Genomic DNA, 282720 nt, shown 5'->3' with positions numbered 1-282720 from the left:
CACCCCTGTCGGACCTGTTTGGTACCCAGCATACACTGCCAAACCAAAGCTTCCCAAAATACAGTGGGTGGACAGTGGGATATCTATTCATGGTGCACCTCACTCTGAATCTATACAAGTGCTTCTGGTGAGTATCCTGACTGCTGAAGCAAGGAGTCCAGGAGGCATGCACACAAGTGACACAGTAACCGTAGTGACTCTATGCTGACATAACTTGGGTTAACCCACACTTAAAGTGTAGATATGGCCTTAGGTATAGGAAATGTTTGGGAGAGGAAACAGGAACAGTATGAGGTAGACTAAGATTCATTCAGGTGTTTAGGTTCAAGGCATTGGAACTGGCCTTACTGCACCCTACAGGCTCAGGAACAAAGAGGCACACACAAAAAAAGACATTTATTTATTAAAATCTCTTGACTAAAGGGTGTATAACTCATGATTTTAGAATTCTTGTGGTTTTAAAGGTATCTTGGGGTTGTAGATGTGTGTTCATTATATTTTGAAAGGCAAAACTATGAATGGGTTGAAAAAACAATTAGATCAGTCTCTCAGGATAAGTACATTCTTCAGGTATGTTGGCAACAAGAAGAAAGCCAAGGAAAGTGTGGGCCCCTTACTGAATGAGGGAGGCAACCTAGTGACAGAGGATGTGGAAAAAGCTAATGTACTCAATGCTTTTTTTGCCTCTGTTTTCACTAACAAGGTCAGCTCCCAGACTGCTGCGCTGGGCATCACAAAATGGGGAAGAGATGGCCAGCCCTCTGTGGAGATAGAGGTGGTTAGGGACTATTTAGAAAAGCTGGACGTGCACAAGTCCATGGGGCCGGACGAGTTGCATCCGAGAGTGCTGAAGGAATTGGCGGCTGTGATTGCAGAGCTATTGGCCATTATCTTTGAAAACTCGTGGCGAACGGGGGAAGTCCCGGATGACTGGAAAAAGGCTAATGTAGTGCCAATCTTTAAAAAAGGGAAGAAGGAGGATCCAGGGAACTACAGGCCAGTCAGCCTCACCTCAGTCCCTGGAAAAATCATGGAGCAGGTCCTCAAAGAATCAATCCTGAAGCACTTGCATGAGAGGAAAGTGATCAGGAACAGCCAGCATGGATTCACCAAGGGAAGGTCATGCCTGACTAATCTAATCGCTTTTTATGATGAGATTACTGGTTCTGTGGATGAAGGGAAAGCAGTGGATGTATTGTTTCTTGACTTTAGCAAAGCTTTTGACACGGTCTCCCACAGTATTCTTGTCAGCAAGTTAAGGAAGTATGGGCTGGATGAATGCACTATAAGGTGGGTAGAAAGCTGGCTAGATTGTCGGGCTCAAAGGGTAGTGATCAATGGCTCCATGTCTAGTTGGCAGCCGGTATCAAGTGGAGTGCCCCAAGGGTCAGTCCTGGGGCCGGTTTTGTTCAATATCTTCATAAATGATCTGGAGGATGGTGTGGATTGCACTCTCAGCAAATTTGCGGATGATACTAAACTGGAAGGAGTGGTAGATACGCTGGAGGGTAAGGATAGGACACAGAGGGCCCTAGACAAATTAGAGGATTGGGCCAAAAGAAATCTGATGAGGTTCAATAAGGACAAGTGCAGAGTCCTGCACTTAGGATGGAAGAATCCAATGCACCGCTACAGACTAGGGACCGAATGGCTAGGCAGCAGTTCTGCGGAAAAGGACCTAGGGGTGACAGTGGACGAGAAGCTGGATATGAGTCAGCAGTGTGCCCTTGTTGCCAAGAAGGCCAATGGCATTTTGGGATGTATAAGTAGGGGCATAGCGAGCAGATCGAGGGACGTGATCGTTCCCCTCTATTCGACATTGGTGAGGCCTCATCTGGAGTACTGTGTCCAGTTTTGGGCCCAACACTACAAGAAGGATGCGGATAAATTGGAGAGAGTCCAGCGAAGGGCAACAAAAATGATTAGGGGTCTAGAACACATGACTTATGAGGAGAGGCTGAGGGAGCTGGGATTGTTTAGCCTGCAGAAGAGAAGAATGAGGGGGGATTTGATAGCTGCTTTCAACTACCTGAAAGGGGGTTCCAAAGAGGATGGCTCTAGACTGTTCTCAATGGTAGCAGATGACAGAACGAGGAGTAATGGTCTCAAGTTGCAGTGGGGGAGGTTTAGATTGGATATTAGGAAAAACTTTTTCACTAAGAGGGTGGTGAAACACTGGAATGCGTTACCTAGGGAGGTGGTAGAATCTCCTTCCTTAGAGGTTTTTAAGGTCAGGCTTGACAAAGCCCTGGCTGGGATGATTTAACTGGGAATTGGTCCTGCTTCGAGCAGGGGGTTGGACTAGATGACCTTCAGGGGTCCCTTCCAACCCTGATATTCTATGATTCTATGATTCTTTGATTCTATACATTGGCGATTAGCCAAGATAATCAGGGATGCAGGCCCATGCTCTGCATGTCCCTAAACTGTCCTTTGACTGCCAGCTGCTGCGAGTGGACAATGGGATGGTTCATTGAGTCATTGCCTGGTCTGATCATTCCCTTAGAAGCACCTGGCATTGGCCGCTGTCACAAGACAAGGATACCAGATTAGGCTGACTATTGGTCTGACGCACGATGGCAGTTCTAATTTTCTGCAAAAATTACAATAGATTTTTTTCCAGGGAGAAAGACGTTATAGGAGATAGTATACTGCCTTTATTGAATATCTGAGAATCAAGTTGTACCCAATGGCATGCAGAAAAACACTAAGGGCTAGACTGAGAGGCAAAATAACAGTTGCAAAAGACTCAAAACAAAATTTTGACAGTAGGCCAGAAATTCAGTCAGAGTGGAAGTCAGATGATCCAACAGAATAAACATCTGCTCTAAAAATAAGAAGAAAAAATTAGAATTAAAGATTCAGAGAATTCGGGGAATCCCAGCAGCGGATAAGACAACTTAGGAAACTGCTATGAGACTCTATGTTTCTGAGGTTTCTTTGTTTCTGAGGGGATATATGTAAAATGTTTCACTGAATTAAGTCTCAGGGATTATCTACACTGGCAAGTTAAAGCGCTCTAACTTGCTGGCTCAGGGGTGTGAAAAATCACCCCCACCCCACCCCCAGCGCAGCAAGTTTGAGCGCTTTAAAGTGCTAGTGTGGATGGGCTCGGCTCCCAGTGCTCGGAGCTAATCCCCTCATCAAAGTGGATTACCCGGAGCTCTGGCACCAGTGGCAGCGCTTTGAACTTTGTAGTGTAGACCAGTGGTTCTCAAAGCCAGTCCGCTGCTTGTTCAGGAAAAGCCCCTGGCGGGCCAGACCGGTTTGTTTACCTGCCGCTTCCGCAGGTTCAGCCAATCGCGGCTCCCACTGGCCGCGGTTCTCCGCTCCAGGCCAAAGGGGACTGCAAGAAGCGGCATGGGCCAAGGGATGTACTGGCTGCCCTTCCCGCAGCCCCCATTGGCCTGGAGCGGCGAACCACAGCCAGTGGGAGCCACGATCGGCCAAACCTGCAGACACGGCAGGTAAACAAACCGGTCCGGCCCTCCAGGGGCTTTCCCTGAACAAGTGGCAGACCGACTTTGAGAACCACTGGTGTAGACATAGCCTCAGTAGGTTAGATCAGACAAAGAGGAGCTGCATTGACTAGGCATTGGGATGCCTGTGCCTTTAAGAACCCAGCCCTGGGAAACTGACTCTGAGAGGTGCTGTCTGTGAGAAGGGAAATAAAAAGCCCCTTTTCCCCCGACCATTTTTGCAAACACTGGTGTCTCAGTCCCACTGGGGTAACTGTTACCCCGTGCCCCTGCCTGTACCCCAGGTTTTGCCCTCTGTCACCCTCTGCCAGTGCTTCACCATGAGCTTAACTCCTGTTCCTCCCCACCCAGCCCTGATTTTGCCCTTTAGCCCCTCTCCTAATGCTGCCTCCAGCTGCTTGACCCCCCTGACCAGTCAATTTCTGCCCAGAGCCAAGTGTGGTGAGCGGCTGGGAAGAGCAAGGGGGACCCTGGGCAGCAGGCCCAGTGCCGAAAGACGCCCCCAGCCAAGATGCCTTGCAGGCCAGACTTTGAGGGGGATCGGAACCCTGATGGGGCAGGGGCGACGCTGGAAGAAGAGTCCTCCACCTAGAGCCTGAGAGCGTGTGGCCACCACCAGAGCAAATGTCCGACCCACAGCATCCCTGCAGCACAGCCAGGGCTGAGAAGGAGGCCTGGGACTTGTGAGGAACAGACTGTGAACATCCTTTACATTCCAGAGATGCTGGTTGTGATGTCCCCGTGCCACAGAGTGGGGTTATGTGTTTTCCTTTAACCTTTCCCACTTTCTCCTTATTTTTTTTAATTGATTGCTGTTTAATAAATGGTATTTGCTTTGAACTGTATGTAATGATCAGTGGGTCAGGGAAGCATCCAGTGCAGAGAGAGCACCCCGAAGTGGAGACACCTAGCCCCTGCCCTAAGTGACCACAACAAGGCTGGGGGTCGAGCCCCCCAGGAATCCTGGGTCCAGCCTTGTTTGTGTTACGAGGACTCCGCCACATAGGAGAGTGGAAGGGGAGACCTTGAGGTCAGGCAGGCCCCTGTGTAAAGGAAGTGGGAGCGAGGACTCAGATGGGTTTTTTTTTTGAGCATTGGCCCGCTAAACCCAGGGTTGTGAGTTCAATCCTTGAGGGGGCCATTTAGCGATCTGGGGCAAAAATTGGGGATTGGTCCTGCTTTGAACAGGGAGTTGGACTATATGACCTCCTGAGGTCCCATCCAACCCTGATATTCTATGATCCTTTCACTAGCCCACTTCACCAGGATAGTGTATAAGCCAGGAAAGTTCCCCACAATAGCAGGACCATTCCCCTGCTTACACATAGTTTTCTCAAGAATGGAAATTCCCAGAGTAATTGAAGAGCTATGTAAGGCTTCAGGCATTAAGCAATGTTTCCACATAACTGGGCACCCTGAGTCCTTTGGACAAGTTGAACGAACCAATCGCACTCTAAAGGAAGCTTTGAAAAAATAAGTAAAAAGCTCAGGGAGGGATTGGGATGAAAAACTACCAATCATTTTAATGGCTCTAAGAGACTCTAAGGTGATACATGGGTACACTCTTTTTGTAGTGGAAGAGTAAACTGAGGCATACCGCCTTGTGGCATTGGTGGCTAAATGCCAAGACACCTACACTTTAACAGATATTGCTATCTGCATTCTGTTAGTAATACTAGACCTCAACATGTTTTCAGGCACCCAGGGACCAGGAATCCCAAACCCTGCTAGAACACCTTTGAATGACATCGTAGGCTTTAAAGGTACTGGGAGAATGTGTAACCAGAGAAAACAGGGATTTTTCAAGTATTGCCTTTGCCATGGACAGTTTCCAAGTCTCTGGCAGTAAGTTCAGGAGGAGGGTGTAATGTTATTGACATGAACGGTGAACATCTTGTACAAAGGAGGTCAAGTAAGGTGTCTATGGAAAGGTCCTAATTTGCTGGTTATGATTATGCTGTCTGTATGTGTATATCATTTTTGTATTTGAGATACAAGTACATAGCCAATATTCATAACTTCAATGTGTTTGATTCTAAGTTGCATCAGTGAAGCATTTGGTCAGCTTCTTGAGAAAGGACTATTCTGAGTAAGTGCCCACTCAAGAAACATTTAAATGACAATGGACTTTGGGAGATGTCAATCCACATCTGAGCTTTCCTGGGAATGTTCAAAATAACATGTAAACAATGCAAAAAGTGGAATCATGTGACTTGACAAGGTAGCTACAAACTCCATCTTGTTGCTATGGTTTGTACAGAAGAACAAAGGGTTTTCTGCCCACAAGAGAGAGAATATAAAAGGCCTTGGAAATCCCTCCATTTTGTCTTCAGCTGGCTCAAGAGATGGTGTGTCCACGCCAAAGAGATGCCTGAAAGAAACTGGAACAAAGGACAGTAACTATGGGGGTGTGAATGATTGCTGGACCCAGGTCATAAGCCACAACGTTGGTCTGAAAAGGATTGGGCCCAGACTCGGAAGGAGTCTAGTCTGTGAAAGAAGCTTATTGGGACATCTCTGAGGGTGGGACTTACCTGTATTCAGCTTCCTAGTGTATTAGGCTTAGACTTGCATGTTTTGTTTGATTTTGCTTGGTAACTTACTTTGTTCTGTCTGTTATTACTTGGAACCACTTAAATCCTACTTTTTATACTTAGTAAAATCACTTTTGCTTATTAATTAACACAGAGTAAGTAATTAATACCTGGGGGAGCAAACAGCTGTGCATATCTCTCTATCAGTGTTATAGAGGGTGGACAATTTATGAGTTTACCTGCATAAGCTTTATACAGAGTAAAACAGATTTACTTGGGGTTTAGGCTCCCAGAAAGACTGAATACTGGGTTCTGGAAAAGTCCCTGTTAACTGAGAAGCCCTTGAGCTAAGTGAATCTTAGTCTTTGTGAACTGCAGGTAGGCTTGGCCCAACCTCTTGGTTTGTGCTGTAGCCAACTGGTATGTCCAGCTCAGCAAGCCGGGAGTGGAGGAAAGCCTTCTCTGGCAGTGGAGTTTGTTCTCAATGGTATCCCGGCATATCTAGTGACAGTCATGAAGGAGTTTCTGTGACCAAACCCATCACACACACCAGACTCCGTCCCATTCTTCTGTAAGCAGTTGTGGTCTCAAAAGAGATGTACACCATCAAATGCAAACAGTGACAGCCTCCTGGGTGGCAGAAGGTGCAGGATAGTCCTGGTTTCCTCCACAGTTTGGGGAGCAACCATGCCCCTACATAGAATCATAGAATATCAGGGTTGGAAGGGACCTCAGGAGGTCATCTAGTCCAACCCCCTGCTCAAAGCAGGACCAATCCCCAACTAAATCATTCCAGCCAGGGCTTTGTCAAGCCTGACCTTAAAAACCTCTAAGGAAGGAGATTCTACCACCTCCCTAGGTAACGCATTCCAGTGTTTCACCACCCTCTTAGTGAAAAAGTTTTTCCTAATATCCAATCTAAACCTCCCCCACTGCAACTTGAGACCATTACTCCTTGTTCTGTCATCAGCTACCACTGAGAACAGTCTAGAGCCATCCTCTTTGGAACCCCCTTTCAGGTAGTTGAAAGCAGCTATCAAATCCCCCCTCATTCTTCTCTTCTGCAGACTAAACAATCCCAGCTCCCTCAGCCTCTCCGCATAAGTCATGTGTTCCAGTCTCCTAATCATTTTTGTTGCCCTCCGCTGGACTCTTTACAATTTTTCCACATCCTTCCTGTAGTGTGGGGCCCAAAACTGGACACAATACTCCAGATGAGGCCTCATCAATGTCGAATACAGGGAAATGATCACGTCCCTCAATCTGCTGGCAATGCCCCTACATATACATCCCAAAATGCCATCGGCCTTCTTGGCAACAAGGGCACACTGTTGACTCATATCCAGCTTCTTGTCCACTGTAACCCCTAGGTCCTTTTCTGCCGAACCGCTGCCGAGCTATTTGGTCCCTAGTCTGTAGCGGTGGATGGGATTCTTCCATCCTAAGTGCAGGACTCTGCACTTGTCCTTGTTGAACCTCATCAGATTTCTTTTGGCCCAATCCTCTAATTTGTCTAGGGCCCTCTGTATCCTATCCCTACTGTCCAGCGTATCTACCTCTCCTCCCAGTTTAGCGTCATCTGCAAACTTGCTGAGGGTGCAATCCACTCCATCCTCCAGATCATTTATGAAGATATTGAGCAAAACCGGCCTGACGACCAACCCTTGGGGCACTCCATTTGATACCGGCTGACAACTAGACATGAAGCCATTGATCACTACCCGTTGAGCCTGACAATCTAGCCAACTTTCTATCCACCTTATAGTCCATTCATCTAGCACATACTTCTTTAACTTGCTGGCAAGAATACTGTGGGAGACCGTGTCAAAAGCTTTGCTAAAGTCAAGAAACAACACGTCCACCGCTTTCCGCTCATCCACAGAGCCAGTTATCTCATCATAGAAGGCAATTAGATTAGTCAGGCATGACTTGCCCTTGATGAATCCATGCTGACTGTTCCTGATCACTTTCCTCTCCTCTAAGTGCTTCAGAATTGATTCCTTGAGGACCTGTTCCATGACTTTTCCAGGCACTGAGGTGAAGCTGACTGGCCTGTAGTTCCCAGAATCCTCCTTCTTTCCTTTTTTAAAGATGGGCACTACATTAGCCTTTTTCCGGTCATCCGGGACTTCCCCCGATCGCCATGAGTTTTCAAAGATAATGGCCAATGGCTCTGCAATCACATCTGCCAACTCCTTTAGCACTCTCGGATGCAACGCATCCGGCCCCATGGACTTGTGCTCGTCCAGCTTTTCTAAATAGTCTCGAACCACTTAGAATCATAGAATCATAGAATATCAAGGTTGGAAGGGACCTCAGGAGGTCATCTAGTCCAACCCCTGCTCAAAGCAGGACCAATCCCCAATTTTTGCCCCAGATCCCTAAATGGCCCCCTCAAGGATTGAACTCACAACCCTGGGTTTAGCAGGCCAATGCTCAAACCACTGAGCTATCCCTCCCCCCCCACTTCTTTCTCCACAGAGGGCTGGTCACCTCCTCCCCATGCTGTGCTGCCCAGTGCAGTAGTCTGGGAGCTGACCTTGTTCTATGATTCTATGATCAATGTCATCATTGCCATTGGAACTCAGATACCTCCATTACCCAGAGATGAACTGCAGCTGTCTCTGATCACTCCAGCAAGCAAGAATATCACATGATTCCTCGTGAACTGAGAACCGTAGAACTGGACTTTAGCTGGACATGACCTGATTCAGCAAGGTCCCCCAGACTGGGTAGTTCCATTAAAGTGCACACATTGTGACCAGCTCATGCCACCATTTGGTTTAAATTCTATGGGCACATTGCCATTTTGGAGGGATTCCGTGAGCCCAGATTGTACAGAATGGAATTGGGCCAACAACAACGAACAGTTTTAAAGAGGAGAGGAATTCGACCCTCTGATCACAAATCTTGCTCCCCTCCAACATTTAAGAGCCCCAATTTCAGGACCTCATGTGTTGAAATTGGATCAACAAGAACATTTGGTTCTTCAACTTCAGACTTCTCTGAAGGAGGTTCGAATCCCCTTGGAAGGCATGAATATCTCTCACATTGCACCTCTATGCGCTTCCTTGATTGGAACTAGCCATAAGGGTTGGGATGAATGGGTAAGAATGTGGCAAGGGCCCGATCATGTAAATAGAGTAAAAAGGGAATTAAGAGATTGGATTGCACCTGTAGGAACAGGAATCTCTTTAGTTAATGACTCAAACATAGAAGTTCTGGCTAATAAACTATCATATTCAACCAAAAATATAGGAAAGATGGGAACCCCATTAACAGCATATTTAAAACAGTTAAGTGAGGAACAGCAGTTAATAAGTAAGTTATTTCCTGGGTGGGAAAGACTCATAGAAAAAGACAAAGTTAATGATGTCTGGTGTATAGTCCCTCCAGAATAGTGTCTCATTGACCTCAGTGTGTGAGCAAGCTCAGGCTCTCACCCAGAATGTAATCATGGGAATGATTCGGCAAGCTGTAGCAGGACAAATTCCCATGGAGGCAATCAACTTGATTCGGCCCCATGTAACGGAGGAAGAATTAGTCCTCCAGCCCTGGTGGAGACTAGTTAATACTCTGTACAATCAACACCAGCAAAGCTTGTAGTCATTCCTGATAACTGTGGCAGGCAAAGAAAGTAGAGTAATCCACCCAGTAGTCCCACTGGGATTACAGATTAATGATAACTCTGTATTCCAGAGAGCCTAACAATTGGGTCTGGTGGAAAGAGAATGTGTGGAATATAGTAAATGTAACAGGGTGTAGGAGAAAAGAAGGTTTGGGCTATATCTGTGAAGACCAAGCATTGGAGGAACATGATTAATGCTTCTTCCCATAACCTGGAAATAAGTCTCACTGTTCCTTCGATGTCATGAAGGAAGAGGGGTCTGTTATTGTCTATGTTGGTAAAGCATGTGAGCGTGTAAGAACGAGATATAATATTGTATTGATTAATGGACATTGGATTCAACCCATGGTGCCTTATGTTAATTGCTGTTTCTGTAATGTAACCACCATTGTTAGTTGTGATATTATGTTTACTGTGCCTATATGGACTGAACAACATTTGAAAGCCTATCCTGAACTCTACAAGGAGGTTTCCCCCATGTCACTGGGACTGGGTCTCACTGCCATTAAGGGACTATTAACTCATCCCTCCTTAAAAACTGACCTGCAGAAGCTCCGAATTTTGGGGGAGAATGGCAAACTCGAGATTCAACACCACAAGCAGGAGATCTCTAGCCTAGCAGCTACAGTTAAAAACACAGGCTCCTGGTGGGAGACTGCTTGGGTGGAGCCCCAGTGCAACAGATCTTTTGAATAGTATGCTTCACCCCATTATGGTGATCATCGGTTTCCAAAGTATACTAGCTATTGGTCTGGTTCTACTGGTTTGCTGGATCCTGCGACCAATGCGGCAGCTGCAATGAATTGAAGATCAGACCTGGTACCACAAAGTAAGGATGTAATGGGGATACTCGCACAGTGCAAGCAGCCTATCAATGGGGGGACTTTTTACCTGTCAGCTCTGTGTTCTTGGGGAACCAGGACGCAGTGTCCAGCCTGTTTGACTCAAGAAAGACACCCCCCTCCCCCAAGCCTCTGCTTGAACCAAAGCCAATCAGAAGAAAGACTTACAAAAAGCAATGAAAAGCAGCGAACAGCACAGCAGCTAACAGAAGGAGTTTCCCTGGGGAGAGCCCACTGAGGCTTACATCTTGCCGGATTCTCTGAGTAATTACTCCAACTCCTGAGGAAGCTCATAGAAGGAAGGTAATATGGATGGGGGGTGTTCAGCTGTTGTGACCTGCACTGGATGTGCTATGTTTGTCTTTCTTCCACAAGCCAGGAGCGACTTTGTCTGTACAAAGTGCAAGATGGTCTTCATATTGGAAGAGAAGGTTCAAGGTCTGGAGCAACAGGTATCGACCCTGTGTTGCATAAGAGAAACTGAAGATTTCCTGGACAGATGTCAGGATATGCTTCTACGGGCACAAGGTTCTGAAGATTCAGAGCAGGCTGCACATCAGGGACAGGAGGACGGTGAAGAAATTTGGCATCATGTGACCTCCAGAAGAAAAAAGGGGAACGTCCATGTACCAGCAACGCAGATACAGGTAAGTAACCATTTTCATGTTCTCTCCACAGGTACTAATGCGGAGAGTGGACCAGATGATACGTCTGAGGGAAGGGAGCAGAAGAAGACTTCGCCAATTGGAAGGCATGAGATGCACTGTCCTAGAGTTGGGGGTTCCGCAACCACCACTCCCAAGAGAAGGAGGCAGGTGGTGGTGGTCGGGGACTCTCTCCTCAGGGGGACTGAGTCATCTATCTGCCGCCCCGACCGGGAAAACCGAGAAGTCTGCTGCTTGCCAAGAGCTAAGATTCGCGATGTGATGGAGAGACTGCCGAGACTCATCAAGCCCTCGGATCACTACCCCTTCCTGCTTCTCCACGTGGGCACCAATGATACTGCCAAGAATGACCTTGAGCGGATCACTGCAGACTATGTGGCTCTGGGAAGAAGGATAAAGGAGTTTGAGGCGCAAGTGGTGTTCTTGTCCATCCTCCCTGTGGAAGGAAAAGGCCTGGGTAGAGACCGTCGAATCGTGGAACTCAACGAATGGCTATGCAGGTGGTGTTGGAGAGAAGGCTTTGGATTCTTTGACCATGGGATGGTGTTCCAAGAAGGAGGAGTGCTAGGCAGAGACGGGCTCCACCTAACAAAGAGAGGGAAGAGCATCTTCGCAAGCAGGCTGGCTAACCTAGTGAGGAGGGCTTTAAACTAGGTTCACTGGGGGAAGAGACCAAAGCTGTTGCCGGCACCCAGTGCCAGAGGTGAACAACAGCAAGGTTCGTTGCCCAGTGTGCGTCACCCAATAATCACAACGGGGTGGAGAAGCAGAAAAGTTTATTTGCAGCTGCAAACAAGGTACAGGGAGAATAGAATCTCAAATCCTGCACACAGAGCAGGAAGTTACACAGGCTTTTATACATCCTTTCTTCAGCATACTTATCCAATAGCAAGCTGCCCTAAGTATCCATATAGCCAGCCAATCCAATTACCAGCTAGTTCCCTTGTTCTCTGTACCATCTGTTAAACCATACATAAACTGCTTTATTCAGCATTGTTCTTCCATATCTGCCCTGTTTGGCCTTGTTTAGTTTCAGGCAGTCTGACTTTGCAACATATTGTTGCAGATCCTCAGCATAACTGCTGCGAGTGCCTCCAGTCGGGGGGCCAAGGACACTTGGGCCTAGTGCGAGGGGGTTTCATCGATACTCGTGGGCTTCCATCCCCTCGAGTTACATAGTGGCCATGCCCCTGTGTCCTCAACAACTACTCCCTCCTTTGAGAACACTCAACAGCCTTGGCTCTGAGTTTTCTCACTTGGGCTACTTATTTCTTTACAATAAGACTTTGCATAAGCACTTTGTGATAGCCTTGAAAAGAATAACATTAACTTTTGCAAAAGGGTCCTGACACATGATACTGCACAGCATAACACCATTAACACAAGCAATACAGGAAAGAGAAGTTTCAATAACAGGCTAAATAAATCACCAAGCCAAAATGACAAACCCCAGCCTGAAAACAAGGTTTGCAACCAATCGCTCTCGGGGGCAGTATAGGCAACCTGTGCTCCGGCTCGGGCATGGGCCTCAGCCTGTACCACCTTTTCATAGATCTCATAACTGCTATCATTTACATACACAACATCGGAGCCCGACGAGGGCACAAACCCCTCCTTGGGATGCCAAGACATAGTCCAAAGCCAGCCTGTTTTGGAGGGAAAACGTCCTGAGCTGCTGTACCTCTTTATTTAATGTTTTTACTGCTGACCCTAAATCACTAACCAAGTCCTCTAACTCTAAGGCAACTTTCTCAAGTACCATTTGCAGCCTTATAGTATAGGGGCCTATGCATGCCATGGTTGGCCCGGTAAACAGTGGCGCTATTCCCAGTACAGAGCACCCTACAAGCTTCTCGGTTGTGAGGGGATTCTTTATATTGCCCTCCAGTGCCGTAGTCAGTCGCCGCAGGGTCTTTTCTCGTGACTCAACAGAGGTATCTCGGGCATTTCTAATCTTTCCTTTGGGCAGTGTGGCAGTTATTGACAGATGAGGAACTCCATGAGCTATATAACAGCTACCTGTCCAGTTGGCTGGCAGCACCTTGTAAGCCTTTTGGCCACATACAAAATAGAGACCCTGTAGGGCCCAGTAAGGACTGTTTTTTAAGGGGATTCCTGGGATATTTAAGGCTGCTTTGGCTGCTTTTCGAAACAGTTCATATGCCCCTAAGGGGGCATCCCATCCTCCTGATCGGGTACAAGTGGGAGTGTTTCTAATTGTACTGTTCAAATTACACTTGCGATAGGGACCACTACAAACCCACCATTGGCTTGCTACATTGAAGATATTAACTGGACGGCAAGTTATATTTCCAAACCCTTCTTTTGTGGTAAGATTATTCATAAGAGTTTCCCTAAAAGGGGAGGAACCATTACACCCACACCGCTGGCCTCCCCTCTTGGTCTTTATCCAATACCCATCAGCCCACTGTGTAATAACACAGGAGCTTTTTCCCACAGGACGCCCATAGTGATCAGGTTGGTTTCGGGTAAAACAAAATACTCCCTCAGTGAGTACTGCAACTGAATACTCCTGGTCCTGATAGGTGGCTTGCTGTAAAGAGGTCTTGTTTCAGAACGGCGAGTCTGTTCTTTCCTGCTTTTTGGTGGTGGCTAATTCTGCTAGGGTCAGGGGCAGTATGTCAAGGGGCATTCCCGTTTTGGGGGACAGTGGAGTTGGAGCACATACCCAGCAATCAGTCTGGTTTGTTAAAGTAGCAACATGGTGCGCAAGCAAAACAAAGGAGTTATGCTCCCGATATGCACAGTTTGGAAATAACAATACAGAGAATAACATTTTACCCAATTAATTATTACCAGAGTCTTCCCAACCCAGGGTCTCCAATACCTGGGTGGGCCCATTTTAGCATTAAGGTGCCCGCTATTTGTGTCTTTTAAACCGTAGCTTTAGCCCGAGATCGTCACTAGATGAGGAGTCAGCAGGTTGGACGGTCCACTGTTCTGCTGACGAGGGGGCGGGTACTGCCTTCAGACGAGAGTGATGGATCCAGTTCTTGTGTCCCTCGACCTTTGCCGCTGTATGGGAGATCAGCAGGACGGTATAGGGTCCTTTCCACTTTTCCTGGAGAGGCTCGTCTTTCCAGGTATGAACAAGCACAGAGTCGCCGGGCTGTAAGGAGTGGACGGGAGAGTCCAAGGGGAGAGGCTGGGAATCCTTGGTATGCCTGTGAAGAGACAAGAGAACAGCAGACAGGGAACACATATACTGAGCCAAAAAACCATTACCCAACTCCCATTCCCCTGACAGAACCGGGGTGCCATTCATAGGCCATGCCCTTCCAAACATAATTTCAAAGGGACTAAGCCCTGATCTACCCTTTGGGAGAACACGGATCAGGAGAAGGATGAGGGGCAAAGCATCAGGCCATCGCAGTGAGGCTTCTTGGCACACTTTTGAGAGATGTCGTTTAAGGGTCTGATTGGTACGCTCCACTACCCTACTGGCTTGCGGTCTCCAGGGCGTATGGAGTTTCCAGGGGATCTATAAGGCATGTAAGATGCTTTGGATGACTTTTGACGTGAAGTGTGTCCCATTGTCAGATTCCATCCACTGGGGGAGTCCAAAGCGAGGAATGATCTCCTTAACAAACTTGAGGGCCACTGTTCTGGCAGTGCAATTATGGCATGGGAAGGCTTCTGGCCATCCGCTGAATCTATTCACTATGACAAGGAGATATTTGAGCCTTGGGTCCGGGGAAACTCAGTAAAATCTATTTGCCACACTCGTCCGGGACCTGGAGTGGGTTCCAGGGCAGCTGGTGGCACAGGATGTCCCGGTCGGGGGTTATTCTTTTGGCAGACTAAGCAGTCCGCTTGTACCTGGGCAGCCAGGGGTCGGAGTCCGGAAGTGATAAAATATTTTTCCATTAGTTGGATAAGTGCTTCCCTGCCAGCATGAGTGGTTTGATGTAGTTTCTGCAGCACTGGCTGGATCAGGCCCTTTGGTAGGAGGACCTTCCCTTCCGGGGAATGGAGCCATCCCTCCTTTTCCCGGAGACCGAGTTTGTCAGTTAGCTGTCTCTCCTCCCCAGAGTACTGAGGGGTTGGAAGCTCCCCTACTGATGGGATAAGGGCATGTATATGGGCGTTCTCAGCCTGAGGGGATGGCAGGGTGGCAGCATGCTTAGCCTTTCTATCTGCCCAGGCGTTACCTCTGGCCACATCTTGATCTTCCCTTGGATGGGCTTTACAGTGTACCACCGCCACTTCCGAGGGGAGTTGTACGGCTTCTAGAAGCCAGAGGATTTGGGGCCCGTACTTGACTGGGGAGCCTTGGGCTGTCAGCATTCCCCTTTGCTTCCATAGGCCAGCATGAGCATGCAGCACACCAAAAGCATACTTTGAATCAGTAAAAATGTTGACCCACTTTCCTTTTGACAGTTCAAGTGCACGGGTCAGGGCTATTAGTTCGGCCAGCTGGCCAGAGGTTCCAGCAGGCAAACCTTCAGCTTCCACAGTGTCATGGAGGGTCACAACAGCATAACCCGCCCTCCTTTGCCCATCTATTACAGTACTGCTACCATCAGTGTACCACTCATAATTTGCATTTGGGAGGGGTACATCCTTTAAATCCGGACGGCTGGAGTACTGGGCATCTATGATCTCTAAACAGTCATGTTCCTGTTCCTCTGTTTCTGGCAAGAGAGTGGCTGGGTTAAGGGCGGGACAAGGCTGTAAGGTGACTTCTGAGTTCTCTAGCAGCTTAACCTGATTCTGAGCAATCTGAGCCTGGGTGAGCCAGAGCCCTCCCTTTGCATCCAATAAGGCTCGGACCATATGGGGATTATAGATTTGCATATCCCCTCCCAATGTTAGCTTCTCAGCTTCCTCAAGCACTACGGCAGTAGCTGCGACCGCCCGTAAACATGCCATCCAACCCTTTGCAACCTGATCCAGTTTCTTAGAAAAATAAGCCACGGGACGTCTCCATGCTCCTAACAGCTGTGTGAGCACTCCTAGGGCCACCCCCTTTCGTTCGTGCACATACAACTGAAACGGCTTGGAGAGATCCAGCAGGCCCAGAGCGGGGCTTCCATCAACTTCCTTTACAAGATTTTAAATGCCCTGTCAGCCTCTGGGGTCTAATAGAAGGGGTCATGATCTGCTCTTTTTACACAGTCGTACAGGGGTTTAGCCCATAGTCCAAACTCTGGGATCCATATCCTGCAAAAGCCTGCCATACCCAGAAATGCCCTGAGCCGCTTATGATTACTTGGGGTAGGAACTTGACAGATAGCTTCCTTTCTTTCGCTTGAAAGCTGACACTCCCCTTGCCGTATGTGAAACCCAAGGTACCATACCTCTGGGAGGGCGATTTGAGCCTTACTTTGTGCTACCCGATATCCCTGGAGTCCAATAAAATTCAGGAGGCTCACGGTGGCTTTAATGCAGGGGGTTTGGCCCACAGGGGCAATTAACAAATTATCTACATACTGCAGAAGGAGGGCCGCCTCATTATCCCACTCCTCTAGGTCCCTGGCCAGAGCCTGGCCAAAGAGGGTGGGGGAGTTTTTAAATCCCTGGGCCAACACTGTCCAGCAAAGTTGCTTTTTAACCCTATTTCGGTCCTCCCACTCGAAGGAGAAGATCTCCTGTGATGGGGTGGCAACTGGGATGGTAAAGAAAGCATCTTTCAGATTGAGGACTGAAAAATGGGTATACTGTCCCCCTATAGAAGCCAATAAGGTATACGGGTTAGGGACAAGAGGGTGCAGAGTCTTAACCCGTTCATTGACTGCCCTTAGGTCCTGTACCAGCCGATACGTGCCATCAGGCTTCCATACGGGTAGAATGGCTGACTGACATTCCCGGAGAATACCATACATTAGGAATCGATCCATAGTTTCCTGAAAACCTTCTCTGGCTTCCCTCTTGATTGGATACTGTTTTACTTGCACTTGGCCTTTCCCTGGTATGAGCTGAATGGTAATGGGGGTCTGGTGGGTGGCCTTTCCTGGGATCCCTGATGTCCACACGAGGGGGTACACCTGGTCTTCCCATGGGCTCCATTCTGGGGCTTGCATAGCTGAGGGCTCAACTGCAAGGGTCATGATCCATGCATTCTCAGGGGGTAAGGTAAGGGTTATTTCATCCTCAGTAAAATGCAGGGTGGCACCGAGGCGACAAAGCAGATCCTGTCCCAGCAGAGGTGTTGGACACTCAGGGAGGTATACCAGCTTGTGGGATATAGTCCTGTTTTCCAAAGCGCATTCTGCTGGGGCATACACTGGGCACTTGGTGTCTCTGCCTGTGGCTCCCACCACGGTAAGGGAATCTGCTACTGGCAACTGAAGGGGTCGATTTACGGCAGCTCATGCCGCTCCAGAGTTCACTAAAAAATCTATTTCTGCGCTTCCCACCTGCATCTTTACTCGGGGTTCCGGGGGTAGGGTGGTCCGTCTCCCCTGACACCCCTATTCCTGCTCCGCCATTGCCATCATAGAGGCACCCCCCTTTTCTTTCCTCTTTTGGCACTCATTTTTCCAGTGTCCCTCTTGTCGACACAAGGCACACTGGTTGCGACCCAGTCGTCTCTCCTGCGAGCCCGGACGTTCGCGTCCATGGCCCCTTCCTCCCCGGCCACTTCCCTTAGTGCCGGCCTGTACCGCTGTTACCATCAGTCTCACTTGCTTTCTCTCCTTCTCTGGCTCTCTCAGACTATAAGTTCGGTTTGCAGTTTCTAAGATTTGTGCCTTGGTCATGCTCATTAAATCCTCCTTTTTTTGTAACTTTCTCTTAATATCAGGGGCTGCTCTGCTCGTAAAAATTCCCTTAATGATTGACTCAGTTGCCTGATCATCGGGGTCTGCATTAGTGTTCTGTCGAATCGTATCCTGAATACGCTGTAGAAAGGCCCCTGGGCTTTCTTTTAGATCCTGCATTTCTTCATATGGCTTTGCCCAATTATTATGTCTGACAGCCGAGTGACGGAGTCCATGCAAAAGCAACTCCTTATAGGAGGTAAGGCGGGTCATATCCCCAGGATTATTTGGATCCCACCTGGGGTCTGCTCTGGGGACTTTAATCCGGGTCAGGGACATTAATACGATCCCGGTCGTACCGTTTCTGCACCTCCTCCCTTGCCTTGGACACAACCTGTTGTCTTTCAACCTCAGACAATAGGGTTCGCAGGAGGATGTTACAATCATCCCAGTCCAGCTTGTGGCTGCTAAGACATCCCTCAAAAACTGAAATAAACCTGCTTGGGTTGGTGGAAAACTCTCCTGCCTGTGCTTTGAAAGCAGCCAAATCCACAGGGTTAAAGGGCACATGAGTATAAACCTGCATAGTCGTGGCCGGATGCCTGTCCGATCCAGACCGGGCGACTTTAGTTTCGGTGATTAAGGGGTATAAGCCAACCACTGGGGACTTACAAGGCATGGGTGTAGGGGCCAAAGGTGACCCCGGTTCTGCCATTACAGTGGGGGTGGGGGTTTGGGGACTAACATTAGCTGCTACCGAACCAGTCGGAGTCAGATTACAGCGCTGTAAAATATCTGGTCGAGTACATAAAGCCAAAAACAAATGCGCATACATATGTTCATTCCATTTCCTCGTTCTCTGACAGAACAGAAGTAACTGGAGGATTAGCAGAAGTAACTGGAGTGTTGTAATTAATTGACCCTTCTGGTGGCCACCACTCCTGGTCCTCTAGTTGATATTGAGGCCAGTCAACTGTACAGAATCGTTTTAATTGACTCTTAGTCATCGGACCTGCACCAAATACCTTCCAGTTTGCTAGAATGCATTCTAGGGGCGTACACCGTGCCCTAACCCCTGAGCTCTGTCCCTGTCCCATACCTACAGAGTAACTCTGGGTGTCCCCAGGTTCCAACAGAGTATACAATCCGGATTTCAAAAGGTTCCTACCTTATCCAAGGGACCGGTTCCCCACTGTCGCCCGCAGCTGCTCCTCCCCTATGTCCAAGGGACCGGTTCCTCACCGTCATCCACAGCTGCTTCTCCACTATATGAGTGCTTTGCACCGTTGTGCCCTTCGGGGTAGATCAAATCGCGTCTCCTCTGAGGCCCCCGATGAACTCACCGGTGCACGCTGGGCGTCGGTTCTCGCCGCAATCCTCGACCTCCAGGAGGGGTCCAGGCAAGGCTATATAGCAGCCTCGTCGCCCACCCAGGGACGCCAAAAGCTGTTGCCAGCACCCAGTGCCAGAGGCGAACAACAGCAAGGTTCGTTGTCCAGTGTGCGTCACCCAATAATCACAACAGGGTGGAGAAGCAGAAAAGTTTATTTGCAGCTGCGAACAAGGTACAGGGAGAATAGAATCTCAAATCCTGCACACAGAGCAGGAAGTTACACAGGCTTTTATACATCCTTTCTTCAGCATACTTATCCAATAGCAAGCTGCCCTAAGTATCCATATAGCCAGCCAATCCAGTTACCAGCTAGTTCCCTTGTTCTCTGTACCATCTGTTAAACCATACATAAAGCTGCTTTATTCAGCATTGTTCTTCCATATCTGCCCTGTTTGGCCTTGCTTAGCCCTGGTCTACACTAGGACTTTAGGTCGAATTTAGCAGCGTTAAATCGATTTAAACCTGCACCCGTCCACACAATGAAGCCCTTTATTTCGACTTAAAGGGCTCTTAAAATCGATTTCCTTACTCCACCCCTGACAAGTGGATTAGCGCTTAAATCGACGTTGCCGGCTCAAATTTGGGGTACTGTGGACACAATTCAATGGTATTGGCCTCCGGGAGCTATCCCAGAGTGCTCCATTCTGACCGCTCTGGACAGCACTCTCAACTCAGATGCACTGGCTAGGTAGACAGGAAAAGAACCGCGAACTTTTGAATCTCATTTCCTGTTTGGCCAGCGTGGCAAGCTGCAGGTGACCATGCAGAGCTCATCAGCACAGGTGACCATGATGGAGTCCCAGAATCGCAAAAGAGCTCCAGCATGGACCGAACGGGAGGTACGGGATCTGATCGCTGTTTGGGGAGAGGAATCCGTGCTATCAGAACTCCGTTCCAGTTTTCGAAATGCCAAAACCTTTGTCAAAATCTCCCAGGGCATGAAGGACAGAGGCCATAACAGGGACCCGAAGCAGTGCCGCGTGAAACTGAAGGAGCTGAGGCAAGCCTACCAGAAAACCAGAGAGGCGAACAGCCGCTCTGGGTCAGAGCCCCAAATATGCCACTTCTATGATGAGCTGCATGCCATTTTAGGGGGTTCAGCCACCACTACCCCAGCCGTGTTGTTTGACTCCTTCAATGGAGATGGAGGCAATACGGAAGTAGGTTTTGGGGACGAAGAAGATGATGAGGAGGAGGAGGTTGTAGATAGCTCACAGCAAGCAAGCGGAGAAACCGGTTTTCCCGACAGCCAGGAACTGTTTCTCACCCTAGACCTGGAGCCAGTACCCCCCGAACCCACCCAAGGCTGCCTCCTGGACCCAGCAGGCGGAGAAGGGACCTCTGGTGAGTGTACCTTTTAAAATGCTATACATGGTTTAAAAGCAAGCATGTGAAAGGATTACTTTGCCCTGGCATTTGCGGTTCTCCTAGATGTAGTCCTAAAGCCTTTGCAAAAGGTTTCTGGGGAGGGCAGCCTTATTTCGTCCTTCATGGTAGGACACTTTACCACTCCAGGCCAGTAACACGTACTCGGGAATCACTGTAGAACAAAGCATTGCAGTGTATGTTTGCTGGCATTCAACCAAAATCCGTTCTTTATCTCTCTGTGTTATCCTCAGGAGACTGAGATATAATTCATGGTCACCTGGTTGAAATAGAGTGCTTTTCTTCAGGGGACACTCAGAGGAGCCCATTCCTGCTGGGCTGTTTGCCTGTGGCTAAACAGAAATGTTCCCTGCTGTTAGCCACAGGGAGGGGGGAAGGTTGAGGGGGTAGTCACGCGGTGGGAGGAGGCAAAATGCGACCTTGTAACGAAAGCACATGTGCTATGTATGTAATGTTAACAGCAAGGTTTACCCTGAAAGAGTGTAGCGACTGTTTTATAAAATGTGTCTTTTTAAATACCGCTGTCCCTTTTTTTTCTCCACCAGCTGCATGTGTTTCAATGATCACAGGATCTTCTCCTTCCCAGAGGCTAGTGAAGCTTAGAAAGAAAAAAAAACGCACTTGCGATGAAATGTTCTCCGAGCTCATGCTGTCCTCCCACACTGACAGAGCACAGACGAATGCGTGGAGGCAAATAATGTCAGAGTGCAGGAAAGCACAAAATGACCGGGAGGAGAGGTGGAGGGCTGAAGAGAGTAAGTGGCGGGCTGAAGACAGGGCTGAAGCTCAAATGTGGCGGCAGCGTGATGAGAGGAGGCAGGATTCAATGCTGAGGCTGCTGCAGGACCAAACCAGTATGCTCCAGTGTATGGTTGAGCTGCAGCAAAGGCAGCTGGAGCACAGACTGCCACTGCTGCCCCTCTGTAACCAACCGCCCTCCTCCCCAAGTTCCATAGCCTCCACACCCAGACACCGAAGAACGCGGTGGGGGGGCCTCCGGCCAACCAGCCACTCCACCACAGAGGATAGCCCAAAAAAAAGAAGGCTGTCATTCAATAAATTTTAAAGTTGTAAACTTTTAAAATGCTGTGCTTAAAGTGCTGTGTGGCATTTTCCTTCCCTCCTCCACCACCCCTCCTGGGATACCTTGGTAGTCATCTCCCTATTTGTGTGATGAATGAATAACGAATGCATGACTGTGAAGCAGCAATGACTTTATTGCCTCTGCAAGCAATGATTAAAGGGAGGAGGGGAGGGTGGTTAGCTTACAGGGAAGTAGAGTGAACCAAGGGGCGGGGGGTTTCATCAAGGAGAAACAAACAGAACTTTCACAGCGTAGCCTGGCCAGTCATGAAACTGGTTTTCAAAGCTTCTCTGATGCGTACCGCGCCCTCCTGTGCTCTTCTAACCGCCCTGGTGTCTGGCTGCGCGTACCCAGCAGCTAGGCGATTTGCCTCAGCCTCCCACCCCACCATAAACGTCTCCCCCTTACTCTCACAGATATTGTGGAGCACACAGCAAGCAGTAATAACAGTGGGAATATTGGTTTCGCTGAGGTCTAAGCGAGTCAGTAAACTGCGCCAGCGCGCCTTTAAACGTCCAAATGCACATTCTACCACCATTCTGCACTTGCTCAGCCTGTAGTTGAACAGCTCCTGACTACTGTCCAGGCTGCCTGTGTACGGCTTCATGAGCCATGGCATTAAGGGGTAGGCTGGGTCCCCAAGGATACATATAGGCATTTCACATCCCCAACAGTTATTTTCTGGTCTGGGAATAAAGTCCCTTCCTGCAGCTTTTGAAACAGACCAGAGTTCCTGAAGATGCGAGCATCATGCACCTTTCCCGGCCATCCCACGTTGATGTTGGTGAAACGTCCCTTGTGATTCACCAGAGCTTGCAGCACTATCGAAAAGTACCCCTTGCGGTTTATGTACTTGGCGGCTTGGTGCTCCGGTGCCAAGATAGGGATATGGGTTCCGTCTATAGCCCCACCACAGTTAGGGAATCCCATTGCAGCAAAGCCATCCACTATGACCTGCACATTTCCCAGGGTCACTACCCTTGATATCAGCAGATCTTTGATTGCGTGAGCTACTTGCATCATAGCAGCCCCCACAGTAGATTTGCCCACTCCAAATTGATTCCCAACTGACCAGTAGCTGTCTGGCGTGGCAAGCTTCCACAGGGCTATCGCCACTCGCTTCTCAACTGTGAGGGCTGCTCTCACCTTGGTATTCATGCGCTTCAGGGCAGGGGAAAGCAAGTCACAAAGTTCCATGAAAGTGCCCCTACGCATGCGAAAGTTTCGCAGCCACTGGGAATCGTCCCAGACCTGCAACACTATGCGGTCCCACCAGTCTGTGCTTGTTTCCCGAGCCCAGAATCGGCGTTCCACAGCATGAACCTGCCCCATTAGCACCATGATGCATGCATTGTCAGGGCCCATGCTTTCAGAGAAATCTGTGTCCATGTCCTGATCACTCACGGGACCGCGCTGACGTCGCCTCCTCGCCCGGTATCGCGTTGCCATGTTCTGGTGCTGCATATACTGCTGGATAATGCGTGTGGTGGTTAATGTGCTCCTAATTGCCAAAATGAGCTCAGCGGCCTCCATGCTTGCCTTGGTATGGCGTCTGCACAGAAAAAAGGCGCGGAACGATTGTCTGCCGTTGCTCTGACGGAGGGAGGGGCGACTGACGACACGGCTTACAGGGTTGGCTTCAGGGAGCTAAAATCAACAAAGGGGGTGGCTTTACATCAAGGAGTATTTCAGGCAGGACTTCACGGAGGGTTCCAATAAGAAATGGTGCACCTAAGTTATTGTCCTTATTGGAACAAGAAGGTTAGCCTGGCCTCTGATTGATACATGGCTAGATTTACCTCGCTGCACCTTCTCTGTAAGTGACTGCAGTGTGATCTAGAAGAATGAGTCCCCTAGACAGGGGAGGGGGGGAAGCAAATGAGTACAAAACAAATCTGGTCTATTTCTTGTTTTGATCCACTCCATCTATCTTTTACATCTTTGGCTGGCAGCAGACGGTGCAGAAGGACTGCATGCCATCCACATCTCATGGCTGCTCGGCAGAAGATGGTACAGTACGACTGCTAGCAGTCCGTATCGCCTGCCCGCTCACCATAAGACGGTTCAATAGGACTGACTGCAGGACTAAAGAGAATGACCTGCTCAAGTCACTCCAAATTTAGTCCCTGCGCCCATGTCTGCCCAGGCGCTCCTGATCGACCTCACAGAGGCGACCAGGAGCACCTCAGACATGACGATGACGGCTACCAGTCGTACTGTACCGTCTGCTGCCACAAGGCAAGGGGTTGCTGCTACTGTGTAGCAATGCCGTACTGCGTCTGCCAGCACCCAGGAGACATAGGGTGACGGTTACCTGAGCGGGCTCCATGCTTGCCGTGGTATGGCGTCTGCACAGGTAACTCAGGAAAAAAGGCGCGAAATGATTGTCTGCCCTTGCTTTCACGGGGGGAGGGAGGGAACAGGGGCCTGACGATATGTACCCAGAATCACCTGCGACAATGTTTTAGCCCCATCAGGCATTGGGATCTCAACCCAGAATTCCAATGGGCAGCGGAGACTGCGGGAACTGTGGGATAGCTACCCACAGTGCAACGCTCCGGAAGTCGACGCTTGCCTCGGTACTGTGGAAGCGCTCCGCTGAGTTAATGCACTTAATGCACTTAGAGCATTTTCTGTGGGGACACACACACTCGAATATATAAAACCGATTTCTAAAAAACCGACTTCTATAAATTCGACCTAATTTCGTAGTGTAGACATACCCTAAGGGGGGATATGATAGAGGTCTATAAAATCATGACTGGTGTGGAGAAAGTAAATAAGGAAGTGTTATTTACTCCTTCTCACAACACAAGAACTAGGGGTCACCAAATTAAATTAATAGGCAGGAGGTTTAAAACTAATAAAAGGAAGTATTTTTTCACACAACACACAGTCAGTCTGCAGAACGCCTTGTCAGAGGATGTTGTGAAGGCCAAGACTATAACAGGGTTCGGTTAAGAACTAGATAAATTCTTGGAGATAGCTCCATCAATGGCTGTTAGCCCAGGATGGGGAGGGATGGTGTCCCTAGCCTCTGTTTTCCAGAAGCTGGGAATGGGTGACAATGGATGGATCACTTGATGATTACCTGTTCTGTTCATTACCTCTGGGGCACCTAGCATTGGCCATTGTTGGAAGACAGGATACTGGCCTAGATGAACCTTGGTTTGACCCAGTATGGCTGTTCTTATGTTCTAACTCAATCATAGAATCATAGAATATCAGGGTTGGAAGGGACCTCAGGAGGTCATCTAGTCCAACCCCCTGCTCAAAGCAGGACCAATCCCCAACTAAATCATCCCAGCCAGGGCTTTGTCAAGCCTGACCTTAAAAATATCTAAGGAAGGAGATTCCACCACCTCCCTAGGTAACACATTCCAGTGTTTCACCACCTTCCTAGTGAAAAAGTTTTTCCTAGTCATGTGACTCTAGGAGCAGGGGCTCTAAGAAAAATACCAAATATAATGTTACTCCTGATAAAACTGTGAAAGTTAGCAGCACTAGATGATCATCCATGAGACTACCCCTGTGTGACGTTGCACTCCATATGATTTTATGAAAATATGCTAATGAGTGTGAATATAATAAGGAGTACTTGTGGCACCTTAGAGACTAACAAATTTATTTGGGCATAAACTTTCATGGGCTAAAATCCACTTCAACAGATCCACTTTTCATGCAGTGGAAAATACAGTAGGAAGATTATATATAGAGAGAGAACATGAAAAGATGGGGGTTGCCATACCAACTCTAATGAGACTAATAAATTAAGGTGGCCTATTATCAGCAGGAGAAAAAAAACTTTTGTAGTGATAATCAGGATGGCCTATTTCAAACAGCTGACAAGAAGGTGTGAGTAACCGTAGGGGAAAAATTAGCATGGGGAAATAGTTTTTAGTTTGTGTAATGACCCATCCACTCCCAGTCTTTATTCAAGCCTAAACTGCAGAACTGGAATTAATTTGCAAACTGGACACCATTAAATTAGGCAAAATTTTAAGCAATAATCTGCCACCCCAAAAGGGGTAGAAACATGTTCTTTTTGTCTTTCAGAAAATTGGGAAAAGCTGATACCAGCTAAGAGCAACCCAGAATATGATGAATCTACTGTCACAATAGAAATTGTGTTTTGTATTCTATGTTTTGCCTTGTGTTGTTTGTCTTGTTGCTAGCACTGTTGTGTATTAAATACTGCAGGGAAACAGCCTCAGGTAGCAGACACCATTTTAGGAGGAACTGGTTTTGGAGCAGGGATTGTAAATACTGTAGACCTGGAGGTAATTAAAAATAAATTAATCTCTCTGTCCCATCTACAGGACAGCCTAATACAGAAACAAATGGAAGTAAAAAAAAACCATACTGCTCTAGCTATGGGATGTACTGAAATGCAGATACTTGCTTTGTCCACCTTGGAACACAAAATGTTTTGGGTAATATCACTGTTTGATACTTATCAGTACGAATGGATGCAGTATGTTTCTAGCATAGTAAGGCCAGACCTCTTAATTGGGGAAATTGTTGTTAAAATCGCACACCAACAGGCTCTGGAAGCAAACATATGAAAAGTTAGCTCACTCCCCATATTGCACATGGGATCCTTCTGGCTACCCCGGACCTCGAGCCAGAGGGCTGGGAAGGGAGGGAAGCTATTGAACACCAGATGTTGTACCTCAAAAGTGGGTGTGCTTGTCTTTGCCTGTTGCTCCAGAGCCCTGTAGTAAAGACATTTCACTAGGCTCGTGTATGTGGGATGAATTGAATAATAAGATCAAAGTACGGTATAATGGGCTTTGTGTATGTGTTAATTCTTGGGAAGAAGTGTTTTGGGAGAATAGAAGTGTTAGCAACCCACCAGTAGACAAATGTAAATGTAAGGACAGGCCTAACAAAGAAAATAACAGAACGCCACTAGCCGTCACCTTCAGCCCCCAACTAAAACCGCTCCAACGCATTATTAAGGATCTACAACCTATCCTAAAGGATGACCCAACACTCTCACAAATCTTGGGAGACAGGCCAGTCCTTGCCTACAGACAGCCTCGCAACCTGAAGCAAATACTCACCAACAACCACATACCACACAACAGAACCACTAACCCAGGAACTTATCCTTGCAACAAAGCCCGTTGCCAATTGTGCCCACATATCTATTCAGGGGACACCATCATAGGGCCTAATAACATCAGCCACACTATCAGAGGCTCGTTCACCTGCACATCCACCAATGTGATATATGCCATCATGTGCCAGCAATGCCCCTCTGCCATGTACATTGGTCAAACTGGACAGTCTCTACGTAAAAGAATAAATGGACACAAATCAGATGTCAAGAATTATAACATTCATAAACCAGTCGGAGAACACTTCAATCTCTCTGGTCATGCAATCACAGACATGAAGGTCGCTATCTTAAAACAAAAAAACTTCAAATCCAGACTCCAGCGAGAAACTGCTGAATTGGAATTCATTTGCAAATTGGATACTATTAATTTAGGCTTAAATAGAGTCTGGGAGTGGCTAAGTCATTATGCAAGGTAGCCTGTTTCCTCTTGTTTTTTCCTACCCCCCCCCCCACCAGATGTTCTGGTTTAACTTGGATTTAAACTTGAAGAGTGGTCAGTTTGGATGAGCTATTGCCAGCTGGAGAGTGAGTTTGTGTGTGTATGGGGGTGGGGGGGATGTGAGAAAACCTGGATTTGTGCAGGAAATAGCCCAACTTGATTGTCATGCACATTGTGTAAAGAGTTGTCACTTTGGATGGGCTATCACCAGCAGGAGAGTGAATTTGTGGGTGGGGGGTGGGGGGTGAGAAAACCTGGATTTGTGCTGGAAATGGCCCACCTGATGATCACTTTAGATAAGCTATTACCAGCAGGACAGTGGGGTGGGAGGAGGTATTGTTTCATATTCTCTGTGTATATATAAAGTCTGCTGCAGTTTCCACGATATGCATCTGAGGAAGTGAGCTGTAGCTCACGAAAGCTTATGCTCTAATAAATTGGTTAGTCTCTAAGGTGCCACAAGTACTCCTTTTCTTTTTGCGAATACAGACTAACACGGCTGTTACTCTGAAACCTGTAAGTACTGTGTTTACCAATAATCACATTTACTATTTGCCACAACCAAAAAAGTCTCAGCTTACTGTGAACACTGTCTGATAGGGTCAGGCCAGATGGCTATAGGAGAGTAATTTTTTTTTTTTTGAAGCAGAAAAGAATTTTATTTGTGTAACACTTACAAAGAATCACCAAAGAGAATAAAGCAAAACTATGCAACAAAACAAAGCAAACAGAAGGTATAACACAGCAGCCTTCAGGAGGGAGAAGTGTTCAGACTAGCCTGGGCCTAGAGTGGGGGGGCTTCCTCGACACTCGTGGTCTTCCACCCCCTCGAGTTACCTAGTGCCACGCCCAGTGTCATCGATTATTCCTCTCCTGAGAGTGCCCAACAAGATGGGCACGGCTGCGGGGTGGGCGGTCTGGGGGTGGGGGAGGGTGACTCACGTGTTATAGGACCCCTCCTAGGTGACAGTGATGATGGTATCCACAGCGGCAACGGCTGGGGCTAGGGTCTCTCGCTCTTCCCCTCAATCAAAGGGTCAGACGGAGGGAACTGGACGGGGTCACCGAGCAGAGAACCTCGGACAGCGCCCACCACTCCTCGAAAGCATCCAGGGAGTCGGTGGACGCCGCCCAGAGGAATTCCGCCCGGATACGTGAATGTACTGAGGATCGGAAGAAGGCCCCACAATCGCAGGACGTTTCATGGGCCAACCTCCTCTCTCTGGTTTTATAAACGTCTGTTTTACCTAGGGCTAGGAGGAGGTTAACTAGGAGATCTCCCGATTTTGTGGGGCCATGGAGGGGGAGTGTGTAAATAAAAAGGTGAGGGGAAAAGTGGAGCCAAAAGCGTAATAAAATATTTGTGAGGAGCCGGAAAAGGGGCTGCAATCTGGCACACTCTAAATATACGTGCGCCAGGGTTTCCCTCACGTTGCAAAAAGGGCAAGTGTCCGGGATGGGGGTAAACCGTGTCAGAAACACACCCGTGCTCACAGCTCCGTGAAGGAGCCGCCAACTAATGTCCCTGACGGGCCTCGGGACTAAAATGGAATACAGGCTGGCCCACCGAGGTTGCTCACCCTCCAAAGGTGGCAGGAGGTCCCGCCACTTTGTATCAGGGCGGGACACCAGGGTGTGGGCGTGAAGGGTGTGAAGCGTGAGTGTGTATAGATATTTCCGTGGCACGATTTGAAAGCTGACCGGCTGCAGTTCATGCAGCCGGCTTGCAGTGAAAGGGTGAGGGGTTTGTTGGGATCTACGGGGTAGGGGCCCAATTAAAAAGTCCGGCGGGCCTGGGGTAGAGGGTGGGCGGGGTGTGCCCTTGCGCAGGGCTCGGTTGAGATAAGCCCGAGCAGCTGTGCAGACACTTCAGGCCCTGTCCTCCTTACTTCAGGGGTAGATGAAGAATGCCAACAGGGGCCCAGTGCATTCCTGACCAAGAGAACTCTAGAATCGATGTCTGGAGGTTGGTCAGGAAACCCGGGGCCGGGACCAGGGTGTTGAGCCGGTACCAGAGCGTGGACAGGACTAGTTGGTTAAGCACCAGTGCTCTCCCTCGGAGGGAGAGACATCGGAGTAGCCTCGTCCATTTCCGGAGCTGCTCTATCACCCCACCTTCTAAATTTTGCCAGTTCTCCGGCGGAGAAGGGTGCATGGCAGAGAGGTAAACGCTGAGATAGAGCAGTGGACCCGCACTCTACCGGATGGTCTGAAGCGCGGGTGGGAGGGAGCTCGCCTGCCGCCAGTCCCCCATCGCCAAGCCAGAGCTCTTGACCCAGTTGACTCAGGCGGAGGAGGCTGCCGAATAGATGGCCTGGCAAGCCTCCACCCGTGCCAAGTCGCCCGGGTCCTGGACCATGAGGAGTACGTCATCGGCGTATGCCGACAGGACCAGCCACAGCTCCTGCTCCCGCAGCACCAACCCTGTCAACCTCCTGTGGAGGAGACAGAGGAAAGGCTCGATCACCAGAGCGTACAGCTGGCCCGAGAGGGGGCACCCCTGCCACACTCCTCGCCTGAAGCTGACCGGTTTGGTCAGGGTCTAGTTGAGCCTAACCAGACACGCCGCGGAGGCGTACAGCACCTGGAGAAAACTCACAAACTGAGGTCCGAATCCAAACGCCTGCAGAGTGCTCAGGAGGTACCCATGGTCTACTCTATCGAACGCCTTCTCCTGATCAAGAGATAGGAGGGCGAACGACAGACTGTCTCTATGCCCGAGTTCCAAAAGGTCTCGGACTAGAAATAGGTTGTCAAAAATGCTGCGACCCGGGACAGTATAGGTCTGGTCTGGGTGGATCACGTCCACCATCACGGACCCTAGCCGCAGCGAGATTGCTTTCGCTATGATTTTGTAATCTGTGCTAAGGAGCGAGATGGGACACCAGTTTCGTAAATCGCGGAGGTCCCCCTTCTTCGGCAACAAGGCGAGCACTGCTTGCCTGCACGAAAGAGGGAGGACCCCGCCCTGCAAAGACTCAGTCCAGCCAGTGGCTAGGTCTGGGCCAAGGATGTCCCAGAACGCGTGGTAGAACTCCACGGTCAGCCCGTCCATGCCCGGAGATTTATTGGTGGGCATGCGACGGAGGGCTTCCGAGAACTCGGCCAGGGTGAGAAGCAGCTCTAGTCGGTCTCGGTCGTCCATGCTGATCGTGGGGAGTTCCTCCCAGAGCACCCTGCAAGCGCCAGGATCGGTCGGATCTGGGGAGAAAAGGCTTGTGTAGAAGTCACGGGCCCTCCCACACATCTCCACCGGATCCGTGAGGGGGGTGCCATCTTCTGTTAGAAGGCAGGTGACGTGTTTCTTGGCCCCCCTCATTTTCTCCAGGGCATAGAAGAAACGGGAGCCGCGGTCCATTTCCCGAAGGAGGCGGATGCGGGATCGAACAAAGGCACCTCGGGCCCGATGGTCCTCGAGGGCCTGGAGCTCCTCCCGCTTCCCCCGGCACGCTCTGCAGAGGAACGGGTCCTCGGGGCTGGCGGCCAGGCGCCTCTCCATCTATAAGACCTCCCGTTCCAACTGCTCGATCGCCGCATTTCTCCGTCGGCTGGTGCCCCGGGTGTAGTCACGGCAGAAGAGCTTGGCGCGCACCTTCCCTAGATCCCACCATCGCCATGCTGAGGGAAAGGCACGCCGCTGCTCTCGCCAGGCCAGCCAAAACTCCCGGAATCATAGAATCATAGAATCATAGAATATCAGGGTTGGAAGGGACCCCTGAAGGTCATCTAGTCCAACCCCCTGCTCGAAGCAGGACCAATTCCCAGTTAAATCATCCCAGCCAGGGCTTTGTCAAGCCTGACCTTAAAAACCTCTAAGGAAGGAGATTCTACCACCTCCCTAGGTAACGCATTCCAGTGTTTCACCACCCTCTTAGTGAAAAAGTTTTTCCTAATATCCAATCTAAACCTCCCCCACGTCACAAAGGGGAGGGAAGGACGTCACAAAGCCCTCATCCTCCAACAGGCTGTTATTAAAATGCCAATAGGCCGGCCCCGGCCTCTCTGCATGGAGGGAGGCTGTTATGGTGGCTAGATGATGGTCGGAGAATGGGGCCGGCCGAACGGCGGAGGAGTGGGCCTGTGAAAGATGGAAACGGGATAAATAAATACGGTCCAACCGAGAGTGGTGTGACCGATGGGCCTCCACCTGGACAAAGGTGAATGTGGAAGTGTCATCTGGGAAGTGGTCACGCCAGACGTCTATTAGGGAGTGATATTCGACTATTTCTCGGAGAAAGTTCGCAGCGGCCGGGCTCAGCTCGGCCCCTGAGCGGTCCCGTTCCTCTAGGGTGGTGTTAAAGTCCCCTCCCAGGACTAGGCACTCGTGAGAATCTAGGGTGCCGAGGAAGTTGGACACCCGCTGATAGAATTGTGGCCGTTTCGGGCTCGTTGTTGGGGCATAGATATTAACAAAGTTGACCACGAGCCCCTCCATATGGACTCGGAGATGCAGCAGGTGGCCCGGCATGGCCTCAGTGACCCCTAGCACCTCGGGCCGTAGGTTGGGGGAGAACAGGGTCGCCACTCCAGCTTGCCAAATCGTGAAGTGGCTAAAGTAGACCCTGTCCCCCCACTCCAACCGCCAGCTGTCCTTGGCGGTCGGATCCGTATGGGTCTCCTGCAGGAAAACTACAGAGTACCCCCCTTCCCAAAGGTAAGAGAGCACCTGGGACCTGCGGAGAGCCATCCTACAGCCCCTGGTGTTCAAAGTTGCGATGAGAGGCGTCATGCGGAGGGCTGGGGGGGTGGGGGTTCCTTATTGGCGGGGGTGTTCGTGGTCCCCAGCGGGTCACACAGCAATCTGTGACCCATCCCGTAAGTGAGTCAATCATTACGGAAGCCGCGGGCCCGCCCGTAGGCTGCAGCACTGTGCCTTCCTTGCCCTCTACCCTCCTTTATAAGGGCCCTTGTGGCCTGGAGGATTTGATCAAAGTCCCCCCATAGCTGGAGAGCCAGCTGTACCCTGTTGCGAGCGCCACGGATGTTTTCTAAAAACTTCCGCAATGCATTTCGCAGCTCATGGGGGGGTGAGGTTGCGATTTCTGGGTTGTTCCCTGGTGGGGCTCTTGATGCAGCCTCGTGGTCTGCTGAGGCAGGCAGGTAGGGTGCGGACCACCGACGGGGCATCTGACAGGCTAAAGTTATTAGGTCCATCTCACGCCTTGGGGTAGAAGGGGATGGCAGAGGGAAAATTGCAGCTCCTAATGGGTCGCAGCAGGAAAATGCAAAGCCTGCTCCTTGGGGGGGATCCGCAAAAAACGGAAAAGATATAACCCCAGGGGTGGCAATAGCATTGCACGAGGAGGTGGATTGGCCAGGGACAGGGCTGGGGGTGGGGGCGGGGGCAGAGGCGAGGCTCTGGGCTTTTTGAGGCAAGCAGCTGAGAGGTGGTGCCTCCCGAACAGATTCGAGGATTAACTGGGTGGGGAGGGGGCTCCCAGTGATGCTAGGCACAGGCTCTGTGGTGGATTTGGCAGCCATGGCATCAGGTGGTGGACCACCTTCTGTAGGGTGCCCGCCCGGGAAGGCAGTTAGGGGGAGGGAACATGGGGAAATGGGGAGTGGGGTGAGGTTGCCCAGATCGAGGCCAGCCGGCAGTAGAGCATCCTCTCCCTGGGTGACCGGGGTCAAACCTAGGGCCTCAATCTCCTCATACATGGAGGAGAGGTCGTCTTCTGCTACCCCAGGGGCCCCTCCTCTGGGGCCCGCCTCAGTGGTCGCTTCGGGGTTCGCGGGGGGTTCGGGTGGTATCCAGGTAGAAGGGGCTTCCTCAGGAGTCTCGGAAGGGAGGGTCTCCCGTGGAGGGGAGATTCTACCTTCCAATGCCATTCTGTCTTCCCCTCCCAACACCGGCGGATGGATCTGACTCATGGGCATAACGGAAGGCTCAGTATCAGTGCCTCCCTTCCTGGTCTTCCAGGGGGCCTCCACATCAGATGGGTGCAGCGGACCTCGAGCCTTCCGCTTGCCTCGCTTTCCCTGGACTAGGGTCCAGCCCTCCATAGCGTCATCTGGGGGTTGGTTAGCAGGGGTCGTGTCGGGGGGCAGAGGTGATGGTTCAGGGGTTCGGGGGGGTAACGGTGAGGCAGCATGGGGGGCGGGGGGTTCTCCTTGGGGCGGGCCCTCTCCTATACCCGGTAATAGCTTTGCTGCACCCTCCTCCATAGGCTCTGCTGGATTGTTGATAGCAAGGGTGGGACTCCCTTGCTTGTCTGGGCGTTGTAGGGGAGGTGTCTCTTGGGCCCGGACGGGAGCAGCGGTGGATCGAGCAGGAGGAGAGGTGGTTTCAGGTGCCGGGCGGCCAGGGGCATCGGCAACGATGGAGCCGACGTCCTGCCGGGTCTTGGGGGTCTCGGGTGCCCCTCCCCGCTGGGTCAAAGGGCAGTCTCTTTGGACATGCCCTGCTGAGCGGCAGAGGTAGCACCGGGCTTCTCCCGTGGAGTAAAAGACCCGATAGCGGGCTCCCTGGTAGGGGACTAGGAAGGACCCCTCGAGCGCCTCTCCGTCACGCGCCGCTGGCGGCGGTAGAAGCTGCACTTGCCGGCGGAACGAGAGGACATGACGGAGGGTGGGGTCCTTGCAGCCCAACGGGAGAGGGCTGATGACAGAAACAAGTTTCCCCAGGGTGGAGAGAACGGGTAACAGGGCGGCATTGGGTAGAAAGGGAGGGACGGAGGTGAAGACTAGGCGAATGCCCAGGTCCTCTAGCGGCTCCAGGGGGACAAACACCCCCCCCCCACCGCCAGGCCCTTCTCCACCGCCTCCTGGGCGGCAGCCTCCGATGCTAAGAAAAAGACGACCTTCCCGTACATTTTGGAGGCTGCCACGATAGCCGTGGGTCCTACCACCCTCGCCAACGCCTGTACGTATGTCTCCACGTGGGTTGAGGCGGGGACCAGGAGGCAACGGATACCGTGCTTCCTGGTCATGGTGGGAAAGGGGCCCCGGCTGCTACTGATGGTAGCGGAGGCGGTGGGTGGGCGAGATGATGAGGCGGCAGGCAGCGGGGGGGGGGGGTGCCACCGCCCGGGCATATGTCCTGGGGGCCGGGGGAGGGATGCTCACAGAGCTGGTGGAGGGAACAGCGGGGAGCGACGCCATGGTCGATGACGAGGCCACAGCGGTGGGGGCAGACCCTGCCATGGAGGGCCTGGGGGTTTTAGCGGGGCCCTTTCCTTTCTTCACACCCTGGCCTTTCCGGCCAGCTGCGGGGGGTTTCCTAGAATCTGGGGTGGCGGTGGATGTAGCAGTGGCAGTAGTCGCCCCGGTGTCTCCTACTGCCGATGCCCCAGTGGGGGCGGTGGCAGGTGTTTTGATAGCAATGGTGAGGGGGAGGGCTTGGGGGTTGGGCGGGGGGCCTCACCCCTCTCATTTCCCGCCATTGTGAGCAGGAGAGACGGGGAGATACCAGAAGGAGGGGGGGAAGCAGATTAACCACTCCGCCCTGCTGGGCTGCAGGCGGGGGGGGGGTGCTAAAGGGGTCGGACTGGACGGGGGAGGAAAACAGGAATTGGGGTCTGGTAATAGGGGCAAACTGTGGGATAAACAGTCCGGGGGGGGGAACGTGGACCCATACACGTTTGTCCAAAGAGTCTCGTTTGGTCGGCTATTGTGTCTGGTCCGAACGGCAAAATTCAAAGCAAACAGCTGAATCCAAAGGCAGATGGCAAGTTGCCAGCAGGGACAGACGGCGGGGGGGCCGTGACGGTCGTAGTAGTGTTGGTGGGGGCACCGATGGATTGGGGGGCAGCTCCGTGCCACACCCCCTGTGCCCCTACAAACGCAATTAAAACACAGTCAAACTCCCCCCACACGAGAGTACAGTTCAAAAATCACTCAGTCTTACGGCCCCCTCCACGATGGTTTATAGCTTCCCTGGGTGATTTTTTCTGTCGGCTGTCTTCTCTTCCGGCTTTGTAATGAGGCTTTCAGCAGGCCAAGAATGTTGCAAAGATAAGAAGATTCCTCTCGGCCATAAACATACAGCAGAATGGCTGGGTCTGGGGACTTCCACTCCCCTCCTCTGGGTAGTGGGTCGGCAGTCCTCCCCCCCTCCCCCCGGGGGTTTCAGCTAGAGCAAATAGCAGTGTCCGAGAGCAGGCGTGGGGGGGGGGGGGGGCTGGCAGCAGGCTGGCAACCGACCAGCACTCGAACGGCAGCAAAAAAACAGCAAAAAAACAAAACGAAGAAAAAGCATCTGGCCCCGTCCGGGGGTGGGGGGGAACTGAAGCAGGGTCAAAAAGTAAGAAAAATCTAGGCCAGGGGACTTTAGGAAAGAATAGAAAGCAGATAACTGAGGAGCAAGCAAAGGACGTTCCGTTTCCCAACAGGGAAGGTTTTTTTTTTTTTTTTTTTTTTAAAACAGAAAAGAAGTTTATTGGTAACACTTACAAAATTACCAAAGGAAACAAAACAACTATGCAACAAAACAACGCAAACAGAAGGTATAACACAGCAGCTTTCAGGAGGGAGAAGTGTTCAGGCTAGCCTGGGCCCAGAGCGGGGGGGCTTCCTCGACACTCGTGGTCTTCCACCCCCTCGAGTTACCTAGTGCCGTGCCCAGTGTCACCGATCCTCCCTCTCCTGAGAGTGCCCAGTATATGGGCACGGCTGCGGGGTGGGTGGTTTTGGGGTGGGGGGGTAGACACCCATGTATTAGTGGACCCCTGCTAGATGACAGGAATGATGGTATCCACAGCGGCAACGGCTGGGGCTGGCGTCTCTCGCTCTTCCCCTCAATCAAAGGGTCAGATGGAGGGAACCGGATGGGGTCACCAAGCAGAGAACCCCGGACAGCGCCCACCGCTCCTCGAAAGCGTTCAGGGAGTCGGTGGACGCCGCCCAGAGGAATTCCGCCCGGATACGTGAATGTACTGAGGATCGGAAGAAGGCCCCACAATCGCAGGACGTTTCATGGGCCAACCTCCTCTCTCTGGTTTTATAAATGGCTGTTTTAGCCAAGGCTAGGAGGAGGTTGACCAGAAGATCCCACGACTTTGTGGGGCCACGGATGGGAAGTGTATAGATAAAAAGATGAGGGGAGAAATGAAGCCAGAAGCGTAATAAAATATTTGTGAGGAGCCGGAAAAGGGGCTGCAATCCGGCACATTCTAAATATACGTGCGCCAGGGTTTCCCTCACATTACAGAAAGGACAAGTGTCCGGGATGGGGGTAAACCGTGTCAGAAACACGCCCGTACTCACAGCTCCGTGAAGGAGCCGCCAACTGATGTCCCCGACGGGCCTCGGGACTAAGGTGGAATACAGGCTGGCCCACCGAGGTTGCTCACCCTCCAAAGGTGGCAGGAGGTCCCGCCACTTTGTATCGGGGCGGGACACCAGGGTGTGGGCGTGAAGGGTGTGAAGCATGAGTGTATATAAATATTTCCGTGGTGCAATTTGAAAACTAACCGGCTGCAGTTCGTGCAGCCGGCTTGCAGTGAAAGGGTGAGGGGTTTGTTGGGATCTACGGGGTAGGGGCCCGATGGAAAGGTCCGGCGGGCCTGGGGTAAAGGATGGGTGGGGTGCGCCCTCGCACAAGGCTCGGCTAACATAAGCCCGAGCAGCGGGGGTCAAGGCGGCCTTCACCTCCTGAAGTACGCGCCGGGGTGTACGGGGGCTGGAGAGCCCCATGCGCCGAGCGAGCGTCAGGGGATCCAGCCAGTCTCTCCGGTCGTAGTCCAGTAGGTCTCCGACCCTCGTGACTTCAGCCAGGACCAACCTCTGGCGCACAGAGAGGGACTCCTCCACCTGCACACGGAGCTGGGGGTTGTGTAGCAGGGGCTCCGTGAGGGCCGCCACGGACCTGGTCGTTAGAAACAGTTTCCAGGTCCGGAGGAGGTCCTGGTAGAAGACCGGCAGCCCAGAGAGGTCTCGCGGAAAACCCCTTGGAGAAAGATAAAAGAGCTGCCGGTCATATCGAAGCCCTTGGAAACGGCGCAGGAAGGCGTGCGCCAATATGCTCCACGCCAAACTACGTGCACTATAAAAGAGCCTCTGCAGGGCCTGGAGGCGGAAAACGCGGACCTGAGTGTACAGACACTTCCTTCCTTCAGGGGTAGATGAAGAACTCCAACAGGGGCCCAGTGCATTCCTGACCAGAAGAACTCTAGAATCAATCTCCGGAGGTGGGTCAGGAAACCCGGGGCTGGGGCCAGGGTGTTGAGCCGGTACCAGAGCGTGGACAGGACTAGCTGGTTAAGCACCAGTGCTCTCCCTCGGAGGGAGAGACATCGGAGTAGCCTCGTCCATTTCCGGAGCTGCTCTATCACCCCGCCCTCTAAATTTTGCCAGTTCTCCGGTGGGGAAGGGTGCGTGGTGGAAAGGTAAACGCCGAGATAGAGCAGTGGACCCGCACTCCACCGGATGGTCTGAAGTGCGGGTGGGAGGGAGCCTACCTGCCGCCAGTCCCCCACCGCCAAGCCAGAGCTCTTGATCCAGTTGACTCGGGCAGAGGAGGCTGCCGAATAGATGGCCTGGCATGCCTCCACTCGCGCCAAGTCGCCCGGGTCCTGGACCACGAGGAGTACGTCATCGGCGTACGCCGACAGGACCAGCCGCAGCTCCGGCTCCCGCAGCACCAACCCTGTCATCCTCCTGCGGAGGAGACAGAGGAAAGGCTCGATTGCCAGAGCATACAACTGGCCCGAGAGGGGGCACCCCTGCCGCACTCCTCGCCCGAAGCTGACCGGTTCAGTCAGGGTCCAGTTAAGCCTAACCAAACACTCCATGGAGGCATACAGCACCCGGAGAAAACTCACAAACTGAGGTCCGAATCCAAACGCCTGCAGAGTGCTCAGGAGGTACCCATGGTCTACTCTATCGAATGCTTTCTCCTGATCAAGAGACAGGAGGGCGAACGACAGACCATCTCTCCGCCCAAGTTCCAAAAGGTCTCGGACTAGAAAGAGGTTGTCAAAAATGCTGCGACCCAGGACAGTATAGGTCTGGTCTGGGTGGATCACGTCCACCATCACGGACCCTAGCCGCAGCGAGATTGCTTTCGCTACGATTTTGTAATCCGTGCTAAGGAGTGAGACGGGACGCCAGTTTCGTAGATTGCGGAGGTCCCCCTTCTTCGGCAGCAAAGCGAGCACCGCTCGCCTGCACGACAGAGGGAGGACCCCGCTCTGCAAGGACTCAGCCCAGACGGTGACTAGGTCTGGGCCGAGAATGTCCCAGAACGCGCGGTAAAACTCCACGGTCAGCCCGTCCATGCCCGGAGATTTATTGGTGGGCATGCGACGGAGGGCTTCCGAGAACTCGGCCAGGGTGAGAGGTAACTCTAGTCGGTCTCGGTCGCCCACGCTGACTGTGGGGAGTTCCTCCCAGAGCACCCTGCAAGCGCCAGGATCGGTCGGATCCGGGGAGAAAAGGCTTGTGTAGAAGTCACGGGCCCTCCCACACATCTCCTCCGGATCTGTGAGGGGGGTGCCGTCTTCCGCAAGAAGGCAGGTGACATGTTTCTTGACCCCCCTCGTTTTCTCCAGGGCATAGAAGAAGCGGGAGCCGCGGTCCATCTCCCGAAGGAGGCGGATGCGGGACCGAACGAAGGCACCTCGGGCCCAGTGGTCCTCAAGGGCCCGGAGCTCCTCCCGCTTCTCCCGGCATGCTCCGCAGAGGGACGGGTCCTCGGGATCGGCGGCCAGGCGCCTCTCCAGCTCTAAGACCTCCCATTCCAACTGCTCTATCGCCGCGTTTCGCCGTCGGCTGGTGCCCCGGGTGTAGTCACGGCAGAAGAGCTTGGCGCGCACCTTCCCTAGATCCCACCATCGCCGCACCGAGGGAAAGGCACGCCACTGCTCTCGCCAGGCCAGCCAGAACTCCCAGAAGGACATCACGAAGCTCTCGTCCTTCAACAGGCTGTTATTAAAGTGCCAATAGGCCGGCCCCGGTCTCTCTGCACGGAGGGAGACCGTTACGGTGACTAAATGATGATCGGAGAATGGGGCCGGCCGAATGGCGGAGGAGTGGGCCTGTGAAAGATGGAAACGGGATAAGTAACTACGGTCCAACCGAGAGTGGTGTGACCGATGGGCCTCCACCCGGACAAAGGTGAACGTGGAGGTGTCATCTGGGTGATGGTCACGCCAGACGACCACTAGGGAGTGATGTTCAACTATCCCTTGGAGAATATTCGTGGTGGCCGGGCTCGGTTCGGCCCCTGAGCGGTCCCGTTCCTCGAGGGTGGTGTTAAAGTCCCCTCCCAGGACCAGGCACTCGTGCGAGTCCAGGGTGCTGAGAAAGTCGGACACCCGCTGATAAAATTGTGGCCGCCTGGAGCTCATTTGCGGGGCATAGATGTTAACAAGATTAACCACGAGCCCCTCCATACGGACTCGAAGGTGCAGCAGGTGGCCCGGCACGGCCTCAGTGACCCCTAGCACCTCAGGCCGTAGGTTGGGGGAGAACAGGGTTGCCACTCCAGCTTGCCAGGTCACGAAGTGGCTAAAGTATACCCCGTCCCCCCACTCCAGCCGCCACCTGTCCTCGGCGGCCGGGTTCTTATGGGTCTCCTGCAGGAAAACTACAGAGTACCTCCCTTCCCGAAGGTAAGAGAGCACCTGGGACCTGCGGAGAGCCATCCTACAGCCCCTGGTATTCAGGGTCGCAATAATAAGAGGCGTCATGCGGAGGGCTGGGGGGGTGGGGGCCTCGTTTTGGCGGGGGGGTTCAGGACCCCCGGCGGGTTGCACAGCAACCCATGACCCATCCCGTGGGTGAGTAGATCGCGTTGGAAGCTGTGGGCTCGCTCGTAGGCTGCAGCACCGCGCCTTCCTTGCCCCCTGCCCTCCTTTATAAGGGCCCTTGTGGCCTGGAGGATGTGATCAAAGTCCCCCCAAAGCTGAAGAGCCAGCTGTACCCTATTGCGGGCGCCACGGGTGTGCTCTAGGAACTTCCGTAGTGCATGCCGCAGCTCATGGGGGGGTGGGGTTACAATTCCCGAGGTGTTCCCTGGTGGGACTCTTAATACAGCCTCGTGGTCCGCTAAGGCGGGTAGACAGGGTGCGGACCACCGACGGGGCATCTGACAGGCTGGGGTTATTAAATTCATTTCACGCTTTGGGGTGGAGGGGGATGGCAGGGAAAAAATTGCCACTCCTAATGGGTCGCGGCTAGAAAGTGCAAAGACTGCTCCCTGGGGGGAATCTGCGAAAGGCAGAAAGGAAATAACCCCAGGGGCGGCATTAGCATTGCAGGAGGAAGGGACTTGGGCAGGGACAGGGGTGGGGGCAGGGGCAGGGGTAAGGCTCTGGGGTTCAGGAGGCAAGCAGCTAAAGGAAAGTGCCTCCTGAGCAGAGTCAAGGGTTAAGGGGTAAGGGAGGGGGCTCCCAATAATGCTAGGCGCTGGCTCCATGGTGGTCTTAGCGGCCATGGCATCAGGTGGTGGACCACCTTCTGCAGGGTGCTCACCCGGGAAGGCAATTAGGGGGAGGGAGCATGGGGAAAGGGAGGCTGGGGTAAGGTTGCCCAGCTTGAGGCCGGCCGGCAGCAAATCATCCCCTCCCTGGGTGACCGGGGTCAAATCTAGGGCCTCAATCTCCGCATACACGGGGGAGAGGCCAGCTCCTGCTACCCCGGGGGCCTCTCCTCTAGGGCCCGCCTCATCGGTCGCCTCGGGGTCCGCGGGGGGTTCGGGTGGTATCCGGGCAGAAGGGGCGTCCTCAGAAGTCTCGGAGGGGAGGGTCTCCCGTGGAGGGGGGATTCTGTCCTCCAATGCCAGTCCGTCTTCCCCTCCCGACACCAGCGGATGGATCTCACTCGTGGCCGTGGCGGGAGGCTCAATATCAGTGCCTCCTTTCCTGGTCTTCCGGGGGGCTTCCGCGTCGGATGGATGCAGCGGAGCTTGAGCCTTCCGCTTGCCTCGCTTCCCCTGGACTAGGGTCCAGCCCTCCATAGCGTCATCTGGGGGCTGGTTAGCAGGGGTCGGGGGGCGGAGGCGATGGTTCAGGAGTTCGGGGAGGTAGCGGTGAGGCAGCATGAGGGGCGGGGGTTTCTCCTTGGGGCGGGCCCTTTCCTATACCCGGTAATATCCTTGCCACACCCTCCTCCATGGGCTCTGTTGGATTGGTACTAGCAAGGGTGGAACTCCCTTGCTTGCCCGGGCGTTGTAGGGAAGGTATTTCTTGGGTCCAGACGGGAGCAGCGATGGGTCGAGTAGGAGGAGGGTTGGTTTCAGGTGCCGGGCAGCCAGGGGCGTCGGCAGCGACGGGGCCGATGTCCCGCCGGGTCTCGGGGATTTCGGGTGCCCCTCCCCCCCGGGCCAAAGGGCAGTCTCTGCGGACATGCCCCGCTGAGCGGCAGAGGTAGCACCGGGCCTCTCCGATACAGTAAAAGACCCGATAGCGGGCTCCCTGGTAGGGGACTAGAAAAGACCCCTCGAGCGCCTCTTCGTCACACGCCCCTGCCGGCGGTAGAAGCTGCACTTGCCGGCGGAATGAAAAAATGTGACGGAGGGTGGGGTCCTTGCAGCCCAACGGGAGAGGGCTGATGACAGAGACAAGTTTCCCCAGGGTGGAAAGAGCGGGTAACAGGGCAGCATTGGGTAAGAAGGGAGGAACGGAGGTAAGGACGAGGCGAACGCCCAGGTCTTCTAACGGTTCTAGGGGGACAAACTCCCCCACCACCGTCAGGCCCCTCTCCACCGCCTCCTGGGCGGCATCCTCCGAAGCTAAGAAAAAAACGACCTTCCCATACATCTTGGAGGCCGCCACAATAGCCGTGGGTCCTACCACCTTCGCCAACGCCTGCACGTATGTCTCCACGTGGGGCGAGGCGGGCACCAGGAGGCAACGGACGCCGTGCTTCCTGGTCAAGGCGGGGAAAGGGCCTCGGCCGCTGGTGATGGTGGCGGAGGCAGGGGGGGGACGAGATGACGAGGCGGCAGGCAGGGGGGAGCCCATTGCCGCCCGGGCATACGTCCTGGGGGCCGGGGGAGGGACAATCGCAGAGCTGGTGGAGGGAAACGCAGGGAGGGGTGCCACGGTTGATGACGAGGCCACAGCGGTGGGGGCAGCCTCTGCCATGGAGGACTTAGTGGTTTTAGCGGGGCCCTTTCCTTTCCTCCCACCCTGGCCCTTCTGGCCAACCGGGGGGGGGTTCCTAGAATCTGGAGGGGGCGGTGGGTGCAGCAGCAGCAGCAATCACCCCGGTGCCTCCTGCTGCCGGTGGCCCAGCAGGGGGGGTGGCAAGTATCTCGACAATAGTGGTGGTGGGGAGACCTTGGGGGTCGGGCAGGGGTGGTGGTGGGGGAGGGACAACTAATTTTGTTGAAGCGGCCTCACCCCTCTCATTCCCCGCCATTGTGAGCAGGGAGAGACAGGGAGGCACCGGAAGGAGGAGGGGGGAGGGGAGAAACGGAGTAGCCGCTCCTCCCCGCTAGGCTGCAGGCGGGGGGGGGGGGGAATGCCGAGGGGGTTGGACTGGGAGGGGGGGGAAGAAACAAAATCGGGGTCCAGTAATAGGGGCAAGCTGTGGGATAAGCAATCTGGGGCGGGGGTGCAGACTCACACACGTTTGTCCAAAGAGTCTCGGGCGGTCGGCTGTTGTGTCCGGTCCGGAAGGCAAAGTTCAAAGCGAACAGCTGGATCCGAAGGGAGATGGCAGGTTGCCAGCAGGGGCAGGCGGTGGGGGGGCCGGGGGGAGAAGAATATGGCCCACAGAGCTGTCACTTATTTAGGGCCTTGGCCCTGTGCAGGTACTCCAGGTTCTTATGGTTAGTAAATATTTAGACCGGATAGCAAGCCCCTTCCAAGTACTGTCACCACTCTTTGAAGGTGGTCTTAATTGCCAGGAACTCCTTGTTTGGGATCTCACAGTTTTGTTGAGCAGGAGTAAACTTCTTTGAGTAGTAAGTAGTGGGGTGCAGCATCTGCTCAGGTCCATGCCTTTGGGAGAGGACTGCCCTGATCACCATAGTAGAGGCATTGGCTTCTACAACGAAAGCTTATATCGTGTCTGGATGAGCCAGCGTTGGAGCAGTAATGAAAGCAAGCTTCAACTGCTCAAATGAATGCTGGGCCTCAAGCAACCAATGGAACTGGGTGTTTTTCAGAGTAGAGCAGTGAGGGGCTTGTCTTGTCTTGAAAAATTCAACATGAACCTCCATGAGAAGTTTGCGAAGCCTAAAAAATGTTGTAGGTCACGCACGTTGTGAGGTGCTGCCCAGTCATGGACAGCCTGAACCTTGTGCAGATCCGTCTTGATTCCTTCTGGGGACAGGATAAAACACAGGAACTCAGTAGAGGTCTGATCGAAAGCACATTTCCTAAGTTTAGCATAGAGACTGTGTTGTCGTAGTGTCTCCAGGACTGTGCAGATGTGAGCGGTGTGTTGGTCCAGATTGTTGCCGGCACCCAGTGCCGAGAGGCTGAACAACAGCTTGAGTTGGTTCGTTACTCGGTGTGCTACACCCAATAATCACAACGGGGTGGAGAAGCAGAAAGGTTTATTTGCAGCTGCAAAAAGGTACAGGGAGAATAAAATCTCAAATCCTGCACAACAGAGCAGGAAGTTACACAGGCTTTTATACATCCTTTTTCCCAGCATACTTATCCAATAGCAAGCTGCCCCAAGTATCCATATAGCCAGCCAATCCAGTTCCCAGCTAGTTCCCTGATTCTCTGTATCATTTGTTAAACTATACATAAAGCTGCTTTATTCAGCATTGTTCTTCCATATCTGCCCTGTTTGGCCTTGCTTAGTTTCAGGCAATCTGACTCTGCAACATACTGTTGCAGATTCTCAGCATAACTGCTGTGTGTGCCTCCAGGCAGGGGGGCCAAGGACACTTGGGCCTAGTACGCAGAGCTGCTGCAAGTGCCTCCAGGCAGGAGGGGGGCCAAGGACACCTGGGCCTAGTGCGAGGGGGCTTTATCGACACTCGTGGTCTTCCATCCCCTCGAGTTACCTAGTGGCCATGCCCCGGTGTCCCCAACAACTCCGCCCTTTGAGAACACTCAACAGCCTTGGCTCTGAGTTTTCTCACTTGGGCTACTTATTTCTTTACAAAATGACTTTGCATAAGCACTTTGTGATAGTCCTGAAGAGAATGACTTATTAACTTTTGCAAAAGGGCCCTGACACATGATACTGCACAGCATAATACCAGTAATACAAGCAATACAGGAAAGAGAATTTTTAATAGCAGGCTAAATAAACCACCAAGCCAAGACGACAAACCCCAGCCTGAAAACAAGGTTTGTAACCAATCGTTTTCTGGGGTAGTATAGGCAACCTGTGCTCCGGCTCGGGCATGGGCCTCAGCCTGTACCACCTTTTTATAGATTTCATAACTGCTATTATTTACATATACACAACATCGGGGCCTGACGAGGGCACAAACCCCTCCTTGGGATGCCAAGAGATAGTCCAAAGCCAGCCTGTTTTGGAGGAAAAACGTCCTGAGCTGCTGTACCTCTTTATTTAATGTTTTTACTGCTGACCCTAAATCACTAACCGAGTCCTTTAACTCTAAGGCCACCTTCTCAAGTACCATCTGCAGCCTTACAGTATAGCGGCCTATGCATGCCATGGCTGGCCCAGTAAACAGTGGTGCTATTCCCAGTACAGAGCACCCTACCAGCTTTTCGGTTGTGAAGGGATTTTTCATATTGCCCTCTAATGCCGTAGTCAGTCGACGCAGGGTCTTTTCTCGTGACTCAACAGAGGTGTCTCGGGCATTTTTAATCTTTTCTTTGGGCAGTGTGGCAGTTATGGAAAGATGAGGAACTCCATGAGCTATATAACAGCTACCTGTCCAGTTGGCTGGCAGCACCTTGTAAGCCTTTCGGCCACATACAAAATAGTGACTCTGTAGGGCCCAGTAAGGACTGTTTCTTAAGGGGAATTCCTGGGATATTTAAGGCTGCTTTGGCTGCTTTTTTAAACAATTTATATGCCTTTATGGGAGCATCTTATTTTTTTGATTGGGTACAAGTGGGGGTGTTTCTAATTGTGCCATTTAAATTACACTTGCCATAGGGACCACTACAAACCCACCATTGGCTTGCTACATTGGAGATATTAACTGGACAGCAAGTTACATTTCCAAACCCCTTTTTTTGTGGTAAGATTATTTGTAAGTGTTTCCCTAAAAGGGGAGGAACCATTACACCCACACTGTTGGCCTCCCCTGTTGGTCTTTATCCAATACCCATCAGCCCACTGTGTAATAACACAGGAGCTCTTTTCCACAGGATGCCCATAGGGATCAGATTGGTTTTAGGTAAAACATAACACTCCCTCAGTGAGTACTGCAACTGAATACTCCTGGTCCTGATAGGTGGCTTGCTGTAAAGAGGTCTTGTTCCAGAACGGTGAGTTCGTTCTTTCCTGCTCTTTGGTGGTGGCTAATTTTGCTAGGGTCAAGGGCAGCATGTCAAGGGGCATTTTCATTTTGGGGGACAGTGGAGTTGGAGCACATACCCAGCAATCAGTCTGGTTTCTTAAATTAGCAACATGGTGCGCAAGCAAAACAAAGGAGTTATGCTCTCGATATGCACAGTTTGGAAATACCAATACAGAGAATAACAATGTTACCCAATTAATTATGACCAGAGTTTTCCCAACCCAGGGTCTCCAGTACCTGCGTGGGCCCATTTTAGCATTAAGGTGCCCGCTATTTGTATCTTTTAAACAGTAGCTTTAGCCCGAGATTGTCACTAGATGAGGAGTCAGCAGGTTGGACGGCCCACTGTTCTGCTGACGAGGGGGCTGTTACTGCCTTCAGACGAGAGTGATGGATCCAGTTCTTGTTTCCCTCGATCTTTGCCGCTGTATGGGAGATCAGCAGGACAGTATAGGGTCCTTTCCACTTTTCCTGGAGAGGCTCGTCTTTGCAGGTGTGAACAAGCACAGAGTCACCGGGCTGTAAGGAGTGAACGGGAGAGTCCAAGGGGACAGGCTGGGAATCCTTGGTATACCTGTGAAGAGACAAGAGAACAGCAGACAGGGAACACATATACTGTGACAAAAAACCATTACCCAACTCCCATTCCCCTGACAGAACCGGGGTGCCATTCATAGGCCATGCCCTTCCAAACATAATTTCAAACGAACTAAGCCCTGATCTACCCTTTGGGAGAACACGGATCAGGAGTAGGACGAGGGGCAAAGCATCAGGCCATCGCAGTGCGGCTTCTTGGCACACTTTTGAGAGATGTCGTTTAAGGGTCTGATTGGTACGCTCCACTACCCCACTGGCTTGCGGTCTCCAGGGCGTATGGAGTTTCCAGGGGATCTGTAAGGCATGTGAGATGCTTTGAATGATTTTTGACGTGAAGTGTGTTTCATTGTCAGATTCCATCCACAGGGGGAGTCCAAAGCGAGGAATGATCTCCTTAACAAACTTGAGGGCCACTGTTCTGGCAGTGCAGTTACAGCATGGGAAGGCTTCTGGCCATCTGCTGAACCGATCCACTATGACAGGGAGATATTTGAACCCTTGGGTCCGGGGAAACTCAGTAAAGTCTATTTGCCACACTTGTCCAGGGCCCGGAGTGGGTTCTAGGGCAGCTGGTAGCACAGGATGTCCCGGTTGGGGGTTATTCTTTTGGCAGACTAAGCAGTCCGCCTGTACCTGGGCAGCCAGGGGTCGGAGTCCGGAAGTGATAAAGTATTTTCCCATTAGCTGGATAAGTGCTTCCCTGCCAGCATGAGTGGTTTGATGTAGTTTCTGCAGCACTGGCCGGATTAGGCCCTTTGGTAAGAGGACCTTCCCTTCTGGGGAATGGAGCCATCCCTCCTTTCACAACAGCATAACCCGCCCTCCTTTGCCCATCTATTACAGTACTGCTACCATCAGTGTACCACTCATAATCTGCATTTGGGAGGGGTGCATCCTTTAAATCCGGACGGCTGGAGTACTGGACATCTATGATCTCTAAACAGTCATGTTTCTGTTCCTCTGTTTCTGGCACGAGAGTGGCTGGGTTAAGGGAGGGGCAAGGCTGTAAGGTGACTTCAGAGTTCTCTAATAGCTTAACCTGGTACCGAGCAATCCGAGCCTGGGTGAGCCAAAGCCCTCCCTTTGCATCCAATAAGGCTCGGACCATGTGGGGAGTATAGATTTGCATAACCCCTCCCAATGTTAGCTTCTCGGCTTCCTCAAGCACTAGGGCTGTAGCTGCGACCACCCGTAAACATGCCGGCCAACCCTTTGCAACCTGATCCAATTGCTTAGAAAAATAAGCCACGGGAGGTCTCCATGCTCCTAACAGCTGTGTGAGCACTCCTAGGACCACCTTCCTTTGTTCATGTACATACAACTGAAACGGCTTAGAGAGATCCGGCAGGCCCAGAGCTGGGGCTTCCATCAATTTTCTTTTCAGGATTTTAAATGCCCTATCAGCCTCTGGGGTCCAATAGAAGGGGTAGATCCACTCCTTTTACAGTCGTACAGGGGTTTAGCCCACAGTCCAAACTCTGGGATCCATATCCTGCAAAAGCCTGCCATACCCAGAAATGCCCTGAGCCACTTACAATTATTTGGAGAGGAACTTGACAGATAGATTCCTCTCTTTTTTTTTCGCTTGAACGCTGATGCTCCCCTTGCCTTAGCTGTAACCTGATCCCTCTCCACCTCAGACAACAGGGTTATCAGGGGGATATTACAGTCGTCTCAATCGGCTTGTGACTACTGAGGCACCCCCAAAGACTGAAATAAACCTGCTTGCGTTCGTTGAGAATTCCCCAGCCTGTGTTTTAAAAGCTGCTAAGTCTATTGGATTGAATGGCACATGGGTGTAAACTTGCATAGTGGTAGTCTGACGTCCGTCTGCCCCTGGGCAAGCCACAACAGTCTCGGTAAGCAAAGGATGGAGTCCCACCGAGGGGGCAATCTCTGTAACTCGAGGCATCCTACCCTTATACGGTGGGAGTGTGGGGACCGAAGGGGACACCGGCTCTGCCATTACAGTGGGGGTTGGGGGTCTGGAGACTAACATTAGCTACTACCGAACCAGTCGGAGTCAAATTACAACTTTGCAGAATTACAGCTCTTTTCTATTTCTTAAAGCCATAAATGCTTGTGCATACAAATATTCATTCCATTTACCCATTCACTGACAAAACAAAACTAATTGGAGGATCGTGTTGTAATTAATTGACCCTCCTGGTGGCCACCACTCCTGGTCCTCTAGTTGATATTGAGGCCAGTCAACTGTACAGAATCGTATTAATTGACTCTTAGTCATCGGATCGGCACCAAATACCTTCCAGTTTGCTAGAATGCACTCTAGGGGCGTACACCGTGCCCTAACCTCTGAGCTCTGTCCCTGTCCCATACCTACAGGGTAACTCTGGGCGTCCCCAGGTTCCAACAGAGCATACAATCTGGATTTTAAAAAGTTCCTACCTTATCCAAGGGACCGGTTCTTCACCGTGGCCTGCAGCTGCTCCTCCCCCATGTCTAAGGGACCGGTTCTTCACCACCGTCCACAACAGCTTTTCCACTATATGAGTGCGTTGCACCGTTGTGCCCTCTGGGGTCGATCAAATCGCGTCTCCTCCGAGGCCCCCGATGAACTCACCGGTGCGCGCTGGGCGTCGGTTCTCGCCGCAATCCTCGACCTCTAGGAGGGGTCCGGGCAAGGCTAAATTGCAGCCTCGTCGCCCACCCAGGGACGCCAAAAGCTGTTGCCGGCACCCAGTGCCAAGAGGCTGAACAACAGCTTGAGTTGGTTCGTTACCTGGTGTGCTACACCCAATAATCACAACGGGGTGGAGAAGCAGAAAAGTTTATTTGCAGCTGCAAAAAGGTACAGGGAGAATAAAATCTCAAATCCTGCACAACAGAGCAGGAAGTTACACAGGCTTTTATACATCCTTTTTCCCAGCATACTTATCCAATAGCAAGCTGCCCCAAGTATCCATATAGCCAGCCAATCCAGTTCCCAGCTAGTTCCCTGATTCTCTGTATCATTTGTTAAACTATACATAAAGCTGCTTTATTCAGCATTGTTTTTCCATATCTGCCCTGTTTGGCCTTGCTTAGTTTCAGGCAATCTGACTCTGCAACATACTGTTGCAGATTCTCAGCATAACTGCTGTGTGTGCCTCCAGGCAGGGGGGCCAAGGACACTTGGGCCTAGTACGCAGAGCTGCTGCAAGTGCCTCCAGGCAGGAGGGGGGCCAAGGACACCTGGGCCTAGTGCGAGGGGGCTTTATCGACACTCGTGGTCTTCCATCCCCTCGAGTTACCTAGTGGCCATGCCCCAGTGTCCCCAACAAGATCATCTGAGAAGATCAGTGTATACCACTACAAAGTATACCACCACAAACTGGTCCAGTGGTCTTGTAGCATATTGGTAATGAAGTACTGGAATGTCACTGGGGCATCAGTCAGTCCGAATGCATAACTAAATATTCAGTGTGGCCACAGCATTAACCCATTGGGTCAAGGGTATTGCAGGCCCCTGATGGGGCAAAGTGCCACACACTGTGTTCACAGCACAGTATTCTCAGTGCTGAGCTGCCTTGCTTTACAACTGCTGGCTGTCCATGGTCAGCTGCTCAATTTGGCCTGCAGTGCTTGATTATCTTCCTGGAGATGGAGGGCCCATTGGGTCAGTCCAGTGCTTCTGGTGGCTGTGTTGGTGCTGCTAGGTCCATCTTTCTTGCACAGGGTTCAGCCCTGCAGACTTTTTGTGGTCCAAACAAGCTGTCACAGCCAGGTTGTGGGTGGCCAGACCTGGCGGCCAGAGTCTGATGTCTTGACACAGGAGTCAAGAGTAAGCTGGGACAGGATACTAGGAGATCAGAAGCAGGAGACAAACTGTCAGAACCATGAGTTGGTAACCAGAGTCAGGTCGGGTCAGGATACCAGGGGGTCAGAGGCGGGAGACAAACTGGAGGTCAGGAACTACGAGTCAGATGCCAGGAGATCAAGCTGAGGGAGGCAAGGGCCACATAGTCCAGAGCAGGGTGTAGCCTAGTTGTTCAGATAGCTTGCTGGTCCTGCTGCTGGCTTAAGTAGGGCCCGTGGGCCAATCAACCACTCTGGGACTTTGCCAATCAGACCTCAGAGGTGTGCCTCACACCAAGGCTGGGCTTCATGGGTCTCAGGTAAGCTGTTGTTAGTAGGCTGCTAGGTGGAGAGTTGGCACATGGCTGCACCACTGACCCTTATAGATCCAGGGTTGAGACCTGTAGGTCATGACCAGGGGTCCTAAAAATCCATTTGCCACAGAAAAATGTGCAATTTGCATTTTTACAGAGAATCTTTAGTTTTTACATTTTGTGAAAAAATGAAAACATATTAACTATTAACTAACTTTTACTGAAAGTACCAGTGTCACTTATTCAATGTGTGCAAACTCCCCCTCTTGTGGTTGATTTTTGAATGTGCTTTTAATTTTACATAGCTAAACATACTCCAACAAACTGCTTCCGGCATATAGAGGTTATTCAATGGTGTATAGGGGTTCGTGTTTTAATGCATCTCAAATTTCACTTCAGCCCTCAGACGTGAGTAATTAAAGTTAGGAAAAGATGCCAAAAACTTTAAAACTCATCCTAAAGACCATGTCACTGAGTTTGGCAAGGACAAATTTCACGCTGATGGTAATGTGCTATTCTGTACGGTATGCAGCAAGGCTGCAGATTACTTTCCAAGGCAAACATTTGTAAAACACATGAAAAGCACGAAACATAAACTGAATGAAAAGAAATGAAAACAAGAGGCTGAAACAGTAGGGCCATTGAAAACACTAAAGAAACAATGCACTGTTACTGGATCATCCAGTGTTTTTGTGCATTTAAAAAACAATTTTCTGAAATACAGAATATAGACATAGAAGTATTTGGTATTTGTCAGAAATACAAATTGCAACTTGTCATAAATATAAAAGGAAGGGTAACCACCTTTCTGTATACAGTGCTATAAAATCCTTTCTGGCCAGAGGCAACATGCTGTTATCTATAAAGGGTTAAGAAGCTTAACTAACCTGGCTGGCACCTGACCCAAAGAACCAATAAGGGGACAAGATACTTTCAAATCTTGGGGAGGGGAGGCTTTTTTTGTGCTCTTTGTTTATGTGGATGTTCTCTCTTGGGACTGAGAGAGGCCAGACAGAAATCCATCTTCTCCAACCCATCCTAATCCAAGTCTCCAATATTGAAACCAGTATAGGTAAGCCAGGCAAGGTGGATTAGTTTATCTTTTGTTTTATGTGAATTTTCCCTGAGTTAAGAGGGAGGTTTATTCCTGTTTTCTGTAACTTTAAGGTTTTGCCCAGAGGGGGATCCTCTGTGTTTTGAATCTGAATACCCTGTAAAGTATTTCCCATCCTGATTTTACAGTGATGATTTTTACCTTTCTTTTTTTTAATAAAATCCTTCTTTTAAGAACCTGACTGATTTTTCCGTTGTTCCAAGATCCAGGGGTTTGGGTCTTTGATGATTTTGTAACAAATTGGTTAGGATATTGTTCTCAAGCCTCCCCAGGAAAGGGGGTGTGTGGGGCTTGAGGGGATATTTTGGGGGAAGACGTCTCCAAGTGGTCTCTTTGCCTGTTCTTTGTTTAAAATACTTGGTGGTGGCAGCATACTGTTCAAGGACAAGGCAAAGTTTGTACCTTGGGGAAGTTTTAAACCTAAGCTGGTAAGAATAAGCTTAGGGGGTCTTTCATGCAGGTCCCCACATCTGTACCCTAGAGTTCAGAGTGGGGAAGGAACCCTGACACAACTCTATTAATTTTATTTTTTAATGATTGATGGCACTGGTAGGCTTTGGACTTGCTTAAAAATTGTAAATATATCAATAAATCATTCTGTTCAACTGATACCTATATATATATCTATTGTGGCAAGGGAAACTAAAGTTCAGCATTTCCTTTTAATTGTGCAAAAGTGCAGATTTTTGTTTTTTATCAACGAATTTGGGGGGGTTTTTATCATGGAAAACTAGGATCCGTGGTCATGACACACACTGACCCAGCTCACTACACTCACATCAGCTGGACTCCATCAGCCCTGTGCCAACACACCTCCTCATTTATGCCCCTGATTCATTTGCTGCCTTCCACACGACTGTACCCTGCTCCTGCAAGCAAGGAACTCATCTCCCTGAAGTCTTCATTCTCTAGTATACAAACATTTTTATTGCTGTTACTTCCCATGACTCACATGCAGTGCCTGGAGGAAACGACAATTGTGTTACAGTGGAATGGTTTTCCTGGATGTGTTTCAGACGGGTTGGGAGGGTGTGCAGTTTGTGGCAGGGCCAGTGAGAGAAATTACAGACAGAGTTTCTGTTCCAAGACACTGATAATTTTTTGTTTGAGGGACAGATCCACACACACACACACACACACACCAAATACATGTACCTCATCTTTGAGAAATGAACTCTCCAATTTTCTGATTAATGTCCTTCCAACACTTGTTAATAGCTTTTGTGAAGTGTTGGGGTGCATTGGCAGAGCTGTGGTGTGCAGGACGGTTGGGGTGCAGGGGGGTTGAGGTGCACTGATAGAGGATGAAAGGTGGCTGGAGTGCACTGGCAGAGCTGGGGGGGTGCAGTGGAGTTGGGATGCAAGAAGGTTGGGGTGCGGAGTGGTTTTGATGAACTGACAACTGGGAGAGCAGGGGGATTGGAGTGCATTGGCAAAGCTGTGATGTGCAGGCAGTTTGGAGTGCAGGGATGTTGGGGTGCAGGGTGGTTGGGGTGCACGGGCAGAGCTGGGAAGTTGGGGTCTGTAATGAGGAGTCCTACCCAGTTAAATCTAATGTAAAGGGACTGTTGGGGATTGGTCCTGCTTTGCGCCCGGGTTGGACTAGATGACCTCCTGAGGGCCCTTCCAACCCTAATATTCTATGATTCTATGTTGTCCCCTTACTAAAACTCAGTGGGTTTTTTCAATTGGCTAGCTCCCAGTATCAAAAGGAAGGGGAAGGGTCAATAGGAAATCAAGACCCTGAGATTGACAGTCCCCAGGAACAATGGGGAGAGGCCAGTGCTCCAGGTCAGCCTGATTGATAGGGCAGGCAGGCTAATCAGGGAGTCAGGAGGCTAGGGGCGTCCTGTCCTCCATGTGAGCTGGAATTGCCTGGGTCAGACAGAGTGGGGCCCAGCTAAGGAGATAGCAGGAGCTCAAGTTGAGTTGGGGAACAGAGATGCGCCAGCCAAAGGGGCCAGAAAAGCAGCCCAGGAAGCAGGTCAGTGTTGGGAGCAGAGTCACAGGAGTGGCCCAGAGAGCAGACCTGCGCTGGGAGCAGGGCTGCAGCAACCAGAGCCAGAGGGGCCAGAGAAGAAGCCCAGGGAGATGGAGGCAGAGTAGCAGCAGAGCTGGCGCAGAGTGGAGCTGAAGCAGTCTGGAGCCGGCTGTGGTGAGTAGCTTGGGAGAGCCAGGCGGACCCTGGACCGAAGGCCCAGCATAGGGAGACGACCCTGTAACGATGCTGGCTTTGGTGAGACCCAACTGAGAGTGTCAATTCAGGACAAATTGCTCAGAGCAGGGCAGTTACAGCCCAAGGCTGGGGTTCCTTTGCACACCAAGGCAAACCAAACCAGCCAAACAGAGAGGACTTCGGTTTTACCCCACTGGCTAACCACAAATCATGCAAGCAATTCCCTTAGACACTCCAGTTTCCCAGTATCACCACCAGTGCCACTTGTTATGGGGATGAATGGTTATGAAAACCAATACCCTAATAAAAGAAAAAAGGTTCTCTCAAACAAGCCCCAGACCCAGGTCAATATACAAGTTAGATTTTACCCACAAATCATGCCGTTGCCAACCCTTTAGAATCTAAAATCTAAAGGTTTATTCATAAAAGGAAAAAAGATATATATGAGAGCAAGAATTGGTTAAATGGAATCAATTACATACAAGCATGGCAACGTTCTTGGTTCAGGCTTGTAGCAGTGATGAAATAAACCCCAAATCAAGTCTCTGGAGAACATCCACAACTGGGATGGGTCATTCAGTCCTTTGTTCAGAGCTTCAGTTTGTAGTGAAGTCCCTCCAGAGGTATGAAGCAGGATTGAAGACAAGATGGAGGAGCTGCAGCAGCTTTTTATAGTCTCTTGTCATGTGGCCTTTCTTTCTTTGTCCCAAAGACAATCATTCCAGCACATGGCAAGAAAAAAACGGTAGCGTTCTGTCCATAGGCATGTTCCTGCATACCTTGCTGAGTCACAAGGTGTATCTGCCTTCTCTCAATGGGTCAGTTGTATAGCTGATGGCCCTTAATGGGTGCTGATGCCAAATTGTCTGGGGTGTCACGCAGAAGCATAGCACAAGTTTGAAATACAGACAGTATAGTGCCAATACTTATAACTTTAAATACAAAAATGATACATACATACAGATAGCATAATCCTAACCAGCAAACCATAACCTTGTCTTAGGTACCTTATTTGACCCCCTTTATACAAAATTTGGAGCCACTACAGGACCTTGGTTGCACCAGTGATCTATATGGTCCCAGTTCATGTCAATAACGGCACAGCCTCTAGCCATGAGGCCTTGCAGGCCAGACTTGCAGGGGGATCGTAACCCCTATGGGGCAGGGGCGATGCTGGGAAGAAGGGTCCTGCCACCTAGAGCCTGAGGACGTGTGGCCTCCGCCAGAGCAAGTGTCCAACCCGCAGCATCCCTGCAACACAGCCAGGGCCTGAGAAGGAGGCCTTGGACTTGTGAGGAACAGACTGAACTTCCCTTACATTCCAGAGACGCTGGTTGTGACATCCCTGTGTCACAGGGTGGGGTGACGGGTTTTCCTTTAACCTTTCCCATTTTTCCTTGTTTTTTTAATTTGATTGCTGTTTAATAAATTGTATTTGCTTTGAACTGTATGTAATGATCAGTGAGTCAGGGAAGCATCCAGTGCAGAGAGAGCACCCCGGAGTGGGGACACTCTAACCCCTGTCCTAAGTGACCACAACAAGGTTGAGGGTCAAGCCCCCCCAGGAATCCTGGGTCCAGCCTTGTTGGGGTTATGAGGACTCTGCCATACAGGAGAGTGGAAGGGGAGCCTTTGAGGTGAGGCAGGCCTCTGAGTAAAGGGAGTGGGAGCGAGGACTCAGATCCTTTCGCTAACCCATTCCACCGGGGTAGTGTATAAGCCAGGAAAGTTCCCCACAATAGTGGGACCACTCCCCTGCTTACACTAAGGGGAGCCAGGAGACCCCTTTCCAGGGATGTTACTGTGAGCACAGGATCAGAAACCAGAAGAGAAGAGGTGGTCTTGGGTGTTAGCAGTGGGATGGGAAGATCCCAGGACACCGTCAATTTAAGGGCCCACAATCAGGAGCTCTGTAATGTAGCGTGGAGCAGGACTCCCCACTGCCGTGTCCAAGTGGAAGAAGCTCTCAGAAGGAGGTAGTATATCCGCTGCCATCTGTCTCAGAACAGGGTGTTCACAGATAGAGGAAGGAAGCCAGAAGGCTAGGCTTCTGCAGGAGCAAAGTCTCTGTGGAGGACAGGAGCAGGGAGATGGGTATGAACTGCAGTTGTTATGATGGACCACAAGGATGGACTGTTACGAATTATACCTGGTAGGACACGCACACAAGTGCTACGAATTATACCTGGTAGGACACGCACACAAGTGCTACGAATTACACCTGGTAGGACACGCACACAAGTGCTACGAATTACACCTTGTAGGACACGCACACAAGTGCTGCGAATTATACCTGATAGGACACGCATACTAATGCTGCGAATTATACCTGATAGGACACGCACAGTTCGAATCTAGGTTGAGGCACAGAAATAAAGTCCACAACTGCAGAGTTCCCAAAAAACACTAAATTTATTACGCTTGAGCGTGGTGCCCCCCTGCTAGCCAGGAGGGGACCCTGAATGCAGATTATACAAAGGTTATATACCTTTTAGCAAAGCATGTTGCCCTCGTGCATCGGAAACCTTAGCCAATAAACAAACCCTTGTCTTATCTACCACCTATCCCTGCTTGGTGCATTTCTCGTGCTATACCAGTATGTTAATTACACAGCATGGTCCTAAAGCCATGCATCAGTAACTTTTATTATCAGGATGGGAGGCCTCACATCAAGGCCAAGAGACAGGAAATTAGAGACTGACAAAAACCAGATACTGGGAGTCAAGGCAGGGTGGAGACAAGGAGAAGGATTTTCACAGGGATTCAGTATTTAAGGATTACTCCTCCTGGTGTATGATGTGCTGGCATTTAAACAATGGTGGGCCCCAAACCAAAATGGAGTCACATGTGCTAACTTTTCCTTAACAGGACCAACCATCCACAGAGGCAGGGCCTTGCAGAAACACCTCTGGCGACAAGGGGATACCTGGTGAATGGCAACTCCGCTATAGGATGCACTAGCAGAGCTGGGGCTACAGGGTGGTTGGGGTGCAGGGGGAGTGGGGTGCACTGGCAGAGCTGGGGGGATGCAGTTCTTCACCTCTCCTTCCATCCACCTACATTTATCCCCCTACACCTGCTCTCTCCCTCCTAATGCCTCTCCTCATAGAATAATAGAATATCAGGGTTGGAAGGGACCTCAGGAGATCATCTAGTCCAACCACACAAAGCGGGACCAATCCCTAATTTTGCCCTGGATCCCTAAATGGCCCCCTCAAGGATTGAATTTACAACCCTGGATTTAGCAGGCCAATGCTCAAACCACTGAACTATTCCTCCACCCCCAGGAACATTCCCTCCAAAGCAAAATTGGCACCCATGATTCACAAATTGTAGCACCTCTAGCCATTCAGTTCAAAACTCCTTTTGAGTTAGGTTGGGGTTGGGATTAGTTTATCCTTAGGCCTGGGCTACACTAGGGGAGGGTTCGAACTAAGATACGCTATTTGCGTAGCTGAAGTCGAAGTATCTTAGTTCGAGTTACCTGGCCGTCCTCATGGTGGCGAGTCGACCGTGGCGGCTCCCCCGTCGACTCTGCTTACTCCTCCTGCCGAGGTGGAATACAGGCATCGATTCGGGGATCGATTTCTCTTCTAGACGAGATGCGATAAATCAATCCACGATAGATCCCCAAGCTGGCTGGTAGTGAAGACGTACCCTGAGTTATGTTAATTGAAGGGTGAGTTCACAGTCATCAAAAGGTCTGTGATTCATCCAGTCATTAGTACCTCTCAATAGAAGGCAACAGAAAGAAACTGTTTTTCTGGGAGGCCTGTAATAACTAAGGAACCCCTTGGTCAAATGATCCCCAAATTTTATCCCTATGAGGCACACTATATTTCAAAGCAACCCGACTAACTGGATTTTAGTGCACTTACGATTGATTATTGAGTGAGTATAAAGTATATAAAATGGTGGAAATTGTAACCCTCTTGTTCAGTGGCTTTCAACCTGTGGTCTAAGATTGACAAAGGGGTCTGCACCTCTGTGACAAGTTGTCATCCCTGGGGTGCAAGTCTGGGAGCTGTAGGAACCGCTGGGCCCCTCTAACCACTCAGCTGGGTTGGCCCTGTTCACACTGTTTGGGGACACAACCAGCCTAACCCAGGCCCTGTTATCACCCAATATGACAGTAGGTGGCGCCAACACACCCAAACTGAGCTACCTGAGAGAGCTGCTTCACCCAAGCCACTCAAATACATACAGCAGACAGCAACCAATTTCCCAGCTTTCCAGACTCTCACCCCACCTGGAGTATACACCCAAGATTATACCATCTTGTACTGCACAGAGAACTGCTCCGCATAAGCTCATAAAATTTGCCCCCTCCCTCAATGTGAAGAGGAATATATAACAGCCTTTCCCCAGAGTTATGATTCCCATACACTTCACTCCAACTCACTGGTTTAGATAAAGCAAAAACAAGTCTATTAACTACAAAAGATAGATTTTTTAAGTGATTATAAGGGATCACAAACAGATCAAAGCAGGTTACCTAGCAAATAAACAAAAAACGCAAACTAAGCTTAATATACACTAAATAAATAGGGTGAGAATTTGCTATTCCAAAGAGATGACACAAACAGGTGGCAGTTTCTTAAGGGGCTTAGAATCCCCAGGCATTTCATTCACAGGCTAGAAATCCCTTTAGCCTGGGTCTAGCACTTCCCCCACTTCAGTCTTTGTTTCTCAGGTCTTTTCAGGATCCTTCTTGTGGGGGGAGTGAAGAACCCCAGATGATGTCACTCCCTGCCTTAATAGCTTTTGCATATGGCAGGAACCCTTTGTTTCGAAGCTTGGTTCCCAGACCAGTCTGTGGAAAGATACTGACATCCAAAGATGGAGTTCAGCATCATGTGTAGGGCCCTACCAAATTCATGGTCCATTTTGGCCAATTTCACGGTCATAGGATTTTTAAAATAGTAAATTTAATTATTTCAGCTATTTAAATCTGAAATTTCATGGTGTTGTAATTGTAGGGGTCCTTGTTAGGCGTGCTAGTGCCGATGTAGGATTCAGGCATGTACTTTCTCCTGAGATAGTATTTTGAGTTTGATTTTTTTGATACACATACATTCTTACTAATATGTGTAAACAAAGAACAAAAACATTGTGTATGTAGCCTCTGCCTAGCCAGATGGGTTTGTTAGTATAATGGGAACAGATAAGAACAATTAAAGTGTTACTGGGCATGGTGGGAGTATAATTTATGAGCACACACTTGAAGACTGCCTCTACTCCTATCTCAAGGCAAGGTCAAGCACCAGTCGGAAGGGACAAGAGAAGATTGGGATGAAGGTAAAATACTAAAAGGCCAGAGAAATGCCTGCCCCGACCATAGCACAACCTCACTCCTTACCCCTCCCAGGAGGTACAAAAGAGATGGGACAAAGACCCCAGACCCACAACCCCCCAAAACAGAACATGTTCATAAGTTGTAAGAGGTGGGACTGTGGATGTGCATTTCAGGTATAATTATGCCTGCTGAAGAGGGTGAGGCGGAACACTGGGAAATAAGGCTCTGCAGTGTCACAGTTATGGTATACATGCTAGCTGGAAACTAATCCCAATAAACATTGCATTGCCTGCACTTTGGATTTCTGGTCTTCTGCTTTCTGTCTGCATGACAAAAACCATGGGAGAGAGTAAAGGGAAAGCCCTCTGTCAAGGCTGATTCCCCACTCTGGCACTTTGAATGCAGAAGGTGGGGACCCTCAAGGATTCTAAAAATTAATACTGGCCACTCCAGGCTTGTATTAAACTCCCAAGGTTACTGCTTTTCTCTGACCTGGATGGGTAGATACTGCCACCACCCAAGTGAAAAAAACCCTTTGAGAACTCAGGAAGGTGCACTTGGGAATTCCTTCCTGTGGGGTACCCTCAAGCCCTTTCACAAAGGGAAATCAGCAGTTGCCATCAGCTAATTGAACAACATGTGCATAAACCTCTTAGGGACACAAAAATCCAATCCTGTTCTTTAAAAAGGTAAATTTTATTAAAAACAAAAAGAAAGAAAATACATCTGGAACTTAGGCTTTTTGCTAGGTTTTAAAACCCCCCCAACAATTACAAGGATTAAGCATCAAGATAGCTTCTTGAGGTCCAGCTTAAAGGTTACAAGCAAAACAAAAGCACCTGGGGTTAGCACAGAGGAGATCACAAGCCATAAAGAAATAAAAGAGATAAACCTAATGGCGTCTTCCTAGACATTTCCTGATCTATTTACAAATCTGAGGTTTCAAATAGGTAGTTTCTAGGTATGATCTGGTGATTTTTCATACCTGACCCAAAGCTTTTTACAGCATAGTTCCAGCCCTGTCTCTGCTCACTGGGAGAACAACACAGACAGACAAAGGGGAAGATTTTTTCCCAATTTTAAAAAGTTCTAGCCTTCCCATTGGTCCTTTTGGTCAGGTGCCCACTCCCTTCCTTTTACCTATGCAAGAAGACTTTTTAACCCTTTACAGGTAAAGCAAGTAGAGAACAACTACCAAGAGGGATTTATAGCTAACTGGATGGCTGGGTGTCCATAAATGGGAGCTACCCCCTCCCTTTCATTTATCACACCCTCTAACAGTCCTGATCCAAAAAGGAGTTGTGTGTGTGTGTGGGGGGGGGTTGCAAGGTTATTGTAGGGGGGGTTGTGGTACTGCTACCCTTACTTCTGCGCTGCTGCTGGCAGCAGCACTAGGCTGCTGGAGGGCGGCGGCTGCTGCTGGGATCCCAGCTCCAAAGGCAGAGCTGCCACTAGCAGCAGCGCAGAAGTAAGGATGGCATTGTATAGAGTATTGCCACCCTTACTTCTGCACTGTTGTCTGCAGAGCTGGGGCCTCAATCAGCAGCCACTACTCCCTGGCCAGTCATCTATCTGCTGCCCCGACCGGGAAAACCGAGAAGTCTGCTGCTTGTCAGGAGCTAGGATTCACGATGTGACGGAGAGACTGCTGAGACTCATCAAGCCCTCGGATCGCTACCCCTTCCTGCTTCTCCACATGGGCACCAATGATACTGCCAAGAATGACCATGAGTGGATCACTGCAGACTACGTGGCTCTGGGAAGAAGGATAAAGGAGTTTCAGACACAAGTGCTGTTCTTGTCCATCCTCCCTGTGGAAGGAAAAGGCCTGGGTAGAGACCTTTGAATCGTGGAAGTCAACGAAAGGCTACACAGGTGGTGTTGGGGAGAAGGTTTTGGATTCTTTGACCACAGGATGGTGTTCCAAGAAGGAGGAGTGCTAGGCAGAGATGGGCTCCACCTAACAAAGAGAGGGAAGAGCATCTTCGCAAGCAGGCTGGCTAACCTAGTGAGGAGGGCTTTAAATTAGGTTCACCGGGGGAAGGAGACCAAAGCCCTGAGGTAAGTGGAGAAGTGGGATACCGGGAGGAAGCACGAGCAGGAGAGCGCAAGAGGGGAGGGCTCCTGCCTCATACTGAGAAAGCGGGACGATCAGCAAGTTATCTCAAGTGCCTATACACAAATACAAGAAGCCTGGGAAACAAGCAGGGAGAACTGGAAGTCCTGGCACAGTCAAAGAATTATGATGTAATTGGAAGAACAGACTTGGTGGGATAACTCACATGACTGGAGTACTGTCATGGATGGATATAAGCTGTTCAGGAAGGACAGGCAGGGCAGAAAAGGTGGAGGAATTGCACTGTATGTAAGAGATCAGTATGACTGCTTAGAGCTCCGGTATGAAACTGCAGAAAATCCTGAGAGTCTCTGGATTAAGTTTAGAAGTGTGAGCAACAAGGGTGATGTCGTGGTGGAAGTCTACTATAGACCACCGGACGAGGGGGATGAGGTGGACGAGGCTTTCTTCCGGCAACTTGCAGAAGTTACTAGATCACACACCCTGGTTCTCATGGGAGACGTCAATCACCCTGATATCTGCTGGGAGACCAATACAGCAGTGCACAGACAATGCAGGAAGTTTTTGGAAAATGTAGGGAACAATTTCCTGGTGCAAGTGCTGGAGGAACCAACGAGGGGCAGAGCTCTTCTTGACCTGCTGCTCACAAATCGGGAAGAATTAGTAGGGGAAGCTAAAGTGGATGGGAACTTGGGAGGCAGTGACCATGAGATGGTCGAGTTCAGGATCCTGACACAAGGAAGAAAGGAAAGCAGCAGAATACAGACCCTGGACTTCAGAAAAGCAGACTTTGACTCCCTCAGGGAACTGGTGGGCAAGATCCCCTGGGAGAATAACATGAGGGGAAAGGAGTCCAGGAGAGCTGGCTGTATTTTAAAGAATCCTTATTGAGGTTACAGGGACAAACCATCCCGATGTGTAGAAAGAATAGTAAACATGGCAGGCGACCAGCTTGGCTTAACAGTGAAATCCTTGCTGATCTTAAATACAAAAAAGAAGCTTACAAGAAGTGGAAGATTGGACAAATGACCAGGGAGGAGTATAAAAATATTGCTCAGGCATGCAGGAGTAAAATCAGGAAGGCCAAATCACACCTGGAGTTGCAGCTAGCAAGAGATGTTAAGAGTAACATGAAGGGTTTCTTCAGGTATGTTAGCAACAAGAAGAACGTCAAGGAAAGTGTGGGCCCCTTACTGAATGAGGGAGGCAACCTAGTGACAGAGGATGTGGAAAAAGCTAATGTACTCAATGCTTTTTTTGCCTCTGTCTTCACGAACAAGATCAGCTCCCAGACTACTGCACTGGGCAGCACAGCATGGGGAGGAGGTGACCAGCCCTCTGCGGAGAAAGAAGTGGTTCTGGACTATTTAGAAAAGCTGGACGAGCACAAGTCCATGGGGCCGGATGCGTTGCATCCGAGAGTGCTAAAGGAGTTGGCGGATGTGATTGCAGAGCCATTGGCCATTATCTTTGAAAACTCATGGCAATCGGGGGAAGTCCCGGACGACTGGAAAAAGGCTAATGTAGTGCCCATCTTTAAAAAAGGGAAGAAGGAGGATCCTGGGAACTACAGGCCAGTCAGCCTCACCTCAGTGCCTGGAAAAATCATGAAGCAGGTCCTCAAGGAATCAATTCTGAAGCACTTAGAGGAGAGGAAAGTGATCAGGAACAGTCAGCATGGATTCACCAAGGGCAAGTCATGCCTGACTAATCTAATTGCCTTCTATGATGAGATAACTGGTTCTGTGGATGAAGGGAAAGCAGTGGACGTGTTGTTCCTTGACTTTAGCAAAGCTTTTGACACGGCCTCCCACAGTATTCTTGCCAGCAAGTTAAAGAAGTATGGGCTGGATGAATGGACTATAAGGTGGACAGAAAGCTGGCTAGATCATCGGGCTCCACGGGTGCTAGATCATCAATGGCTCCATGTCTAGTTGGTAGCTGGTATCAAGCGGAGTGCCCCAAGGGTCAGTCCTGCGGCCAGTTTTGTTCAATGTCTTCATTAATGATCTGGAGTATGGCATGGACTACACCCTCAGCAAGTTTGCAGATGACACTAAACTGGGAGGAGTGGTAGATACGCTGGAGGGTAAGGAGAGGGCCCTAGACAAATTAGAGGATTGGGCCAAAAGAAATCTGAGGAGGTTCAATAAGGACAAGTGCAGAGTCCTGCACTTAGGACGGAAGAATCCCATACACCACTACAGACTAGGGACCGAATGGCTCTGCAGCAGTTCTTCAGGAAAGGACCTAGGGGTTACAGTGGACGAGAAGCTGGATATGAGTCAACAGTGTGCCCTTGTTGCCGAGAAGGCTAACAGCATTTTGGGCTTTATAAGTAGGGGCATTGCCAGCAGATCGAGGGACGTGGTCGTTCCCCTCTATTTGACATTGGTAAGGCCTCATCTGGAGTACTGTGTTCAGTTTTGGGACCCACACTTCAAGAAGGATGTGGAAAAATTGGAAAGCATCCAGTGGAGGGCAACAAAAATGATTAGGGGGCTGGAGCACATGACTTATGAGGAGAGGCTGAGGGAACTGCGATTATTTAGTCTGCAGAAGAGAAGAATGAGGGGGGATTTGATAGCTGCTTTCAACTACCTGAAAGGGGGTTCCAAAGAGGATGGATCTAGACTGTTCTCAGTGGTGGCAGATGACAGAACAAGGAGTAATGATCTCAAGTTGCAGTGGGGGAGATTTAGGTTGTATATTAGGAAAAACTTTTTCACTAGAAGGGTGGTGAAGCACTGTAATGCGTTACCTAGGTAGGTGGTGGAATCTCCTTCCTTTGAGGTTTTTAAGGTCAGGCTTGACAAAGCCTGGCTGGGATGATTTAGCTGGGGATTGGTCCTGCTTTGAGCAGGGGGTTGGACTAGATGACCTCCTGAGGTCCCTTGCATCCCTGATATTCTATGATTCACCCAGCTCTGAAGGCAGCAGTGCAGAAGTAAGGGTGGCATGGTATGGTATTGCCACCCTTACTTCTGTGCTGCTGCTGGTGGGGTGCTGCCTTTACAGCGGGGCTCCTGGCCAAAAGCTGCCACTCTCCAGCCACCGAGCTGTGAAGGCAGCGCAGAAGTAAGGGTGGCAATACCATGACCCGCACCTAAAATAATCTTTTGACCCCACTGCACCTCCCTTTTGGGTCAGGACCACCAATTTGAGAAACTCTGGTCTTCCCCTGTGAAATCTGGTCTTTTGTGTGCTTTTACCCTGTACTATACATATTTCTCAGGGGAAGACCAGATTTCATGGTCTGTGACACTTTTTTTCATGGACATGAATTTGGTAGGGTCCTAATCATGTGGTCTGATCATGTATCCCTGTAGAATCAGCAGCCATTACTCCGAGGCTGTCTGTAACCTTCTCAGAAAGGCTCTGCAGGTGGGAGATAAGCTCCTAAGGCCTATTGTTTTTTCCTAATGGCCCATTGCCTGTATAGGCCCTTTCCCACCAACTTTCTCGACTGAAAGCATCTTGTTTAGTGAGCTTTACCCAGGGGTAACTACATTTGAAATACAGATACATTGTCAATATTCATATCTTCAGATACAAAAATGATACATGCATACTGTGACATTCTATACCTTGGGGGAGCACCTTATACCCCCCTTATTCCTCATTTATATATAATTGTGATATTGCATATAAAGCAGGCCATGGGAGGTATCAGAGGAAGGGTTATGATCTGCTGAAAGTCATTTTTCTATCTAAATATGTATATCATTAATGCATATGAAATTATGAGAATGTGTTGTATCAGTGGTGGGCAACATGCAGCCCATCAGGGTAATCCACTGGTGGGCTACCAGTTTGGTTACATTTGCACAGCTATCCGCAGCTCCCTGTGGTCACAGTTCACCGTTCCCGGCCAACGGGAGCCGCAGGAAGCGGCAGCAGCTCCCTCCCTCATTCACTCCTCAGAACCTCCGGTCCGCCGGCGGGCCCCATGAATCAGTGCCTCCCCGCCTCCCTCCCCGTGCCTCCCGCCCACTGAGAACAGCTGTTTTGCAGCGTACAGGAGACTGGAAGGGAGGGGGGAGGAGCGAGGATGCAGCATGCTCGGGGAAGGGGGCAGAACTGGGTGTGAAGAGGTGGGCCGGGGGTGGAGCAGGGAGCAGGAAGAGGCAGGGGTGGGACCTTGGGGAAAGGAGTGGTGTGGGAGCGGGACCTGGGACAGAGCCGGGGTCAAACACCCCCTGGCGCTTTGGAAAGTCGGCACCTGTGACAAGGGAGGTCACCAACACCTGGGTGGGTTCTGCTGAACAGAAATCACCAGCCATTGTTCAACAAGGGAGTTATAATGCGATGACTCATCTGCATAAGGCCACACCAGGGGAATTGCTCAGTGTTGCCTGGGGAATCAGCAATGCCCACCAGACATGCCTGGACTTGTGTTCTCCAAGCACATGGGACTGAGGGTATAAAACAGAACACAGGGGCCATGCTTGGCCTTTCTCCTGCCCCCCTTCCCTATGCTGCAAGCAACAAAGACACTCAGAAGACTGAAGACTCCAACAGAGGAGACTGGCCCCGGTTTTAGGGACAAACCTGTATATTAAAGACTATAATATCCAGGGGTGAGAAAAATTGCTTAATCTAGATGTTGTCCAGTCTAATAGGGTGGAGGGATTAGACTGCGTGTTTATATTTTATTTTATTTTGGTAACTAACTCTCACTTTTTGCCTATCACTTATAATCACTTAAAATCTATCTTTTGTAGTCAGTAAACTTCTTTTACTGTTTATCTTTACCCGTGAGTTTTCCTGAAGTGTTTGGTAAGGGTGTGCTTGCTCAGGTTTACAAAGGCTGGTGTATATCCACTTTCCGTTGATGAAGTGGTGAACCAATTAATAAATTTGCACTGCTTTGGGCAGTGCAAGACAGTATATTCCTGACATACAAGGTGAGGAGCTGGGGGGACTTGGCTGATTCCTATCTCTGTGTGACTCATGAGTTGCTCTGGGAGCACTCATGCAATCTAGTTAGGTGTGGGGCTCCCACATGCTGTTGTGCTGAGTGATTACAGGGCCTAGAGGGGTTTGCTGCTTGTCACTAGCAAAGCATTGTGAGAGACAGCCCAGGCTGGAGAGTTAAGGGGGCTTGGCAGTCCCACAGTCCCAGGCTGCACCTTGGGGATCCCATCACACATACAAATGGGATAATCATAGTCAGCAAATCATAGCTTTTCCAATGACACCTTGCATGACTTATCTTGCATAAAATACATTATAATTATGTCAGAATCATATGAGAATATCACTGCAAAGAATATTGGGTGCAGTGTCACAGTTGGGAATGGAAACCCTCTAGTTCAGTGGTTTTTGACCTGTGGTCTAAGATTTCTAAGGATCTGCACCTCGATTTGAAATATTTTAAGGGGCCACAAATGGAAAAGGTTGAAAACCACTGATGTTGCTGTTTTTTTGGAATAGGCGCATCCATAGTGTTAAAAAAAAAAGATACGTGTTCTTCTTGTTCTCAGTTTGGGTCTGTGACGCATGACCGGAAAGGGTTAAATATCCTGCAGGATGAATGACTCAAATTCAACCCTTAAAGACATATGGGGAGGTAATGTTTGTGTTTTTGTGTATTTACATATATATGGGTAGTGGTCAACAATGTAATCAACAGTCCCTGTCTATGCTGTATTACGATAATTCAGAGATCAAAAGAACATTTTGATTTAAATGAATTGTAAACACGGGATATCGCTGTATTCATCTCTCTTTGAAATGTACAGCAAACCATCTGTGAAAGATGGAGGAACAGGCAATTGCCTTATGATAATTCGTATAGCTAAGTACCGGTGATGGACCTCCTTCAAAGTCGCCCTAATTACCTATTGTAAGCCAAGCGATTCTGACCTGTCAAAGAAGGTGTGAATTGTATAAAAGATGTTTGGGTCCCAATCCTTTTTATCTCCGATTTGCTTGAGGTTTCATGCCGAGGATGCCTAAGCCATCGGGACTGAGATCCCAGTTCCGACTGGACCACCCTGAAGAGAAACATTGGACGATAACCTATGGACTATTTCTGAAAGAACTCTTTGCAGCTATAAAGCTCACCATCTCTGCTATGAATCTGAATCTCAAGACTGACTCATGTCTGTATGCATATTGATCTTCTAACCTTACTCTCTCTTTTCTTTTTTAATAAATTTTAGTTTAGTTAATAAGAATGGGGTGTAAGCGTGTATTTGGGTAAGATCTGGAATATTCATTAACCTGGGAGGTCATGTGTCTGATCCTTTGGGATTGGGAGAACCTTTTCTTTTATAAGATGAAATAAGATTTTCAGAAATCATCATATTTGACATAGGTACCTGGATGGAGGCCTGAGACTGGGTTACTTTAAGGGAACTGTGTTGTTGGCTTCTGGGCAACCAGTAAGGTAATAAAGAAGCTGATTTGTGCTGCCTGGGTAAATCTAAGTATTGGAATATCCACCAGTTTTGGGGATTGTCTGTTTGCAGTTCACCCTAATTGAGTGACCTCAGCTGGCCCCCACTGGATCCCAGTCACAGGGTCCCTCAAAGATTAAGCAGATGCCATGAACTACCTGTGATAAAGCTCAACAGATTAAGACCATTGTGCATCACGTCAATAACTTGATCTCCAATTCTGCCAAAAAAAAAAAAAAGCCCAAAAAACCTAGAACTTTTTTTTTAAATGGCTCTCTTTCCGTGCCCTTCTATCTCTGGAACCCCTGGCCAAAATGACTCCACATTTGGATTACTAATCCTACTCTTCACCCTCCCGAGGCACACCAAATTTAAAAGAAAATGAACTGAACATGTCAATTTTAGAGGACTTAAAAAGGTCCACCTTTAAACAAATGTCATGGCACAACCTTACCTATAGGGGTGCTCCTACACCACTGTAATACTGATGTGCACATCAGTTTCCATCATCTTTGTTATTTATAGATAAATCTACATATGGATAATTGCCTATGAGAGATTTTAAGCACTGGGGTGTTTTTTAAAGAGAGATACAAACACCACACATCTGAAAAATCAACATAATAATAATTAAACATGAGGGATGACATAAATTTGTATACAATAACTTTTCAACTTTTCAAAAAACTTGGCTATTTGTGAGTTAAGTCTACATAGACCCAGCTACGCATGAGGTGTTTTAAAACCACTACATCTGCAAAATGGTGAGGGGGGAAAAAAAGAATCACAAATTTGCAAAAGTCTGTCTGCCTTCTCATATATGGAAAACTCTTCTGGGCCTCATCATATCCTGTCTCACTTATTGCAACCTTCTCCTGCTAGATTCCCTGAAACACAGATCACTATCCTTTAGTCCACACAGAACGCAGATACTACAATCATCTCCCTGACTCATCATGCTGACCACATTACCTTGCCTCTTACGCTGTTTCAAGACCAAGATTCTTGTCCTTGCCTTCAAGGGCCTGCACACCTTTGTCCCTCCCAATTTACTCACTATTGTCTCTTATTGCATGGCCCCTTGCCCTCCACTCCCCAGTGATGCCATTGTCTGCCTGTTTATCCACTTCCTGCAGAACGTCCCTTCCTTCTGCCGTGCTGCCCCAGGTATGTGGAACATCCTCTGTAAACTGACCTACAAGGTCATTGCTCCTTCCTTCTCCAGACTCACCCCAGCTTTGACACGGCACAAACCGGCTGACTGAGAGACAACATAACAAAAGAAAAAATATTTGAACAGGAAACTCGGCTCCAAGAAGTTTGCTGTGACCCTGATCTCCCTGGTGGACCATTTTGTATTGTGTCTTACAATGTGAGTCTATTTACATACAGAGCCATCAGCTAAATAAAATTTGCAAAATCTACAAGAAAGAAGCCTACAGGAAAAAAACACCAGTTTGGGGGGAAGGAATCCTGTTTAAGAGTACAGACAATGGATTGTTGAAATATAGCTGGGTGTATAGGGGTGTACCTGGTAGCCTTCACCTAGGAGACAAGCTGCCTGTGTGCTTGTCTTGTGAATGGAGGATCACAGCTGATCTGGCTGTTAAACACTGGGAGAAAGTCTTTGGGTGAACTCTAAACTTCATTAGACCAGGAAAGTTTCTTGTTAGTTAAGTCTAGACTCTAGAAGGTGTATTATGATTTTGTTTTGGATGTACCCAATTGTTTCTGGTATTTCTACCTATTTGCTGTTATTTCAATCTCTGTTCTTCATTAAATAATTTTTTCTTGTTTTCATTATAAACAAATTAAGTGCTGTGAGTTGAGCAGACCAGTGATCCTGAGGTGAAACTGGTAAGCTGGGGTGTACAGTTCCTTTGGGAGTAGCGGATCTGTGAATTCTGTGAGTGTCCAGTGGATCAAGGGCTGGGCACTCCAGGGGGACACTCAGAGGGCTCAAGAGTTGGAGCGTGCCAATTGGTTACCTGCAGAAGGACAGCAGAGCCTGTGCAGGCTAAGGGAGGAGTGCTTGTGTTGCCCATGGTTGGTGGAAGCAGAGAGATGACCCCTAGCAGACATGGATTAGGCTTCCTCAGGCTAAAAGCAGGTGGTAGCAAGGTGCCTCACACCCCTGGGAATCCCCAGGAAGCATCACAGCCCTGGGAGACTCACACCCTCCCCCGGATGGACCCATCCCACGTAGGGAATTGTGTAATTACAGTGCTGCGGCCCCTCTCTTTTCCCACAAACCCTCATTACCACTGTATGTCTAATTTTGTCTGCCATCCCTTGGGGGCAGGGATTGTCTCTTTCCTATCTACTCTGGGAGCCACCGCGCACAGAAAATATATATGAACAATGATGATGATGGATGAAGGTGCACCATACGAGTTACATACATGGGAAAAAATGCACGTTTAGCTATGCATGAGGAAATCATGTTACAAATGTGCAGACATATAATTTGCATAAAATGATTTATGCATGAGAATATTTACATGATATTAATTACGTGCAAGGTCTCTTTCATACAGTTAATTATGTGTAAGCGGAGGAATGGTCCACCTATTGTGGGGAACTTTCCTGGCTTATACACTACCCCGGAGAAGTGCAGGTTAACTCACTCAAATTTAAAGAAAAGGAGTACTTGTGGCACCTTAGAGACTAACCAATTTATTTGAGCATAAGCTTTCGTGAGAAGTGAGCTGTAGCTCACGAAAGCTTATGCTCAAATAAATTGGTTAGTCTCTAAGGTGCCACAAGTACTCCTTTTCTTTTTGCGAATACAGACTAACACGGCTGTTACTCTGAAACCTGTCACTCGAGTTTGAAAGTCATCTGATTTTTTCAGATCCTTGGAGACATGGCTAGCAAAAGGATCTAAGTCCTTGCTCCCACTTCCTTTACCCTGTGTAGCAGAGTCCTCATAACCCCAACAAGGCTGGGCCCAGGATTCCTTTGGTGGCTCGCCCCCCAACCTTGTTGTAGTCACTTAGGGGCCAAGATGTCCCCACTCCACGGTGCTCTCTCTGCACTGGACACTTCCCTGACCCACTGATCATTACATACAGTTCAAAGCAAATACAATTTATTAAACAGCAATCAAATTTAAAAAAATAAGGGAAAAATGGGAAAGTATAAAGGAAAACACACAACCCTGCTCTGTGACACGGGGACATCACAACCAGTGTCTCTGGAATGTAAGGGAAGTTCACAGTCTGTTCCTCACAAATCCCAGGCCTCCTTCTCAGGCCCTGGCTGTGCTGCAGGGATGCTGCCGGTCGGACACTTGCTCTGGCAGTGGCCACATGCTCTCAGGCTGTAAGTGGCAGGACCTTTCTTCCCAGCGTCATCCTGCCCCGTCGAAGTTACGATCCCCCTCCAAGTCTGGCCTGCATGGCGTCTTGGCTGGGGGCAACTCCCTGCACTGGGCCCGCTGCCCTGTGTCCCCCTCGCTCCCCCCAGCTGCTCACTGCAGCTGGCTCTGGACTGCTCCAGCCCCCCTCCCAGCTCCAGCTCTCTGTCTCAGCTCCACTCTGCCTCCAGCTCCCTGGGCTGCTTCTCTCGCCCCTCTGGCGCTGGTTGCTGTAGCTCTTCTCCCAGGACAGGTCTGCTCTCTGGGATGCTTCTATAACTCTGCTCCCAGCACTGACCTGTTTCCTGGGCTGCTTTTCTGACCCCTCCGAATCTGACACAGCTGTGCTCCCCAGCTCAGCTTGAGCTCCTGCTCTCTCCTTAGCTCAGCCCTACTCTGTCTGACTCACGCAATTCCAGCTCACATAGAGGAGAGAACCCTCTGCCCCCCCCCTCCCGATTCCCTGATTAGCCTGTGAGCCCTGGCAATCGGCTGACCTGGAGCACTGGCCTGTCCCCATTGTTCCGGGGCCTGTCAGTCTCAGGGTCCTGATTTCCCATCGACCCTTTAACATAAATTGGTTAGTCTCTAAGGTGCCACAAGTACTCCTTTTCTTTATCCCCACAACAGTCGCCTTATATCTGCATAAGAGGAACACACAACTGCAGCGATGCAGTTCAGAGCACAGCAGAGGCAAGTCATCTCTGAACATAATATTTGCATATTCAAAAGTAATATTAGCATAAGATGAATTATTAATTGAGGGTATAAAAACAGAAGAGCCGAACATTGCATATTTAAATTAATTTGCATATAACTCATTACTCGTGGCGTGCTGACAATAGAACACGCTCCAAAAATGCAGGTGAAAGGCTAAATGAGGCGGACTGTGCGCTAGGCTTATTAGCATATGATAAATATGCAAAAGATTCGACCACGCCCACGCTAACGTCATTTTAAGTTTGGAGGTGCGGCCGTTATAACCCTCTTCCACCGTCCCTCTAGTGCCCGATAGTAACCTCAGCCCCACACCCTCAACTGGCTCTCTCCTGTCTCCGCCATGACCAATGGGGAGCCGGATCCCAACCCGTGCTCAGGGCCCCGCCCCATCTTGCCCAATCAGAATCTGACTCCCGGAAGAGGCTCTTCCAATCGTTGGTTGACAAGGACATTCGTCGCTCCTCCCTCAGGTAGGGTAACCTTTGCCTCAGTTAGCTCTCCGTCCTGCCCCGCTGCTGCACACTGGCCAATTGGAGGCGGTGTGGAGAGCGTAGCGGGATCGGCGCAGCCAATGGCTATCGAGTGGGTGTGTCCTAGGTGAGGGGGCCGCGCCGGCGGCTGCTGCAGCTGCTAGGTTCGGGGAGCGGCAGTGGGTCAGGCCGGGCGGCCTGGGGAGAACATGGCGGTGGCGGGGTCCGGTCTGGGCCTGGCCCAGGCAGCGGAGGCGCTGGGCTCCTCCGAGCAAGCGCTGCGCCTCATCGTCTCCATCTTCCTGGGTAAGGGCGGGGGTCGGGCGGGGGTCGGGCGCAGGGCTGCCGGTAACCGACTGAGGGGGGTGAAAGGTCTCCCTCGCGCCCGGCGCGTGGGCGTGGAGGCGGCTGCGCTGCGCATCCCCTGTGTGCGCCCCGGCTGCAGCGTGGGACCCCAGCCTGAGCTGCCGGCCAGACCCTAGCGTGTCTCGTGTGGCCGCGTGTGCGTGGCCTCTGCCCTTCTGCACTAGGGACAGTGTAGACTCCTGGATGCACCGACAGTTAAGGGCATGGGCACATCCTCTAGGGTGGCTAAGCAGACACATCATAGGCTGGGCAGAAAGGACACATCATAGGCTGGGCAGAAATGCCATGTGCATGTTTAGTGTCAGAGAGAAGCCCCCAAGGAAACGTGGACATCCAAGGGGGCTGAGGTGGTAGCGAATCCCACTGGTGTTTTATGCTGGGATAGAGCAACAAGAAAGAGTCCTTCCTCGTGTGGTTCTCAGACAATCCCACCAGAGACATTGCTTTGACCTGGACCCTCTGTCCTGGAAAGATAGTGACAAACTGGAGGGTGCTCCAAGTGATGCTCTGAGGTGCTAGAAGAGTCCCACTCTGGTTCAAAGAGTTTGGTTTACCTGGCTTGTCAAAGATGTGATAAGAGTTTGGTATAATAAGCTTACAAATCGCTGAAGGGCCTAAACCTCTAGTAAGCAAAGACATTTTTTTTCTATGATAAATGGGGGTGTAACTGAAAGGAATGAGATCAAGGGGGGAGGGATAGCTCAGTGGTTTGAGCATTGGCCTGCTAAACCCAGGGTTGTGAGTTCAATCCTTGAGGGGGCCATTTAGGGATCTGGGGCAAAAATTGGGGATTGGTCCTGCTTTGAGCTTGGACTAGATGACCTCCTGAGGTCCCTTCCAACCCTGATATTCTATGATTCTATGAAGGTAATGAAAATTAGTGTTGGGTGTCCTCACTCTGTGGTATAAGAGGCTGTGGACCTGGGAACACCATTCCGAAATTGGAAAGCCAATGTGTACATACAAAGATAAGACAACATTGCTTGCTTGACTGAGCAGAGGATGTAAAACTCAGGACTCGTGTTCCATTCTCTGTCCTGTCCCTGTGTTGTGCAACCTTGAGCAGGTCCCTTACCCACTGTGCTGCAGTTTTCCCAGCTGTCAAACAAGGATAAATACATGTACACTTTGAGGGATTTTGAAGCTTAAGTACCTTGATACTCTGTGTAAGTGATAAATATCACGTGCACCTCTGATTCCGTATGGAACTGTCTTACATCTGGACAGGCACATGACGCACACATGAATCTATGCCAAACATCTCTACAGAGAAGCATTCCTACCCAACTGGCTGTTTAGGTAGCTCCCTGCTAAGGTGTAGGCACCCTGTTAGCATGACTTCATTGAAATGGCATATCGCTCCAGTAACTACCAGGCGAGTGAGGGAACACTGCATGTTTATTGGTTAACAGCTAGGGCACTGCACCCGTGCCTCACCTGGGATAGAAACTATGTGGCAGAATTACATCATAACTAAAATCAATGTACACCTCAGAGAATATACCCAGTGGTTCTCAACCTGTTTATCATTGTGGGCCACAACCTGGGCCGAAGGTTGAGAACCACAGCGTCCCAACCTCCACCACCCCAAACACTCCCCACAGACCCCTATGGCCAGTGCCTCTACCCCACAGAACCCTCTACAGAATGGGGCCAGGAACGGAGCCTGGGGTGGGTGGCAGGGACCCTGGACCTTGCTGTGTGGGGCTGGGCAGCAGCCCCAACCTGCTGGATCCCACTGCGGGGAGCCAGGTGGCAGGGCAGCTGGGTGGCAGCCTGGGCAGCTGCGTGGCAGCCCAGACACCAACTTCGCGGGGCTGGCTGGCAGCCCCAGATCACGGACCCTGCAGGACCAGGTGGCAGCCCCAGACCCCCGCAGTGTGGGGCCAGGTAGCAGCCCCAGCCCAAGCCCCAAGCCTGGATCCCACCGCACCAGGCAGCCGGGAACCTGAACCCTGCCGCGTGACCCAGCGGCCTTTAGCACAGCTAATTGGGCTGCAGGTTGAGAACCACTGGAATAGCCTCTGTCAAAATATAGCATATTAAAAAGGTCTTTTTTTGTAATCTGGTCTAGGACACTACATATACGGTCATTTAGGCTCCCAAGCGGTTGTATGGGGCCAAGAAGTGTTTTCACAGAGAAAAGACATTAACTTGAAGTTTCTCTGCAAACATAGGTTTCATGAATCTCTGTTGTAAGTGTCCTGAGAGCTCTGATTTTGTGAACTTGGAACTGTTGAGTAGTAGGGTCTGTTTAAGCAATGTGTCCCTTCACCATCTCTTCCAACCTGAGTGGCTACGACTGCTAAACAGAGTTGCACTGGCTTAACTAAAGATGTAATTTTTAGGTTGATTTAGTTAAGCAAGTGCAAAAGGCTTTGTGGATACTATTCTTTTGGTTTAGTTCAGTGGTTCTCAAACTTTTGTACTGGTGACCTCTTTCACATAGTTAGCCTTTGAGTGCGACCCCCCCCTTATAAATTAAAAACACTTTTTAATATATTTAACACCATTATAAATACTGGAGGCAAAGCGGGGTTTGGGGTGGAGAACAGCTCGCGACCCCCCCATGTAATAACCTCGTGACCCTGTGAGGGGTCCCAACCCCCAGTTTGAGAACGCCTGGTTTAGTTTGTCTGTTAGGAATCAATTTAAGCTAAACTGAAATAAGCCACACTTAAGCCGAAGGAAGAATTCACAGAGGGAGAGTATCCATATGGGGACGATATATCTATATTGGTTTAACCAAAGGTATTGTTTTAATCCCTTTAATAACCTTCTTGTGTAGAGTTCCTTGAAACTGCTGAAGTTAGCAAGCAGGAAACCAACAGGCTAGAAATCTAGTGGCCTTTGTTGCCTTGTTGATCTTTTCCATGTGTGAAAATTAGTGTTTACTGCATATAGTTTTTTATTCATGGTTAGAAGTGGTGTGTTAGTGGAAGAACTGTAGCCAATTTTGATCTGGAGGCCTGGCCTACGCTACAAAGTTAGGTCGACATAAACTGCCTTGCGTCGACTTAATTATGCATGTGTCTACACTTAAATTTGTCTCCCACTGACGTAAGCACCCTGTTATGCTGACGAAGTAACACTGCCTTCCTGAGGGGTATCGAGCCAAGGTCAATATAGCACAAGTATAGATGCTTCATGACTGATGTCGACCCTAACAGTCCTTTAGCAGCTATCCCACAATGTCTGACATTACTTCACTGCCCAGGTGTCACATAGAGCAGAAGGTCCCACGAATTTGTGTTTTCCTGATTGTCTGGCTTGACGAGCACACCTCTCCATTGTTGTTGTGTGCAGCTGCCCAGCTGACCATGTTGGCTGCACACCCCAGATTTGCTCTGGCTTGGCGTAGACAGGAGATATTGGATGTCCTGGGCCTACGGGGAGAAGAGGCTGTACAAGCACAGCTATGGCCTAGCTGTAGAAATGTTAACATCGATGAGGGGATTGTTCAGGGGATGATGTAGAAGATGGGGACCAGCAGCAGTGCCATGTGAAAGTGAAGGAGCTGTGGCAGGTGTATCAGAAGGCCAGGGTGGCCAACAGTCAATACAGAGTGAAGCTGCAGACCTGCTACTTATACAAAGAGCTACATGCGATACTTGGCAAAGGCACCACTACTCCACACGCTAACATTGATACCTCCAAGGAGCCTGACCCAGAGGACGTGGGCCTGAACAGCGAGGAGAAGGGAGAAGAGGAGGATGGAGGAACCTGCAACTGGGGAGTCCAACTGTGCCATGAACCAGGACCTGTTTGAGACTCCACTGCAATCCACTCAGTCCTGGCAGCCAAACACAGACAAGCCCAATGCAGGGGAAGGAACCTCAGGTAAGTGTGTCAGTTTATTTCTCATTACAGTGATGGCACCCTCAACTTAACAGGATGCAGCTATCAACTATGCATTAGTTTATCCAAACTAGAAGAGGTAGTGGTACAACAAAGAGAGAGAGTGTTGTGATCTGCCTTTCATTGCTCTGTAGAGTTAGGCAAGGGGGACCATGTGAGGCAGTTTATGTACACTGGGACGTCCCTTGAATCCTTCTGAGAGATCTGGATGAAACTTTCACTGAGGTACTCTGCAATCTTCTCCCAAAGGTTTTTAGGGATGGCAGCCTTATTTCTTCCTCTGAGGTAGGAAACTTTCTCCACACCACTCAGCGATAACTTTGGCAGGCACTATTGCTGTACACCTACTAGTACGGGCCTGGGTCGCTTTGGAATGCCAGGAGCAACTGGGCTCTCTGTCTGCCTTTGTTACCTTCAGGAGTGAGATATCAGTGGAAATCTCCACTGCTTGTGGAAAATGGTGCCAGTATCCATACCATTTCTCTGTATTTATGGTTTCATGCAACCAAGCAATTCTCTTATTTCCCTCATTCATGGTGCTCATACTCACCATGGCTCGTGCTGTGAATGGCACCAGTGATCAAGAACTCAAAAACATAAGTGTCCATAAGCTTGTCTTGTTTAACACTTTAGAGGTGCAAAGGAAGAGGAGAATCTGGATCTAATTTTCACTTTCTGTTGTAACTATAAAAAGAAAAGGAGTACTTGTGGCACCTTAGAGACTAACCAATTTATTTGAGCATAAGCTTTCGTGAGCTACAGCTCACTTCATTGGATGCTTATCGAAAGCTTATGCTCAAATAAATTGGTTAGTCTCTAAGGTGCCACAAGTACTCCTTTTCTTTTTGCGAATACAGACTAACACAGCTGTTACTCTGAAACCTGTTGTAACTATGTTGACTGTGACAATACTGTCTATAGTACTGCTCTGTGTTTTCTCTGCAGCTGCTGCCCTTGCAGCCTTGAAGTTTCCCCCACCACACCCGGGGAATACCTGAGCCAGATAAGAGAAAGAAGAGGACTCAGGATGACATGTTCAGTGAGATCTTGCATGCCAGTGCTGCATCAGACCATGAGCACATGGCTTGGAGGGTCAACATTGCAGACAGCCAGGAGAAGGAAAGAGTGGAAAGGACAGGGGCCTGGGAATTCCAGCAGTAAAAGGAGAGTGAAATGCACCAAGACATAATGGGGCTTCTCAGGCAGCAATCACTGATACTGCAACTCTGGTGGACTTACAGGTTCAACAGTCCCGGGCTCACTTTCCTCTGCAACCCACTGAGAACTCTATTATGGGACCTCTCTGCCTTTCCCCCAACAGTCCTTATGACATCAGGGGCTGCTGCACTACCTGTACCACTCCACCCTGGGGTACGTTAAAGACAATCACAGCTTCACATACTCTGACCTGTAAAAACCATAGTTGGTCTGTGTAGCTGAAATTGACATGAATGTTCTTTTCCCTTCATAAGTTCAGTTCTTGTTAATTTATTTTGTTTTATTAAGTTTTTAATGCATTTATTTTAAAATTGCACTTTTTTTGGGGGGGAGGTTGTACTGCTTTGGTAGCAGAATAAAATTCTATTATTTAGAACATAATTTATCTGTATCAGTTCACAACATATGTTGCCGAGTGCCTAGCACTTCTGAAAGCAACCAATTATATGTTACTGTACAGTGTCACACAACTCTTAGGATCGGTCACAGACAAAATTAATAGGTGCATTGATAGTATTAGAATTATACATGTACACCAGGCACCACACAGTTCTTAATGGGCCACAAAACAGCAGAGCTTGGTAAAACACAGTACACCACAGTGTATCACTGTGGATCACTCTTGAAGTGGTCTTTCAAAGCCTCCCTGAGCTCTGTAGCTCCGTGTGGTGCTCTTTTAATAGTCCTTGTCTGGCTGTTTAAACTCACTAGGTAACTGCTTCACCTCCGCCCTTTTACCCTAGTGGAAATTTTTCTCCCTTTACTGCACAGACATGCAGGACACAGCAGGCAACAATAACTAAGGTTAAGATTTTGTCACTGTTATTTTTAGTAAAAGGGACAAGTCACAGACAATAACAAAAATTCACAGACGCTTGTGACCTGTCCCTGACTTTTACTAAAAATAACGGACAAAATGGGGAGGAAGGAGGGTCCAGCACCCGCTGCTGGTCTCTAGGGCCCCCATCACCACCTGTGGCAGCAGGGGGCTATGCGGGGGGGAAGGGGGGCCTCCACCTCTGCTACCCCAGGGTTGAAGCGGAAAATGTCACAGGGGGTCAGTCTCTGGAAGTCACAGTTTCCATAACCTCATGACAACAACTAGTGACCAAGGGCTGCCAACACCCTCTGCAGGAAGCCAGCTGGCTGTGACCAGGTGGAGAACAAAGAGTTAAGGATGGGTAGCCAAGTGACCTGTTTTCCCCAGGAAACAGAACAAAGGACAGAGGAGGGGCCAGGTGTTGGTAGTATGGACTGTTGGAAGGAGGACTCTGGATTCTGGACTGGGACTCGATAGGTCAGAGAGCTCTGGACAGAGTCAGATGGACTTTGCTGTAACTTTTCTGTTCTCTGTGCTAACCAAAAACTTTCAATGCTGTGTTCCAGACATCTAATAAGCCCTTCTGTTTTTACAGCACTGGCTGAGAGTCATTCCAGTCTAAGGAAGTTGGGGGTGCATTGCTCCCTTTGGGTGTGCAAGCCTTCCCCTGGGTGTCCAAATCAAGTGGACTCTCTGAGGGTAGCTCACGGAGTAAGCAGCGGTGCTGAAGGCTTCAGGGTTCAATCCCATGAGGCAGTGAAGCTAATGGGCTTACCCCAATGAGAGTGAGAGACCCTAAGGTGGTGAACACTCTGAAGGGGTCCTCCCAGGGACTGTTCCAGAGCACCAGACCTGTGGATCCATGACAGCCAGTGTACAGCTTCATGATGAGCCAGGGCAGCAAGGGGTAGGCTGGGATTCCCAGGATTACTATTGGCATTTCAACATTCCCAATGGCAATCTGCTGGTCAAGAAAGAAACTCCCTTCTTGTAGCTTTCTGAAAAGTCTTGTGTTTTTTAAAGATACAAGCGTCATGCACCAGCCCACGCTAATGTCAGTGAAGTGTCTCCAGTGATCCATGAACACTTGCATAAACAAAAAAGAGTAGCCCTTTCTGTTGATGTATTCTGTGGCCGTGTGGTCTGGTGCAAAAATAGGAGTGTGTCCTACTGCACTTTGGGAACCCCATTGCAGCAGATTGATCCACTATGTCCTGCATGTTGCCAAGAGTCACAATCCTACTTAGGAGATGATTAATGGCCCTGCACGTTTGTATGATAATGGCCTCTGCGGTGGATTTTCCCACTTCTGATTGATACTCAACTGACCAGTTGTAATCTGGCGTTGCAAGTTTCCACATTGTGATCGCTACTCATTTCTCCAGTGTCAGTGCAGCTCTCATTTTGATGTCTCTGTGCTACAGGGCTGGGCGAGCTTTGCACAAATCCATGAATGTGGCCTTGCGCATCCAAAAGTTCTGCAGCTGCTGCTTGTCATCCCAAGCCTGCATTACGATGCGATCCCACCAGTCAGTGCTCATTTCTCAGGCCCAGAAGTGGCACTCCACGATCTGCAGCTGCTCTGTGAACACCACCACTAACCTTTAATTGTTTTTCTACACATCCCACAGCATTCTGTCCTCTAAGAATTCATCATGTTCCCCATTGATTCAGTTCTTCTTGCAGCTCTGCAAATACTAAAGGATCATGTGTACTGTGCTTGCAACACTCATGACAGTAGTACAGAGCTGTGCGGGATCCATGTTTCTGTCTCAGATGGTGAATAGCGAGGAGAGCTGCACGGATTTGTGATTTTGAAAAATTAGCCATGAAGATTGTGGGATAAAGATGACATTATGGGTTGTAGACAGTTAAACACTTAGAAGTTCATTGAATATCAGGGATGGAAGGGACCTCAGGAGGTCATCCAGTCCAACCCCCTGCTCAAAGCAGGACCAATCCCCACTAAATCAAAGGTTGACACTCCTGTGCATCTCATTTCTGCCATACTGTGCGTTGCCAAAACTTCCCAAAAGACTGTGCGCTGGCTGGTGATGGGTTGCATGTGGGATACCCATAGTGCACCCAACTGTGTGTTGTTACACGCGTTCCTGGTGCGTATGCATACTGCTGACACTAGCCAAGTATACACGCACACAGGTTTGTGTCAACCAATGTTTGTAGTGTAGGCATGGCCTGAGTCTCCCAAGGCTCCACTGAGTCACTTGGGTACCATTACAAGCACTTCCGTGACAGGTGAAGCAAAGTCTATTGGCTTCAAGCTGAGCTTATGAGTTGGCCCAATGCCTATTGCTGACTGATGTGCACAATACCTATTCTGCTTTGAAGGGGGAGCAGGTAGAGCCATAGATTTATTTTTTTTAACATTAGATTGGACCACTGTGATCCTCTAGTCTGACCTGCCTAACTCAGGCCATATGGCATCATCCAGTAATTCTTGCACCTAATTTATGGTGGAACTAGAGCAAATCTTTTAGAAAGACACTTAATCTTGATTTACTGATGTTAAGTGATGGAGAATCCACCACGTTCCTGTTAATGTGTTCTGCTTAATTATGTGCACTGTCCAAAAAAAAAGAAAGGAGTACTTGTGGCACCTTAGAGACTAACCAATTTATTTGAGCATGAGCTTTCGTGAGCTACAGCTCACTTCATCCGATGAAGTGAGCTGTAGCTCACGAAAGCTCATGCTCAAATAAATTGGTTAGTCTCTAAGGTGCCACAAGTACTCCTTTTCTTTTTGCGAATACAGACTAACACGGCTGTTACTCTGAAACCTGTCAAAAAAAAAAGGCACTCTTTTAATTTAATTTGTCTAGTTTCAGCTTCTAGCCATTGGATCTGACTATACCTTTGTGTGCTAATTTGAGAGTCTTTTAGTATCTGATACCTTCTGCTTGTGAACAAGATCAGGTTGCCTTTTTAAGCTTCTTTTTGATAAGCTAAAGAGACAGAGTTCCTAAGCCTCTTACTATAAGGCATGTGCTCCAGACCACACATCATTCTAGTGGCTCTTCTCTGAAGCCTCTCAAACTTTTTCATTGCCTTTCTTGAAATGTGGACACCAGAACTGATGCAGTATTCCAGCAGTGGTTTCACCACTTCCCTATACAGAGGTAATGCCATTTCCCTCCTCCTCTTTGATATTCCTCTGTTCATACATCCATGAATTACATTATCCCTTTTAGCCACGCTGTTACACTAGGAAGTCTTGTTTAGTTGTTTATCGTGAGCTGAAGTCCTTTTCAGATTCACATCTCTTCCTGGTTACAGTCTCCCCCCAGCCTACATTCTGATGATCTGGATGCATGACCTTGAATCTTGATGCATCTGACCTTATTAAAACACGTTTAAATGTGCTCAGTTTACCAAGCAATTCAGATTGTTCTGTGCTGTTCACATTATTTACCACTGCATCAAGTCTTTGTCATCTTCAAACTTATCAGCAATGATTGTTGATAAAAATATTGAATAGCTTAGACCCAGTCCCTGCAGAACCCTCTAAGAAATGCTTATATTCAGTGATGATTTCCCATATTTTGAGATCTAGTATGTTCCATAATGCTATACAAAGTCAATAACTTCTAATATTGTCCCATTTTTCTGTATTCCCATCTGTCTGTCCTCCTGTTGTCTTTTTGTCTTATACTTGGATTGTAAACTCTTTGGGTAGGAACTGCGTTTTTGACAGCCCCCAGCACAGTGGGGTCCTGCTCCATAACTAGGGCTTCTAAAGGTGCTACAATACTACAAATAATACTTAATATGTCAGTTATTACATGCTTAGCTGACAAAGTTCTTACCAAAAATAATTTGATTGAAAAGACCTATGTTCCCTTAAACCATGTTGATTGGCATTATTTATATTTCTATCCTTGTAATTCTTTGAGTCTTCTTTTCACCATTCCATTGTTTTCCTAGTCACTGTTCGACTAACCAGCCTACAGTTAACCTGGTCACCTTGTGGTACATTTATAAATATTTGCACATTAGCTTTCTTCTAGTCCTCTGAATCTTCCCCAATACTCCAGGTTTTATTACAAACTGATATCAGTGGGCCAGAGAGCTCTTCAACTCTTATTTCTTCTATTTTATTAATTCTTGACTGACGTTCCATGTGTTAGTTGTTCACCAACCACACCTGTGAACACTGGAGGGCTGCCTTATGCTGTATTGAGGCAATTCTCAGGGGATGTCATGCTCTGGCACTAAAGTGCCTGGAGAGGTTTCTCTGAGTTCTCAGGCTTGCACTGGTGAGTCAAGATCTGGTGGCCTCGCTCTCTGGGCCTGGGGATATCAGGATTTAGCTACCATGTTCCAAGTTTTTGGGACAGGTGCTATTAAACTGCCCTTCTGGAGCTCTTCATCTTCATGGTCCTGTCCTCTGAAACCTGTGGGCAAAAAGACTTGCTCCTACATTGAGTGCTATCTCAGGTGATGTCTACACTACGAAATTAGGTCGAATTTATAGAAGTCGATTTTTTAGAAATTGATTTTATACAGTCGATTGTGTGTGTCCCCACTTAAGACCATTAAGTCGGCGAAGTGCATCCACAGTACCGAGCCTAACATCAACTTCCGGAGTGTTGCACTGTGGGTAGCTATCCCACAGTTGCCACAGTCTCCGCTGCCCATTGGAATTCTGGGTTGAGATCCCAATGCCTGATGGGGCAAAAAATATGTTGTGGATGGTTCTGGGTACATGTCGTCAGGTCCCCTTTCCCTCCGTGAAAGCAACAGCAGACAATCATTTTGCGCCTTTTTTCCTGGGTTACCCGTGCAGATGCCATACCACGGCAAGCATGGAGGCCGCTCAGCTCACCGTCACCGCACGTCTCCTGGGTGCTGGCAGACGTGGGACTGCATTGCTACACAGCAGCAGCTCATTGCCTTGTGGCAGCAGATGGTGCATTATGACTGATAGCCGCCCTTGTCGTCTCCTGGGTGCTCTTGGCCGGCCTCGGTGCGGTCTGTCAGGGGCGCCTGGGCAGACATCGGTGCTCCTGGCAGACCTCGGTGAGTTCTGTCAGAGGCGCCTGGACATAAATGGGGGTGACTCAGGTCATTCTCTTCTTTAAATTTTGTCTAATGGAGATTCAGTCCTGTCTGGAATATTGGCAGAGGGATAGCTCAGTGGTTTGAGCATTGGCCTGCTTAAACCGAGGGTTGTGAGTTCAGTCCTTGAGGGGGCCATTCTGCCTCAGGCTGCTCTCCCAGCCAGCAGCACTGTCAACACCCAGGAGACGACGGCGAGCAGTCGTACTGCACTATCTGCTGCCAGCCTACCCCTTGCTTCCCTCTACCTCTGTGGAAGCAGTGGCCGACAATTGTTTCGCGCATTTTTCTGTGCAGGCGCCATATTGCTGTCAGCATCGTCATCCACCCACCGCTTCCGCTGCCACTCTGCTCTCCTGCAGACGCCATACTACAGCAAGCATGGAGCCCGCTCAGATAACCGCGGCAGTTATGACTGTTTTAAACACCATGCGCGTTATCCAGCAGTATATGCAGAACCAGAACCTGCAAAAGCAGGCGAGTAGGCGATGGCAGCGTGGTGAGGAGAGTGATGAGGACATGGACACAGACTTCTCTTAAAGTATGTGCCCTGGCAATGTGGACATCATGGTGGTAATGAGGCAGGTTCATGCCATGGAACGCCGATTCTGGGCTCAGGAAACAAGCACAGACTGGTGGGACCGCATAGTGTTGCAGGTCTGGTACAATTCCAAATGGCTGCAAAACTTTCGTATGTGTAAGGGCACTTTCATGGAACTTTGTGACTTGTTTTCCCCTGCCAGAATACCAAGATGAGAGCAGCCCTCACAATTCACAAGCGAGTGGCGATAGCCCTGTGGAAGCTTGCAATGCCAGACAGCTACTGGTCAGTTGGGAATCAATTTGGAGTGGGCAAATCTACTGTGGGGGCTGCTGTGATCCAAGTAGCCAACGCAATCACTGAGCTGCTGCTACCAAGGGTGTGACTCTGGGAAATGTGCAGGTCATAGGGAATCCCACTGCAGCAAAGCCATCCACTAACTGTGGTGGGGTGATAGACAGAACACTTATCTCTATCTTGGCACTGGAGCACCAAGGCAGCGAGTACGTAAACCAAAACGGGTACTTTTCAATGGTGCTGCAAGCACTGGTGGATCACAAGGGACGTTTCACCAACATTAACGTGGGATGGCCGGGAAAGGTACACGATGCTCACATCTTCAGGAACTCTGGTCTGTATGAACAGCTGCAGTAAGGGACTTACTTTCCAGACCAGAAAATAACCGTTGGGGATGTTGAAATGCCTATAGTTAAAATCCTTGGGGACCCAGCCTACCCTTAATGCCATGGCTCATGAAGCCATACACAGGCAGCCTGGACAGTAGTCAGGAGCTGTTCAACTATAGGCTGAGCAAGTGCAGAATGGTGGTAGAATGTGCATTTAGATGTTTAAAAGCGCGCTGGCAGAGTTTACTGACTCAGTTGGACCTCAGCGAAACCAATATTCCCATTGTTATTACTGCTTGCTGTGCGCTCCACAGTATCTGTGAGAGTAAGGGGGAGACATTTATGGTGGGGTGGGAGGTTGAGGCAAATCGCCTGGCCGCTGATTACGCGCAGCCAGACACCAGCATGGTTAGAAGAGTATGGGTGGATGCGGTGCGCATCAGAGAAGCTTTGAAAACCAGTTTCACGACTGGCCAGGCTACGGTGTGAAAGTTCTGTTTGTTTCTCCTTGATGAAAACCCCCGCCCCTTGATTCACTCTACTTCCCTGTAAGCTAAGCTGTCCCCTCCCCCCTTCGATCACCGCTTGCAGAGGCAATAAAGTCATTGTTGCTTCAGATTCATGCATTCTTTATTAATTCATCACACAAATAGGGGGATAACTGGCAAGGAGTCATGGAGGAGGGAAGGACAAGGCCACACTGCACTTTAAAACTTATTGAATGCCAGCTTTCTGTTGCTTGGGCAGGCCTCTGGGGTGGAGTGGTTGGGTGCCTGGACGCTCCCCCACTGCGTTCTTGGCCAACTGGGTGAAGAGGCTATGGCACCTGGGGAGGAAGGCGGTTGGTTACACAGGGGCTGTAGCGGCCTTTCCTGCACCTCAACCATATGCTGGAGCATGTCAGTTTGATTGTCCAGTAGCTTCAGCATTGACTCCTGCCTTCTGTCAGCAAGCTGACTCCACCTATCATCTTCAACCTGCCACTTATTATCTTCAAGCTGCCACCTGTCTTCGCATTCATATTGTGCTTTCCTGGACTCTAACATTGTCTGCCTCCATGCATTCTGCTGGGCAATTTCAGTGTGGGAGGACTGCATGAGCTCAGAGAACATTTCATCGCGAGTGCGGTTTTTTTCTCCTTCTAATCTTTGCTAGCCTCTGGGAAGGAGATGATAGTGTGAGCGTTGAAACATTTGCAGCTGCAGGAGGAGAAAAAGAGAGTAGTAGTTAAGACACATTTTAGAGAACAATGGGTAGACTCTTTCAGGATGAACCTTGCTGTTAACATTACATAGCACATGTGCATTTGGTACAAGGTCACATTTTGCCTCTTATATTGAGGGTCTGCCGGTTTGGTGTGAGAGATCACACGTGCAGGGCCGGCGGGCAACAGAATTCGGCTTGAAGGCAGCCATGGTAAGCCACAGTCTTTTGGCTTCTTTAACCTTCATAATGGTTGGTGGGAATGGTTTCAAACAGCAGCGCCCTCATTTCCCATACCAAACAGCCGTTGGGTTGGCCATTTAAAATGGGTTGGCAATTTAAAAGGAGGGGCTGCGGTGTTCGGGTTAACATGCAGCACAAACCCAACTAACCCCCCACCTCCCAATTCTCTGGGATGATCGCTTCACCCCTCCCCCCACCGCGTGGCTAACAGCGGAGAAGATTTCTGTTCAGCCACAGGCAAACAGCCCAGCAGGAACGGCCACCTCTGAATGTCCCCTTAATAAAATTCCCCTTATTTCAACCAAGTGACCATGAATGATATCACTCTCCTGAGGATAACACAGAGAGATCAAGAATGGATGTTGTTTGAATGCCAGCAAACACCAGGACCACACGCTGCCATGCTTTCTTATGAAATGATTCCAGACTACATGCTACTGGCCTGCCCGTGGTAAAGTGTCCTACCATGGAGGACGCAATAAGGCTGCCCTCCCCAGAAACCTTTTGCAAAGGCTTTGGGCGTACCTCCAGGCCAGCTTCATTGAGATGTCCCTGGAGGATTTCTGCTCCATCCCCAGACATGTTAACAGACTTTTCCAGTAGCTGTACTGGCCACGAATGCTTCCCAAGTCTTCAGAGCAAATTAATCATTAAACATGCTTGCTTTTAAACCGTGTATTATATTTACCAAGGTACACTCACCAGAGGTGCCTTCTCCACCTTCAAGGTCTGGAAGCTCAGGTTGGGAGGGTACTATTTCCAGGGTGATAAACAGTTCCTGGTTGTCGGGGAGAACGGTTTCTCCATTTGCCTGGTGTGCGCTATCTTCAACCTCCCCCTTCTCATCATCTTCCTCGTCCCCAAAATCCTCATCCCTGTTGCGTGAGACTCCCTTGCAGGAGTCCACATACAGGTGTATGGTAGTTGTAGGGGCACTCCCTAGAATTGTATGCAGCTCATCATAGAAGTGGCATGTCTGGGGCTCTGACCCCGAGCGGGCGTTTGCCTCTTGGGTTTTTTGGTAGGCTTGCCTGAGCTCCTTAAGTTTCACTCGGTACTGCTGCGGGACCCTGTTATAGCCTCTGTCCTTCATGACCTTGGAGATTTTTTCAAATATTTTGGCATTTCATCTTTTGGAACAGAATTCTGATAGCACGGATTCGTCTCCCCATACAGCGATCAGTTCCAGTACCTCCCGTTTGGTCCATGCTGGAGCTCTTTTGCAGTTCTGGGACTCCATGGTCACCTCTGCTGATGAGATCTGCACGGTCACCTGTGCTGATCAGCTTGCCACGCTGGCCAAACAGGAAATGAAATTCAAAAGTTTGTGGGGCTTTTCCTGTCTGTCTGGCCAGTGCATCCGAGTTGAGAGTGCTGTCCAGAGTGGTCACAATGGAGCACTGCGAGATAGCTCCTGGAGGCTAATACCATCGAATTGCATCCACATTAACCCACATTCGACCCGGCGATGTTGATTTCAGCGCTAATTCCCTCATCGGGCAGGAGTACAGAAATCGATTTTAAGAGCCCATTAAGTCGACAAAAATGGCTTTGTTGTGTGGACGAGTGCAGGGTTAAATCAATCTAACGGTGCTAAATTCGACCTATACTCGTAGTGTAGACCAGGGCTGAGAGACAGCCTCAGTGTCTGTCTTCTCCCTCAGTATCAAGGAAAAATAAGGTGAGCCATGAGGCTCCTGACTCTTCGCACCACTGTCACCATGGGTTTGTCCTGATTCCAGGGCTCCAGGTGTTGAGATGGACAACATCTAATGTCCTCCACTTGGATGTCTTAATGTTGATGGCCTCCAGATCTTATGATACCAGGGTTCTAGTGTTCCTATTATCTGATGTGCTGAAAACTTAATGCCATATGTATCTATCTGGACTGTTCCCACAGTGTTGGGTGGCCAGATGTCTGGGCCTCAGTAGGTCAGATCATGGTGTTGGCATCCCCAAAAATCTCTCTATTTCTGACACTGGCATCAGCCATGAGTTGAAATGCCTCAATATCGAATTGGTCTGTGCATTCTTTTATGGTATGTCTACACTTAAAACGCTACAGCAGAACAGCTGCGCCACTGTAGAGCTTTAGTGTAGACACTACTTATGCCATTGGGAGAGGTTCTCCAGTCAGTGTAAGTAATTAATTTCCCCAAGAGGCAGAGAAGAATTCTTCTATCAACCTAGCACTATCTCTACATGGGGACTTAGGTTGGCTTAACTGTGCCACACAGGGTGTATGGATTTTTCACACTCCTGACTGATGTAGTTAAACCAACCTAATTTTCTAGACCAGGCCTTTATCTGGCATTTTCCACTTGTTCCTTGGCACCATCTAGAGAAGCTTCCCCTGCTGCTGCTTTCAGTATTTTCTCTGGTTTTGGTAGAGGTGATTTTGGGAACAGATTACTCCTTTGCCTAAGACAGAGGTGTCAAATGATCAACCTTCTTGATGTAATTTTGGAGCTGGTATGATATGTTCAGATTCTGCAGAAACTAAACTTTGCTTGCCGAAAGGGAGCAAGCTTCTAGCCATTGTGACTTAGGGAAAAAAACCTTTCCGTGTATGCACTGAATATAAATGGAGAGTGTTTCAGGCTGTCAGTCATTTCAGAAAGACAATAAATGTCTCATATCCCTTCAAGCCTGATGATGATGATTCATTTTTACTGCTGATCATTTTAGTGGATAGAGTGGGGTGTAGGAATTGTAAGATGCTGTAGGGAAGAAAGAGACTTTGGGCTTTTCTATGTGGAAAGTGGAATTGAAATAGTTATCAGTTATTTCATTATGAATTGGTGAGTGGGCAGTCTTATTTTGGAATGAGTTTCTGCGCAGACTTATACCAAAATAACCAAAAAGTATGAATTGCAACAGAATTAATTATTTCAATTCCAATCTCAGTGTACACAAGCCCAAAGATGAGGGAGAGAAGTAGAGAAAGAAGAATGGGGAAGGAAGAACAACAAAGGACAGAAATAGCAGTCGTCATAAAGGGGAGCATAGTTTCCCTGTGAGAGGTGCAGAATACAACAGTAAGATACTGAATATATTGTAGAGTCACTGGTCACAGCTTTGTAACTGTGGTTGTGTTGTGTTTTGCACTTGCACCAAGAATTCAGCCTCTTATGTATGAAGGACACGTATAACTTCCCCCAAAATGATGAGATTTACAACTGGAATACAGAATGAATTTTCTGAGCATTTAGATCTTAATTACAACATTTATTTATAAGTTTTAATCAAAATAAGAAAGTTAGCGCTCATTTTAGAAGCTGGTGCCCCACTTCTTTTATCCTGAATAATCTTAATAATGGAACAACAGATTCTTCAACCTCCCCATATAGTTAAAGCTCATGCATAGACTGTTGGAGAAATTGGGTTGTATTAGGTTGTAAGGTATTGACAATTTTATATTATTATTATTATTATGATAGCCTATAGACAGGGCCAGGTCAACAGCTAAGTCATTCTCAACTCGGGCCAATATGACATTGGAAGTAATTTGACTCCTAAGTAGAGAGAAGATGAGACTGTAGTAAGCAGCAGCATTAGGGTAATGTAATCATGCATACGGATGTTCCTTGCCCACTTCCTGACCAATAGAACTGAGTGTCTTCCAAGAGAAGCAAGTAGCTGTGACTCTTATCGGTGTCAGCATGATCAAATGTGTTGCTGAGCCTCAGGAAATGCATTCATAGTGGAGCCCTATTTCAAGTAGTTGTTTGCCCCTGGACCTTGCTGGTGGTTCCTCATTTTCTGTGTTGGACTCTGGCAAGGATGTTTATTCTTCTGGCTACCACGAATTTGTAAACTTGTCAGCCCAATAATTATAGGTGAAGCAAATTGTGATAGCAATTATTAGGGTTGCCTGGCACTTCCCAATATAAGATTTTGTTTTCAGTTGGTTATAACTTTGTCTGAAATTTCCCATTGGGTGTCTTCCTAAGGCTGAATTTTTTGGGGGACAGTTTCCACCAAAATGGTTCAGCCGTTTCTGAGAGTGATTTGTTGGTTTGTTTTGGTTTTGGGTTTTTTTTTTTTTTTCAATCCTTGAGACATTTTCCTTGAACAGCTCTAGTGCCCCTATGCTTTGGAGCAGGGGTTGAAATTTGTGTCCAGAGGCAGAGAGATGCCTTTTGCTGTTCCTGGGAAAATCTGCCCAAATTTGGCCAAGTTTATAAGCCTTCGAAAAACCAGTTTTAATATGTTCAGTAGAGCCCTGCAGAGCTTAACAGCTAAAATCTCCAAAGATTCCATCCTCTCACAGCTCCTCTGAACATTTTGTATGGGACCCTGAGAACAAATCAGGGTTGCATAGTGAAGGTGGCTGTTGTCCTTAGGACCCCTGTCTCATTTGGTGCAGAAGTTGGAAGGTGAATAAAGTTGGGGATTGCAGGAAGAGAAAGGATGGTCTCATAATTAATACAGTTGAATGCTGCCCTGGACAATTGGATTCATTCCTGTCTCTACCATAGAATTCCTGTGTGATACTGGGGAAATCACTTAAACCAAACTTTTCACAGATGGTCACTAATTGTGTATTCCTCACTTTCTGAGGTCTGATTTACAGAGGTGTTGAGCACTCACAGCTGCAGCTGAAGTCAGTGGGAGCTGCACTTGAATACATAAAGTGCTATATAATGCTAATTACTTTGAAAAAAGTTCCATGCATCTCAAATTGAGCACCTAAAATTAGAGGGAACTTTTTGCCATTAATCTCTGCCCCTCAGTTTCCCTTCTGTACAATGAGGATAATATCATATTGCCTCTGAGGGTGTTGTGAAGATAAATTAACATTTGTGAAGCACTTGTATGCTGTAGTGATGAGTGCTGCAGAAAAGTCTATGCGGAAATGAATAATTTTGTCTTCAGAACAGGGTTTGAATAGTGTGTAGTAAATAAGTCTTAGAACCACACATTGTTCAATGAGGAGAAAACAAAGTATTGAATAACTGCCTATTCAGTGAGCACCATTCATCCTCTGCACTAAATGAGGTAGGGATCCTGTGGAAATAATAGAAAAGGAGTACTGCTGGCACCTTAGAGACTAACAAATTTATTTGAGTATAAGCTTTTGTGAGCTACAGTTCATGTTCAAATAAATTTGTTAGTCTCTAAGGTGCCACAAGTCCTCCTTTTCTTTGCGCGGATACAGACTAACACGGCTGCTACTCTGAAACCTGTGGAAATAATAGTGATTATGTAATTAAAGATTGTATCATAATGCATGTACACAAGGGGACTGAATTAAGATTGCACAGGCAACCTTAATTCTTGGGCCACCGGGGCGGGGGAATACAGAGCCCAGGAGCACACACACCCACTAATGGGCCCTAGAGGTTTATGGCTTGGACTTGTATAAACCTGTCTTCTTGTCTGCACTAAGTTATATTCCTGTCTCTTTCCCCACCCAGGATACCCTTTTGCCTTGTTCCAGCGCTATTTCCTCTTCCAGAAGGAGGTCTACCTCATTCACCTGTACAACACCCTAACAGGGCTCTCAATTGCCTACTTCAACTTCGGTAAGAGGGATATGGGGAGAAATGGGCTGCTTGGCTCAGAGCTTGCTGCGGTTTGAGAACCTGTGGTTAGGAGCTGCTGTGTAGTTCAATTCCCAGTCCATCTCTCTCTACAGGGACGCAGTTCACTCACTCCCTGCTGTGTGTCCTGATCCAGTTCCTCATACTGAGGCTTATGGGCCGCACGATAACTGCTGTCTTGACCACCTTCTGCTTTCAAATAGTAAGTGCCTCCTTCTTCTCTGTGTTCACCTAGAGTGGGGAGCCTGCTGCTGCTACCCAATTCTTTACTTCCCAGTAGTGAGCATGGGAGGGGATAGAACAAGTTTTGCTGCAGTAGTCAGCCTGAGTAATCCATAGCATGGTCTCTTTCAGACATACCTTATGGCTGGTTATTACTTCACCGCCACAGAGCATTATGACATTAAGTGGACCATGCCACACTGTGTCTTGACTCTCAAGCTGATTGGTGAGTGATGCCACCTGTTCCCTTCCCTTACACACACTGTGTATATGCTTTCCACCACTCCTGCCCCAAAGATGAGGAGGTGTTTAAATCCTTAGGGGTTCAACCGTATCCTTCCAAAGATGGTCTCAGCGTAATTCTGTTCTCTCTCTATCTCTAGGCTTGGCCATCGATTATTACGATGGAGGGAAGGATTTGGTGAGTGAAGCCCCATCTCTCTCTTCCACTTCTGGAGGCCAGAGGAGTCAAGTTCTGGGGAGAGAGCCAAAGAGCTAAATCCCCAGCTCAGCAAAGCCATGGCTGGGAGGGTGCATCTGCATGTGTATAAGGGACATGAACTCCAGAGTGGAAGGGGATTGTCTGGGATAATAGTAATCACAGCTGGGGCTAGCCATTTCAGCCCTGGGATCCATGACAGGATCTTATTCTCTCCCAAATCTCATAAAATCCATTCCTCAGGGCTTCTAGTTCCCCATGTCCTGAACAATGGGGCCCTTCCTTTGCGGAAATACTCCCCAGTCTTACAGACATTCCTGTGCTCCTTTCCCTTGGTTCAGTCTCATCCCTGTTCTCCCCTCTTCAGTCCCACAGGGTGCCTACCCATGTAGATGACCTGCCCCTCTGCCTTATTCCTTGTTTAGAGTGTTGTGACCAGGACCCTAGCAACTAGGGAGCAGTCACCCTACCCAAAGTAGGGTGTGAGAAAGCCTGCATCCTTATGGAGGAAGAGAGACTAGAATCTCTGCTATTGTCTCCTAATCCCCATTCTAACATATCCCTTGCATGTCTACTGTTTGGGGCTTTGCCCTGTCCCCACCACCCAGACAAATCACCACTGATAATAAGAGAGCATGGTTCAGTTGAGACTTCCAAGGTGAAGTTCAAGCAACAAAACTATTGAGTAGTGTAATGGGCTTGTGCCCCAAGAATGTATCCTTCTGCTGGGAAGTATGGATCCCAGCACTGGAGCTTTGTATGAGTTGGGGTATGTGCATGCCACTGCAAACTAGAGGAGACTAGGAGTGCAGCTCCTAGTGCACTTGGCATGCTGGAGGGGGTGGGTGCAGTTCCCCCTGTTGAGGGATCAGCTGGGAGCGTGGGTCCCCACGATTGGGCCTTGAGTGCAGATACTGTTACTGTTGTGGGGTTGCAGGCTTGCATCCGCAGGAATCGATGAACTGGTGAGTCCTTTGAGCAAAGCAGTTGATAACTCAAACCAGAGGGGAGATGGATTGCGGGAGTTAAATCCACAATTAGTCTAGGGCAATATTAATGTTGCTCCCTTTGATACAGGAGTCCCTGAACCCTGAGCAGAAGCGGTTTGCAGTCCATGGAGTTCCTACCTTACTGGAGGTTTCAGGTTTCTCCTATTTTTACGGTGCCTTCATGGTGGGGCCCCAGTTCTCCATGACAGACTATCAGAAACTGGCAAGGGGCGAGATGACTGATGTTCCAGGCCAAAGACCCAACAGGTAACCAGAGCCACGCTGGCCCCCTCCCTCATGAGAGCCCCAAGCACCCTTTACCAAGATATTCACGCCAGTCCCTGCATTACATTGCCATCTAGCACCACACTGGAGCTCAGGGGTCAATACTGACTCTCAGGGGGAAGCAGCCTACAAACTTGCCACATCACAGCACCCTCCTTAGTACTGGGTATTGTTGTTTTGTTCTGACTCTGTAAAACTCAATGCAGACCCAGCCCAAGCCTTGTGGGGGTCTTGATCCCGGTTCCCAGTGGGGGTGGCCACTGCAGTGGATCCTCCTTCAGCCCCATCTGAGCCCTTATCTCCACTTCTATTTTGTTCAATTTGGGAGTCTTGAGTTTCTTTCCAACATTTGACCTCTGATCTCCACTTTCTTTCCCCCCTCCCAGCCTTGTGCCTGCTGTCAAGCGCCTTACCCTAGGCCTCTTCTTTCTGGTAACCTATACCCTAGTGAGCCAATACATCTCTGATGAAGACCTCATCTCTGATGCATACCTTGTAAGTACTAGTCTTAGTAGTAAGAGTTGAGCTTTACTAATCTATTCCTAAACTAATCTATTCCTGTAGGTGGCACCAGCTACTCAAGACAGGAATTGTAAAACTAAATGAAAGGACTTTTAAGGATTGCCTGGTTAAATATCACAGAAGGTTAGTTACTGCAAATGTTAAGCACCCCCCACTAATTCAGTGGCATTGCATGCCTGAGGGGTTGCATTTAATGATGAACACGACTACTGAATTATAAATTGAACAAAAAACTTAGTGCAATCCAGTTACTGTTGGAACCATTTATATTTCCTGATCATGTAATGATTAGCCTTTAATCATTACCATAACAAAGTTCTTTGCATATAGTTTCCTAGGATTTTTTATACCTTAAAAAAGGTAAAGAAGAAATCATGAATCATTTATTTTCAAGACTTCACAAACTAAGCATTCCCTAATGCCAGCACAACAATGAAGGATCCACTCAGGGTCGTGCTTGTTTGTCAATGTTGTTGCTTAAAAAAATAAAGTAGTGACTTTACTCAGCAGGTCCAGTTCACTCTTCAGGTTAACTCACTTGAGTTTGAAACTGATCTGATTTTTTAAGATCCTTGGAGACATGACTGATTTCTCCCTAAAGTTCATCAGTTTTTCTACATAACCATGAACAAAAAAGGACTTTAAAATTTAGAAATAAAAATATTAACTAGGGCTCTCGATTAATCACAATTAACTCATGTGATTAACTCAAAATTAATTGCAATTAATTGCAGTTTTAATTGCACTGTTAAACAGAATACCAATTGAAATTTATTAAATATTTTGGATGTTTTTCTACATTTTCATATATATTTTATTTTGTGTTGTAATTGAAATCAAAGTGTATATTTATTATAAATATTTGCACTGTACAAATGATAAACAAAAGAAATAGTATTTTTTCAGTTCCTCATACAAGTACTGTAGTGCGATCTCTTTGTCATGAAAGTGCAACTTACAAATGTAAAATTTTTTTTGGTACATAACTGGAGTCAAAAATAAAACAATGTAAAACTTCAGGGCCTACAAGTCCACTTATACCTACTTCTTGTTCAGCCAATTGCTAAGACAAACAAGTTTGTTTACATTTACAGGAGATAATGCTGCCCACTTCTTATTTACAATGTCACCAGAAAGTGAGAACAGACATTTGCATGGCACTTTTGTAGCTGGCATTGTAAGGTATTTACGTGTCAGATATGCTAAACATTCGTATGCCCCTTCATGCTTCGGCCACCATTCCAGAGGACATGCTTCCATGCTAGTGACGCTCGTTAAAAAATGTGTTAATTACATTTGGAATTGAACTCCTTGGGGGAGAATTGTATGTCCCCTGCTCTGTTTTACCAGCATTCTGACACATATTTCATATAATAGTAGTCTTGGATGATGACTCAGCATGTTTTTCATTTAAAGAACACTTTCAGTGCAGATTTGACAAAACACAAAGAAGATACCAATGTGAGGTTTCTAAAGATAGCTACAGCACTCGACCCAAGGTTTAAGAATCAGAAGAACCTTCCAAAATCTGAGAGACATAAGAGGTGTGGAGCATGCTCTCAGAAGTCTTAAAAGAGCAACGCTCTGATGCGGAAACTACAGAACCCAAACCACCAAAAAAGAAAGCTGCTTTGGATTGTTATTGAGCAGAACCTGTCATCAACATGGACACATGTCCCCTGGAATGGTGGTTGAAGAATGAAGGGACATATGAATCTTTAGCGCATTACAACAGTGCCATGAGAACTCCTGTTCTCACTTTCAGGTGACACTGTAAACAAGAAGCGGGCAGCATTATCTCCTCCAAAGTTAAAAAACTTGTTTGTCTGAGCGATTGGCTGAACAAGAAGCAGGACTGAGTGGACTTGCAGGCTCTAAAATTTTACATTCTTTTATTTTTGAATGCAGTTATTTTTTTGTACATAATTCTACATTTGTAAGTTCAACTTTCATGATAAAGAGATTGCACTACAGTACTTGTATTAGGTGAATTGAAAAACACTTTCTTTTTTTACCATGCAAATATTTGTAATAAAAATAAATATAAAGTGAGCACTGTACACTTTATATTCTGTGCTGTAATTGAAATCAATATATTTTAAAATGTAGAAAACATCCCAAAATATTTAAATAAATGGTATTCTGTTATTAACAATGCGATTAATTTTTTTCATAGCTTGACAGCGCTAATATTAACCCTAAAATGCTTCTGAAATGGCTATTATGTTACTGCTCCAGCTGGTATTTGGCTGTAAAATAGTTGGATTATAGGAGGTTAACTATTGGTAGCCATATAAAATAGAGTATCTCTCCTTTAAACACTAGATCAGACTAGAGAGATGAGACCTCACGTGCTCAGATCTCGTAATGCTGTCTGTGTTTCAGTGCTGCTGGCTAGCTTGTTGTTTAGGGTACCTGAGCTCTTGGGTTCTCTGAAGTCATGAATGTGAATCCTTCCACTGGACTGCTTCAGTAGGGGCTTTCCTCCATGATCCAGGAGATGTTGTGCCAGAGCTAATATAACACCTGGACAGTTTACCACCATTTCTGTTTTCCTCCTGGGTTCTCTTTGTATCTCTGCAGGAACAGCCTTTCTGGTTCCGCTGCTTTTACATATTGATCTGGGGCAAAGTGACACTCTACAAATATGTCACCTGCTGGCTTGTCACGGTGAGTCCAGAAGGGGGATATGCCCTGAAAAAACCTCCCCTTTTAACTTGAGTAGGACAGATGCATCAGAGCAAGGAACCTTATAGCTGCTCTGCTCAGCCCTCCTTCACAGGGGCTGCTGTGACAAAGAGCTGGTTGGGAATGTTTTGACAAAATAAATTAATCAGAAAATGCTGATTTGGTGAACCCAAAACTCTTTGTGGAATGGGGAAAACTTTGAAATTTCATATTTTTGTAGGATGGGAAAAATCCATCCATCCATTTCCCTGCCCCCACCCCATCCCCCCCGTTCCCACCCCCCCCGGCTTCAGTTGCTGGGAGCAAGACATAATAGCCAGACCAGGGAGTTGAAGTATCCTGCTGCTACCCAGTTCTGCCCTTCCTAGCCAGTAGGGAGGCAACTTCTAGCAGCTCATCTCTGCCATTCCCAACAGTAGGCACTGTGCCATTGTGGGGGAGGAGCCTATAACTGCCCAACTCTGACTTCTCTAGTAGGAGGTGCTGCTTTTCCCTGATATATGTAGCTTCTCACAGGAAGGCGTCTGCATCGTCGTTGGCCTTGGGTACAATGGCCAGGATGAGAATGGGAAACCACGGTGGGACGCTTGTGCCAACATGAAGGTTTGGTTATTCGAGACAACACCCTTCTTCACGGGGACCATTGCTTCCTTCAACATCAACACCAATGCCTGGGTGGCTCGGTGAGCAGGGGGCCTTTCACAATCAGAGCACCAGTCTCAATCTAGGCCCAGGCCAGAAGTTGGAGGGCTTGCTGGGGCAGAGATGTTGGGAATGGAGTATGAAGCCCTTTGTCTCTAGGGCACTGGTTCCAGTGTGGCCCCAAAGCAGTTGTGATTGAAAGTTTTTTCCCATCTCATGACCATTCAGTGGTCCCTTTGAAATGACGTGACTCAGCTCTCGGTTGGACAAGTGCTCAGTCATGCAAAGTATTCACCTACCCCAACACTTGAGTGCTCTCAGCAGGTTGGCCTCTCCCCATTAGCCAGGATCTCTCCAGGGCAGGGCTGAGGCATGTTGACCAGGCAGCAGGAACAACCCTGCTGCTTATCCCACTGAAGGGACACAGAGGCCTTCAGTCTCTCAGAACACGTCCCCAGTGTGCAGAGGGTAAAGGAGCTAATCAATCAGAACTGCATTGAGTTTCTCTTCTTGGCTCCAGCTACATCTTCAAACGGCTGAAGTTCTTGGGTAACAAGCTTCTGTCACAGGCATTGGCCCTGTTCTTCCTGGCTGTGTGGCATGGGCTGCATTCTGGCTACCTTGTGTGCTTCCAAATGGAGTTCCTTATAGTCATCGTTGAAAGACAGGTATGCTGTGTCTGGTATATTAGCAGGGGGGATGGCTTGTGATAGCCAAGGCCCCATGGGCTCTAAGGACCCAGGAGTCTGTGGCAACTTTCGGAAACTTTCACGCTGGAAGCTTTACCTCAATTAAATATAAAACTGACCTGTCCCTTACGTATCTGCATTTTACACCATATTGTTTGCTCTTAAGTGGATTGCTGGCACCTGTGTGGACAATCCATAATTCCATCACAGAAGATGTCAGGGAGGAAGCCAGTTTGGCATATGGGTAGGGGGCAACTGATGCTCTGGGCACTTGGGAAACTTGTGAGCACATGATCTGGTTGCATCTGCTAAAACTCAACTATTTCACTGTTGATAGTAGGGCTGTCAAATGATTAAAAAAATAATTGATTAATCAGTTTTAATTGCAGTTAAACATTAGAATACCATTTATTTAAATTTGGAGGGGGGGCTCAATAGAGGGTCAGGGCTGGGGATTCTGGGCTTCAGCCCCCCTTCCCAGCAGCAGCTGCAGGCTGCTCCAGTGCAGCACCCCATCCAGCACAGTGTTGATGCCTTCCACCCCACCCATAGGTATGTCATTAATGCATTAAAAAAATGTGTTAACTGTGATTTATTATGACAACCCTGGTTTATAGCTAATCTCTTTAGGGTTCACATTAAAACTCTCTGAACTTTTTTTAGAGTCATTGTTTGACTGTCTGCAGTCTGACAACACTACATCTTTCAGAGCATAGGGGCCAATTTTGTCTATGATTACTGAATGCACAGCGCCCTGAATGTAATGCATATAGATGTCAAATTACAGTAGGAATATCATACTGACCACTCTTTCCTTTTTTGTCAGGCTATCAACCTAGTGCGGGACTCTCCTGTTCTGAGTGCTTGGGCCTCTATCACCATCCTGCAGCCTCTCTACTATGTGCTGCAGCAAACCATCCACTGGATGTTCATGGGTTACTCACTGGTGCCATTCTGCCTTTTTGCCTGGGACAAGTGGATCAAGGTACATAAAAGCCTTAAAGGCAGCAAGATTTTGAGGGATGGGAGAGACCAGCATGCAAGCTAATAATTAATCCCCTCTCTCCCCCCACAGGTGTATAGCTCTATTTATTTCTTAGGCCACATGATATTCCTCACCTTACTGCTCGTGTTGCCTTACATCCGCAGAGCACTTGTGCCACGGAAAGAAAAGCTAAAGAAAGCAGAGTAACAGCCAAAAGGTGAGACTTAAGTACAGCTGCAGAGTGGGGCAGGGAAAGATGAGGCCTAGAACAGAAAAGGGGGCACAGGTGCAGATCAGGATTGAGGGATAACAGATGTCAATGGAGGCTGCTTTATTCCTAACTTTGCCTGTTTGTTTGTTTGCCTTTCAGTTTGTACCATGCGTGAACTGTCACAGGTGATGGACTCATCCCCTGCTAAAGCACCACCTGTCAAGTTTTCTGTGTTCAAGTTCAACTGTTCTGTCAATGTGATGAGGGGAAAAGAGAGTACAGGGTCAGAGACCCCCTGGTGAGGAGCGCAGAGGGCAATGCCCCTCCACTTTCCACACCCTCTACATGTTGCCTTATCTCTCTGCTGCCCTCTGGTGGACACTCCTTTCTGCTGAATTCAAATGATTGTAAAGCACTAAACACCACCACCATGTGGGGATGGAACCACCTCTGAATTTTCTACTTCTCAGTCATCCCAGATAAAAATTGTTTCTTGTTTTTTTTTCCCCCTCCCCACTCCTGCTTCAGCTGCCTTTTCTGGTGAGTGGGAGGGGTGGAACCTCCTCCCCAGGGAACAGTAGGTCCAAGGAATGTTAAATATCTGCTGTGGGAGACCTCTCTGGCTCAGGTTTATCAGGGTATGGTTGAGTGACAGTTACTCTTGACTGTACGGTCAGCTGCTGCTGAGGAATAGGTTTATGTTAGCAAAGGTCATAATACAGGCACAGACCCTCCAGCATCTCTCCTCACCTCTTTACTCACCTGCAGTTAGAAAATTCACAGCACAAAAATGCATCTTTATCAAAAGTAATTTTAATATAAGGAGAAAGATCAGCCCCAGAGGGGTGCCTACTGGCCTCTCACCGTGGGAGCAGCCTGTATGGAAGGAAAGCTCAGCACGGTATGCCTTGAAGTCTACTACTAAGCCTTCAGCCAAGGTTGACTCTCAGTGCTCCTTACACACACGAGTAGAAAAATAGCTGCCAATTCTAGAAAGATCAGAGTCCTACTCCACAGGGCCAATTATGGAGGGCTCACACCACCCCCCATGCCTCCTCAAAGGCTGTGGTGATCTTGGCACAGGTCAGGGCAGCAGAGAGGGGATAGTTGCTGATGGAGATCATCTTCTCTGTATAGTTAACATTCAGCTGGGGAGAGAGAGAGAAGAATGAGGGGGAAGTAGGAAATCCATGTTACTATCCAGTCAGTTAACACCCCCAACCACTGCACTTCAGTACTTTTCACACTATGTACTGCAATCCACCCAAAACTGATAGGCACCCACCCTTAAAGCAGGGCAGGGCAGGACAGCTACTAACTCAACATTTTGCATCCAGATGAAGTGGGTTAGCATGACTGTGGCATAAAATTATAAAATTTCAGTGCAATTCTGGGAGAGGAATTGAAAGGGAATACCCCCTTAAGATAAGCAATCATGCAGGTGTGCACAGGCTTTGCATCAACAGCATCCTCTCTGTAGTGCAGGAACACCATGATGTATACTGAAAGGGAAAGAGTCCCCTACTTCCCATGACAGGTTGTCTGCTCCACCAGGCAATCAATGATGGGAGAAGAGGTGTGTCAGCTACCACTACCCTTACCGAGCCATGGGCAAAAGCTCCCACAACAATTGCAACAGGCTCTGCAGTGGGAACCAGTTCACGCACATCCGTCACGTTGGGAACTGAGGAAGAGGTGCCTATCTTCATGCAGCCCACTGGGAGATGATCAGTCACTGGATTCTTGATGACCTGCATGGGCAAACACATTTAGCTTGAGGTTTAAAGGTGAGATCTTGGGATTCCAAACAATTTTTCTGTACAGCAGCAGAGGCTCACTTCTTACCACATTCTCAGCCCTTACGGAGCACCACAGAGTCATTAAGTTCCCCCTCAACAGTTAGGAATAGAAACTTTTACCTTCAACAGTTTCTGGGGCCCATCAGCTGCACGGACACTGAGTTTATGTAGCAGCTGAACTGGTCGGAGAAAAAGAGAACAAGGAAATTTTCATGTGCCAACTTTAGAGTACCTATTCTTCAGCAAGCTGAGTTGGGAAAAGCCTCAAGTTTTGTGTCTGAACCTCCTAATTTCCAATGCCTTTAACAATGTAGAACCTTCCCTTGGGGCAGCATCCCTCAGGCTCAGACCTGGACTCCTTTCTCTCATCCCATTCTCCCAAACAATCTATGGCTGCAGTTTACATCCCCAGACTTGCAGAAGGTTATTTTGCTTCACCACAACAAACAGAGCCGGGGCTGGTTGGTTGGTTTGTTTTTTATTGCCTTCCTCTGCAGCAGGGTCAACTCTCAGTTTTAACTTAGTGTAAATGGTGGGTTTTCTGTAACAAACTCTTTAAATCATGATTTGAGGACATCAGTAACTCAGCCAGAGGTTATGGGTCTATCACAGGAATGGGTGGGTGAGGTTCTGTGGCCTGCAACGCACAGGTGGTCAGACTAAATGAGCATGATGGTCTCTTTTGGTCTTAAAGTCTGAGTCTATATGGCTCTTTGAATCTTTCCTCAAAATTTTCAGCCCTGAATATTTATGGCTTCCTTCTATCCTGTGTGGTGACAGGTTTCAGAGTGGTAGCCGTGTTAGTCTGTGTCAGCAAAAAGAATGAGAAATACTTGTGACACCTTAGAGACTAAAATTTATTTGAGCATGAGCTTCCATGGGCTAAAACCCACTTCATTGAATGCATGCAGTGGAAAATACAGTAGGAAGATATAGCTATCCATCTATACATACACACACAGAGAACATGAAAAAATGGGTGTTGCCATACCCACTATAACAAGAGTGATCAGTTAAGGTGAGCTATCATCAGCGGGGGGGGGGGGGAGGGGAAGAGAACCTTTCATAGTGATAATCAGGATGGCCCATTTCCAACAGCTGACAAGAAGGTGTGAGTAACAATAGGGGGGGAGAAATAAGCATAGGGAAATAGTTTTACTTAGTGTAATGACCCATCCACTCCCAGTCTTTATTCAAGCCTAATTTAATGGTGTCCAGTTTGCAAATTGATTCCAATTCAGCAGTTTCTCATGGGAGTCTGTTTTTGAAGTTTTTTTGTTGCAGTATTGCCACTTTTAGGTCTGTGAGTGACCAGGGAGATTGAAGTGTTCTCAGACTGGTTTTTGAATGTTATAATTCTTGACGTCTGATTTGTGTCCATTTATTCTTTTACGTAGAGACTGTCCAGTTTGGCCAATGTACATGGCAGAGGAGCATTGCTAACACATCAAATTAGTAGATGTGCAAGCGAATGAGCCTCTGATAGTGTGGCTGATGTGATTAGGTCCTATGATGGTGTCCCCTGAATAGATATGTGGACAGAGTTGGCAACTGGCTTTGTTGCAAGGATAGGTTCTTGGGTTAGTGTTTTTGGTGTGTGGTTGCTGCTGAGTATTTGCTTCCGGTTGGGGGGGGCTGTCTGTAAGCAAGGACTGGCCTGTCTCCCAAGATCTGAGAGAGTGAGGGATCATCCTTGAGGATAGGTTGTAGATCCTTGATGATGCGCATCCTGATTATCACTACCAAAAGGTTTTTTTCCCCCCTCCTGCTAATAGCTCACCTGAACTGATCACTCTTGTTATAGTGGGTATGGCAACACCCATTTTTTCATGTTGTGTGTGTGTGTATATATTCCTACTGTATTTTCCACTGCATGCATCCGATGAAGTGGGTTTTAGCCCACAAAAGCTTATGCTCAAATGAATTTGTTAATCTCTAAAGTGCCACAAGTACTCATTCTTTTTTCTATCCTGTGCTCGCTCATATCTGAAGGCCCCTCCCCCAGCTTAAGGGGAGAAGCTACTGAACCCAGGGCTCAAGCAAGTGGAGGAGGGGAAAGCAAATAAAGAAACAGACAGGCTAGCAGGTCAAAGTGTCATAAGTAGGGAGCCATAAGGGGATGAAGAAGCAGTTTGAACCTCTTACCCATTAGACCGCAGAATCGATCAAAGGTTCTGGGAATCCTGGTCTGGGGATTGACTTCAATGAGAACATTCTTCTGGGTGTGGATGTAAACCTGCAGCAGGCCAGCCCGGTTCAGGGGACTGTCCATGAGCATCAGGAGGCTCTTAAGAAAGAAAGCACATAATGGGGAAAGCACATGACACCAGAGAATTTGATGCTAAAAAGAAGGCTCAACTCTCAGACATCGGGGTCTGGGCACAGCGAGCAGGGAGGGACTATTCTGCTGAAGAAGTGGTAAGAAAAGATCCAAAAAGGTGCACTAGCTCTGCTGCAGCAGAATTTTAAAAGATGGCTGTTTACGTGGGTAATGTGATTAATAAACTTAAAAGAAAAATATTTGGAAGGGCCAATCCTGCTTCAAAGAACAAGCTGACCTCTCGTTATGGGGAGACCAGAGAAAACGTTCCCTTTTGGGTGGCTTTTGCATAAGCGCCTTCTGCAGGGGCTAGTGCCTGGCATAGCGACCTGGCCCTTCCTAGGACCTACACAACGGGGGTCGTACCTGGTGTGTGATGTCGGGCCTCACTTCCCCTGGGTCCCGGCCGCTTCGCAGCAGCAGCGATTTGTGCTTGTCGCAGTTCAGCAGCTCGTACGTCTTCCCAACCTGCAGCCAAAGGGGCGAGAAGAGAGTGAGGACAAGGTGGGTCACGGCGAGTCCCGCCGGGCCCAACCCAGTCGTGTTCCCCAGCACCTTCACGGTCTCCAGACTCGCTCCCTCGAGAAGCACTAGAAGCCGCCGCCGCTGCCCCCAGGCCTGCTTCGCCTCCCGGGCCGGGTCGGTCTCTGTCGCCGCGTCCCCTACTGGTCTTCGGAGCTGCCGCTTGGGCACCGCCATCTTAGAACCGGAAGCGGCGTCACACCTGCAGCTCGTACTCTTCTAAGCTGGGACCTCGCACTTCCCCCAGCTGCGGCGGAGACGGAGCCTAGAAATTGGCCAATATTCCCAGCACTTCCGGTGTGCGAGAGGCTGCTTCCGGTAAGAGAACGGAAACATCGACGTCACGTGCCCTGTGTCCGGATATTTACCCTCCCTGTAGCTCGCTTCCCGGCAGACTGGCCCGTTACTGGGATGTTGCCATTACCCAAAGTGGTGCCCGATGATCGAAATTATGAAGCCGTGGTGTAAAGTAACTTCCCCGCAGCGAGGCTGGTTTCCGTCTGCCATTTTTGAAGCGGGCACGGCATCTGCCCGATTGGTTTTTTAAGCTCAGAGCGCCATGTTGGAAAAGGGGTGAGCCGCTTCCGGTTACCGGTTCCTGCCGGAGGGGTTAGAACAGAACACTTCCGGTGCCCTTTCTCCCTCCTCCTGTAGCGGCAACGTGGGGGCAGGTGAGGACTGGTTTAGGGGGCGCGGGCTGAACTCCCAGCCGTGGGGGAGTCCGCGTCAGGGTCCACGGAAGAGACGGGACAGGACGGGACGGGAGAGCGAGACTATCTGTCTGTCTGTCTGACTGACGTGGCTGCCTATTTGTCTGTCCGTCCCACAGCGCCCGACCGAACTCCCCATGGCCCAGAACCTGAAGGACTTGGCGGGACGTCTCCCCGCCGGGCCGCGCGGGATGGGCACCGCCCTCAAGCTGCTGCTGGGAGCCGGTGCCGTCGCCTACGGGGTCCGCGAGTCGGTCTTCACCGGTGAGTCCGACTGGACCCATGCTCCACCCCCCCGCCCTCTCCGGCCCAACCCGTGCTCCACCCCGCACCCGCTCGGCCTGGCCTGACCCGCGCTCCACTCTCTTCTCCCCGCTCTACTCCCCCCTCCCGGCCCTGCCTGACTGCTGCCCGCTCTCCCCACAGTGGAAGGAGGCCAGAGGGCAATATTCTTCAACCGCATTGGTGGGATCCAGCCAGACACGATCCTGGCCGAGGGGTTGCACTTCAGGTAAGGGTCAGAGGTGCTTGAAGGGTGCTCCTGGAGTTTCATCCACATCGCTAGATTACCTTTGAACCAACTTTCTCTTGATTGTGATCACCTGCAGGTATCACACCAAGACTTTAACTGCTACCCCCAGTGAATTCCTTTTTGAAAAAGTAGCCTTAATCTCAGGATCATAAACATTCCTGTAGTTCCTAAATCTTAACTTAAAATCTACTAACTATTCTAAAGATCTTGCTGTACCTCTGAAAGGACCTGTGCTGGCGACATAACTTTGCTGAGTACCATCTTCAGCCACATGACAGCAGCAAGGTTGGGAACTTGTAGCAATGAGGTGGCAACATCACAGCTAAATTGGGATCCTCTAAATAACTGTATCAAGTGTGACACACCCACTTTCTGGATTTAAAAAATAGGGAGAGACTACAAAAAATCCACTTGTTAGAAATTTGATGTCATCATCAAAACAGGAAAAAGTTAAAGTTTTTAGTAGGAAACAGCTGAGGTAATAGCTCAACTGCTCCATTAGTACTGATCTACCTGTGGTACTTCTGGGGGTATAGCCCCCATTACTGTAGAACTTAAGCTCCTCATATCACAATCTTAGATGTATTTATCCTCACCATGGCCCTGTGAGGCAGGGTGATGCTATTATCCCTGCTTTATAGTCTGGGAACTGAGGGAAGGCCAAAGTCATGTAGGAAGGCTGTGGTAGAGAAGGGGTTTGTGGTCTTCCAGGTCATAAGCTAGTGCCCTAAATATGGTTTCATCCTTCTACAGTATTACTAAGTCCTTGGATTCACTGTTTCCCCTCCCTCCCATTGCACACACATACACTCTCCATCCCAATCTCCTTTCCCTCATTTGTGATACCTCTGTTGTTTGTATAACATGATTTTTCTCCTTGGCTTTTCAGAATCCCCTGGTTTCAGTATCCAATAATTTATGATATCCGAGCTCGACCCCGAAAAATCTCCTCCCCAACAGGCTCCAAAGGTGAGACCATCTATTTGACCAGGACAGAGGAAGGGACAAAGTTCTTTGTCCATGGTTTCTGTATTAGCCCAGTGCTAGAATACTAGGGGGCATGTGGCGCTTAAGCAGAGGAGTTGAATAGTGGAGTTGGAGCTGCAAGCCAGGAGAAAGACTTTAGCAGAAAGAGGGGAGCCTAGGACTGGAGTAGTGGTGTAGGGCCTGCAGATTTAGGGGTACTGGCGAAGCTGGTGGGAACCAGGCTAGGCTTTGGGGATGTAGTCAATCTGATTCTGTCTCTTAGATCTGCAGATGGTGAACATCTCTCTGCGTGTCCTTTCACGCCCCAATGCTGCAGAGCTGCCCAAAATGTACCAGCGTCTGGGTCTGGACTATGAGGAGCGGGTCCTTCCTTCCATCGTCAACGAGGTGCTCAAAAGTGTTGTGGCCAAGTTCAATGCTTCACAACTCATCACTCAACGGGCTCAGGTCTGTTTATTATCAGAGGTGTCTGTCTGAGTGATATCTTCTCCTTCCCCCTCTACCCCCAACCCTGATGCACAGAATGGACAAGGAACAGAGGCTAGTGTGGAAGGATTAGCCCTCTGACACCAGTGTCAGAGTCACTTTCCTGCCAGGTTCAATGATGGCAGATACCACGAGACTCCTCAACTGGCTTCTGGTTAGTGAGGAGAAGCCTGTGGTCCTGGTACATGTTGGGACCAGACGCACAGGAAAATGTAGAAAAGGGATTCTGGAGGCCAAGTGTAGACTCCTACGGAAGGAACCGTAAGGTCAATCTATACAAGTCAGACAGACTGGACTGAAGAGATGGCAGAGCACTGCTGTATCTACAAGATTCTATAGAATCCAGCGAGATAAAAATTCTCATTGGCCAGGATCACACCATTGAATCTCCAGGGGTACAAATCCCAAGATGTAAGAATGTGTTACCGGCCTCCAGATCAAAAAGAGGAAATTGAGTGCACAATGTGGAGAGACATCAGAGGCAGGAAAACTTAATGAAGATAATGGGGGATTTCAACGGCCCACACACAGCCTGGTCCAACAGCACAACCAAGTTTAGAGAAGCAATTGATTGACATTTTAAGAGAGAGCTGTTCCAAGAAGCAAGTTCTAGACAGCACAAGAGAAAAAAGAACACTTTCATTTTAGTCTTAAGAAACTGATAGTTAAGTCAAGAAGTGACAGTAGCAGAGCCACTAAAGAATAGTGACTACAGTATAATAAGGCTCAACATCCATGGGGCAATTAGGGTATCAAAAAATGACTAAACTTTAGAAAGGGAGATTTCAATAAAATGAGTAGGTTAGTCAAAAGACCCTTTTAGAAGTTAAACGATAAAAGGAAGAGGTAAAATCCAAAGATGTAGAATTGATGCTACTTATAAAAACAATAATTGAAGCAACATGGGTGCGTTGAACTAAAAGGGATCCAGAGAGCCAAGGAGTGAACCAATATAACTGAATAAGATTCAATATGCTATTCAAGCCAAACAGCAATCTTTCAAAAGGTAGGACTTATGAAGCCAATAAACAGGAGCATAAATTATAGGAGACAATGTATAGGAGGAAAATTAAAAGGGCCAAGATAGAGTTTGAAGGGCAAATAGCGAAAGACATAAAACAAATGAGATTCTTTCAACATATCAGAAGCAAGAAGTCTGAGAGAATTGGTGAGTCCCCTGAATTATCAGAGGTACAATTAAGGATTTGGTTGAGAAGTTGCATGTTTTCTTTGCATCAGTCTTCAGCACTAAGAATGTTGGAGGGATTCCTACCATAATCTGTTCTTTCCTGGTAGTGAAGATAAAGTCTGTTCCAAATTGATAATTTAAAAGGCAAAATCACCAGGCCTAGCTGGTTACAGAAGGAATTTCAGGACGAAGTGGCGCAGCTGCTAACAAAATAGTCACACTCTCATTACCAGCCTCTGCTCCAGAGAATTGAAGGATAGAAAATGGTGTACTTATATTTTAAAAAGGCTCTAGGGGTGATCTGAGGAATTACTATGCAGTTAGCCGTATATCTGTGCCTGGCACACAGGTTGAAATTATTATAAACAACAAAACACCTAGAATTTCATGATCTGATAATGTCTAACCTGCGCAGATTCTGCAAAGGAAAATCATGTCTCATACATCTCAGAATTACTTGCATGTGTAAGAGAAATAGTGGATAAAGAAGAAAGGGTTGACATTTTTTTAGACTTCCAAAAAGCCTTTGACTAGGTCCTACACAAGAGCCTACTAAAGAAGCTCAGTCACTGTGGGGGTGAGAGACAACATATAGCTATAGATCAAAAATTGGTTACAAGACAGAAAGTAAAGAGTAGGAATAAATGGTTAGTTTGCATCCTGATTAGAGGTTAACAGCTGGGAATTCAAGGGACTGTACTAGATCCCATGCTGTTTAATATGTGTTCATGATCTGTAAGGGACCTGGCTGAGCAGTGAGGAAACAAAATCTGCAGATAAGAATTATTTGGGTTAGTCTGGACGAGAGGCGACTGGGAAGAACTTCAGAGATACCCAAACATGCTAAGGGAATGGGTCACATGATGGCAAATGAAATCCAGTGTCAATGAATGCAAAGTAATGCATGAGGGAGGGAAAAAGCTGAACCTCTGCGCCATACAGGATTCAAAATTAACTATCAGCTCAGGAGAGAGACCTGGGCAACACAGACAGCTCAGTGACAGTCTCTGTGGTTAAAAAAGGAAAACAAAATATGAGGAGGCATATGGAATGGGATTGTGAATAATACAGGGAATATTATAATGCCTTTATATAAATTACTGGTGCAGCCTTCTCTGGATACTGTGTGCTGTATTGGTCACTCCATCTCCAGTGGATATTGCGGGACTGGAGTGGGTTCAGAGAAGAGTGATGAGAATGATCAAGGGCCTGGAAAAACAAAGAGACTAGACAGATTGGGATTGTTTCATTAGAAAGGAGACATAAGAGGGGACATAAGTCTACACAATAATGACCCCTGTAGAGAAGGGAGATCAGGAACTTCTTTTCTCCCTGTCTCGGAACACAAGAACACGAGGACTGTCAATGACATTGAAAGTGACTAAACTGAGGAAATCATTGCCACAGAATGTCACTGAGGCCAAGAACTTAGCAGGATTGAAAGAGAGTGGATATTCATCTAGGTATCAGGACTATCCAGAGTTAGTTAATGCTTCAGAGTTTAAGCCGATCTCTGACTATTAGAGACCAGGCTGAAACCTAATATGGTCACATTTTCCCACATCTGCTGGCTGCAGGGTTTCTTATACTTTTCCCTGAAGCAGCTGGCCCTGGCCACTGTCAGAGACAGGGTACTGGGCTAGATGGACCGTGGGTCTTGGTCTGGCAATTCTTAGGTTCCTATGCAAGGGTCCTGTTCTGCTCAAGAATCCTCTCCTTATCGCTCAGGATACTGGGAAATAGGGGCCCTGGGAAGTGGATTGAAGGGGAGGGGGGCAATGATGCTCTGGAGGGAATGGTAACTGGGAAGAGATCTGTGGGTTACAATCCTTCTGCCCCTCCTACCCACTCTTTCATTTCAGGTCTCTCTGCTAATCCGACGGGAACTGACAGAGCGAGCCAAGGATTTCAGCCTCATCTTGGATGATGTGGCCATCACCGAGCTAAGTTTCAGCCGCGAGTACACAGCGGCTGTTGAGGCTAAGCAAGTGGGTGAGTTGGTGCTGTTCTCAAGCCTCAGCACAGTGTTAGGGGATGAGTGCTGCAGGAGCGGCCCTTCTGTTTTAGAATCCTCAGCCCATCTGCCTCTGTGACAGGTGAACTCTGGAATCCTACTGCGACAGTTAGCCACAGGTAGTTCCATTCCTTTCCTTTTTGTATAAGGAAATTCAGTGCCGAAAGTTTTGTCTAAAATGGCACTAACGTCACATGGATATAATCACAGTCAGGTCTTGCTAAAGTCTGGCTCCTTCGGCCAGCATCCAGAACCTGTGTATTTGACAGGCAGCATTTGAAAGTGCTTGGTCATGGAAGCTGGACTAGAAGATTCTCCATTCCTGCAGCAGGCTTCAGTTCCTATTGCTTCAGGGAGATACGCTCAGTTCCTGACTATTAGTGTTTGTAGCTGTATTGTGGTTGTGCCTAAGGGCCCCAGCCTCCCTGTGCTAGGTACTGCCAACACATAAATTGTGTCAAAAAAATGGACAATCTAAGTAAATGACTAGCTGGGCAAGGGCAGTTATGGTGATACCATAACTGCAGGCTGTGAGAAGTACGAGCCCCAGGGAATAGACTGTAGGAAGGATCCTGCCATGGGATTTGGAAGGACGGAACCTGGTTCTAATGTCTCTGGTTTTGGCCTTTTCCCCTCCCTAGCCCAGCAAGAGGCCCAGCGAGCCCAGTTCCTGGTGGAGAAGGCCAAGCAGGAACAGAAGCAGAAGATTGTCCAGGCAGAGGGGGAAGCCACGGCTGCCAAGATGATATCCTTTTCATGCCATGTGGGTGTGATTGGGGAGGCGTGCTGGAGCACAGGGATTCTGGGAGTCTGTCTCAGCCCACAATACACATACTGGAAGCCATGTGATGGATTGAAGGCAGATGTGACTTGCCTTCTATCATTTGTCCCCCTTCCCTGGGCAGAGCATGGGGGCTGTCTGCATTGGCCTGTGATCTTGGTGATAGGCTGGAGCCTCCATTCCCAACTGACACTTACTTAATCTACATCAAACTTCCAGCTATGGCTTTGGCTTGGGGAGGCTTGTGCTGTCCCATGAGGTCAAAGGTCAAGGTGATTCAATGAGTATTGTTTCAGAGAATCTGGTGACACTCGGGAGGGGAAAGTTGGGTGGGGGTCTGTTAGCAGATTCCCCCCTTAACTTACTGTCATCCTCACATTGGTGAAGCCTTGAGCAAGAACCCAGGCTATATCAAGCTGCGCAAGATCCGAGCTGCCCAAAACATCTCCAAGACAGTGAGTTGGGGGCCTAGGGTTGTCTCATTCCCCTTCACTAACTTGTTTGCACTCCCCCCACCCATCCCAGAGGCCATGTGATGAGTCTAAGGCGAATATGACCTGCTTCCTCCTGACCTTGCCCCTTTGCACCCCCACCATTCTGGTCAGGGTGGGGGTTGTCTGTACTGATCTGTGAGCTTGGTGTGGGGGGGAAGCTCCTACCCCACAACCGTAAAGGCAGATCTATATCAAACTTCAGCACCCCATACCCAGCCACAGCCACCCAGAGGCCCCAGTACCCTGTGGTTTGGGAAAGGGGGCACATGCCTGCTTGGGGGTCAACGGTCAATGTGATGGGAAGTTGAAATGAGCACTAGTTCTCAAAATCTGATGGCACTGGATGCGGGACATAGCTTTGTCCTTATTCATACTTGTACTACGTGAACAAGATATGCTATTATACCAATACAGAACTCCATGTAGACACTCGTAATTTGGTTGTAAGCCTGGCTTATATTGGTTCACTGAACCCAGTTCTGTGTTGATTTATGGTAAATCAACATAAATCAGGCTAAGAAATGTCCACACATGACTTTGTACCAGTTTTAACTAAATCTGTGTTTAAACTGAGTTTAAAGTTTAACTGGTGCTGCCTCAATTAGCAGGTGTAGAAATGTAGGGCTGGAAGGGACCTCAAGAGGTCATCTAGTTCAGACCCCTGTACTCAGGCAGGGCCAAGTAAACCTAGAGCATCCCTGATAGGTGTTTGCTAACCTGATGGGGATTCCCCAGCCTCTCTTGGAAGCCCCTTAACACAGTGGTTCTCAAACTTTTGAACTGGTGACCCCTCTTACATAGCAAACCTCTGTGTGCGACCCCCGCCCCCCTTTTAAATTAAAAACACTTCTTTACATATTTAACACCATTATAAATGTCGGAGGCAAAGTGGGGTTTGGGGTGGAGGCTGACTGCTCGCAACTCACCCATGTAATAACCCGAGACCACTTCCAAGGACTTAGGCTACACTCAAAAGCACAGAGTCTGTCCCACCCAAAAATGTGTGTGCAAGGGGGCAGTTGAGTGGAGGGGTCTCATTCACTTCACCCCTTTGTGAACTCGCTCCCACGCCAGCCACCCTGCCCTCACTTGGTCTCTCTTCCAGATTGCGGCGTCGCAGAACCGTGTGTATCTCACAGCTGATAACTTACAGTTGAACCTACAGGATGAGGGCTTCACCAGGTAAAGGGGGGGCGGGGGGGAGTGTCATAGAGGCTCCAAATAGCTCCAGAAGATGGATTCCTCCCTCAAACTCACTCCCTCTCTATGTGAATGTTAAAGGTGTTCTGAGCCCCAGAGTTACCCCTCTGGAGCTCTGTCCCTCTGAATCACATTTCTCTTGAGTGGGGTGAGTCCATGGATAGCATGGGAGGGCCTTGGTTATATTTCTAAAGCTTGGGATTCAAATCAAGTTAAATCTAATTGTTTTTCTCTTTTCTCTTTTGTGGCTGCCTCTCCTGATATGCAGAGGAAGGTAAGGCACAGGTCACTTTGTGTGAGCCCTTTTCCATCACATGGGAGGCAGGGCTGCTGGGTATCCCAGAGTTTCAGGCAGCCAGGGAGGTGTGCCATATGGAAGAGGATGGTCCAGTGGTTTGAGCACTAGCCTGAGACTTGGGTTGAATTCTCTGCCCTGCCACAGATTTCCTGTGTGCCCTTGGGCAAGTCAGTGGGAGTTTGGTGCTTAAAGGCCTATGAGGATGTAAGTCTTGGTTTCTGTCTGCTCCCCAGCTGTAAAATGGGGCTTATAGCACTGCCGTAGCTCTCAGGAGTGCGGTGAGGACAAATGCATCTCACTGTGAGGTGCTCCAATACTGGGATAATGGGAATGAGATAATGCCATGGATGGATGAGAGAGGTTGGAGGCCAGATGTGTGGTGAATCAGTGTTTTTAGCAGCATGGTCAGTGCAGGCCAAGATGGGATCAGGGTGGGTTCCTGAAAGTGGAGGAGACACACAGGTGGTGTGGAGAGCCTACACTGAGGAGGGGTGGGATCATGGAAGGAGGCAGTTGGTATGGGAATTTGGCTGCTGTGGTTTTTGGTGGGGGAGGACAGGAGTGTATTTCTCTGTACAGGATCCCTTTCTCCATAGGCTTTCTCCAAGCAGGTTGGAACTCCCTCCATGCTCTCAAAGACTTGTGGTGTTTAGGGTGATCTCCTGTCCCTGGGCCCAGAGTCTGTCCCCCAGCTGAATCCCACATGTGACACAGGGGAAGGCCAGCCAGTCTTCAGTGGCTAAGTTAATGGGTTAAAGCAGGTGGCCTGGTAGTCAGGACTCCTTGGTTCTGTTTCAGCTGTGACCTTGTCTAGTTGTGTGATCTTGAGTCATTTCTTCCCTCTGCCTTTATTTTTGCCACTGCAAAATGGGTTGAATTTTTACCTCTCCCAGGGGGCTCATGGAGCTTTGAGAGACATGCTAGTGAAGCCAGAGCTGGAGGCCAACTCTTCTCCAAATGTCAGGCTGGATCAACTGTTAAACTCTAGCCCCTGCATGTGTGCCTCCCAGACTGTAATGTCTCATTCCTCTATCCCCACAGTGACAGCCTCCTGACCAAATCGGGGAAGAAATGAAACTGCTAGAACCATTCACACCAACTGACAGAGCAAGATGTGTGAGTGACCTTGACGATCTTCCCTCACCCAAGATTCCCGCTCTGCCTGGGCCCCCTGCTGGTGCCTGTTAATTTTCACTGATTGTTCTCTCTCACTTACTTTGAAATTCCTAATGCAATGGCCAAGCTGGTACCCAATCCCCAGTGTTAGGAGCCATATATGCCTTTGGGCTTCATCAGTTGGCTAGTTTAATTCCTGCTTCATTTGGGTGCTATTAAATCCCATTTTAGTGGTTTTAAACTCAGGCAGGGGTCGGCAGTATGAGCCCTTGAGGACCTGTTATTCACACCCAGCCTCTACTAGTGCTTGGATTTTAATAGGACTAGAATCGTAACTGCTGTGTCTGCCAAGCCTATGAGGCCTTTGCTTTGGTACCAGCACCTAGCTTTCACTTCAATGAATTTCTTGTTAATTTCTCTTCCAGCCCTCCCTTCCCCATGGGAAAACTCCTGAATGAAGGTTTCATGGGGCTCCTGCCATTTTTGGGCTCTCAGACCACATAATTTTATCTGCTCAGTGATTCTTTCAAAAGTTTGTAAAAGTAAAAAAAGAACAAAAACTTTTGTCCCAGGTGTGTTTAGTAGTGGAGGATGAGTTCTGTGTTTGTTTTGGTTTAGAAGAGGGGCTTGGGTATGGCAGTGACCAGAACCAAGATGGTAGGGGGATAGGGTGTGAAACCCTCATTGAGTTTGGGGGGAGTGTTGGAGCTGGTGCATGAAGCCCTCCTGCCAGCACACTTGGGCAGGGTCACTCTTGTATCCCAGCCTGATACATGCTGGAGCTGAGCTCACAGCAAGACCTACATGGTTCGTCATCTCCCTTCCTCAGCACCCTCTATCTCAATTTCACACCTACTTCATCTATACATGTGTTCTCCATTATTTGGCTTGTACAGAGCCAGTTCTGCTGCCTTTTGAGCTGCATGAGCCAAGAGGATGAAAAAGACCCACAAGAGCAAGACTGCTGCTATGAGCACTTCCTGCAGAGCATGCTGCTTGGGAGGCTGTATAAACAGCTGTATTTAATTCAGCTGTCTCCCTGCCTTTCTTGCTCAGCTACAAACTGGATTTAGGATGGTGAGAGCCCCCTTGGTCCCTCTGCTCCTCTCAAACCACAGGGGCTCCAGTTGTGATCCCCACATGGGGCTCAAAGCTTGGGCTATCAGCAGCAGGGGAGAGGACTCCTGCTGTGAACACCCCTCCATCCCCATGGGCAGACAGCCAGAGCAGGAGCTGAAATGTGAAATAACAGCAGCCATGAAATTATCAAGAATATGGATTTCGCTGCTGGTAGATTCCCTACTGTGAAACAGCCCTGCAGGGGCTCACAGCTGTGAACTCAGCCCCCAGCTGACAGCTCAGGCTGTTGGGGAGTGTGTGTGTGTGTGGGGGGCCAGCTGTGAGCCAGCACCTACCTAACAGCTGGGCAGGGGCCAGATATGAGCCCCCTGCCTACAGCAGAGGCTGTCAGTCCCAGGGCTGCCAGGCTCTAGCTGTCCCACAAGGCCCCCAATTCAATGCTCCTGGTGAGGACGCATACTGCCAGGAGAAGATGCAAGCATGGACATGGAGCACTGCTTTATTTACATCAACTTAACTTTAGTTGATTTAATATTGTAGTGTAGACCCTGAGACAGGTGTGTTTAGGACAAAGTGCTGAGAGAAACACACGCAGCCTTTTGAGTTTTGCTTTTCCTTTTTCCCCATTCTGTTCATTTTCATACAGTGTGCTCCCCACTGAAGGTCCAAGCACCTGACACCGTCATTCACTTTTGTCAACCAGCCCCTTCTGTGCCTCACCAGGGCCAGGTTAACAAACGCACTCATTTGGTTTTTTAAATAGCTTTTCATCTAGCTCACAAATGAAAACACACTTGGGAAGCCTGGTGCTGCAGCCTGCTCTGATCAGCGGAGACTACAACAAGGCCCTAACCTTGTGTTATTGAGCAGACCCTGCTCTTTTCCCCCAAGAGTTGGGCTGTGAATCAGGGCCCATAGCATATTCCAGTTTGCAGCTACAATTGGAGATGGAATTCTTTAAACAATCATTTAGGACAAGAAGTGACAGTGTTACTGTGCAGCTGCCGAACAGCTACTGTCTCTGAACCAAGAGGTGGCTGCATTTCAGTGCTTGGCAAACCAACCCTATACAAGCCCTACCCAACCACCAGTGTGAGTACCAGGCTTAATAAGCTAATTTCAGAAACTCAGATGAAAAAGGAAGTTATTCTGAATGAATAACAGCATGTTTTTGAGCAGTTAGGACCTCAGCCACTGACTACATAGGGTAAAATCCACAGTTATTGACTATATCCCAACTCACAGAACTGTCTGACTCAGACAGAGACAGGGAATGGGATGGAGAGCCTTTTACCTCTAGGGCACCGGATCTTAGGTGGGCCAGCTAAGAGGCACTGGCTGGCTCAGGGTGGGTTTGGAATACCATATGGGCGCCTTTCACCACTCAAGCATTGGTTCCAATCCATTCCCAGGTCAATGGACTACCTGGTGTGACAGAGTACTGGCACACTGGCAATTCTCCCTAAGGCAATGACACTTGGGCATATGAAAAGAACCTGCTAACAGGTTCATGCACTAGGCCCAGGCAGAAGCAAGGAAACCAACTGTTCCACTCCCTGCGCTAAGTCTGTGGCTTAAAAACAAATAAAAATAGTATTTTAAAAAACAAAACCCAATTTTTGCTGAAAACTTTGAAAACACGAGAGAATAAAAGAATAAGACAAAAATCCTGGTTTAATTACAAAGGAAAGCAAAACCAACATGTCAAATCCATGAATATTTACAGCACCACAAGGAAGCGAGTGGACCCGCAAGGCTGAGGAGATGGTGGCACAGGCGGTGGGCATGGAGATAATTTTCCCTTTGATCAAGGGAGAGTTGAAAGGGGTTAAGCAGCAGGTGTTTAAAGGGCCAGCATCAAACAACAGCTGACTTAGCAGGAGCAGCTAGTCTTATGCTGGTATTGAGGTTAACCCCTGTGGGGGCCTGTTTCCCATAAGAGGAGCTTGCGAAGGACAAACAGAGCTGGAGATGAGCCTGAACCGTTAGGGGCCAGAGAAAATTAAAGAGGATATTATTTATCTGACAGTTAAAAAGTATCTTAAAGCAGAACAGATCGGACGTGCCTACTGGACTGAGTGTGCAGGGACAGCAAGGCGATCCCAGTCACTTTGACCTAGGACAAGGTGTCTTCTGTAACTGAGGGGAGCTGGAAAGAGAGAGAAAACAGCAGATGAAAAGTACTGCCAGAGCGCAGGTCTACACTACAAAGTTGTTGGCATACCTGTGTTGGTCCGGGGGTATGGCAAAACCCCCACCTAGATGTGAGATGCTGACAAAAGAGGGTTTCTGTTGACACAGCAAATGTCCTTCAGTGGCATGGTGCTACTCCCTGACAGAAACACTCCTTCTACGCTGTGTCAATTAGGGGGCTCTGCCAGTACAGCTATCCTGGCAAAACACGTGCATAAAGAAGGCCATAGAGTCAGATGGGTCTGCACGTGAAGATCTTATTGGGGCACCTAGAGAAAAGAACGACCCCCCACTCGCCAGGAATATGATCCCAGCCCAGACCCCAGTCGCACCTGTAGTGGGAGATTATTTTTTCTTAAGCGAGCCCTTCAGTTTCTCCTTCTCAGACGAGCGCTGCTTCCGCACTCTCTCCTCTTTCTTTCCTCTGGTGTTCTCTAAGTTTTCATAGACTGTTGGTTCCTCCTTCTGCCTGTGAGACAGTGAGAATGTTGGAGAGGTGAGCTGGGCATGGAGAGCCAGGAGGGCAGCGACAGAATGGTGGGGAGGTCGGGTGATGGTGGGGGCAGTAGGGAAGGGCACAGCTAACGCCCAGGAGGGTGGGGACTCCTGATTTGCCACAGCTCTTACTTAGAGGACTTTCGGGAGGCCTTGGCATGTTGGTTCTTCAGCGCAGGTGGGTACGCAATGTTCCCATATTCAGACTCTTTGGATCTCCCCTTCTGAGACTGCATGAGAAAACGAGACAAGAGAGGACTGGAGAACGGGACAGAGCACAGCACTGGGGTGTGGGGTAATGGGGCACGGCAGGGGACAAAGGGCAGCTGCCTCCTGGCCCCTTATGCCAAGCTAGGACATGAGGAAATGGGGCATGATCAGGCTATTACAGACAGCACCTCTGGCAGCACAGCATCTCCTGGGACTGAGTGCGTGGCATCCCCACTCTCACCTGCATAACATCCAGCTTCTTCTTGGTGGTCTCTATGAACTGGCAGATGGCCATGTAGATGAATTTATACTGGGCCTCAGTCTGCACCATTCCTGAGCGCTGAGCCCTTACCATCTGGATGGTCTTCTGGATGTCTATGTCGCAATCCAGCCCTGGAGATGGTGCATTGGGGGACAGGGTGCAAAGAGGCAGTTATGGGCTGGAGGCTGCTGCAATGAGTTCCTCACCATACACCTATCCCCAGCCTGTGAGGTCACCAGACAAAATCCTAGACGAACTTAGTCCCAGCAGGTTCCCCCTCCCCAGGATGGAAGGAGACACTGGTACCTTCAGCCCTGAGCTACTCCCCCTCCCTTGCCTGCCTGCCTCTAAGTCTACCAAGTGGGAGTGCCAATCCCTGGGCAACACTAGTGCTCCACTGACTGGGCAGTTATATCCACAAATGAGAGCACCAGAGATCCAACTACTATCCGGGGACAGACAGACAGCAGGCATTGCCAGACTTCCACCAATGGGTCAGTTACAATCCCCAGTGACAGCCCTCTGCACTCCTTCTCACCCCGGCCCAAGGGTGGGATCTGTGTCAAAGGGGTGTGGTCACCTTCCCCTGCCATTAAGGCCCTGAGATATTCAGGGAACCGCTTTCTCACACTCACATGCCTGATATTTCCCAGCTAGTGAAGTGGCCTTTAGGACCCAGCTGGCAGAGAAGACTGGCCATGGGGCAGAGCCCTGCAGGTAAAGCACAGGCATGGGAAAAGCTTACCCTTGGTGGAGATCGTCTCCACTATCATATCGATGACGATGATAGTTCCGGTGCGGCCAATCCCAGCACTGCACAGAAGGGCACAAGCTGAAGTCAGGAGATGGCATTACCACTGGCAGCAACTCCAAGGGTTTCCCAGGCTGTCCTGCACCCACTGCTACAATACAGCTACCTCTGGGGTGTGGCGTGGCATTGTTTAGCAGCAGCACACAAACACTGCTCAAGAGATTAGGACAGGAAAGGAGAATGGGATCTCCAGCCTGATCTTGGGGTGGATTTGAGCAGATCACTGCAGACTAAGTGGCTCTGGGAAGAAGGATAAAGGAGTTTGAGGCACAAGTGGTGTTATTGTCCATCCTCCCTGTGGATGGAAAAGGCCTGAGTAGAGACCATGAAATTGTGGAAGTCAACGAATGGCTATGCAGGTGGTGTTGGAGAGAAGGCTTTGGATTCTTTGACCATGGGATGGTGTTCCAAGAAGGAGGAGTGCTAGGCAGAGACAGGCTCCAACTAATGAAGAGAGGGAAGAGCATCTTCGCAAGCAGGCTGGCTAACCTAGTGAGGAGGGCTTTAAATTAGGTTCACCGGGGGAAGGAGACCAAAGCCCTGAGGTAAGTGGAGAAGTGATATACCGGGAGGAAGCACGAGCAGGAGAGCGCAAGAGTGGAGGGCTCCTGCCTCATACTGAGAAAGCAGGACAAACAGCAAGTTATCTCAAGTGCCTATACACAAATGCAAGAAGCCTGGGAAACAAGCAAGGAGAACTGGAAGTCCTGGCACAGTCAAGGAATTATGATGTGACTGGAATAATAGAGACTTGGTGGGATAACTCACATGAGTGGAGTACTGTCATGGATGGATATAAATTGTTCAGGAAGGAGAGGCAGGGCAGAAAAGGTGGGAGAGTTCCATTGTATGTAAGGGAGTGTCTCTGGATTAAGTTTAGAAGTGTGAGCAACAAGGGTGATGTTGTGGTGGGAGTCTGCTATAGACCACCGGACCAAGGGGATGAGGTGGACGAGGCTTTCATCCGACAACTAAAGGAAGTTACTAGATCACAGGCCCTGGTTCTCATGGGGGAGTTCAATCACCCTGATATCTGCTGGGAGAGCAATACGGCAGTGCACAGACAATCCAGGAAGTTTTTGGAAAATGTAGGGGACAATTTCCTGGTGCAAGTGCTGAAGGAACCAAGTAGGGGTAGAGCTCTTCTTGACCTGCTGCTCACAAACAGGAAAGAATTAGTAGGGGAAGCAAAAGTGGATGGGAACCTGGGAGGCAGTGACCGTGAGATGGTCGAGTTCAGGATCCTGACATAAGGAAGAAAGGAGAGCAGCAGAATACGGACCCTGGACTTCAGAAAAGCAGACTTTGACTCCCTCAGGAAACTGATGGGCAAGATTCCCTGGGAGCATAACATGAGGGGGAAAGGAGTCCAGGAGAGCTGGCTGTATTTTAAAGAATCCTTATTGAGGTTACAGGAACAAACCATCCCGATGTGTAGAAAGAATAGTAAATATGGCAGGCGACCAGCTTGGCTTAACAGTGAAGTCCCTGCTGATCTTAAGCACAAAAAAGAAGTTTACAAGAAGTGGAAGATTGGACAAATGACCAGGGAGGAGTATAAAAATATTGCTCAGACATGCAGGAGTGAAATCAGGAAGGCCAAATCACACTTGGAGTTGCAGCTAGCAAGGGATGTTAAGAGTAACAAGAAGGGTTTCTACAGGTATGTTGGCAACACGAAGGTGGTCAAGGCAAGTGTGGGCCCCCTACTGAATGGGGAGGTAACCTAGTGATAGGCATGTGGAAAAAGCTAATGTACTCAGTGCATTTTTTGCCTCTGTCTTCCCGAACAAGGCCAGCTCCCAGACTACTGCACTAGGCAGCACAGCATGGGGAGGAGGTGACCAGCCCTCTGTGGAGAAAGAAGTGGTTCAGGATTATTTAGAAAAGCTGGACAAGCACAAGTCCATGGGGCCGGATGTGCTGCATCCAAGAGTACTAAAAGAGTTGGCGGATGTGATTGCAGAGCCATTGGCCATTATCTTTGAAAACTCATGGCGATCGGGGAAGGTCCCGAATGACTGGAAAAAGGCTAATGTAGTGCCCATCTTTAAAAAAGGGAAGGAGGAGGATCCTGGAAACTACAGGCCAGTCAGCCTCACCTCAGTCCCTGGAAAAATCATGGAGCAGGTCCTCAATAAATCAATTCTGATGCACTTAGAGGAGAGGACTCTCTCCTCCGGGGGACTGAGTCATCTATCTGCCGCCTTGACCGGGAAAACCGAGAAGTCTGCTGCTTGCCAGGGGCTAGGATTCGCGATGTGACGGAGAGACTGCTGAGACTCATCAAGCCCTCGGATCGCTACCCCTTCCTGCTTCTCCACGTGGCCACCAATGATACTGCCAAGAATGACCTTGAGCGGATCACTGCAGACTACGTGGCTCTGGGAAGAAGGATAAAGGAGTTGGAGGCACAAGTGGTGTTCTCGTCCATCCTTCCCGTGGAAGGAAAAGGCCTGGGTAGGGACCGTCGAATCGTCGAAGTCAACGAATGGCTACACAGGTGGTGTCGGAGAGAAGGCTTTGGATTCTTTGACCATGGGATGGTGTTCCATGAAGGAGGAATGCTGGGCAGAGACGGGCTCCATCTTACGAAGAGAGGGAAGAGCATCTTTGCCAGCAGGCTGGCTAACCTAGTGAGGAGGGCTTTAAACTAGGTTCACCGGGGGAAGGAGACCAAAGCCCTGAGGTAAGTGGGAAAGCGGGATACCGGGAGGAAGCACAGGCAGGAATGTCTGTGAGGGGAGGGCTCCTGCCTCATACTGGGAATGAGGGGCGATCAGCAGGTTATCTCAAGTGCTTATATACGAATGCACAAAGCCTTGGAAACAAGCAGGGAGAACTGGAGGTCCTGGTGATGTCAAGGAACTATGACGTGATTGGAATAACAGAGACTTGGTGGGATAACTCACATGACTGGAGTACTGTCATGGATGGTTATAAACTGTTCAGGAAGGACAGGCAGGGCAGAAAAGGTGGGGGAGTAGCACTGTATGTAAGGGAGCAGTATGACTGCTCAGAGCTCCGGTACGAAACTGTTGAAAAACCTGAGTGTCTCTGGATTAAGTTTAGAAGTGTGTGCAACAAGAGTGATGTAGTGGTGGGAGTCTGTTATAGACCACCGGACCAGGGGGATGAGGTAGATGAGGCTTTCTTCCGGCAGCTCACGGAAGCTACTAGATCGCATGCCCTGATTCTCATGGGTGACTTTAATTTTCCTGATATCTGCTGGGAGAGCAATACAGCAGTGCATAGACAATCCAGGAAGTTTTTGGAAAGCGTAGGGGACAATTTCCTGGCGCAAGTGCTAGAGGAGCCAACTACGGGGGGCGCTTTTCTTGACCTGCTGCTCACAAACCGGGTAGAATTAGTGGGGGAAGCAAAAGTGGATGGGAATCTGGGAGGCAGTGACCATGAGTTGGTTGAGTTCAGGATCCTGACGCAGGGAAGAAAGGTAAGCAGCAGGATACGGACCCTGGACTTCAGGAAAGCAGACTTCGACTCCCTCAGGGAACGGATGGGTAGGATCCCCTGGGGGACTAACATGAAGGGGAAAGGAGTCCAGGAGAGCTGGCTGTATTTCAAGGAATCCCTGTTGAGGTTACAGGAACAAACCATCCCGATGAGTCGAAAGAATAGTAAATATGGCAGGCAACCAGCTTGGCTTAATGGTGAAATCCTAGCGGATCTTAAACATAAAAAAGAAGCTTACAAGAAGTGGAAGGTTGGACATATGACCAGGGAAGAGTATAAAAATATTGCTCGGGCATGTAGGAATGATATCAGGAGGGCCAAATCGTACCTGGAGCTGCAGCTAGCAAGAGATGTCAAGAGTAACAAGAAGGGTTTCTTCAGGTATGTTGGCAACAAGAAGAAAGCCAAGGAAAGTGTGGGCACCTTACTGAATGAGGGAGGCAACCTAGTGACAGAGGATGTGGAAAAAGCTAATGTACTCAATGCTTTTTTTGCCTCTGTATTCACTAACAAGGTCAGCTCCCAGACTGCTGCGCTGGGTATCACAAAATGGGGAAGAGATGGCCAGCCCTCTGTGGAGATAGAGGTGGTTAGGGACTATTTAGAAAAGCTGGACGTGCACAAATCCGTGGGGCCGGAGGAGTTGCATCCGAGAGTGCTGAAGGAATTGGCGGCTGTGATTGCAGAGCCATTGGCCATTATCTTTGAAAACTCGTGGCAAACGAGGGAAGTCTGGAAAAGGCTAATGTAGTGCCAATCTTTAAAAAAGGGAAGGAGGAGGATCCTGGGAACTACAGGCCAGTCAGCCTCACCTCAGTCCCTGGAAAAATCATGGAGCAGGTCCTCAAAGAATCAATCCTGAAGCACTTGCATGAGAGGAAAGTGATCAGGAACAGCCAGCATGGATTCACCAAGGGAAGGTCATGCCTGACTAATCTAATCGCCTTTTATGATGAGATTACTGGTTCTGTGGATGAAGGGAAAGCAGTGGATGTATTGTTTCTTGACTTTAGCAAAGCTTTTGACACGGTCTCCCACAGTATTCTTGTCAGCAAGTTAAGGAAGTATGGGCTGGATGAATGCACTATAAGGTGGGTAGAAAGCTGGCTAGATTGTCGGGCTCAATGGGTAGTGATCAATGGCTCTATGTCTAATTGGCAGCCGGTGTCAAGTGGAGTGCCCCAAGGGTCGGTCTTGGGGCCGGTTTTGTTCAATATCTTCATAAATGATCTGGAGGATGGTGTGGATTGCACTATCAGCAAATTTGCATTTGATACTAAACTAGGGGGAGTGGTAGATATGCTGGAGGGCAGGGATAGGATACAGAGGGACCTAGACAAATTGGAGGATTGGGCCAAAAGAAATCTGATGAGGTTCAATAAGGATAAGTGCAGGGTCCTACACTTAGGACGGAAGAATCCAATGCACCGCTACAGACTAGGGGCCGAATGGCTAGGCAGCAGTTCTGCGGAAAAGGACCTAGGGGTGACAGTAGATGAGAAGCTGGATATGAGTCAGCAGTGTGCCCTTGTTGCCAAGAAGGCCAATGGCATTTTGGGATGTATAAGTAGGGGTATAGCGAGCAGATCGAGGGACGTGATCGTTCCCCTCTATTCGACATTGGTGAGGCCTCATCTGGAGTACTGTGTCCAGTTTTGGGCCCCACACTACAAGAAGGATGTGGATAAATTGGAGAGAATCCAGCGAAGGGCAACAAAAATGATTAGGGGTCTAGAACACATGACTTATGAGGAGAGGCTGAGGGAGCTGGGATTGTTTAGTCTGCAGAAGAGAAGAATGAGGGGGGATTTGATAGCTGCTTTCAACTACCTGAAAGGGGGTTCCAAAGAGGATGGCTCTAGACTGTTCTCAATGGTAGCAGATGACAGAACGAGGTGTAATGGTCTCAAGTTGCAGGGGGGGAGGTTTAGATTGGATATTAGGAAAAACTTTTTCACTATGAGGGTGGTGAAACACTGGAATGCGTTACCTAGGGAGGTGGTAGACTCTCCTTCCTTAGAGGTTTTTAAGGTCAGGCTTGACAAAGCCCTGGCTGGGATGATTTAACTGGGAATTGGTCCTGCTTCGAGCAGGGGGTTGGACTAGATGACCTTCTGGGGTCCCTTCCAACCCTGATATTCTATGATTCTATGAAAGTGATCAGGAACAGTCAGCATGGATTCATCAAGGGCAAGTCATGCCTGACTAACCTAATTGCCTTCTATGATGAGATAACTGGCTCTGTGGATGAGGGGAAAGCAGTGGACATTTTATTCCTTAACTTTAGCAAACCTTTTGATATGGCCAGCAAGTTAAAGAAGTATGGGCTGGATGAATGGACTCTAAGGTGGATAGAAAGCTGGCTAGATTGTCGGGCTCAACATGTACTGATCAATGGCTCCATGTCTAGTTGGCAGCCAGTATCAAGCGGAGTGCCCCAAGGGTCGGTCCTGGGGCCGGTTTTGTTCAATATCTTCATTAATGATCTGGAGGATGGCAAGGATTGCACCCTCAGCAAGTTTGCAGGTGACATAAACTGGGAGGAGTGGCAGATACGCGGCAGGGTAGGGATGGGATACAGAGGGACCTAGACAAATTAGAGGATTGGGCCAAAAGAAATCTGATGAGGTTCAACAAGGACAAGTGCAGAGTCCTGCATTTAGGACGGAAGAATCCCATGCACTGCTACAGACCGAGCGGCTAGGCAGCAGTTCTGCAGATAAGGACCTAGGGGTTACAGTGGACGAGAAGCTGGATTTGAGTCAACAGTATGCCCTTGTTGCCAAGGCTAACGGCATTTTGAGCTATATAAGTAGGAGCATAGCCAGCAGATTGAGGGACATGATCATTCCCCTCTATTCGACATTGGTGAAGCCTCACCTGGAGTACTGTGTCCAGTTTTGGGCCCCACACTACAAGAAGGATGTGGAAAAATTGGAAAGGGTCCAGCGGAGGCCAACAAAAAGTATTAGAGGGCTGGAGCACATTACTCGTGAGGAGAGGCTGAGGGAATTGGGATTGTTTAGTCTGCAGAAGAGACGAATGAGGGGGGATTTGATAGCTGCTTTCAACTACCTGAAGGAGGGTTCCAAAGAGGGTGGATCTAGACTATTCTCAGTGGTGGCAGATGACAGAACAAGGAGTAATGGTCTCAAGTTGCAGTGGGGGAGGTTTAGGTTGGATGTTAGGAAAAACTTTTTAACTAGGACGGTGGTGAAGCACTGGAATGCGTTACCTAGGGAGATGGCGGAATCTCCTTCTTTAGAAGTTTTTAAGGTCAGGCTTGAGAAAGCCATGGCTGGGAAGATTTAGTTGAGGATTGGTCCTGCTTTGAGCAGGGGGTTGGACTAGATGACCTTCAGAGGTCCCTTCCAACCCTGATATTCTGTGATTCTAGGGAGGTGGAATGGAAGAGCCAGCACTGGGATTTGCCAGAACAAAGGGATTCACTCGAGAGTCACAGGGAACAGACACGATCTTTCATGACTGTGAGCAATCAGGGTGTTCAATTTACAGAGGCCACCTCCAGCAGCACTATGACCCCTGCAGAGTGTGGCGTCTGGGGAGACTGCCCCCTGTAGAGTCACCCAACCCACTCCCTGTAGCACAGCAGCAGGAACATTGAAACAAGCAGGCACTGCCCCACACCCACCTGCAATGCACCACTATGGGCCCAGCCTCAGGGATGCTCTCTTGTTTCTGGTTGATTTGGTCCAGGAAGCTGAGCACCCCTCCAGGCTCACTGGGGACTCCGTGGTCTGGCCAGCTCAGGTACTGGTACTGCCATATCTCTCTCACAGCCTTACACTAGGGGGCAACAAAACGCACACATGGTAGGTTGTGCCCAGTTCCACCCCATCCTCCCCATGTCCCTCAATCCCTTAGGTTCCCATCCTGCATGACAAAGGGACTGAGGGTCTCTGCCCACTAACCTCCAGACTGAGAACAGGCCAACTTAGTTTCCAAACAACAAATGACAGAGAGAGGGAAACAATAGGTCAATGAAGCCCTCCAGCTGGACTGGAGGGCTGGACTGGAACAGGGACCTAGAGGTGAAGGCGCCCATGCTCCACGCCCTGATCCTCGAGCCTGCCAGTCTCCCACATCTCCCAAATCAGGGACCAGACTGGAACCAGGAAGGTAGAAGTTACAGGTCCCATTTCCCTTTGCCTAATGTTACCTGAAATGCCACAGTTACAAATTCCCAACCTTGAAGGCTTAGCCACAGTTAAAGTCCCAGGAACAATTAATGCTCAGAAGCGTGGTACTCACGTTGTCAACTGGTGAGAGAGAGAGCTGTCGGAGTTTGTATTCTAGGGCATCATGTTCTCCAATATTCTCCACAATATAGGGACCATACTCTTTCGTGCTGCCCTCCTCTGGCCAGTAGGGGACGCACTTGTTCTGTGAGGAAACAAGAAGAAAAGGTGAAGACTAAAACAAGGAGGCTAACAGAGAAGAAAAAGCCCTAGGGAGAAAGGAAAAGGTAAAGTGGTGAGTGGCGGGGTGGGGGGGGGAAGGAAGGGGGAGGGAGAAAGGAGGAAGGATGGGTGCGAGACATGGCAGCAGGCCCTCTGAGACACGTACCCTCCCTTTCTCCACCTCCCGGGTGGTCATCACAATGATGCGAGATTTTTCCTGCCACACCATCTGCCAGAAGTCGTTGACGGTGGCATCCAAGCAGCCCTGGCTGGCGATGTATGTCTTGGTGAATTCATCTGGGCTGATCAGCTGGTTCTACAGAGGGGCAAATGGACAAGGGAAGGACAGGGGTTACAGGAACCAGGAGTCCAGTGCCCCTTTCCCTGCCCCCCCTCCTCAAGACATGGCAGCATTTCTGGAGGCTCACCTTGATGTAGTTGGCATTGATATAATCTGCTCCGGGGATATTTGGGTCCCTGCCTTGTAGGATGACTCGAGAATGATCAACTAGGGAGGCAAGGAAGGGGTTAACACAACAGTGAGGTATTCAGACTTTGGTCCCACATGTAGCCCACTCTCTATACTCCAGGTCAATCCAATGGGCCCATCAAACCCTGTTTCCCCACCATCCCTCATACTAGATCAGACCAAGAAGCCCATGTAACCCAGTGCCCCGCACTTACCCTCTGAGCCGGATCAACCCAATGAGCCCGTCTATCCAGATGTGCGCACACACACCCCCACAAGGCCATGCAGAGGAGGCAATATCTCTCACTAAATCCTTTATGGCCTTAAATACCCAGTCAGGGGCCCCTTGTAGCTCATCCCCACGGGACGGCAAATAAACCCCAGCCAGGTTGAGACTTCCTCTGGGGTAACTTTAGGCAGGGCTCTGTGTGGCAAGCCTTCCCGCTCAGGCAAGAACATGCAGCCCCTTGATCTTTTCCTGATGGGAGGGCAGGACTCACAGGGCAAGATGTTCTTATACCGGTTCTTTCCCTTGTTCTCAGGTCTCTGCCCCTCATGCCGATCATACAGGTGCTTGGCCTCCTGTTTCTGCAGGCTCTGAAAGGGGAAGGGTAATCGTTACGGCAGAGCAACCTGCTGTGATTGTGGGGGGAGCACTGAGGGGAATGGGAGCACACAGAGTAAAGATTGTCCAGTAGCTAGGGCAGTAGCCTAGGAGGCTCGTGAGAGCTGGGTTCACTTCCCTGCTCTGCACAGCCTTCCTGAGTCTCAGTTCCCCAGCCGCAAAATGGGGCTAATACCCTGCCCTAGCTCACAGGGGTATGGGGATGATAAATTAATTGAAGAGCGTGAGATGCTCAGATTCTGTGGTAATAGGGGCCAGGTACAGAGATGACATTACATAGAGATTAATCCATTAATGGAGAAGGGAAAGAGAATGAGATTGGGAGCAGGGTTTCCCAGAAGGACATGGAGACAGTTCCAACACAATCACTTACATCAAACTCCTCCCAGAATCCAGCCTTGGCTGTTTCCTCAGCCAGGCTCTGCTTGTTTAGTTCATGCACTCTGTTCTCAATGTCAGCTGCGTTCACTCTGGTGGCATAATAGGGCTGGGTAAGGAAGAAGGGAAAGGTTTGGTGAGCAAGAGGGATAGAACGGAGCTGGACACATGCTGTAGACAGGGACAGAGGATGAAGCCTCCAAAACTACTCCTGACACAAGGACCCCATTTACCTGTTTCAGGTACACGTAGGATCCGGACACCTCCTCAATTCCAGTCTTCTTGAAATGCTCCACTAGGTCTGCCAAGCTGTCAAACATCTCAGCACCTCCAACTGTGTATCTCCCATTCTGGAGAGAGTTAAGCTGTGTTATTCACATCCCCTAATGGACCCACTGCTTCCCATGGTATATCTTACAACCAGTGCCACAGGAGATTGTTACACTGGGACATGAAGCCCTGGGTAGGTCTTGCCCTGTTGAGTTTGAAGCGCTGCATCTCATGTGGTATGTGTCACACCCTCCTGGCATGATGGACAACTGAGAGCTTGTTCTGATGACATCAAACTTGTAAGTTGGTGAGCTGACCCTAGGTGTCCTGCTGCATGGAAACCCAGAGAAGTCAACTTCCCCCCATTTCTTGTTTAAGGTCAGTTGTTTTGTTTCCCCATAATTCACCTGCATACACTCTCCACTGTCCCAAACCCACCCATGTTAGAATCATAGAAGATTAGGGTTGGAAGAGACCTCAGAAAGTCACCTAGTCCAATCCCCTGCTCAAAGCATCCTCAAAGCAGGATTATGGTATGGAGTGAGAGAAGACCTAGTAAATGTGTGGGTTGATCAGGCTAGGCTTAGGGACCTCAACAAGGTCTCCTCTCCTGCTTGTAGCTCCTCAGCTTCTCATCACAGCTCAGTAGTTCATTTCTGGAACTCCCTATGAAGTTTGAAGAACCCCACAGAGCCAAGGAGACCAGAAACAACTGACCTTTCTTCTCTCCGCTGTCTTCCTCTTTGGCCTCCGTGTCACACTTTGTTCCCTGTCCCAGGTGCATAACTGCCTGGTTCAGTCTCCAGATTCTCCTCTCCTTCAATCTCACAGGCCAGCACCTTACGCTGGCCTTTGAGGCTCTGCACATCTCTGCTCCCTCCAATGTAGGAGCTCCCATTGCTACCAAGCTCCCTTCCGGTCTTCCTGCCACTTGTGTCTGCACTAGACTCCTCCCTCATCCTGGATGCAGCAAAATCAACAATCCCATGCAGCCACTGGTCAGACCAGGCAAGGACTAAGGAACCCGACAGTAGGCAGCCCAGCCCTTAGCATGGATTTCATATACATTATTGGATACAAAAACATTCCAGCAGTTTCCATATCTTCCTGTTGATAGAATAGATCAAACAGCTGCCACAGATAAATGTTTCCTTTCCTCACTCTGCTTGCTCCCTTCCCTGCACCCTGCCCCATCCCTCTCACCTCACACATGATCTTGACATGGGTGACCTTAAGCCGTGCCGCAGGGGTGCCAGCAGCCCCAGTTGGTGGGGCCTCAGGCCCAGCTTTAAGTTGGTCAGTCAGGACAGACAGGACAAAGTCACCAGGTTTGCTGAGGCTCTCACGCACCAGGAAAGTCCAAGGGATGGCCTTGGACTGGAGAAGAGACTCAGCTGCTGGGCCAGATAGATGCCCATGGTACCACCTGGGAGAAAATGGGACACGGTCAGACAAGAGCGGGGGGAGGAGGGGCCAGAGGGAAGCCAAGTGAGGGACAGGACCTGGGGCACATGGCGATGAGGGAAAGAAGTGGAGGGAACAAGAGTTAGAGGGGAGATGAGTGGAAGGTGCCTGTGGCTGAGCGAAGCCAGGAGGGACAATACCTGAGGAGCGCCAAGGTGGATGGGGCCTGGGACAGAAGGGACAGGTGAGCCAGGGGCAGGGAGCCCAAGGAAAGCTAAGTGGAAGACAGGTTTAATAACTGTGAGACGCTGTGGGGGTAGAGAGATGTTAAGAGCTGTATGTTCTGGCCCAGAACAAAGCAGGGGTCACTACCCAGTGACTAACTGCAGGGCACAGCCGGGGTCAGTATCCAGTGATGTAAGTAGCTACAGTTACAATTCCCCCTTTATTTGGAAAATCAAATGAAACAATACAAATGCCCAACCAGTACAGCCAGTTTAATATCACACACACACAGATGGGATGTCTAAATTGCCTGATCTGGGTAAATAACCTGCATCCCCTGACAAAGGAGAAGGTTATTCTGACTCTGATTGGACATGTGTCATCTCTGAAGCTTGATGGCTTTCAGATCACACAGCCACTTCCTGTTCCCAGAACAGGTCCTTTGGCAGGGATCTCTTTGGCCATTGAGGTAGGTCTGTCTGTGTTCACTACTCTTGGTAGTTTTCATTGTCAGTCACTAGGCACATGTGTTACTTCTCCCATTGCACAAGCCTTCTCAGTAGCATTCTACGTGTCCACTAGATACAGAGCGCCAATGGAAACTCCTTGGGTTTGTCTACATGTCTTCTGTTCCTCCTGTAAGACTGACCCTCAGGAGAGGCTATGACACAACCTCTCGGTGAGTGGTGCAGCTGTTGACAAGGTTTCCAGCCCCTTCCTGTTTGGAATTAACATTCTCTCCCACTTGCAATGGGGTGACTCCAGCATTCTTGTCAATTTTCTTCTAGTGCAGTTTCTTGCTCTTTGGTAAGCACTCCAGGGTCACTGGTCTCTGGCTAAGGAAGTCTATTAGCTGGTGACACTAAGGTTTGTGTCCTGCTGCCCATGGGTCTCTGAACTGGGGACTCTAAGAAAGCCTGTGAGGTGAGTTGTGATAGACTCATAAAACTAAATAGGGATTCTGTGAATCTGCCACGACCCTTTTTAATTTTGATTCTCGAGTTCTTTGCTGTTTGTACCAACACTTCTGCTAAATGACTACATTTGAGTGCACGTAAGGGCGTGGCATGCAGTGCAGAACTGATACATTAATGCGGAGAGCAGAAATGAGCCACTTGTGAATTGTGGGCCATTCTCTGCTACTAACACATCTGGAATCCCCTGGTGTGCTCAGTGCTTCATAATGGTTATTCCCTTCTACTCAGCATGGTCTGCAACAGCTCAATCTTCTAAGAAGCTGAGTACTTGCTCACTAATAAGAGGTTCTTATTAGTTATAGTAGAGCTAGATCTACCCTAGACCCAGGGTGATCATGTATCTCGTGATGTCAGCCGTCCCTTTGTATTTGGCTTCCTCTATTCACAGAGGTATCTTATTTAAATTTTATTACCTTTGTGGCAGCATTCTTGTGTGGCTGGACAAGGTAACCTCCAACTCTCTTTTGCATTCTTAGTACCCAGCTGGAGGCCATGGATTATGATCAGTACTTCTCACTTCATGCTGCGTTGTATTACGACACAAAATCCTCTGTACAGGGTCCCATCATCAGCAATTTCCTCTTGATGTTCCCAGTCAGATTGGAGTTCCTTGATCTGCTCCTCTCGACCATCCAGCTAGAAGGACTTCCTCAGCTGTTGTGAGCTGGGGTTGTTTGTGTTTTCTTATTTGAATTTGTCAAATTTTCTTTCAGAAGCAGTTGGTTTTACTTCAAATCCTCTTCCTGAGGCCACTGTTCCCAGGCATGTTTGATATGACAATGAGCTCCTCACCTCCTCTTTCACATTTAATCAGTGCTGTGGCAATTTCATGCTCCTGTTCTGAAGTCCAGGCTGTGCTTCAGTGGTTGCTGTAACTACCTTGTGAACCAGTGGTTGTTTCTACCTTGAACAGATTCATAAAACTACTCACAAACCAAAGCGATTCCCAACATTTCTTCTTTGTCTGAGCATCGGGCTGTGGTGACTTAGTAAAAGCACACGCGACCGGCTGATCATTTTGCATGTCAGCTTAGGGGCAGAGGGAGCTGTTTGGAGAGGAAGAAATGGCTATGTGATTAGCAAGCCATCGAGGTTCAGTTTGTGATTTACACACCCACTAACATTGAAGTAAATGGCTGTGGACCTTGGCTGTCACATAACAGTGATATATAAACCCTCTTTCACCCTGACCTTGATCACGTGAATGGGGCCAGGCAATGAAGAAAGCCTCATTATGCCTTACAAGAGCTGGCCTGTCTTCAGATACCTAGGGCAGGCTCCTCCCAGCCTGGGGTTCTGGGGGGGGGGCTGGAGGCAGGCAGCCCTTCCTGCCGGGGCGAGGGGCTCTTTTTGCCCTGTCTCACTGCAGGGCTGGGCCTCTATTCTCCCCCTCTGCAGAGAGGAAATAGTTAATCCCCCTGTGGCCCAGCTCAGGGAAGACACGTGATGGAAAATCTCTCAGGGAGAGAGTGAGAAAAGGAGCTTTCGTAAGAGCTGGGGGGAGAGAAGTTTCCAACCGCAATAGTAAGGGAGGAAGCTGCAGAGCCCCAGCCCAAGCCAACGGCCCTGACTGGAGCAGAGAAAACGCTGAGGGACACACGTGCTGCGCCCCACACAGGACCACAACCCTGCCCCAGGGCGAGGGGCACCGCTGTGGAACAGCTACCCACCGCCAGGGGGCTGAGAGCACAACACAGTGCAAACCACCTGATTTGATTTAGGAACACAGTGCCAAAGACACATGCAAATAGGGGAGGGGAGGGAGACTAAGTGGGGACTGGAATAGCATGGACTGAGAGGTCCATCAGCAGGATGCCCAGCACTGGAATAGCAGTGGGGGTTGCAGGGCAGAACTGAGGGGCAGAGTCAGAGCTGTGTGGGGAGCCCAGCCTGGAATAGCAGGAGGCTGCAGGGCAAGACTGAGGGGCATTGGCAGAGCTGTGTGGGGAGCCCAGGACTGGAATAGCAGGCGGCTCCAGGGCAGGAGTGAGGGGCATTGGCAGAGCTGTGTGGAGAGGCCAGCACTGGAATAGCATGGGGGCTGCAGGGCAGGACTGAGGGGCATTGGGTCATACACTGGACTGAGGCCTCTTCTTGTAACTAGCATCACAATTTTCACTTTTAGCAACAAGATTTAAATAGCAAAACCGATGAGACAGCGGAAGTCAAAGTTGCCAAATATAAGCAGGGCCCACATTGAAATTTCACAGACTTGCGTGCAAAGGAGCGGAGAGGGGGGGCATTTTATAGTTAGTTAGTTCTGGAGTTGGGGCTGGGCTATGCTTTCAGTCCCAGACAGTCTGGTACCAAAACTGTGTTCAGGGGGGTGAAGAGGGGCATACCACGGGACTAGCCCCTCAGTCTCCAGATGTGCAGGGCGAGGCTGTGGAGTTGGGCATTAGCCCCTCAGTAAAAGACTCATAGTTGCTCTGCTTACTCCATACCTCTCTGTAGTGGGATCGGAACAATTCAGTGGATACCTCAGGTCTATTACAGTCCCATCTTTATCCTGTAGTGAACCCTGCTGCTGTGTGTAGTACTCCACCAGTTCAGACAGCGTGGCAAACTTCTCCCCTCCATAGAGATCATAATAATCCCCGGTGTTCTGGATACGAATGTGGGTCACTTGATCACCTACCCTGAGGGAAGAGGCAGAGAGGAGTCTGGTGAAGTACAGGAGAGGGTCAGGAAAAGGGGAAGGGAAAGTAAAGTCCCTTCCAGGACGGACTGCAGGGGCAATGGGGCCAGGAAGTAGGGATGGAGGGTGGGTCAGACAATGATGCCACTCGGGTATCTTTTGGGCAGAGGGCAGGATGAAGGGAGGGAGCGATGGGGCTGGAAAACACAGCCTCTTATATATCCTGGGGATGGTATTGGTAAACAGGGGAAGAAGCAGAGAGCAAAGCATCCACATATCCCTGGGATGGCGACAATGTGGCAGGATGGCGTCTGAGTTACCCACCTGACAGAGAGGGAGAAATCTCCCTGATTCTTTCGACTGGGTCTAGCCAAGAAGCTTCCATGAACTCCTCGTCCCTTGAGTAAGGCCTCAGCTTGCAGTCCACTCAGGTCCCGGTGGAACCACCTAGGGGAGAGTAGAAAAGAGTGAATGGTGTCAGACAGAGGGTATACAGCCATATCTCTATGAGGGGTTCATACAGTGAGCAGAGTGGTCCCCCGAAAAGGATCCCAACCCTTGAGGGGGTCATAGAACAGATGGCCTGGGAAGGTCCTCTGTCACACACCCCTGGGATATGATCCCAGCCCATCCCCAGAAAAGGACTGTACTGGGGGGGGGGAGGGAGCAGAGCAAGTGAGATGATTCCCCAACACCTGTCCCACCCCCACCCCCTTCTCAGCACCGCTCTTACCTCACCATCGTCGAGGGAGAGCAGCCAAGGGGCTGGGTAGCTACAATCAAAGGAACTTGAAAAACGTAAAGAAAGGCGCTTTTAACGCTGGCAAGAAAAGGGAAGTAAGCGTCTGCTGTCTCTGCTCGACTCCCTAATGCTGAGTTCCCGATGCGTTACTCTGGCCATCTACCTCTCCAGTGTCCCCCTCTCTCAGTCCATCTTCCTCTCTCTGACTCTGCCTTCCCTTCTCACTCACTCTCTCCCTGTGGCAGGGCACAAACAGAAGCAAGGCAAGTGCGTGGCTCAGATAGCGCACAACTCAGGGAACAGGAAGCGTAGCTGAGCCATCAGCTCCTCAGCCCTGAGCTGCTTTGCACAAACTTCTGCTTCTCCTTTTGGCTTTTTTCCCCCCTCCCTTTTTCTTCTCAGTTATTCTTGGTGTGTTCCCTGCCTACCCACAGTGGGGTTACTTTGGTGACCTCGTCTGTGGCTCTGTCTACACTCACGCATTTGGGCTTTGTAACTCCCTTCCCCACCAACATGTCAGTAACAGACTTACACCAAATACACACAGCTTCTTGCAATGGTGCAGAGCAGATCATAGCAACTTGTACAGGGTCACTGCACAGCTGCCACGGCCAATGCAGACCGCAAATGCTGGCCCAGCAGCTGCAGTGGTGCAATTAGTCCCAACCCACAATGTCTGTTGGCACCAGGTAAACCACTCCATGGAGGTCGGAAAGCAGCTGAGACTATACTCAGCTATTCTGAACTATCTAGCTGAGCTTGAAAGAAAGTACCCTCCCAACACTCTTGCAAGGTAGGGAAGTATTATTCCCATTTTACAGATGGGGAACTGAGGCACAGGGTAGATGAAGTGACTTGCCCAAAGAGACTGAGGCAGAGCCAGGCAATTGACCCCAGGTCTCCCAAATTTCAGTCCAGTGCTCTAACCACAAGACCATCCTTCCTTGTTCTCCCTGCCCTTGACCGTCCTTTTGGGATGTGCCTCAGAGATAAAGAGCATCAGTGGATCAGCCAGGGTTGGGGCTACCCAGGTTACTGTTCAGAATGCAGCACATATACCTACACAACCAAATTGCATATGCATCACCTGGTGCACGCAACATGGGGCCTGCAGAGTCCACATACAGCATATTAAGGCCAAAGTAGCTAAACTGGAGATGCAGAGAGAAATATTCATAGCTATAGCATATAGGGATGTTACAGAGCAGTCCCACTTCAGAACTGACTTTCCCAAGACTCCATTTGAGGGGCAGAAGTGGAGAACTAGGGGGTCAAAGAGATGGGATCCATCTTCCAACAGAGATAGAGGAGGTTGGTCTTTCCTCCTCACCACAAGAAGGGTGCTCCAGGAGATGGGGATATAGATGTGAGATGTACACAGGCTGAGTGTTTTGTGGAGATTTGATCATTAGACTATTGATAACTGGTGACTATAAAAACTGTTCAGCTACAAAGGTGGCAGATCCTACACATCTAGACAGACTACTAGTGGTGGCTAAGGAGGAGCCTGTGGTACACTCTGAAACTGATGACACGGGGAAGTGTAGGAGAGAAGTCCTGGAAGCTAAATTTAGATTGCTAGAAAGAATGCTTAGTTCCAGGGGCTTTGCAGCTCTGAAATGCTTCCAGTTCCATACAAAAGACCAGTTAGGTCAGGGGAACTTCAGAATCTCAATATATGGCTACGAACTAATGTTAAGAAGAGGGATTTACATTTAACAGGCACAGGAATTTGATGGGGGGCAGGGGGAGGGAGAGAATTTATACAAAGAATGGTCAGCAACTTAGTCAAGGTAGAACTAGATTACCGGCACAGAAAAATAAAGTTTATGGAACTGTTTCAACTAGGACTGGGCAGCAGCCAATAGGTGCTAAGGAGCACTCAGGTTAGACAAAGACATCTTGTTAGAGATGTCAATGATTCAAAAGCATCATTGTCCAGTAAAGAGTAGGCAGAAATTACAGCTCCACTGTAGCAGGGGCAGGTTTAGATCACAGAGATAAAGTCTGATTGTCACAAGGGTATCAGAATAAGGAGTTAAACAGCAATAGGCACTTGGGCAAAAATAAAACTCACCAGATGAGCTGCTAACAAGAATATGCACTCTCATTAAAATCAGCAACTATACTGGAGGGTAGCAAATGTACCAATCCTTGAAAAAAGGCACTAAGAGTGACCATGGGAATTATAGACTAGAGAGTCTTACTTATGTACCAGGAAAATTGGCTGAAACGATGATTAAAAATAGCATTATAAACCAACCCTCTGTGTGAACATAACAAACAGGGACAAGCATCACAGCTTCTGCAAAGGAACATCTATTATAATTCCTTGAATTTATCAATAAAATAGTGGATTAAGGAAAACTGGCTGAAGTAGCTTTCAAAAAACTTTTATTAAAGGCCCTCGCAAGAGGCTGCTAAGAAAAGCAAGTAGCATGGGGTAAGAGCTGAAATTCTGTCATCCTACATCTTACTGGATTCTAAATTAACTGGAACCTGGGTGTCCTTGTGGAGGTTCAATGAAACATTTGCTTAACGGGCAGTAGCCATCAAAGAAAGCAACTGAAGACTGTCAGCATTGTGCTAGGCAATGCATTCATATTAGACACAGAGATAGCCTCTGCCTCAAAGAGCCTACAGTCTAAATAGACAAAACAAAGGCTGCAGCTGTCACTTCCTACAGTGACAGAAGGATTTTTTTTGTCAGTGTAGTAAATTCATCTGTCTTAAAATGCTGCAGTGGTGCAGCTGAGCCACTGTAGCGCTTCAGCGAAGACACTACCTATGCCAACAGGAGGTAGCTCTCCTGTCAGCGTACGTACTCCACCTCCCAGAGAGGCGGTAGCTAGGTTGGCGGGAGAATTCTCTGGGGGACCTAGCACTGTCTACACTGGAGATTAGGTTGATTTAACTGTATCGCTCAAGCGGGTGGATTTTTTACACCCCTGAGCAACATAGTTATACCTACACTTGGAAATTTGGTTGACCAGGCCTAAGAGCAGTAAATAGGTGAACAGAAGAATCCTTCTCTCAACCTAGCCATGTCTATTCTGGCGCTTACAACATAACTATGGTGCCCAGGGTGAAAAAATGTTCACACCCCTGCCTGAGCAACATAGCTAGGCTGAGCTAATTTTTAAGGGTAAACCAGGCCAAAGAGTGAGAGGTGAAGAAGCACAGAGAGGAAAGTGACTTGCTCCTGGAAACTTTGCAAGTCAGTGACAGAGCCTGGAACAGAAACCAGGTCTCCTGACTCCACCTGACTATGCTGTCTGTCTAATAATACCGACTTGGATAGTGAAGGTGAATCAGGCACTCCTATGCACTGTTTCTCATAACATATGAGCAAGGGGACTGTCAGTGACATTGAAAGGCAGCTAATGTAATGTAATGTAAAAATGTATCAACAAGGAATCTGTTTTTTAAATACGTGTTATTAGTCTGTGGAATTCAGCACTGCAAACTGCCATACCAAGGGCTTGTATGCAGTGTAGTTGTAGCCATGTCAGTCCCAGGATATTAGAGCAACAAGGCAGGTGAAGTAGTTATCTTTTATTGGACCAACTTCTGTTGGTGAGGCCCTGAAGAAGCACTCTGTGTGGCTCAAAAGCCTGCCTCCCTCAGCAACAGAAGTTAGTCCAATAAAAGATACTACCTTGCCCACCTTGTCTCTCTGATACCATGGGCTTAGCAGGATTCATAAAAAGATTGGACATTTAGATGGATAACAAGAACATCCACATTTACATTAGATAAGAAAAAACAGAGGGATAGTATGTCTCCTGCTTCCGAACATAACCCAACCACTAACTAAGGAAGAAACTTCTCCTGGAAACAAGTTATTGCACAATAAACCAATGGCTTTTCTTCACATTCATCTGAAGTAATTGGCTGTGGCCACTTTGTGGTCAGAGACAGGAGATTGGACTAGACAGACCAGATCTAGCAGTTGCTATGTTAGTGCTCTGCCTGGTCCCTCCTCCAGAGGAGAAAAGAGAGCGTGGAAGACAGACGGGAATCATAGAATATCAGGGTTGGAAGGGACCTCAGGAGGTCATCTAGTCCAACCCCCTGCTCAAAGCAGGACCAATCCCCAATTAAATCATCCCAGCCAGGGCTTTGTCAAGACTGACCTTAAAAACTTCTAAGTAAGGAGATTCTACCACCTCCCTAGGTAATGCATTCCAGTGTTTCACCACCCTCCTAGTGAAGAAGTTTTTCCTAATATCCAACCTTATCCTCCCCCACTGCAACTTGAGACCATTACTCCTTGTCCTGTCCTCTTCTACCACTGAGAATAGTCTAGATCCATCCTCTCTGGAACCACCTCTCAGGTAGTTGAAAGCAGCTATCAAATCCTCCCTCATTCTTCTCTTCTGCAGACTAAACAATCCCAGTTCCCTCAGCCTCTCCTCATAAGTCATGTGTTCCAGACCCCTAATCATTTTTGTTGCCCTTCGCTGGACTCTCTCCAATTTATCCACATCCTTCTTGTACTGTGGGGCCCAAAACTGGACACAGTACTCCAGATGAGGCCTCACCAATGTCGAATAGAGGGGGACGATCACGTCCCTCGATCTGCTCGCTATGCCCCTACTTATACAATAAGCATGGGAAGAATAAGCATTGGAGCTATGCCCCTGTGTTCTTGTACCATGGGCATGGGGGCAGGGAGGGAAAAGAGAGACCTCATTAAAGGTCCTCATTCCATTCTCACTGACAATTCTACAGTGCTAAGGACTTCAATTCCTTGGGTACTGACCATGGCTTAGATGTCAGTCAGGGACAAGTGGCTCAAGCCATGGTGGAGAGGGCTGGGCTGGTGCTGGGCTCCATGACTCTTGTGACACTGTGGAATCCAGACCCTTCTGCAGAATTCAGAATTTCAGTGGCCATTTCAAAACAATTCAGCTGCCAGCCCTTTTGGCGGTATAGGAAGCTTTCTGAAGGTGCCGTCCTGCAGTGCTGTCTGCTGGAATCTGCATAACAAACACTTCTGGTGAGTGTCAGAACTCCTGGGTTCAATTCCCAGCTCCAGAAGGGGAGCAGGGCTAATGGTTTAGAGTGGGGAGAGGCCTGGCCTCAGGGGTTCTATTCATGGCTCGGCCTTTGACTTGCCATGGGACATGGGCCAGTCCCTTCCCCATCTGTGCTTGAGTGCAAATAAGCCTTTACTTTTGCTAGGGTGAGCAGTACTGACCCCCCCAGTACAGCCCTGCTGAATCCCATCACTCCTGCTCCCTTATAGCCTCCTTGCCCACTCCCTCTATGGTCTTCACTTTCCCCATGTCTGCCTCTCACTTATCTATTTCTCCCACCACAGGCTCCTTTGATCAGACCCTAAAGCCAAGACACCCCCTGGAAAAATACACTCACCCACAGGATGGCATCAGGTCCCCAGCCACAGGGATCCCCACAGAGAAGGAAGAAATAAGAGAGGCTCAAGGGGATGGAGTACTGCAGCTCTCAGCCAGAGGATCCTAGTAAAAAGGAGATAAACAATACTGAAGATACCAAGGAGACAGGAAGAATTTCCTGGGAAGGGGGTGCAGGACTGAAGATTGTTACAGACCCATGGAGTGGGGGTAGCACCCAGAGGGAAAGCATGGCTAATTTTATGGGGCCTGGGACAAGATGTTTAACAGACCTGACATTCCTAGATCAGGGCTGGTAAGAGTCCCCTGACTCATGTGCGTCTAATCCAGTCATTAAGGCTCTGAATGCCACTTACCTCTCTCTCCAGCCCTAATATTTCCCCCCGAACATGGGGCAGAGGGAGAAGGAAGAAGCCTGAGATCAGGCAACCGGGCCCAGGACAAAGGGCTTCTGTCTCACCACTTGCAAATCTCTCCCTGAGCCGAAGTTAATAAATAGATAGGCTGCTGGGGGAGGGGACACCCAATCGGAGGGGGTGGGCAGGTGAGCAAGGGAGGAACTACCTATTCTCCCTGCCTCCGCCCCACTAAGTCTACGCCCTCACTGGAGGACTGGTAATAGAATCACAGAGAACGCAAAAGCAAATAAAACTTGGTCACCTGGAAGCTGCCACCTGAGCCACAGCTCCCGGCCCTTCCAGTCCTAGGCTCCCCACACAGCTCTGTCAATGCCCCTCAGTCTTGTCCTGCAGCTCATCTCCTATTCCAGTCCTGGGGTTCCCACACAGCTCTGCCATTGGCCTTCATTCCTGCCCTGCAGTCACATCAGTCAAATGCCCCTCATTCAAATCCCAGAGTACCTACATTCTCCACAAATGTGGTGTTCCCTCACTTTTATTGTTGAAAATTAATGACATCAGAAATGCAGAATCATGAGGCTGAGGCTATGTCTACACTTTAAATGCTACAGGTCTATCTATTTCTCCCACCACAGGTCCCTTTTATCAGCCTCTTCAGTGTGGACCCTTACTACAGCCATGGGAGGGGTTCTCCCATTACTGCAGTAAATCCACCTCCCCGACAGGTGGTACCTAGGGTAACAGAAGAATTCTTCCATCAATCTAGTGCTGCCTATACAGGGACTTGGGTCAGCTTAACTACATCAGTCAGGGGTTTCACATCCCTGAGCGATGTAGCTGGGTCAGTCTAATTTTCTACTGTAGACCAACCCTGAGTTATAGAGGCCTTTACACTCAAGAATTGTGCAGCTTCTTAAATTTCCTGCATCAATAATATATTGTGCCCCTCATTTTGGGTCTTTGTCACACATTGGCCCTATCTAGACTAGAAGAAGAAATTGTGTTTAAGAATACTTTAGCCAACATCTTTTAACTTATACATTGTTAAACACTATCTTTTAAGAAGACACAGTTTAACACCTTTAAAAACATGTTACCTTGTGGTGGTCAACCCTAGGATCCCGCTAACAGTGTTAAACACACCTAGTGTGTAAACACATTAGTTAAATCATCTCTGCTACCACATTTTTAAACACAACCTATTTTCCTAAACTAGACAGAACCATTGCATCTGATGCTTGGGTCTTGGCAGGTTGAGAGGTATACGTGTAGCCCCACACCTACATGGCTGCTGTTCCAGTTCTGAACCCCCTTCACTCTGCTGCCTCTCAGTGCCGGCCTACAGCACTCCCTGCTGGGCCTGTAAGACTGGATGTTTAGCAATGTTAACTGGTTTCAAGCCTTCTACTTCCAGGCCTAAGATGTGTGGTATGGGGGAAATCATGATTTTCTCAAATTTATCTCATGCAAGGTGGTCTCCTCAAGGCAGAGCCACAAGGATTACAGGATTACCAGTAGGGGAGGAGATAATCAGAACTCCCTTCTGCCTTACATTCAGTGGGGAGTGCCCTCTTTCCCAGGAAGCAGCACTAGGATCCAGACTGGACAAAGACTCACTCAGAAACACAGGGGGACATTTTCAAAGCAGCTTTTATTCACAAGCACAAAAACCAAAGATGCACAAAGAAGCCAGTTGCTGCAGAGCTTCCAGGAAGCAGGTGGCTCTTCTGACCAGTTGCAGCACACTGATGATAATGGTGGAGAGCAGTCCTGGAATACAGCTAGCCGAAAACTCTCACACACTGAGTGTCATGCAACCTCGACCAGGAAGGCCAGCAGAGGATTCCAGTTTCAGGAGGCAGCCACACCCCCTGTCCCAGCCCCATGTGGGGGCAGTGTCATTGGAGGCAGGAACATGGCTTTTAGCTTCCCGGACATGTTTGCAATCTCTGGATCCTGGGACTCATAAGATTTTATCAGTCTGGCAAATTTCAGGACCCCTAAGAGAGAGAAGGGGGAGAAAGAAAACAACTCAGAACAAATCTAACTGGTGACAAGATTCCACAGATGGTAGGTTTACCAAGGATACCATCCTGTGGCCAGACAAAGGAGCTGCAGCTGTAGGTGGAGAATCCTGTGCATAGAACCAACAGCTAAACTGAGATTTTGCTTGCATTGCCCATTCCCCTAGACCCACGTGGCTGTGTGCTCCCTGCCCCAGGAGGGACCCTCAAACACAAAGGGAGGAAAGGGAAACCTGCCACAGCCCAGCTCTGCCCTGCCCTCCCAACCAGGGCAAACCTACCTTCCCCATCATTACTGAAGCCATAGGCTTTGATCACATCCTGCTGGATCTGGGTGGCCACGGGCAGCAGGAACTGCAGCATCTTGCCCATGTCATTGCAGGCGTTATCCCGGGCCTCCTCCATGCGCTGGGCATTCTCCGGGGAGCCGAAAGCCTTGATGACCTCGGCGAGGACCACTAGGGACAGACAGACACAGCAGTGAAAGCCCGCCGCGGCGCCCAAGCCCCCCTCTCCAGGGGCGCTGGAGCCCTCTCTGCCAGGGGAGCTGAGGAGTCAGGCCCGCACCTGGCCATGGGAGTGGGTTAGGGATGGCGGTGCTCCCGCTCCGCCGGCCATGGAGGGCGCTTCCCCTCTGTGCAATGGGAGAGACGCTGGGTATCGCGCAGGACGCAACTCCGCGCTGCTGCCGCATTTCGCTGGGGGCCGAGAGAAGTTTGGGAGGGGGAACAGGGGGACGCCGCTATCCGCCGGCCCCCCCGCGCCCTCACCTTTGACCTGCTCGGCGCCCAGCGAGCCCGGCGGGGGCTGGGCCGGAGTAGCCATGGGGCGCTGCAGGCTGGGCATGGGGCAGGGGCGCTCACATCACCGCGCCCTGGCGGCGCGGCAGGCCCCAGCCAGGCCCATGGGCTCGGCCAGGCGGGAGAAGTTGCCTCAGCAGGAGAGCGAGCCTGCCCGCGTCCTGACGTCTAGCGGCTGGGAGGAATCACGGCTGCGGGGGCGGGACCGCGAGGAGACGCCGCCGCAGACGGGGGGAGGAAATTGGTCCCCGCTGCACCTCTCCTACGCCCCGCGGAGAGGCCGTCTCTGCACAGCGGCCCACGCCTACTCCCGCCGCCGCCCAATGCCACACGCCCCGCAATCCCCCCCTCCCGCAGCAGCCCCCACTATTGGCCGCGTACGGCGCCCCACCTGACCCCGCCGAGCCCGGGCTGCTTAGGCACACCCTCGTAGCCAGGGACCGCCCGACGCAAAGCCCCCGCGGGAGATCGTGCAACACCCCCCGCCAAGTGCACCGGAGCACAGCTGGTCTCACCCCCAACTCTGACATTCACCAGCCACAGAGGCTTCCTGGCAGAACAGGAAACCTGCTAGACAAATACTAAAAGAGCTGAAATCACTAAGGGAGCCCGTCCGAGCGCGGGTCCCCACCCCGGCCGCAGAGCGCTATTGCTGAGGGTGACTTGCAAGCCAGGCACGCAACCCTCTTGGCGGCTCTGGACAACGCCCACACAGATGTCGGGGCCCCCAATGCCACGCGGTTCCTATTTTGAGCCCCGCAAAATAGGGCTTTTGAAGAAATCAGCAATATGTAGATGATGTGGTTTCCTATTGGTGTAAACGAAAAGTCGCGCCCCCGGCAGCAATAGCGTGCAGAGAAGGGGAAGAAAGGCAGAAACGTAGAGGAAAGGGGAGGGAGGAAGTAGTTGTCTGGCGCAGCCGCAGCCACCCAACGCTGGTTTTCAGACTAGAAGGGAGATTGGGACAAGTGCTAGAGCCCTGGTATGGGCACAGGAGTGCGCTGCCTTTAGCGAATTTATTGCTGCACCAGTAGTGTAAGTCGGGTGGTGCTCTCCGAGTAGACAAAAAGAGATTTTTAGGGGCTATGGGGTACCTGAAAGAGTTGGGGCTAGCCCCACCCCTAAGGGGCGGGGATGCGCTGCGCTCCCTAAAGGAGGAGAACACAGCTAGGGAGGGCAGTCATTTTTTTATATGGCTTTAACAGCACAATGCATCTGCTAACAAATTTAGACAAAGACTTTAAATTTGTTAGCATATGTATTGTGCTGTTAAATTGGTAAGGAGTCCTCAAGATGGTGGGGTCCAGGAGGGAAGGTGTTTAAACAGTGTTTTTGATTCTGTTTCTCTCCATTGGTCTGAATTATCCATGCCATTCATACTGCATCACATCAAGTCCAAATCATTAGAGGTATGCCTCTGCTTGCACTGATCAGAGGATGTTCGGGTTCTGATGTCAGCCCAGTTCTGCAGCCTGACAGGAATTGGTGTTGTCCCCAGTGTACATAGAATTCTTCTTTGCAGCCAAACTAATCTAACATGCATTTTGCTGAATGGAATTGGAGCAGCAAAACAAAGAAAACAAATGCCTCCTTTTCCAGCTTTGTGGGTGAGAGAACTATAAGTGAAGATTATAATGCCGGAAACTGATGACCTTAAATCAGCTACCTCAGGAAACTGCCAAGAATTTTGCTAAAAATATGTCCTTCATCTTAGCAACCAGGCTAAGACTGATCATACATCTGCCTACCTTTATTTGAATGACGCTCCTTCCAATCTGACAGCTCAGGCATTGTCAGTTTCATCTAGAACAGTTTACAAATTTGGAACCTAATTCTGTAAACCCTTAATCATTTGATCAATCCCATTGAAGACAATGGGACTATTTGCATGTCTATGGACCACTTTTGTGGTAAGAGTTTCAGGAGTCTGTTCTGTTCTTATAAAGGAAGTTGAATCTCCCATTGAAATGCAATGTTTAGGTACAATATCATAATGCAGTTTAGGATACAGTTCTACTTAAAAATTGTCTTTTAATAAGTCATACATACGCTGAAATGGCTCCTCACCCAACTCCCATCTTCCATATAAACAGACTGAATTACTCCATATTTTTTGGGAAAGTGAGTAGTTAAACATGTTGATGTTTGTATATACAAACACCCATTTCATCACTGTACTGGAAAATATAGCTGAACTTAATTTTCTATGGAATTTGAAGAAAGTTTAACAGCCCCAATTGTTTTCTGTGTTAATCAGTGTGAACCTGAAAAAATTACATGCCTTCTAAAAGAAAAGAATCAGTCCATACTTACTGAAAAAAAAAAATCCTTCCAACTGGTCTTCAGAAGAGTGCGACAAGACACATACATAACCTCATGAGCAGAAGGTGGGGAGGAGACCCTCCCCCATTATGACCAGCAAAACAATAATAATAATTAATAATAAAATCTCAAAGAGGCAGAGGTTCACAGATTTGCAAACCTAAAAATCTGTGTTATGCTTTAAATCACCTCAGCACATACCAGGTCTATGAACATTAAAAAGTAAACTGCAAAGGAACACTGAAGCCCATTAACCTGAATGTGTGCCAGCCAGTATGCCCTCAATGACTAAAGGTGCAGTCACACCTGAATAGCTAAAAATTAACCTTGCCCTTTTAGCTAAAGAGAGTCATGTCACTGGCTCCATCTCTGTTGTTACATAACAGATAACAAAACTCCAGTGGGGCATGGCACTGGAACATAGGGTCTCAGGTACGTGGTGTGATTTTTCAGAATCTCTTTTGGGAATAGTCATCTTGGTATCTGAAGTTTATGAATATTAGCTATGTTTACTACATGTTTGCTCCTGTGGTAATGCTCACAAGATATTTAGCCAGCACATGAAGGGACAAGTCAAGTTGAATGGCCCATTAAGGAACACTTAGCTCACAATGGACCCTGGAAAACACCTGTCTACACTTAATGGACTTTTTGTGAATGTTCTAACTAGAATATGGATGGGGGTGATGGACATGTAACCAGCCCATGTGACTCCAAACACCATCTTTCACAGTAAGAACAGATTTCCCTTTACTTGGCACTTGGCAGAAGCTAAAAAGCCCTGGCCTGAAAACATATCCACTTTGCCTTTTTCCTGCTCCAGTCTCTTTCCTGCTCCAGCCTCTGGACTATAAAAATATACTCATGGGAGCATTCTGACCAAGGGACTGAGGACTTTAAGGTAATCTGGAGCCTTCATATTTCCTTGATCCTTTGCAGATGGATTTATGCATTGGATATAGTACAGAGACTGTTCTAGCCTCATTGATTGCTGATTTCTCCCTTGCAATGAACAAAGATCAGATGTCTGCTTTCTCACATGATCCAGCAGCCTTTGATACTTGTGGTATAAGTAATGTAGGCTTTGCTTGATTGGTTTTGTTCTTTCCTTTCCAAATGTCAAATCCTGTTCCCGTTGAACTCCATAGCAAAACTCCTTTTGATCTCAATGGGAACAGGATTTGGCCCCAAGAGATCAGTGAATGTGATTTTAATCAATTGCTTATTTGACCAGAGGCAGTTCACATGCATGTTCTGCCAGGCTGATTTTGATTGCCTCTCCTGTATGTCATGCTGAGGAAAATAATAAAACAATTTGGGCTGGAGTTCTATCAAGATGTACATGGCACACACGCAGTTCTATGCTTCTTTTCTATCAAACCCAGATGCTTTCCTAATGCCTGATGGAGAGCAATACTTAGAGAAAGGCAACCGGGGAGAAGCTTAGTTTGGGGGAAGCTTACTTTGGACATAAGGGAGGCACTGATAGTATGTTAAGGGAAAGTAGGGGTGATTGTCCTTCCTATTCTTCTTTCATTTAAGAAGTTTTAAGAAGTTTTCAATTTGGGGTGCTGCTGGATCGTCAATGACATCTGGAAGTACAGGTGGCACCAGGGGCCCAAAGCATCATTTTACAACTGCATCTGTTGTAAAATTTTAGACAAGTAAGGGGGCTGTCGAAGGGGATGGGAAGAGCATGGGGGCCCCAGGCTGGGGCCAGGGCGGAGTCACATGGAGGGTCAAGTGGGGAGGTCACGTGCCCTCTCTTATGTCCCTCCCATGAGTGCAAGAAATGATTTCTATTTGCACCACTGCTCTGCAAACTCACAGCAATGTCTAGCATTGAGGTGTGGAGGTACTGCCTCTCAGCTCCTGGACATGCCCCTCTCCTCCATAACCCAGGTTGGCATTAGGGGGTGCTGGGTTGCAGAAAGTACAGTAGAATCTCAGAATTACAACTGGCTGGTCAATCACACACCTCATTTGGAACCGGAAATATGCAATCAAGCAGCAGCAGAGTCAGAGACGCCCCCTTCCCCCACCCCAAAAAAAACAAGTACCCCAGTACTGTGTTAAAAATACACTACTAAAAATAAAGGGAAAGTTAAAAAAAAAAAGCTTTGACAAGGAAGGAAACTGTTTCTGTGCTTATTTCATTTATATTAAGATAGTTAAAAGCAGCATTTTTCTTCTGCATGGTAAAGTTTCAAAGCTGCATTTAGACAATGCTGAGTTGTACATTTTTGAAAGAACAACCATAGTGTTTTGTTCATAGCGAACAACCTCCATTCCTGAGGTGTTCGCAAGTCTGAGGTTCTACTGTACTGCTCATACCCCAGACACACTGCATCTGCCAGTACCCCAACCTCATGTTAGGGAGCACTTTCTCCCCTCCCCCAGTTTGGCGTTATGGGCTACTGTGCTCCAGGAGGTGCGACTCTTCATATATTGCCCCATCTCCTAGCAAGCAGGTTGGCGTAAAGGGGGTTTTCTGCTGTTAGGGGCAGTGTTGTTCATCATGCCCTGGCCCTGCCTCTTCTCCCCCACACTCTGTTTTGCCACTGGGAGGTGCTGTACTACTTAAGGTATTGCCCTTCATATTCTGGCTATGCCTCAGATTTCTACACTTCTCTAATATTGGGGGTACTTGACTGATGTTGGGTTGCCTTTTGTTCCCTGGCCATCTCCATCTCCTCCACACCACAACCTGGCACTAGGTGCTGCTAAAAGTGTCACCTTTTTTTTCATATCATGCACCTTATCTCAACACCTCAGGCTGGCAGTCATGAGTGCTGTGTTCTCAGAGAAGCTGCCCTTCATATCTTGCACGTCAAATCTTTCTATACCCCCAACTTGCTCCCCCCATTGGGGGCCCTATCTCAGAGGTGTCACTCTTCATGACTGGGCCACATCCCATCTCCCTACACCCCATCCTGGAGCTAGGGCCACTGTGCATCTGGGGGACCATGCTCCATTTTCACACACTGCAGTGCAGTGTGCTGTTTTTCACATCCCCTTACTCCCAGCTCCTTTGAAATGAACACAAGAAAGTCAGTTTCTGGAAGGGTTTTTTGTTTGGTTGCTTTTCTTTTTTAAGAGCTTCATATATATATTTATATATATAAATTATTAGAATGCATGTTGGGGGCTGGGAATGTGGGGGACTTTGGGTATTTTTCCATAGCTTTTTTTAATGTTTTAAGTAAATATATATATGGGGACAGATCGAGATATACAACTGTGAGATCAGACACACATACACACACGGATTGGAGAGTCACAAATCGCAAAACCGCCACGTCTAATGGGATGTGCATGAGTTAAAATACATCAATTGGAATGGGTGAAGGGAAAGGGGCAGCCACCATCTTGAAAACAGTCCCAGGATATCCTGTGTCTCTTGACTACATCAATCCTCCCAAGTGGGCTGGGAGGGAGAGGGACAATTACCATCTCAAAAACAGTCCCATGGTGCTTTGCACCTTCTGGCAATGTTTGTTCCCTCAAGGTGAGAGAAAATACAGCCACCTTCTTGAAAACAGTCCCGTGGTGCTTTGCACCTCATGGCCAGGCCCAGTCCCTCAAGAGTTGTGTGGGAAAGTTACACTGTCCATTCTGAAGAGTTCCAATGGTGCTTGCATCTCTTTGCCACATTCACTCCTGAAAGGGGTTGGAGTGTGAGAAGCAGCACTGCCCATTTTTTGAAGAGTCCCATGGTGCCTTGCACTTCTAAGCCATGTCTTACATCAAACAGGGTGGGATGGGGCCAGTTGGAAAAGCAATTCCATCAGGGTTTGAGTGCTTGCCTCTTGGCCATGTTTGCTCACTCAAAAAAGCAGAAGGGGCTGCCACCCTGTGGAGAAAAGTTTCAAGATGCTTTCCACCCTTTTTTTTTAAATTGAACACAATCACTTTTAAAAGAGAAGATGGAGCAGCAGCCATTTTGAATCCCCATGATTCTTTGTACCACCAGCTCTTTGCAACACCAACTTTGTCTCTTTCAAAGTCCAGCCAGTGCTCCAAGCTTTTTGTTGGTGTTTTACTCCCTACCCTGCTTCTCTCCCCTCCCACACTTTGCTCCCAGGGTGGCTATCTTGTTTTCTCCACCCCTTCTTGTCTTGCACGGTGCTGAGTAGGATCAGGATATATCACTCTACAGCTTCCCCTCCCCCAGGATTTTGTTGGTTGGTTGCTCCCCTGGAAAGGGAGACATGATGATGTCATTGTGAGGGTTGTGGTCCGTTTAAAGGGGTTTGTCACTTTCTTTCTTCAGGTGACTGGGCGAGGCAAGGCAATAGCAGAATGAAGGGAAAAGATGGAGAAAGAGAAAGAGGATTTAATATTGTGAATTGTATTTATTCATTTATTCAAGTCAATTTAGTCCCTGATAAAATTGCTGGCTCAGTAACTGAATCCTTGGCAAACCCCCAGAGCAGTACAACCCAGTCACTTCTGAACACACACATACTGCTCCCCTGCAATGTGCTCTCCCTGTCCCGGAGACAGCCCCTCACAGAGGAGAGGGGGAATCCAGCTCTGTGGCCCTTTCAGTCCTCTGACAACAAGGAGAACAGTTAGTAGTGCCAATTGTGCTGCCAGCTTTTGTGAAGCAGGCATTTGCTCTTCCTAAGAACAGGGCTGAGACCTCACACACTCATTTAGCATGAGGGCCATGGAAAGCCAACAGATATGAATGACTTTCAGTCACTACCAACCTGAGGCCATAGTGGAACTGTTGCACCCTAGAAGTGAAAGACTCCATATTCCAGTCCCCCCAAACCTGGGATCTGATTGGAATTGGTACCTTGAGGCAGGGGACCTCCTATCCCATTCCCTTATCCCATTAGTTTCCCCATCCTGGGGCCAGATTTGAACCAGTGCCCCACAGGCAAAAGGTTTTATATCCCACTCCCCCGAGCAGTGGGTTCTACACACCTGTAATAATCCTCCTGTGTAGGGAGTGGCACTCCATGCAGAGGGTGATGGGCGTGAAGCCATTGCTGCTGCTCCAGAGCCAGACGCTGCAGCTCTGCTGACTGTGCATGCATGGCCTGGAGCTGATGAGCTGCGGACATGGGAGCAGAGAGAGATCCTGGCAGGTCCCTGTAGGGGGCAGCTACAACCAAAGAAAAGCAAGAAAAAGAACACATCATGTCATATTATCAGTCTCATCATCATCCACTCCTCCCTGACTCAATCATGCCCCACTAGTAGAGCTCCACCAATGTTGCTCAATCCAGACTTATTGCACCCCCCAGTCCAGTAGTCCAACCCTGGGTTCTCCTCTCACAGCTCCGCCAGTGCCTTTCAATCCTGACCTGTCAGCACCCTGATTTTCCAGTTCTGATGTGACAGCACCACACAGCTATTAATGCACCTCAGTCTCTCACTGTTATCCCAGTTCTGCTCCCTCTAGCTGTGTTGATGCCCTTCAGTCCTGCCCCACAGCTCCCTCCAGTGTTCTTACCAAAAAGTTGGTGGCGCAGCACCTCATTCTCATGTAGAGGGTGAGGAAGGAGTGGGTTGGGGATGGTACCAGCTGGGTATGGGATCCGAGTGAGATGCGACCCCGAGGCCAATGGGTCAATAAGGGGGTGAACAGAGGCTGAGGCTGGGGAGAGAAGATATCCATAGGTATTCTGGGCTACGGAAGTAGTGGAAGAAAGTGAGAAACAAAGGGGGAAGGAGAGAGAGACACACAGCCAGGCTGTTCTGTACTAGGAGCAGAACCAGGTCAAGGTCACCTGATAACAGCTAATCACTTTTAGTCCCATTTGTTTCTGTATTTGTTCCCTGTATCCACACTAGCTCACAGAAAACTGTTCTGCAAGGCCACATGCAACACCCTCCTCTGCAACCATCACTGGAGTTTGGCATTTGGGCACTTCCAGTACCCTCCAGTTCCAGGCACAGCCCTCTGGAGCAGATATGCAGCATAGGTGTGAGGCCACATATTGCATGCACAACATAAAGCCCAAATGCTGCATGGGCTACATTTAAAAAATGTCCATTCATTTTGGGTGCCTCTGTTTTTGGATGCCCAACATGCAGGCACTCCAGATGGCAAGTACTTTGTACTAATCAGCATGTTTCTATTTAGTATGGTAGCTGCCTCTTCTGGATGCACATATCATTATATGGTGTTAGATGCTGGAATGCTGGTCGGAGGTGCAGAAGTAAAAGGGGAATAATGGACATTGATTTGCTCCTGTTATCATTTTGATTGGTTCTAACTGCTTTGAATGGGGCCGTCTGTGGATCTGTGCTGGGGCACAGATCTACACAAACGATCCAGATGCCAAAGCATATGGTCACCAGGTTCCCAACAGATTGGTATGGCTGGCACTGCTGCTTTTGAGTGCTCAAGGGGATATGGCACTTCCTCTCTTTGGTACAATTATTTTCTAGTATTGGGTAGGTGGGGTTTGTTTTCTTGAGCTTGTCATTGCTGAACTTCTCCTTTTCCTTTTCTCCTTTAGGATGCTGAGATATAAATGCCCAGGACCCAACTTTGATGGGAGGACATTCCTCTAGGTCTCTCTGTGTAGCCCAGCCATCAAACTTCCCCTGCAAAGTCGTCTCCCAACTTAGGCAATAGGAGACATCAGGAGGTGAGCAGAGAACTGGGATTTCTTTGGGCATAGGGGTGTGTCTGCGTCTATAGTTACTAGTGCCCTTGGTTTCACTTTTTCAGGTCAAGGAGTCTGGGAACTGCAGCCAAGACACTGCCCAAATCAGCACCCAGTAAGATAAGAGCAGCCATGTGGTGCTGTATGTGCCCGCTAGCCTCTCTCTGTTGTGCTTGCATTTTCAGGGGCTGAAACACATTGGTCCAAAAGGATAAAGACTTAAAACTTTTAAAAAATTGTACAGAGCGTTCTACACTATTAAACAGCAACATTTAAAAAAATGAAATAAAACTGCATTTGGAATAGGTCTCTATGCCTCTAATAAGATAGAGTTAGGGGGGCTGGGCTGAGCCAAGACTAGCCAAGGCTGCTTAGGCCTATCCTGAATGAGGTGGAGGAGCTAAGCAGAGCTGGGACTACTTGAGTACATGAGTCTAGTGGATGGAGAGCTTCCCATCTGATCCCACCAGTGCTCAGGGCTGTCATTGAGCTGGACATAAGCATTGAGGGACGGCACTGAGAGGGCCAAGACAGCCCGTTAAGTGGCGCTGCCTGCGCCTTCCTTCTACACTAGCACTGAGCCTGTGCAGGCTGAGCCGATTCTAAGACTTGCTCAAAAGCTAAAACCAGAGCTGGAAGCACCTACATTTTCTGGCATACACAAGAAAACCAGTAGGAAAATGAGTCAATGAGACAATCTACAGGGGGAAAGAGAGCACTGGAAGCTGGGGATCCCACCCTGAGCCCTTGCACTCCCCTCACCTGCATGAATGGCGTCCTGCTGGTGCAGATGGAGATGGGAGTGGATGTGCGAGTGCTGGTGATGATGGGGCGTCACATTGAGCATCTGCAGTCGGGCCAGGGGGTCATTGCTCAGGGCAGCTACCCGCTCTGCATGTTGCCGCTCAGCCGCCAGTCGCTCGGCATATGACATATCAGGACGCAGGGCTGGGCCGGTGGCGAGTGCCAGCCGCTCCCGCTCCAGGTGGCCCAGCCCTGGGTGGAAGGGGAAAGCAGGGTGCAGGCCAGGGGCTGCTTGCAGAGCCAGCCCCCCATGGCGCGGGAAAGGATCCATGGCAGCAGCAGGCACAGCATGGAGCTGCTCCAACTCAGCTGGCTTGACTTCAAAACCAGGCTTGAGACGCTCCCGCAGGTCCCGGTCCCTCAGGTCTCGTTCCCGGGCCTCCCGTTCCCTCAGCTCCCGTTCCCGTGTGGCTGGATCACTGCTGTAGATGGCTGGCACATTATAGCCCAGCAGGCTGGGGTCAACAGCACCCAGCGGCACATAGAAGGGGTGATTGCGGTTGCTGGGGGACATGACATGGGGCCGAGCATACTCGCTGAGCGTGCGCAGAGCTGGAGTGTCGGGGCCTAGGTACGGCGGGACGGTAGCCACGGCACTGCCTTGCTCAAAGGATGGGCGGTGAGCAACAGGGCCGAGAGATGAGCACTCCACTGGCCGGCCCTCTTGAGCCATCTTCTGCAAGAGAGCAGAGAAGCTTGTCAGTGTTGGAGGCTAACAAGAGCCTCCCCCAGCAGGGGGCACTGTGATTCCCTAAACATCACCCCTTGCTCAGCCCCATTCTCCCCAGTGCGGTCACTGCAACACCTACCACACTTCTCTCCAACTCTCTCTCCTTTTCTCTCTCTCTCTCCTTCTCCCTCTCCCGCTCCCTCTCTCGCTCCTTCTCCTCCCGGGCCTTCTGTTCAGCCTCCCTGCGGACCTTCTCTACTAGATCCGCCCGTTTCTTGGCCAGTTTGGAGCCATCCAGGGGCACAAAGTAAAGGTCTGTACGGGAGCAGGAGTTGAAGCCACGATCTAGGTGTTTGTTGAACCTGTGGAGAAGAACAGAGGCATAAGTGTCAGAGTGTGAGAGAGATGGAGGACTGGGGGAATAGTGGGGGCTGGCACAGCCTGGAAATGTATCGAGGAAGGTGGCGGTGTGCAGGGATCTTGGAGCCAGTGAGGGCTGTGGAGAGTAGCTGTGCCCCACACACCTGATACACCCCTTGCCTTGCTGTGTCCCCTCCCCCCGCAGTCCCCTCTGTGCAGGGTGACTACCCATCCCTTATTTTAAGGGACCATCCCTAGACTTACTCATACTACAAATTCATGAAATAAGGAAGGACAGGCTGAATCAACCTTAGCAGAGCAGCTTCAAAGTAACTGTTGATTAGACCCTGTTTTCAATGTAGAATTCAGCCTGAAGAAACCTAATCTTTTAAGTAGGGCTGTAGATTAATCGCAGTTAACTCACACTATTATCTCAAACAAATTAATTGTGATTAAAAAAATTAATTCGATTAATCACAGTTTTAATTGCACTGTTAAACAATAGAATACCAATTGAAATTTATTAAATATTTTGGATGTTCTTCTACATTTTCATATATATTGTATTCTGTGTTGTAATTGAAATCAAAGTGTACATTATTTTTGATTACAAATATTTGCACTCTAAAAATGATAAAAGAAACAGTATTTTTCAATTCACTTCATACAAGTACTGTAGTACAATCTCTTTATTGTGAAAGTGCAACTTACAAATGTAGATTTTTTTGGTTACATCACTGCACTCTTTTGAGTACAAAACAATGTAAAACTTCACAGCCTCCAAGTCCACTCATTGCTACTTCTTGTTCAGCCAACTGCTAAGACAAACAAGTGTGTTTACATTTACAGGAGATAATGCTGCCTTCTTCTTATTTCTTACAATGTCACCAGAAAGTGAGAACAGGCATTCGTATGACACGTTTGTAGCTGGCATTGCAAGATATTTACATGCTAGATATGCTAGACATCTGTATGCCCCTTCATGCTTCAGCCACCATTCCAGAGGACATGCTTCCATGCTGGTGACACTTGTTAAAAAAAAAATGCATTAATTAAATTTGTGACTGAACTCCTTGGGAGAGAATTGTATGTCACCTGCTCTGTTTTACCCACATTCTGACATATATTTCATGTAATAGTAGTCTCGGACGATGACCCTGCACATGTTCATTTTAAGAACACTTTCACTGCAGATTTCACAAAACACAAAGAAGGTACCAATGTGAGATGTCTAAAGATAGCTACAGCACTCGACCCAAGGTTTAAGAATCTGAAGTGCCTTCCAAAATCTGAGAGGGATGAGCATGCTATCAGAAGTCTTAAAAGAGCAACACGCCAATGCAGAAACTACAGAACCCAAACCACCAAAAAGAAAATCAACCTTCTGCTGGTGGCATCTGACTCAGATAATGAAAATGAACATGCATCGATCCGCACTGCTTTGGATTGTTATCAAGTAGAACCCGTCATCAGCATGGAAGCATTTCTTCTGGAATGGTGGTTGAAGCATGAAGGGACATATGAATCTTTAGCACATCTGGCACGTAAATATCTTGCACCACTGGCTACAACAGTGCCATGAGAACGCCTGTTCTCACTTTCAGGTGACATTGTAAACAAGAAGTGGGCAGCATTATCTCCTCCAAAGGTAAACAAACTTGTTTGGCTGAGGTATTGGCTGAACAAGAAGCAGGAGTGAGTGGACTTGCAGGCTCTAAAATTTCACATTGTTTTATTTTTGAATGCAGGGTTTTTTTTGTACATTTGCAAGTTCAACTTTCATGATAAAGAGATTGCACTACAGTACTTGTATTAGGTGAATTGAAAAACACTATTTCTTTTGTTTTTTACCATACAAATATTTGTAATAAAAATAAATATAAAGTGAGCATTGTACACTTTGTATTCTGTGTTGTAATTGAAATCAATATATTGAAAATGTAGAAAACATCCAAAAATATTTAAATAAATGGTGTTCTATTATTAACAGTGCGATTAATTGCATGATTAATCATGATTAATCACGATTAATTTCTTTAATTGCTTGACAGCCCTACTTTTAAAAAAAACTAACCACAAAGCTCAAAAAAATTTCTTTTTTGGTATTGTCTTAAGACTGCACTGAATTGCGCACCTGAAATCAAAAATCTTGGATGTGGCTTCATGTTTGAGACTGTTGTTAAAACATACTAAACATTCAGAAGTTTCTCGACCCCAGACCTGTTTTTGTACTTGTAACACAGGTAAGGAAATGCGAGGAAGAATTTAGAAAACTTCTGGAAAGGGAAAGGTTCATTAATGACTAAGTAAATAGCAAATGCTTGCCACATATGGGCACTAGTATGTTATAGCAAAGAGGGTTCAGTGAATACTGTGTGCAGGGGAAAGGGTGGGACTTCGAAACACGGTAGCCAGCTCCTTCTTCCAGTTTCTAAAACTTATGGAATTTATTATGTCCATTTCTACCTCAAATGCAGCAGCGGAAAGAATATTTTTCTTGTGTAAAAAGACTTGCTAAATATTGATTCTGTTAAGGCTGAGCTTCAAATTAAAGTTTATTTCAATTGTACATGTAAAGAGTTTTATGAATTGATTTCAGAACAAAGATGTATTGAAATGTATGAAAACTGATAAGAAGCACCATTTTAAACAGCACACTGAAGCTTATGATATTTGTATTGTATACATGAGGACATTAGAAACATTCACTTGAGAGACAAATACATGATATGCTAAGGGAAATGGTGTTTCCTAAAATGTCCCTTAAAATAAAGTGTTGTCCCTTATTTTTCATATGGTTTTCACTTACTTGCATCCAGCACCCTACCTCTGTGGCTCAATCTCCTTTCCCAAACATACAGGGTGAGATTCTCATCCCCTCTCCCACCACTGTATGCCACTGTGGCAGCTTATAGGTACCATAAACCAAAAAGCTAGGGGAAAATTCCTGGGTATAGGCACTGTGTAGGTCTGCAACTATCCTTCCCAACCCCTGTGCAAATTGCGTTGCTCTAATTTATGCTGGGGGCTGCAGCGACCCAGCCCTTCCTGGATGCCCAGCAAAAAGGCCCACCCTCCGGATAGGTCACTCTCTTTGACTCCAGTGGGGGTTACTTGTTGCTGCAGGCCCTGGAAAACTGCCCTCCCTTCCTCCCTCCCCTTCTTTCTCTGTCTCCATGTTCCTCCTTCTGTCTTATTTTTCCCTCTCTGTCTCGTTCTTCCCTGCTCACCTGGCTGACTGGCTGGCATGACTTGGTACGTCCACCACTTTGGGGGCTGGTGAGGGACTCCGTGCCGGCGGCATTGGGCTCTCTGGGGGCTCGTACTCCTCTGACGGCTCTTGCTTGATCTGTGCAGCGCTCAGTGGTAGCGGTGGTAGGGGGGGAGCAGGGGCTCCCATACCGCCAGGCAATGGGGGGCCAGTGGGAGCAGGTGAGGGGGCCTTGTAGCTGCCAGCTGCCGGGGAAGAGGTCATCCTGTACCCAGGGGGCGTGGCTGCACGGAATGATGAAGCGGAGGAAGAAGGGGGTGAGCCCGGCTTGTAGGGAGCTGGGGGCTGAAATGTGGGGGCAGGTGAGCCTGCCCGCTTCCCGTAGGGGGCCACAGTGGAGGGAGGAGCAGGGGGTGACACCGTCTTGTAGGGGGCTGAGGAGGAGGCCATGGTGGCTATGACGGTGGAAAGAGTGACAGAGGCAGAGGTGACTGGCGGGCCAGCTCCATGCGCAGGTGAGGGTGGAGGTGGTGGAGGGAAGGCATAGGCAGCAGGACTCTGCCCTTGGGGGTGAGCACAGACACCTGGGTATGTCCCCTGGGAAGAGGAGGAGGAGGAAGAGGAGGCTGAAGGAGCCTGGCTGTATGTGGCCTGGCTGTGGGGTGGGTAGAGACGTAGCCCATAGGCAACATGCGAAGGGTGATGAGTGCCTGACTCCAAGGGGTGGGAGTAACCTCCAGGTGGCTGGGGAGGAGTTGCTGTGGCTGGGGAGACCCCCCCTCCAGTGCCATGGCCATGGTGGTGCTGCTGTGGTGGCTGTTGGGAGGGCTGGCCAGGGAAGGAGGCAGTGGGGTGGGAGCTGGTGTTGCCCAGGGGGCGGCCATAGGGTGGTGGTCCCTGGCTCCACACAGGCTGGGAGGGCAGGGAGGGCTGGGTGTACTTGGGGGGCTGGCTGGAGACGGAGAGGCCACTAGGTGGGGGGAAGGCATGGGCATACGAGGCACTGTAGCTGGGCAGGGCCTGGGCAGGGGGAGGTGGAGGGTACTGAGCAGAGGAGCTGGGTGGAGGGGGGGCATAGGGGTAACGTGAGGGGGGTGGGGCAGGTGCCTTGTCCTGCCCCATCCCGTGGGGTGATGGGAGGTGCCCACTCAATGCCTGCCCCACCATCCCAGGCGAGTTGGAGTTGGTGGACGCATTATTCAGTGGGCGCAGGGCTGGTGGGGGAGGCAGGTTGGCTGTGACATGGGGGAAGGAGGGGGCAGAAGCTGGGGGTGCTGCCAGGGAGTTGCCTGGGGGAGTCTTCTGAGGGGGTAGACCCCCTGCCACAGAGGCCAGGGAGATGGGTGTAGTGGGTGGTGGGTTGTGTTTGGCACCGAGAGTCTGTTCACGTCCTCCCGGCACTGGGAGCCCCCCCCCTCCAGTAGTGGCTTTGGGCCCCCCCTGGACCACATTGGCAGAGGGATAAAGAGGAGCATGTGCAGCAGAGGAAGAGGAGGCAGGTGCTGGTGGTGCCTGGGCCTGGAAAATCCTTGAAGCCTGAGTCTCAAGTTGAGAGTGGTAGCCACCTGCAGGGGCCTGAGGGTGGACCTCGCCTGCTAGGTTGAAAGCTGACTCTGGTGGACGGGCTAGGCTGTCAATTGGAGGGATGGGTGGGGGACTCTGGGGGAACAGTGAGGGATGACGGTAGGAGTGGGAAGGCCCTTGGGACAGCACAGAGGATGAGTCTGAGTCATTCTCCACGCTGCCTGGGCTGTAGACACTGGGCGAGGTGCTCCGGTTATCCTGGTCAATGTCCCGTGGGTCACTGCTCATCTCATCATTGAAGCTGTGGCCATCAAGGCTGTCAACATCCGAGGGAGACTGGGGACATGGTAGCTCCTGAGATAGAGAGAGGAGGAGATATCAGACAGACCCCAGAGGATGAGCAAAAAAGTTAACCCTTTCTGAGCCCCAGAGATTCTCCTTTCTGAAGTTCTCAGCCCCTCGCTATAGGAGCTGAGAAGGAAGGTCACCCTTTTCTGACACCCCTCACATGTAGTCCCCAGTGACTCTCCTCTCTGGAGCTCTCTGAGGGCACCAAAGGAGGCTCTGAGATGCTCCTCCTATGTGCCTATGTGGTTCCTTCATATTACGTTTGTTGTGTAAAGAGCAAGAGACCCAACAGGGACTGAGGAGTTTCCTCCTCTGAGTCCTCATCTCAGGCTCTCTGCAGACCCAGGCAGACAAAACTGCATAGTTACACTCGGGTCACGTTTAAAAGGTCATCTCTGTAAGCAGAAGGGCAAGAAACTTACTTCTCCAAAAAATGAAAGCGGAGATTCTGGAAAATGTGAATATGTTCTGCAGGCCACACTAATACATCATGCAGGCCAGATGTCTGATATCTCTGTTACACAGGAAGCATGGTCTTGTAGTTAAGGTATTAGACTGGGACTTGGGAGATCTGAAATAAATCCTTGCTCTGACACAGACTCCCTGTGTGACACTGGTCCAGTCACTTCATCTCTCTGCGGCTCTGTTTCCTATCTGTAAAATGGTATTAGTATTCTGTGGATTGCAGTTGTGTGTAGAGACCCCATTATGGATCAGGACCCGCAATGTGCTAGGTGCTCTACTCACATATAACAAGAAGGTCCTGCTCCAAAGAGCTTAAAAATCCTGCACCTGTCTTGTCTATTTAGAGGTAAGCTCTTTGGAGCACAGCTTTTTCTTACTGCGTGTTTGTACAGTGCCTACAGCAATGGGCCCAATCTTGGTTGGGGCTTCTAGACACCACTGAAATGCAAACAATAATAAGGAGAGGGAAAGGACTTGGCAAAGATCGTACAGTGAGTCGGGGAAAGAGCTGAGAATAGAAAGCAGGAGTCTTGATTCCCAGTCCCCTCTGCTCTAAACTGTTAGGCCCTAGAGCCCTCCCAGAGCCAGGAAGAGAATTCATGAGTGTTAATGCCAGTCCCCTCATATAACCACTTAACTAGAATCACTGTAGGGCAGTTCCAGACAGTCCAGACACACAATCAGTATCCCTGAATTGACAAAGCAGCAAGCTAGCTCATCACATCCAGGGCTGCGTGGAGGTCCTAGACTAGCTGGCTGAGGCAGACCTAAATCCAGCAAGTGATGATTTGTGGCCAGCACGGTCTCAACCCCCGAGGATGAGCTGGATGGAAGGCATGCTAGACGTGACAGGGATATCCAACCACCTCCTGCCCCAGAAAGGGAAGTGCTCGGACTGGGCCAACCCCCTGAAATGTGGGAGGAAGCCTATTCATGGGTGAGGACTGTCTCCTCTTGCTTGGTAAAGCCTGTCAGCCCACAACTAACCAGGACTGGCCTTACCATGAGGCGAACTGAGGCGGCTGCCTCAGGTGCCAGACTGGAGGGGGAGAGTGGTGTGGGACTGCATCACTTGGACCCAGAGTGTAGAAAATTGTGTCTGCTGCTGGTGCGTATGTATTCTCTCTGCTCTAGATGCACAGAGATGGTGGAGTGCTGTGCTGGAGGAAGAAGGGCACAAGAGACATAACAGGCAGGCAGGAGAAAAGGTGAGAGGGAATAACAGAAAGCAACAGGAGCTGCAGGGAGAGAGAGGAGAAGGAGCCTCTTATGTGCCTCTTTAGCACCCCCAGGAGCATGGACTGATTAACACCAGCTTCTCAGGGAACTTCCTGTTTCCTGCTGCTTCCCTGAACCCACTTGAGAACAGGCTGTCAACTGAAGTAGCAGGAGCCAGTTAGGCCCTTAAGACGCTGATATCTTCCCTCACTCAGGCCCTGCTACCAGCCTGCTTATTTGTCCCCTTCAACTGAGTGTTGAGAGCCACTATACCTGGCACAGAACAGCTGTCATGAGTGAAAGAAGAAAACGCCCCTCTGGGGCAGCATTCAGAAGAAGAAAGAAAGCAAAGGAAGCTTTTCTAGCTAAGCAGGAAGGAGCTCTCCTGAGATACATAGACACAAATGCCTGATCTTCCAGTTAGAGTGCAGGTGACCTGGCAGCTACTGCAGCATCCATATCTCCATCTCTCAAATGGATGTAACCATGCACATTCCTGAAGAAAAGTGTAGATCAGAGAAGAGTGTGTTGGAGGCACAAGAAATAGCTGCTGCTGAGTCTACTTCCTTAAGTCTAGATGATCCAGGACTGTGGACCCACTTGCGCAGTCGCCTGAGGGACTTCCTTGAACTGCATGGGCCACAGTAGGTAAAAAAAATTCATGTTCCACAAAGACAATGAAAATAGAAGTTTCCATCCAACACATTACTGGCGTGAAATCCCCAATGGTGACAAAGTGGACAGGCTTATGTACTCAAAAACCCAGAATGCTGCATACTGTTTTTGTTGCAAACTCTTCCAGTCTAATGTTCCAGCCACATTGGATTCTACAGGAACAAATGATGATTTAACTGGGAATTGGTCCTGCTTTGAGCAGGGGGTTGGACTAGATGACCTTCTGGGGTCCCTTCCAACCCTGATATTCTATGATTCTATGAAAGGGCTGGAAAAATCTGGCATGCCATGAGAAGGCAGCAAATCACCAGAGAGCATTCCATAGGTGGAAAGAGCTTGAGGTGAGACCAAGGTTAAAGGCCACTGTCATAAATATAAAGGGAAGGGTAACCACCTTTCTGTATGCAGTGCTATAAAATTCCTCCTGGCCAGAGGCAAAACCTTTCACCTGTAAAGGGTTAAGAAGCTAAGATAACCTCACTGGCACCTGACCCAAAATGACCAATGAGGGGACAAGATACTTTCAAATCTGGAGGGGGGGGAACAAAGGGTTTGTCTGTCTGTGTGATGCTTTTGCCGGGAACAGATCAGGAATGCAGCCTTACAACTCCTGTTAAGTTAGTAAGTAATCTCGCTAGAACATGTGTTAGATTTCCTTTTGTTTAATAGCTGGTAAAATACCCAAAACCTAGTACTCCATGGTACTTCAGATCAGCTGTATGTGCCAAATTATGGAAACTTCCTTAAAATTGTGGCGCTGATGGCTGAGTTTGATGCTGTACTCCAGGAGCATCTAAGAAGCATCACCACCCAAGAAATGTACACACACCACTGCCTTGGGAAAACAATTCAAAATGAGATCATACAGTGACCGGCAACAAAAGTCAAACAGAAGATTGTGGCAGATCTCAAGTCAGCAAGATATTACTCTGTTATTCTGGACTGCACACCTGATATCAACCACACAGAACAAATGACTTTAAAGGTGCATTTTGTAACAACAATAGAACCTAGTGAAAATGTCCCTGCAATGATGACTCCCGAGAACATTTTCTGGAATTTATTGACATTGATGGTACTACAGGAGCTGGTATGACAAATGTGCTTCTTAAAAAGCTGGAAGATATGAGAATTGCGATAGCTGACATGAGAGGTCAGGACTACGATAATGGTACAAACATGAGAGGAAAGAACAGAGGAGTGCAGACACGGATCAGAGAGTTAAACCCTGGAGCTTTTTTTGTCCCATGCAATTCTCATTCATTGAACTTGCTGGTCAGTGATGCAGCATCAGCTTCTAGTGAGGCTGCTGAATTTTTTAATGTAATTCAAAGCATCTATGTATTTTTCTCTGCATCAGCTCATCGATGGCAAATTTTGAAGCAACATCTGGGAATATCCTCTCTGACACTGAAACCACTGAGTAATGGGAAAGTCAAGTGGGGGAGATAAACCCTATGAAACACCAAATTGGGAAGATAGATGATGCCATAGTTGCCATTATGGAGGATAATGCTATGACAGGAACTGTTCGTGGGAGAACAGTAGCAGCATGAAATGGAATCACCAGAAACATACATAACTGCAAATTTCTGTGTGGCTTAGTGTTATGGCATGACATACTGATTGAAATAAATATTGTAAGCAAGAGTCTCCAAGGTGTTGATCTTGATATATCTGGAGCAATGGAACAACTGGGCAAAGCAAAGCAAAGTCAGACCTACAGTCTTACCGGTCAGATGAGGGATTTCAAAATGTTCTGAAGAGTGCACAGAAGTTGGCAGAGGAACTTCACACTGAAGCTATTTTCCCACCCATTCAAGAATACAAGAGTCACCGAAGAAGAAATTTTGATTACGAGGCATGGGATAATCCCATAAGAGACCCCAAACAACAACTCTAAGTTGAATTCTTTAACCAGGTGCTAGATTTTGCAATACAGTCAGTTGAAGAACGTTTCATGCAGCTCAGGGAACAAAGCAGTATATTTGGGATGTTGTATGATATTCCAAAACTCCTCACTATACCTGAAGAGGACCTACAGCAGCAATGCAGGGCACTAAAGACAGTGTTGACACATGATGAGATGAGCGATATTGATGCGAGTGATTTAGGTGATGAACTGAAAGCCCTTTCAAGATACATTTCAGCAGGATGAACTCCAAAGGCTGTTCTGGAATATATGTGCACAAATAAGATGACCACCCTCTTTCCCAGTGTTTTTGTTGCTCTGCACATACTTCTAACATTTCCTTTAACAGTTGCCAGTGGAGAACGCAGCTTCTCCAAGCTGAAGTTAATAAAACACATCTACGCTCCACAATGACACAGGAGAGGCTGGTCGGCCTTGCAACCATCTCAATAGTGCATGAGCTGGCCCAGACTGTGGACCTTCAGGAAGCAGTTCAAATCCTTGCAACCAAGGCATGGAAAGCACCACTTTGATTATTCAAACAGATAAAAATGCCAGTGTTTACTATGCAGACAAGAAAAGTTACATTTGCTGTTCAGGCGTTTGAAAGTGTTACTTAAAATTTTTGAACAAGGCATTTTAAGTTGTTAGTTCTCCTTTACTGGGGTAGGTAGCAGAGTAGCACCATGAGAGGAGTAGAACAGGAAGAAGGCAGAATTGATACCTTTCAAAATTTTGGCCCAAGCAAGGAGGCCAAAATGTTGTGGGCCGGCCCTGCAATCAACACACTGGTGTGATCCAGTGCAGCCAGGGCAGCGGGCTAGACAGGTCCGCGGGCCTGATCCAGCGCAAGAGGGAGGGAGGGGAACTCCCAGAGCCTTTTTTCCTGCACCAGACCATGGAGGTGTTTGTGGGGTGCGAAGGAAAACTCACCTCAGTTTTGGTTTTCTTGGGGGCATTGCTGTCCTCCCCTTCACTCTCTGAAATCTCCTCCATCCGGCCCTGCTTGCTACCCTTCGGGGTGCAGGACTCCTCCACCCGTCCTTTCTGCAAGGGAGAGAAGGGAGGGGTCACACATGGAGCTCCTTCCACAAACTCCCACAGTGCGTGAGAGAGAGCTGACATACAAGTGATTTATACACAAAATGACAGATTGGACAGATTGACACAGGACCCTGGAGATTTACGAGTCATGGTTTCTCTAGGACGTCACAACCTGGCAAACACAAACACTGAAAAGGGTTGGTGGGGGAATAACCTCTTGGTAAAATGGTGGGGGGATAAGCAGGTTCCTGAAGGCAGGGTGGAAGAACCAATCCCTGCCAGGTTCTTGGTGGACCTCACGGTACCACTCAATATCACACTCATGTTTCCTACCTTAGTGGTTTGCCGGGATTTCTCAGTTTTGCCATCACTGCTAGAGGTGCTGATGCCACCTGGGGAGGCTCGGCCCCGTGACCTGAGCTCCTCTCGGGGTCCCGGAGTCTCCTTCTTCCGTCCACTCCGCATTGACATCTAAAATGAGAGAAAACACACTGAGAGTGCCCAGGGCCATTCTTACCCATATGCAAAGTACGCAGCTAGTTAGGACAACAGGAAATTTGGGGCACCAAATTTCCTGGTGCCCTGCGCAGCGGCATACTGCTCCAGCCACTGCTCCGCCCCTTCCCACCGCTGCTCTGCCCCAGCACCGCCCTCACTTCACCCCTTTCCCAAAGCCCCCACCCCACTCTGCCCCACCCCCACCCCACCCCTGCTCCAGCTCCCCCTCTTCCACCCCGCTCCGCCCCAGCCCCGCCCCCACTCCCCTGAGGAGTACAGCAGGGCTGGGCCTGCACTCACTGGCGGCGGGAAGTGCAGCGGCCTGGCCCAAGCCATGCCGCCGATGAGTGCTGGGGGGTGGTTCCCCCCGTTCCCCTAAGCCAGCCCTGCCCCCCCCCACGAGGGGGCTACGTAGGGCCCCAGAATAGCTAGGGACGGCCCTGAGAGCTAGGGACGGCCCTGCTATGCAATCCCTGCCCCACCTTCCAGCTCTACTGAAGCCCTCAGTACTGACCCACGGCATCCCACTGCTCCAGTCCTACATTCACCACATAGCTTTGCTGATGCACCTCAATCCTGACCCACAGCTCTCCTTCTTTTCCAGTCCTTGGTTCCCCACCACCTCCTCCCCTTTCACATACCGAGTCTTTGTTCTGTCGAGTCTTCATTCTTTTGGGTGTGGGACCCCCATTCTCCTTGGCCCAGTTGGATGAAAACATAAATTTATGTCACTTTCCCCCCCTTCCGCTGTTCCCCGGGAGACTGAGATGATGGCCTCAGGGATTCGGGCAAGGTCAGCTCCTCCGGAAGGGGGGGCTCACTCCAGAGATACTACAGGTTCTTAGTGGACCCTGAAAGACAGAGACCGAGACAAAGACAGAAAAATGGAAAAAGAGAGTGAGTTGTGTGTATGAGGCCATTTCACACCAAAATCTCAGCTTGTGATATAAATGCCAAAAAATTACTACTATTGCCATATCTTTTATATATAAGCCTAGGGATCTTCACTAATAAGAGATAATACTCTTAACGCTTGCTCACTGAAAGTCCACAGAAAATTATTTAAGATTATTATCTCTTACTCCCATTGTAGTGGAGTGGTACCCATGTGATGGAAGGAAATCGGTCCCCTCACTATTTGGGGTGTTGAATTTTTACATTATCTCAAATTGTTTTTTACATTTTATTTCACTGGTTACTTTTTTATTTAAAGGGGGATTAAAAAAAAAGAAACTGCTTAAAAACGTTAGCATTTAAGTTCACAATCATGATTCTTCTGACTTTATAAGCAGCTCTTTGCAGCTGGTTTCAGTGCAGTCCTGACCTTACAATACTCTTGCCCAGTTACGTTAACAGTCATAGCTCACCCAGAGAAATGGTCTCCAAGTGCTCTTTGCTGCCAGTTACATTATGGAAACTCAGCCCCCACAACACACACACCCATGAATGCAACACATCTGCAACACACATCTGCAACAAGTTTATTATACAGAGATGCTGACAAGTCCTGTTCACGTTGTACATCTGCAGGGGTGCCCAATATACACAAGCATATGCACTTTAACTTGACTTTGCAAGCCACAAACGAAATCTGGCCCATTTAACTTTGAATCTTTCCTCAGACCCCTCTGATCCCTGAAGTGTTTTCTGTGCCTCTTCTCTGAGCTCTCCCAGCTTGTCACTGTCTTTCTGGGATTGAGGGGTCAATGGCTGAGTGCACAATTCCAGGTGGGGTTTCTCCTGAGCCACACAGAGAGAGATTTCAGAGTAACAGTCGTGTTAGTCTGTATTCGCAAAAAGAAAAGGAGTACTTGAGACTATCCCATCTCTGCTCTGGGACATGCGCCCCATCACAGACTCTATCCCAACGGTGGATAGTTCCCAGAGAGAAAAGTAGACCTAGTGGATAAGGCATTAGGGTCAAGAAGTCAAAGCCTCCATTGCATCTGAGATGACTAACTGACAGCTTTGGGAATGAGCTGGGGTTTAATGGGTTAGCACAGGGACATTGGGAATCAGGATTCCTACAGTCTCTTCCAGCTGTGGGTGGGGAGTGGGTCCTAGAGGATTCTAGCAAGGGAAGTGAGGATACTCTAGATTCTATTCCCTGCTCTAGCAAGGGAGTTTGGGTCTAGTGGGTAAAAGCAAAGGAACTTGGAGTGAGGATTCCTGGATCCCATTCGCAGCCTTGCCTTTGACTTGCTCTTTTACCTTGGGAACTTCTCTTTCCTGTATCTCAATTTCCCCATCTGTAAAATGGGGATAATAATCATAGAATATCAGGGTTGGAAGGGACCTCAGGAGGTCATCTAGTCCAACCCCCTGCTCAAAGCAGGACAATCCCCAATTAAATCATCCCAGCCAGGGCTTTGTCAAGACTGACCTTAAAAACTTCTAAGGAAGGAAATTCTACCACCTCCCTAGGTAATGCATTGCAGTGTTTCACCACTCTCCTAGTGAAGAAGATTTTCCTAATATCCAACCTAAACCTCCCCCACTGCAACTTGAGACCATTACTCCTTGTCCTGTCCTCTTCTACCACTGAGAATAGTCTAGAACCATCCTCTCTGGAACCACCTCTCAGGTAGTTGAAAGCAGTGATCAAATCCCCTCTCATTCTTCTCTCTGCAGACTAAACAATCCCAGTTCCCTCAGCCTCTCCTCATAAGTCATGTGTTCCAGACCCCTAATCATTTTTGTTGCCCTTCGCTGGACTCTCTCCAATTTATCCACATCCTTCTTGTAGTGCGGGGCCCAAAACTGGACACAGTACTCCAGATGAGGCCTCACCAATGTCGAATAGAAGGGAACAATCACGTCCCTTGATCTGCTCGCTATGCCCCTACTTATACATCCCAAAATGCCATTGGCCTTCTTGGCAACAAGGGCACACTGCTGACTCATATCCAGCTTCTCGTCCACTGTCACCCCTAGGTCCTTTTCCGCAGAACTGCTGCCTGGCCATTCGGTCCCTAATCTGTAGCTGTGCATTGGGTTCTTCTGTCCTAAGTGCAGGACCCTGCAATTATCCTTATTGAACCTCATCAGATTTCTTTTGGCCCAATCCTCCAATTTGTCTAGGTCCCTCTGTATCCTAACCCTGCCCTCCAGCGTATCAACCACTCCTCCCAGTTTAGTATCATCCGCAAATTTGCTGAGAGTGCAATCCACACCATCCTCCAGATCATTTATGAAGATATTGAACAAAACCGGCCCCAGGACCGACCCCTGGGGCACTCCACTTGACACCAGCTGCCAACTAGACATGGAGCCATTGATCACTACCCGTTGAGCCCGACAATCTAGCCAACTTTCTACCCACCTTATAGTGCATTCATCCGGCCCGTACTTCTTTAACTTGCTGACAAGAATACTGTGGGAGACCGTGTCAAAAGCTTTGCTAAGGTCAAGAAACAATACATCCATTGCTTTCCCTTCATCCACAGAACCAGTAATCTCATCATAGAAGGCGATTAGATTAGTCAGGCATGACCTTCCCTTGGTGAATCTATGCTGACTGTTCCTGATCACTTTCCTCTCATGTAAGTGCTTCAGGATTGATTCCTTGAGGACCTGCTCCATGATTTTTCCGGGGACTGAGGTGAGGCTGACTGGCCTGTAGTTCCCAGGATCCTCCTTCTTCCCTTTTTTAAAGATTGGCACTACATTAGCCTTTTTCCAGTCATCTGGGACTTCCCCCGTTCGCCACGAGTTTTCAAAGATAATGGCCAATGGCTCTGCAATCACAGCCACCAATTCCTTTAGCATTCTCGGATGCAACTCATCCGGCCCCATGGATTTGTGCACGTCCAGCTTTTCTAAATACTCCCTAACCACCTCTATCTCCACAGAGGGCTGGCCATCTCTTCCCCATTTTGTGATGCCCAGCGCAGCAGCCTGGGAGCTGACCTTGTTAGTGAAGACAGAGGCAAAAAAAGCATTGAGTACATTAGCTTTTTCCACATCCTCTGTCACTAGGTTGCCTCCCTCATTCAGTAAGGGGCCCACACTTTCCTTGGCTTTCTTCTTGTTGCCAACATAACTGAAGAAACCCTTCTTGTTACTCTTGACATCTCTTGCTAGCTGCAGCTCCAGGTGTGATTTGGCCCTCCTGATTTCATTCCTACATGCCTGAGCAATATTTTTATACTCTTCCCTGGTCATATGTCCAACCTTCCACTTCTTGTGAGCTTCTTTCTTATGTTTAAGATCCGCTACGTTTTCACCGTTAAGCCAAGCTGGTCACCTGCCATACTTACTATTCTTTCAACTCATCGGGATGGTTTCTCCCTGTAACCTCAACAGGGATTCCTTGCTCTCCTGGACTCCTTTCCCCTTCATGTTAGTCCCCCAGGGGATCCTACCCATCCGTTCCCTGAGGGAGTCGAAGTCTGCTTTCCTGAAGTCCAAAGTCCGTATCCTGCTGCTTACCTTTCTTCCCTGTGTCAGGATCCTGAACTCAATCAACTCATGGTCACTGCCTCCCAGATTCCCGTCCACTTTTGCTTCCCCCAATAATCCTTCCCTGTTTGTGAGCAGCAGGTCAAGAAAAGCTCCCCCCGTAGTTGGCTCCTCTAGCACTTGCACCAGGAAATTGTCCCCTATACTTTCCAAAAACTTCCTGGATTGTCTATGCACCGCTGTATTGCTCTCCCAGCAGATATCAGGAAGATTAAAGTCACCCATGAGAACCATGATACTGACCTACTTCTCGGTGAGGGGAGTATGAGATCTATTTAATTAATACTTTTAGATTGCTTGGAGATCCTAAGGTGAAAGGCACTTGTGACTTTAATTTCATTCATATTTTATCTGCCCCTCATGCTGCAGGTCATCTGGGGCCCATATAACTATGATTTCCATACAAATTAATTTAGCCCTAGTCTTGGGCTGATTGCACTGATTTAACTAAAACAAATTTAAAATTGATCTACTTAAACCATGCAAGCCCCTCATGTAGACACACTTGAATCAGTTTCAATATTGCTTATATTGTTTTAGCTTAATTTGGTCATTTGTGTCTAAATCAACCTAGTTAAACTGATGAGATTTATAGTATAGACAAGGCTTTAGAATTAACATTTCTCAAGTGAATTTCCTCATAATGCAAATACTAAAAAGCAAGGAAATTCTAAGCTAAAGACAACGTTCAACATGCGGTTTCCAAGCATTAGCCCAGTGCCATCATAAGACATAAATGACACCAACACTCTCTAACACACTCACTTTAAATTCAACATACTATCATCCTCAAGTCACACATCAAATAATTGAAAATCACACTGTAATGCACAATTTTAACTTCAACCTTCCAACACTACGTTATTTAATAGCTTAATAATGACAACTAGCCTTATCTCCACATACCAGATTCATGTCAGAGAAAGAATACAAAGCTGAATACACTCCAAATTTCTTTCTTATCAGAAATGTTTCCTGGAATACCTACAATATGTAGATCAAATGTACAACACACAGTTTCAAACAGGAACAAATACTATGCACATTTTTAAGTGAGAGTAATTACCCACTGGAACAGATTACTGAAGGCTGTCATAACATCTCCATCACCTGGAATCACTACATCTTTCTAAAATATATGATGTAATTTAATCACAAATTATTGGCCTCAATACAGGAATTACTGTGTGAAATTCTATGGCCTATTATATAAGGGGTCAGACTGGATGATCACAGTGGTGCTTTCTGACCTTTATTTTTATTAAATAGAAACATGGTCAGCCTTTCATATCTATATTCATAAAGACATGGAGAATGGCAGGGACCCCTACTCAAGATAGTTAAGTCCCAGGCAGACTGTGAAGAACTATAAAAGGATCTCTCAAAACTGAGTGACTGTGCAAGAAAATGGCAGATAAAATTCAATGTTGATAAATGCAAAGTAATGCACATTAGAAAACATAATCCCAATTATACATACAAAATGATGGGATCTAAATTAACTGTTACCACTTAAGAAAGAGATCTTGGAGTCATTGTGGATAGCTCTCTGAAAACATCTGCTTAATGTGCAGCAGCAGTCAAAAAAGGTAACAGAAAAAACAGTTACCTTCTTGTAACTGTTGTTCTTCTAGATGTGTTCCTCATATCCATTCCAATTAGGTGTGTGCACACCGCGTGCACAGTCATCGGAAAGTTTTTCCCCTAGCAGCACCCGTTGGGTCAGCTGTGGAGCCCCCTGGAGTGGCGCCTTCATGGCGCTCAATATATGACCCTGCCAACCTGGCACCTCCTCAGTTCCTTTTTGCAGGTTACTCCAACACAGGGGAAGGCAGGTGGGTTTGGAATGGATATGAGCAACACATCTCAAAGAACAACAGTTACGAGAAGGTAACTGTTTTTTCTTCTTCAAGTGATTGCTCAGATCGATTCCAGTTAGGTGAGTCTCAAGCCTAGTTATGGAATTGCTGATTGGAGCACCGTTGTGCCAAAAGCCGCATCATCTCTGGCATGCTGGACAATGGCATAATGAGAGGTGAACATATGTACTGAGGGCCAAGTTGTTGTCCTGCAGATTTCTTATATCGGGACCTGGGCCAGGAACGCCGCTGATGAGGCCTGAGCCCTTGTGGAGTGTGCCGTAAGAGCCGGGACTGGTATTTTGGCCAGCTCGTAGCACGTGCGGTTGCATGACATGATCCAGGAAGATATTCTTTGAGATGAGATTGGGAGCCCTTTCATCCGGTCTGCGACAGCTATGAACAACTGGTTCAACTTCCTGAATGACTTAGTGCACTTGATGTAAAAAACTGGTGCTCGCTGAACATCCAGGGAGTGCAGCCTCTGCTCACGGCTACTGGCATGAGGCGTAGTATAAAAAACAGGCAGGAAAATGTCCTGACTAGTGTGGAAGCATGACACAACCTTAGGAAGAAAGGCTGAGTGAGGTCTGAGTTGTACCTTATCCCTGTGGAAAACCATATAAGGTGGGTCTGAGGTAAGGGCCTTTAACTCAGACACCCTCCTTGCAGATGTAATGGCAACCAGAAGGCCACCTTCCACGACAGATAGAGAAGGGAGCAAGTCACCAGCGGTTCAAATGGGGGCCCCATTAGCCTGGAGAGGACCAGGTTAAGGTCCCATGTGGGGACAGGCTGCCTGATCTGGGGATGTAGCCATTCCAGACCCTTGAGGAACCGACCAACCATAGAGTTGGCAAAGACGGAGCATCCAGATGCTCCCGGGTGGAAGGCCGAGATAGCAGTGAGGTGTACCTTTATGGAGGATGCTGCCAGGCCTTGCTGTTTCAGGCACAGAAGGTACTCTAAGATGAGAGGTACAGGTGCCTGGAGAGGGGGTATATAACGCTGGTCACACCAACAAGTACATCTTTTCCACTTTGCCAGATATGTGGCTCTAGTGCAGGGCTTCCTGCTGCCGAGTAGGACCTCCTTGCCTGTTTTGAGCACAGAAGCTCCATGAAGCTTCCAAGCCGTGAGGTGGAGGGACTACAGGTCAGTGTGATTAAGGCAACTGTGGTCCTGAGTGATCAGGTCTGGGAGGAGAGGCAACGTCACCTGAGCGTCCACTGACAGTTCTAGGAGTGTGGTGTACCAATGTTGTTGAGGCCACGATGGTGCTACCAGAATTATCTCTACCCCGTCCCTGTGGACCTGGAGTAGGACCTTGTGCATGAGAGGGCATTGGGGGAAATGCGGAGAGCAGGCAGCCTCCCAAAGGTAGCAGGAATGCATCCATGATTGAGCCTGGGCTGTGTCTCTAGAAGGAGCAGAACATTGGGCACTTTCTGTTGCTCTGGGTGACGAACAGATCGACCTGGGGAAACCACTAATGATTGCGGAAGGACCTGCTGAGGTGGTCTGCCACTGTGTTCTGAACTTCTGGTAGATAGGATGCTTCCAGGTGAACAGAGCGGGTTATGCGGAACTCCCACAGCTGGAGCGCTTCCCAACATAGGGGAGAGGACTGGGTTCCACCCTGCTTGTTGATGTAAAAAATGGCAGTGGTGTTGTCCATCAGAACTGCTATGCATTGACCTTGTAGTCAGGCCTGAAATGTCTGGCATGCTAGTCGCACTGCCCTCAGCTCCTTGATGTTGATATGGAGGGAAAGCTTGTCCTGCGACCAAAGGCCCTACATTTGGAGGTCTCCCAAGTGCGCTCCCCATCCCAGAGCTGACGTGTCCGTTACTAGGGACAAGGAGGGCTATGGGCTGTTGAAGGGGACTCCTTTGCACACTGTCCAAGGATTGAGCCACCATTGAAAGGACTCAAGCACCTGCCCTGGCACTGTGACCACCGAATTCAAGCTGTTGTGTCCTGAGCGATATGCCGAAGCGAGCCATGCCTGTAGAGGCCTGAACTTCAGTCTGGCATGCCAAGTCACGTAAGTGCAGGCTGCCATGTGGCAGCCTGCCACATGGCATTCCCTTGCGGTAGTGGTTGGTTATTGCCTCAGCCCTTAAATGATGTCCATCATGGCTTGGAATCGGGACTCTGGCAAAAGTGCTCTTGCCTGAACCGAGTCCAACACTGCCCCGATTAATTCTATTCGTTGGGTTGGTGCCAAGGTTGACTTGCTCAAGTTGAGGAGGAGACCCATTCTCTCGAATGTGGATCTGACCAATCAGACTTGAGACTCCACCTGTCCCCTGGTGCAGCCCCTGAGCAGCCAGTCATTGAGGTAGGGGTATACCTGCACCTGCCTCCAATGGAGGAAAGCGGCCATGACCGACATACACTTGGTGAACACTCGGGGGGCTGTTGAGAGGCTGAATGGTAGGACTGTGAATTGATAATGTTTGGGGTTTACCACAAAGCGTAGGAATCACCTGTGTGCAGGCCGAATAGCTATATGGAAGTATGCGTCTTTTATGTCGAGGGCGGCATACAAGTCTCCTGGATCCAGGGAGGGAATAATGGTGCCCAGGGAGACCATGCAGAACTTCAACTTTACCATGAACTTGTTGAGTCCTCACAGATCTAGAATGGGTCTGAGACCTCCCTTGGCCTCGGGGATTAGAAAGTATCGGGAATAGAATCCCTTGCCATGATCTCCTGAGGAATCTCCTCCACCGCTCCCATGGCGAGGAGTGCCCGCACCTCCTGGATAAGGAGTTCCTCATGAGAAGGGTCCCTGAAGAGGGACCCTGAAGAGGGACAGGGAAGGGGGGTGGAAGGGAGGGTAGGAGCAGAATTGGAGGTAGGAGGGATGAAGGCCAGGGTCTGCCAAATGGTCTTAGCATTGTCCTGTATAGTCTTGATGAGGGGCAGAGCCACCCTCAGATTGTCCTCCAACTCCACCACCTCCTCGGCCTGCAAGCCCATATTTCGTGCCACCCTGCAAAGGAGGTCCTGGTGGGCACGGCTGTCTATGGGGGGCGGTCCACAGACGGAGGTGCCTGCAACCACCTCGTCCGGGGAGGATGACCTGATATTTGGTGCAGGGCTGGACTGGTCACCCTAGCTGGCAGGCTCCCTACCTGGCTCTGCGTAGCTCCTGTGAAGCGGCCAGCAGGACCCTGCGACCCCTGGGCAGAGCGGAGGCCAGAGGGGTCTCCATGAGCTGCGCCCGCAACGAGCACCAGCTCCACAGCTCCCATTGGCCGGGAACAGCAGCCAATGAGAGCTGCAGGGGTCGGGCTTGCAGACGTGAGCATCACGCAGAGGAGGCTACTGGGTGAACAGGGTCCTCTTGAACCTTTGGTCTCCAGGGGCCTCCTGTCTTGCCTCTCTTTCAGGGCCAACCACACCTGGATCAGGCTCAGGAACTGGGGTTAGTTCCAGGGGAGGTCGAGCTACCGGTACCTCCTCAGCACCCCTAGGGGTGGGGGACTGGCTGATGCCTCCGGCACCTACAGTTAAGAGGTTAATGAACGGGAACCTTTGGATTGGGTGCTCTGGGCTTGGTGGTATGCCCACAGGGTCCAAAATGGTCCCTGCCAATAAGAAGGCCATGGCCCTGCCCCCACCTCAGGCCTTCCATGGCCCAACCGGTGCCAGCCCCGCTGTGAGTATCTAGACCCTGTCTCTGAGTGTTAAGATGGGGACCAGCACTGCGATGGCCAGGGCGGTGCCGAGAGGAGCTGGACTAGTAAGTGGCGCCACGATGCTGGGGAGCGGTACCGAGATCAGGATCTGTGTGAGGACACTGACTGGTGCCGGGATGACCGATGCCGGGAGTGGGATCTGCTGCACAACGGGGCTCGGCATGAGGATTGGCGTCATGATCAGGAGCTCTGGCTTGACCTGGAGCGGTGCTGTGAGTCCAACCAGTGCTGCAACTACGAGCAGCTCCAGGACTCTGAGCGGCACCGTGATTCCACCAGTGGTGCTGAGGGATGGAGCATCACCGGTTTCCCTCAAGACGGTGCCACATGTTGCGGTACCAGAGGCTTGGCTCGAAGGACCGGGGACCATGGTGCCATCATAGCAATGAGGTCCCTCGCGGCCTCAAAGATGTCTGGGGTGGATGGCAATTCAACCTCCTCAGTGACCTGGCTCAGGGAGCCCAACGGCACCAAACTCGACGGTCCCCCTTGCGGGGCCAAAGTCAACGGTGCTGGCTCCAAAGACTTTGCTGTGGGTGCTCCTCTCTGGGATGCACCCCATTGGCTGTCTCCAAAGGGGTGGGTCTCTGAGTCGGAGATCCATTCCTTCCCTGCTTCTGGTGCCACTTCTGTGCCAGGGAATGGGACCGGTGCCAGATTGATCCTGCTGGTTTTGGCACCGGGGAGCAGCGGTGCAGCGGGTCTCTCCCAGAGTCCTTCCATGGTGCCGCTTCTACCATTGCTGCACACCGATGAGCTCGGTGCCTGGTCTTGCCGCGCTGATGTAGGTTGCAGTCTGAGTGCCGCCTCCATAAGGAGTTGCTTGAGGCAAAAGTCTTGTTTCTTTTTGTTCTGGGGCGAAACCCTTTACAAATCCTGCACTTGTCCACTTGGTGTGCTTCCCCCAGACACTTTAAGCAAGCGCCGTGGGGGTCGCCCATTGGCATGGGCTTCTTGCAGGACTTGCAGGGCTTGAACTCCTGGGACTTAGGCATGTAAGTCCCCCAAGGAGAACACAGTCAGGATGAAGGGTAAACCCTGCAACCAAACAGCTAACTAACTAAATAGAGTATCTAAGAACTAACTAAGAACTAAACAACTACAAAATACAAACAGTCTAAATAGAAGCTAGGGAAATGTGGAGAGCTTGCAAAGCAAGACACCACAGTTCCAAAAACCGTCACTGGCGGTAAGAAGGAACTGAGGAGGTGCCGGGTCAGCAGGGTCATATACTGAGCACCATGAAGGCACCACTTCAGGGGGCTCCACAGCCAACCCGACGGGTGCTGCTCGGGGGAAAACGTTCCGACAACTGTGCATGCGGCGCGCGCACACCTGATTGGAATCGATATGAGCAACCACTCAAAGAAGAATGTTGGGAACCATTAGAAAATGGATAGAGAATAAGACAGAAAATATCATGTTGCCTCTATATAAATCCATGGTACGCCCACATCTTGAATAGTGCATGCAGATGGGTTCACCCCCTCTCAAAAAAGATATATTGGAATTGGAAAATGTTCAGAAAAGGGCAACAAAAATTATTAGGAATATGAAACAGCTTCCGTATGAGCAGCGATTAATAAGACTGGGACTTTTCAGCTTGGAAAAGAGACGACTAAGGGGGGATATGATTCAAGTCTATAAAATCATGACTGGTGTGGAGAAAGTCAATAAGGAAATGTATTTTACTCCTCATAACACAAGAACTATGGGGTCACCAAATGAAATTAATAGGCAGCAGATTTAAAACAAACAAAAGGAAGTATTTTTTCCACAATGCACAGTCAGTCTGTGGAACTCTTTGCCAGAGGATGTTGTGAAGGCCAAGACTATAACAGGGTTCAAAAAAGAACTAGGTAAGTTCATGGAGGATAGGTCCAGCAATGGCTATTAGCCAGGATGGGCAGGGATGGTGTCACTAGTCTCTGTTTGCCAGAAGCTGGGAATGGGCGACAGGGGATGGATCACTTGATGATTTTCTGTTCATTTCCTCTGGAGCACCGGGCATTGGCCAGTGTTGGAAGTCAGGATACTGGGCTAGATGGACCTTTGGTCTGACTCAGTATGGCTGTTCTTATGTTCATATAGGTGGGCACCTTTCACTTCCCATTATCAAAAATTCTTGGTGACTGTTTATGAAGAGGTCTATCCTCCCCTACGTGGTTTTGCAGCAGGAATGGGGAGCTGACTTTTGCTGGCCTCATGAAAATCTTTCCAAATTTGGTTGAGTTGAAAGACACTGAAAATTGCCATTGCATGTCTGTGTCTCACACTGCACAGCTTGTTTCTGTCTTGCTGCCAAAACCATTCAAGATTCCGTTTATACTGGGCATGCACCGGCCCAGTGTCTCACTTCAGCAGTCCACACACAGTGACCCTCCAGGCAGGATGAAGACAAAATAAATCCTGCTCCTTTCCCAAATCTACAAAGCCTTTTGCTTAGGGGCAGATGCATTCCACTGGGAACCAGAAGACCACGAGTTCTAGTCTCACTTCTGCTAATACTAATAAGTGTGTACCCTTTACTCTTATCACTGAGCAAGGCCTCACAGGTTACACAAGCTGGGCATAGACTTTGCCACCTAATACAGCAGGGTCAAGTCTCATCTACTTAGCTACACTATTTCCCAGAAAGAGTTTGCCAAATAGTGGTAGTTGGTTCAGCTGCCTGTAAAATGGGGCTACTCCTGCTTGTGTAACCAGGGCTTAGATTCTTACAGAGTATTTCCCAGATATTCCCCCCACTTCCCTCCCCGCAACATGTTGTAAAAACTCCAGGGCAGGTTTGAAAGTATTTACCAGATCTCCTCTCCGGACAGTTCCGGCTGAATTTAAGTCCCATATGTAAACCATTGGTCTCAGTGTGTAGCCAGTTTGGGGGACTTGAAAACACAGTTCCCACAGACTGCAGCACAGAGGCTGGGGAAATTGGACACAACCTGTCTAGTCTGTGCCTGAGACACAAACAACCTGTGAGCTCAGCTGACAAGCAGGGCAAACAGCTTCAGGCCCATCACAAGACTGTTTGTGTGGTGACAGCTGGCTGCAGGGAAGTGAGGTTACACAGCAGCTGAGGAGCAGCAGCCCCAGGCCTGGTCTACACTAGAAAATTAGGCCTGCATAAATACATCACTCAAGGGTATGAAAATCCATAGGCAGCACTAGGTCGATGGAAGATACTCCCCCAAATGACAAAAGTTTTACCAACTAAAAGCGCCGGTGTGAACAGCGCTTTGTTGGCAGGAGCTTTCTTGCCGACAAACCTGCTGCCACTCATTGGGGGTGGAAGATTTTTGTTGGTGGGAGGAGCTCTCTCCTGCTGACAAACAGCAGCTACACTGTGCACCTTTTAGTGGTACAGCTGTAGCGGCACAGCTGTGTCGCTAAATGGGGGTAGTGTAGATAAACCTCAGCCAAAGGGCCTGAGACCAAAAAGGGCAGATGGAGCCTCCACAGCACCTGAGATGACTATCAGCGGGCCCCAGCAGACCTCCCCAGCTAGGGTGACCAGATGTCCTGGCAAAATTGGGACTGTCCCGATATTTAGCTGTTTGTCCCACGTCCCAACCGATGTACCGTCGGGATACCATTTGACCTGATATTTGGTGCAGGGCTGGACTGGTCACCCTAGCTGGCAGGCTCCCTACCTGGCTCTGCGTAGCTCCTGTGAAGCGGCCAGCAGGACCCTGCGACCCCTGGGCAGAGCGGAGGCCAGAGGGGTCTCCATGAGCTGCGCCCGCAACGAGCACCAGCTCCACAGCTCCCATTGGCCGGGAACAGCAGCCAATGAGAGCTGCAGGGGTCGGGCTTGCAGACGTGAGCATCACGCAGAGCCCCTTGGCCGACCATAACCCTAGGAGCCTGAGGGACTTGCCAAGCGCTTCCCAGGAGCCACCCTGCCCAGATCCTGTCCCCACCAGGTGCCTCTGCCTCCTAGGGTCAGGGACGGCCAGGGGACTCTGTGCGCTGCTCTCGGCCAGAGGCCCCACCCCTGCAGCACCCATTGGCCATGATTCCAGCTCCCCCCAGACCCACTATGCCCAGAGCGCCGCAGACCCACTATGTCCAGCGCCCTCCCTCATAGGGGACAATTTCCTGGTGCAAGTGCTGGAGGCACCAACTAGGAGTATGCAGGAGAGAAATCATAGAATCATAGAATCATAGAATATCAGGGTTGGAAGGGACCCCAGAAGGTCATCTAGTCCAACCCCCTGCTCAAAGCAGGACCAATTCCCAGTTAAATCATCCCAGCCAGGGCTTTGTCAAGCCTGACCTTAAAAACCTCTAAGGAAGGAGATTCTACCACCTCCCTAGGTAACGCATTCCAGTGTTTCACCACCCTCTTAGTGAAAAAGTTTTTCCTAATATCCAATCTAAACCTCCCCCACTGCAACTTGAGACCATTACTCCTCGTTCTGTCATCTGCTACCACTGAGAACAGTCTAGAGCCATCCTCTTTGGAACCCCCTTTCAGGTAGTTGAAAGCAGCTATCAAATCCCCCCTCATTCTTCTCTTCTGCAGGCTAAACAATCCCAGCTCCCTCAGCCTCTCCTCATAACTCATGTGTTCCAGTCCCCTAATCATTTTTGTTGCCCTTCGCTGGACTCTCTCCAATTTATCCACATCCTTCTTGAAGTGTGGGGCCCAAAACTGGACACAGTACTCCAGATGAGGCCTCACCAATGTCGAATAGAGGGGAACGATCACGTCCCTCGATCTGCTCGCTATGCCCCTACTTATACATCCCAAAATGCCATTGGCCTTCTTGGCAACAAGGGCACACTGCTGACTCATATCCAGCTTCTCGTCCACTGTCACCCCTAGGTCCTTTTCTGCAGAACTGCTGCCTAGCCATTCGGTCCCTAGTCTGTAGCTGTGCATTGGGTTCTTCCGTCCTAAGTGCAGGACCCTGCACTTATCCTTATTGAACCTCATCAGATTCCTTTTGGCCCAATCTTCCAATTGGTCTAGGTCCTTCTGTATCCTATCCCTCCCCTCCAGCGTATCTACCACTCCTCCCAGTTTAGTATCATCCGCAAATTTGCTGAGAGTGCAATCCACACCATCCTCCAGATCATTTATGAAGATATTGAATAAAACCGGCCCCAGGACCGACCCCTGGGGCACTCCACTTGATACCGGCTGCCAACTAGACATGGAGCCATTGATCACTACCCGTTGAGCCCGACAATTTAGCCAGCTTTCTACCCACCTTATGGTGCATTCATCCAGCCCATACTTCCTTAACTTGCTGACAAGAATACTATGGGAGACCGTGTCAAAAGCTTTGCTAAAGTCAAGAAACAATACATCCACTGCTTTCCCTTCATCCACAGAACCAGTAATCTCATCATAAAAGGCGATTAGATTAGTCAGGCATGACCTTCCCTTGGTGAATCCATGCTGGCTGTTCCTGATCACTTTCCTCTCATGCAAGTGCTTCAGGATTGATTCTTTGAGGACCTGCTCCATGATTTTTCCAGGGACTGAGGTGAGGCTGACTGGCCTGTAGTTCCCAGGATCTTCCTTCTTCCCTTTTTTAAAGATTGGCACTACATTAGCCTTTTTCCAGTCATCCGGGACTTCCCCGGTTCGCCACGAGTTTTCAAAGATAATGGCCAGTGGCTCTGCAATCACAGCCGCCAATTCCTTCAGCACTCTCGGATGCAACTCGTCCGGCCCCATGGACTTGTGCACGTCCAGCTTTTCTAAATAGTCCCTAACCGCCTCTATCTCCACAGAGGGCTGGCCATCTCTTCCGCATTTTGTGATGCCCAGCGCAGCAGTCTGGGAGCTGACCTTGTTAGTGAAAACAGAGGCAAAAAAAGCATTGAGTACATTAGCTTTTTCCACATCCTCTGTCACTAGGTTGCCTCCCTCATTCAGTAAGGGGCCCACACATTCCTTGGCTTTCTTCTTGTTGCCAACATACCTGAAGAAACCCTTCTTGTTACTCTTGACATCTCTGGCTAGCTGCAGCTCCAGGTGCGATTTGGCCCTCCTGATAACATTCCTACATGCCCGAGCAATATTTTTATACTCTTCCCTGGTCATATGTCCAACCTTCCACTTCTTGTAAGCTTCTTTTTTATGTTTAAGATCCGCTAGGATTTCACCATTAAGCCAAGTTGGTCGCCTGCCATATTTACTATTCTTTCGACTCATCTTAAATCAGGAAGGCCAAATGACACTTGGAGTTGCAGCTAGCAACGGATGTTAAGAGTAACAAAAAGGGTTTCTTCAGGTATGTTAGCAACAAGAAGAAGGTCAAGGAAAGTGTGGGCCCCTTACTGAATGAGGGAGGCAACCTAGTGACAGAGGACGTAAAAAAGCTAATGTACTCAGTGCTTTTTTTACCTCTGTCTTCATGAACAAGGTCAGCTCCCAGACTACTGTACCGGGCAGCACAGTATGGGGAGGAGGTGACCAGCCCTCTGTGGAGAAAGAAGTGGTTCAGGACTATTTAGACAAGCAGGACTATTTAGAAAAGCACAAGCCCATGGGGCATCCGAAGGTGCTAAAGGAGTTGGCTGATGTGATTGCAGAGCCATTGGCCATTATCTTTGAAAACTCATGACGATCGGGGGAAGTCCCGGACGACTGGAAAAAGGCTAATGTAGTGCCCATCATTAAAAAAGGGAGGAAGGAAGATCCTGGGAACTACAGGCCAGTCAGCCTCACCTCAGTCCCTGGAAAAATCATGGAGCAGGTCCTCAAGGAATCAATTCTGAAGCACTCTGAGGAGAGGAAAGTGATCAGGAACAGTCAGCATGGATTCACCAAGGGCAAGTCATGCCTGACTAACCTAATTGCCTTCTATTATGAGATAACTGGCTCTGTGAATGAGGGGAAAGCTGTGGCCGTGTTATTCCTTGACTTTAGCAAAGCTTTTGATACGTCCAGCAAGTTAAAGAAGTATGGGCTGGATGAATGGACTCTAAGGTGGATAGAAAGCTGGCTAGATTGTCGGGCTCAACGGGTAGTGATGAATGGCTCCACGTCTAGTTGGCAGCCGGTATCAAGTGGAGTGCCCCAAGGGTCGGTCCTAGGGCCGGTTTTGTTCAATATCTTCATAAATGATCTGGAGGATGGTGTGGATTGCACCTTCAGCAAGTTTACAGGTGACACTAAACTGGGAGGAGTAGCAGATACACTGGAGGGTAGGGATGGGATACAGAGGGACCTAGACAAATTAGAGGACTGAGCCAAAAGAAATCGGATGAGGTTCAACAAGAACAAGTGCAGAGTCCTGCATTTAGGACGGAAGAATCCCATGCACTGCTACAGACTAGGGACCGAGTGGCTAGGCAGCAGTTCTGCAGAAAAGGACCTGGGGCTACAGTGGACAAGAAGCTGGATATGAGTCAACAGTGTGCCCTTGTTGCCAAGAAGGCTAACAGCATTTTAGGCTGTATAAGTAGGAGCACTGCCAGGAGATTGAGGGACATGATCGTTCCCCTCTATTCGGCATTGGTGAGGCCTCATCTGGAGTACTGTGTACAGTTTTGGGCCCCATACTACAAGAAGGATGTGGAAAAATTGGAAAGCATCCAGCGGAGGGCAACAAAAATGATTAGGGGGCTGGAGCACATGACTTATGAGGAGAGGCTGAGGGAACTGGGATTATTTAGTCTGCAGAAGAGAAGAATGAGGGGGGATTTGATAGCTGCTTTCAACTACCTGAAAGGGGGTCCAAAGAGGATGGTTCTCAGTGGTAGCAGATGACAGAATGAGGAGTAATGGTCTCAAGTTGCGGTGGGGGAGGTTTAGTTTGGATATTAGGAAAAACTTTTTCACTAGGAGCGTGGTGAAGCACTGGAATGGGTTACCTAGGGAGGTGGTGGAATCTCCTTCTGTCAAGGTTCCTTCCCCACTCTGAACTCTCAGGTACAGATGTGAAGACCTGCATGAAAGACCCCCTAAACTTATTCTTACCATCTTCGGTTAAAAACTTCCTCAAGGTACAAACTTTGCCTTGTCCTTGAACCCTATGCTGCCACCACCAAGTGTGTTAAACAAAGAAAAGGGAAAGAGCCCACTTGGAGTCGTCTTCCCCCCAAAATATCACTCCAAGCCCTACACCCTCTTTCCTGGGGAAGGCTTGATAAAAATCCTCACCAATTTGCATAGGTGAACACAGACCCAAACCCTTGGATTTTAAGAACAATGAAAAAGCAATCAGGTTCTTAAAAGAAGAATTTTAATTAAAGAAAAAGTAAAAGAATCACCTCTGTAAAATCAGGATGGTATATACCTTACAGGGTAATCAGATTCAAAACACAGAGAATCCCTCTAGGCAAAACCTTAAGTTACAAAAAGACACAAAAACAGGAATCTACATTCCATTCAGCACAGCTTTTTTACCAGCCATTAAACAAAAGGAAATCAAATGCATTTCTAGCTAGATTACTTACTAACTTAAGGAGTTATGAAGAGCATTCCTGATCTGTTCCCAGCAAAAGCATCACACAGACAGACAGACCCTTTGTCCCCTCCCCCGCTCCAGCTTTGAAAGTATCTTGTCTCCTCATTGGTCATTTTGGTCAGGTGCCAGAGAGGTTATTTTAGCTTCTTAACCCTTTACAGGTGAAAGGGTTTTGCCTCTCGCCAGGAGGGATTTTATAGTTCTGTGTACAGAAAGGTGGATTCCCTTTCCTTTATATTCCTTAGAGGTTTTTAAGGTCAGGCTTGACAAAGCCCTGGCTGGGATGATTTAATTGGGGATTGGTCCTGCTTTGAGCAGGGGGTTGGACTAGATGACCTCCTGAGGTCCCTTCCAACCCTGATATTCTATGATTCTATGATGAGGTAATGCTCACCTGATCCTGAAGGGGGTGGGGGCAAAGCCAAGAGGGAAGAAAGAACATGATAAAAGGGAGAGACATTTGCCATGCTCTCCCTCTCACTTCCACCTCCATATACAGATATCACCACCAAGCAACTGAAGCACTGGTCAAAGGGTAGAGCCTGGCTGAAGGGCAACTGGCCAGCCTGTGGTGAGAAGCATCTAAGTCTATAAGGGGCACTGAAAGTGTTAAGATCAGCTTAGAATGCGTTTTGCTTTTATTTCATTTGACCAAATCCGACTTGTTGTGCTTTGACTTATAATCACTTAAAATGTATCTTTGTAGTTAATAAATTTGTTTGTTTATGCTACCTGAAGCACTGCATTTGGTTTGAAGCGTGTCAGAGACTCCCCTTGGGATAACAAGTGTGGTGCATATCAATTCTTTGTTAAATTGACAAACTCATTAAAGCTTGCAGTGTCCAGCGGGCATAACTGGACACTGCAAGACGGAGGTTCCCAGGGTTGTGTCTGGGACCGGAGGTATTGGCTAGTGTCATTCGGTTGCACAATCCAAGTAGTTTACATGCCAGAGGCTGTGTGTGAACAACCCAGGAGTGGGGGTTCTCACAGCAGAGCAGGGTAAGCCTGGCTCCCAGAATCAAGGATTGGAGTGATCTAGCAGGTCACCGGTCCAGATAACACCAGGGAACGTCACAGTGGCGCAGCGAGCAGGGTGTATGTGCAGCTGGTTACTCCAAGTGGAGTTCACACTTTAAGCCAGGGGTGAACAAACCACATCCTGCAGGCCAGATCCGGCCCATCAGGGCTTTGGATCTGGCCCATGGGATTGCCACCCCTGTGGCACTGCAGAGCTAAGGCAAGCTCCCTGCCTGCCCTGGCCGCTCCTAGAAGTGGCCAGCACCATGTCCCTACGGCCCCTGGGGGGGGTAGGGCAGGGAGCTCCGTGCGCTGCCCTCACCTGCAGGTACCACCCCCCGGAGCTCCCATTGGATGGGAACAGGGAACCGCGGCCAGTGGGAGGTTCGGGGGAGGTACCCGCAGGCGAGGGCAGTGCGCAGAGCCCTCTGTCCTCCCCTCCCCCAGGAACCGCAGGGACATGGTGCCGGCTGCTTCTGGGAGTGGTGCAGGGCTAAGGAAGGCAGGCAGGGAGTCTGCCTTAGCCCCGCTGCATGCCACTGCCACCCTGGGGCCACTTAAGGTAAGCGGCACCAGGCTGGAGCCTGCACCCCACACCCCAATTCCCTGCCCTGAGTCCCCGCCGACCCCTTATGCACCTCAACCCCCTGCCTTGAGCCCCCAACCCCCTGCCTGCGTCTCCTCCCTCACTCTGCACCCCTCCCTACACCTCAACCCCCTGCCCTGAGCCCCACTGTACACCCGCACTCCTCCTGCGCCCCAATCCCTTGCCCTGAGCCCCTTTCTCCACGCTTGCACCCCCTCCCATACCCCGCACTCCCTCCCACACCCCAATCCCCTTCCCCAGCCCTATATTCATGGCCCTGCATGCAATTTCCTCACCCAGATGTGGCCCTCAGGCCAAAAAGTTTGCCCAACCCTGCTTTAAGCACTGATATTTGTGATTTTAAGTGAGTTTTAAGTGCAGTGGCTAAGGACAGTCAGGAAGAGGTCACAGTTTTATTATTTTCTGTTTGCTTATTTCGGGAAAGGGAAGTAAGAACAGGACAGCAGGAAAATGAGTGAAAGCAGTAAAGCGATTGCGAAGTTGGAGCTTTTTGAGCTGCAGGTTGCAGAAAAGGAGAGGGAGCACCAGAGATTATTGCAACTGAGAGAACTGGAGATAAAAGAAAAAGAGAGAGAAAGAGAAAGAAACAGAAATCACCAGCTGGACCTGCAGAGAAGCAGAACCAGAGGACCCGAACAGCAGAGCAGCTAACAGAAGGAGTTTGCCAGGGATCTGCCTGAGAGGAGGTATGCTAAGGGCTGCATTAAGGAGGCTGTGTTGGTGAGTATCTGAGTGTTTGTTTCTTTCTTGTGAGTATCTGAGTGTTTGTATCTCAGTGTTTGTTGTGAGGACAGTTTGACCGTGTGCTTGATTGATTTGTCTGAAAAGGGCCGGAACTGGGAGTGCTTTGTTCCAGGTGAGCCTTAAGTGGGCTTGACTATATAAAAAGCCAGTCAGCTGCGAACCAGCTGAGCAGCAAACAGAAGAGTTTGCCTGGGAGTTCGCCTTGGGAGAGCCCACTGAGGCTTACATCATGACGGATTCTCTGAGTAATTACTCCAACTCCTGAGGAAGCTCGTAGAAGGAAGGTAATATGGATGGGGGGTTTTCAGCTGTTGTGACCTGCACTGGATGTGCTATGTTTGTCTTTCTTCCGCAGGACAGAAGCAACTTTGTCTGTACAAAGTGCAAGCTGGTCTCCATATTGGAAGAGAAGGTTCAAGGTCTGGAGCAACAGGTATCGATCCTGCGTTGCATAAGAGAAACTGAAGATTTCCTGGACAGACGTCAGGATATGCTTCTACGGGCACAAGGTTCTGAAGATTCAGAGCAGGCTGCACATCAGGGACAGGAGGATAGTGAAGAAATTTGGCATCATGTGACCTCCAGAAGAAAAAAGGGGAGCGTCCATGTACCAGCAACACAGACACAGGTAAATAACCGTTTTCATGTTCTCTCCACAGGTACTAATGCGGAGAGTGGACCAGATGATACGTCTGAGGGAAGGGAGCAGAAGGAGACTCCGCAGATTGGAAGGCATGAGATGCACTGTCCTAGGGTTGGGGATTCCAGGACCCCCGCTCCCAAGAGAAGGAGGCAGGTGGTGGTGGTCGAGGACCCACTCCTCAGGGGGACTGAGTCATCTATCTGCTGCCCTGACCGGGAAAAGCGAGAAGTCTGCTGCTTGCCAGGAGCTAGGATTCACGATGTGACAGAGAGACTGCCGAGACTCATCAAGCCTTCGGATCGCTACCCCTTCCTGCTTCCTCACGTGGGCACCAATGACACTGCCAAGAATGACCTTGAGAGGATCACTGCAGACTACGTGGCTCTGGGAAGAAGGATAAAGGAGTTTGAGGTGCAAGTGGTCTTCTCGTCCATCCTCCTCATGGAAGGAAAAGGCTTGGGTAGAGACCGTCGAATCGTGGAAGTCAACGAATGGCTACGCAGGTGGTGTCGGAGAGAAGGCTTTGGATTCTTTGACCATGGGATAGTGTTCCAAGAAGGAGGAGTACTAGGCAAAGACGGGCTCCACCTAACGAAGAGAGGGAAGAGCATCTTCGCAAGCAGGCTGGCTAACCTAGTGAGGAGGGCTTTAAACTAGGTTCACCGGGGGAAGGAGACCAAAGCCCTGAGGTAAGTGGGGAAGTGGGATACTGGGAGGAAGCACGAGCAGGAGCGCGTGAGAGGGGAGGGCTCCTGCCTCATACTGACAAAGAGGGGTGATCAGCGGGTTATCTCAAGTGCCTATACACAAATGCAAGAAGCCTGGGAAACAAGCAGGGAGAACTGGAAGTCTTGGCAAAGTCAAGGAATTATGATGTGATTGGAATAACAGAGACTTGGGGGATAACTCACATGACTGGAGTACTGTCATGGATGGATATAAGCTGTTCAGGAAGGACAGGCAGGGCAGAAAAGGTGGGGGAGTTGCATTGTATGTAAGAGAGCAGTATGACTGCTCAGAGCTCAAGTATGAAACTGCAGAAAAACCTGAGAGTCTCTGGATTAAGTTTAGAAGTGTGAGCAACAAGCGTGATGTGGTGGTGGGAGTCTACTATAGACCACCGGACCAGGGGGATGAGGTGGACGAGGCTTTCTTCCGGCAACTCACGGAAGTTACTAGATCGCACGCCCTGGTTCTCATGGGAGACTTCAATCACCCTGATATCTGCTGGGAGAGCAATACAGCAGTGCACAGACAATCCAGGAAGTTTTTGGAAAATGTAGGGGACAATTTCCTGGTGCAAGTGCTGAAGGAACCAAGTAGGGGTAGAGCTCTTCTTGACCTGCTGCTCACAAACAGGAAAGAATTAGTAGGGGAAGCAAAAGTGGATGGGAACCTGGGAGGCAGTGACCGTGAGATGGTCGAGTTCAGGATCCTGACACAAGGAAGAAAGGAGAGCAGCAGAATACGGACCCTGGACTTCAGAAAAGCAGACTTGGACTCCCTCAGGAAACTGATGGGCAAGATTCCCTGGGAGCATAACATGAGGGGGAAAGGAGTCCAGGAGAGCTGGCTGTATTTTAAAGAATCCTTATTGAGGTTACAGGAACAAACCATCCCAATGTGTAGAAAGAATAGTAAATATGGCAGGGGACCAGCTTGGCTTAACAGTGAAGTCCCTGCTGATCTTAAGCACAAAAAAGAAGTTTACAAGAAGTGGAAGATTGGACAAATGACCAGGGAGGAGTATAAAAATATTGCTCAGGCATGCAGGAGTGAAATCAGGAAGACCAAATCACACTTGGAGTTCCAGCTAGCAAGAGATGTTAAGAGTAACAAGAAGGGTTTCTTCAGGTATGTTAGCAACAAGAAGAAAGTCAAGGAACGTGTTGGCCCCTTACTGAATGAGGGAGACAACCTACTGACAGAGGATGTGGAAAAAGCTAATGTACTCAATGCTTTTTTTGCCTCTGTCTTCACGAACAAGGTCAGCTCCCAGACTACTGCACTGGGCAGCACAGCATGGGGAGGAGGTGACCAGCCCTCTGTGGAGAAAGAAGTGGTTCAGGACTATTTAAAAAAGCTGGATGTGCACAAGTCCATGGGGCCGGATGCATTGCATCCGAGAGTGCTAAAGGAGTTGGCGGATGTGATTGCAGAGCCATTGGCCATTATCTTTGAAAACTCATGGCGATCGGGGGAAGTCCCGGATGACTGGAAAAAGGCTAATGTACTGCCCATCTTTAAAAAAGGGAGGAAGGAGGATCCTGGGAACTACAGGCCAGTCAGCGTCACTTCAGTCCCTGGAAAAATCATGGAGCAGCTCCTCAAGGAATCAATTCTGAAGCACTCTGAGCCCTGGTCTACACTAGGACTTTAGGTCGAATTTAGCAGCGTTAAATTGATGTAAACTTGCACCCGTCCACACGATGAAGCCCTTTATTTCGACTTAAAGGGCTCTTAAAATCGATTTCCTTACTCCACCCCTGACAAGTGGATTTGCACTTAAATCGGCCTTGCCGGCTCGAATTTGGGGTACTGTGGACACAATTCGACGGTATTGGCCTCTGGGAGCTATCCCAGAGTGCTCCATTGTGACCGCTCTGGACAGCACTCTCAACTCAGATGCACTGGCCAGGTAGACAGGAAAAGAACTGTGAACTTTTGAATCTCATTTCCTGTTTGGCCAGCGTGGCAAGCTGCAGGTGACCATGCAGAGCTCATCAGCAGAGGTGACCATGATGGAGTCCCAGAATCGCAAAAGAGCTCCAGCATGGACCAAACGGGAGGTACGGGATCTGATCGCTGTTTGGGGAGAGGAATCCGTGCTATCAGAACTCCGTTCCAGTTTTCGAAATGCCAAAACCTTTGTCAAAATCTCCCAGGGCATGAAGGACAGAGGCCATAACAGGGATCCGAAGCAGTGCCGCATGAAACTTAAGGAGCTGAGGCAAGCCTACCAGAAAACCAGAGGGGCGAACGGCCGCTCCGGGTCAGAGCCCCAAACATGCCGCTTCTATGATGAGCTGCATGCCATTTTAAGGGGTTCAGCCACCACTACCCCAGCCGTGTTGTTTGACTCCTTCAATGGAGATGGAGGCAACACGGAAGCAGGTTTTGGGGACGAAGAAGATGATGATGATGAGGTTGTAGATAGCTCACAGCAAGCAAGTGGAGAAACCGGTTTTCCCGACAGCTAGGAACTGTTTCTCACCCTGGACCTGGAGCCAGTACCCCCCCGAACCCACCCAAGGCTGCTTCCTGGACCCGGCAGGCGGAGAAGGGACCTCCGGTGAGTGTACCTTTTAAAATACTATACATGGTTTAAAAGCAAGCATGTGAAACGATTATTTTGCCCTGGCATTCGCGGCTCTCCTGGATGTACTCCCAAAGCCTTTGCAAAAGGTTTCTGGGGAGGGCAGCCTTATTGTGTCCTTCATGGTAGGACACTTTACCACTCCAGGCCAGTAACACATATTCAGGAATCATTGTACAACAAAACATTGCAGTGTATGTTTGCTGGTGTTCAAACAACATCCGTTCTTTATCTCTCTGTGTTATCCTCAGGAGAGTGAGATATCATTCATGGTCACCTGGTTGAAATAGGGTGCTTTTCTTCAGGGGACACTCAGAGGAGCCCGTTCCTGCTGGGCTGTTTGCCTGCGGCTGAACAGAAATGTTTCCCGCTGTTAGCCACAGGGAGGAGGGAGGGTTGAGGGGGTAGCCACGCGGTGGGGGGGCGGGGCAAAATGCAACCTTGTAACGAAAGCACATGTGCTATGTATGTAATGTTAACAGCAAGGTTTACCCTGAAAGAGTGTAGCCACTGTTTTATAAAATGTGTCTTTTTAAATACCGCTGTCCCGTTTTTTTTCTCCACCAGCTGCATGTGTTTCAATGATCACAGGATCTTCTCCTTCCCAGAGGCTAGTGAAGATTAGAAAGAAAAAAAAATGCACTCGTGATCAAATGTTCTCTGAGCTCATGCTGTCCTCCCAAACTGACAGAGCACAGACGAATGCGTGGAGGCAAATAATGTCAGAGTGCAGGAAAGCACAAAATGACCGGGAGGAGAGGTGGCGGGCTGAAGCTCAAATGTGGCGGCAGCGTGATGAGAGGAGGCAGGATTCAATGCTGAGGCTGCTGGAGGATCAAACCGGTACACTCCAGTGTATGGTTGAGCTGCAGCAAAGGCAGCTGGAGCACAGACTGCCACTACAGCCCCTGTGTAACCAACCGCCCTCCTCCCCAAGTTCCATAGCCTCCACACCCAGACGCCCAAGAAAGTGGTGGGGGGGCCACCGGCCAACCAGCCACTCCACCACAGATTGCCCAAAAAAAAGAAGGCTGTCATTCAATAAATTTTAAAGTTGTAAACTTTTAAAGTGCTGTGTGGCATTTTCCTTCCCTCCTCCTCCCTTCCCACCACACCTCCTGAGCTACCTTGGTAGTCATCCCTCTATTTGTGTGATGAATGAATAAAGAATGCATGAATGTGAAACAACAATGACTTTATTGCCTCTGCAAGCGGTGATCGAAGGGAGGAGGGGAGGGTGGTTAGCTTACAGGGAAGTAGAGTGAACCAAGGGGCGGGGGGTTTCATCAAGGAGAAACAAACAGAACTTTCACACCGTAGCCTGGCCAGTCACGAAACTGGCTTTCAAAGCTTCTCTGATGTGTACTGCGCCCTCCTGTGTTCTTCTAACCGCCCTGGAGTCTGGCTGTGTGTAACCAGCAGCCAGGCGATTTGCCTCAACCTCCCACCCCGCAATAAATGTCTCCCCCTTACTCTCACACATATTGTGGAGCACACAGCAAGCAGTAATAACAGTGGGAATATTGGTTTTGTTGAGGTCTAAGCGAGTCAGTAAACTGCGCCAGCGCGCCTTTAAACGTCCAAATGCACATTCTACCACCATTCTGCACTTGCTCAGCCTGTAGTTGAACAGCTCCTGACTACTGTCCAGGCTGTCTGTGTACGGCTTCATGAGCCATGGCATTAAGGGGTAGGCTTGGTCCACAAGGATAACTATAGGCAATTCAACATCCCCAACAGTTATTTTCTGGTCTGGGAATAAAGTCCCTTCCTGCAGCTTTTGAAACAGACCAGAGTTCCTGAAGATGCGAGCGTCATGTACCTTTCCCGGCCATCCCACGTTGATGTTGGTGAAACGTCCCTTGTGATTCACCAGAGCTTGCAGCACTATTGAAAAGTACCCTTGCGGTTTATGTACTCGCCGGCTTGGTGCTCCGGTGCCAAGATAGGGATATGGGTTCCGTCTATGGCCCCACCACAGTTAGGGAATCCCATTGCAGCAAAGCCATCCACTATGACCTGCACATTTCCCAGGGTCACTACCCTTGATATCAGCAGATCTTTGATTGCGTGGGCTACTTGCATCACAGCAGACTGCATGGTAGATTTGCCCACTCCAAATTGATTCCCAGCTGACCGGTAGCTGTCTGGCGTTGCAAGCTTCCACAGGGCTATCGCCACTCGCTTCTCAACTGTGAGGGCTGCTCTCATCTTGGTATTCATGCGCTTCAAGGCAGGGGAAAGCAAGTCACAAAGTTCCATGAAAGTGCCCTTACACATGCGAAAGTTTCGCAGCCACTGGGAATCGTCCCAGACCTGCAACACTATGCGGTCCCACCAGTCTGTGCTTGTTTCCCAAGCCCAGAATCGGCGTTCCACAGCATGAACCTGCCCCATTAGCACCATGATGCATGCATTGGCAGGGCCCATGCTTTCAGAGAAATCTGTGTCCATGTCCTGATCACTCACGTGACCGCGCTGACGTCACCTATTCGCCCGGTATCGCTCTGCCAGGTTCTGGTGCTGCATATACTGGATAATGCTGGATAATGCGTGTGGTGTTTAATGTGCTCCTAATTGCCAAAGTGAGCTGAGCAGCCTCCATGCTTGCCTTGGTATGGCGTCCGCTCAGAAAAAAGGCGCAGAACGATTGTCTACCGTTGCTCTGACGGAGGGAGGGGTGACTGACGACACAGCTTACAGGGTTGGCTTCAGGGAGCTAAAATCAACAAAGGGGGTGGCTTTACATCAAGGAGTATTTCAGGCAGGACTTCCACAGAGGGTTCCAATAAGAAATGGTGCACCTAAGTTATTGTTCTTATTGGAACAAGGAGGTTAGTCTGGCCTCTGATTGATACGTGGCTAGATTTACCTTGCTGCACCTTCCCTGTGAGTGACTGCAGTGTGACCTAGAGGAATGAGTCCCCTAGACGGGGGAGCGGGGGAAGCAAATGAGTACAAAACAAATCTAGTCTATTTCTTGTTTTGATCCACTCCATCTATCTTTTACATCTTTGGCTAGCAGCAGACGGTGCAGAAGGACTGCATGCCATCCACATCTCATGGCTGCCCAGCAGAAGATGATGCAATAGGACTGCTAGCAATCCGTATCTCCTGCCTGCTCACCATAAGATGGTTCAATAGGACTGACTGCAGGACTAAAGAGAATGACCTGGTCAAGTCACTCCAAATTTAGTCTCTGCGCCCATGTCTGCCCAGGCGCTCCCAGCCGACGTGGTCAGGAGTACCTCGGACATGACAATGACGGCTACCAGTCGTACTGTACCGTCTGCTGCCACAAGGCAAGGGGTTGCTGCTATTGTGTAGCAATGCCGTACCACGTCTGCCAGCACCCAGGAGACATAGGGTGACGGTTACCTGAGTGGGCTCCATGCTTGCCGTGGTATGGCGTCTGCACAGGTAACTCAGGAAAAAAGGCGCGAAACGATTGTCTGCCCTTGCTTTCATGGAGTGAGGGAGGGAACGGGGGCCTGATGATATGTACCCAGAACCACCCGCGGCAATGTTTTAGCCCCATCAGGCATTGGGATCTCAACCCAGAATTCCAATGGGCAGCGGAGACTGTGGGAACTGTGGGATAGCTACCCACAGTGCAACGCTCCGGAAGTCGACTCTAGCCTCGGTACTATGGAAGCGGTCCACCGAGTTAATTCACTTAATGCACTTAGAGCTTTTTCTGTGGGGACACACACACTCGAATATATAAAACAGATTTCTAAAAAAATGACTTCTACATATTCAACCTAATTTCGTAGTGTAGACATACCCTATGGGTTGAGTTAAAACCTCCTTCCAATTGATGTGTGAATGAGTCCCCCATTTAATATAGTTATAAGAGACAGGGGGCAACACCTAAAACAAACCCTAAAAAAGTCCATCCAGAAACTAATACCTGGTGGCTAAAGGGTTCAAACAAGTATTGTGAGTGGGGGTGTGGGAGGGGGAGAACACACATTAAACTGGAAAAGACTGAGGCCCTGTCTACAGTAGGAATTTACTTCAGTAAGGTGGAGTACCTACAGTGACAGGAAAACCTCTCCCATCAGCGTAGTTGGTGTCTACATTGAAGCACTACAGCAGTGCAGCGTTTCAAGAGTAGACATACCCTGAGAGGCACAGAGCCTAAAAGACCAGCTGAAACATGGTGGCTGACTCTGGAAGAAACCTGGGAGGAGGTTTGTGGGTCAGGGGTGCAAACTGAAAATAATGTTCTTGGAGCTGTAAGCAAAAGAAGCCATTTCCTGCTCTTTGAATCCTTCTGCACTGAAAGACACATGACTTTCTATGTTCTTGGTTAATAAACAAAACTACATCAAAGAAATACCTGACTGTCACCTATTTCTACTCCCAACACCCACAGGGCCCCAAACTTTGACTAGTCACTCAGGTTGAAAAGCAGCAACAATACAGTCTTTAAATTATACAGTCACATTTTCCCCCTCCACAGAACCCCTCCCTCCTTCAGTGCACAGGATGGACCTGCTCTGGGAATCAATCAGGGCTGTGTAGGGAATGATGGGTAGGATTCTTGTGTCACTTGTTGCAGAAGTTGCAAGGTGTGAGTGAATGAGGCAAGGAACTGCAGGAAGAGAAAGGGTGATCTTTTGGTGAAGGCAGGTGAATGCCACCCAGATGTAGTACCTGGGGCACTTAAGACACCTAAGGCCTAATTTGCAGAAGTGCTGAGTGCTCACAATGCAACTGAAGTCAATGAGAGCTGTGCATGCTCAGCACTTTGAGCAGGAGTACAGCATGATCTGAAGGTATGAGCACAGGGCTGGGAATCAGGCAATAAGCAATTCTAATCCTGTGTCTGGCTCTGAGCAAGTCACTTTGCTTTTCTCTCTGTGTCTCCATTTACAAAATGGGGATAACAATACCAAAAGGTATTAATAGAGTTAACATCTATACAGTGCTTTGAACATATAAAGTGCTGTATAAGGGAAATCTTAATTCTGGCATTTCCTAACTTATGAGAACTAGACTTTGCAACCTTAATAATATTAACAGAGGATGGGAGGTGTGTGCACATGCATGCAAACACACACGATGTAATGTTATATATACCAAATTAATGGGTCAGAGCTCAGGTTGTGTGTTGCAGAATGATTGTCCGTTCTTTGATGTATGCACTGAGGGCAACATTGTTAAAATGAAAGAGAATTGTTGCCCTTGAAAATAACACATCAAATGTATATATACATAAAGTGTATGTGCTTATATTTACCAGTAGAAAATGGTATGGGACAAAGAAGAGGGTATAGCTGGGAAGGGGGTCAGGGAAGGACAGCAGTGGGGAGAGCATAATGGTCTCATGGAAGCACTGGTTGGAGAGCAGTTGGCAAGGGGATTTCCCAAGTTCTGCAGAATGGCCAGGTGAGGAGCTCTTCTCCTGCAGATCTTCAGAAGTCCAAAGCACAGGAACTCTCTTCTCCCTCTTATAGACTTCTCAAGGTCCAGGAAACAAGCTCAGAGCATAAGTCTTTGTTTGCAGCTCAGCTATCAAAGTGTTGAATTGCCCAACTAGCTGAGCTATGGATGAAGAATGTGTTTGCTGTTGGCTTTTCACAGATCACTTAACCTGCAGTAATACACTATCACCCACTGTCAATTGAAAATAATTGATACAAAACCAAAATCAATAATCGACCACAATATTCATTATAAGATACAAGTCGACAAAGAAATGTTACAGGATCACCATTACAGTGTAAACAGAAACAGTTACAACTATTCATAAATCCAAAAGTAATATGTTGTTAAACTTTGTAGCTTATGTAGGCTGACTACATTGCACACTCCAGGGGTTCTCTGCATCCCTCCATTCCCCACCCCCAGCTCCATGTGTGCCTCCCTCCCATACCCCTCTATTTCAAGGACTCCCTGCAACTTTCCAACCAGCCAAGGGCTCTGAGAGTCTTCACCTGTTCCTCTCAGGGTCCGGCATACTCCCCTTGATGCCAGGGGCTCTGGATGCACCACCTTTTCACTTCCCCATGTGTCCTCCATACTAGATACCACCAATCTCTCCCCACACCAAGGGTACTGTGGGCTCCCCACATCTTCCTTCCCCTATATCAGGTACTCCTGTGGGCATTCTGCGCCAAAAAATTATGTGCACAATATTTTAAAATTCTGCAAGTTTTATTTGTTAATAAATAAATGCAGAGGCCACTAGCTGCATAAAAGTGGGAGATCACCCTACAGCCTCCCCACCACCCACCCCGGGGACACGGACTCAGTGGGGAGGCTGCACCCGACCCTGACACAGCATAAGGCCTGGGCCTGCCCCAGAAACATCCTGGGGCCCTGGCCCTCAGCACGAGGTGCACTATGTGTGAGGCTGGCAGGCTCAAGCCGGCAGGATCCAAGTGTGGCGGGGCTCAGTGGGTGGGAGATCCAGGTGGGGAACGAGAGGATTCTGTGTGGGACAATCTGGGTGCAGGCAGCTCAGTGGGGGGTCTAGGTGGGGGCAGGATCTGGATGCACAGAGGCTCGTTGTGGGGTTCTAAGTGCAGGGGCAATGGGACTCTGCAGGGGCAGGGCTTCCAGGCAAAAGTGGTTGGGGCTCAGCAGAGCGATCTGGGTGTGAGGGTCTCAGCAGGGGTGAGGGATAGCTCAGTGGTTTGAGCATTGGCCTGCTAAACCCAGGGTTGTGAGTTCAATCCTTGAGGGGGCCATTTAGGGATTGGGGGCAAAAATTGGGGAGTGGTCCTGCTTTGAGCAGGGGGTTGGACTAGATGACCTCCTGAGGTCCCTTCCAACCCTGATATTCTATGATTCTATGCTGGGGGAGTGGGGCTTGGCTGGGTGGGGTGGGGGTCTGGGTGCAGCTAATTGGGGGTCAGTGGCTTGGGGGTCTGGATATGGGGGCTCAGCATGGTGCAGGGGTGTGGTGCTCATCAGGCTGGGGGTTTGAGTGCAGCGAGCTTAGTGTGGGGCGGTGGTCTGAGTGCAGTGGGGCTCCAGATGCAGGTGTTGAGGTTCAGTGGGGTGGGTATGGAGGGTTAGGGGAGTTCTGGGCATATGGGGTGAGGCTTGGCAGGGGTGTCTGGGTATGGAAGGTCCGGATGCATGGGGGTTGGGCGGATGGGGGAGCAGCTCCCTGTACAGTGACCCCTTTTCCTGTAGGTGAGGAGTAATAGAAGCAGTAAACAGGGGAGGATGCTGATCTTCTTACAGCTGGGGGAGGTTTCTTGGGGTGGGTCTGACACAGCCCCAGTCACTCCTTGCACGGGGAGAGGAAGTCCCATCCTCTCCTGCCTCCAGCACAGCCAGGACTAGCAGCTGATCCTGGCTCAGGGTAGGAGCCACTGGCTGGGGTGTCCCCAGCCCTGAAGTGATTTATCTCTCCACAGGCAGTTCTGGGTGCCTGAAACGATGTACCTACACAGCTAGGGAGTGGTGCATGACTGCTCTTACAGCTTATCTTGGCTTCCCTGTCAGAAAATCATTTTTCTGTGGGGAAGCAAAGAAATCTGCAGGGAACATGAATTCTGTGCACACGCAGTGGTGCAGAATTCCCCCAGGAGTAATCAGGGTTCTCTGTTCTCCCCCATGGCAGGGGCTCAATGGGTGCCCCCATTTCTCTCTTTCCCCCAATCTCCCCCCATCAGGGGTTCTGAGTGCCCCCATTCCCCTATCACAGGGTTCCCCACTTCTCCCCATTGCCAGGAGTGTTACATGCCCCCCCATCCCCATAGCAGGCTCCCCCATTTACCCCACACACCTGGGGTTCTGTGTGCCCCATTTATCCCTCCCCCTCATACCAGTCCCCCATTCTCCTCCCATTACCAGGGCCTTTAAGCAGATCCTCTCCCCTCCGTTGTTATTTGTCTGGCAGATAAATCATTCAGGGTTTCAATATATTAAATTCTATTGGGAAGAAGGAAAGAGATGAGACAGCGATTAACACCTTCCAGTAATCCCCTATCAACCAGTTGTTTGATCTGTAGACAATTGCAGAGGTGCTAGAAGCTATGCTAAGCAGATGGTAGACTTCCATGTGCCCCTTCCCACCCCCTCCTTCCCCCTTTGGGTTTTCAGATTTTCCCCAGAATCAACAGGGTTCTGGTCATTGATGTCTTGAACAGTCCCAAAAATTTTGGAAGTGACTGGATGTGGTTCAAAAGTTACTGCATTACAAAAATACTGAAAGAGATAAAGACAAAGATTATTTCTACACTTAAACCACTACAGTGCCATAGCTGCAGCTGCACTGCTGTAACACTTCAGCATAGATACTACCTACTCTGGCAGCAGGAGTTCTCCCGTTGGCATAGGTAATCCACCTCCGAGGCAGTAGTTAAGATGCAGGAAGAATTCTTCTGTCGACCTAGCACTGTCTACACCGGGGTTAGGTCATTTTTAGAATGGAGTCATTTTAAAATGCTTTTAGCTCAAACTAATTAACAAATTTACTTGTATATGTTCATAAAACTCATTCTGTACTCACAGAGTAAATTATATACATTTGGGGAGAATATGCTATATTATTTATATATAACTAAGGCCTGGTCTACACTAGAAAATTAGGTTGGCACAACTATGTTGCTCAGGATGTGAACAATCCACACCCCTGAGCAGTGTAGTTAGAATCATAGAATATCAGGATTGGAAGGGACCTCAGGAGGTCATCTAGTCCAACCCCCTGCTCAAAGCAGGACCAATCCCCAATTAAATCATCCCAGCCAGGGCTTTGTCAAGACTGACCTTAAAAACTTCTAAGGAAGGAGATTCTACCACCTCCCTAAGTAACGCACTCCAGTGTTTCACCACCCTCCTCGTAAAAAAGTTTTTCCTAATATCCAACCTAAACCTCCCCCACTGCAACTTGAAACCATTACTCCTTGTCCTGTCCTCTTCTACCACTGAGAATAGTCTACAACCATCTTCTCTGGAACCATCTCTCAGGTAGTTGAAAGCAGCTATCAAATCCCCTCTCATTCTTCTCTTCTGCAGACTAAACAATCCCAGTTCCCTCAGCCTCTCCTCATAAGTCATGTGTTCCAGACCCCTAATCATTTTTGTTGCCCTTCGCTGGACTCTCTCCAATTTATCCACATCCTTCTTGCAGTGTGGGGCCCAAAACTGGACACAGTACTCCAGATGAGGCCTCACCAATGTCGAATAGAGGGGGACGATCATGTCCCTCGATCTGCTCGCTATGCCCCTACTTATACATCCCAAAATGCCATTGGCCTTCTTGGCAACAAGGGCACACTGCTGACTCATATCCAGCTTTTCCTCCACTTTCACACCTAGGTCCTTTTCCGCAGAACTGCTGCCTAGCCATTCGGTCCCTAGTCTGTAGCGAAGCATTGGGTTCTTCCGTCCTAAGTGCAGGACCCTGCACTTATCCTTATTGAACCTCATCAGATTTCTTTTGGCCCAATCCTCCAATTTGTCTAGGTCCCTCTGTATCCTATCCCTGCCCTCCAGCATATCTACCACTCCCCCTAGTTTAGTATCAAATGCAAATTTGCTGATAGTGCAATCCACACCATCCTCCAGATCATTTATGAAGATATTGAACAAAACCGGCCCCAAGACCGACCCTTGGGGCACTCCACTTGACACCGGCTGCCAATTAGACATAGAGCCATTGATCACTACCCGTTGAGCCCGACAATCTAGCCAACTTTCTACCCACCTTATAGTGCATTCATCCAGCCCGTACTTCTTTAACTTGCTGACAAGAATACTGTGGGAGACCGTGTCAAAAGCTTTGCTAAAGTCAAGAAACAATACATCCACTGCTTTCCCTTCATCCACAGAACCAGTAATCTCATCATAGAAGGCGATTAGATTAGTCAGGCATGACTTTCCCTTGGTGAATCCATGCTGACTGTTCCTGATCACTTTCCTCTCATGTAAGTGCTTCAGGATTGATTAACTCACCTTGTTAGTGAAGACAGAGGCAAAAAAAGCATTGAGTACATTAGCTTTTTCCACATCCTCTGTCACTAGGTTGCCTCCCTCATTCAGTAAGGGGCCCACACTTTCCTTGGCTTTCTTCTTGTTGCCAACATACCTGAAGAAACCCTTCTTGTTACTCTTGACATCTCTTGCTAGCTGCAGCTCCAGGTGCGATTTGGCCCTGCTGATTTCATTCCTACATGCCCGAGCAATATTTTTATACTCTTCCCTGGTCATATGTCCAACCTTCCACTTCTTGTAAGCTTCTTTTTTATGTTTAAGATCGGCTAGGATTTCACCATTAAGCCAAGCTGGTCGCCTGCCATATGTACTATTCTTTCGACACATCGGGATGGTTTGTCCCTGTAACCTCAACAGGGATTCCTTGAAATACAGCCAGCTCTCCTGGACTCCTTTCCCCTTCATGTTAGTCCCCCAGGGGATCCTACCCATCCGTTCCCTGAGGGAGTCGAAGTCTGCTTTCCTGAAGTCCAGGGTCCGTATCCTGCTGCTAAGTTAAGTTAAGCCAACCTAAGTCCCCATGTAGATAGCGTTAGGTCAACGAAAGAATTCTTCCATCCACCTACCTACCACCTCTCGGGGAGGTGGATTAGCCATGCCAATGGGAGAAGCCCTCCCGTTGAGGTAGGTAGTGTATATAATGAAGCACTGGTGTGGCACAGCTGTGCTGCTGTAGCATTTTAACTGTAGACAAGCTCTGCTTTACATGCAACTTTAAAAAAAAAAACATTTTTATCATCAAATCCACTCATCACATTATCTGGATGTTTCTACTTAAATAACCATCTGTAAAATAATTAACAGTATTTCTATTTAAATGGTCATCATCAGGTTTCAAAGTTAATAATAGCTCTGAGATGAATGTGGGTAATCTGACCACTAAGAGCCCATGTTTCAGGCTGCCTGCAGACTCAGGCAGATAAGATGGCATCATTTACACTCAGACTATGGTTTTTGTTCTTTTAAGATTTTCTTCACACTCAGGACTAGAAACTTAATTTTTTAAATGAAAGCTATAATTCAATTAGAATCATATCTGAGAACAAAATATTTGCTAATGATTACTGGCAAGTTAAAGCAAGTTAAAGAAGTATAGGCTGGACGAATGGACTATAAGGTGGATAGAAAGCTGGCTAGATCATCGGGCTCAACGGGTAGTGATCAATGGCTCCATGTCTAGTTGGCAGCTGGTATCAAGCGGAGTGCCCCAAGGGTCGGTCCTGGGGCCAGTTTTGTTCACTATCTTCATAAATGATCTGGAGGATGGTGTGGATTGCACCCTTAGCAAGTTTGCAGATGACACTAAACTGGGAAGCGTGGTAGATACACTGGAGGGTAGGGATGGGATACAGAGGGACCTAGACAAATTAGAGGATTGGGCCAGAAGAAATCTGATGAGGTTCAAAAAGGACAAGTGCGGAGTCCTCCACTTAGGACGGAAGAATCCAATGCACTGCTACAGACTAGGGACTGAGTGGCTAGGCAGCAGTTCTGCAGAAAAGGACCTAGGGGTTACAGTGAACGAGAAGCTGGATATGAGTCAACAGTGTGCCCTTGTTGCCAAGAAGGCTAACAGCATTTTGGGCTGTATAAGTAGAAGTATTGCCAGGAGATCGAGGGACGTGATCGTTCCCCTCTATTCAGCATGGGTGAGGCCTCATCTGGAGTACTGTTTCCAGTTTTGGGCCCCATACTACAAGAAGGATGTGGAAAAATTGGAAAGAGTCCAGCAGAGGGCAACAAAAATTATTAGGGGGCTGAAGCACATGACTTAGGAGGAGAGGCTGAAAGAACTAGGATTATTTAGTCTGTAGAAGAGAAGAATGAGGGGGAGATTTGATAGCTGCTTTCAACTACCTGAAAGGGGGTTCCAAAGAGGATGGATCTAGACTGTTCTCAGTGGTAGCAGATGACAGAACAAGGAGTAATGGTCTCAAGTTGCAGTGGGGGAGGTTTAGGTTGGATATTAGGAAAAACTTCTTCACTAGGAGGGTGGTGAAACACTGGAATGGGTTACCTAGGGAAGTGGTGGAATCTCCTTCCTTAGAGGTTTTTAAGATCAGGCTTGACAAAGCCCTGACTGGGATGATTTAGTGGGGGATTGGTCCTGCTTTGAGCAGGGGGTTGGACTCGACGACCTCCTGAGGTCCCTTCCAACCCTGATATTCTGATTCTATGACACTGTGAAGTAGAAAAAATTAGGCCTAAGTGTGTTGTTAAATACAAAACTCACCTTATTAATAAACTTTAACCGTAACCTATGCCTTAGATTTAGTTACAATGTGGAAGTAGAAATTAATTTGCTATAGGGAACCAAAAGAAGGTTGGATTCACCATAAAATAATTCCTAACGACACATTTTATAATGGTTATAACTAACTAATGGAATTACTTGAAAATATCAGAAGATTCATTTTGTGCTCACAGAGCAAGGCCTCCTCCGGGGACAGACCACAATGGAAGTCCATATGGATGCAACAATCCACCAATCCTGTTCTCAGTACAGGATCAGGGCCTAAATCAGGGGTGGGCAAACTACACTCCGTGGAACACAACTGACCCGCAAGCCATTTTAAGCCGGCCCGTGAGCCACACCAAGTGGCTTGGCTCTGCTCCAGCCGGGGCACTGGGTCTGGGGCCGCACCACACGGCTCAGCCCCTCCGGCGCTCCAACCGGGACGCTGGGTTAGGGGCCGGGCCTGCACCACTTGGCTTGGTCCCACTCCACCGCTCCGGCCGGGGTTGCGCCACATGGCTCAGCCCCACCCCAGGGGGCACTGGGTCAGGGGCTACACCCCTGAGCCTTTCCCCACCCCCAACCCCCTGCCCTAGCCCTGATCCCCCTCCCGCTCTCTAAACCCCTCAATCCCAGCCCAGAGCACCCTCCTGCACCCCAAACCTCTTATCCCCAGCCCCACCCCAGAGCCCACACCCCCAGCCAGAATCTGAACCCCTTCCCGCACCCCTGCCCCAGCCCTGATCCCCCTCCTGCCCTCCAAACCCCTCGGTCCCAGCCTAGAGCACCCTGCTACACCCCAAACTCCTTATCCCCAGCCCCACCCCAGAGCCCACACCCCCTCCCGCAGCCCAACCCCAATTTTGTGAGCATTCACGGCCCTCCAAACAATTTCTATTCCCTGATGAGGCCCTCGGGCCAAAAAGTTTGCCCACCTCTGTCCTAAATGCTTTACTGAGGATACTGTAATTGCAACACTCAACCGAACCTTACCTAAAGAGCTGCAGTGATGCCATATTATTATAATTAATAATGCTGTGCTCTTTTGTAGGCCCTTTTATCCACTCTTTTTTCAATTATAGATCACTGTTTAAAATTTACTTATTTAGGAAGGTCAGTGAGTGTCTTGCAGAAGTCATAGACCAGATCCAATCAGGCATCTGATGGCTGGCTCTGTGGGAGTGATCTGGATGCTGACCCACCCTTAGCTGTTCTTCCATCCTGATTATGGACTTCTGATGCATCTCTTTATTGGTGTTGACCATAGGGATGTTGTTTTCATGGTCTGTTACTGGTAAATCCACAGCTACATGTTATACGTGGAATACAGGAACCCAAAACCCAATCATGGGCCAAAGTAAGTCCACATGCAGGGAAGCCACAATGCTACATCCTTCCCCTCCACATTAACATGATCAGCATTCAGTATGGTCATTCCCTTTTGACCTTCAAAACAACAACAACAACAAAAAACAACACTGAAGGCTACTTATGGATTCATAGATTCCAAGGCCAGAAAGGACCATGGTGATCATTTAGTCTGTTCCCCGTATAACACAGGCCTTTGAACTTTCCCCAAAATAATTCCTAGAGCATACCTTTTAGAAGACCATCCAATCTTGATTTAAAAATTCTCAATGATTGAGAATCCACCATGACCCTTGGAAAATTGTACTCTCACTGTTAAAAACAGACATCTTATTTGCATTCTGAATTTGTCTAGCTTCAACTTCCAGCTACTGGATTGTGTAATACCTCTCTCTGTTAGATGGATTAAATATTTGTTCCTTGTGTAGGGACGCAGACTGTAATCAAGTCACCCCATAACCATTTCTTTGCCAAGCTAAACAGATCGAGCTCCTGGAATCTATCACTATAACATATGTTTTCTAATCTTTTGATCATTCTTGTGGCTCTTTTCTGGACCCTCTCCAATTTATCAACATCCTTCTTGAATTGTGGCCACCAAACCTGGACACATTATTCCAGCAGTGATCACACCAGTGCCAAATACAAAGGTAAAATAACTTCTCTGCACCTAGTCAAGATTCCCATTTATGCATCCAAGCATTGCATTAGCCCTTTTGGCCACAGCATCACACTGGGAGCTCATGTTCAGCTGATTATCAACCATGACCCCCAAATCTTGTTCCAAGTCATTGCTTCCCAGGACAGAGTCCCGCATCATATAAGTATGGCTTGCATTCTTTGTTCCTAGATGTATACATCTAGCCATATTAAAACGCATATTGTTTGCTTGAGCCAACCTTACCAAGCTATCCAGATCGCTCTGTATCAGTTCCCCCGTTTTGTGCATCATCTGCAAACTTTATCAGTGATGACTTTATAATTTCTTCCAGGTCATTAATAAAATGTTAAATAGTGTAGGACCAAGAACCAAACCCTGTGTGGCCCCACCAGAAATGCACCTGTTCAATGATGCTTCCGCATTTACAATTACATGTTGAGACCTACCAGTTAGCCAGTTTTTAATCTATTTAATGTGTGTCATGTTAATTTTATATAATTTGAGGTTTTTTTAAAACAAATGTCATGTGGTACCACATCAATGCCTCACAGAAGTCTATTACATCAACACTATTACCTTTATCAAACTTGTAATCTCATCAAAAAAGATATCAAGTTAGTTTGACAGATCTATTTTCCACAAATCCATGTTGATGGGTATTATAATTAATGCCATCCTTTAATTCTTTATTAACTGAGTCCTGTGTCAGCCACTCCATTATCTTGCCTTGGATTGATGTCAGACTGACAGGCCTATAATTACCTGGGTCATCCTGTTTACCCTTTTTAAATATTGGCACAACATTAGCTGTCTTCCAGTCTAACTTCCCGAGTATTCCAAGTCTTACTAAAAATTAACATTTATGTTGCAGCAAGCCCCTCCACCTACTCTTTTAAAACTCTTGGATGCAAGTTATCCAGACCTGCCAATTTAAAAATGTCTAACTTTAATACCTTCTGTTTAACATCCTCCAGGGACACAAGTGGAATGGAAAGAGTCTTATCATATATCACTACATCATCTTTCCCCCCAAATACAGAACATAAATATGTATTGAACACTTTTGCTTTTTCTGCATATACTTAATTCTGTGGGTACTATGGGGAGACCCCACTTGGGACACTGTACTCAGTTCTGGTCTCCTCAGTCCCAGAAAGATAGTGACAAACTAGAGGGAGCTCAGAGAAGAAGTACAGAGAAGCTCATGGGGCTAGAGGGGTTAAGAACTGGGGATTGATTCAAACAGTAAAATCCACTGGCATCACTGAAGCCATGACTGAGGGGGGACTTAAGAACTCTCTGCAAGTGCCTGAGGGGCAAAAACCCCAATGGGAGAGGAATTTGCGGGGGGATAAGTGGGGAGAACTAGAAGGAAAGGGGTAAGATAAGCCAAGGAAAAGCAGCACAGAAACGGTTCTATAGCACTGAGGCATCTGAAGGCTGGGAGAGTCATCTCCACATCAGAATAGACTATAGCCCCATTGCTTGGAATATTGAGAAGCAGGAACCCTACGAAATGGAACTTGGAGAATAGTCCTGCCCTGGTCCCTTGACTTTGGGTTGGGGGAAACCTGATGGAGTGTTCCTATACTAAGTTCTGTGATTCTAAGTTTTCATGGCCTCCCTAGTCAAAGTACAGTTAATGTTTGAAGTTCCCACCAATTCTCCACAACTCCAACAGAGATTCTGCCAGGTGTCCCAGAATCCCCACCCTACTGCACCTCCACATCTAAACAACAAGATCCAGCTTTGCAAGCAGCAAAAGTTGGCCTCATCCTGCCTAAATGGGTACCTGAGCCTGGGAGATGAGTACCAAAGCAAAGATCAACTTTGAGTTGTTGGGTATCCCCAAAATCTCTGCCACCTCAGAACTGACAGCAATCAGCCAGGACTCAATGACCAGAAACATGAAGCCTGTCAGCCCTCGTTAACCAGGGACTTGTCATTGCCCGACCAGCACCTAAAGCTGTAGAGGGACAGATGCCCTACACAATACCATACATTAACTGGAATGATCTCACTAGCGATATTACAAAGAAGGTGTGGGTACCTCTCACTTGTATGGCACATGGCACATCCAAGATTGTACCTGCCTGTTACCTGGTTGTCAATACCAGGAAACTAAAAAAAAACAACATACTTTTCCCTCTGAGCTCCTGAGAGCCCAAATCCCACTCATTAAGTGCCACCAGAGGAAAAGCCAGAGACTCAATATATGAATGTCCCTCGTTCAGCAGTGCCCATACAGTGAATGGCTGCAATCAAGGTTAGGCCATAGTAGCCTCTCAGGACGTGCCTGTAAAGGTGATGGTTCTGGTTACAGTTGTGCCACAGATGTTTGTCAACAGATGTCTTCTCTGGAGAACACAGTCATGTTCGTCCACCATCAGGAAGCATCGCACTACATAACAGAGCAATCCTGGTCTAAGTCTTGATTGCCCATCAGGAAATATCCCCTGGTAATGAATTAACCTGGTCAGGTCACAGTTGTCCATCATGCAGTTACCCATTGGGTAAGGGGTGTCACTCAGCATTAGATCACAGCTGCCCATCAGGCAGAAGGAAGCTCTATGTAAGATAGTGTGCAAAGTGCACAAATTATTGGGCAATGTTTTTGAGCAACCATGTCCTAACCCTGAATGAAACCATCAGCCATAAAGAGACCACATGGGAGACAATCCTTTTCTAAACCTGGGAGTAACTATCACCTTTAGACAGGTCGCCTAATGAAAAACTATGATTTATCTCTGGATCTCAAAATCCCTCGAAGCACTTGGGATAGCAGTAGCCTATGCAAGTGAACCAGTAGCCTACAGAAGCACTTCCAGACTGGCAATTGTGATATAACCTTGAATAACCATCATCCACATGAAGCACTCTTTAACAACCTGTGGGCAAAACCACTGCACATAACAAAAGTGCTCAAGGCACAAACATGGCCTGCCCCTGAACCCAGTGAAAACACTAACACATGAACCCAGTGTCATAAGAACAACTAGGATGTTTCCCTAGTGAGTATGTGGGGAATCAAACAGTCTATTAAAAGCTTATATAAGGCACAACTGTGGTCTATCTCAGGATGAAACTATTACTGAAGGAAGCACTGTCTGATGGAAAATCCTGGATAAATTTGCAGATGATACAAAGATTGGTGGAATAATAAATAATGGTAAGGACAGATAAATCTGATACAAAGCAATCTGGATTACTTGGTAAAATGGGTTCATGCATTTTAATACAGCCAAATGAAAGGTCATACATCAAGGAACAAACACTCACAGGAAGGGAGGCTATATCCTGGGAAGCACTGACTCTCAAAATGGCTTGTGGGTCATGGTGAATAACAAAGTGAACATGAGCTCCCAGTCAATGCTATGGCTAAGACAGCTGGTGAAATCCATGGACGTACGAACAGAAGAATATTGAGTAGCAGTAGGGAGACGCTTCTGTATACAGCACTGGTGAGAACACTAGTGGAATACTGTGTTCAGTTCTCATGCCTACACTTCAAAGGGGATGTTGAGACACTGGAAAGGATTCAGAAAAGAATTATAAGAAAGATTTTAGGTCTGGAAAACCTGCTTTATAAAGAGAGACTTAAGAAACTCAATCTATTTAGTTTATCAAAAAGAAGGTTAAAAAGTGACTTGATCACAGTCTGTAAGTACCTACATGGTAAGAAGATTTTTGAAAGCAAAGGGCCCTTTAATCTACCACACCAGATCCAACTGCTGAAAGCTGAAGCTTCAAACAGGAAATAAGGTGCACATTTTTAACAGTCAAGGTAATTAACCACTGAAACAGTTTACTAAGTAGTGTGGTAGATTCTTCATCACTTGAAATCTTTAAATGAAGACAGAATGTCTCCCTAAAAGATATGCTCTAGGTCCACCAGAAGTTATGGTCTTCATGAAGGAATCACTGCGTGAGTTCTATGCCCTTTGCTCGGCAATGGAGGGGTCATATTATATGGTCATAATGGTCCATTCAAGCTTTAAAATGTATTAATTTAACACCAAGATAGCCATCAATCACTAAGATGCTAGCAGATGACCGTGGGCTAGTCCTGAGTGAAATCAGTTTGTAGGGACATGGTCTGATGGACAACCCTGAGCTAACCCTCACCATCACCCATACACGAAAAGCCTAATGAACAATCATGACCTAACTGTGGATAAAACTATCATTCACAGAAGTTGGACAACCATAGAATAACTCTGTCAAAAATCATTTCAAGTATCAAGCCTGCCTGCAGGAAGAACCATAGCAAGAAAGACCCTGGATGCCCAATATGGATAATTACTCACTCACTAATCCTACACTTCCACAACACAAAGAGAAGGGGAAAAAATCAAGGGGCATCCTTGAATTAAATTCCAATTCTCAACTGCAGCTTGTAAAACAAAGAATCGTTGTAGCCTGAAATCTCTCAGCTAAACTGATCCCTGACAAATGACATCACCTGGGCAGTGAATGTGGGGAAGAACGGCAACACTTGCCTGCCCTCCCTCCACAAAACCCAACTGGGATATTACTGGCTAAAATTGCCCAAAGACGACACAGTAGTTACCCTTGTGTTTGCAGGGAGAAAATATGGTCCCATCCCAATCCATTAAAAAATGTTATCTCATGGGAGACAGTAACAAACAGTTGCACACACAAGACCCTACAATAACAAATTATTGTAGTCAGAGGAAACTGGTTACAAACGACCTGTGAGGGCATGTCTTCACTGTGGAGTTAACACAGGCTCTTATTCAGGTGTTGCCTCTAAGCCCCCTCCTGCCCAAAACCAAACCCCTCCTCACCCAAGATTAGTGGTGCTTTTAACCTGAGCTATTTGGCCCGGCTGGGGGTACAGGCTAATACCCAAGTGAGACTTTCACCTGAGCTGGTAACCCATCCACTTTGCCATGACTCAGGATGCAGGCTAAATCACTTGAGTGCTTACAGTCCTGCAGTGCCTTCCCACAATTCCTCCTGTATCCAGAAGGGAAGATGAGTTCTCCCACGATTTACTGGGAAAGAATCATAGAGCAGTTCAACTTACTGCAGCACAAAAAATCCTAGGATGTGCCCCCACAAGTCCTAGCAACACATATGGGTGAATGCAGTTCCAGTGAGCACACAGTAACAAAGATACGGCTTGGCAATGTGGCTGTTCACACCCAGGCTAGGACGACCCAGGGAAGATCACTTGGGTTAACTCTGCAGTGAAGACAACCTGAAAGTGGCCCAGGAGATTTTTAAGAATACTTCTTTTTCATAGGCACTTTCTATTTTAATCATACTCAGAGTATTTGACTTTCCTCTCAGGCTATTAGCCTTTAAGAATTTTATAAAGGGTTGATATTTTGTACTCATTTTTTGGCTGTTGTAAAGGTAAAACAAAGTTACTGTTTCACTAGTAAAATTCCACCTTAAGAAAATGCAGCAAAGAGGAAGCGATAAATACATGAAAAATACTTTGCACATCTAGGGCACCTTGTAGCTGAGGATCTGATGATACTAGACTGAAAGGGGTTGCAAAACCCACAGAGGACAATAAAGTAGTTCACATGACCAAGAGAGATTAGAGACATGGGCAGGAAATAACAAAACCTGGACAAATCCAGCTAACATATTGAGGGGAAATAATCTGAAACCCAGATTCTCAATGAACAGGAGATGCCTGGAGAGCAGGAGCAACAAAAAGACACCAGAGAAGAAGAGGAATCACACAGAAATTTGCTATGGGACAAAGCTGAAAAAGTGATCAGAGCAATACTGGGGACTGCGTATTATACCGTTATAGTTATGCTGGAATAACTCCACATGTGGACACTCATATTCCAGAATAAAAGTGTCTTCATGGGGAGTTATTCCTGTATAACTATGCCACTAAATTTCCAATAAGAAAAGGAGTACTTGTGGCACCTTAGAGACTAACCAATTTATTTGAGCGTGAGCTACAGCTCACTTCATCGGATGCATACCGTGGAAACTGCAGCAGACTTTATATATACACAGAGAATATGAAACAATACCTCCTCCCACCCCACTGTCCTGCTGGTAATAGCTTATCTAAAGTGATCATCAGGTGGGCCATTTCCAGCACAAATCCAGGTTTTCTCACCCTCCACCCCCCCACACAAATTCACTCTCCTGCTGGTGGGGGGGTGGAGGGTGAGAAAACCTGGATTTGTGCTGGAAATGGCCCACCTGATGATCACTTTAGATAAGCTATTACCAGCAGGACAGTGGGGTGGGAGGAGGTATTGTTTCATATTCTCTGTGTATATATAAAGTCTGCTGCAGTTTCCACGGTATGCATCCGATGAAGTGAGCTGTAGCTCACGCTCAAATAAATTGGTTAGTCTCTAAGGTGCCACAAGTACTCCTTTTCTTTTTGCGAATACAGACTAACACGGCTGTTACTCTGAAACCTAAATTTCCAATGTAATTCTATGCAGACAAGCCTGAAGGTGAGGACATAAGAACCATCTACCAGTATCTGAGGAGAGGGGGATTACTACAGTAGAAGAGGATCAGCAAGTTTTATCATTAGGATTCATGACATTTAATTTGCAAATGTTTGAGTGAGTTTTATTGCTTTGGGTGACAGCCTTAGCATTGGATGTTCCTTCACAGCCATATTGAAAATCTCAGTCAAGAATTCAAACAATCCCCAGAGATCACAAATGGAAAAGGGGTCCTTCTGCTGAGAAAGACCAGATCATCCAGTCAGGAACAGAGCAAGCAAGTCACTAGCAACCAACGGCTGACATTTATTCACACAGACAAGTCATTATACAATCACAAGTAACATGAAAATAATTACTTGGGCAAGGAATAGTCACGGGGAGAGAAGAAATGAAATTCGTCAAATAAATTAATCTCAATAATTTGACCACCTCCATCCACAACCCAACTGTGATAATGAGTAAGAATTTTGCAGCATGGCTTCACCCACTTGCTTAAATACAGGTACTTCTTCCAGGCATAATGAAGAAGTATCTGGATAAGGATAAAATGTTGCATAACCAGAACAGGACAGAAGTGCCTTTATTAGTCCTGAAGCAATGAACAATCTCATAGTAACAGTATGGGCAACTCAACAGTCAGCACATAGACCAAGCCAGTCACAACACAAAGAGAAACATAACGTTAAAAAATTGGCCAACAACTCATTGGCCATCATAAAAGACAATCCAAATGCAACTCAATAGTATGCAATGATAATGCATAGGGTTATGCAATGGTGACCAAATTCTCGGAACTACAGCAACTCGCTGGGCAACAATGGCCAGCACAACCACAAACAAATGGTGCACAGAACAAAACAAACATTGTGGCTGGCCTGCAGATAAAAACACTGAGGACACCGTGGGAAACATATTGATCAATTCCAGGACCAACAGCAACTGAATAGCCAACATAACAAGCAAGAAGACGCTGGCCAAGTGGAATGGACCACAAAGGCCAGCCTGATGACAATCCACTTGCAGGCCAGTTATCTGCACTCTGGTGCCCTGGCAGCAACCTAGTGGTTTTTCTTGGAAGAATTTCCATGTAGTGGCCGGTAGTGGGTCCCCACCATGGCGGAATGGGAAGCTGGGGATTGAGTAAACCTTCTTCCTGCGGCTATTCCCCTGAAGAGATCATGGGGGAATCACCAGGACTCCGAAGAGAACCAAAAAATATTTCTGCCTCTCCCCAAACTGCACCTGGAAAGGAACCAACAGCTCAATTTTGGGAAAGGAATTTGCCAAGATGAGCCGGGGATGATCTGAGGGGGGGCAGGAGAAGAGGAGGAGACATCCCAGTAATACAACACGTTTGCCTGGTGCTTTTCCAGCGTTGTTCTTGCACGGGCGTCGGGTTGCACATTCAGAACCCTCCCACCCCACTGCAGCCGACACCCAGACCCACGTACCCATCCCTCCCGTGCCCAGCTGCCCCGCATCCCTGCGCGCCCAACCCCCGGCTCCCCCAAACGCCGCTCGGACCCCCCAGCCCAACTTTCCCCGAGCGGCGGGAGGGAGGGGGCTGCTCCAGCGAGGCACCCGGAGGGTGACGTCACGCCGTGCTAGCTCTGGCCCCCCGCGGCGTGGGAGGGGACTGGACAGACCCCCGGACCCGATGCAAGCGCAGCCCCCCGTGTCCATCACCCCCTGCCGGGGACGGGGGGGGGCGGCTCAGGGAGCACAACCTCGGCCGGGCAAGACAGCAGGGATCCTCCCAGCAGGGACCGCCGAGCTCTGCCACAGCCCTCCCGGGGCTGCAGGACCCAGCCTCCCGCGCCACCCACCCCCTGCATCCCCGTCGGAGCAGGCAGCGCTGCGGGCGGGCACAGCCTGGGCTGGCACCGGCGGGGTTAAGCAGCGGTCCTGCCTCTCCCCCCCACCCCTCCGCAGCTTTGCCTCTCGCCCCCCCGCCCGCCTGCCCGGGGCCGACACGCGTGGGGGGGGGTGAGAGAGAGACAATGACAGGCGGGGGGCAGGCGCAGCCCGAGCAGGCGCGGGACTCACCGCAGGCTCCCGGGAGGAGGTCGACTGGAGGCGCGGGGTGGGGGGAAGGGCACTAAATACGCCCCCTTCCTCCGTCAGCCTCCTGGCTCCGTGGCTCCGGGCTGGTGAGGAGGCGGCCGCTGGAGCAGCGATGGCCGCGGGGCCGTGGAGCAGCGCAGCACCCCGCTTTCAAACACCGCCCAGCCGCTCGCCCATCGCTCCAGCCGCGGCCGCCCTTAGCCGCCTCCCATTTCCGAAGCGCCCCCCGCCGCGCTGTCACCCCCCGGCGGCTGCCGCCCCCGCCCCGGCAGTCACCTCCCGCTAGACAAAATGTTTGTCTTCGGAGCCCGGCGCGAGCGCAGGGGCCGGGAGCGGGCGGGGGAAGCGCGTGAGAGCCGCGCCGGGGACAGGGGGAGGGAGGGCAAAGCCAGAGGAGTGGGTGGGGGGAGGAGAGAAAGAGGGGAGAGGGATAAGGCTGGAAAGAGGGAGCTCGGGGGGGGAGCTGGAGCTGGAGCGGGGGCGAGCCTCAGCAGGGCGCTTGCTCTATGGGCTGCACAAGGCCCTGGCCACGCGGGCTCTTGCTCGAAACTGCTCCGAGTCCCTCTCCAAACTCCCCCCAAAACAGACACCCAAGAGGGACAGAGGGGAACGACTTAACAATGGGCCCCCTTCAGTCAACGGGCTGGGGGAAGTGTATTAGATGGAGAGGGGGACTCAGTCAGAGGCTCAAAATAAAGTGTGGGGGGCAGAGATAATATCAGGAATCATCTGAACATCTTTGTCTCTCTGAGCCACAGACCCTCTCCCCTGAGAGCCTGCATCTGAAATCAGGTGAAATTTATGGTGTCCCACTCCTTTCCTGCCTCCCTCCTCTCCCCAAATCTGTCTCGCTCCACTCTCCTTTCTTTCCCCAGTTTCCTGCAATTTCTCCTCCCTTCCCACTCCCCAGTACAAAGGAATGGGAGAAGCCTGGAGTTTTTTTGGCAAGACAGACCCGGGAGCAACCGAATCCGAGAGAAAAGTGAGGGAAGAAACGGATTGGATCTCTCAGGAACTGGAGTGCTGAGCGATCAGGTGTTCCTGAAGCAGGAGAGAGAGAGAGAGTGAGGCCTCCATGTAGCTCCAGGACAAGGGATGGTGCAGACAGAGTCGGGCTTGAGAGCGAAGACCCCCATGTATCTTTGAGAGGGGGCTGGCCTAGAGGCAAGTGAAGCAAGCCAGAGAGGTATAGATGGGACTGCAGTTCCTAATGGTTTTATTCAAAACTTATTAATAATGTATCTCACATTCCTTAAGCACCAAGAAATCCTAAGAATTCAGGGGCCACCAAAGTGCAGCCACTTCTGGGGCAGTGACTATTTAACACTAAAAGATAAGGAGATTCATATAATAGAAACTGCAGAGGGCACGTAAAGAGGCAAAAACAACCTCCTACATTGAGATTTGGCCAGGACCATGGGGATAACAAGCCAATGATTAAGAAAAGTGACAGGGGATCTTTAGGACCCCAAGAGCCAAGGTTAGGGCTTCCGTTTTATATCTTTTTTTAAACACCACTCTCTGCATTCCAGCCTGTATCCTAGTACAAGGCAATGGCCCAGGAGTCATTACTGAGGGCACAATACCCCATGTTGAATCACCCACATTGCTCCCTGTAGCATACCACCTCCTGTGTATTGGTAAGCCATTTCTGTCCTTCCTGAGGCAAAGGAAAGCAACCCCCTACTGATTTACGGACACCACCCCCTTCAGCATAGCATCATCCAGCAGCATGCTGATGTATTGGTAGGGCCCTACTGAATTCAGGGTCCATTTTGGTCAATTTCATGGTCATAGGATTTAAAAATCATAAATTTCATGATTTCAGCTATTTAAATCTGAAATTTCACAGTGTTGTAATTGTAGGGATCCTGACCCAAAAAGGAGTCGTGGGGGGGGGTTGCAAGGTCATTGTAGAAGGGGTTGCAGTACTGCTACCCTTACTTCTGCGCTGCTGCTGGCGGCAGTGCTGCCTTCAGATCTGGGCAGCTGGAGAGCGGTGGCTGCTGGCTAGAAGCCCAGCTCTGACGGCAGAGCCATTTTCAGCAGTAGCACAGAAGCAAGGGTGGCATAATATGATATTGCTACCCTTAATTCTGTGCTGGTGGTGGTAGTGGGGTACTGCCTTCGGAGCGGGGTGCTCAGTCAACAGCCGCCACTCTCTGGCCTCCCAGCTCTGAAGTCAGTGCAGAAGTAAGGGTGGCAATACTGCGAGCCCCCTAAAATAACCTGGTGACCCCCCTGCAACTCCCTTTTGGGTCAGGATCCCCAATTTGAGAAATGCTGGTCTCCCCCCATGAAATCTGTATAGTACAGGGTAAAAGCACACAAAAGACCAGATTTCTCAGGGGGAGACCAGATTTCATGGTCCGTGATGCATTTTTCATGGCCGTGAATTTGGTAGGGCCCTATGTATTGGGATCAGTACTGATTCGGGTGGGAGGGTGTCCCTTATTGAGCCTCTCATACCACTCCCTGAAACATCCACAGTGCACCTTGGGTAGGGATCCTTTCCAAATACCTTAGTCCTGTGTCTGTGCGAGCTGGCCAAGGCTCCATGCCTGGCCTTTGCTTTCACCGGCCTGGATCTAATCAGCATGCAGAGGCTGCCTGAAGGATTACACAAGCTGCACACACTTCAATTGCTCACACAACTCCCTCCCCCCCACAACCCATCTTTCCCTCCTGTAGCCTGTCCCATCCCCCTTTCCCAGTTACCAAGCAACGGCACAAAGGGAGAGTCTAGCCTGGAGGCCAAGAGAGGGCCCTGAGCCCTGCAAGAATGGATGAGAGTGTAACCCAATCTCAGTCTTTCCACCTGAGAATGAGGGGGAGTAAGAGGGATGGAGAGCAAGAGAGACAGATAGACACACATAGAATGTAATAATAATGCCGAACAGGCAACAGGGGCAAATAGCTGAATGCCCTAGAAAATGTGAGATACTAACCCAAAATTATAAACCCACAAAGTGAACAGGCATGAAAACACATTTGTGACATCCATAATAAACCTATTATAGGCCTTATTTAAGCCTCTGTATAATCTTATCATTTTGGCTTGAAGCATTTCATAGGCCTCAAACAATTCCAAATTTATTCTGATTGCAAAGAAAAAGAAGTTTCTGTAAAGTCTGAACAAAAGATTTTTAAATTACAGGTAATTAAAAAATTGTCCTGAATTTTAAAAAACTGGAATTTTCTCTAATGTTTCTTTGTGTCCTTCTAGCTCAAAAATGGCAGCTTTCTGCCCCTTCAAACTATCCACAGAGTTCAGTGCCATTGAAAATACATGCACCAGCTACATTTAGAGATCAAAAGTTGTGATTAATGAAGTAGCTAATTAATTTTGGTTTGACATATAGAGGTTTAATTCTGCTCACACTGGTGCCACTTGGTGATTTCAGTCCTTATCTACACTGGAAGCAGGACAAGGTATTGTGTGTGTGTGCATGCATGTATGTGTAAGAGAAAGTGTGCAAGTGATCAAGAGACTACAATGCCCTCAGTTGGTTGGTTTAAGTTTTGAAGTTAAGGGTGCTCCTATATTCAGCACCTAACAGCTGCTTTAGCTTACCTGTAGGAGCCTTTATTTCTGGAGCTGCATCGTAAGAATTCTAGTCCTGTTATTAGTATTTTATTACATTTAAAAAAATGTGTTAAAAGAACATTAAGGTTGCAAAGCCAAGAGCTCAACAGTTAAGAAATGCTAGAATTAAATTTGCCTGTAGCCTTAATTCAGCCCCCTTGTGTGTATAAATTATGATACAGTCTTTAATTATATGATCACAAACTATTTTTTCCACAGGATCCATGGTGCACACTGAATGGGTAACAAGTCAATATTTCTTTTTATCTGCATCATTCAAAGTGTGGCCCCAGGCCGCATTTACTGCCCAACACCAAACCCTGCACTGAATACAGAATTATTAATTATGTCATGGGCATTTCTATGGTGCTCGTCACCATAATATCTGAGTGCTTCACAAACAATAATGAACTTATCCTCACAACACATGAAGAACTCAGGATCAGAGAGAGTAAGGGCAAAAGTACACTGATGCATTTTCATGCCTGAACTCTAATTTTGGGTGACCAACTTGAAACAAAAAAGGTCCTGATTTTTCAGAGTACTTAGCATTTTATACCACTTCCTATATACAGCACACAGCTCCCATTGCATTCCAACTTCTGCCACAAATGAGTCATGGAGCCTATAGACAACTGCTTCATTCACTATAAACCCCTGATTCATTCCCTGAACACCATCCATTCCATGCACTGAATGAGACAGGGGTCCTGTGGAAAACAGCATGTGATTTTGTAATTAAAGACTGTATGATAGAGTATACACACAAGGGGATTGAATGCAACCTTAATTCTGGCATATCCTAACTTCTGAATGCTTGACTTTGAAATCCTTACTTTCTGTTAAGTAGTATTTTTAAAAAGTAATGTATTATTTGTATTGTGGTAGCACCTAGAGGTCTCAATCAAGGATCAAAGTCCCATTTCACTAGGGATTATACAAACAAATAAAACAAAGTCTATGTCCCAGAAAGCTCACAATCTGTGTTTATGACAAGACACAATAGGTGGTTAAGCACACAAATGGTAGTGGGATTCATTGGTGACAAGATAACTATACAGATGCATTCGCATAAATGATTAGCCTTCGCTTTGCAATTTTGTGTGGCTTATCATGGAGAAGTGGTAGTTTCTCCAAGTTAGGCTGATTTTTTGGCCAGAGGAGAGGAGACTGCTATGTGGAGGCACGGCAAGGAGCTGAAGGGTTGTGGGGCTAGAGAGGGCCTTTCCAGTGGTGTAGTTTTGGGAGGGGGAATCCATTGGCAGCATGACTGGAGGGGACATGATGGGGAACAAAGAGGGAATTCTCAGCTCACAAACTAAGGAGGTTCGCTGGCTAAGGATGCTGGCTAAGGATGCAGCCACCCTACTTGAATTGGTGTTAGACAGTCCTACTGTGGATGCAAATGTACACAAGTGGCTTGTGTGGGTGTCAAACAACCAACTAAAGCACAAATGGCTGAGTGCTGTAGTGCAGACAAGGCCACAGTTGGACTTACTGTAAAGTGGGAGTAATGACACTAACTCATCATTGTGAAGAGCTTTGAAATCTACTGGTATGTGAAAAGCATTATTAGCTACTTTTTTTTTCAAGGTGGATAAATAACCCACAGAGATGCTGAATGACTCAGCCAGAGGTGGTATTGAGGAGCAGGCACTGGTTATAGAACCAAAAGCTGTGTTCTAGTCATGGGGGTGATATTTAACATGCTATCATTTTCTAGCACTTGTCTGCACATGATTTTCTAGAACTCCAAGGGAAGGTATCCCGTGTTGTACACATAGATTGAGTGTGTGCCTTTTTCGCCAGGTATGGATTGAATAAAGCAGGGTTCACACTTTACTTGGATGTATGTGAAAATACTTTCCAGGGGTATCAGAGTAACAGCCGTGTTAGTCTGTATTCGCAAAAAGAAAAGGAGTACTTGTGGCACCTTAGAGACTAACCAATAGCTTAGCCAATATGTTCCAGATCTGGGAATATTTAGTTTCTTTCCCTTTTCCTAGAGAAACTAGAAAAAATAAACATAAAAATAACATATGCTAAGAGGATGCTAAACTTGCCCAGAAAAGCACTGAAAAATCAGGAAATGTGAGAGTTCCTGGGCACCCCCTTATATAACTCCATTTACAATGCTGTCTTTAATTATATGATCACAGACAACTTCTGAAATAATAATGTTGGCTCTTGGGTTGAGTGGAAGGCTGAAATTCAAGGCCTTGTGGAGTGGCGACATTCGGATGGGAAATCTAGGAGATGGTAATCCTTGGTGAATCTGTTTATTTACAGAAACATACACAAAGTCCTGTTTGCCTGAGGAGCAGTAGCAACACAGAGCACACAGGGAGTTTCCTTCCTGGAAAATCCCCCAGAGAGCCGCCAGCCTTCTCGGTGCCCAACAGGAGAGGCTGCCTCTCTGTCTCTGCTTCCTCAGGTTCACACAAACCCATTTCTCCTGCTTTACTCCAGCTCTGTTTACAACCAACCCTTCGCCACTGTATTTGTAATCTCTAAGGCAACCCTGTAGCTCCACACAACCGTAGAGTCTGCATGCTTTGACCAGGGGGCTTGGGCCATTTGGCTCATAAATTTAATACCCCTTTAACGAATTATCTCCTCTATCCCCCCTTTCAATACCTTGACAACTCTTAATGGTGGCCCATTACAATATCATATAGTGGATTTTTTATAGTCTTTGGCCTTCAGCACCAAACCACAAGCTCTGATGGTGTCCAGTATCTCATAGAAGTTGCTCAGCCCGTAACAGTTGGGGCCTTGTCAGTACCTCTCCTGTGTATATCCCAAAGACTGTAGGAGGATTAGGAGAAGAGCTTCTCCTCTTCTTTGGTCACGTTGTTCTACAGGAGATCAGTACCACTGCTGCCCAACCCTTAAGGTGTGAGAAAAAAATATCAATAAAAAATAAAAATAATAAATAGCATGATATTATAAGGAGGCAGTAGCTCTCCATCATTAAGGCTGCCCTATGATAAGGTTGATTTTGAGACAACTCCCCCATCGACACTCTCACACCGACAGATATACACACTTATGAGTGAGAAAAACAACATTCTTCATCCTTCCAGTTTTCAGATTAAATTTTGTTCTGAAAATGTCAGCTAAACAGAGCGAATACATTTTGAGATTAAGCAATTTACAAATGCTTCCTTTTTTAAAATGTTATGAAGTGTCTACCATCTCTTTGTATGCTTCAGTCTGGAACTAAAATAACATTACACCACAATATTCTGATAGAAACATTTGATATTGGCTTGTGCAACAGGCAATTTTCAAGGGCAGAAATAATAAATTATTTATGATATTACTATTAAATGTAAACTAGAAATGAATCTGTATAATTGAGGCTGATAGCAAAAAGAAAAAAACAGATGGAGAATATAGTCTTGGATACCCCTCCCAATGAGGAATTATTTCAATGACTAAAGCAAAGATATTGAGGCAATGTATTCTTGTACATACTGTCCCCTCATTGACAAATCCTTTCATTTACAAAATCAGAGATACTGATGTGATATATTGCTTGTGTGTAGAGTGTTCCCATTGACAAGTGTGTTCCAGAACCTTCATTGTGGTGATGTGTTGCTTGTTGACCACGAAACTTCACTAACAAATTCTTTCCACAACAATTTCAGTGACTGCTGTTATTACCTTGACCAGTATAGCCCACTCCGCTAATTCAGTAATTTGGTGATATATCCCATAGTATGGATTTACTTTTTTTCTCAAACATATCTTCATTTACCTACACAAAAGAAAAAAATGAAAACGAATGACAGGAGAAGAAAATAAAACAAAACCAAACCTAGGAAATTCCAAAACTAAGAAAGTGTGTAAAAAAACAGTTAAGGTTGCTAAGCAACATCACATCATTTACAAAGCCTAAGCACTTAAAAGCAAGGAAATGAACAGTGGAGTGCCCACATAATAAATATAACATGTTATTCATATCTGATGCAAAGAAATGCATATTTAATCACAAAACAACATTAACTATGATTCTAAATAATTACCGTTTTCGTTGGTTATCTAAAAGTATAAACACAATAAAAAAGTCTTCTGAAAAAGATACAAATTATATGCATTTGCATTACCGATATACTGATCTGCCTCACCCAAGTTTTCATGCAAACATCATTTGACTATATATCAAAATGCTATATGTTTGCTATAAACTACACATAAAACATCATTATCAAGACACAGCACACACACCTGTGCCAATATACTCCAGTCTAGCAGTCTTCTGATATTCCAGTCCTTCCCAACACATTTGCAGATGCACCTCAGTCCAGACCTGCAGCCCCCTCAAGTCCACCCCTCACACACACACTCCAGCTCAGTTGATACCCCTCATTTCTGACCAGTAAGACCTCCCCCTTAAGCACACTTCAGTAACCTTGCTCATCCTGCCAAACTCACTGACAGATAGACTAAATAAGGCAATTTAGCAATTCTGCCATTCTCCTGTTTGAGCTCTGTCCTTGGACACTACTGCCCTCTCATGGGAGATCCACAGTCAAACATCCTCCTCTTCAACCTCCTTTCCCCTACCTGCTGAAGAGAGATGCATTTTGAGAAAAGGAGAGGAGAGGGAGACAGGAAAATGGAGCATTTACCAAGGTGATTTCTGAACTACAGTTCCCAGAATGCTTGTTATTCCCAAAGGTGGCCTCACAAATGGTGTCAGATTGCACATTCTCATATCAGTAGGTGGTGCTCGGCCCTCTGAGGCAGTGGGGGTACTGTACTGTAGATGGCTCAGACTACGTCTACACTGCAAGCATTACAATGACACAGCTGCAACACTGCTGTCAGGAGCCTGCTATTTAACCCAGACCATGAAGTACCTAGATAGCATCCCTAGCCTTCCTGCCATAGCAGCATGCTTAACTATGGCTTCTGACCAACAGCCTTAGTGCTAAAGGCCTACAGCCCCACAGGAATCGTGCCCCAGGGTCCTGCGTGGCTGGACAGACAGTATTCTCATTGGGTACCTGGCCTATATAAAGAATCTAACCCGAACAGGAAGCTGTGACTGTCTGAGCAACAGGCTGTTGCCTGATGGTTGCTGCCTAGACCAGCGGTTCCCAAACTGTGGGTTGTGCCCCCAAAGGGGGCTGTGCCATCAGCAGATGGGGTTGCAATGATTCCCAGTGTGCAGAGGATGCTATTTTGCACCATATAGCATGACCTCGCATGTACGGTGCATTGCGGTCATGATGCATGGAGGACACCATTTTGCTCTACCATCCTTTTCACATTGTGACCTTGCATGCATCATACATACGAGGTGACGCTGTGTGGAGGATAACAAGGAGTCTGGTGGCACCTTAAAGACTAACAGATTTATTTGGGCATAAGCTTTCGTGGGTAAAACACCACTTCTTCAGATGCATGGAGTGAAAATTACAGATGCAGGCATTATATAATGACACATGAAGGGAAGGGAGTTACCTCACAAGTGGAGAACCAGTGTTGAGAGGGCCAATTCGATCAGGGTGGATGTAAAAAGAAAAGGAGTACTTGTGGCACCTTAGAGACTAACCAATTTATTTGAGCATAAGCTTTCGTGAGCTACAGCTCACTTCATCGGATGCATACTGTGGAAAGTATAGAAGATCTTTTTATACACACAAAGCATGAAAAAATGGGTGTTTACCACTACAAAATGTTTTCTCTCCCTCCCCCCCACTCTCCTGCTGGTAATAGCTTATCTAAAGTGATCACTCTCCTTACAATGTGTATGATAATCAAGTTGGGCCATTTCCAGCATAAATCCAGGTTTTCTCCCCCCCCCCCCACACACACACAGACCCACTCTCCTGTTGGTAATAGCTTATCTAAACTGATCACTCTCCTTACAATGTGTATGATAATCAAGGTGGGCCATTTCCAGCACAAATCCAGGGTTTAACAAGAACATCGGGGGGGGGGGGGTAGGAAAAAACAAGGGGAAATAGGTTACCTTGCATAATGACTTAGCCACTCCCAGTCTCTGTACAAGCCTAAGTTAATTGTATCCAATTTGCAAATGAATTCCAATTCAACAGTCTCTCGCTGGAGTCTGGTGTTGAATTTTTTTGTTGTAATATCGCAACTTTCACGTCTGTAATCGCGTGACCAGAGAGATTGAAGTGTTCTCCAACTGGTTTATGAATGTTATAATTCTTGACATCTGATTTGTGTCCATTTATTCTTTTACGTAGAGACTGTCCAGTTTGATCAATGTACATGGCAGAGGGGCATTGCTGGCACATGATGGCATATATCACACTGGTGGATGTAGTCCACTCCCAATAATAGATGAGGAGGTGTCAATTCCAGGAGAGGCAAAGCTACTTTTGTAATGAGCCAACCACTCCCAGTCTCTATTCAAGTCCAAATTAATGGTGTTAAATTTGCAAATGAATTTTAGTTAGAGTTAGAGTTCTTTGAGGGGGTCAGCAAACATGTGGACAAGGGGGATCCAGTGAACATAGTGTACTTAGATTTCCAGAAAGCCTTTGACAAGGTCCCTCACCAAAGGCTCTTACGTAAATTAAGTTGTCATGGGATAATAGAGAAGATCCTTTCATAGATTGAGAACTGGTTAAAAGACAGGGAACAAAGGGTAGGATTAAATGGTAAATTTTCAGAATGGAGGGGGTAACTAGTGGTGTTCCGCAAGGGTCAGTCCTAGGACCAATCCTATTCAATTTATTCATAAATGATCTGGAGAAAGGGGTAAACCATGAGGTGGCAAAGTTTGCAAACTGCTCAAGATAGTTAAGACCAAAGCAGACTGTGAAGAACTTCAAAAAGATCTCACAAAACTAAGTGATTGGGCAACAAAATGGCAAATGAAATTTAATGTGGATAAATGTAAAGTAATGCACATTGGAAAAAATAACCCCAACTATACGTACAATATGATGGGGGCTAATTTAGCTACAACTAAGCAGGAAAAAGATCTTGAAGTCATTGTGGATAGTTCTCAGAAGATGTCCACACAGTGTGCAGCAGCAGTCAAAAAAGCAAACAGGATGTTAGGAATCATTTAAAAAGGGATAGAGAATAAGACGGAGAATATCTTATTGCCCTTATATAAATCCATGGTACTCCCACATCTTGAATACTGCATACAGATGTGGTCTCCTCATCTCAAAAAAGATATACTGGCATTAGAAAAGGTTCAGAGAAGGGCAACTAGAATTATTAGGGGTTTGGAACAGGTGAGGAGAGATTAAAGAGGCTAGGACTTTTCAGCTTGGAAAAGAGGAGACTAAGGGGGGATATGATAGAGGTATATAAAATCATGAGTGGTGTGGAGAAAGTGAATAAGGAAAAGTTATTGACTTGTTCCCATAATATAAGAACTAGGGGCCACCAAATGAAATTAATAGGTAGCAGGTTTAAAACAAATAAAAGGAAGTTCTTCTTCACTCAGTGCACAGTCAACCTGTGGAACTCCTTGCCTGAGGAGGTTGTGAAGGCTAGGACTATAACAGTGTTTAAAAGAGAACTGGATAAATTCATGGAGGTTAAATCCATTAATGGCTATTAGCCAGGATGGGTAAGGAATGGTGTACCTAGCCTCTGTTTGTCAGAGGGTGGAGATGGATGGCAGGAGAGAGATCACTTGATCATTACCTGTTAGGTTCACTCCCTCTGGGGCACCTGCATTGGCCACTGTCGGCAGACAGGATACTGGGCTGGATGGACCTTTGGTCTGACCCAGTATGGCCATTCTTATGTTCTTATGCTGTTTCTCTTTGAAGTCTGTTTCTGAAGTTTTTTTGTTCAAGTATAGCTAAGTTTAAATCTGTTATAGACGGTTCAGGAAGATTGAAGTGTTCTCCTACTGGCTTTTGTATGTTACCATTCCTGATGTCCGATTTCCATTTATTCTTTTACGTAGGGACTGTCCGGTTTGGCCAATGTACATGCCAGAGGGGCATTCCTGGCACATGATGACACATATAACATTAGTAGACGTGCAGGTGAATGGGTCTCTGATAGTGTGGCTGATGTGGTTGGGTCCTCTGATGTGGTTGGGTCCTCTGATGGTGTTGCTAGAGTAGATATGGGGACAGAGTAGGCAATGAAGTTTGCTACAGGGATTGGTTCCTGGGTTAGTGTTTCTGTGGTGTGGAGTGTGGTTGCTGGTGAGTATTTGCTTCAGGTTGGGGGGCTGTCTGTAAGCGAGGACTGGCCTGCCTCCCAAGGTTTGTGAGAGGATGACATTGTGTGGAGGATGACATTTTGTAGAGCAACATGGCATCCTCCATGCATTATGACTTCACATGTACAGTGTGTGAAAGGTCATGCTCTACAGAGGATACCATTTTGCTTTTTGAAATAGCATCCTCCATGCTATCTCGGGTCCCGGGAGGAAACAGTTAATTAAAATGGAATCATGCCAGCAAAAAGTTTGGGAATCCCTGGTCTAGATCTTGTTGCTTCTCCTGACCTTGCCTTGCAGGCTTACCCACTTCACCTCCCTATCTCACTGACCCTGCCCCCCTTAAGAACTCCAACCACTGCCTTGGACTGCCTCTAATACCAATTGATCTGTCTACCTGACCACCTGTGTGCACATGACCACTGCTCCGGTCTGCCCCTTGGCCATAAGGCCTCACAGTTTGCTCAGACCGCTTCTGTTGTCTCCTAGGTTCATCCTACCCCAAAAGGGTTTTTGAACCGACTCAGTATTGTAGGTGCCCCAAGGTGCACTGAGACACTAGGAGCAGATTGCCCACCTGCAGGTGGAAAACTAAATCTTACAGGCCACAATGGACCAGCTTTGGGCAGAAAACTAGGAACAGATCACTGCAAGTGGGTACAGCTTCCCTGACCGCACAACCCATGCCACCTTCTGGACCCAAAACCACAATAACTTTACCCAAGCCCTGTGACAGGACCTGAAGCAAATTTGGAGGTTTTGCAAACCAGTACAGGCTCTGTTTCCTGCTACAGCCCAACACCTACCAGATGGACCAGGCAAAGGTGGGACTGCTTGTCAGCTTTAATAGGCAAAGCCCTGGACTGGCTATCCCCTCTGCTAGAGCAGGATCATGCCATACTGGCCAGCTGGGACATCTTCCTTTCAATTTTCCATGATCCTCACTGGGCTCATACCATGAAGATGGCCCTATAGAAACTTCACTAGATCTTGGGGCCAGCTGCAACATATGTGGCCCACTTCCGATGCCTGGCAGCAGATACAGTTTGGAAGGAGCTGAGCCAGCTACACTGATTCCATCTTGGTCTTGGTAAGGAAATAAAAGATGAACTTGCCTCTATGGAATCTCCCACAGATCTAGGCATGTTTATTGAGCTCTGCATCTAAATCGCCACCTGACGTAGTGAAAGGCAACTTGAGAGAAAAGGGATTTCACTCTGTGTCCAGGCATCACCCGCAATCTCTGCAAAGGCCCCCACATCTAAGCCCGTGCAGGTGGACTTGGCATGGACCCCACTGGACTTTTCTGAATGAGAAAACTGATGGTGAGAGAACTTGTGTTTTTACCACAGGGGCACCAGCCGCGTGGTGTCTGTCCTGGCAAGCCCCTGCACCATGTGGCTCTGAGAAATGACTGCCCAACCTTGATAAGGCAGGTTGAGCCTGGACAACACCAGGAAAACCCCATGCAGCCCCCCTCCAGCAACCATTCTGCGTGCCTGGCCTGACACTTTGAAAATGTCCCTGCACCTAGAACTCCAGCTGCAATTCCAAATTTGGGATTCTGGACAGGTACTTCCCCCCATCTCCAAGAAAGCCCTGATTGACTCTGGGGCAGGAAATAACTTCATGGACTCTACTGAGGCTCAAATACTTTGTCTATCCATACAACCTAAGGCTATCCCTGATTTAGTAGAGACAGTTCAAGGATCACTGCTCTCCTCTGGCCCCATCAGTCAAGAAACTACTGATATGTGTGCATTACCATGCCCTAAATAAAATCACTGTGCAGAATTGATACCCAGTACTGCTAATCCCAAACCTCTTGGATCAGGTAAGAATAGCCCAGATATTCACTAAATTAGGCCTCAGAGTGGCATACAACCTAATCAAAATCCGATGAATGGAAAACTGAGTTTTGAACTCAATATGGCCACTTTGAATATCTAGTGATTCCTGTAGGACTTACTAATGTGCCCACGACCTTTCAGCATCTAATTAAAGATGTCTTACGGGGTATGCTGTACCACCATGGGATCACCTACTTAGATGACATTCTAATTTACTCCAAAGACCGACCCATGCCTGTGCACAACGTCCTAGAAAGACTCCGCCAACATGGACTATACGCTTGACTGGAGAAATGCATCTTTGATCAGCCCACCATGGAATTCTTAGGCTGCATTCTGGCCACCGAAGGAGTCTGCATGGGTCCCTGGAAGGTGGAAACAGTTTGTGATTGGGCAATGCTGCAAAGCTTTCAAGAAATTCAATGCTTCATTGGGTTTGCAAATTTATATAGAAGCTTTATATGTGACTACTCCCAAATCCTGACCCCTGTAACTTCTCTGCTATGAAAACTACCAAGTTTGCTTGGACACCAGAAGCCCAAGAAGCCTTCAGATATCTGAAGATGACATTCACCTCTATGCCCATCGTCACATGTCCTGACCCAAATCAGCCATTCATTCTGAAAACCGACACCATCACCTGGAGGGGAGGCTGTCCCAAACACAGGGCCTCAACCAAGAATTTCATCCTTGTATTATTCCCACAATCTCTGTCTTGCTAAGCACAATTATGACATTTCAAACAAAGAGCTACTTGCCATCAAAGTGGCTTTTGAGACCTGGAGGCATTAACTAGAAAGAGCCAGACACCCTGTTCGGGTATTCACTGACCACAATAATTTAGAATACCTGTGCTCTGCTAAAGCCCTAACCCAAACACAGCTAAGCTGGGCTGTCTTCTTTTCAAGGTTTGATTTTACTATCACCTACCTCCCTGGATCCTGTAACAGGAAGGCAGATGTTCTGTTCCACAAAGGGGAATATGCCACTGATCCTAAGGTACCCAATGAAGAGCCTCCCTGCATCTGGAAACTACTTCCTCAGGGGATCACTACTATCTGAAATATTTGTGACCATACATTCTTCCCAACCAGATGACCCCTTTGCCCAGACACTCCTAACTTCCAGCGCTGAACCTCAGGGCAACTTCATACACAAGGATGGACTCCTCCTCATTTATAGGTGTACCTAGTCCCTGAGGGACACCCCCACTTGGAGCCCCTACATATTTGTCATGATGTCTCCCGGGCCAGACACTTCAGCCAGGCAAAGACCACTCTATGGCATGTTGATTGTTCTGGTTGCCAAAACTGTGATCCAATGTTCAGGCCTATGCCAGGTCTTACGATATCTGTGGCTGTAACAAAGTGCCCTGGGCTGAACCAAACCCTTTGGGACGTTAATACCCACCAAGACCCCCTTATGTCCTTGGTCCAATATTACGACAGACTTCACTGTCGAGTTACCAAAATCTGAGGGATGCCATACTGACAATAAAGGGTTCACTGATGAAGATGGTGCACTTTGTTCCCTACTTATATCTTCCCACCACTGAGGACGCTGTTCACCTCCTCATCACCCATGTGTTCCGCCTCCCGGACCACATCACCTTAGTCTGGGGGCCCTAGTTTGTATCTCGGTTTTTGCGGGAGGTATTCTGCCGATTAGCAGTGTATCCCCCAGCTGATGGCCAATCAGAAAGATTGAACTGCTAGTAGAACATGTCGATGCTTCACAAACTACCACCAAAATGACTGGGCCTCATTGATTCCTCACATGGAATTCGCATACAACAATGCAAACCAGGTCTCTACCAAGATGAGTCTGTTTTTTGCTAATTATGGTTTCCACTCCTGCTTCTGTCTTGCACTGCCCGCAGCCACCTCAGTTCCTGCAGCCTCAGACCTGATTAATCAAATCCGAGAAACACAAGAAGAGTTGGAACAAACCCTAGAGATAGCCAAGGCAGCATACAGACATCATGATAACCAGCACCTTCAGGTGCAGTAGGACAGAAGGTATGGCTATCAGCCGGACACCTCAAGATGGGCAGACTGTCCCCTTTGAACTAGGACACAGATGAAACATCTCTCCCCACAGAGGCTTTTGATTCCTGTTTTCAGTTGTTGCCTTTTCATCTGTCCCAAATAGCTGCAGTTCCAACCTATCACCAATAGGTGTCACCTGGCTAACCAGTTTGAGGCCTGCTCATGGCTTCCACCCATGTTAACTTACAGGGGAGAGTGATTGAAATTCCTTGCACAACTTCTCCTTCTGGGAGTTATTTTGGATGGCACAGGGTATGAGGTGGGACATGACACCCCAGCACTGACTTTTACCTCAGATATCCTTCAGACTCCCTCTCTAGGATTTGGAGGCTAGGAGAGCATTCTGGGTATATAAACACATGCATAGCCAGTGAGCTACTGCCTACAGTGAACTTCCTCTGACAGTGCCATGAGGAAAGTCTATTGGATAGGAGTAGCATGTGTATGTGTGTGTTGGGGGGTGAGCCACTTCTCCCCACCTCACCATTTCCTTCTTAACCTTTGCTTGCTGCTCGTTTTGTTGTTCTTTCCTCCACTTTCTAGAACCCCATGCAGTACAGAATCATAGAAATGTAGGACTGGAAGGGATCTTGATAGGCCATCTAGTCCAGTCCCCTGCACTGAGGTAGGACCAAATATTATCTAGACCAGTGTTTCCAAACTTGGGACGCCGCTTGTTCAGAGAAAGCCCCTGGCAGGCCGGGCCGGTTTGTTTACCTGCCACGTCCGCAGATCGGCCTGCAGCGATGAACCGCAGCCAGTGGGAGCCGCGATTCGCTGAACCTGCGGATGTGGCAGGTAAACAAACCGGCCCGGCCCGCCAGGAGCTTTCTCTGAACAAGTGGCGTCCCAACTTTGGGAAACACTGATCTAGACCATCCCTGACAGGTGTTTGTCTAACCTGTTCTTAACAGCCTCTAATGACAGAGATTATACAACCTCCCTAGGTAATTTGTTCCAGCGTTTAACTACCCTTACAGTTAGGAAGTTTTTCCTAAAGTCTAACCTAAATCTTCCTTGCTGCAATTTAAGTTCATTGCTTCTTGTCCTGTCTCCAGTGGAAAATAACAGTTTATCACCCTCCTCTTTAGAACAACCTTTCACATACTTGAAGACTGTTATCGCGTCCCCTGTATGTTCCTGTCTCCCAGGAAGTAACACACAGAGAGAAATTTCAGGCTCAGCCAGGGGACTCAGGTGTGAAATAGATTTTAATTGAGTTTAGAGTTCTGTTTTGTCTCTTTTTCTCAGCTGAGGGTGGATTGTCCAGAGGACAAAGCAGATATGATGGATAGGAACAGGGGGTGAAGGAGAGAGAGAGCTACAGACAGGGAGACAGCGAGAATGAGATCCAGGGAAGCAGCCAAGGATATATATATGTGTGTGTGTGCGTGTGTGTGTGCTTTTCCACACCCACATACCACAACAACACTTCATGGAACAAATGACCCAGAGAGTCGTAACATGCACACACAAACCAAGTGACACACAGCAGTGAAACTTAATGGTAAGTGCAGACAAACACAGCTCAACACAAAACTCAAAGTCAACCACACAGATTCCAGCACACTTCAGCACAGACACACCTGGAGCAAAAGGACATTTGGAGATCAGCAGAGACACAAACACCCACCCACCCACCCACCCAGCAAACAGCCACTGACAACACACAGAGTCAAACACAACTATACATGCAGATTCACACTGACCAGCACAGCACACAAAGGGAAATGCACACAACCTGACACCACACAAACTCAGACACACATCTGCTCACCACACACACAACAAAAACACCAGCAAATATGCTCGTGCAATCTAATACCCAAACAGAATAACTGGAACAGACCCACACACTGAGAGAAAATACCTCCGGCGCATAATCAGACACGCTCACAATACCCATCAGCAGGAGACAAAAGGAAAGTCTCATTCTTATCTTTCCCTTGGTTAATTCCAGCTAGGGAGACCTGCACTCAGGGATTTGAGGAGAGAGGAGACCAGCTGGTGGAGTGGAAAAAGGCGAGAGAGGCGGGGGAGCATGGTGCGGGAAAGGTGGCTTCAGAGTCTGTGCATTAGGAATTGGCTGGGGAGTTGCAGTGCGCCATGGGCAGTGTTCAAAGGACACTTGGGTTACGAAAGTTGTGTCCAGCGAAGCGAGCTTCATCCCCAAGCTCTTCCTCAATCCTGCCAGAGAAAGAAAGAGAAGTAGTGCAACTCAGAGCCTCAACACAAGGGACTGTCCTGGGCATGGAGAGCAAGCACAACACAGCGAGTCATACAGGAGCTTGGAATGGGGCAGAGCAGGAAAACAGGCCACTGTAAGTGCGGTGACTGCACTGACAGAGGCATCATGTCTTGGAGTAGGGAGAGACAAGTCAGCTCTGGGGTGACAGCACCTAGGGTACTGCACTCAGGTCTGGAATCCTTCTTGGCACCAGGGAGACATGCCCATGCTGGCATCCTTAGTCCTGGAGACTCCCTCTCTCCCTGCACTGTCAGTTCCTCCCTCCCCAGCGAGTCTGTCCCCTAGTGGAGCCAGAGAGACATTCCCGCCTTTGCAATCTCAGCCCCAGGCCACTCACCTCATGAGCTGGTTGTATTTGGCCAGTCGCTCAGACCTGCAGGGGGCTCCTGTCTTTATCTGTAAAATATTCACCATAAAGAACAGTGTGAGACACTCCCCCTCCCCACATACACCAGCCGTCCCGCATGGGACCCTGAGTGTGCTCTGAGAGGTAGGAGGGGGATTCACGCTCTATGTTAATTCAGTGCCACTCTTCACCTCCCCTCTTCCTCCCTGAAGCTCTCCAGGACCTGATTTTAGCTTAGCTGATACGTACTTGCCCAGTACACAGGCCCACAACCAGGTCAGCAATGAAGGTGTCTTCAGTCTCCCCAGATCGGTGACTCACCATCACTCCCCAGCCATTCTCCTGGGCCAACTTACAGCTGCAGAGAGAAATTAAGTAAATGAATCATCCTTCTTGGGCCTCCACCTGCTAGGGATGGGACCCTGACATCCCCACTCCCAGTAACGGTCCTGGGGGCTTTTACCCCTGGTGATGAGGACCAAGGTTTTGTCTAAACACAAGAACTGCACCGATTTCACTAATCGGTGTAGAAAGTGCTGTAGTTAGATTGGTGCTGGGAGCAGGTGGCTGGTTGGACTCACGCTTGAATGGCTTCAGTAACTGATCCAATCTGGTTGACTTTGAGCAGGAGGCAGTTGCAGGCTTTTTCCTCAACAGCTCGCTCGATGCGCTTGGGGTTGGTCACTGTCAGGTCATCCCCCACAATCTGAATCCCCACATTGGCTGTGAACTTGGACCAGGCCTCCCAGTCATCCTGATCAAAGGGATCCTCAATGGAGACCACTGCAGAGACAGGGGAAGATGGGTGAGTTAAAGCTGCCCCACTTCCCAATCCACAAAGCACAGCAGCTCACCTGGGTAATCGCGAACAAAGCTTTGGTAGAGGTCACCCAGCTCATCGGCAGAGATGTAGCGGCTGGGGTCATCAGGGGATTTGAAGTCCAAGTCGTATTTGCCATCGCGGTAGAACTCAGATGCTGCCACGTCCATGCCAATGACAATCTTCTCAGTGTAGCCGGCTTTGTCGATGGCTTCCTTGAGAAGTTCCAGAGCTGGGATGGGGAGAGAGACAGAATGAGATTCAGCCACTGCTAGTCTGTTTTGGAAAAACTCCTTCCAAACCCCAGATATTCAACTGCCTGAGGGGCAGGACAACTAAGAGTGGTCAGGAAGGAATGGTCCCTCTCTTGTAAGACCCTGCCTGGGGAGAGGGGGACAACAGACTATCCAGGAGTTTGCAGTGGGACAGAACACAGGGTGGGTATGTAAGTTGGGTCTGAATATCCCAAGGTCTCATGTTCCAGAGCAGAAAGGGGATAGTCCCTCTCTGTGTGGCTCTGGGGAGACCCCATCTGGCATGCTGAGCTCAGCTATGGGCTCCTTACTCCCAGAACAAGAGTAACAAGCTGTGGGAACTGGAGGGGTGAAGTTCTGGGAACTGATTCAAAGAGCAAAGCCCAGCTGAGCAACACCACGACCGAGGGGGAAGGACATGAGAATTGTCTGCTAGTGTGTGAGGGGTGTAAGGCCCAGAGGGAAGGTGTTGTTTAGGGGGACTGGAAATGGGGAGAGACTAAGCCAAAGGAAAGGAGCTGTCTTCCGAGGCTGAGGGATCTGTGAGCCAGGGGAGCTGCTGCACTAAGGACAGGGCGGGGACCCAGCACCTGGGGAACTAGGAATCAAGTGTCCTGAGGAATTGATGGGGTGGGGGATTGTGAGCCTGCCCTGAGCCTCAGCATGGGGGCTTTGCTCCCTTCTCTTGATGTCTCTCACCTTCACTGTTCTCCAGGATGTTGGGGGCGAAGCCGCCCTCATCACCCACATTGGTGGCATCCTTCCCGTACTTTTCCTTGATGACGCTCTTGAGGTTATGGTAGACCTCGGCTCCAATGCGCATTGCATCCCGGAAGCTTTCAGCCCCCACAGGCAGGATCATGAACTCCTGCATGGCCAGCTTGTTCCCTGCGTGGGAGCCTCCATTGATCACATTGAAGGCCTGGAAAAGTCCAGAAAGAAGCAGGGGGTGAAACTGGCAATATCCCAGCCCGGTACCAGAGGGGCCCTCTGCTGAGTGGATGCTTGAAGTCCCCATGTTCCCACAGTCCTGGCCTCCCCTCCCGCCTCCTCAGTCAAGTTCTCTAAGTCTGTTTGTAAGTGGACTTTGAAGCTAGGGATGGAAGGTTCTTACAGGCACTGGCAGGATGAGGTCAGCGTTCCCAGCCAGGTCAGCGATATGTCGATATAGGGGCACATCCTTCTCTGCAGCACCTGCCTTGCACACAGCCAGAGAGACCCCCAGGATGGCATTGGCTCCAAATTTAGCTGTGGACATTCCAAAATCAGGGAGGAATGAATTCTCCAAACATCCTCAGGCCTGTCATGCAGCCCCCTGCTATTCCAGTGCTGGGCTCCCCACCCAGCTCTGCCAATGCCCCTCAGTCCTGTCCTACAGCCCCCTGCTATTCCAGCCCTCGGCTTCCCGCACTGCCCTGCCAGTCTCATAGAATCATAGAATATCAGGGTTGGAAGGGACCTCAGGAGGTCATCTAGTCCAACCCCCTGCTCAAAGCACGACCAATCCCCAACTAAATCATCCCAGCCAGGGCTTTGTCAAGCCTGACCTTAAAAACCTCAAAGGAAGGAGATTCCACCACCTCCCTAGGTAACGCATTCCAGTGTTTCACCACCCTCCTAGTGAAAAAGTTTTTCCTAATATCCAACCTAAACCTCCCCCAGTCCTCTGGGACTCTGCAGCCCCCTGGTATTCCAGTGCTGGGCTCCCCACACAGCTCTGCCAGTGTCCCTCAGTCCTGCCCTAGAGTATCACCCCACGCTCCTCAACATTTCTATTTCCCATGCCAAAGGAGAATGGAATTACATTTATTTTCTGTCCCGTCCATCTCTTGCATGAGGTTGTCTATCTTCTCTTGATCCACCACAGAGAAGCCCTGCAAGAAGACACATCTGCTAAGAAGGGAAGGTGTGGAAAAAAGCTCAGCTCAGGGAGGGCTGTGTGTGTAACTGTATAGCACTTCTGTAGCACACAGATTCAGTATACATCACAATCACACCTCTGCTCTGGTTGTGACGAACTGGCTCTGTGGCTGGGCCATTAGATTTGCCACCTCTAAGGTACAAAAAAAAGGGATATCCGGGGAGATCCTGAGCCCATAAAACTGGCCAGTTGGCAGTGTGTATTGAGCCTCCTTACAGATTTCCCAGGCCAGCTACCTCAAAAAAGGGATGATCCTGAGTAAACCCAGACAGTGGCTGCCCTACGGCCATAAGGTACTGTCACTACCTGATGAGGCCATGGAACACATCATGGGAAATTCCAGCTTCTGCACAAACAAAATCCACAGGCCAAAGCATTGTGAATGCCAGGCTGGCCGGGGGAGGATGAGACGAATGGGAATAGGAATGGAGGATTTGGATGAGGAATGAGCAGTGCTCCAAGAGGTGCATGTGCGAAAGAGGGAGAGAGTCTTACAATGAGGGGCAGCTGGAGAGGTGCCAGATCAGATGGTAACTGGGGTACGGGGGAGGGCCGTATGGAATAAAACCCCATCCACCCAGTGGAGCAGAGACCTGTCGCTTGCACACCCACACCCACGCACACGCACACAAGGGCCTGTGAGGGTATGTGCCTGGAGTCAGAGGGAACAGCAATGTGCCAACCCAGTTGGTGAAATGAAGAGAGAGACAGAGGCAGAAAGAGATTAGAAAGCAAGAGAATAAAATAAACCTCCCAGAAAGGAGATTAAAGGGAAATCCTTACAGAGCCGAGGAGAGCTGGGGCGATAGTGCTGTTGATATGATCCACGGCCTGTAGGACCCCTAGAGAAGGGAAGAGACAGAGACAGCGAGTGAGACAAAGAAAGAGACAGAGACAGACAGAGATTCAAGGCCTAATTCTCCACTCAGTCACACCAACTTTATATTCGTGTGACTCCAGTGAGGTCAGTGGAATTATACCAGCACAAAACAGGGAGTGCTGAGTGCAGAATCAGGCCCTCAGAGGACACACATGCACGTACAGAGCACTGGGGCTACACAGTTGCCTGAGACTGTTCAGCGAGGGTGAGCAGGAGCTGAACTGTCCCCACCTTTTCCAAGGAATCGGAACTTGTCATTGTCTCGCAGCTCCAGAGCTTCGTAGATGCCAGTGGAAGCGCCACTGGGAACTGCAGCACGGAACATGCCTGAGAGAAAGCAAAACACAGGTGTGAAAAAAGAGGAAAGAAGAAAGAAAAAGGGAAGCTTCTAAGCTCCTGCTCACTTCTTGTTTGCCTATCCTTCTCAATGTAACTTACAGCCCATGGGCTGTTTGGGTAGTGGCATTACCCCACAATATAGGTGGGGAAGCTGTGTCACAAGGAGGGGAAAGGACTCTCCCAAGGTCACACAGTGAGACAGTTGCAGAGCCACATAGAGAACTCAGGTGTCCTGACTCCCAGCTCCTCCCTGGGGTACACCCACTATATCCTACTCCATCTCAGAACTAGAGCTAGAACCCAGGAGGCCTGTTCCTCAGTCTCATACTCAAACACCTTAGTCTCCACCCCTTCTAGGGGAGTCTGAGTTTGAAGGGTAGTTGATGGGTAATATCTCCTTTTTTGATATTTCATTGAATAAAGAAGTGAATGAAACATTCAGCTCTAGAAGCGGACAGAAACCTGACACTAACATACATACACATGGATATGTGCACAGATATGAACACACAGGAGTACTTGCACATGCATGCATATAAATCTACATTATAAGTCTATAAACATGCAAGGCCCATGACCATGCACGTGCCTGAAGACACAGCTAGACTCTATAAATACCTACTAGACAGAGAAACACAACTCTGTGACATTGTACAGACATGGAGGCACACATGCGTGCATGAACATACTCACAGACAGGTAGCTGTTACTGTACACACAGATGCACAACCCATCACGTACAAACAGAAATCAGCAGTTTTATTTCCGTTTCCAGTGAGCATCTCACTCTGGTGCTCACGTACTAGCTCAACACTGTTTGGACTGTAAACTTGCTGGAGGCTAATGAATATTCATGCTGCAGAGCATGCACACATTCTCTAGAGAAATCACACACACACACCCCTACCTTGAGATCCAGCCACAAATTCTGATCCTTCAGCTCCAAAACCACAGGCATCCCCTGCCTCAGCTAACAGAAGATCTCTCAGAGGACATGAATTTATGGGAGGTGCCTTCTCCTCTCTGGGAGCGCAGTGACAGACACACATGTGCACTCACTACACACTCATCAGCACAAACTCATCCACGCATTCACTCATTTGATAAGGTTACAAGTTTGGGACCCAACTTCTCTTAGTTGTAAATTCATCAGCAGGAATTAAGTGGTCAAGGTCCCGGGTGTTGCAAGAAGGTGCCTGGCTGCTGAAGAAACAAAGCTTATCCAGATTGTGGTTGCTATTTCCTACCTGGCTGCCACAGGACTGAACTAATTCCACTGCCTCCCAGTGCTGGACAGTGCAGAAATGCACAGTCTCCTCCCACCTTGTCACACATACCTTTTTCTGTGTACAAATCCACCTCAACGGTGGGATTCCCACGGGAATCCAGGATCTCCCGAGCATGGATCTTTTCAATGGACATGGTGATCCTGGTCTTTCCTGCAAAAGAGTTGGAGATGGGCAGTGGGGGGAGGAGAAGCAAGGAAAGAGGCTTAATTCTGGGTTTCTCCATCGCAGAGGCCTCACATCCTATCTGGGATTCAGAGCTCAGCTCTGGGCCCTTCATTCCCAGAAAGACAGTGACAGGCAGGAGGGAACTCAGGCTATGTCTGAGTTCCCCTGGAGCTCCAGGTGTGATTCCCAGTTCACAGAGACATGCTCAGGCTTGTGCACTAAAAATAGTGGTGTAGCAAGGACAGTGGAGAGCAGCACAGACTAGCCGACCTAAGTTTGCAGGTTTGTTCTTGGTCTGGCTAGTCCAGGCCATCACTCGCAACTGCTCACGCTACCATGGCCACACTGCTATTTTTAGCACATTAGCTCGAGCAGAGCTGGCACGTGTGTATCTACCCGAGCTGGGAATCTGCTCCAAGTGTAGATGCAACATTGGAGACAAGCCAGAGAAACGCTTCTGGGGCCACAGGGGGTTGGGTTCTGGGGACAGGTGGGCTAAACCCACCTGGCTCCGGGAAGCCATGGCTAAGGGAAGGACATGTGAACTGCTGGCAAATGCCCGAAGGTGTGATTCCTCAGGGGAGGGGGTTGTTTAGGGCAAGACTGTCCAACCTTTTCAGCCTGAAGTCTAAACACATTGCAAAATGGTCAGGGGGCCACAACTAATCTCTGCCATGTTCTGCTCCTTTCATGCTCAGGCAGCACAAGGGAGCTGCCCTGCCCCAGCAGGTGTAGAGTTGGCATAGCTGGTGCCTACATCCAGAGGCGAAAGTAAGCCGGTACACCCCAGTACGGCATACTGGCAAGAGCCGGTGCACCATACTGGGGCAGTCCGGCTTCCCCAGAGGGCAATTTAAAGGGCCTAAGGCTCCCAGCACTGGCTGGAGCCCCAGGCCCTTTATTTTGCCTCCAGAGCCCCGCTGCTGGAGCCCTGGGGTAGTGGCTGTGGGGCTCCAGCGGCTATTTAAAGGGCCCAGGGCTCCTCTGCTTCTACCACCCCAGCCCTTTAAATAGCCACCAGAGCCCCGCCGCCGCTACTCCTAGGCTTGGGGGGCTATTTAAAGGACTGGGGCGGTAGAAGCAGAGGAGCTGCGGGCCCTTTAAATAGCCCCCAGAGCCCCAGGCTGCTGCTGCTGCTGCTACCCTTGTGGGGGAGGGGAGGAGAAGGGGAGGCACTTACCTTACAGGGTGGGCTTGGGCTGGCTCTGACCCCCTCGGCCCCGCCCCTTCCGCCCTAGGCCCCGCCCCCTTCCGGGGTCTAGCGCTGGCTCCAGCATACGGGTAAATCACTCGACTTACTTCCACCCCTGCCTACATCTCCCTCCACAGAGGCCCTGGCACCAGGGGAGGCATGCCAGGATGCGGGGGAGGGGCATGGCTGGAGTTATCTCCAGCTGGTATATAGTCTCTTGGGAGCCAGCTAGCCCGCCCCCAGGCTGCTCTAACCAAGACTGGGACAGAGAATCAAGTCACTGTAATTGGTCAGTAGTTCTCAGCTTCTCCTTTTCCCCACTCCTGGGCTGCCTAGGCTGGCGTGGGGGAGGGAGCCACCTATCACTGTCCTGCTGTCCCCAGGGCTCGCACAGCCTGGTAGGCAATGGAGCAACCAGAACTCCCCTTCTCCATCCACTGCAAGGCAGAAGGCAAGCAGCCAGGGAAAGCCTAACGGCTGCTGTGTGCTCCCAGCTCAGAGTAGAATTGTTAATGGGGCTGCAGGTGAAGCAGTGGGAGGCAGCTCTCTCTTCCTTCTGGATCCTGGTTTCTAGTGGTGGGGCTGATCCAAACACTGCAGTTTTAAATCGCAGGGCACAGCTCAGGGAGCACCTTTGCCATTACAATTCCAATACGCTGTTCTATCCCACGGTCACCCTTGAGGATCACATTTCAAAGCCTCAAGGTCCACAGGTTGCACACCTTTGCTTTGGGGGGGAGGAAAGGGTGAGACTGAGACAAGGCAAAGGAACACAGGAATCAGGGCCCTAGCATGGAGGGGTCTGTGAGCCCAGGGAGCCGTCTCAGGGCCTGGACCCCCAGCATTAGGGAATGTGGGTGCTAAGGAGCCCCAGGAATGGACTAAGGGGAACGCTCTTGTCTTGCAGCCCGGGGGGGAGGGAAGAGGGGTATGGGGCTGGTCCCAGCTTTTAAATCTTTAGTTCTATATATAAGTCATGCTAATGAGTGTGGTGGGAGGGGGAGGGTGGAGGTCTCTTGTATTGCGAGGGTTGGGAGATGAGGTGGTTTGAAGATTCAGTCATAGCTAACCAAGTTCCAGAGCAGAGCAGCTTTAAAGGCCACTCGCCTGCTGTATCATGCTCTTTGGGTGTTCAGAGAAGCCCTTCCCCCTTCCCAGCTCCCCTTCCCAACAATCTGAGGCCCATGTGTCTTCTCACCCAACTGCCACCCATCTATTGGCTGCCAGAGAAGGTGCCTAGCAATAACTCTAGGGGGTGGTACCCTACTGCAGGGGATAGGGGAATTCAATGCACCATTCCCCCCCACAAGCCATAGCCCCTTGAATCCCCCCAGCTCCTATTGCTTCCCTTCTCTGCCCCTTCTTATTGCTTCCTCTCTCCTCCCTCTTTCCTTCATCACCCCTCCTCTCCTCTCTTGTTCACATAGGTTCAGTCCCCATCCCCCAGGGGTAACCAGTTCTGAGTGGGGATATTAAACCCAATCTGAAGCTGAGACCAGGGAAAACTCAATTCTTAGTTGGTGAGCGCTGCAAAGCCTTCACGCAGGGGACAAATGCCCAGTATAAGGCACAGTGGGGTAGGGGTGGGCAGAGATTTACACCTCACCAGGGTCTGTGTGCAGTGCTTGTGGTAGAAGGAGCAGAGGGGAGCCCAGGCGCAGCCCGTACTGGGGGCAGGAGCTGGTTTCAAGCCCATTCTCCTGGTGTCTGGAAATCACAATGTTATTACAGAAAACTTCTCCAATGCTGGGAAATCTCAGCCAGTGAAGCTGAGAGTCTCTAGAGCCATGCAGGGCTGTTCTCCCCCTTACAACTCCCTTCACAGCCACCGTCTGGGCTGGCATCCCCATCAGCTGCCCTAGCAGCTGCTCTGCAAGCAGAATTTTTCACGCAGTCTGTCAGACCCCACAGGCGCTTCCCCCATGGTAGTGCCCTGCGTGTGTGGGTTTCCCTCATGGCAGTGCCTTGGCAGTAGCCTAGCAGGCAGCATAAAGGAGTGAGGGGGCAAGGAGAGACAGACCGCACAAGTGTGAGTTTCCCCACAGTGGAGCCCTGATGATGACACATGAACTGGACTAAGCATTTCCCAACCCCTCAGCAGCAACATTGCCAGCTTCATTCCAGACTGTCCATTTTCCTCTTCTAGACAATCCTGCCAAAGGCCACAGAGCAGCTGGCTCAAGGACAGGAAAGGAACTAGACCTCAGCCATGCTGCATCCCCATGGCCTCATCACTCTCTCTGTTCCTCTTTCCTCTCCCCTCTGTACCCTTCCTTCCTTGCTTCTCTCTGTCTCTCACTGTCCAGTTCTCCACCTCCAAGGCCCCAGATGGAGGAAGAGCCGCACTGGAACTCACTGGTTGCAGCAGTGCTGTCCTGAAAGGAGGTCAGGGACGGATAAGCTGGGATAACAGATTGGAACAGAGCCACAGCCTGGAACTCATACGCAGCTGAAGAAGAAGGGGGCAGCCATCAGGCTGAAGGGTGCACCGGCCCTTGGGAGAGGCAGGCTGAATAGCTTCCACAAGGAGCCATCACACAGTGCTGGGATAGGAACTGGTGGCCGATGGAATGGGCAAAGTTGGCAGGAGGTTTGCACTGCTGTAGTTCCCCCAGGTTGGCACTGCTTCAGGGAAGTTCACACTGCCAGGGCATGGTGTTGTAGAAGGTAAACTGACTGCATCCCCCCATCCTCCCCAGTCCTCAACCTGCTGCAGTCCTCCACAACAAAGCACTGCTAGGGCACTGCTGTAAGGCAGCTGGCACTGCTGCAATTCCCCCAGGCTCAGCACTGCCCCTAGGAAGCTCACACTGCTGCAGTGCTGTGGCTGCTGCAGTTAGTACTTGCTTGGCTGCCATCTCTTCCCATCATTGCCCCCCAGCGGGGTGTGGGGCTGTGAATTACATGATGTCGAACAAGGCAATTCTCCTCCCTCCCCCTGGGAGGCAGCTCTGTGATGCTGCCAACGCCCTGCTAGACTAGGAAACTAGCCTGATCCCAGAGTTCAGCAAAGCTGGTCCCTCCTCCATGAATGATGCTCACCAACACCTCAGATTAGTCCCCCTCCTAGCATCAAGCTCTTTCAGAGACATCAGAAATCAGCTGCCCCCAAGTAAGCCTCTAAGCCACAGCATCTCCCTTGGGTGCCCTTGGGAACAGGACCTACCTCTGGTGGTTGAGCCCTCCCCAGATAAATACCCCATGGAGAGGCACAGCTGTGTTGTCCTGCAGCTTTGTGATGTAGCACAGATAAGGGCAGGACAGGGGGGGTTGCATGACATTAAAATAAGAAGGAAAGGAGAGACGCAGAGGAGGAAGAATGCAGGGGGAGGGGAGAGCAGGAGGAGGAAGTGAGGGGAGTTTAGCTAGTTTATTTGCCTCTCTGCCTGGTCCCTTTCTCCAAGGACCCAAATGCTGGGGGGTGCTGGGGGCCCCCCAGGATGGGGAGTGTAGAGATGCACAAGGGTGATGTTGGATGTGAGGGAGGCACTTACCTTTCTAAGGCAGGTGTGAGCAAGAGACTGAGAAAGTGCTGCTGGAAGGAGGAGGAGGAGGATGGAGCTGAGGAAAGATGCAGGAGCAGGACCTCAAGGGGAGATGATGTGTCCTCTAAGCCAACAGCGGCAGCAGCAGCAGGATGGAGACGCCCCTGATAGGGCCGAGACAGCAGCATGTGACCCAGAGCTGCAATGAGTCAGGATTTAGAAGAAGCTTTGCAAACAGCACGTAGGGGATGGAGAGAGTGAGCCAGAGACACAGAAGGAGAGGAGCGGAGCGGAGAGGGGCCCAGGATAATTCACAGCTTCGCTCACTCCAGATTCATTAATTCTTTTTATTCAAAGCAGAAAATATTACAGGAGCTTCAGGCTCCACAATTCAAACTGCACAAACCTTAACCGTCCCTCCTTCTCCTTGGGCCTGTGAGGAGCAGAGCCTGTGCTGCACTGACTCCAGTAGAGCTGCATTCCTTTGGACAGCATAGGGGGGGTGGCTGACACCAACCTCTCCCAGGAGAGACATGGAATGTGGGCAAAGGAAAGGTCTCTAAGGGCCAAATACATGGAGATGTAGAACACTGGTCCTGCTCCCTGGCCAACCTACTCCTGCTGTGGCCCCCACAGAGTTCTGAGGGACTCTACGGGCAGCTGGAGGGTCACTCAGTTACTTCTCCTTGGGCAGATTCCTCCATTTCCTGAGGGAAAAGAAGAAAAGTGAGAGGTTAACAAGGATGGTTCCAGATGTTTCTTTCTTCCTCTCTTGTGGGGTAGGTGGCTCTATAATTGTTCTGATTGGTTTCTCAATGCTGACCCTTTTATTACCGAAAGGGTCACATGCCTCTGGCCATTTTTTATGGCCGATGTGAGGCAGTATGTTTCAGAGGGTGTTTCACACACTGTACTCTCTCCTGGGATTCTACTTTAAGCTTTCTTTTCCCCCTTAATCTAAAGAAAAGACACTCAGACTGAAAATTGCTAGTCTTTCTCCCTTCTGAGGCTCTTCACACCTCCTTACCCTCACTTCCTCTGCTCTAACCTGTTCCTCATCCCGGCGTCGCTGCCGTGTCTCCTCGGCCTCTGCCCGCTCATCTTCCTCAAAGAAATCCTTGTCGAGACGCTCAAGACGGGGAAGTAGCACCAGAGCCTCCATCCGGTATTCACCTTCATCAGAACAGGGATTGTCCATCAGCACCAGTGCCCGCAGCATGGGCAGAACCTGCAGCTTTGCCATCTCCTGAACGTTCAAAATCCCATTCCCGCTGCAGAGGGGTGGGGGAGAAAAACAGGGAGAGAGAATAACTCTATTTATTGAGATCCCCCAGTGAAAATAACAATAAAGTGACTGAACAGACATGACCCACTGAAAGGGACTCATCAGCAAAAAGCCCTGAGCACCTGGGGCTCCCCAAGCTGAGAGAGACAAAAAGAAAGACCTTCCCCTCTCTGGGTTTCCTTAGGTGCCTCCTCTATGTACGGACAGCCCTGTGGATCAGCCAGTGTCATCGCCTCCCGTGTACTGCAAATACCTAGGTAAAAAGGGTATTTGCAGTCACCAACAGGAGGGAGGGCAAAGAGACCAAAGAGGATTTTAGCAAAGGGTACAAGGTGCAGCAGGGGAGATCTGAGATGGATGTGGAGGGGCCAATCTCTCTGAAGGAACACAGAGGCAAAAAGTGGTATCCCAAAGTGGTTGAGGAATCAGAGCGCTGGGGCCCATCAAGGTGGCTTGGGCCTGGCCCTTAGAGACCAGTGGGCTGGGAAGACCAACCCAGCCCCACCTGCTGGTGAAGACTGGTGTCTCCAAAGCAGCTAACTTGACATGCTTTGGGGAGAGCAGTCCCATTGCCCACAGGGGGTTCCCAGCACTCCAGAGGGGTCTCCAGGGCCAAAGTTGATCAGGGGAGGACCCACCGCAGATTGAGGTACTGCAGGCATTTCATGCTCTGAGAGAAGCCATCCAGGGTCTCAAGCTTGTTGTCACGCAGGTGCAGGGTTGTAAGCTGTACCAGTTCCTCCAGGCCTTCAAGGTGGGTAATGAAGTTTTGGGCCTGAGCATCAGGAAGGGAGAGGAGAGATTGGCGTGAGGGAAGGAAAGAAAGTTGGAGAAAGGGAGGAGGGAATCAGAATAATGTTATAGTATTAAAATCCGTTTCACTTTCCACATACTCATCACCCCAAGTGCACTCCTCTAAAGTGCACCCTTCTCTGGGGTGGGGCACAACAACTGTTTAACAATCCAACAACAGTGCTGTGCAATAACTTAGGATAGAAGGTTCAGTGGAATACTGTTTCCAATAGGAAGTGCAGGAAAAAATTTAGGGATGATGAGTCCCTCAGGGCTGGGGCACATGACTTGTGAGGAGAGGCTGAGGGAACTGGGCTTGTTTAGTCTGCAGAAGAGAAGAGTGAGTGGGGATTTGATAGCAGCCTTCAACTACCTTAAGGGGGGTTCTGAAGAGGATGGAGCTTGGCTGTTCTCAGTGGTGGCAGATGACAGAACAGGGAGAAATGGTCTCAAGTTGCAGTGGGGGAGGTCTAGGTTGGATATTAGGATAGTGGTAAAGCACCGGAATGGGTTACCTAAGGAGGTGGTGGAATCGCCATCCTTAGACATTTTTAAGGCCCGGCTTGACAAAGCCCTGGCTGGGATGATTTAGTTGGGGTTGGTCCTACTTTGAACAGGGGGTTGGACTAGATGACCTCCTGAGGTCTCTTCCAACCCTAATCTTCTATGATTCTATGATGGAGACTAAAATAATCTGAATTGGGATTTGAGTATGAGGGTTAACACCCTGACTTGGGCAAAGGGATAGGGGATCTTTGACACCTACAAGGACTCAAGAAAAATGTTTTGTGAAAGACTTAACCTCCAGCAGCATCATGTCCCCTACTGAGTAACCCACACCACTCCCTGCAGCACAGTGGCCCCTAGAATTTCACTGGGGCATTGAGATCATTATTGCTTAGAGATCAGAGTGAGCCCTATGGCTCACCTACAGCACTATCAGCACAGTGGCCCTTCCACAATCTGTGGCCTTGGGTTCTAAATTGTGGCCCTAAGTGTTTGATTATGAATTGAAAATGTGTTTACAGGGTCACAGAGCTTGCCAGACTGGATCAGCTCAGTGGGCCATCTAGTCTGCCATCCTTGCCTCTGACAGTGGCCAGAAACAGACACTTCAGAGGCAGGGGTAAGAAACACTGCAGGAAGCAAATATCAGATAATCTGCACCCAGGGATGTTTTAAGACCTGAAACAGGGAAGTGTTATGTTCCTTCCAATTTTTTGTAGGCTTTGCTGTTATAACTGGATATTTTTGTTATCCATATAAATGTCCAGTCCCTCTTTGAATCTTGCTAAGTGCTTGGCTTCAACAACTACCTCTGTCAATAAATTTCATGGTCTAATCACATGTTGTGTGAAATAATATTTCCTTGTATTGTTTTTTAATTTGCCACCTTTCAATGTCATTGAATGTCTCATTGTTCTTGTGTTAGGTGACAGGGAGAACAGAAGTTTCTGATTTATCTTGTCTAGGCCAGTCATGATTACAGTTATAGGAGAGGCTGGGACAGTTTGGAGAAGAGGGGGAAGAATACGGTGAAGCTTGTGGGGAAATGGGCAGAAGAGTCTGTGCCCACTAGAGAACACTCCCTTCCAGAGCCTGGAATGGAACCCAAGATCCCTCACCATTTGTCAGCTGTCAACAAACATCTGTGAAACCCACTTGCAAATGTAAGAACATAAGAATGGCCATATTGGGTCAGAACAATGGTCTATCTAGCCCAGTATCCTGTCTTTCAACAGTGGCCAATGCCAGGTGCCCCAGAGCAAATGAACAGAACAGGCAATCATTGAGTGATCCATCCCCTATCGTCCACTCCCAGCTTCTGGCAGTCAGAGGCCAAGGACACCCTGAGCATGGGGCGGCATCCCTGACCATTTTGGCCAATAGCCATTGATGGACCTATCCTACATGAACTTAACTAATTATTTTTTTAACCCCATTATAGTTTTGGCCTTCATAACATCCCTTGGCAATGAGTTCCACAGGTTAACTCTCCATTGTGTGAAGAAGTACTTCCTTTTTTTTGTTTTAAACCTGCTGCCTATTAATTTCATTGGGTGACCCCTGGTTCTTATGTTATGTTAAGGAGTAAATTATACTTCCTTATTCAGCTAGCGAGCAGGAGCAGCTAACAGGGGAGTGTCGTGAGGGAGTTCTCCAGGTGAAGGAGGAGCGATAACATGACCTTTGGAGTAAGTTTGTTGTCTGTAGTGTGTGTGTTTGTGGTGTGCTTGCTGCTTAACTGAAATATACTGTGTGGTCTGTTTGAGGGACCGTGTGCTGACCATGTGTGTGCTGAGCCTAGCAGCCTGCTAGGCAAGGCTGAAAGCTTCTTAACGAGGCTTTGATCCCTAAGCCCTTTAGCACCCATCAACCCTTAACCAGGGGACGGGACTGTGATGGGTTGGGTCACAGAGACCCCCTTGGGACTGCCACCTGATGTGCTGAGACTACCTCTGAGCCTCTTTTCCCTGGCAGCTTGGGACTTCAGTGCCCTGTCTTGTTGAGCCAGACACACTAGCCTGCTGCAAACACAGACCCAGGTCTGAACCATGTCCCCCACAAGCTGCAGGCTTAACTGAAAACAGCTTAAGAAATGCTCCAGTCTCCAGCACCCAGATACCCAGTATCCAATGTGGTCCAAACCCCAAATAAATCCATTTTACTCTGTATAAAGCTCATACAGGGTAAACTTATAAATTGTTCGCCCTCTAGAACACTGATAGAGAGAGATGCACAGCTGTTTGCTCTCCCAGGTATTAATACTTGCTCTGGGTTAATTAATAAGCAAAACGTGATTTTATTAAATATAAAAAGTAGGATTTAAGTGGTTCCAAATAATAACAGACAGAACAAAGTAAATTACCAAGCAAAATAAAACAAAAACGTGCAAGTCTAAGCCTAATACAGTAGGAAACTAAATGCAGGTAAATCTCACCCTCAGAAATGTTCCAATAAGCTTCTTTCACAGACTAGGCTCCTTCCTTATTAGCATATTTTCATAAAATCATAGAATCATAGAATATCAGGGTTGGAAGGGACCTCAGGAGGTCATCTAGTCCAACCCCCTGCTCAAAGCAGGACCAAAACCAACTAAATCATCCCAGCCAAGGCTTTGTTAAGCCGGGCCTTAAAAACCTCTAAGGATGGAGATTCCACCACCTCCCTAGCTAACCCATTCCAGTGCTTCGCCACCCTCCTAGTGAAATAGTGTTTCCTAATATCCAACCTAGACCTTCCCCACTGCAACTTGAGACTATTCCTTCTTGTTCTGTCATCTGCCATCACTGAGAACAGCCTAGCTCAGAGGTGGGCAAACTATGGCCTGCGGGCCACATCCGGCCCACGGGACCGTCCTGCCTGGCCCTTAAGCTCCTGGCCAGGGAGGCTAGCCCCTGGCCCCTCTCCTGCTGTCCCCCCTCCCATGCAGCCACATCGCCATGCGTGCAGTGCAGCTGACTCTGACCAGGCGGCGGGGCTGCAAGCTCCTGGTGCTCTCAGCAGCATGGTAAGGGGGCGGGGCGGTGGAGGGGGTGGTTGGATGGGGCAGAGGTTCTGTGGGGGGGGCGGTCAGGGGACAGGGAGCAGGGGCCGTTGGATAGGCGTGGGAATCCCAGGGGGCCTGTCAGGGGGCGGGGGTGTGGATAGGGAACGGGGCAGTCAGGGGATGGGGAACGGGGGATTGGATGGGGGTGGGGTCCAGGGGGGCCTGTCAGGGGGCGGGGGTGTGGATAGGGGTTGGGGGGGCAGTCAGGGGACAGGGAGCAGGGGCGGTTGGATGGGGGTGGGGTCTTGGGGCAGCAGTTGGGGCATGGGGTCCCGGGGGGGACAGTCAGGGGATAAGGAACAGGGGGAGTTGGATGGGTCACGGGTTCTGAACGGGGCAGTGAGGGGGAGGAAGTAGGCGGGGGCAGATAGGGTGCAGGGGCCAGGCTGTTTGGGGAGGCACAGTCTTCCCTACCCAGCCCTCCGTACAGTTTCGCACCCCGATGTGGCCCTCGGGCCAAAAAGTTTGCCCACCCCGGCCTAGCTCCATCCTCTTTAGAACCCCCCTTCAGGTAAGTGAAGGCTGCTATTAAATCTCCTCTCACTCTTCTCTTCTGCAGACTAAATAACCCCAGTTCCCTCAGCCTCTCCTTGTAAGTCATGTGCCCCAGTCCCCTAATCATTTTCATTGCCCTCCACTGGACTCTCTCCAATTTGTCCACATCCCTTCTGTAGTGGGGGGACCCAAAACTGGACGCAGTACTCCAGGTGTGGCCTCACCAGTGCCAAATAGAGGGGAATAATCACTTCCCTCTATCTGCTTGCAATGCTCCTACTAATACAGCCCAATATGCCATTGGCCTTCTTGGCAACAAGGGCACACTGCTGACTCATATCCAGCTTCTCATGCACTGTAATCCCCAGGTTCTTTTCTGCAGAACTGCTGCTTAGCCAGTCGGTCCCCAGCCTGTAGCAGTGCATTGGGATTCTTCCATCCTAAGTGCAGGACTCTGCACTTGTCCTTGTTGAATCTCATCAGATTTCTTTTGGCCCAATCCTCCAATTTGTCTAGGTCACTTTGGACCCTGTCCCTAACCTCCAGTGTATCTACCTCTCCCCCCAGCTTAGTGTCATCTGTGAACTTGCTGAGTGTGTGCAACGTCATATGGAGCTGTGCAACATCACAGGGACTACTCAGGAGGACCAGGGCTTTAAAAAGCCCACTTCTCAGCGACCAGAGGAGCTAGTGAACAGGAGCAGCTAACAGAAGTTTTGCAAGGAAGTGTGAGCTAGGGGGCTAAATACACTTAACATTCTGTAAACTTAAAGCCAGACACCCCCTGATAAAAACAAAACAACAACAAAGGAACGAACTTCAGGAGTAAAAAGATAATGCAGGCAGAAGTCCAGCAACAGAGAGGGAGCTATCTAGTTTATTGCACCCAATGCAGTATGTATGATTACCTGCCCTATGGGCAGGTGGTGTATGTATGCATTTGGTGCAAGGAGCTCCTGGCCCTCAGAGACCGTGTACGGGCTTTGGAGACCAGAGTGGCTGAGCTGGAGGAGCTAAGGGAGACAGAGAGGTACACAGATGAGACTTTCCGGGACACAGTCTGACACCCTCTGTGCTGTTGAGGAGGATGAAAGTCTCAGGGAAGTAGAGCATCCAACTGGAGCAGAGGGAAATGATCCCATAGTTGGCACCCTCCTTCCAGATTATCTTGTGTTATCCTTTCACACTGAGGATACCTCTCTGTGGGAGGGAATTCCAGTTATCAGGAAGAGACAGGTAATAGTTATGGGGGATTCGACCATTAGAAACATAGACAGCTAAGTTTGCGAAGACTGGGAGAACCGCTTGGTGACTTGCCTGCCTGGTGCGAAGGCTGCAGATCTCTTAAGACATCTAGATAGACTTATGTGTAGTGCTGGGGAGGAGCTGGTGGTCGTGGCACATGTTGGTACCACTGACATAGGGAAGGATAGGAGAGAGATCCTGGAGGCCAAATTTAGGCTGCTAGGTAAGAGATTGAAGTCCAGGATTTGCATGGTAGCATTCTTTGAAATGCTTCCAGTTCCATGCGTAGGGCCAGTTAGACAGGCAGAACTGTAGGGTCTCAATGTGTGGCTGAGACGATGGTGTAGGGAGGAGGGGTTTAGATATATTAGGAAGTGGGAAAATTTTTGGGAAAGAGGGAGCCTATAAAGGAAGGATGGGCTCCACCTAAACCAAAATGGAACCAGATTGCTGGCACTTAAAAAGGTCATAGAACAGTTTTTATACTAAGGGCTGGGGGGAAAGCCGTCAGGTGCGGAGGAGCATGTGGTTTGGACAGAGACATCCCTTAGAGGAGGATCTATTAATGGAGATTCTCTATGTCCTAGTAAGGAGAAGAGGATGGAAGATGATAAAATACAGGTAGGATCTGATGAGAAACAGTCAAATGAAAAAGAGTCTCATTCAATTACATCACATAATGGCAGACAGCTAAAAAGTGACAAGTTTTTAAAGTGCTTATATACCAATGCCAGAAGTCTAAATAATAAGATGGGTGAACTAGAGTGCCTCATTTTAAATGAGGATATTGATATAATAGGCATCACAGAAACTTGGTGGAGTGAGGATAATCAATGGGACACAATAATACCGGGTACAAAATATATCAGAAGGACAGAACAGGTCATGCTGGGAGGGGAGTGGCACTATATGTGAAAGAAAGCATAGAAGCAAATGAAGTAAAAATCTTAAATGAACCAAACTGTACCATAGAATCTCTATGGATAATAAGTAATTCAATGCTCTAATAACAAGAATATAGGAGTAGGGATATATTACCGCCCACCTAACCAGGATGGTGATAGTGACTGAAATGCTCAGGGAGATTAGAGAGGCTATTAAAATAAAAATCTCAATAATAATGGAGGATTTCAACTATCCCCATTTTGACTGGGTACATGTCACCTCAGGACAGGATGCAGAGATAAAGTTTCTTGACACCTTAAATGATAGCTTCTTGGAGCAGCTAGTCCAGGAACCCACAAGAGGAGAGGCAATTCTTGATTTAGTCCTAAATGGAGCACAGGATCTACACCATAGCTGGACAGCTTGGTAATAGTGACCATAATATAATTAAATTTAACATCCCTGTGGCAGGGAAAACACCACAGGAGCCCAACAGTGTAGTATTTAATTTCAGAAAGGGGAACTAAACAAAAATGAGGAGGTTAATTAAAGAGAAATTAAAAGGCACAGCGCCAAAAGTGAAATCCCTGCAAGCTGCATGGAAACTTTTTAAAGACACCATAATAGAGGCTCAACTTAAACGTATACCCCAAATTAAAAAACATAGTAAGAGAACCAAAAAAGTGCCACTGTGGCTAAACAACAAAGTAAAAGAAGCTGTGAGAGATAAAACGGCATCCTTTAAAGAGTGGAAGTTAAATCCTAGTGAGGAAAATAGAAAGGTGCATAAACTCTGACAAATGAAATGTAAAAATATAATTAGGAAGGCCAAAAAAGAATTTGAAGAACAGCTAGGCAAAGACTCAAAAAGTAATAGCAAAAAACTTTTTAAGTGCATCAGAAGCAGGAAGCCTGCTAAACAACCAGTGAGGCCACCGGACGATTGAGATGCTAAAGTAGCATTCAAGGCCATTGTGGAGAAACTAAATGAATTCTTTGCATTGGTCTTCATGGCTGAGGATGTGAGGGAGATTCCCAAACCTGAGCCATTCTTTTTAGGTGACAAATCTGAGGAACTGTCCCAGATTGAGATGTCATTAGAGGAGGTTTTGGAACAAATTGATAAACTAAACAGTAATAAGTCACCATGACCAGATGGTATTCACCCAAGAGTTCCAAAAGAACGTAAATGTGAAATTGCAGAACTATTAACTGTAGTTTGTAACCTGTCATTTAAATCAGCTTTTGTACCAAATCACTGGAGGATAGCTAATATGACACCAATATTTAAAAAAGCAATTACAGGCCGGTAAGCCTGACTTCTGTACTGGACAAACTGGTTTAAACTATAGAAAAGAACAAAATTGTCAGACGCATAGAGGAACATAATTTGTTGGGGAAGAGTCTACATGTAAAGGGAAATCATGCCTCACCAATCTACTAGAATGTGGACAAGGGGGATCCTGTGGATATAGTGTACTTAGATTTTCAGAAAGCCTTTGACAACGTCTCTTACTGAAGGCTCTTAAGCGAAGTAAGCTGTCATGGGATAAGAGGGAAGGTCCTCTCATGGAGTGGTAACTGGTTAAAAGATAGGAAACAAAGGGTAGGAATGAATGGTCAGTTTTCAGAATGGAGAGAGGTAAATAATGGTGTCCTTCAGAGGTTTGCACTGGGCCCAGTCCAATTCAATATATTCATAAATGATCTGGAAAAAGGGGTAAACAGTTATGTGGCAAAATTTGCAGATGATACAAAACTGCTCAAGATAGTTAAGTCTTGAGCAGGCTGCGAAGAGCTACAAAAGAATCTCTCAAAACTGGGTGACTGGGCAACAAAATGGCAGATGAAATTCAATGTTGATAAATGCAAAGTAATGCACATTGAAAAACATAATCCCAACCATACATATAAAATGATGGGGCCTAAATTGGCTGTTACCACTCAAGAAAGAGATCTTAAAGTCATTGTGGATAGTTCTCTGAAAACATCCACTCAATGTGCAGCGGCAGTCAAAAAAGTGAACAGAATGTTGGGAATCACTAAGAAAGGGATAGATAATAAGACAGAAAATATCATATTGCCTCTATATAAATCCATGGTATACCCACAAGTTGAATACTGCGTGCAGATGTGGTCCCCCGTTTCAAAAAAGATATATTGGAATTGGAAAAGGTTCAGAAAAGGGCAACAAAAATTATTAGGAATATGGAATGACTTCCGTAAGAGCAGTGATTAATAAGACTGGGACTTTTCAGCTTAGAAAAAAGAAGACTATGGGAGGTATGACTGAGGTCTATAAAATCATGACTGATGTGGAGAAAGTGTTATTTACTCCTTCTCATAACACAAAAGCCAGGGGTCATCAAATTAAATGAATAGGCAGCAGGTTTAAAACAAACAAAAGGAAGTATTTTTTCACACAACGCACAGTCAACTTGTGGAACTCCTTGCCATAGGATGTTGTGAAGGCCAAGACTATAACTGGGTTCACAAAAGAACTATATAAGTTCATGGAGGATAGGTCCATCAATGGCTATTAGCCAGGATGGACAGGGATGGTGTCAGAAGCTGGGAATGGGCGACAGGGGATGGATCACTTGATGATTACCTCTTCTGTTCATTCCCTCTGGGGCATCTGGCATTGGCCACTGTTGGAAGACAGGATACTGGGCTAGATGGACCTTTGTTCTGACCCAGTATGGCCGTTCTTATGTTCTTATTCACTTTTTCCACATCATTCATGATTTTAGACCTCTATCAGATCTCTCCTTAGTCATCTCTTTTCCAAGCTGAACAGTCCCAATCTTTTTAATCTCTCCTTATAGGGAAACTGTTCCATACCCTTAATAATTTTTGTTGCCCTTCTCTGTACCTTTTCCAATTCTAGTATATCTTTTTTGAGATGCGGCAACCAGAACTGCACACACTACTCAAGGCGTACCATGGATTTACATAGTGGCATTATGATCTTTTCTGTCTTATTATCTACCTGTTTTCTAATGGTTCCTAACATTCTGTTATCTTTTTTGCCTGCCGCTGCACATTGAGCGGATGTTTTCAGAGAACTAGCCACAATGACTCCAAGATCTCTTTCTTGAGTGGTAACACCCAATTTAGGCCCCATCATTTTGTATGTATAATTGGGATTATGTTTTCCAATGTGCATTACTTTGCATTTATCAACATTGAATTTCATCTGCCATTGTGTTGTCCAGTCACCAGTTTTGTGAGATCCCTTTGTGACTGTTTGCAGTCTGCTTTGGACTTAACTCTCTTGAATAATTTTGTATCGTCTACAAATTTTGCAACCTCACCGTTTACCCCTTTTTCCAGATCATTTATCAACATGTTGAACTGCAGTGATCCCAAATCTGCTCCCTTGGGGACACCACTATTTACTTCTCTCCATTTTGAAAACTGACCCATTTATTCCTACCCTTTGTTTCCTGTCTTTTAACTAGTTACTGATCCATGAGAGGATCTTCCCACTTATCCCAGCTTACTTTGCTTAAGAGCCTTTGGTGAGAGACCTTGTCAAAGGCTTTCTGAAAGTCCAAGTACACTATGTGCACTGGACCCCCTTGTTCACAGGTTTGTTGACCCCCCTCCACCTCAAAAAATTATAATAGATTGGTGAGGCATGATTTCTCTTTATAAAAGCCAGATTGACCCTTCCACAATCATTCTCTTCTTTACAATAGTTTCAGCCAATCTGTGAAACCCTTCTAGTGCTGGTCCACTTAGAGCAGAGTGGGCAAACTACTGTCCAGAGGCCGCATCTGGCCCTCCAGACATTTTAATTCATCTCTTGAGCTCCCAGCGGGGAGCAGGGTCCAGGGCTTGCCCCACTCTGGCGCTCCATCCAGGGAGTGGGGTTATGGGCTTGCCCCACTCTGCACAGATCCTGGAAACAGCGGCATGTCCCCTCTCCAGCTCCTACGCGTAGGAGCAGCAAAGAGGTTCTGCATGCTACCCCCACCCCAAACATTGCCCCCGCAGCTCCTATTGGCCGGGAACTGAGGCCTGGCTGTGCCTCCACTTAGGAGCCAGAGGCGGGACATGCTGCTGCTTCTGGGAGCTGCTTGAGATAAGCACTGCCCAGAGCCTGCACCCCTGACCCCCTCCCACACCCCAGCTCATTGCCTCAGCCCTGATTCCCCTCCCGCCCTCCAAACTCCTCGGTCCCAGCCCAGAGCACCTTACTTCACTCCCAACCCCTCATCCCCAGCCCCACCCCAGAGCCCGCATCCCCAGCTGGAGCCCTCACCCCCTCCCACACCCCAAACCCCAATTTCATGAGCAGTCATGGCCCGCCATACAATTGCCATACCCAGATGTGGCCCTCAGGCCAAAAAGGTTTCCCACCCCTGACATAGAGGATGCCAACTTATACTGCTATCAGTTACTCTGTTAACCTAAGTCGCAGAGGTCTGTGCAATGAATCCAAAGGTTCCAACTTTTCTGATGACACCCCACATTAAAAGAACATTACTAAGGTTGCACTCAAAAGTTAAGAAATGCCAGAATTAAAACTGCCTGTGCAAACTGAATTTGCCCCCCTTATGCATATGCATTATGTTACAATCTTCAATGACATGATCACATACTATTTTTTCCACAGAACCACTGCTTCATTCAGTGCACAGGATGGATGGTGCTCAGGGAGTAAATCAGAGCTGTGTAGGAAAGGAGGCTGTTTTCTGTAGGACCCCCTACCTTGTTTGTTGCAGAAATTGGAAGGCATGTACTGAAGGAAGCAGGGGGTTTCAGGAAGAGAAAGGAGGGTCTCATGGTTAAGGCTGCGCTGGAGAATTGGATTCTATCCCTGACCCTGCAACAGAGTTCCTGTGGGATGCTGGGCAAATCACTTCAACCAGACTTTTCACAGGTGGTCACTAATTTTATGTTCCTCATTTTCAAGGGGTCTTATTTGAGAGCTGGAGGCTGATCTTCAGAAGTGCTGAGTGCTCATATCTGCAACTGAAGTCAATGTGAGTTCCACTTTGAGATTAGTGAGACATGATTTTCATTTGCAGAATCCATGTTGGTTGGACCCTATCAACTCATGATCTTCCAGATGTTTTATTAGAATCATAGAATATCAGGGTTGGAAGGGACCTCAGGAGGTCATCTAGTCCAACCCCCTGCTCAAAAGCAGGACCAATTCCCAACTAAATAATCCCAGCCAGGCCTTTGTCAAGCCTGTCCTTAAAAATATCTAAGGAAGGAGATTCCACCACCTCCCTAGGTAACGCATTCCAGTGTTTCACCACCCTCCTAGAGAAAAAGTTTTTCCTAATATCCAATCTAAACCTCCCCCAGTGCAACTTGAGACCATTACTCCTTGTTCTGTCATCTGCTACCACTGAGAACAGTCTAGATCCATCCTCTTTGGAACCCCCTTTCAGGTAGTTGAAAGCAGCTATCGAATCCCCCCTCATTCTTCTCTTCCGCAGACTAAACAATCCCAGTTCCCTCAGCCTCTCCTCATAAGTCATGTGTTCCAGTCCCCTAATCATTTTTGTTGCCCTTCGCTGGACTCTTTCCAATTTTTCCACATCCTTCTTATAGTGTGGAGCCCAAAACTGCACACAGTACTCCAGATGAGGCCTCACCAATGTCGAATAAAGGGGAACGATCAAGTCCCTCGATCTGCTGGCAATGCCCCTACATATACATCCCAAAATGCCATTGGCCTTCTTGGCAACAAGAGTACACTGTTGACTCATATCCAGCTTCTCGTCCACTGTGACTCCAGGTCCTTTTCTGCAGAACTGCTGCTGAGCCATTCTGTCCCTAGTCTGTAGTGGTACATGGGATTCTTCCATCCTAAGTGAAGGACTCTGCACTTGTCCTTGTTGAACCTCATCAGATTTCAATCCTCTTATTTGTCTAGGGCCCTCTGTATCCTATCCCTACCCTCCAGCGTATCTACCTCTCCTCCCAGTTTAGTGTCATCTGCAAACTTGCTGAGGGTGCAATCCACACCATCCTCCAGATCATTTATGAAGATATTGAACAAAACCGGCCTCAGGACTGACCCTTGGGGCACTCCACTTGATACCAGCTGCCAACTAGACATGGAGCCATTGATCACTACCCGTTGAGCTCGACAATCTAGCCAACTTTCTGTCCACTTTATAGTCCATTCATCCAGCCCATACTTCTTTAACTTGCTGGCAAGAATACTGTGGGAGACCGTGTCAAAAGCTTTGCTAAAGTCAAAGAACAACACATCCACCGTTTTCCCCTCATCCACAGAGCCAGTTATCTCGACATAGAAGGCAATTAGATTAGTAAGGCATGACTTTCCCTTGGTGAATCCATGCTGACTGTTCCTGAACACTTTCCTCTCCTCTAAGTGCTTCAGAATTGATTCCTTGAGGACCTGCTCCATGATTTTTCCAGGGACTGAGGTGAGGCTGACTGGCCTGTAGTTCCCAGGATCCTCCTTCTTCTCTTTTTTAAAGATGGGCACTACATTAGCCTTTTTCCAGTTGTCCGGGACTTCCCCCGATCGCCATGAGTTTTCAAAGATAATGGCCAATGGCTCTGCAATCACATCCGCCAACTCCTTTAGCACTCTCGGATGCAGCGCATCCGGCCCCATGGACTTGTGCTCATCCAGCTTTTCTAAATAGTCCCAAACCACTTCTTTCTCCACAGAGGGCTGGTCACCTCCTCCCCATGCTGTGCTGCCCAGTGCAGTAGTCTGGGAGCTGACCTTGTTCGTGAAGCCAGAGGCAAAAAAAGCATTGAATACATTAGCTTTTTCCACATCCTCTGTCACTAGGTTGCCTCCCTCATTCAGTAAGGGGCCCACACTTTCCTTGACTTTCTTCTTGTTGCTAACATACCTGAAGAAACCCTTCTTGTTACTCTTAACATCTCTTGCTAGCTGCAACTCCAGGAGTGATTTGGCCTTCCCGATTTCACTCCTGCATCCCCCAGCAATATTTTTATATTCTTCCCTGGCCATTTGTCCAATCTTCCACTTCTTGTAAGCTTCTTTTTTGAGTTTAAGATCAGCAAGGATTTCACTGTTAACCCAAGCTGGTCGCCTGCCATATTTACTGTTCTTCTACACATCGGGATGGTTTGTCCCTGTAACCTCAATAAGGATTCTTTAAAATACAGCCAGCTCTCCTGGACTCCTTTCCCCCTCATGTTATTCTCCCAGAGGATCCTGCCCATCAGTTCCCTGAGGGAGTCCAAGTCTGGTTTTCTGAAGTCCAGGGTCCATATTCTGCTGCTCTCCTTTCTTCCCTGTGTCAGGATCCTGAACTTGACCATCTCATGGTCACTGCCTCCCAGGTTCCCATCCACTTTAGCTTCCCTTACTAATTCTTCCTGGTTTGTGAGCAGCAGGTCAAGAAGAGCTCTGCCCCTCATTGGTTCCTCCAGCACTTGTACCAGGAAATTGTCCCCTACACTTTCCAAAAACTTCCTGGATTGTCTGTGCACCGCTGTATTGCTCTCCCAGCAGATATCAGGGTGATTGAAGTCTCCCATGAGAATCAGTTTGTGCGATCTAGTAACTTCTGTGAGTTGCCAGAAGAAAGCCTCGTCTACCTCATCCCCCTGGTCCGGTGGTCTATAGCAGACTCCCACCACGACATTACCCTTGTTGCTCACACTTCTAAACTTAATCCAGAGACACTCAAGTTTTTCTGCAGTTTCATACTTATTATTCTCCATTTAATTATAATTTCAACCAATTTGCCAGGCACAGAGATAAAGCTCACTGGGATGTAATTCCCCGGATCACCCCTTGAATATTTTAGGTACAACATTTGCTATCTTCCAATCCTCTGGAAAACTATTTGATTTTAATTAGAAATTGTATATTATTGCTAGTAATTCAACCACTTCATTTTTGAGCTCCTTCATTACTCTTGGGTGTAACCATTTGGGCCTGGTGATTTATTACTCTGTAATTTATCAGTTTATTCCAAAACCTCCTCTACTGACACCTCAATCTGCGACTATTTCTCAGATTTATCCCCTAAAAAGAATGGCTGAGGTGTGGGGCTCTCCCCCACATCCTCTACAGTGAAATCCAATGCAAAGAATTCATTTAGCTTCTTTGCAACAGGCTTGTCTCCCTTGAGTGCTCCTTTAGCACCTTGATTGCCTAGTGACCTCACTGATTGTTTGGCAAACTTCCTACTTCTGATGTACTTAAAAAAAAATTGCTGTTAGTTTTTCTGTCTTTAACTATTTGCTCTTCACATTATTTCTTGGGCTGCCTTATTACACTTTTACACTTGATTTGCCAGAGGCTGTGCTCCTTTCTATTTTCCTCAGTAGGATTTTATTTCCAGTTTTTAAAGAATGCCTTTTTGCCTCTAACCACCTCTTCTACTCTGCTGTTTAGTCATGGTGGCATTTTTTTTGTTCTCTTACTGTTTTTTTTATTTGGGGTATACATTTAGTTTGAGCCTCTATTATGGTGTTTTTAAATAGCTTCTATGCAGTTCTCAGCCATTTCATGCTTGTGGCTGTGCCTTTTAATATCTGTTTAACTAGCTTCTGCATTTTTGTGTAGTCCCCCTTTCTGAAATTAAATGCTGCTGTGGTAGCTTTCTTTGGCATTTTCACCCTACAACGATGTGAAATTTAATTACATTATGGTCACTGTTATGAAGTGATTCAGCTATATTCACCTCTTGGATCAGATCCTGTGCTCCACTTAGGACTAAATCAAGAATTGCCTTTCCCTTTGTCGGTTCCAGGACTAGCTGCTCCCAAGAAGCAGACACTAATGGTGTCTAGAAATTTTATCTCTGCATCCCATCCTGAGGTGACGTGTACCCAGTCAATATCAGGATAGTTGAAAATCCCCATGATTATTATGTTTTCTGCCTTTGTAGCCTCTCTAATGTCTCTGGGCATTTCACAATCACCATCATCATCCTGGTCAGGTGGTTGGTAGTATATTTGTACTGCCATACTTTTATTATTCAAGCATGGAATTTCTGTCCACAGAGATTTTATAGTACAGTTTCATAGAATCATAGAATCATAGAATATCAGGGTTGGAAGGGACCCCAGAAGGTCATCTAGTCCAACCCCCTGCTCAAAGCAGGACCAATTCCCAGTTAAATCATCCCAGCCAGGGCTTTGTCAAGCCTGACCTTAAAAACCTCTAAGGAAGGAGATTCTACCACCTCCCTAGGTAACGCATTCCAGTGTTTCACCACCCTCTTAGTGAAAAAGTTTTTCCTAATATCCAATCTAAACCTCCCCCACTGCAACTTGAGACCATTACTCCTCGTTCTGTCATCTGCTACCATTGAGAACAGTCTAGAGCCCTCCTCTTTGGAACCCCCTTTCAGGTAGTTGAAAGCAGCTATCAAATCCCCCCTCATTCTTCTCTTCTGCAGGCTAAACAATCCCAGCTCCCTCAGCCTCTCCTCATAACTCATGTGTTCCAGTCCCCTAATCATTTTTGTTGCCCTTCGCTGGACTCTCTCCAATTTATCCACATCCTTCTTGAAGTGTGGGGCCCAAAACTGGACACAGTACTCCAGATGAGGCCTCACCAATGTCGAATAGAGGGGAACGATCACGTCCCTCGATCTGCTCGCTATGCCCCTACTTATACATCCCAAAATGCCATTGGCCTTTTTGGCAACAAGGGCACACTGCTGACTCATATCCAGCTTCTCGTCCACTGTCACCCCTAGGTCCTTTTCTGCAGAACTGCTGCCTAGCCATTCGGTCCCTAGTCTGTAGCTGTGCATTGGGTTCTTCCGTCCTAAGTGCAGGACCCTGCACTTATCCTTATTGAACCTCATCAGATTCCTTTTGGCCCAATCTTCCAATTGGTCTAGGTCCTTCTGTATCCTATCCCTCCCCTCCAGCGTATCTACCACTCCTCCCAGTTTAGTATCATCCGCAAATTTGCTGAGAGTGCAATCCACACCATCCTCCAGATCATTTATGAAGATATTGAATAAAACCGGCCCCAGGACCGACCCTTGGGGCACTCCACTTGATACCGGCTGCCAACTAGACATGGAGCCATTGATCACTACCCGTTGAGCCCGACAATTTAGCCAGCTTTCTACCCACCTTATAGTGCATTCATCCAGCCCATACTTCCTTAACTTGCTGACAAGAATACTATGGGAGACCGTGTCAAAAGCTTTGCTAAAGTCAAGAAACAATACATCCACTGCTTTCCCTTCATCCACAGAACCAGTAATCTCATCATAAAAGGCGATTAGATTAGTCAGGCATGACCTTCCCTTGGTGAATCCATGCTGACTGTTCCTGATCACTTTCCTCTCATGCAAGTGCTTCAGGATTGATTCTTTGAGGACCTGCTCCATGATTTTTCCAGGGACTGAGGTGAGGCTGACTGGCCTGTAGTTCCCAGGATCTTCCTTCTTCCCTTTTTTAAAGATTGGCACTACATTAGCCTTTTTCCAGTCATCCGGGACTTCCCCGGTTCGCCACGAGTTTTCAAAGATAATGGCCAGTGGCTCTGCAATCACAGCCACCAATTCCTTCAGCACTCTCGGATGCAACTCGTCCGGCCCCATGGACTTGTGCACGTCCAGCTTTTCTAAATAGTCCCTAACCGCCTCTATCTCCACAGAGGGCTGGCCATCTCTTCCGCATTTTGTGATGCCCAGCGCAGCAGTCTGGGAGCTGACCTTGTTAGTGAAAACAGAGGCAAAAAAAGCATTGAGTACATTAGCTTTTTCCACATCCTCTGTCACTAGGTTGCCTCCCTCATTCAGTAAGGGGCCCACAAATTCCTTGGCTTTCTTCTTGTTGCCAACATACCTGAAGAAACCCTTCTTGTTACTCTTAACATCTCTGGCTAGCTGCAGCTCCAGGTGCGATTTGGCCCTCCTGATAACATTCCTACATGCCTGAGCAATATTTTTATACTCTACCCTGGTCATATGTCCAACCTTCCACTTCTTGTAAGCTTCTTTTTTATGTTTAAGATCCGCTAGGATTTCACCATTAAGCCAAGCTGGTCGCCTGCCATATTTACTATTTTTTCGACTCATCGGGATGGTTTGTCCCTGTAACCTCAACAGGGATTCCTTGAAATACAGCCAGCTCTCCTGGACTCCTTTCCCCTTCAAGTTAGTTTGATTCATCTAAGATTTTTACTTTATTTAACTCTATGCTTTCCTTCACATATAGTGCCACTTCCCCACCAGCACAATCTACTCTGTCGTTCCTATGTGTTTTGTACCCTGATATTACTGTGTCCCACTGATTATCTTCATTCCACCATGTTTCTGTGATACCTATTATATATCAATCTCCTCATTTAAAACAAGGCACTCTAGTTCACCCATTTTAGTATTTAGACTTCTAGCATCTATGTATAAGTGTAACACGTGCTAATAGGGAGATATCTAGTTAGGAGACTCAATGAGGGGAGGTAGGAGTGAGCTGTGTTTGGGTCATTGTTGCTAGGCAGATTAAGCACTCCACATCCAGAAGCTTCTGGAATTGGGTGTAGTAGTTTTGGGTCTGGTTCAATAGGTTCCCTGTTGCTGTAATCAGACTCCATGAGAGTAAGCAGTCAGGGTAGCTGCTTTACAAAGGGCCATATGCCCTGTGTGAGTTGGGAGAAGCTGAGTCCAGGAGCAGGAGGCTGGCTGTTGTCCCTAATTCTGAAGCATTTTGCAGCAGGTTAGTGATATTGTTAACCCTCCAACAGGGAAGCAAAGCAATGCTAATTATAGCAAGAGGAAATTGGGGGAAAAATAACTGTTTTAATTGTATGCTTTGAAGGTTGTTTTGATTTTAGCCAAACTGTTCTAGTAAAATTGTCTCAGCTAGTCTGAGTCACCATTTCTTTAAATGTAGTAATGGGGACAGAGTCATTTCTATTCTGCTATTCTCAGTTTTGTATTTTGTTGTAACAGGGTTTTCTTTAAATCTATCCACTTAACTGAGTGGTTGGTTAATCAGTCAGCTGACTGGCTAGCAGTGATTTCAGCAGAGGAAGTGTCAACTTCTAAGGACTTTACTTTTACTTTTAACTTAGGGTCTTTTTGACTAATCTTACTTTACTGAAATCTCCCTTTATAAAGCTTAAGGTCACTCACACTATAGCTTAATATCTGTTTAACTAGCTTCTGCATTTTTGTGTAGTCCCCCTTTCTGAAATTAAATGCTGCTGTGGTAGCATTTTAGGAGAATAGCTTCTCCTCCTGGCTGCTCTAGCTCTAGCTGTTCCAAGATGCAATCCTTTCAGGTGCTGACAAGTTCCTTCTCTGACCTATCAGTCTTCATTCTCAAAGAAAACCTGCACAACACTTTCAAAACTGGGGTTGGAATCCGCCCTGTCAGAGAGAAGGAAGACAGCACCATCTCCCTACCTGCCTCACACCTCATATCCTGCACCTATTGAAGATCAGGGGGATGCCCACATATAAAGCCCCCTCCCCCAGCTTAAGGGGAGGAGCTACTGGACCCAAAAATCAAAGGATTCTGGAGACAAAGGGGGGGGAAATGGGAGTGCAGGTATCTAGAGTGGGCTACATACCTTGTTCCTGTTGAGAATCTAGGAGCGGATGGGCACAAGCCCACCCACATCTAAAGGTCCCTCCCTTCCCCAAACCTAAGGGGAGGAGCTGCCAGACCCAGATCTCAAGTAATTCCAGGGGTACAACTAATGAAAAACAGGGATGGGAGTGAGGGTCACAGGGGAGCTAAAGGGAGTCACATCCCCTGCAGCCGCAGGAGCAGGTCTAGCTGGGAGGTCTCTGAGCACCTGCAGTGCTTTATCTGCTGCAGTTGCTCAGCAGCTTCCGTGCAGGCTGCCTGCTGCATCACAGAAGTGAGTAGCTCTGGTTGTTCCATTGCCGGCTGTGGGAGCCCCAGAGTGTGCAGGATAGGAGCTTGACTTGCTCCACCTGAGCCTAGGAGAGCACCTGACACAGCATGCTATTCTCCCCTATACCACTACCCAGGGTAGCAGAGGGGATAGGTTAAAAAGGAGAAGCTGAGAGCCAACAGGTTACAGCTCCCCAGTTCTCTGCAGGGAACTTGCAGGTGGTTTCTGCTCCCTTTGCACTGACTGAGCATGACAGGAACACAATAGGTCATAGAATCTGCCCCAAAGAATTGATTGTGACCCTCTGACTTTTTGAAACATGTTAATCTCTCAGGCTGACAAGGCTGCACAGTGCTGGCCTACCACCACACTGGCGCATGGACACCCCAATGGAGTCTCTACGCCACTCTCTGTGGCATAATGCCCCTGCAGTGAGGTGCTCTTACCAGGTAAAGGTTCTTGAGCTTGGGCAGGTGCAGCCCTGCGGTGGTTTCTAGCTTGTTTCCTCGCAGCTCTACCGTGTGCAGGTTTGTCAGCTTCCCTGGATCCAGACCCGATATCACCTGGATTTCATTCCCTGAGTGACAGAGAAGGAAGCAGCAAAAGTGTTATTTCCCTTCCCAGCACACAGCAAGGAGCACTTCTTTGTGGTGAGGCCTGGTACACACCTACCTTTAAGGTTGAGGCTGCCCAGACGTGGGTGGGTAATGCCCTCTGTGTCCTTGATGCGGTTGTGGGCGAAGCTGGCAATCTGCAGGTAGGGCAGCTCTGTGAGACGGGTGCTGGTCAGCCGATTCCCATCCACCTTCAGCCACAGAAGGTGGATGAGGCTACCCAGAGGAGACAGATCTCGCAGTTGGTTCTCTGACAAGTCCACATAACGCAAGTGAATGTAGTTCTGGAGAAGGCTGATATCTGTCAGGTCCCTAGCACAGGATGAGGATGTGAAACAAACATCCAGCTTTCTTCCTCCCCTCCCTCTCCTCCACTCTGCCCCTCCCCACTGTTGGGGAGCCAGTCTCCTCCTCTGCAGTTCACCTACATTTCATGTCCAGAGAAGCTTCTCCAGACCAGAAGGAGGGAAAAGGCAGATCGTGGAGTGAGCAGAGGGGTTGGAAACAGAGCCCCTGAGTGACCCCTAGGTGGAGCCCCCTCCCAGAAATGCAGAAGGAGCTGTCAGCTGGCAGAAACTGAGGGGAGGAAACAAGAGAGGCTGTGAATAGATAAGTCCATCAGATAGTGGTCCTAGCATTGAGGGCTGGGTGGGGGAAAAAGGGAGATGGGGAAGGACCAGGCTGCAGGGCCAGGAGGCTGGAATGCATAGTTAGTGACAAGGGCTGGTTCTAGGGGCAGGCGAGCAGGGCAGTTGCCCTGTGTACCAACTTCCAGGGGTCCCCAACCTCTCCTGATTGTCTGGCCTTTTCTTTTCTTTTCTTTTCTTTTCTTTTGGCAGGGCCACTCAGGCATAGGGTGCAGAAAACATTTTCCACCCAGGCCAGCAAAACAGAAAGGTCTGCTCCTGATTAATGAAAGACAGGAAGGTCTCTCTAGTACCTGGTGGACATGGCCAGGATGGGACTCAGTTCACAGGGATGCAAGTTCCAAAGTCTCCCAAGAATGTCCTCCCCAGGACACTTATGGGTCCATGGATTACAACTGGTGGGTGAGGAAGAGGATGATTCAGGTGGCTGCTGAGTTTGGTGGTGACAGTCACTTGAACAGCTCCAGGAATCAGTGCAAAGGGCATAGCTCCAGGGATGTCATCTAAGCCTCCCCACTATTCACAAGAGGAGAGCTGCTGAGAGCATTTCTTGGAGCATCCATCTATCTATCCATCTGTCATATCTACCCAGTCATATCTATCTGGATGTTGATATTGGTATTCTCAACAATGTATTTGGGCATCTACGTGAACCTACTGATCAGAGTGATCTGGAATGGGGTATCTCAGAGGTAACTTAGGGCTGGCTAACTGTGGTGATGTCTCCACAAGGACATGATGTCTGGCCGGCTGCAACCTGGGAGTCCAACCAGAGAGACAGAGCCATAGAAATGCTTTGCTGGCCCAACGAGCTGAACTCCATTTGGCCAGTCATCTCCTGGTGCCAGCTTTGACTTGGGAGAAGCAGACACAGGGAGGGAGGAGGGCCACTAACAAAGTGACAAAGGAGCAGCAAACAGCAGAGAGGCTAACAGAGGGAGTTTGCCTGGGATCTGCCTGAGAGGAGGTACGCTAAGGGCTGCATTAAGGAGGCTGTGTTGGTGAGTATCTGAGTGTCTGTTGTGGGGACAGTTTGACAATTTGACCATGTGCTTGACTGGTTGTTTGAAAAGTGTGAATTGGGAGTGCTTTGTTCCAGGTGAGCCTTGAGTGGGCCTGACTGTTATAAAAAGCCAGTCAGCTGCGAACCAGCTGAGCAGCAAACAGCAGAGAGGCTAACAGAGGGAGTTTGCCTGGGAGTTCACCTGGGGAGAGCCCACTGAGGCTTACATCTTGCCGGCTTCCCTGAGTAGTTACTACAACTCCTGAGGAAGCTCATAGAAGGAAAGTAATATGGATGGGGAGTGTTCAGCTGTTGTGACCTGCACTGGATGTGCCATGTTTGTCTTTCTTCCACAGGGCAGAAGCAACTTTGTCTGTACAAAGTGCAAGCTGGTCTCCATATTGGAAGAGAAGGTTCAAGGTCTAGAGCAACAGGTATCGATCCTGCGTTGCATAAGAGAAACTGAAGATTTCCTGGACAGATGTCAGGATATGCTTCTACGGACACAACGTTCTGAAGATTCAGAGCAGGCTGTGCAGCGGGGACAGGAGAACGGTGAAGAAATTTGGCAGCATGTGACCTCCAGAAAAAGAAAGGGGACCATCCATGTACCAGCAACGCAGATACAGGTAAGTAACTGTTTTCATGTTCTCTCCACAGGTACTAATGCCGAGAGTGGACTAGATGATACGTCTGAGGGAAGGGAGCAGAAGGAGACTCCGTAGATTGGAAGGCAAGAGATGCACTGTCCTAGGGTTGGGGGTTCCAGGACCCCCGCTCCCAAGAGAAGGAGGCGGGTGGTGGTGGTCAGGGACTCTCTCCTCAGGGGGACTGCGTCATCTATCTGCCGCCCCGACCGGGAAAACCAAGAAGTCTGCTGCTTGCCAGGAGCTAGGATTCACGATGTGATGGGGAGACTGCTGAGACTCATCAAGCCCTTGGATTGCTACCCCTTCCTGCTTCTCCACGTGGGCACCAATGATACTGCCAAGAATGACCTTGAGCAGATTACTGCAGACTACGTGGCTCTGGGAAGAAGGATAAAGGAGTTTGAGGTGCAAGTGGTGTTCTCGTCCATCCTCCCCGTGGAAGGAAAAGGCCTGGGTAGAGACCGTCAAATCGTGGAAGTCAACGAATAGCTACGCAGGTGGTGTCGGAGAGAAGGCTTTGGATTCTTTGACCATGGGATGGTGCTCCAAGAAGGAGGAGTGCTAGGCAGAGACGGGCTCCACCTAACGAAGAGAGGGAAGACCATCTTCGCAAGCAGGCTGGTTAACCTAGTGAGGAGGGCTTTAAACTAGGTTCACCGGGGGAAGGAGACCAAAGCCCTGAGGGAAGTGGGATACCGGGAGGAAGCACGAGCAGGAGTGCGCAAGAGGGGAGGACTCCTGCCTCATACTGGGAAAGAGGGACGATCAGCAAGTTATCTCAAGTGCCTATACACAAATGCAAGAAGCCTGGGAAACAAGCAGGGAGAACTGGAAGTCCTGGCACAGTCAAGGAATTATGATGCGATTGGAATAACAGAGACTTGGTGGGATAACTCACATAACTGGAGTACTGTCATGCATGGATATAAACTGTTCAGGAAGGACAGGCAGGGCAGAAAAGGTGGGGGAGTTGCATTGTACGTAAGGGAGCATTATGACGGCTCAGAGCTCCGGTATGAAACTGCAGAAAAACCTGAGAGCCTCTGGATTAAGTTTAGAACTGTGAGCAACGAGGGTGATGTCGTGGTGGGAGTCTGCTATAGACCACCGGACCAGGGGGATGAGGTGGATGAAGCTTTCTTCCGGCAACTCACGGAAGTTAGTAGATCACAGGCCCTGGTTCTCATGGGAGACTTCAATCACCCTGATATCTGCTGGGAGAGCAATACAGTGGTGCACAGACAATCCAGGAAGTTTTTGGAAAGTGTAGGGGACAATTTCCTGGTGCAAGTGCTGGAGGAACCAATGAGGGGCAGAGCTCTTCTTGACCTGCTGCTCACAACCAGGAAGAATTAGTAGGGGAAGCTAAAGTGGATGGGAACCTGGGAGGCAGTGACCATGAGATGGTCAAGTTCAGGATCCTGACACAGGGAAGAAAGGAGAGCAGCAGAATATGGACCCTGGACTTCAGAAAACCAGACTTGGACTCCCTCAGGGAACTGATGGGCAGGATCCTCTGGGAGAATAGCATGAGGGGGAAAGGAGCCCAGGAGAGCTGGCTGTATTTTAAAGAATCCTTATTGAGGTTACAGGGACAAACCATCCCGATGTGTAGAAAGAATAGTAAATATGGCAGGCGACCAGCTTGGGTTAACAGTGAAATCCTTGCTGATCTTAAACTCAAAAAAGAAGCTTACAAGAAGTGGAAGATTGGACAAATGGCCAGGGAAGAATATAAAAATATTGCTGGGGGATGCAGGAGTGAAATCAGGAAGGCCAAATCACACCTGGAGTTGCAGCTAGCAAGAGATGTTAAGAGTAACAAGAAGGGTTTCTTCAGGTATGTTAGCAACAAGAAGAAAGTCAAGGAAAGTGTGGGCCCCTTACTGAATGAGGGAGGCAACCTAGTGATAGAGGATGTGGAAAAAGCTAATGTATTCAATGCTTTTTTTGCCTCTGGCTTCACGAACAAGGTCAGCTCCCAGACTACTGCACTGGGCAGCACAGCATGGGGAGGAGGTGACCAGCCCTCTGTGGAGAAAGAAGTGGTTCGGGACTATTTAGAAAAGCTGGACGAGCACAAGCCCATGGGGCCGGATGCGCTGCATCCGAGAGTGCTAAAGGAGCTGGCGGATGTAATTGCATAGCCATTGGCCATTATCTTTGAAAACTCATGGTGATCAGGGGGAAGTCCCGGACAACTGGAAAAAGGCTAATGTAGTGCCCATCTTTAAAAAAGAGAAGAAGGAGGATCCTGGGAACTACAGGCCAGTCAGCCTTACCTCAGTGCCTGGAAAAATCATGGAGCAGGCCTCAAGGAATCAATTCTGAAGCACTTAGAGGAGAGGAAAGTGTTCAGGAACAGTCAGCATGGATTCACCAAGGGCAAGTAATGCCTTACTAATCTAATTGCCTTCTATGTCGAGATAACTGGCTCTGTGGATGAGGGGAAAGCGGTGGACGTGTTGTTCTTTGACTTTAGCAAAGCTTTTGACACGGTCTCCCACAGTATTCTTGCCAGCAAGGTAAAGAAGTATGGGCTGGATGAATGGACTATAAGGTGGATAGAAAGTTGGCTAGATTGTCGGGCTCAACGGGTAGTGATCAATGGCTCCACGTCTAGTTGGCAGCCGGTATCAAGTGGAGTGCCCCAAGGGTCGGTCCTGGGGCCGGTTTTGTTCAATATCTTCATAAATGATCTGGAGGATGGAGTGGATTGCACCCTCAGCAAGTTTGCAGGTGACACTAAACTGAGAGGAGAGGTAGATACGCTGGAGGGTAGGGATAGGATACAGAGGGCCCTAGACAAATTAGAGGATTGGGCCAAAAGAAATCTGATGAGGTTCAACAAGGACAAGTGCAGAGTCCTGCACTTAGGACGGAAGAATCCCATCCACCGCTACAGACTAGGGACCGAATGGCTAGGCAGCAGTTCTGCAGAAAAGGACCTAGGGGGTTACAGTGAACGAGAAGCTGGATATGAGTCAACAGTGTGCCCTTGTTGCCAAGAAGGCTAACAGCATTTTGGGCTGTATAAGTAGAAGTATTGCCAGGAGATCGAGGGACATGATCGTTCCCCTCTATTCGGCATTGGTGAGGCCTCATCTGGAGTACTGTGTGCAGTTTTGGGCCCCACACTACAAGAAGGATGTGGAAAAATTGGAAAGCATCCAGCGGAGGGCAACAAAAATGATTAGGGGACTGGAACACATGACTTATGAGGAAAGGCTGAGGGAACTGGGATTCTTTAGTCTGCAGAAGAGAAGAATGAGGGGGGATTTGATAGCTGCTTTCAACTACCTGAAGGGGGGTTCCAAAGAGGATAGATCTAGACTGTTCTCAGTGGTAGCAGATGACAGAACAAGGAGTAATGGTCTCAAGTTGCAGTGGGGGAGAATTAGGTTGGATATTAGGAAAAACTTTTTCACTAAGAGGGTGGTGAAACACTGGAATGCGTTACCTAGGGAGGTGGTGGAATCTCCTTCCTTAGATATTTTTAAACTCAGGCTTGACAAAGCCCTAGCTGGGATGACTTAGTTGGGGATTAGTCCTGCTTCGAGCAGGGGGTTGGACTAGATGACCTTCTGAGGTCCCTTCCAACCGTGATATTCTATGATTCTATTACAGCCCCAAAACCTATATCCCTTCCCATCATCCCAGGGTAAAGTCAGAGGTAACTCAGAGTGTGATCTATCCAGGATATTGAGTGGGATGCCCCACCAACCTTGACAGCCCATACAGAAAGAAGCCCACACTACTGGGCACTGCAATCCATTCCCCATTAATCATTGTTCCAGAATTTCTCCCCCAACCTACTCCCATCCACCTAGAAAGGGTGCTGCAGGAAGGGTGTTGACTTCTGCCCTGCTGCCAGTGGGTTGGGTGGAAGGAGGATTTGACTGTGCATGTTATCACACTCACTTTTCCTTTGCCTCTAGTTTCACATAGGCATGAGCCAAGCCATTGCCAGTTTTACACAAGAGGGAGAGGCCTTCCTTCAAGATCTCCTCTGTAAGAAGGCGGGGAGACAAGCTCTGAAGGGGGGAGGTGGGGAATGGAGAGAGACAGAAACAAACAGTCAGAGAAAGAGAGACTTAGAGATAACATCACACAAAAATAAGGCAGGGTCAGTCTCCCAGCTCACCCCTAACCCCAGCCATGTCCCTTACAAATTCCCTCCCCTCACGCTCAGGGTCCTTCTCTCCATGTCAGGCTTCCTTACCTCCTCCTCCTCTGTTGGCTCCTTCTCTTCCTCCCCCTCCTCTCCCTCCTTTTCTCGTTCACTGGCACCGTAGTCCTCCTCAAACTCCTCATCTGACATCTTCAGAGACTAGAAAAAGCCCCATTAGAAGATAATTTAATTCCAGCCAGAGAGCCCTGACCAGCAGCCCCTGAGGGCGTGTGTGTAACCCTGGCTGCCAGCAGTGAGGAGAGCTTTGCCCTACCTACACCCGTGCTCCTGGCTGCTGTGCCTTGGCCTGCGCTGGGGGCCCCCTTTGAGGGGAGAGAGGAGTTCAGTCTGTGCAGAGGCTCCCAGTCACACTGATGCAGACCCAGTCCTGCTGAGAACACACCACCTTGCTGCACACAAAGGGCCCTGAGAAATCTCCACAAGGTGGGGATGGGGCGTCAGCTGGGGCCAGAGGGGGCCTGCTGACCAGAGGGGAGAAGCCCTGTATCCCAGCACCAGCTGGTGCCCTAGACCTAGGTCCAGACTGGCACCAGGGCAACAAAACAGCTCCCCTGACCCCAGCTCTGAGCTGCTCCAGGAGCCTGGGACCTGCAGGGAGGGGGAGGGTTTGTTTATTGCTGCTATGGAAACCCAGGAGATGGGTGGGAACTGTTGCCAGGATCTCCTGCCATGGCAACAGTTGGTGATTGACAAGTCCCTGTGGGCCAGAATTCCTAGGAAGTTGGCAGGAGTCAGACAGGAGAGACTCAGAAGTTGATTGGCTGTCACTTGATAGGAGGAGGTGGTGTGCGATTTGCATGATGGGGTGAGAACAAGCAGGGGGGAGAAGGCAGGAGCCAGCGGGCCTAGGAACTGGGGTGGGGCCAGGGGGCAGCTGTGATGTGGTCATAGTGCTGTAAAGGAGGGGTCGGGGGGTGCAGCGCTTTGGAGGGAAGGACTCGCTGTTCTGCCCAGGGGGCTGCAACCTAGCATGGCCGACGGAGCACCAGCAATCATAGGAGCTGGAACGAGGGGCGCTGCTGCACCCACTGGCTTGAAGTGTTCCCATCGTGTACAGGGTTTACAGTTTGGTTCAGTGGCTCTCAGCACCCCCATTAAAAAAGCTGTTCCAGAACCCCTGCCAGAAATGGCCCGCTCTGCAGAGCCCAGCAGCTCCAAATGAGAGGCGCTAGCCAGGCCAGGCCATGCTGGTGCTGTGGCTGCCCTGTGCTGGGGTTGAAGCAGAGCCGTGCTAGTGTTGACCCAGGTAGGCCATGCTGTGGCTGCACTGTGCTGGCCGAGCAGCATCTGTGGATCCAGCATTGACGTTTTTGATCTCTTGTCAGTTAAGCTTTGGAATCATTTTGAACCATAGGTACTTTAACTAGTGATGCAGTGGGTGCTGCCACACCCCTGACTTGAAGTGGTTTCCATTATGTACAGGGTTTACAATTTGATTCAATGGCTCTCAGCACCCTCACTCTACAAATTGTTCCAGCACCCCTGTTTTGAACCCACAATGTTTACAAGCATCAGCTGGGAAACATTCAGGTAGAACCCATCTCTGCTCGCTGTCAGTGACTGTCCAGCCACCACCAGAGTGCAGCTAATACCAGTGTCCAAGGTGCTATTTCCATGATCTCTAATGTACACTGTTTCACAACCCTAATGTTCCTGTTACACAAGCTGTGACTCTTGTGTTCTGCTGTTCAAGGGACTGGACTGATTCAGTCTGTTCTGGTCACTGTTCAATGTGCCTCTTAAGCCCCAGCCCCCATAGTCCATCTGTCACCTAGGAATCTTGCCAAAAACCCAGTTTGCTCCTGCAACCTCTCTGTGCAGGATCACTTGACTGCTGATCAACAAGATCTGCCAAATTCTACTTCCTCTTCCCCCACAGTTCCCTCTGTTCCTTTGATCCAGACTCTGTGGTTCCTTGAAGACTCTCCACTTCTAATTTCTCCTCCTACTTAATTGGCCCCATCCCCTCCTGGCTGCTCACTTCCTTTGCCTCCATTCTCATGATCCCCTCCCTTCTTAACCTCTTTTTGTTTTCTGGTACTTCCTCTCTTAATACAAGCCTGCTCCTCTTCCCCAATACAAGCCTGCTCCTGCCATCCCTCCACCTCTCCTGCAGCTCCAGTTGCTGCCTCATACTTAGGGCTCTACCAAATTCATGGTCCATTTAGGTCAATTTTACAGTCATTGGATTTTAAAAATTGTAAATTTCATGATTTCAGCTATTTAAATCTGAAATTCTACATTGTTGTAATTGTAGGGATTCTGACCCAAAATGGAGTCGGGGGGGGGGGGTCGCAAGGTTATTGTAGGTAAGGTTGCAGTACTGCTATTCTTACTTCTGCACCGCTGCTGGTGGTGGCGCTGCTTTCAGAGCTAGGCAGCTGGAGAGTGGCGGCTGCTGGCCGAGGTCCCAGCTCTGAAGGCAGAGCCACTGTCAGCAGCAGCACAGAAGGAAGGATGGCATGATATGATATTGCCATCTTTGCTTCTGTGCTGCTGCCTGCAGAGCTGGACCCTCAGTCAGCAGACGGCACTCTCCGGCTGGCCAACTCTGAAGGCAGAAGCGCAGAAGTCAGGGTGGCATGGTATGGTATTGCCAGCCTTACTTCTGCACTGCTGCTGGCGGGGCACTGCCTTTAGAGCTGGGTGCCTGGCCAGCAGCTGCCACTCTGTGGCCACCCAGCTCTGAAGTCAGTGCTGAAGTAAGGGTGGCAATACTGCAACCCCCCTAAAATAACCTTGCAACCCCCCTGCAAATCCCTTTTGGGTCAGGACCGCCAATTTGAGAAATGCTGGTTCCCACTGTGAAATCTGTATAGTATGGGGTAAAAGCACACAAAAGACCAGATTTCACAGGGGGAGACCAGATTTCAGGGTCCATGGCTTGTTTTTCATGACCATGAATTTGGTAGGGCCCTACTCACATTCTGTCTTTCCTCTGTTCACACTGTTTCAGCTGCCATTTACCTTGTTGGCTCACAGATCAACCTCTCTGCTCCCATGCTGTCTCCCTGACTGTGTCCTGTGAGGAAATGGATTAGATGCTATATGATGGGGCTTCTCCATCTCTTGGGCAAACTCCTGGGAACAATCCTGCCTTGGGTCCCTTCTCCTTATGGGACTTTGCCAGACTGATTTCACACCATGTGGTGAAGGGGCTCATCCCATTGATTCTGTGTTTACCCACAGTCATTATGCTTATATCATGAGGGGGTTTCTTCATCGGACATTTCAGACCCTTTGTAATCTATCACATGCTTTGGCCCATCCCCTCCAGCTCTAAATCCTGCAGAAAACCCTGGAGAGACCATACTAGATATGCTCTTACATTCAATTGCTAATGGTTTAAGGACCCTGTAAAGTAATCTGGAAAATCAGTTCTGGGGGTGGGGAGGGGAAGGGCTTGTGTGCTTCCCCCCTCTCCCCGCGCCTTCCCTTTTATTCTGATGGATTTAAAAAGACCTGGAAGGCTTTTGTTTGTGTTTAATTTTTTTCCAGCCTGACTTTTACAATAACAATTCAGGTCTTGTCTACTTTCTTTTTCCTGGAAGACTCTACAGAGGATTGGAGAATGTGTATTCTTATGAAATCAGATTCGTTAAGAGGGGAAAGGATTTTTTTTTTTAAATTCAAGCTGTGTAAAACTTTTTTTTAACACCTAACCATATACAATGCCTAACAAATAGTTTGGAGAAGGATCTTTAACAAAAAGAGGTTAACACTCTGTGACTCTTCAGTGACCCACTCAGAGAACTCCCACTCCATGTATCTGTGTCCTCTAAGGAGCTGGCAGCAAAAAGTAGGGAAAATGAGATTTGGCATTCCTGACAGTTCTAAAATTAAAAATTAAGCAGAGCCCCAGAGCCCCACCCACTCTTTCCCACTTAAAAAAGTTCTTTCAGGACTCTCTATTCTCCATGAAGAAGCAAAATAATGGCACAAATTCCATTTTTTCCCTTTGCAGTTCACCTGCATGGGCTTTTGCTCAACTCCTCATCTGGCAGTGCTGAGCAAGATAGAAGGAGCAGGAAACCAACAGACCAGAGCCTCATCTTGCTCTAATCCCTGCATGAGATGCACTTTGTTCTAGTGGTGGCAAAGAAATCAAAAGATCATCCCAGTACACAATTCCTCCTGAGTATTCCAGGGTCTGTGGTCTCAGGCCTGGTCTACACTATGAGTTTAGGTCAAATTTAGCAGCGTTATCTCGATTTAACACTGCACCCATCCACACGACGAAGCCCTTTTTTTCGACTTAAAGGGCTCTTAAAATCAATTTCTGTACTCCACCCCTGACAAGGGGATTAGCACTGAAATCGGTCTTGCTGGGTCGAATTTGGGGTACTGTGGATGCAATCTGACAGTATTGGCCTCCGGGGGCTATCCCAGAGTGCTCAGTTGTGACCGCTCTGGACAGCACTCTCAACTCAGATGCACTGGCCAGGTATACAGGAAAAGTCCTGGGAACTTTTGAATTTCATTTCCTGTTTGGCCAGCGAGGCGAGCTCACCTGCACAGGTCACCATGCAGAGCTCATCATCACAGGAGACCATGCAGTCCCGGAATCGCTGAAGAGCTCCAGCATGGACCGAACGGGAGGTATGGGAGCTGATCGCTGTACGGGGAGACAAATCCGTGCTGGCAGAACTCTGTTCAAAAAGACGAAATGCCAAAATATTTGAAAAAATCTCCAATGACATGAAGGACAGAGGCTATAACAGGGACCTGTAGCAGTGCCGCGTGAAAATTAAGGCGCTCAGGCAAGCCTACCAAAAAACCAGAGAGGCAAACGGCTGCTCTGGTTCAGAGCCCCAGACATGCCGCTTCTATGATGAGCTGCATGCCATTCTAGGGGGTGCAGCCACCACTACCCCAACCCTGTGCTTTGACTCCGTCCAAGAAGTGGCAGGCAACACAGAAGCGGGTTTTGGGGGCGAGGAAGTGGCAGGCAGCAAGGAAGCGGAGAAACCGGTTTCCCCAACAGCCAGGATCTGTTTCTCACTCTGGACCTGGAGCCAGTACCCCCCCGAACCCACCCAAGGAGGGCTCCCAGACCGAGAAGGCGGAGAAGGGACCTCTGGTCAGTGTACCTTTGTAAATATTATACATGGTTTAAAAGCAAGCACGTTTAATGATTAATTTGCCCTGGCATTCGCAGCCAGTACAGCTACTGGAAAAGTCTGTTAACATGTCTGGGGATGGAGCGGAAATCCTCCAGGGACATCTCCATAAAGCTCTCCTGGATATACTCCCAAAGCCTTCGCAAAAGGTTTCTGGGGAGGGCAGCCTTATTCCGTCCTCCATGGTAGGACACTTTATCACACCAGGCCAGTAGCACGTAGTCAGGAATCCTTGCGGAACAAAGCATTGCAGCGTATGGTCCCGGTGTTTGCTGGCATTCAAACAACGTCCATTCTTTATCTCTCTTTGTTATCCTCAGGAGAGTGATATCATTCATGGTCACCTGGTTGAAATAGGGTGGTTTTAGTATGCGGACATTCAGAGGTGCCCATTTCTGCTGGGCTGTTTGCCTGTGGCTGAACAGAAATCTTCCCCGCTGTTAGCCACGCGGTGGGGGGAGGGGTGAAGCCCTCATCCCCGAGAATTGTGTGTGTGTGTGTGGGGGGGAGGGTTAGTTGGGTTTCTGCTGCACATGAACCCAGAAACCGCAGCCCCTCCTTTTAAATTACCAACCCATTTTTAATGGCCAACCTAATGGCTATTTCGTATAGGAAATGAGGGCGCTGCTGTTTGAAACCATTTCCACATGTTATGAAGGTTAAAGAAGCCAAAAGACTGTGGCTTACCATGGCTGCCTGCAAGCCGAATTCTGTTGCCTGGCACTGCGTGTGTGATCTCTCACACCAAACCAGCAGACCCTCAATAAGAATCATAGAATCATAGAATATCAGGGTTGGAAGGGACCCCAGAAGGTCATCTAGTCCAACCCCCTGCTTGAAGCAGGACCAATTCCCAGTTAAATCATCCCAGCCAGGGCTTTGTCAAGCCTGACCTTAAAAACCTCTAAGGAGGGAGATTCTACCACCTCCCTAGGTAACGCATTCCAGTGTTTCACCACCCTCTTAGTGAAAAAGTTTTTCCTAATATCCAATCTAAACCTCCCCCACTGCAACTTGAGGCCAAATGCGACCTTGTAAAGAAAGCACATGTGCTATGTAATGTTAACAGCAAGGTTTACCGTGAAAGAGTGTACCCATTGTTCTATAAAATGTGTCTTTTTAAATACCACTCCTTTTTTTTTTTCCCCCTTCACCAGCTGGATGTGTTTCTCCTTCCCAGAGGCTAGCGAAGATTAGAAGGTGAAAAAAAACTCGTGATGAAATGTTCACTGACCTCAAGCTGTCCTCCCACACTGACAGAGCACAGCAAAATATGTGGAAGCAGACAATCTCAGAGTGCAGGAAAACACAATATGACCACGAGGAGAGGTGGCGGGCTGAAGATGGTAGGTGGTGTCAGCTTGCTGAAAGAAGGCAGGAGTCAATGCTTAGGTTGCTGGAGGATCAAACTTATATGCTCCAGCGTATGGTTGAGCTGTAGGAAAGGCAGCAGGAGAACAGACCGCCGCTACAGCCCCTGTGTAACCAACCACCCTCCTCCCCAAGTTCCATAGCCTCCTCACCCAGACGCCCAAGAACGCGGTGGGGGGGCCTCCGGCCACCCAGCCACTCCACTCCAGAGGATTGCCCAAGCAACAGAAAGCTGGCATTCAATAAGTTTTAAAGTGCTGTGTGGCCTTGTCCTTCCCTCCTCCACCACCTCTCCTGGGCTACCTTGGCAGTTATCCCCCTATTTGTGTCATGAATAAATAAAGAATTCATGAACGTGAAGCAACAGTGACTTTATTGCCTCTGCAAGCGGTGATCGAAGGGGGGAGGGGAGGTGCTTAGCTTACAGGAAAGTAGAGTGAAACCGGGGTGAGGGAGGTTTCCATCAAGGAGAAACAAATGGAACTTTCACACCGTAGCCTGGCCATTTCTGAAACTGGTTTTCAAAGCTTCTCTGATGCGCACCGCACCCTCCTGTACTCTTCTAACCGCCTTGGTGTCTGGTTGCGTGTAATCAGCGGCCAGGCGATTTGCCTCAACCTCCCACCTCCCCATAAACGTCTCCCCATTACCCTTACAGATATTGTGGAGTGCACAGCAAGCAATAATAACAGTGGGAATATTGGTTTTGCTGAGGTCTAACCGAGTCAGTAAACTGCACCAGCGTGCTTTTAAATGCCCAAATGCACATTCTACCACCATTCTGCACCTGCTCAGCCTATAGTTGAACAGCTCCTGACTACTGTCAAGGGTGCCTGTGTATGGCTTCATGAGCCATGGGATTAAGGGGTAGGCTGGGTCCCCAAGGATAACTATAGGCATTTCAACATCCCCAACAGTAATTTTCTGGTCTGGAAAGTAAGTCCCTTGCTGCAACTTTTAAAACAGACCAGAGTTCCTGAAGATGCGAGCGTCATGTACCTTTCCCAGCCATCCCACGTTGATGTTGGTGAAACGTTCCTTGTGATCCACCAGTCCTTGCAGCACCACGGAAAAGTACCCCTTGCAGTTTATGTACTCGCCAGCTTGGTGCTCCGGTGCCAAGATAGGAATATGGGTTCCGTCTATCGCCCCACCACAGTTAAGGAATCCCATTGCAGCAAAGCCATCCACTATGACCTGCACATTTCTCAGAGTCACTACCCTTGATATCAGCAGCTCAGTGATAGTGTTGGCCACTTGCATCACAGCAGACCCCACAAGCGAGATTTGCCCACTCCAAATTGATTCCTGACTGACCGGTAGCTGTCTGGCGTTGCAAGCTTCAACAGGGCTATCATCACTTGCTTGTGAATTGTGAGGGCTGCTCTCATCTTGGTGGTATTGTGCTTCAGGGCAGGGGAAAGCAAGTCACAAAGTTCCATGAAAGTGCTCTTACTCATGCAAAAGTTTCACAGCCACTGGGAATCATCCCAGACCCGCAACACTATGCGGTCCCACCACTCTGCTTGTTTCCTGGGCCCAGAATCAGCGTTCCACACCATGAGCCTGCCCAAGTGACACCATGATGTGCAGATTGCAGGGGCCCGTACTTTATGAGAAGTCTATGTCCATGTCCTCATCACTCTTGTCACCACGCTGCAGTCACCTGCTCCTCTCCTGGTTTCGCTTTTCTTGCAGGTTATAGTCCTGCATATCCTGCTGGATAATGTACGTGGTGTGTATAGTGCTCATAATTGCCACATTGATCTGAGCGGGCTCCATGTTCCCAGTGCTATGGCGTCTGCACTGAAAAAAGGCGCAAAACGATTGTCTGCCATTGCTTTGACGGAGGAAGGGGCGACTGACAACATGGCTTACAGGGTTGACTTACAGGTAATTAAAATCAACAAAGGGGGTGGCTTTGCATCATGGAGAAACAGAATGTTCCCCTCAAGGATAGAACTCAGAACCCTGGGTTTTGCAGGCCATTGATTTCAGGGAGGGAGGGAGGAGAAAATGAATACAAAACAAATCTGGTCTATTTCTTCTTTAGATCCACTTCATCTATCTTTATACATCTTGCTGGCAGCAGACTGTGCAGTAAGACTGTTGGCCATCATCATCTCCTGGGTGCTCGTCAGAAGATGGTGCAGTATGACTGCTGGCCATCATCATCTCCTGGCTGCTCATTAAAAGACAGTGCAGTAGGACTGTCGGCAGGACTGAATCACCATAAGACAAAACTTAAAAGGGTAATGACCTGGCTGAGTCACTCCCATGTTTGCCCAGGCACGCCTGACCTCACCAAGGTCAGTTAAAAGAGCACCTTGGAGTATGTCAATGATGGCTACCAGTCATGCTGCCTTGTCTGCTGCTAAAAGGCAATGAGCAGCTGCTGTGTAGCAATGCAGTACCACGTCTGCCAGCACCCAGGAGACATATGGTGACGGTGAGCTGAACAGGCTCCATGCTTGCTGTGGTATGGCGTCTGCTCGGGTAACCCAGGAAAAAAGGCGCGAAATGATTGTCTGCCATTGCTTTCACGGAGGGAGGGAGGGAAGGGGAGGCCTGACGATATGTATCCAGAACCACCCGCGACAATGTTTTAGCCCCATCAGGCACTGGGATTTCTACCCAGAATTCAAATGGGCGGCGGAGACTACGGGAACTGTGGGATAGCTACCCACAGTGCAACGCTCTGGAAGTCGACGGTTGCCTCGGTAGTGTGGACACACTCCGCCGACTAAATGCCGGATAAATGCACTAAGACCATTTGTATGGGGACACACGCAATCGACTATATAAAAACGCTTTCTACAAAACCGACTTTTATAAATTCGACCTAATTTCATAGTGTAGACATAGCCTTAGTCTGTCTACTTACATAGCACCCACAGCCTGGTGCCTGCCAGGGATAAGTTTCACAGTCCCCCTGTCAGAAGTGGGCATTATTCTGCTTTCCTCTCATGGAGAATCTGTGAATCTTGCAGATTATATGATTTTTCCCCCCCTTGAAATCACACACACACACACACACACACACACACACACACACACACACACACACACACACACACACACACACACACACACACACACACACACACACCACCCATGTTCCCAGGGAAGGTGGATTTTGCCACGCTGAATTTTAGTCTTTTCTCCCCTTCTTGTGATTAGTGCTTGTGATTTCTTTCATTATGAAATTGTGGCTAAATCACTTTAGGACCACAAGCCCTACTTTGTACTAATCATATTTGGTATCACAAGGCAGACCTGTGGAGGTGTTCTGTGTGTTTAGTGATGATGTCTCATAGTTTCTTAACATATTTGGCTTCAAGTTTAACCCAATCTTTGAATTTCCTGGTTTGTAATGCCTGATTTTGGGATAATTACACCATCACTTTAACATAGTTTACCCTAAATTACTGACACATACTCTTACGTATAACTCCATTTTAACTTAGATATTGCCTGGGATTTCTTTATCAGTGGTTGTCATTTTTCTCTCCAGAAAGGCCATTCACTGTGTTGGTAACTAAGAAGAGGAATAAAACTTTTCTTCAGCATTCCCATTCCCCCCCAGTTTCTGTCTTGGACCAGCTGTGGTGTGCAGTGATAAAGGGCCTGAGTCTGCAAGCTGCTGAATGTCATCAGTTCTCATTAAAAACAGGGGGAGTTGAAGATGCTAAATATCCCTGGGGTATGTTTCTGAACAGTCCAGCAAGCAAAGACATTTTCTTTGTAGAGATGGAGAGAGCAGAATAGGAAGGCCTGAGCCAGCTGGGTGAAGCTGACTCTATCTAATGCAGTGTTACTCCCTGTAACACCCAGAGCTCCTTTGCTTCTGGAATCATGTTTTTGGATTGAATTGGAACTTTACAATGAGATTTGTGTTCAGGCTCTGCACATCCATGTGGAAAGAAAGGCAAGGGGCACAAAACCTCCTAGGTAGAAGTCACAAACAGGTCTCAGTTATTGCCTCATTGTTGGCTCATGACCAAGGGGAAGCTGAAGAGCTGAATGCTGGGAGCCCAGCACTGGGTCACAAGTGGGTATGAATCAGACACTACCTGCTTTGTGGCAGATTGCTGCGGGTATGGAATATATGAAATTTGCTTCATTTCTGCTTATTGGCCAGCCGAGGGCGCTCCAAGACAGGCAATCAGTTTAGGTCCAGACTGGAGAGCCCATAAAATGGGGAGTGAATATAAAGATGCAGCCTGTGTATGTACAGCATTCCCAGCTAGCAAAAGTATGGGACAAGGAATGGAACTGGGGTTTCTTGCATGCTTCTGGGAATAAATACCCTCTTTCAAAAAGGCCCATTGGGGTAGGGAAGGGGGAAATCTTGTTGAATCGTGTCAAAACCTTGAAGATTTAAGTAGACACCCCTTGTGGAAATGCAGGTGACAGCAAGAAGAGAATCAAAAGAGGGTGAAGGAGCATGCAGAGGTTTCACATCAATTCTGACCCACAGAACTGCCTCCTATTCCAGGCCTGGGCTTCCTCCTAGCTCTGCTAAAGCCCCCAGCCCTGCCCTGCAGCCCCAAATGCAGCTAGTAACTCCTCTTAACATAATGTGCCTTCCAAATTCAGAGACAAGTCCATTTCATGGGCCTTTTACTGAGGGCTTGTCTACACTACAGGTTATAGTGGTATAACTTATGTCGCTCAGGGGTGTGAAGTAAGTTATACTGACCTAAGTAAGTGCTGGTTTGGACAGCACTATGTTGGTGGGAGAGCTTCTCCCGCTAATATAGCTACCATCTCTCACGGATGTGGTTTTATTATGCCAAGGGTTGCTCTCTCTCATCGGCATAGAGCGTCTTCACCAGACTCGCTGCAGCAGCACAGCAGTCATCATGGGAAAAATCAGAACTTTGTTAGACTTCCTTACACTCCACTACACACACTTCCCCCGTTTTTCTGTTCTCTTTTTATTACTTATCCCCACCTAAACCAGGGGGAGTCCTACTAACGTAGATTGAAATAATGTGAGGAAATCAGATCCTGTCATGTATTGCAATACATTTGTTTTATTATTGATATATTCTTCTGAATGATATGTACTTGATTCATTTTTTTCTTTCTTATATATATATATTACACTATTTTTATGTATGTGTGTGTGTTTATGTGTGTGTGTGTGTGTATATATATATATAAAATGTTGTGTAATTTGTTTTTTTTTAAGTTCAGATAACTGAGATAAATGGACAGGATGAAATGTAACCAACTGAGTGGAGCACAGAAACGTAAACTGGCGGAAGAAAACAAACAAAAAACTAGTGACATTTTCCAAAATCTTCCAAAGTTGACATCATTTTTCAAAGCGAATCCATCAGAAGCAACAGCTTCTCTCAGTAGCACAGATATCGTTCCAAAACCTGTAGGTGTTTCAGAGACTGACCCTTCTTCTATTGGTGAAACAAACACCATTCCAGAACATGTGGATGTGTCAGAGACTGTAACTGATCATCCTATTCTTGGTGGTAAAACAGACATTGTTCTAGAAGGTGTGGATGTGTTAGAGATGGAACCTGCTCATGCTGTAAATAATACGAGAAAAGATCCTGGTATGTGGGTTGATTTCAGTACCAATGATAGATCATGGACCAAATGACTATGAACACCACACTGGGCCATTTGAGAAATCACGTCGGACTTTTACCAATGGCAAACAAACAAGATATTGTCCACAAAAAATATTTTTCAGCATGAAAGTGAAGGTGAGAAATACACTCAAGAATGGCTACTGTATTCACCATCAACAGGTCTATGTACTGTTTTGTTTGCAAACTTTTTACATATAAACCTTCACATCCCAGTTTGCTGCAGATGGATTTAGTGACTGGCAGAATACTGTTTTAATTGAACAACTTGAAAATAGCACAACTCACAGAAAGAAAAGGAGTACTTGTGGCACCTTAGAGACTAATACATTTATTTGAGCATAAGCTTTTGTGAGCTACAGCTCACTTCATCAGATGCATTCAGTGGAAAATACAGTGGGGAGATTTATATACATAGAGAACATGAAACAATGGGTGTTACTATACACACTGAGAGTGATCACTTAAGGTGAGCTATTATCAGCAGGAGAGTGTATGTGTGGGGGGGAACCTTTTGTAGTGATAATCAAGGTGGGCCATTTCCAGCAATTGACAAGAATGTCTGAGGAACAGTGGCGGGTGGGGGAATAAACATGGGGAAATAGTTTTACTTTGTGTAATGACCCATCCACTCCCAGTCTCTATTTAAGCCTAAGTTAATTGTATCCAGTTTGCAAATTAATTCCAATTCAGCAGTCTCTCATTGGAATCTGTTTCTGAAGTTTTTTTGTTGAAGAATTGCCACTTTTAGGCCTGTAATCGAGTGACCAAAGAGATTGAACTGTTCTCTGACTGGTTTTTGAATGTTATAATTCTTGACGTCTGATTTGTGTCCATTTATTCTTTTACGTAGAGACTGTCTAGTTTGGCCAATGTACATGGCAGAGGGGCATTGCTGGCACATGATGGCATATATCACATTGGTAGATGTACAGGTGAACGAGTCTCTGATAGTGTGACTGATGTGATTAGCCCTATGATGGTGTCCCCTGAATAGATATGTGGACACAGTCGGCAACGGGCTTTATTGCAAGGATAGGTTCCTGGGTTAGTGTTTTCGTTGTGTGGTTGCTGGTGAGTATTTGCTTCAGGTTGGGGGGCTGTCTATAAGCAAGGACTGGCCTGTCTCCCAAGATCTGTGAGAGTGATGGGTCGTCCTTCAGGATAGGTTGTAGATCCTTGATGATGCGTTAGAGAGGTTTTAGTTGGGGGCTGAAGGTGATGGCTAGTGGCGTTCTGTTATTATCTTTGTTGGGCCTGTCCTGTAGTAGGTGACTTCTGGGTACTCTTCTGGCTCTGTCAATCTGTTTCTTCACTTCAGCAGGTGGGTATTGTAGTTGTAAGAATGCTTGCTAAACGATATGGACTTATCTGATGAACAATATTCACAAGGTTCCCAAAAGCTAGTTGACTCATACCCTGTTGACTTGAACATAAATCTCTGTGGAGAAGTATGGCAGTTCCACTGTTATATGCGTGCAAAGTTTAATGAAACAGGAAAAATGAAATTCAGTCACAATTGATCTTCATGACACAATACTGAAAGACTGAATACAATGTGTATTTCCAAATGTAGAGATTGCACTCGTATTTTTCTAACATTGATGATTACTAACTGCTCCGCAGAACGCTATTTTTTTCAGCTGAAATGAATAAAAAAACCCTCAGAGAACAACAATGTGTCAGGACCGACTTGGTTCACTTTCCCTATTGTGTATGGAAGGGGACATGCTTTGTCGAGTCAGCTTCGATGAACTTATCTAGAATTTTGCAATCAGAAAATCTAG

The 282720-nt window shown here is 48.6% G+C and overlaps 8 protein-coding genes, 3 long non-coding RNA genes and 1 other non-coding gene across 38 annotated transcripts; 5 read left to right on the top strand and 7 right to left on the bottom strand.

The window, feature by feature from the left end:
- Window positions 1–71804: 71804 nt before the first annotated feature.
- On the top strand, window positions 71805–101742 carry LPCAT3 (lysophosphatidylcholine acyltransferase 3). Of its 6 annotated transcripts, none has more exons than XM_073311954.1 (14): window positions 72190–72276; window positions 75995–76176; window positions 91342–91449; window positions 91563–91669; window positions 91822–91915; window positions 92073–92110; window positions 93206–93384; window positions 93789–93897; window positions 96508–96594; window positions 97129–97295; window positions 97775–97922; window positions 98770–98928; window positions 99019–99145; window positions 99299–101742. In XM_073311954.1, the coding sequence occupies exons 2-13, from the start codon at window positions 76050–76052 to the stop codon at window positions 99133–99135; spliced, it is 1440 nt and encodes a 479-aa protein (XP_073168055.1). In that variant the 5' UTR covers window positions 72190–72276; window positions 75995–76049; the 3' UTR covers window positions 99136–99145; window positions 99299–101742. The 6 variants fall into 6 exon arrangements, with proteins under 6 accessions (XP_073168037.1, XP_073168066.1, XP_073168055.1 ...); XM_073311986.1 differs by lacking the exon at window positions 75995–76176 and adding an exon at window positions 77140–77565 and having other exon boundaries at window positions 72191–72276; XM_073311946.1 differs by having other exon boundaries at window positions 72191–72276; window positions 75643–76176.
- Window positions 99933–104314, bottom strand: EMG1 (EMG1 N1-specific pseudouridine methyltransferase). 2 transcript variants are annotated; one of them, XM_073312040.2, is made up of 6 exons: window positions 103814–104293; window positions 103625–103726; window positions 103084–103225; window positions 101059–101117; window positions 100741–100890; window positions 99933–100287 (listed from the first exon to the last, which is right to left on the bottom strand). In XM_073312040.2, exons 1-6 carry the CDS (start codon window positions 103955–103957, stop codon window positions 100174–100176), a joined length of 711 nt encoding a protein of 236 aa, XP_073168141.1. In that variant the 5' UTR covers window positions 103958–104293; the 3' UTR covers window positions 99933–100173. The 2 variants fall into 2 exon arrangements, with proteins under 2 accessions (XP_073168141.1, XP_073168132.1); XM_073312031.2 differs by lacking the exon at window positions 99933–100287 and having other exon boundaries at window positions 100294–100890; window positions 103814–104314.
- On the top strand, window positions 103991–114147 carry PHB2 (prohibitin 2). Of its 3 annotated transcripts, XM_073312018.2 has the most exons (11): window positions 104360–104451; window positions 104610–104754; window positions 104917–105001; window positions 105912–105991; window positions 106272–106456; window positions 109547–109676; window positions 110340–110445; window positions 110859–110934; window positions 112079–112447; window positions 113513–113587; window positions 114013–114147. In XM_073312018.2, the coding sequence occupies exons 2-9, from the start codon at window positions 104628–104630 to the stop codon at window positions 112157–112159; spliced, it is 870 nt and encodes a 289-aa protein (XP_073168119.1). In that variant the 5' UTR covers window positions 104360–104451; window positions 104610–104627; the 3' UTR covers window positions 112160–112447; window positions 113513–113587; window positions 114013–114147. The 3 variants fall into 3 exon arrangements, with proteins under 3 accessions (XP_073168111.1, XP_073168119.1, XP_073168101.1); XM_073312010.2 differs by lacking the exon at window positions 104360–104451 and adding an exon at window positions 103991–104098 and having other exon boundaries at window positions 113513–114147; XM_073312000.2 differs by having other exon boundaries at window positions 113513–114147.
- Window positions 114148–116323: 2176 nt separating this feature from the next.
- PTPN6 (protein tyrosine phosphatase non-receptor type 6) lies at window positions 116324–140126 on the bottom strand. 5 transcript variants are annotated; one of them, XM_073311932.2, is made up of 18 exons: window positions 139996–140126; window positions 139641–139744; window positions 139027–139243; window positions 133844–133966; window positions 133326–133515; window positions 129479–129701; window positions 128239–128355; window positions 128001–128114; window positions 127503–127599; window positions 126962–127041; window positions 126700–126849; window positions 126385–126516; window positions 125765–125919; window positions 118573–118640; window positions 117807–117958; window positions 117488–117585; window positions 117193–117329; window positions 116324–116816 (listed from the first exon to the last, which is right to left on the bottom strand). In XM_073311932.2, the coding sequence occupies exons 4-17, from the start codon at window positions 133902–133904 to the stop codon at window positions 117206–117208; spliced, it is 1761 nt and encodes a 586-aa protein (XP_073168033.1). In that variant the 5' UTR covers window positions 133905–133966; window positions 139027–139243; window positions 139641–139744; window positions 139996–140126; the 3' UTR covers window positions 116324–116816; window positions 117193–117205. The 5 variants fall into 5 exon arrangements, with proteins under 5 accessions (XP_073168033.1, XP_073168009.1, XP_073168027.1 ...); XM_073311908.2 differs by lacking the exon at window positions 139027–139243 and having other exon boundaries at window positions 133326–133520; window positions 139996–140125; XM_073311926.2 differs by lacking the exon at window positions 139027–139243 and having other exon boundaries at window positions 139996–140125.
- On the top strand, window positions 126418–131820 carry LOC140898346 (uncharacterized). Its single transcript, XR_012154968.2, has 2 exons — window positions 126418–126598; window positions 128248–131820. It is a non-coding gene; the product is annotated as an uncharacterized LOC140898346 (long non-coding RNA).
- A 1504-nt stretch (window positions 140127–141630) lies between the features above and the next one.
- Window positions 141631–143442, bottom strand: C1H12orf57 (chromosome 1 C12orf57 homolog). 4 transcript variants are annotated; one of them, XM_073311883.1, is made up of 3 exons: window positions 143338–143442; window positions 142304–142480; window positions 141631–141998 (listed from the first exon to the last, which is right to left on the bottom strand). In XM_073311883.1, the coding sequence occupies exons 2-3, from the start codon at window positions 142425–142427 to the stop codon at window positions 141850–141852; spliced, it is 273 nt and encodes a 90-aa protein (XP_073167984.1). In that variant the 5' UTR covers window positions 142428–142480; window positions 143338–143442; the 3' UTR covers window positions 141631–141849. The 4 variants fall into 4 exon arrangements, with proteins under 4 accessions (XP_073167984.1, XP_073167994.1, XP_073167975.1 ...); XM_073311893.1 differs by lacking the exon at window positions 143338–143442 and adding an exon at window positions 143214–143238; XM_073311874.1 differs by lacking the exon at window positions 143338–143442 and adding an exon at window positions 142793–143052.
- Window positions 143364–143424, bottom strand: LOC140905686 (U7 small nuclear RNA). The gene has a single exon (XR_012156924.1). It is a non-coding gene; the product is annotated as a U7 small nuclear RNA (small nuclear RNA).
- Window positions 143443–148199: 4757 nt separating the features above from the next.
- Window positions 148200–220762, bottom strand: ATN1 (atrophin 1). 5 transcript variants are annotated; one of them, XM_073312103.2, is made up of 12 exons: window positions 220203–220762; window positions 219300–219393; window positions 218416–218520; window positions 165144–165353; window positions 164338–164475; window positions 163894–164007; window positions 156838–158696; window positions 153387–153609; window positions 152536–153253; window positions 150612–150788; window positions 150080–150260; window positions 148200–149421 (listed from the first exon to the last, which is right to left on the bottom strand). In XM_073312103.2, exons 4-12 carry the CDS (start codon window positions 165219–165221, stop codon window positions 149388–149390), a joined length of 3522 nt encoding a protein of 1173 aa, XP_073168204.1. In that variant the 5' UTR covers window positions 165222–165353; window positions 218416–218520; window positions 219300–219393; window positions 220203–220762; the 3' UTR covers window positions 148200–149387. The 5 variants fall into 5 exon arrangements, with proteins under 5 accessions (XP_073168204.1, XP_073168184.1, XP_073168194.1 ...); XM_073312083.2 differs by lacking the exon at window positions 220203–220762 and adding an exon at window positions 219864–220190; XM_073312093.2 differs by lacking the exons at window positions 218416–218520; window positions 220203–220762 and adding an exon at window positions 219864–220190.
- An 8593-nt stretch (window positions 220763–229355) lies between these two features.
- ENO2 (enolase 2) lies at window positions 229356–240761 on the bottom strand. Of its 4 annotated transcripts, none has more exons than XM_073311768.1 (12): window positions 240659–240760; window positions 235856–235957; window positions 234411–234506; window positions 234083–234141; window positions 233183–233252; window positions 232493–232626; window positions 232078–232300; window positions 231159–231356; window positions 230886–231087; window positions 230554–230662; window positions 230296–230354; window positions 229356–229897 (listed from the first exon to the last, which is right to left on the bottom strand). In XM_073311768.1, exons 2-12 carry the CDS (start codon window positions 235938–235940, stop codon window positions 229828–229830), a joined length of 1305 nt encoding a protein of 434 aa, XP_073167869.1. In that variant the 5' UTR covers window positions 235941–235957; window positions 240659–240760; the 3' UTR covers window positions 229356–229827. The 4 variants fall into 4 exon arrangements, with proteins under 4 accessions (XP_073167869.1, XP_073167878.1, XP_073167887.1 ...); XM_073311777.2 differs by lacking the exon at window positions 240659–240760 and adding an exon at window positions 237153–237227; XM_073311786.2 differs by lacking the exon at window positions 234083–234141 and having other exon boundaries at window positions 240659–240761.
- Window positions 240762–240765: 4 nt separating this feature from the next.
- LRRC23 (leucine rich repeat containing 23) lies at window positions 240766–269407 on the bottom strand. Of its 5 annotated transcripts, none has more exons than XR_012154929.1 (8): window positions 268858–269407; window positions 268557–268669; window positions 262394–262647; window positions 262168–262298; window positions 242573–242709; window positions 241677–241920; window positions 241266–241356; window positions 240766–240848 (listed from the first exon to the last, which is right to left on the bottom strand). XR_012154929.1 is itself a non-coding variant. In XM_073311811.1 (8 exons), exons 2-8 carry the CDS (start codon window positions 268954–268956, stop codon window positions 241318–241320), a joined length of 1017 nt encoding a protein of 338 aa, XP_073167912.1. In that variant the 5' UTR covers window positions 268957–268965; window positions 269081–269407; the 3' UTR covers window positions 241127–241317. The 5 variants fall into 5 exon arrangements, 4 of the variants coding, with proteins under 4 accessions (XP_073167917.1, XP_073167912.1, XP_073167924.1 ...); XM_073311811.1 differs by lacking the exon at window positions 240766–240848 and having other exon boundaries at window positions 241127–241356; window positions 268858–268965; window positions 269081–269407; XM_073311816.1 differs by lacking the exon at window positions 240766–240848 and having other exon boundaries at window positions 240983–241356.
- LOC140898264 (uncharacterized) lies at window positions 241364–244882 on the top strand. Its single transcript, XR_012154933.1, has 3 exons — window positions 241364–241428; window positions 244199–244396; window positions 244841–244882. It is a non-coding gene; the product is annotated as an uncharacterized LOC140898264 (long non-coding RNA).
- LOC140898260 (uncharacterized) lies at window positions 263186–275635 on the top strand. The gene is made up of 3 exons (XR_012154932.1): window positions 263186–263983; window positions 264342–264614; window positions 275105–275635. It is a non-coding gene; the product is annotated as an uncharacterized LOC140898260 (long non-coding RNA).
- Window positions 275636–282720: the final 7085 nt, after the last annotated feature.

The sequence above is a fragment of the Lepidochelys kempii genome, chromosome 1, assembly GCF_965140285.1.
Source record: "Lepidochelys kempii isolate rLepKem1 chromosome 1, rLepKem1.hap1, whole genome shotgun sequence".
NCBI lineage: Eukaryota > Metazoa > Chordata > Testudines > Cheloniidae > Lepidochelys > Lepidochelys kempii.
Note: the sequence above shows the minus strand (reverse complement) of the source record. Positions and strands in the feature narration are given on the sequence as shown.

Coding starts and splice junctions, on each gene's coding strand:
- LPCAT3 (XM_073311936.1), top strand. CDS start 71,841: ATGACCAATGGGGAGCCGGATCCCAACCCGTGCTCAGGGCCCCGCCCC. Junction 71,971..91,341: donor ATTCGTCGCTCCTCCCTCAG/GTAGGGTAACCT, acceptor TTCCCCACCCAG/GATACCCTTTTGCCTTGTTC. Junction 91,670..91,821: donor CCACCTTCTGCTTTCAAATA/GTAAGTGCCTCC, acceptor GGTCTCTTTCAG/ACATACCTTATGGCTGGTTA.
- EMG1 (XM_073312031.2), bottom strand. CDS start 103,957: ATGGCGGTGCCCAAGCGGCAGCTCCGAAGACCAGTAGGGGACGCGGCG. Junction 103,727..103,813: donor CGAGTCTGGAGACCGTGAAG/GTGCTGGGGAAC, acceptor CTTTGGCTGCAG/GTTGGGAAGACGTACGAGCT. Junction 101,118..103,083: donor TCGATTCTGCGGTCTAATGG/GTAAGAGGTTCA, acceptor TTCTCCGACCAG/TTCAGCTGCTACATAAACTC.
- PHB2 (XM_073312010.2), top strand. CDS start 104,628: ATGGCCCAGAACCTGAAGGACTTGGCGGGACGTCTCCCCGCCGGGCCG. Junction 104,755..104,916: donor CCGCGAGTCGGTCTTCACCG/GTGAGTCCGACT, acceptor CTCTCCCCACAG/TGGAAGGAGGCCAGAGGGCA. Junction 106,457..109,546: donor TCATCACTCAACGGGCTCAG/GTCTGTTTATTA, acceptor CTTTCATTTCAG/GTCTCTCTGCTAATCCGACG.
- PTPN6 (XM_073311908.2), bottom strand. Junction 128,356..129,478: donor ATGTCAAGATCATGTGTGAG/GTGAGAGGGATG, acceptor AACTCTCTCCAG/AATGGGAGATACACAGTTGG. Junction 118,641..125,764: donor CCCATAGTGGTGCATTGCAG/GTGGGTGTGGGG, acceptor CCTTCTGTGCAG/TGCTGGGATTGGCCGCACCG.
- C1H12orf57 (XM_073311863.1), bottom strand. CDS start 142,716: ATGCGGCAGCAGCGCGGAGTTGCGTCCTGCGCGATACCCAGCGTCTCT. Junction 142,481..142,589: donor TAACCCACTCCCATGGCCAG/GTGCGGGCCTGA, acceptor GTCTGTCCCTAG/TGGTCCTCGCCGAGGTCATC. Junction 141,999..142,303: donor CTTCAGTAATGATGGGGAAG/GTAGGTTTGCCC, acceptor TCTCTCTCTTAG/GGGTCCTGAAATTTGCCAGA.
- ATN1 (XM_073312103.2), bottom strand. CDS start 165,221: ATGTTTTCATCCAACTGGGCCAAGGAGAATGGGGGTCCCACACCCAAA. Junction 158,697..163,893: donor CCAAGAAAACCAAAACTGAG/GTGAGTTTTCCT, acceptor TCTCTATCTCAG/GAGCTACCATGTCCCCAGTC. Junction 150,789..152,535: donor GCAGGACGCCATTCATGCAG/GTGAGGGGAGTG, acceptor CTACTTCCGTAG/CCCAGAATACCTATGGATAT.
- ENO2 (XM_073311768.1), bottom strand. CDS start 235,940: ATGTCCATTGAAAAGATCCATGCTCGGGAGATCCTGGATTCCCGTGGG. Junction 233,253..234,082: donor CCCCAGCTCTCCTCGGCTCT/GTAAGGATTTCC, acceptor GTCTTCTTGCAG/GGCTTCTCTGTGGTGGATCA. Junction 232,301..232,492: donor ACCTCATCCTGCCAGTGCCT/GTAAGAACCTTC, acceptor GGACTTTTCCAG/GCCTTCAATGTGATCAATGG.
- LRRC23 (XM_073311816.1), bottom strand. CDS start 268,956: ATGTCAGATGAGGAGTTTGAGGAGGACTACGGTGCCAGTGAACGAGAA. Junction 262,648..268,556: donor AAACTAGAGGCAAAGGAAAA/GTGAGTGTGATA, acceptor ATCCTGTGCTAG/GGACCTGACAGATATCAGCC. Junction 241,357..241,676: donor TTAGAGCAGAGGAAGTGAGG/GTAAGGAGGTGT, acceptor CTTTTCCCTCAG/GAAATGGAGGAATCTGCCCA.